At 42.2% G+C, this 288358-nt stretch overlaps 1 long non-coding RNA gene across 1 annotated transcript; it reads left to right on the top strand.

The window, feature by feature from the left end:
* The first annotated feature begins 97079 nt into the window (after positions 1–97079).
* LOC142021314 (uncharacterized) lies at positions 97080–212074 on the top strand. Its single transcript, XR_012647662.1, has 3 exons — positions 97080–97353; positions 100774–100924; positions 211962–212074. It is a non-coding gene; the product is annotated as an uncharacterized LOC142021314 (long non-coding RNA).
* Positions 212075–288358: the final 76284 nt, after the last annotated feature.

Raw genomic sequence — 288358 nt, 5'->3', positions numbered from 1 at the left:
CTTCTCAGCTGGGGGCCACATCAGTGAGGGTTCTATTTGGTTTGGTTTTTGCTTTTACGACTTGCTTGAATGTGACCCTGGACTGTGGGCCCTGACCCAAAAAAGGTTCCCTACCCCTGAATTAAATATTTTCTCCCAGATATGACACACAGAAGGCAGGCTGATGTTTTTAAAGAGGATCAGACTGTGAAATGAAACAATGGGTTAAAAAAAAATCTGAAGGACTCATTCACCATTCAGTGGGTTCTATCTCCACAGTATGAGATGCTATGAAGAAGCACCAGCAGCTCTCTTGCTACAGCAGAACTTGTCCCTTATGCCATGGCGAGCTCCATGCCATCGGATGGGGGGTGCATCTTGCCTGTGTCTCTCTCGCAGTCCTCTGACCACTCCTGACTCACCAGTGGTGCCATTTCAGATTGTGTTGGGGAAGGCAACTTTAACTGTCATTCCAGAGGATACTTAGGGACCTGAAGGGTCTAAGGTTTTGGGGGATTTTTTTTTGATGGGTGTGGTTCCCAATAACTTAAAGTTAGCTGATTTCATAGTACACAGCAATCCTGAAATATTTCCATCAGTAATAATTAAATTGGGGAAAGCAAGAAAAATGCAGCTTGAGAACTTTTTAGAGTTAAAATTCAATGTTATAAACTTCTGATCTGGGCTTGTAAGAAATGGATGAGTGAATGAATAGTTAAATCAACAAATCATGTTTGCTATTATGATATTTATTTTGTATATTTTGACATGTGATAGAGCAGGTTTTGCTGTTTTGTTGCAGTCATACTGGTGCCTAGATGAGAGTCATAAAGTGAGTGAAGTAATATCTTTAATTGGACCAAATATGGTTGGTGAGAGAGACATTCTTTGGAACTCCTCAGAGCTCTTCTCCAGGTCTGTGAAGCTCAAATGCCTAATCTTGCAGCCACCAAAGCTGGTTCAAAATAAAAGTGATATTACCTCACTGTCGCAGTCAAAAGTTATGTCCGGTTCTACATTGGGTCCTCTGAGAACAAAACACGCCGACAAGGTATCTGTTAATCACAAGCAGTTTATAGCCCTGACATGCTTTAATAATGAACCCTTAAATAAAAAGCAAACACGTGATAGGAAAGCTGCTCTTACACCCCTTCGGCAGCTGGGGACCCCAGTCAGCTGAGGCTGATAGCTCTCTAGTCTTCCGAGTATTGGAGAGGTAGCCGTGTTAGTCTGGATCTGTCACAGCAACAAAGGGTCCTATGGCACCTTATAGACCAACAGAAAAGTTTTGAGCATGAGCTTTCGTGAGCACAGACTCACTTCCGAGGCACTAGCACTGTGGCCTATCGATGAGGTCCAAATTGCATTGGTTTCTGTGTTAGTTAGATACAGTTTTTCTGCCTCATTCTACAGGTCACTCATTACCATTTATGGTATTTCATTAGCTGTCAATTAGTGATCTGTTATTGGTTCGGTTACTTCTTTTTCTTTAACCCTGCTTACTTGTTTACCACATCTCATACAAGATTGTTGCATGTTTATGCCCTTCCTCTCATCTCTATCTACAAATTGTTCTGCTCCAAGCCACCACTTATCTTGCTTGGTAGTTTTTCCCAGAGGCTTATTCCTGGCTCATTAAACATGGGTGGAGTGTGTGCGTGCCTCATCACCCCTAAGCTTTCATGCACAAAGTTCTTCCACAGTTGACCACTACACTCATTCACCTTGTCGCTCTGTATTTTAACAGCTTCAGATCTTGAACTCTTTGCATCTCAACTTCGTCTGTCATTAAAAATTATCAGACCTCCTCCATCATTTCCCACAACTTTGAAAAATATGAAAAGACAAAAAGCTTAAAACATATTACACAAGGTTGTACCAAATAAAAGTGCATTCCACCAAGCCTTTTTATGAGCCAGAACGGCGGGGGTGAAATGCTGCAGAAGGGATGGAGGGATGGGGCAGAACCTTTATTCTCACTGAGTTTAAGTGCCTCGTTGAAACTGCAGGTCACAACAATCACACCTCATCCTTCCAGAGAATGAAGAGGGCTTGCAGGATAAGACGGGAGCAAAGCAGAATCCTTATTCCTAATCTTGATGGAAGAATTACACTGTGCTTAAAAATTTTTCAGGTCAGAGAGCTTTAACAAGGCTCCCTGACTCAAGAAATTTCATCATTCTGGCAAGTCCAGCTTGTAGTAAGAACATAAACAAAAACTGAGGGTGTGGCTAGGTCATCAAGAATTGAATGAAAGGTAAATGTGTTTCAGCCATCCAGGCAGACATCACTCACTGTGACTCATTTCCCTAGGGGACTCCAGGGATAGCTGATTTTAGTAACAGTTATCTTCTCTGCACCTGCCTCACATTGGGGAAGCACCAGTAGCATTCACCCCCGCCTCCCCGCCATCCCAAAAAAGTGAGGAAAACTTCTAAGACAGCCAGGGAGGCAGGAAGACAGAACCAACTGCTGGTAGGGGAGGGGCACAATTAAAAAGTTCCCACCTCAAAAGCTCAAGTGTCATACTCCACTCTCTGGTTTGTAGCCCAGTCATTCTCCTCAGTCCCGAGTGGGGCTTAGGAGGAAAAGGGGGTGGACCCAGACCTACTCCACACTAACACACACCCAGAGAGCAGGGTTGCTCCAAATCCCAGCCAGCCAGCACAGAGAAGGAAGCCACACAAACACACTAATATACTAATAGTCCCCGCCCCTGTGTGCGCGCACACACACACACACACTCTCTCCAAACCCCAGCCAGGCAGAACAGAGAGACTACATACACATGTCTTCAACCTCAGCTGCCCACCCTGAGCCTCTTTCAGCACAGCCTGCCCCACTCTCTTCCCATAGAGCTTCTACAGGGGGCCCTCTGTCCCAGGGAGAATGGGGAGCCCCTGTCCTGGGCACCCACCTTACTGCTTCTCCCACCAGAGCAGGGGAATTACATGAGACAGAATAAATGTTGCTGTCTTTCCAGCCATTGGCTGAAATGTTGGATTTCCCATCCTAGCTAGCTGGCTGTCCCACAGGTAAAGTCATGTGAGACTCTTCATATGTACATCCCCTCAAGGCATCACCTTGGGCAACAGCTTTGGTCAGTAGGGATAGTAGTGTGTCTGCTTAGACATTGGCTTTGAACGAAATAGTGTAATGCAGCTATTAAAAGGCTATTGAAAAGGTTCTTCTTTGGAGGGGTCATTGTGCTTGTGGATTTTTTCTTTAAAAATTGTCACTGCTTGATGATTGGATAATATGCACACACAGCTGTGATTTAGCACGTTGGAATACTGGCTTGCACAATTGCTAATGGGGTGATGAAAGTAGTGAGTAACTAAATGCTTTTGGAAATGGTAGCTGAGTAAAAATTACAGTATTTTTTAAAAAATACTGAAGTGAAAGTGTAAGTTTCATGAAAATAAATAAATTGAATAAAGTACAGATCCTAGAAAATGTACTTGAGTAGTGTAATGAAGTATTTCTACTTAGTTACTTTCCACTTCTGGATAAATGGACTGTAAGGTAGGTAGAAAGCTGACTATATGGTCAGGCCTAACAGCTAGTGATCAATGGCTCTGTGTCTGGTTGGCGGTCAGTTTCAAGTGGAGTGCCCCAAGTATCAGTTCTAGAGCTGGTATTGTTCAACATCTTTATTAATGACCTGGATGAAGGAATGGATTGCGCCCTCAGCACATTTGCAGATTATACTAAGCTAGGGAGACAGGTAGATATGTTGGAGGGTAGGGATAGGATCCAGAGTCATCTACATAAATTAGAGGATTGGGTCAAAAGAAATCTGGACAAGTCACCCCAAGACACGTTGGGGTGCATGAGAGAGAAGGGGGGAGTCAATGCAATGCACTGGGGTATGATGACATCATACCCCCACATCCACTTGTGTCACTTTTTTTCCCATAACACTCTGGTGCATACACTCAGAATGCAACAGGGCTGCAGACATTATAGGACAGGTATGCAGAATGCATTGCAGACACAGTCAGACTTAGCAAAGTTCATGAGGACTCACTAAGTCAACTTTGTAAGCAAGTGTGGACATTCACTATTGACTTTATAAAAGCTAGTGGTATAAAGTTGACTTAATAAGTTTGACTTAATTTCCTAGTGTAGACATAGCCTTAGTGTTTTTGCGGATTAGGTCCTAGGGCTACCTCAACACTAGAGAAATTATTTAAAATAATTCCTTCCGTAAGATCTCTTTTGTAAAAACATCTATTGAAAGATTGTAGACACACACAAAAAGTGGATAGGAAAATAGATCCACTCCATAGATAGAGGATGGCCACACAGCCCCAGCCACTCTTTCGAAAGAATGAGCCAGGAAATGCCACGGACTGGGTTGGATGGCCAACAAGTCCTTCCAGGAGCTCCAGCCAGGCATTCCCTTAAGGGACCCCTCCCAAACACCTCCTCCCTGCACATGCTGAGGCCTACCTTCTGCTTAAAGCACAGCAGAGGCAGTGCAGGGGCCAGAAGGTGTTAGCTGATAGCTATGGACCTACAGCAGCTCCTGGGCAAGCACCAGATCCATGCCATGGTTGGGCTGTTAGCCATGGTAATTGCAGCTGCCCTCCATCTCCTCTGGTGAGATAGACCTTCCACCAGGGATGAGGATCCCAACCCCCAAGGACCCTTGCTGTGCCTCCCTCGGGCAATCAGACTGGCTTGGCCCTACCCTATCAGCTCTGACTGGTGGGACTGGCTGGTGATGTGTGAGTGGGATGATATGCAGTGGCTCCAGAACTTCCACATAAGGAAGGTGATGTTTCTGGAGCTCTGAAGCTGGCTTGCCCCCTCCCTCTCATGCCAAGACCCCGGCATGCAGCTCGTCCTCCCTCTTGAGAAGCAGGTTGCCATCGCATTGTAAAAGCTGGTTATCCCAGATAGCTACTGGTCTGTGGGACACCAATCTGTGGTAGGCAAGTTGACCATCGGGGCTGTCCTCAGGAAGGTAAGAGACAAACAGTGAGGTGGGTCACACAAGAAGTCTGCTGTAGGGATGAAATTAGATTCAAGTCTTCCATGGGCTAGGCTCTCTATTGGGTCCTCCTCTGTCACAGTGGCCTCCTTTTTTTGTTGTTTATACAGCAAAAATCCTAAATGACAGTCTGCATTGTTTCTCCTGCTTGTTTTGTTCTTCAAAGCCCTGATATTTGAAGCACAGGTGCCCTTTGCCATACAGATAAGAAAGTAGAAGACAGAGGGTTTTAGTAACCCCACTCAGTTACTGGAAACCAGGACACCATATGGAATTTCACACATGCTTATTGAGTACTGTGGGCTTCCAGGTGCCTACAAGAGTCCCTGATGGCATGTCAGAATATTACTTTGATTTTCAGAGGTATGGAGGTGGTGTTTCTTTTCACTGAAGATCAATATCCAAGAAATACTAAAAATCATCATCTGCTCTCTGAACAAGTTTTAATTAAAGATCTGAATGAGAATCTTGTGAAAAGCAAACACCTATAGAAAGCAAAGCTAACAGTCAGAGTTATCTCACATTCTGCAATATATTACCTGGGGATTGTAAGCATAGTAAAGCCGAATTATCCGATTAGGAGCAGATTTATCCAGTGTTGCTTGGTTCCTTAACTCAAATAAGAGTTTTTTTTAAATAAAAGGAAAATGTACATACTTTTTTAAAATGATGATATTTTTTCAAAAATAGTGTTATTTTTATGAATTTAATTTTTATTTCAGATTTCTTTTAAAAAAGGATTGGTACAACTTTTCCATTTACTATTGCTTGTACTTTTTAAAAATGGGAATACCATCGTGTATTTTTTTTCTTCATCTCCATAAACTTTTATCATTCATTATGTTTTAACAAAATGAAAAAAAAGGCTATAGTCAGTTTGGTTTCCAATAACATTTTCTTCTAATTTTCAAACTTTAAGAATTGATTTAGCTCTGGAAAAACAGAGCACTACTCCAAATTTCTCCATTCATCTCTTTTCTGGAAGTTTTATTGAGATGCAATCCTATTGCAGGTTCATCCTATTTTTCTGGCTCATCTTGGTTCAGTCTCTTTCAGCATTTGCTTAGTTACATCAGTTTTGAGGACTGTATTTGATCTGGTGATTCTGTCTCTTTCTGTTTGATTTTATGAGAAGCAGGCCCATTCGAGGCACATCCCATTTTCCTGCCACAACCAAACCCTTAGATTGTTTGAAGGTATGATAAGAGGAAGCAGTATATCAAATGTGGTGTTCCTAGCTCTTACCACTTAGAGGGAGTTCTTGATCAAACAGACTTACCCTCTTGAAAATATAGCATAAAAGATAATCAGACTTCTCTTAAAAATGTTCCTCTTAGGTGACCAGAGAAAACTCAATTTTCTTTTGAATGAGCCCAACTGACCAAATAACATCTTGCTCTCAAATTAATTTATTAAACATTTAGTTTAATCATAATTCATTGTCTAGTAGGGAGGAGGCCACAGTATAGTTACAAGGGTGCATGTAAATAGAACCTTGTTTGTGTTATAAGTATTTGAAAAGCAAAAAATATATGGCCCAATCCATTAAAATACTTAAATATATTAAACTTAACAATATGCCTATCATAAATGAGTGTTCCCCTTGTTTTCTTACAATACTTACATTGCTTCTCACTCTTATGCCACCATTCAGAAACCATAAAGTGACCTTTATGAGGTGAAAACCAGTTAATCAATTTCTCTGGTACTACTTATATGCTTATTGTGAATCTGCTCATGTTATCTAGCATGCCTAGGGAATGGGGGTTGTCAGTTAATCAGATGGGCTGGTTACTCAAACTTTTTCACCAAACGTAGAAATGCAAAAATGTTCAAGAAATGAAATAATGACTTAGCACTCTTACTGTATAGACCACTGTGATTTACTGCTCCTCTATTGCTTCAGGGCCATAAAACATTACTTCCAGAAACTCTAGAAAATGATGCCAGATAGTTATCAGCAGTGCTTTTTTTTTTTGTAAAATAATAATAATAATAATGATGATGATGAATTAAAATAAATAAGAGGAACTGATATTCAGCCAGCTCCCCTCCCCTGCTTCCAGCCAATACCAAGGCTGGGGATGCTGAGGTTCTGGTACTCAGTAATGGCAAGTACCCGCACAAAAAAAGCACTGGTTATCAGAATTGTTCCAGTTAACTGAAGGGGCGTTGTATTACCATCTATGACAGGTGCCAGCAAATTGAGTTTTCTGGATATTAAAGTGCCAGATAACAAAGCTTTTATTGTACTAAGAAACTGGTACATTTAGGGCTGACATTGTGTCAAAGGAAATAGCTCAGTGTATTCAAAGCAGAAAATCAGGACAAGTAAGCTTTTTTATTGAGGGGCGTATATTGAAAAAAGGTTGTTTAGGGAATTCAGGAACGTTGAAGCAACTGACTTTTAGTACCATAGAATAGCTTATTGTATTGTCACCAGTAAAAGTCCATAGAGCTCATCTGACACTTTTTCTTTATGAGCTCAGATAGAGAAACCACTTTGATTATTTGTGAGACAACCTCTTTAAGGAAATTCAATGTTCCCACTTTTATTACAAATAATGGGTCTTGTCTTGTTATGCATATGCCTTTGTATAGAATTTAAACCCTCACTACTCTTCTAAAGTCTAAGGAAGAAAAAAAATGGTTGCTATGTTTGCAAAGAACAAGAGCTACACAGAGCTAAATATAGCTACATGGGTTAGATGAGGGTGGAAGGGGTTGGGATTTTTTTCTTCTGTATAATTACCTCAGGCTTTCCTGTAGTTTCAGAGGCTGGTGAATTTAATAAAGAACACTGAACGATCATTATCAAATTCAACCACATGGTACGACTATTCAGAAAAAAGTCTGCAAAGAAATAAGTTTTGTAGAGCTTAATTTAATGTGCATCCAGAATCCATAGTGGATTCTGAAACAGTTACCATACTAATTGGAACCTACTTTTAAGGCTCATTACTTCACCTCAGTTTTCTGTTTCTAGTGTCACACCTGGTCCTTCTGCCCTTTCCACAGGTTCTTACAGGCCAGCTCCTTCAGATGCAGCAGAAAGATGGCTGCAGACAGGGGAGTTTTAAGAGGGAGTTTGATAGAGGAAGTGTGAAAGAGGGGGTTCACCTGTGGTCAGGAAGACCCACAACACCTGTACCAGCACTGCTCCTGTCTCCTCCACCTGCGCCTGTAGCCAGAGAGAACTCCTGACCAGGGTGCCTCTTCACAGATCTTGGTGTGGTTTTGCAGGAACTGTGACTTGCAGTTCCCAGGCTGCGGGGACCATCTCATGTGGATGGTGTGTTCTGGTGGAATTGCTAAGGAAGCAGGTGGGAGAGCTACAGGAGGAGGTGGCGAGGCTAAGGAATATCTGAATCTATGAGCAATTCTTGGACAGTATCCATGTGGAGACAGCTAATGTTAAGATAGCTGTCCCACCACAGAAGACTGATGACACACCATCAGTGGAAGAGGAGATGGCTCAGAGCAGACACTGCTAGCTGGTCACTTCTGGCAGCAGGCAGTGCTCCAATCCTGCTCCCAACCCTCCCACTGTGGTACTGGGAAATCCATGGTTCTGGATACAGGAGATACAGGAGGTAAGGAATCAACGCTCTACAGTGGAAGCAGAGAAGCCTTGTACTACCAACGCGGGGAAGGCTGCTGCCACCACTACGAGGGGGAAACGTAAGGTAGTGGTGGTCAGAGACTTTGTTCAGAAGGTGATGGAGGTGCCCATCTGTCGCTCTGACATGCCCCCTCAGGAGGTATGTTGCCTGCCAGGAGCCCTAATGCAAGATATTATGGAAGAGTTGTCGAGGATTATCTGGTCTACTGACTACTATCTCATGCTACTCATCCATGTGGGCATGAATGATACTGCAAGGTGTAACCTTGAGCAGATTAAGCATGACTACAGGGCTCTGGGAGTACAGGTGAAGGAGTTGGGAGCACAGGTGGTGTGCTCCTTAATCCTTTCTGTCCAAGGGAGGGGCCCAGGCAGAGACAGGTGCATCCTGGAGGTGAATGCCTGGTTGCAAGGATGGTGTTGCCAGGAGTACTTTGGCTTCCTTGATCATTGGAAGCTATTCCAAGAAGGACTGCTAAGCAGGGATGGGGTTCACCTTTTAAGGAATGGGAAGACTGTATTTGAATCTAGACTGGCTAACCAAGTGATGAGGGCTTTAAACTAGGTTTGATAGAGACAGGTGACGAGAGCCCACGGGTGAGTAAAAAAACCTGCAGACCTGGGAGATGGGTTGGAAATAGGAGGGATCATGGGCTATAATAACAAATTAAAAAGAGAGACTAGGCAGAACTGGAATGCAAAGGCAATTCAATATCTTAGATGCCTATATACAAATGCAAGAAGTATGGGTGATAAGCAGGAAGAATTTGAAGTCTTAATAAATAAATACAACTATGACATAAGTGGTAGCACCGCAACTTGGTAGGATAATACACACAACTGGAATATTGGTATAGAAGGGTACAGCTTATTCAGGAAGGACAGGCAAGGTAAACAGGGAGGAGGTGGTGCCTTGTGTATAAAAATGTGCACACCTGGACTGAGGTGGAGATGGATGCAAGAGACAAAGAGTCTCTGGGTTAGGTTAAAGGGGGTAAAAAACAAGGGTGATGTCATGCTAGGGGCGTACAACGGACCACCTACCCAGATAGAAGAGGTGTATGGGACTTTTTCTAAGCAACCAGCAAAATCATCCAAAGCACAGGATTTGGTGTTGATGGGGGACTTCAGCTACCCAGAAATATGCTGGAAAGCTAAAACAGCAAGGCACAGACTAACCATAAAGTTCTTGGACTGCACTGATGACAATATTTTATTTCAGAAGTTGGAAAAAGCTACTGGTTGGGGGGTGGGAGGAGTGGTTCCAGTTTTGATTTTTAATAAATAGAGGGAAACTTGTTGAGAATTTGAAAGTGGGAGAAAGTGACCATGAAATCATAGAGTTCATGATTCTAAGAAATTCTGGAAGGGAGAACAGCAAAATATTGACAATGGATTTCAGGAAGGCAGATTTTGATAAACTCAGACAGCTGGTAAGTAAGACTAAGAGGAGGAACAATTGAAGACAGTTGACAGTTTTTCAAAGGGACATTATTAAGGGCCCAAAAACAAGCTATACCACTGCATAGGAAAGATAGAAAGTGCTTTGCTTAGCCAGGAGATCTTGCATGATCTCAAAATCAAAAAGAAGTCATATAAAGAGTGGAAATTAAGAGAAATTACTAAGGATGAATATAAATAAACAATACATGTATGCAGGAGAAAGATTAGAAAGGCAAAGGCACAGAACAAGCTCAAACTAGACAGAGACATAAAGGTTAACAGGAGAACATTCTGTAAATATATCAGAAGCAAGAGGGAGACCAAGGACAAAGTAGGTCCATTACTCATTGAGGAGGGAGAAACAAAACCAGGAAACTTGGAAATGGCTGAGGTGCTTAATGATTTTGTTTCAGTCTTCACCAAGAAGCCTGATGCAGAAATGCTTAACGTGTTGAACTCTAGTGGTAAGGGGATAGAGTTAGAGGGTAAAATAAAAAAAAGAACAAGTTAAAAAATTACTTAGAAAAATTAGATGACTGCAAGTCACCAGGGCCTGAGGAAATGCATCCTGGAATACTCAAGGAGCTGGTAGAAGAGGTATCAGACCCTTTAGCTATCATCTTTGAAAAGTCCTGGCAGTTGGGAGAGATGACAGACAACAAAAAGGGGAAAAAAAAGAACAACTATCTATAACCTTCTGTAAAAAGGGAAAAAAGAACAACCCAGGAAACTACAGACCAGTCAGTTTAACTTCTGTGCTGGGGAAGATAATGGAACAAGTAATTGAGGAATTCATCTGCAAACATCTAGAAGAAAATAAGGTAAGAACAGGTTAGACAGACATCTATCAAGGATGACCTAGATGTTGCTTGCTTCTGCCATGAGGCCCTGCTTTGAGGCCTTTGAGTCCCTCTCTTGGGTCATCGTCTGGCTCCCTGCCCAGTCAATGCCATCTTCCCCCCAGTGAGACTCCCCCTTATTGAGGGTTCCAGTGGACTCACCCCACAGGAGGTCAATGAAATGGGGCCAGTCCCACCCTAATGCCACCAGGTATGCCAGATTTGGGACCACCACCACCGACTAGTGCTCCTCCTGGGCCCCCACCACCAGTGACACCCCAGTCATGGAGTATGCCCTCATGACTCTGCAGACACATTGAAGCTGGGCCCTCACTCCCCACCCGTGTGGCTTGGCAATCAGCCCCTCCATTATCAGGGTCTGACTATACCCCGAGTCCACTAGTGCCAGAGGCACTATCCCATTAACTTGAGATAGGGTCACTATCCTGGCCCAGTCCCTTTCCCATGTTTGTGATCTGGCCACCAGCACCTGTCTATAGCTGCAGTCCTAAAATGGGCATTCTGCTTGAAATAGCCATCCAGGCTACACTTATAACAGTGGTCTTGGCTCAGACTGCCAGTCCACCCCTGGTGCCTCCTTTGGCTGTCTCGGAGGGTGAAGGTGGGGGCTGGCTTTTACAACACTGCCATCTGTTGCATCCATTTTCCCTGCTGGGTTTGCTGCCAGCTGGTGAGTTCCCTGAGCAGCTGCTGTTGCTGCTCCTGCTGTTGGACGGTCTGTACCCGTTGCTGATTCACCAAGTGCTGGAGCGGTCGGTTCTGCAATTGCTGCTGTCAGGCTGCCTGCTTCTGCTGGTGGTCCATCAGCAACTGGAACAGCTTGGTGGCGTCCATCATGGCCTTATGCCTTAGCCACTGGCCTGCTCAGTCTATATGTGAGGACACTCCATGAAAAAAATTCTCTCCCTTCCCACCCCTGCCACTTTAGGGCCCTCATCTCAGGTCCTTGACATTTCCCCTTATACCAGGAGGGAGAGGGAGGTCAGTTACATACTCGCATTCTCCACCAGGTGTGGTGTGGCCTCCAGCCCCATGCCCCTTTTGAGGGCTTACACTCCACAGTGAGTCCCAGTGGCCTAGTTACTTGCAGGTCTAGTGGTCTAGTCACTCACAGTTAGGCCCACTGGCCTCAGCACTATAGCAGGCAGGCCAAGTGGCCTAGTTAATATAGCAGTCCAGCCCAATGGCCTAGTCAATATAGTTGTAAGGCCCAACGGCCCAGCCAATATAGCAGTGCAGCCTCAGGAGCCTAGTCAATATAGCAGTTTGTGCTCCCCTTCCTTGGAGTCACAGGGATAGTGGTAAGGGGAGTCAGGTCCTCCCTCTCCAGTGGACCCCCGTCCAGGGCCCTGTCAATGGTGGGCATGCCCTCAACCACCAGCTCAGAGGGGAGTCCCTCTGAAACACGCCAAGCTCACTTGGCTGCCTCCTAGCTCCCTGCTCTTTGGCTACTTCCTACCCCTGTTGGCCGTGTAGGATGTCACTCAGGTCTGTGCCATAACTCTCTCCACCTCTAGCTGCTGCTCACGCTCCTGCTCCTTCCAGTTGCTTCTCCTCCACCCACTGTTGCTCTTCAAGCTTGTTGCCCAAACTGTTGTTCCCTCAGGTCTGTTGTTCCTCAGGCTGCTCTTCTCAGGCTGTTGCTCTCAAGTTAGAGCAGGAGCTCCTTCCTCTCTGGAGGCCAGCCCCAACTGGCTGGCTTCCCCGGCCTTTACATTAGATCTGCAGCTGGAACATGCCCAGCAGTGCTGTGCAGGAGGTGCCTTCTCCACCGAATAAGACTGGGTCCCAACATCCTGGCCAGTGCCCAGTCACACCATATAAGGAAGCAATGATGTTTTCCAATGAAAGTTACAATATGCATTTTAATAAAAAGTCTTTTTAATAAAAGGAGAGAAAATTTAAGGTATTCTATCTCTACAGCAAGGAATCATGATAATTAAATGCTTAGAGAACCCAGCCAACACATTTTTTTAAAGCAAGTTACTGGGATTAAACAATACAGTCTCATTAGAGCCGTGTCTACACGTGCACGCTACTTCGAAGTAGCGGCACTAACTTTGAAATAGCGCCCGTCACGGCTACACATGTCGGGCGCTATTTCGAAGTTAACTTCAACGTTAGGCGGCGAGACGTCAAAGCCGCTATCCTCATCAGGCGATAAGAATAGCACCCTACTTCGACGTTCAACGTCGAAGTAGAGACCATGCAGTTGTTGCGCGTCCCGCAACGTCGAAATTGCGGGGTCCTCCATGGCGGCCATCAGCTGAGGGGTTGAGAGACACTCTCTCCAGTCCCTCAGCTCAATGGTGGCCACGTGGAGTGGCCCCTTAAAGGTCCCCTCCCACTCCCTTCCTGTGCAGGAAGCTGGGGGAACATGCAGGCGGCAGCCTAGACACGCGGCCAGCCTGCACGTCCCTCAGCCACCCAGAACAGGGCCAGCACCTGCCATGGCTGCCCGGCAGCCCCCCCAGTGCCCCCAGGGGAGCCCCCCCCCCAGGGGAGCCAGAGCAGCCAGGCCAGCCAGCCCAGCAGCCAGGCTGGGAAGCGGCAGGGGGGCCCCTCCTGGACAGAGGCCGAGCTGCGGGACCTGCTGGCGCTCTGGAGCGAGGAGGAGGTGCTTCAGGTAATGGGGAGCAAAAGGCGGAACGCGGATGCTTTCGCTCACCTGTCCGCAGGCCTGGCCGCCCGGGGTCACCCTGCCCGCACTCTTGACCATGTCAGGAGTAAGGTTAAGGAGCTGTGGCAGGGTTACGCCTGGGCCCGGGATGCGGCCGGCAGATCTGGGGCCGCCCCCGTCACTTGCCCCTTTTACAGGGAGCTCAGGGACATCCTGGGCCCCCGGCACACCTCCTCCCCTCCGGCCACCCTTGATACCTCAGCCGACGAGTCCCAGCAGGCCCTGCAGTTGGAGTCCGTCCCGGAGGTAAGCCCCGCACCCTGGGGGCCCCCTCTGGAGCCCACCCCCGGGCCATCACGGTAGGAGGAGGAGGAGGAGGAGGAGGGGGGCTCCTTCTCTGCAGAGTCCGGGCTGCAGATTCTCCTCCCGCCCTCCCGGAGCAGCAGCCAGGCGTCCGCCCCCCGGGGATCTCTGGACCGTGGGAGTGGACCGACAGGTATGTACCCCCCTCTGGTGTACACCCCTTGGGTTGAGGGGCAGGGGTAATAGATATGTGCCCAGGGCCCCCCACATGCCCACATGGCCATGGCCCCAAGGACAGCAGGGCCATGTCCCTCACAGCAGTGCATCAGCCCCTGCCCCCGCTCCCGCCCCCCCCCCACGACAGTGCCATGGCCCATCCCCGGGGCAGGGGGGAGCAGAACCTCGAGGTTCCCCCGGGAGGAGGGGGTGGGACACCCCACAGCAGCAGCATGTGATGGAGTGGGGGGAGTGCAAAAGGGAGACTCAGGCTAGATATGAGCAACCAGCTGAATAGCTCCCAGGGGCAAAGGATGATCCTGGGGCTACAGCTGGCAGGTGACACCTCTGCCCTGAACAAAGAGGAGGGAGGAGCCGAGCTGGCTTTGAATTGGGGCGGGGGCCGCAGGTAGAGGCTAGGGGAAGGGAGAGCTGGAAGGCAGCCAGCCTGAGGAGGGGGAAAGCCACATCCCAGAGGGGCACCCCTTGGGGTCTTCTTCCCAGGATGGGTTGGAAGGACTGTCTCTGACTGCTGTGCGGTCACTCCCAAGAGAAACCGGGCATCTGTGGCATAAGAAACCTCTCCTGTCAGACCCTGCTGAGTGAAGTGAGAGTCACTCCCGCAAGGGGACGGGGTGCAGTGCAGGGGGACCCCTGAACCCCATCCATCCCAGTAGCATCTCCTGGGGACGGGGATGGGGAACCTGCAGCACAGGGGTGGGGGGACAAGGGTCACGGCTCGGGGCCCACACTAACGCCTGTCTCCATTCTTCCTCCTCCTGTGTTCCGGAGCTGCACCATCAGAAGGACCGGAAGAGAGCACCGGCGAGGCATCAGTGGTCCCGGAATCCCCTCCGGGGCCATTGCTCCAGGCAAGCCCCTCGGCAGAGGACCGACCGGCCCCACGGCGGGCTAGATGGCGGACCCCGCAACAGCACCCGACGGCGACGGACCTCCAGCTGCTGGCCATCCATCGTTGGCAGCTGGAGGTCACAGAGCAGCGTCTGCGGGTGGACCAACACTGCCTGGACCTGCAGGAGCGGGCACTGGCCTGGCGCCAAGAGGCATGGGGGGCCTACATGGAGACATTCAACCGTCTTGTGGACTACTTGGCCACCCATGCCGCACCAGCCGCCGCAGTGCCCTCCCTGCCTGCTCCACTCGCCGCACCACCTGCTGCTCCGCACATTGCCGTCCCATCCGCCGTCGCCCTGCCACCCACCACCGAGGGCCAGACCGCTGAGGGACACTTGGGGCCAGCTGAGACTCGCCGGTCATATCTTCCGGTCCGCCCGGCCCCCAGCCAGCCCCGGACAGGGCTGCGGCCGAGGCGGGGCTCCGGCCGCCCTCCCCCAGTGCCGGACTATAGGGGCGTGGGGCCCGGGACGTGGCCCCCCCCTTGTATATAGTTTATAAGACTGTTGCGACATTTATTTGTGCCCCTCCTTTGCCCCGTCCCCCCCCATGTAAATAGTTCTCCCCTTCCTTATAATCCCTGTTTTTTTTTATTGAAGAACAAATCCATTCTATGCAATCTTTTTTATTATTGTTTTATTTGTACAGAATACTTTTGTTAGAAGAGGTCTTGTATATAGTTTGTTCTTGTTTTAATTATAGTTAAAAAAAAAAGTTCTAAAAGAAAAACCAGTTTAAGTTCAGCCACACGTGCGTGCTGTCATTTGTCCAGGAAAAGTGCGGGGGGGGGCGGTTGGGTGCTCCGTGGTGTGGGCGTTGGGGCAGGGAGTGTTGTGGAGGAAGGGGTGGGCAGTGGGGGGCCTGGCAGAGTTCACCCTGCGGCCTCATCATCGAAGTGGGCCCGCAGGGCCTCCCAGACGCGGGTCCGTTCGGGGTCCACCTGGTGACTGCGTGTAGCGGGTGGCTGCAGGTTGGCCCTGCCAGCCTCCACAGCCCAGCCCTGATAAAAGGTCGCCTCCTTGCTCTCCACCAATTTGTGCAGGGCGCAGCAGGCACCCACAATCTGGGGGATGTTGTTGGGGCCCGCATCCAGGCGGGTGAGGAGACATCTCCAGCATCCTTTCAGGCGGCCAAATGAGCGCTCCACCACCTGGCGCGTGTGGTTCAGGAGCTGGTTGAAGCGCTCCTGGCTGGCGGAGAGATGGCCCGTGTATGGGTGCATGAGCCAGGGCCGGAGTGGGTACGCCGCATCTGCGATAACGCAGAGGGGCATGGTGGTGTCCCCCACAGGGATCTACCACTGGGGGATGTAGGTCCCCACCTCCAGCCGGCGGCACAGGCCTGAGTTCCGTAAAACCCGGGTGTCGTGGGTGCTGCCAGGCCAGCCCACATAAATGTCCTGGAAACGGCCCCGGCTGTCCACCAAGGCCTGGAGGACCACAGAATGGTAGCCCTTGCGATTGATGTAGCGTCCTCCACTGTGATGCGGGGCGTGGATGGGGATGTGAGTCCCATCCAGAGCCCTGAAGCAATTGGGGAAGCCCAGTGTGCCAAAGGCCACGATGGTGGCATCTGGGTCCCCCAGCCTCACGAGCCTGTGCAGGAGCATGGCGTTGATGGCACGCACAACCTGCAGGGAAAGCACATGGGAGAGCACCAATGAGGGGTAAGCAGGGTGTGCGTGGCCCTGCCCTGCCCTGCCCTGCCCTCCCCTCCCCTCCCCCGCCCCGCCCTGCCCTCCCCCGCCCTGCCCTCCCTTCCCCTCCCCTCCCCCGCCCTGCCCTGCCGTGCTGTGCCCTCCCCACCCTGCCCTGCCCTCCTCTGCCCGGGCCCCCTCCCCTGCCCTGCCCTCCCCCCGTGGGTCCTCTTACCTCCATGAGGACAGCCCTGATGGTGGCCTTGCCGACACCAAACTGCTGTCCCACGGATCGGTAGCTGTCCGGAGTGGCCAGCTTCCAGACAGCGATGCCGACCCGTTTCTCCACAGGGAGGACACGCCGCATGGCAGTGTCCTGGTGCCTGAGTGCGGGTGTGAGTCACTGGCACAGCTCCATAAATGTCTGCCGGCTCATCCTGAAGTTCCTGAGCCAGTGGTCGTCGTCCCACTCCTCAAGCACCAGCCGCTCCCACCAGTAGGTGCTGGTGGGGTAGCTCCACAGGCGGCGGCGTGTGAGGCGGGGGGTGGGGGGACGGGGTGCTGCAGGGTTGGGGGTTGATCCCTGCTGCCCTGGGGGCAGCTCCTCCTCCGGTGTAGCAAGGAGGTGCTCAGCTGCCTCCCGCATGGCATGGATCAGGGCAAGCCCTGCTCCTGCTGGGAGGGCTGGGTGGACCTCTGGCTGCTGCTGCTGCTGCTGCTGTTGCTGCTGGGGGTCCATGCCTGCGTCGCCCGGGGTCTGTGTGCCTATGGCTCCTCAGACTGTGTGCTGTGCAGGCTGAGTGTGTCTGGGAGGGGCCCTTTAAGGGAGCGGCTAGCTGTTGCCCCGGAAGCGCTAGTCCGCCCTGTGACCCTGTCTGCAGCTGTGCCTGGCATCCCTATTTCGATGTGTGCTACTTTGGCGTGTAGACGTTCCCTCGCAGCGCCTATTTCGATGTGGTGCTGCGCAACGTCGAAGTTGAACGTCGACGTTGCCAGCCCTGGAGGACGTGTAGACGTTATTCATTGAAATAGCCTATTTCGATGTCGCTACATCGAAATAAGCTACTTCGATGTAGGCTTCACGTGTAGACGTAGCCTAGATGTACAGGGATGGTGAGTAGGAAGGAGGAATTGTGTGCTTGAATCTGGCTTAATTTTATGAAATTGTAACTCATCATACACATTTTGTCATCATGAACATATCTGAATAGTTGCATTATCTCTCCCCAACCTTTGCTCCATAAAACTTACAAGCTTACGTTTTAAAATGACAGATTGCCTCTCTCATTTTTAAGCATTCTTTACTCTACCAACATATTTTCCCACTCACTTATTCCTATGCTCTTCCTAGAAATTCTTCCTGCTATGTGTCATACATCTTCTCGTTTATGATGTTTTTCTCATACGTTTCAACATTTTTTTCCTTTTCTTTTTTCGGTCTATTGCCTGTTTGCCTTCTACTTTTATTGCTCAACTAAACTAACTTCCCACAACTTGAATGCTTTGAAAAAATGTTCATTGCAGCATTACAGAATACTAATAAATCCACTTCTTGGAGCTAATTATGATACTCAGACCATATACTTGCAATTGACTGGTGGATGATTATACATGAATTAGCACTTAGAAGTCTGTTCTTCATCCCCTTATCCTAGAACAGCATAAAGGGCTAAAAATAAACTGACCTCACATCCTTGATTTCACATAAAGATTTGCAGCCCCTGATGGTCATATGAAGTTCTCTACAGCACATTTGATTCATTCTACAAATTTTTTTAAAATCAGATCTGCTTACAGATATAAATACATCCATACATCAGCAATCGTTCCTTAGCGTCAGTGATGTCCATATACAGTTAGTAGGAGCCCAGGAATTGTAGGCTAATGCTTAGCATCAGATCACACAGTTTAACTTTGCTGCTGCCATCTGTAAAGCTATATTTTACTTTCTTATCACATAAATTATGTAATTGATTGTAATGTAGAACTCAGTCACTACTGTGAGCAATTGACATACAACACAGCTTGATACTGAGAATAACTGGGTGTTCTTAACACAGTTTGTTCATGAAAACGTGCCTATCTTACAACCAAGTGTTAGAATTAGGGAGATTGTGCAATCCCACACACTGGAAGTTTTAAAGAACAGATTAGAAGAACACATAAGTATGGTCTAAGTTTACTTAGTCTTGCCCTGGCTGAGTTCACCCTATGTTTCCATGATATCATGCAAAACAAACTGAGCTACGCAGGGTCCAGGATTCTGTCAGAGCAGTGCAAGAGGTCAAAAGTGTCAGAGAGAACTGAAGATTCATTAAAAAAATGCATAGATTATAGACTGGCATAGAGATGGGATGGAGAGAATGGCATTGTGAGAGTGGCTGTAGCTCTTGGAAAGCCATGGGCAAATTGCTGGAATCTTGTAAAGCATTGCAAAAAGGTTCCATCAGACCTTGTGCTACATGTCAGCCTGGAGCACAGTGGGATAACTACTGACAGTGCACAGCATCTTCTGTCAACATAGCTACTCATGGGGTTGATATTGAGCCCTAACACAAACAACCAAGTATGCGAATGCTCAAGCAAGAGATATACAAATGAACAGTGGCTATGAATGAACAAATACTCATTTGACCATAATTGTAGTGCAGAACAACTTAGCTCTGGAGCATCTGCCTAAAAATGCAGTGCTTAAAAATACGTTAATGAACATTGGAAAATAGGTGATGTTTTAGACTGAAAGAATAGCCTTCTCACTCATCACATATGAAAATTTTCATTGTGTATGTGACAGCAGCAAGGGAGTTCCATTTCCCTTGCAAAAAACGAAATAATGGTTTTGGGTTGAGGTTGCTACAACAGCAATTGACTCCTGCTAATTATATGTCAATAAAATTATTTCAGAGAAACCTATACCAGATTCCTCCCTGAAGACAGCATATCCAAATATCTACAAATACACTTCCAATTCTGTTCCATATTTATTAAAATGCCATCTCTGTTAACTTATTTTTGTTGGCCCATGAGTGGTCTATGTAATAACATGGAGGCTTAAATCCATACAGCACAGGCCTGGTTGGAGGCCTGATGCGTAGTGGCAATGGACAAAATATGGCTAAAAGCAAAGCTAAGCTGCATACAGGAGGCAAGAGCTGATAGAATTTTGGCTCAAACATGGCTGAAAGTACAAAACGCTAATTGGTAATTGGCCCAGGTGCAGAATAATAATTGGTACAGGTCATAAATTGAAATTACAAGGTACCACCAGCTCATTAAAGTTGACTGTGGTACTATCTCTTCACAGATAGAGAGCCAGGTTCAGAAAAGGGTCTAAAATGACAACATGATGGTAAGAGATGATTTAATCAAACCACGAGGTACAGGGTGATGTGCAGTATCTAAATAGCATCAATGGGTAACAGTAATGGTAGTCCATTGATCCGATGATGACAAATCTGTGTAGATCTTCTGTTATTGGTCTCATGGTGTGCCCTCTGGTGACTGTATAAGCCAATTCTAGAGGTGCACATTTTGCCGCAGATGGTGCATGGGAAGTTTGCAATCTGTGGGCTGTGCATTGCTGATGCTCTGTGACGTCGTTCGCGTGCCACAAGTAGACTCCGGCAATGAATATGTTGCCAAGAAAGGTGGTGGAATCTCCATCTCTAGAGGTTTTTAAGTCCTGGCTTGACAAAGTCCCGGCTGGGACGATTTAGATGGGGTTGATCCTGCTTTAAGCAGGGGGCTGGACGAGATGACCTCCTGAAGTACTTTCAAGCCCTAGAATTCTATGATTCTATGAACTTGTGCTGTAGGGGGCTGGACGAGATGACCTCCTGAAGTACTTTCGAGCCCTAGAGTTCTATGATTCTATGAACTTGTGCTGTGGTACCAGCATGTTGGACCATGTGCAAGGCAGCATGTCCCACCCAGACCCAGCAGACAGCCCCTGGGTGTGGGTGCCAGCCTGCCACCAGACTCATGGGAGTCCAGGGGAGGGAGCTCTCCCCAGGCTCTGCCCTGTTTGGAAGCAGGCCAGTCACAAGGGTGATGGTCTGACCCCAGACACATCAAGGAGTGCAGCTCCCTGCATGTGAGCAAGCCTGCAGGTCACAGCACCCACTCCCACTTACAGAACTGCAAACTTACATGTGTCTGGTGGCCCTGGGGCGGTCCAGGCTGCAGCCCACCCGCTGCCCATGTGGGGACTCCTCTGTGACTGAACACCCCCTTGGATGCTAGAGGGGAGTGTGTATGCAATGGTTAGCCAAGTCCCCAAGGCACTGCACAGTCCCTGTGTAGCAATACCATGCAGGGCACACATGCATGTGCTCTGGGGACATTCCCCCTCTGACGGCCCAGGGTGGTGGTAGCTGCTACTCACAATGGGTTGGGGGCAGGGCCTTTGGGGCTGTGTTGCATGAATGACTCATTGTCCCTCCACCATCTTTCCCTTACATCTGAGGGCCAGGTCAGCCCACCTTCCCATCAGGGCCAGCCAGCCCCACCCCAATACTGGCGTGAGGCAGCCTAGGACTGGCAGTAGCGCAAGCTGGCAACCCACCATTGTGAGGCAGGGCTGCAGCTGGAAAGTTCCTCACTGGGGAAATGAGCTCCAGAGCCTACACTTCTGCCCTCTGGAAGCTCACAGACCTCCTGGAGTGGCAGCTGTGGATGATCAGGAGTGGAGGATGCAGTCCTTGGACCAACTGATGTCCCACTTAGATGACGGAGAAGGTGTCCAGGACCAGTTGGTCCAGCCACCTGTAACTGCTGTCCCCATTCCTCCTGCTACCACCACTCCCTCGACCCCCACTCCTCCGGGCCCTGCTCCTTTGCCTGTTGCCCCTGCCCCCACTGGCCACCCACTAAAGTGTGGTGGACCTGGTGCAGTGGGTCATGGCCATGGCCGTCTCACCTGCTCCTCAGGCCCCATCTGCCATGCTGGTGCCCCACACCCCATGCCCCCCAGCTCCCCCTGCTGAGCACAATTTTGCCACAGCCCCACCACCTCCATACCTCTCTGTGTTACCAGTCCCAACCAGCCTTGATGGGGACCCTGAACCGTCAGTGGGAGGAGATCCTAAGACTGATGCTGCTCAGGGTCCTGTTCCCCTGTGGGGCTGTGGCCCCCACCCCCTCCTGGGACTGATGTCCATCTCACTCCCTGTCCCAAGGGCCCACCCTCCATGTATATAGTCATTTGTTCTGGCACAGCGTAAATATTTTTTTTCTGTTTATTTTGCATACATTTTTGTACTTATTTGTAAAGATAGTTTTAAATAATTCAAGCAAAGTTCACTGATGTTTGTAAAATGGCTGAGGAGTGGGTGTATTGTGGGAAGAGATTAAATAATGTCAGTGCTCACAAATGAGTATAGTATTTTATCTCATTAAGTGGAATACCACCAATAATACATCACATCTCACCATAAGTACTGCATTCCCTCTACCCTGCCAAAAATAAAAAAAACCCACATATTTATTAAGGAGAGTAAATCATGAAAGATTAAATTGTTTATTTTGCTTCTGACCTTTCAAGAATCACTTGTTCATTAACGTGACACATTTCTGTCTGGGAGTAGGCAAATGCCAATTCTTTGCCGTGGTCAAAAAAGTAACAAAATGAGAATGTTTTATTAATGCGAGTCTCATAAAGGCTGACCAAACAAGCTGCCTGTATTTGGGGTTTATTCGAAAGAATAAGACGAGCGAGCTATACCATTCAGATTCTGGAGAAAGGAAAATATTGGAAAGGAACTAGTCTCAAATAAGGGAGGTAAGAAAAAAACGTATGATGGGTTTTCTTCAAGAAAAATAAGTGTGATCGATAACACATTCTACTCTCATTTATTAAGTGAACCAATGACTTCCAGTTCAATGTGGGGGACAGTATGATGACAGGGGTACCGTAAGAGGGAGGGGAGGCAGCGAGTGAGGGGGAAGGGACCAGAAGGACATGTGGGACGCTAGGGCAGGGGAGGCATTGAATGGGAGGTGGGGACAGGAGCAAATGGGGGTAAGAAATTGTAAGAATTCCTGTCCAATCCAGGAGGCTCCATTATTCTCAGCATTCAGTACTTGTGTGTGAGTGTGTGTGTGTGTATATATATATATATATATATATATATATATATAAAATCACTATAAGCAGTCAATATGACAAACTAACATTTCAGGCATAAGGGACTGGTTACAGAGGGGGGTTTAGCTGGCAGAGGCATGTCCACACAGCTTCTGCAGTGCCAGCACCCCTTCCTGCCAGCACCAATCTCTTGCATGGCTATGGTAATGAGCTTCAGGATTATGCAAATGAGCAGCCATTTGCAATCCCGAGAAGCTCACTTGGCATAGCTCTGCCAGCAGCAGCGCTGAGCAGCGCACCATGGAGATCCAGCCGTACAGTGTCAGCACAAGGAATAAATGACAGCGAGAAGGTAGGACATGTTACAGTAATAAAGTCATGCAGTCAATATGGTTGGATATGTACACAGCTTGGCAGCCTAACACTAAATAGGGAGGGGTTTGTTTGAGTCTTTTGTTTCATTAGTTATGTAACATTTTTTTAAAGTTATGTTTTATTGAGCTGGCAGTTCTCATAGTATTTACTGTTTGATTTTCCCTACTGGATTGCATGTCAACAACGCTATGCTTCCCTCCAATTCTCACATGTGCATTCAGGCTGAAATTCCCCCTCCTTCCCACCATGCAGAAGGTTTGTACTGTAGGTTAACTTGGAGTTCAGTGGTGCATTTCATAGGCGTCCTATGGGCCCTCTGCACATGGGTAGGTGCAATCCTCACTGACTGCATTCAAACTCCTCTGATTCCAAAATCAGCAATGGACTGGATACTTCTCTCACAACAATGCTACACTTGTGCAATTCCAACATGGTTCTTCCTGATACAGCCCTGTGTGAGATTAGAATCAGTCCCCTGATATGTTTGTCTCCAGTTCAGTTCAACTCTTCTCCATTACTTAATCAACTATCTTGTTATTTTGTCTTCTTGCTCAGACCCCACAGTTTATTCACAGAATAGCTCTGAGTTCAGAATTGGACCTCCTGAAATCCCATTGATAGGTCTCATCTAAACTCACTGCAATTTTAAAACCAAAATCATTCTTAGTGTCCCCCATATATTTGATCTTATATACTTTGATATGTGAACACAAACTTGGATGCATTTTATTTGTCAGCATGGAAGCTACATATTCTTTGACATTCACTTCCTAGCAAACAGCATTTTAAGATGTAAAATGCTCTATTTTAAGACATACAACTCATCCTTTCTATAATGAATTAGATGTGCAATCAGCAAGCACAAAACTCCCTTACTACCTTTAAACTTATTTGTAAGGCATCCAGGATCAAAATAAAAAAAGTAGTTATAATGATTTTATTTTTAAATTTTAATTACATGCCTCCCGTGTTTTTAGATGCTGTTTCCAATCCCCTAAATTCCATTAATAAATATGCCCTTGTCTCAAACTGCAAACTTTAAATTAAGTACTGCTAAAAACAGGCTAGTGTAAGGAGGGATAAAACCAAATTGTCATAAAAAAACCCATGACTGTTTTCACAGGAATAAAGTTGTTAGCTCCGGTGTCCTTGCCAAATTCCAATTTGGGCATTTACATGCTTCCACCTGACTTCTCCCTTCTGTTAGTCTACGTCATTTCTTGTTCAAAACAGCTACGACTACTCGGGGCCAAATCTTTACTCCAGTCATATGACTGGCCAATTGCTTTCTGTATGACCAGGATATCACCTTGAGCCAGATACTTGGGCAGCTGCTGGAGCTGATCCTCCAGCTGGAGACTGACAACCAGGGACCAGGCACCAGGCCCTACCACATATGCCGTCCGGACACCAGTGCATACTTGTGGGATCACATTGTCCTGGAGTGCTGAGGAGACCAGCAATGGCTCCACAACTTCAGGATGAAGAAGGCCACCTTCCTTGAGCTCTGTGAGTGGCTTGTCCTTGCCTGCAGCAATGGGACATGCACCTGAGGCCCCCACAATCTCCTCCAGAAGTAGGTCTTCATAACCCTCTGAAAACTCACCACACCGGAAATCTACCAATCCTTGGGAACCCGTTTGGCATGGGGACGTTAGCCATCAGGGTCCTCCTCATGCGGGCCTGGTGATCCTGGGACAAAATGGGCGTGGTAGGACATCCCTGGAGAATGAGGGAGAGTGGGGGTTAGTGCGAGCCCCACAGGAGGATTTCCTCTGTCCCACTGCCATGAAGCCCAGACAGAGCGTCAAGCTACATCAACAGAAAAGGATGTTGGTGAGACCAGCTGCTCCAGTCTCCTGCCAAACATAATCCTCCTTCTCCTCTTCCTCATTCATGCCCTCCTTGCTGTTGCCAGAGGCTTCCTTAGGCATCTCTTCAGAAGTATTCTCAAACTGTTTGGGGACAGTGGTTGTGCCACTCACTAGAACTCATGCAGCTGCACACAGGAGCTGCCATGTTTGCAGTGATGACCCAGAATGTCCATTTGCTTCCTTTGTTTTACGGTATGGCTGCCTGAGGTCCTTTATTTTCATGTGGCACTGGTAGGCCTCCCTAGTGTGTCTTTTGTGCTCCGTGCCCTTTGAGATCTTGTCATATATGTCTGTGGTATTTTGCTGCTTCGTAGTTTGCTCAACACAGATTCATTCCTTTCTCCCCACCCAGCAATAAGCCCTAGGTCTCCTGCATGTTCCACCCTGGAGCTTGTCTGCGACCCTGAGAATTCATGGCTAGATGTGCTACTAAGGTGTGTTGCTGGGAGGTGTTTGCTCTGCTTGCCATGCTGGCCAAACAGGAAATTGCATTCATATATTTCCAGGCTCAGATGAAAGTCCCACTGAGGTCAGACACTGGACATTTGGTAAGAATAACGAACCGTTAGCAAGAATGCTAGTACCCCAGAAATAGGGGTATTAACATTTTGTCTTTAAGCTTATACCCAATAAACACAGGCAAATGGATGGTCCTTTGAGTCTCTGCAGTGTATCTTGGTGCTCCTAGGACTCTGCCCAAGCATAAGGATCTGCTGATGTGGATAACATTGCAGAATCAGGGCCTGAATATTTTCAGCATGTGGCTGCCTGGCTGAAGTAATTATAAGCTATTGTAGCAAACACATATAATGTATATTTAGCCTGGTTTTAAAACATTGAATACAACAAACACTGGCAATGAAAATTACATGCTCTTTATAAACATTTTTATTTTAAACTTGTTTTTGTGCTGTGCTGCTGCTGCAGCAGCAGCTACAACATAATCAGCCTGGTAATAAGAGAAGAAAGTCAGTTCTTGCAATGATCCTAGAGCCCTTTGTTAATGTCAAGGATAATTTGGGCTGACTGAGTTGATTGCTGCTCTTTTACTACAAGAGATTCAATAAATGAAACTTCTTGTATGGATAATTTAGGCTTATAGTATTGCCAGCAAGCTAATGGTGCAAACACAGCTGAAATAAAATTTTCATTGTGTACTGAGGGTTAAAAAGCACACACAGACACACACACACACACACAAAGAAATTACTTCAACACCTGCCATATGGACTATGTCAGGGATCTGCAACCTGCAGCTTCAGAGCCTCATGTGGCTCTCTAAAGGCTTCTTTGTGGCTCCCAATGCTGTAATTGCAAAGTTAAAACAAAACAAAAACCTCCTGATTATTTTTGATAAATGGTGAATGTCTAAAAGGCCAACCGTGAACAACTCATATCTAAATAGGAAACACTATGCGAGCCTGAAATGTTGGATATTTCCCCCTTTCCTATTGAGCAGTGCATTGTGGGATATGATACTGTATCCATGTTTTGATCATGTTGCTAATAAAGTCTTGATTTTGAAAAGGAAAATGAAACCTGTGGCATTCCTGCTGTGAAGGTCAACATGCATTTTAAGAAAGAAGACGGAAATTAAACGTGAAGTAAAATTGGCATAATTAAAATAGGCTCAAGAGTGAAAGTCAGGAAGATAGTGGTACAAACACACACATGTAAAGTATGAATATGAAAAAGCTTGTGAATGCCTGCAGTAAACATGTATCACATTACGAATCACTGAGCGTGTATGCTGTCCCTAAAATAGGGGTTACAAAAAGTATGGTTTGATGTTATTTATTAAGGACCTCCTCATATTCACGTTCATTGTGGCTGTTGTATTACTGAGTTTTTTATCAAATTAAAAAAAAAATGGCTCTTGCTGACCCCTGCGCTAGATCACTAGCAGACAATTTTGATGCTTAAAGTTTGTTATACTGTGTTACTGCCTAAGGAGATTTGCTGAGTTGAAAGCCTGAAAACATAACTGAAATTTTACTTGAGTTCCTCAGTTCACCACCCTTTTTTTATTACCACACATACAACTAATCTGAAGAAGAGGGTTTGACCCACGAAAGCTCATCACCTAATACATTATTTTTAGTCTTTAAAATGCTACATGACTGCAGCTTTGTTTTGTTAGAGTACAGACTTAACACGGCTACCTCTCTGTTACTGACATCAGCAGACATTTTCTTAATCTTACCCCAACGCACTATTACCAAAAGGTGGGTAGTTTCTGCAAGGTATTAGACATGTTCACAGATATTCTGACTGATGGTCCGAATATCTTCATCAGCACATTATTTCATAGAGCTAGATGTAGACAGAAAACACTTTTTGAAAATAAACTAGAGCTAAAGAGTAATAGAGAGGTAGCTGTGTTAGTCTGTACGCCAACAAAACAAAGCAGTAGAAATGTAGCACTTTAAAGACTAACAAAACAAAAAAGCAGTCGTAGCACTTTAAAGACTAGTTGTGGGGAAGAAGTGGCTTCCAGAAGGGTTTACTTCCAGAAGATCCCCCCAGGCTGCACGTCTGCATGTGTGCTTTGGAATCCAGAAGATCTTCTTCCGGACTCTGAACCATGTGCCAATATGCCAATGAAGCTCAGAAAATTTGCATCCGTGCCTCATTAGCGTCTTCTGGATAGCTCATTGCCACACCCAGAAGAAGCAGCACTTGTGGACACAGCCAAAAAGTGCAAACACTGTGTAAAATGATGAACACTGGTTGAAGGGAAGTGGTCACTTATATGTGTATTATTTTCTCAGTTTGGTATTTCAAGGGTAAAGATATTTTACAAATATAGATGGATCTATAAGGAAATGCTGTTTCATCAAGCAAGACTGCATAAGTGTAATGCTACGAAAGCTATTATATTATTTGGAACAGATGTTCTAAGGAAGCAGAGTGGGTTCATTGTTATGGTTTTAATATACATCTGGTTCTGACAATGCCACAGTGTGTTACTCTACAGACTGTTGCTTTTTGACTGTAGCTAGTGTGCCATATGAAGACCAGTTGAGTGCAGCAGCCTGGTAGGATGTAAATATATTGGCCATTGGATGAATAGTTTTCTATGCCTGGTCAGTGCCTGCTCCAGAGCAGTCAGGAATGCACGAGACCCAATTAAGTCAGACAGACACCGTAAGACATCTAGAGCCAATTAAGAACTAGTTAGAAACAATTAAGAGGCACATGCTGATAGAACACCTGCAGCCCATTAGAAACCTGCTGGGTTTAGTTTAAAACGCTGCCCTTCAGGGAAGGGGGTGTCCCATGGGCTTGGAGTCAGGAGGTGTGCTGTGGAAGAGCTGGAAGGATGAGCATGATCAGGTACCAAGAGGAGGATGCTGGGAAGGCCTTTTGTGGAAGTGACTCAGGGAAGGGTTATAGCACTGGTACTCAAGGAAAAAACTACTAGTTGCCACTGCTACTAGGATCCCTGGGTTTGAACCCAGACTACAGGAAGAGTTTGTGTTTCCTCTTAACCCTCCCCATCCCAGTATAGAGACGCTCCCCTGAGCGGGAAGACTAAGGCTAAGGAGGGGTTTTGACCTAAAAACCCATTGACTGGCCTATGATAGAGGTGGATTGGTAGGTTGTGACCCTGGCCTCCAGAAAGGGAGAGAGGCTATTCTGAGAGTCACAAGCAAGCCTCTGAGGCATGCTCTAACAACTTAAAAGTGCAGGACCACTAAGGCAAAGCTGCCACACTAGATACTTCAGTTCCCTCACATAGCTGGTCTTTGGGCAAGAAATTGCCATTTACACTACCCATCAGTGCTCAGAGCCTTTTAAAAATAAACTCTACATGCCTCTGCCTCAAAGCTAGCTGAGTGTGGTACCTATGCCATAGAAACACAGAAGGCAAATAAGCTTATTTGCCAGAACTGCTTGGAAATTTCCTGTCATTGCTTTTATGACCCTCTTTTTTTCAAATTCAAAAACTTCTACAGCAGAATTTCAGTTTGGGGGAATTCTTCCATAAAGACAATCAAAATGACAGGCAACTGTCTGCTGGGTTGAGAGGTTCTTGTTGCATCAGAAAGTGAAATTGACAAGAGCCTTCCAGGTAGGCAGCTAAGGCTGACTGTCATCACCTTCTTTGCTTCTCTCCCAGCTACAAGACTGGAACTGGAGAGCTGGACAGAGGCCAAAGAACCAGAATACTCAGCTTCCCCACCTATTCTCCAAGCTAGGGGGCCAGAAATGCCAAATACTGGTCTCAGCAGTAGCTTGGCTAGAAGGCTTTTGTCACTTTCGTCTGCAGGAGAAAAGTAATATTGATAAAAGCCTTTAAAGGGGGGGCATTTGGAAAGGCAACCAATTCTGTTTCGGCTCACCTGAAATAGTTCTCTTGAAATCCCTCCCTATGAAAAAGCCATGAATTTGATACTTTGCCAAGGGTGAGAACAAAACTGAACTCAAACCCCATTTTTTGCCCTCAGGAGATGATGACTTCTTTTTCCATCCAGCTCAGCTATTTACTGTAGAGGGTTTCAAAAGACCTGAAAGTAAGAAATCCAGAGTACTGACCTGTTTTGCCTTTCCTGACAGCATCTTTCAATTTTCTCTTGTTTCCAAGGTCCACAAACTTGCTAACAAGAAAAAGAAAAGGGATGACATTTTGAGGGGGATAAAAGTGCTACTGTGGCAGCAAATATTTTTCTAGCCTTCTTTTCTTGAGAGGAAGATTTATCTAGTTGAAGGTAAAGCTGGTTTTATCCTTCTAATCCAGAGATTTTCAGTCCTAATTTTTTCATGTTAAATCAGGTGCAGTTCTTAAAAATATTTGTCAATGAATCTTCTCGGCCTTTTGGCTAAGATCAAGTGTAGTGTAGTGTATAGTGAATCTGTGTAGCTATTTAATCCTTTTAGAAAAGATGTGTGGCCTTAAGAAAATTCCACATGCTTTCTTTCCTTCCTCAGCCGTATATTATTCTGCATTCAAATTTTGTTCTCGTAAACATTATTAATGTTACTCAGACACAAAGACCAGAAGTATTGCAGGTGTAGGCATAGCTGTGCTCAACACAATATTTTTGGCATCCACTCTTCCCTGTCAATCTGTTCTCGATTTTCTGTATCTGCATTCCTTCATGTTCACTTAGCATTTCAGTTTTAAATTAATCCAAACCCTGAAAGCGAAGCTCTACCAGAGTCACCAATAGTTGCTTTATTTCAGTTAGAAATGGACTCTAGACCTGCGATGTTCCACAGTGGCAAATGGGGCCACGTAGTGTGGTGAAATACAGCTCAGGAGAGCCGCACATGTGGGATGCCCCATCCCGCCACTAGGCACGTATGCCCCACCACATGGTGGGACAAGTGTGTGGTAGCAGCAGTGGATGTGACTCCTCTGGCCATGGCGGGCTTCAGCCCAGGGGTTCATGTGGCGGGTGGCTCCAGCTGCAGTGCAGCCTCAGCTCCAGGCAGCTTGCGTGACCCGGTGCAGCGCAGCTTCAAGTGACTAATCTCAGGGTGGTGCCTGGCTTGCGGGAGATCAGGGGGCTGTGGTGATTGGTTAAATTTCTCTTGGACACCACTGCTGTAGACTGAAGTGCCTGACTGTGTTCTGAAAAATATACTTGCACAAGTGTAACAGGAGGATGCAATGCTGTCCTTGCACAGGTTTCAAACTGGGCTTACTTGCATCAATACAAGCCCCTCTTTTACACTGATGCAGCATTTTTTGGGTTGAATCACACATGCCTCCTTAGGGTTGCTCCCTAGTATGCTGATCATGCCACTGATACCCACCTTCCTGTCCTCTGACATCCTGTCCTTCTGGGCCAGATCTCCCCCAGCCAAACCACATAGTTGGGATTACTGCCCTTCATCCCCTGTAGAGAAACAGACATGAACCAGTTGAGCTCCAGGAGGGCTCAGAACCCAGCAAACAAATACACCAAATGGGACCAAACCACCAAATAAATCCATTGTATCCTCTTTATCAATGAAAGACAGGTCTGGCTTGGATCCCTCTCTTCTGCCTCTGGCTGTAGGGTTTAGGTTGCAGCTACATCTCCTGGTCTGGCTGGTTAGCCAGTCTTCTTCCTTCCTCTTGTCAGAGACAGGGCTGTCTGCCTTGCTGGGGGAAGGGAACCCAGGCACTTTTCCCTTACCAGCACTCACTGTCTCCATCTGTTTTGCCTTCGCCTTATCGTCTTTGTAATGACTCTCCAAACTCCTCCACCTCCTCTCTCTTTCTCCCTTCGTCCTGGCTTGACTGGGCTGCTTTTAAGTCTGCTAGCTGATCTGACTTCTGGCTCTTGTTAGTTAAGTGCAGATTACAGTATTAGCTGCTTCCCTAATCCCACAGTTTGGGTTTATAGGATAAATGTGACCATTTACAAGTCATTGATTTGACTACTGAGCCATTAAGTGCATGAAATATCACTCATGGCCCTCTTTGATGCATTTAGAATTATAAACATATCTATGCTTCATATTTGTAACTCCACATACAAGAATGATACATATACAAAAATATGATATACAGATTCAGCAGACTGTAGTTGTAAAATTAATGTTACATGACCTGTTTTGCATAAAACATCTATACTTATGCATATTCATAAAGAAATTCATAAAGCATGGGGGAGATCCATAACACAGCACATCTAGCTACAGCGGCACAATTATCCCCAGTTCACAGAAGTCCTAAAATTAAATGATAACCAAAGGCTAATTAGTGGGAGTTTAAAATTAAATGGCTGAAATCTACCCATGTTCAAAAAGTTCTGGACCCATGTTGCATATTGGAAGAAATGTGACTCAATATCAACTTTATACTTTTTATTAAATCTATTCAATAAAAGTGAACTCAAGAAACTATATCCCCAAAGCTAAGCAACTCTTAATACTAGTAAACTAAGAATAATACAATACAGCTATGTAATTTAAAATCAAATCAGGGTCAAACCAACAAGATAATTTTATCTAATATTGAGACTATCAGGTTGCTTAAATCACATTAATACAAATAATTAATTCTTATAATTCCAAAGATGAACCCCAAAGAGTTTGCTTTGTAGTTGATTATAAATTTCAACTGAAGAAGTTTGTTGAAGTACATCAAAGCTATAGCTGGGAAATGGTAAAATATTTTAATTCTGAAAACAACTTATCCAATGTCTGAACCATAACCTTAGAGCCAATTAAAAAGCTTCTTCCTTGAATTTCATTTCTTACCCAACAAACAGAACCCTTTTTTCTTAAGTGGAATTTTGACGAGTCGTGTGTATACCAACATTTATATAAAACAGTTGAGATACAGAGCACAGGACATACATAAAGAGAGTGCATGTAACCACATTTACATCCTTAAAACCGAGGTCATTTTCTGTGTGTTGCATGATCACAATTTGGATTTTTATAGTTACTCACACATACACTCTTTCATACCCCGAAGAATATAAAAAGTCTCTCTAAGCTAGTATAAACAAAACAGAAAATGTGGGGAAAAGATGCATGAGGTTACAGGGGTTTTCAAACTATTCAGCTCTCAATTTTCTAGAGTCTTATGTAGTAGGAGCTGGAAGTGCAATCAAGGAACCAGATGATGTTGCCATCACAAAACTTCTTGCCTAGCAGATCTTCTTTGGGTACAGGGCAAAGTTTGGAGTGGTTTGGTTGTTGGTGTATTGACTTCCTTTAGGCTCACAAACACAACAAATTACCATCCCTTTTCTATTTGGGAACTTGGTTAAAACTCAGACCTTCTCTCTTCTGGGTTCTTATTGTCAGAGAAAAGCTAATTTAAAACTTACCAAGCTGAAACCAATTTTAAAACAAAAATACTTGAAATGTATGTAAATAAAGTCTTGTTTTTCCACAATTTTGTGAACCCAAAATAATAAATGGTTTGAATTTCAACTGAAAAATCAGCCCAGGTTAGAAGAAAACTCTCAAACCTTTCAGTGAACCTGCCTTAGGTTTTATGTTTATAACTGAACCCCAAATCCATATTAATTTCTCCTGATTTGTGATTTTGTTAAACTGTCACCATAATGTGTTTATGTATAAAAGCTTCTGATCCAGAGCAGGGATATTGATTTTCTGCCACATCATTTAGTACTAAACAGCCCCACCATTTACTGTCTCTCTCCATCTGTCATATGTCTTTTTTTTCCCCGACTGGAAAAGCCAAATGGTATTTTCACAAGCTAAATTACCTTCTGCATTTATGCAAAGTTATGCATCTTAAACACAGGGCAGCTTTCTGAATATTTATGCCTCAAGGACAATATCATAGAATAATAGGACTAGAAGGGAAGAGCACAGAAATGAGTGATGTTAAGGGGGAACTTAAATGAGAATGATGGGGAATTAAACTATTAGCAGGAGGCTGATCCAAGTGTCAGAGACATCCTGAAACAAAGCAACACAAAGCAGAAAATGATGATGAAGACAACAAAGCCAATTATAACAGTTTTGGATGCTGAGTTTTAGTACGCCCCCACCCCAGCCCCAGTCTCTAGCTTCAGAGATGCACTCCTGGGCTGTGCCTAAATGGGAGCCCACCATCGAAGAGCAAAATCGAAATCCAGAAATTGACATACTGGCTTTTGAAAGAACACGACCACATGGCAAAGGCAGATCGTAGTTCCGACCCACTCTTCCGAAGACCCCAGCCCATTATTTCAAAAGAGAGCATCCACACGTGTACAAGCACTCTTTCGAAAGAAGAGAGGCAGAGATGCTGTGGATGGGTTTGCATGGCTGCCAAGCCCTTCCAGGGCCCGCAGCCAGTCACCGCCTTAAAGGACCGCCCCCCCCGCATCCAGTTCCCCCACCCTGCACTAGCTGTGGCCTGCCGAGCTGCCAGGAGCAACATGGGACCCCAGTGCAGCAGCTCCATGGCTGATGACACCCTGCTCCTCACACTGGATACAGACATCATGGTCACTGTTGCCCATGTTGTCTGCTTGGTCGCCGCAGCCACCCCCCACCTCTTGGGAGGCAGAACACCCCCCCCCCCCAAGCACACGGAGTGTACCCAGCCTGCACCCCACCCCTTGGCACCATAGTGCCTATGGAGCCACCCCCAGCAGCATGAACTGGTGGGAGCGACTGGTTCTGGGGCAATGGGATGATGCCACCTGGCTCTGGAACTTCTGCATGAGTCGGAATGCCTTCCAGGAGCTGGGTCACTGGCTGGCACCTGCATTGAGGCATCAGGACACCACCATGAGGCCTGCGCTCCCCCTCAAGAAGCAAGTCACAATTGTGGTATGGAAACTGGCCACCCCAGACTCCTACCACTCAGTGGGCCTCCAGTTCAGGGTGGGCAAGGCCACTGTCGGAGCGGTGCTTATGGAGGTAAGCCGGGCCCAGGGCACACTGCCACCATGGGAAAGGGAAAGGGGGCCCATGGGTACAGAGAGGGGTCACTGGCTGGGGGGGCAGGAGGGGGTCGCCAGCTGGGAACAACCTGCCACACCTCATGAGAGCCCATGGCCTCCCTCCTATGCAGGTTGTCCGTGCCCCGAACACCATGCTCCTGCACTGGGTCATCGGGGACCTGGATGCAGTTGTCGAGGGTTTCTCCTCATTGGGGTTCCTAAACTGCTTTGCTGCCCTGGATGGGACACACATCCCCATCCCACCACATGGCACCGGCCACTGTATCAACTGGAAGGTCTACCACTCGGACCACAAAGACCGGTTCATGGGCATCTACGTAGGCTGGTCGGGGTGAACCCACGACACTAGGGTCTTCTGCAATTCCAGCCTGTGCTGGCGTATGGAGGCTGGTACCTTCGTCCCCCAGCGGAAGATGCCGGTTGGGGGACACTACCATGTTGCTATGTATAGTTGCGCATGTAGCATACCCCTTACTGCTGTGGCTGATGTGGCCCTATACTGGCCACCTTGACTCCAGCAGGGAGGCCTTCAACACCCACCTCAACCAGGCTCAGCACGTGGTCAAGTGGGCCTTCGGGCACCTCAGGGGGCAGTGACGGTGGCTTCTTGCCTTCCTCAAGGTGGGGGTGCGCAATGTCCCACAAGTGGTGGGCACCTGCTGCATCCTCCACAACATTGTGGAGGGCAAGGGGGATACCTACGTCCAGGTGTGGGCAGCTGAGGCTACCATGGGGTTTGAGCAGCTGGCTGCTGTCACCAGCTGCCAGGCAAACCATGATGGTGTCCAGATCTGGGAAGCGCTTAGTGTAAATCTCACCCCAGGGCCGCATTGACCTCCCCTGATGCCCACCCCTCACTGTCCCCCCCCATACATCCACCCCCGACCACATGCACCATGACCACCACCACCGCACCTCTGCCTCTCCCTCACGGGACCATGGGACACGGGCATTTGTGCACAGTAAAAACCTTTATCAACAATAAACCATAAAAAAAAACTGTGGTATGAATGTCCAACTATTTATGATGTGGGTGGGGGGGACACCCCTGTATGTTGTGGGGTAGGGGGCCTGAACTTGGAGGAGGGTGGGGAGGGGGCCAGAACTGGGAGAGTCACTCGGGCAAGGGAGTTGTGGGCCGAGAGCCATGCCAGCCCTGGCATTCCCCCCTCCCCCCCCGGGAGCGGGTGCCACAGCGGGGCTGGGGCAGGGCAGGGAGCACTGGCGGGTAGGGTTGTGGTGGGGTGGAGGACTCTGTGGGGGGGGTGTGGGGTGGGCAGGGGACCTTGGGGGTGGACCTTTCTGGGGGGGCCCGTGGGAAGGGGGGCTCAGGGTGGATGGGCAGCTGGGAGGGATGTGGAGGGCCAGGAGCTGGTCTCCTGCAAATTCCCATGGATGGTGTCCAGGTGGGACATGAGCTGGTCCCAGGCCTCCCTCCACCCTGCTAGGTAGGTTTCCTCCAGCTGGAGGTGGTGCTCCATGAGCTCTGCCTGGCAGAGGTTGGCGGGGTCAACCCCCATGTGCCACTGCAACCTGCGGCTGCGCACCCAGCATCTTGCTGCTGCTGGAGGTGCCTGGCCCCTGTCTGACACCTCTGGGGAGGGTGGGGGGGAGCTCTCAGGGACCACCGATGCTGATGGGCTTTGTGGGCCCTCGCTCACTGCACCTGGAAGGGGTGATGGATAATGTGTCAGTCTCCAAGCAGGACCTCGTCCCCCATTTGCCCCTGGGATGCTGTCTCCCCCCGCCCCCCACAAGGCCCCGCCTCTGCCAACCCCCACCCCCATGGGCCATGGTGGCCATGGCGTCCCTGTGGAGTCACGTGCACACAGGGCTTCCCTCCCGGGTGGAACCATCCCCGGGTGTGGGCTGGCCTGTGGGCATCCCACTGGGCAACTGGGTGCCTGGAACTGTCCATGGGTCTGGGTGGTGCAGGGAGGTGCAGAGGGTGTGTTCAGGGCTGTGGCCAGGTGGGGTGTCTGGCCCTCGGCCTCCAGGCCTGTGTCCCGTCCACTGGCAGGGGTGCCACCCCTGCCCTTCCCGCCGGGGTGCTGTCCCTGCTGTGCACTTATTGGAGGGGGGGACCTCAGTGATCTCCAGGGATGCCTGGCACCCTGTGGCCCAGCTGGATGACCACAAGGGGCTGTCAATAATGAGGTCGCCCTCCTCCTTGGACCAGTCCTGGGTGGTGTCTGCCCCCTGGTTTGGGCTGGCTGGTCCTGGCTGCTGCAGCTCCTCCAGCTCATGCTGGTTTGCTGAGCTGTCCAGGACTGCTGTGGGTGGGGAGCTGTCCCAGGGCCCCAGGATGCTGTGGAGCTCCTGATAGTAGAGGGAGGTGGTGTGACCTGCCCCTGAGTGCCTGGCCTCATCCCAGACCTGGACATAGCCCTGCCAGAGCTCTTTTACTTTGCTCCGGACTTGCTCCAGGGTTTGCTCTGGGTGGCCTTGGCTGGTCAGTCCCTGGGTCAGGCAGGCAAAGGCAGCGGCATTCCTCTGCTTTACCCCCATTTTCTGGAGGACCTCCTGTTCTTTCCAGAGGCCCAGGAGTTCATGATCCGTCCAGGAGGGGACCCTTTCCTTTTTTTCTGGGACAGACCTTTGGGGGTGCTCTCGGGGGCAGAGTGGGGCTGGGGCTCGGCAGACTGCCAGGCGCTGGCCATGTGCCTGTTGCTGTTGTCGGGGGTGGCTGAGAGGGCTTGCTGCTGGGGGCTCGTGCTTTCGCAGCTTGCCTGCTCTCAGCTTCCTGCCACGGAGTTTCTGGGTCTGTGAGGCTTTAAGAGTGGCTGGACACGCAGGTCATAGAGCTCCGCATGGCAGGGCAGGGCATCTACGTGCTCAGGCTGGGTGCCATTGTGGAGGACTCCTCTTTCGAAAGAGCGGCCTGTGGAGCATCTACGTGTACGTTCTTTTGACGTTGTTTTTCAATGGGTGGCGCTCTTCCCGTACACGACTGGGGTCCAGCTTTCGATGTCTTGGCTGCGTTCCTTCAATTTCAAATCAAAAGAGCGCATGGCACGTGTAGACGCTCCCTTCGTTCTTTCGAAAGGGGGCAGTCTTTTCAAAATACTGTGCACATGTAGACACACCTCTGATGTCTGTTTTCTCAGATCAAGTAGATTGGTGTTTGTGAGCAAATGCAGGCCCAAAGTTTAGCTTGGAGTAGGAAAGGGAAACAAGGAACAAAGAATTAGCAGAAGTAGAGAAGAATAGGAGGAAATGAGTGGAGGGATTAAACACAGGCAAGGACAAGATTATGTGGAGCTGCGACAATAAATTGTTGAAGGCAATAAGAGATAGGAAGCCCAGTGAGGGGATTGCAGGAGCAAGTCCTGGGATTTGGCTTGTGGGGGGTGGTCGAGGAGGAGTGGGTGCAGCTGCACACCCTAACTTGAAGCAATTTCCATCATATAACAGGTTTACAGTTTGGCTCAATGTCTCTCAAAACCTCCTCTATCAAAGTCATTCCAGGGCCCCTGTCTGGGAGTAAAGGGTGACATAGTCAGCGCATTGGCATGAACTGAGGGTTTTAGCTGTGCCATTTTAGATATATTGCAGAGAAGACCCAGCAGACAGGATCAGCTATGAGAGAAAATTAAGGCTTGGAGTATTTTAGCAGCAGGTAAGTGAGGAAGGGATAAATTTGGGTGATATTACAGAATAAGCAGCATCAGGATTTATGGAGCACCTGGCATGGGAGTAGAAGGCACAGGCAAGAGAGAAGTGTCCTAGATGGCAGACAAAGCCTCAGATTTTAAAACTGAATTTCTGTATTTCATACGGTAACTATTTTAATGTATAAATCTTCTGCTTGGCACAGTAAGATGGATGTATCTAAAATGGGTCTGCCATAATGATGATTAAAGTACATGGAACACAGAGTTCTTGTTATTTTTTTTATACAGTCTGCTTAAAAGCTAGACATTAACTCAAGGTCAACATTTGCACAAGTGAACTATAATTCTATGTGTTAGTTTTGGGGCAGTCAAATCAGTGAGATCCTTGGGCTAAATTTCTGCAGTGTTGAACACCTGAAGCTCCCTGGGACTTTGTTTGGAGCTGTTGGACGTCGGAACGGAAAATAGGGCCAAGATGACTAAATTATGTGTTTGAGTATTTCCAAGTGTATAAGATGACATAATTCATGTCTTTGAAACACCAGTAGAGTGCAACTATAAAAAAAACCACATGAATAAGACTGAAACGTACCACTTTAGGGAGAACAAATGCTTGAAAGAGCAAATATTCACTAACCCTTAATCTATGCACATGGACAGCTATGGCAATAGAGAAGGAAAGGCATAAAATTAAACAGTAGATTATTTGGTGCAGGTCAATAGAACTGTAGCTCAACAGATTCCCCTACGCAAAGTTATGATGAGAATTCTGTAATATGCAATACATCATGTGTTTCCTTCCCAGTGTAATAAAGCATTTGTGTTTATCTATCAGAGGGCTTCCTGTTGGCAATTTTAAAATACTGCACAGCTGTTTCAGTTCTAACTTTGCTTTCTAAAAGACAAGAAAGACAACAGAGGGCAACATAAAAAGTGATGCATCTTACACTACACTAAAGGTGTACATGAGCATGGAAGGCACTTACCATTGCAAATTACTTTTCAAAAGGACTCTTTGTATCTTGAACATCTGCACCCCAATCAACACCAGGTCCTATTTGGATCTTACCAATAACCATTGTTGATATCAGTGGTGTGAACTAATTTATGTATATCGAATCATAGGCTGTTAACGCCTAATATTAATCACTTTTGTTTGAGCTGGAATTTAACCTCTGTTAGGCCGTATCTACACTAGCCAAAAACTTCGAAATGGCCATGCAAATGGCCATTTCGAAGTTTACTAATGAAGCGCTGAAATACATATTCAGCGCCTCATTAGCATGCAGGCGACCGCAGCACTTTGAAATTGATGCGGCTTGCCGCTGCGCAGCTCGTCTAGACGGGGCTCCTTTTCAAAAGGACTCTGCCTACTTCGAAGTCCCCTTATTCCTATGAGCAGATGGGAATAAGGGGACTTCGAAGTAGGCAGGGTCCTTTTGAAAAGGAGCCCTGTCGGGACGAGGTGTGCGGCGGCGAGCCGCATCAATTTCGAAGTGTCGCAGCCTCCCGCATGCTAATGAGGCACTGAATATGTATTTCAGCGCTTCATTAGTAAACTTCGGAATGGCCGTCTGCATGGCCATTTCGAAGTTTGGGGCTAGCGTAGACGTAGCTTTAAATTAACATGTCGAATGCAATGTTGAAAGAGCTGAACAGTTACTGTACCAGTCTGGTTTGTAATAACTGGTCCAGTTGTACATGTGTGGGGTGCCACCTCACAGAGGTAGTCAGTTATTTGTTATCATGGTCATGGGAGCAGTGTTTGATACGTCAGCACCTGTTTCCAGTTGAGGCATTTACCAGTACATCACAGAAAAAGATGATGAAGGTGGTATTAGTATGACAGGAGAACACACCTAGTAATGGTCAGTGAAAATAAGTCCTGAAGGGGTAACTGTTCAAGGAGAAAGTAAAAGACAGACAGCTAGTGAGAGAGACAGTCACGCCAATGCCATCCTGTGACCTGCACCTCAGGTCCCTTCTGCAAAATGAAAATAGTATTTTTTCTGCCTTTGTTTTCTGTCTTGTTTATTTACACTTTACATTCCTTGGGGGCAGGGCCCCTTTGCTATGTATTTTTACTGTAGCTAGTTTGCAGGGAAACAGAGTTTTTTGTTGAGACCTCTAAGTGCTACCCTATTACAAATAAGAGCTCAGTGAGGACCTATAGGAGAATTAAGGACAATAGAGTAGCAAGGGTGGTTTTTTTTTGATTTTCTCAACAGGAAAAAAATTATTATGCAAACGTGTCTATGTAACTCAACCACCTGAGAGATCACCTGTGGTCTGTTCACATCTGTGCCTCTCCCAGAACTACATAGCCCACTTTGCCTGTACCAAAGGTTCAGTATGACTTATTAGCATTAATTCTAGTTAGATACAAATTAAATCAGCAAGACTTGTACTAATTGCTGCTTTAGAGCTTTCAATTCGACTTTCTTGGTTTTATTTAAATTAATTTTTGCCAAGTTCTATTCTTTCTTGCAGATTTCCAGCAAATTAATTCCCTTGTCAGATTCAAGTCATGTCCCAAGATTCATTCTTATTATCCCTCCTTCTCTTCAGTTTCTTTGCACTGTTTATATAATTACACAGCTTGCATTTCTGACACAAGAGAGTCAAATCATAAAGGATTTCTCATTTCACTTCATATTTAGATAAAATAGTTTTTTTTAAAAATAAAATGAATCCAGTCATTTAATTTCTGAGACATTTTCTACCTTGGAAAAGTTCCTGATTTGAATTAAGTATTATAGTTGAGAATAGGCACTTATGGGGCATATATTGGTAACATGTACTGTCTGGCACACTTTTCCGCTATATGTACCTGTTTGTCTAAGATTATTGGAAATTCTATTTTCTATTTTTATTAACAACATTTCAAGTACTAAGGACTGATCTTGGAGGTGTGAGCACCAACCAGTCTCACTAAACTTAACTCTCTGTGCTCAGGCAAAATTTTCCCTGCTATAAATTTGTCACTTTGGCACTGACCCTTGTTTATGTAAATTGGATGGGAGAGGGAGAGGCACAATCACTTCTTTTCCCCTGTGTTCCCCCTGTAATTTAGTCTCCAGAGACTTCCAATACGCCAAAGCACACAAATCATCCCAAAGGCAATCTAGAGACTCACCAGCTTAAGGTGGAGAAATGGAAGACCAAGTTAGACATAGGCTGTGTCTACACTACAAAAATAACTTCGAAATTGAGCATCTATACACTTCCTACTTTGAAATAGGGCACTGCTCCATTCCCAGGAATGGAGTAAAGAGTTTGAAATTGGGCTCCCTTCTTCGAAGTAAGGGAAAATATGTGTAAACTCTCTGCTGGCTACTTCAAAGTAGTGCTTAACTTCAAAGTTAGTTACTAGTGTAGACACACCCATAATATTCCATTTCTTTCTTTCATATACTAAATAAACTCAAGCTACTGGCAATAAACACCGAGGCCTTTCCAGCTTTGCCAGTTGAATGAAGGGCAGGTTTCTCTGATGGAAGCCTCCATTGTAGCAGCTTTCGCTCTCTTTTTATAATTCCACCTTTATCAACAATTCAGTAGACATGAATTTAATAACCTTTCACATGCCAGAGTGTCTTTACCCCTTGTTACAAGGTTGTTCTGCTCTCTGCCCCCGTCTACAGAGCTGGAAATATATGTGCGGCACACTCCCAACATCCAGGCAACAGGTGCATTGCCCAGCAAGATGTTGAACTAGGAGAAGAATTGTGCCTTCCCTGAAGCATGATCTCTCTCTTGAAAGATTATGAGGGTATGTCTACACAGCCAAGTTATTCTGGAATAATTTATTCCAGAGTTGTTATTCCAGAATAATGCATCTATACTACAGGGAAGTCCCAGAATAAGCAAAACTTATTCCAAAATAGACAAAGCCAGATGGGTACCCAGAAGTCACCTGCTACAAGACAGACCTCACAAGGAAAACAAGAGAACACCACTGACCATCACATACAGCCCCCACCTAAGGCCTCTCCAACGCATCATCAGTGATCTGCAACCCATCCTGAACAACGATTTTTCACTCTCACAGACCTTGGGAGGCAGGCCTGTCCTCGCCTATAGACAGCCTGTCAACCTTAAACAAATCCTCACCAGCCACTACAACTCACAAACCAGTGGCTCTGGGACTGGAACCAGCCCCTGCAAAGGTCCTCGCTGCCAACTCTGCTCACATATCTACACCAGTGACATCGTCACAGGACCTAACATCAACCATACCATCAGGGGCTTCTTTACCTGCATATCTACTAGTATAATATATGCCATCTTGTGCCAGCAATGCCCCACTGCAATTTACATTGGCCAAACTGGACAGTCTCTACGTAAAAGAATAAATGGACATAAATGGACATCAGGAACAGTGATGTACAGAAGCCTGTGGGGGAACACTTCAATCTCTCTGGACAGTTGGTGGCAGATTTAAGGGTGGCAGTCCTGAAACAAAGAAATTTCAGAAATCAGATGGAGAGAGAAATCTCTGAGCTGCAATTTATTTGCAAATTTGACTCCATAAACCAAGGATTAAACAGAGACTGGGAGTGGCTCGCAGTTTACAAAGGCAGCTTCTCTGCCCTGGGTGTTAAGATCTCCCCATTAGACTCTGACAATGGCTCATATCCCCCTGTCTGACCTGACTTGTTTTTTCCTCTTTTGATACCTACTATTGGTAATGGGCCATTTCCACCTTGCTGAATAGATCTTGTCAGCTCTGGCCCTCCCTTTTTCTGGGACCCCATTCTTTAAATACCCCTCTGAAAACACTCCTGCACTCATGCATCTGATGAAGCGGGTCTTTGCCATGAAAGCTTATGCTCCGAAATATCTGTTAGTTTATAAGGTGCCACAAGACTTCTTATTGTTCTCGAAGCTACAGACTAACATGGCTACCTCTCTGATACATACAATAGAGTTTATTTCAGATTAGGGCCTATGGAAACACTGACTCTAGGGGCTCTAATCCCAAATACTATGTCTGCTCAGGGGAATTATTTCAGAATAAGCCATTCTGGAATTTCTTATTTCAAAATAGCCCCTTTTTACCTGTCTACACAGCCCTTCAGAAATATTTATTTTGGAGTAGGCACTGTTCCTCATACAATATCATGTAGATGTAGTCTATGTGTGGGGATGTTGTATTTTGAACTATCTAAGTGGTATTTCTAAATGGATTTTTGTGTGTAGCAGTGTTATTTTGAAATAAGCTCTTCTGGAATAGTTTATTTCAAAATAAGGCTGCTGTGTAGACTCACCCTAACTCAAGTTTTGGGCAGGTCTCCTTGACTGCCACTAGCAATAAGGAACTTTTACGGGAGAAAACATTAACTATAAAAGACATAAATTAAATTCTTGAGGAGTCAGAACCTTTATTATGGTCCTTTGGAAAGAGCTTGTCTTCAATATGCAGGAACAGGACAGCTATAAACTAAGAACACTAATCATGAAATTTCAGAGGAAGAAATAACTCTATAAATCGAATAGTATATTTTTTCTGACTTTTCTCTTGGAGTGTTGACATCCATATAATTTTTCCAGTCATCATAAAAAGTGATCAAATGATAGCTATCTACAGTAACTTCATTATTCTTGACAATTTGCCAATCTTGGGAAGGATTTGGCAAAACAATTCTTGTGAAGAAGTAATAACTGTCCAAACCACCTTGTACTCCAGTAAACCAAGAAGAGTAAGGGGAGAGCAATGAAACTGCCATAAAACAACTGATAACTGACTGAAGTGAAAGGGAAAGGATACTATTATTGCTTAAGACATAAAACCAGTTGGCACTTTCTGGGAAAGTTGAAACTATCTCAATTGGTATTTAACCACACTGGAAGAATAATATAAATAGTTCTTCCAGAGAGTCTGCTACATATACTATATAGTCAACTTATCTCTTTCACATGTGTCGTATTGTTACATACTCTACACTTTTATGTGGATTGTTGAGACCTGAAACACTAGCCAAAGACCAGACTTTCCTTAGATCAGTGACATGAGTTAACTGGACAGTTAAACTGGAAAAAGCTTTATTACTACTGACCAAGTAGTTTTTGGTTTTCATCTTCTTCTTCATGGACTGAGCCATCAACTGTTGGATCTCATTTTCTATGATTCTGTTGATGAGTGACTAAAGTTGATTAGCAGAGTTGTTTACAGATGTCACATAGAAAGCTTCCAACTGTGGGTGTTATATGTTCTTTTTGGATCCTACACTTTTTGGGCTTGTCTACACTTCCCCCTTCTTTGAAGGGGGCATATTAATCAAGGTGACAGAAGATTACTAATGAAGTACTGTGGTGAATATGCAGCACTTCATTAAGCTAATTCTTCCCCATGGCTACATGAACGCTGACACTTCAAAGTTTGATGCTTCGAAGTTGCTGTGGGGGATAATTAGCCTAATGAAGTGCTACATATTCACCGCAGCACTTCATTAGTAATCTCCAGGCACCCTGATAAATATGTGCGCTTAGAAGTTGGGGGCTAGCATAGACCCAGCCATTCTGTAGTGCCTGGATAAGCTGACTCTCAAAGCAATTAAGAGTGTGTACTGTGGTTTGATGCCAGGACAACCTGCCCTGAATCAGGGTTTCTAGATCACTGGGAAGTATGCCACATAACGTCACATTGGCCTTTAAGATGTCTTTTATAGCACTTATACTGACCACTGATAGAGCATTTTTCATGATCAAGCTGGCTATAGAAGACCATCTTTGGTATCATCCATCCTCATAATATGACCAATTCAGTGAAATTGTTTGTTCATAAGCATTGCTTCCATGCCACACAGCTTAAGAACCTCGAGGTTAGGAATGTTATCCCGTCAGTTCATGTGAGCAATCTTCCTCAGACATCACGTATGGAACTGATTAAGTTTCAAGACATGGCAGCAATATATTGTCCATGACTCTGAATTATACAGCAGAATATTCAGGACAACCGCCTGAAACTGCTACCTTGGTATGGAGTTTAATACCATGGTCATTCCATAAGCATTTGGTCAATTTTCCAAAGACAGCATTGGTTTGGCTAACTGAGCAGTTACGTCATGATCCACACTTATGCTAGAGGACAGTATACTTCTGAGATGGCAGAACTTGTCATCAGCCTTAAGGACTGTACCAGCAGCAGTGATCACTGGAGTGCTGGGCTCTTTACAAACAGGCTGAGACATAACTTTGGTCTTTTTGAGGCTCACTGTGAATCCAAAGTAGCGAGCAGAAGTAACAAGTGATCAAAAAGTTTCTGTGCATCCTTCACAGCAATGAGCCAGCAATACACGGTCATCAGCAAATGGGTCCTAGATAGTTGCTTTTAAGGACTTCACGTTGGGCGTACCTATTCGATTCTGAACAGATGGCAGCATTTTCAATCCCAAACACTTCAGGCTTGTACTAAATGATTACCACAACTAATAGCATGATTTTAAAAAGTTAGATGGTAAACAGGAGAGGAGCAAGGACACATCCTTGCTTTGTACCATTCGATATTCCAAAAGGTGCTGATCCATTGTTAAGGATGCGATCAAGCGTGCCATCATGAAAAGACTGAAAAAAGTTGATAAATTTTTCAGGACAGCCAATTCACCCAAGTGTTTTCCAGAGCCCATTTCTATTGATTATGTCAAATGTTTTGGTCGAGCTGATGAAAAGCACATGGAGCTCCTTATGTTGCTCTGTTTCTTTTGTATCTGTCTAGCTGTAAATATCATGTCAGCAGTGCCTTGACTGCAATCAAATCTGCACTGGCTTCCAGGAATAATGTCATTTTTGAACTAATGTATGAAAGCCAGTTGTAAAGACTGTGGGCTTGGCTCTTACCAGCTCTAGAGAACAGAGAGATGCCCTAATGGTCATCACAACACTCATGATCACTTTTTCTTTTGTATATGTGTACAATTAGGTTATCTTTGAAATTCTGGGGGACTAGCTGCTTGTCCCAAATGGCATTAAATAAATGGGTGAGATAGTACATCAGCTGACTGTCACCAGCTTTAAAAATTTCTGGTGGACTTGCATCCCTGCCAGGCACCTTTCCAGATTTCATCTGCAACAGCTTTTTGCACCTTATCAAGAGTTTGTGGCATAACCTGCAGTAAATTATTAGTCCACTGAGGCATTTCTTAAAGAGTGCTGTTGTTGAAAGTTGAGGTCTGGTTCAATACTTTGTGAAAATATACAGCCCAGCAGTCAAGGATTTTAGCGCTATCTGTGATCAAAGTGAAGTCATCAGCAGAATGCACTGGTGTGCAGCCAGCAATGTGTGGCCCATAGACTGCCTTCAGCCTGTCATAGAATGCTTTATGATCATGACTATGAGCTGCATCTTGGCATTTAACTGCTTGATGTTTCCACCAGTACTTTCATTTGCCGTAATTTGACTTGTGCCTCCTGCTTAGCTCAAATATATGCCGATTTCCTGGCAGCATTCTCTTTTTATCATTGAGCCAAGCCAGGTGTGTCACATGCATCTTATCAAGAAGAGCTTGGGCCTCTCTGTCCTAGTCATCAAACTAGTCCTTGGGCCTGCATTTTTGGAAACCAAGGATTTGAACAGCAGTTCTGTAGGTTGTTCTTGTTTTGATCCAGTCATCCTCAGTAGTGGGTGACCATTCTGGACCTTCATTGCTGATGACTAAGGAAGTGTTAAGACTGCATTGAAACAGTGCTTGTATCTCAGGTATTTGAAGTTTAGCTACATCCAGCTTTTTTTCAGCATAAAGTAGAATGATGTTTTGGTGGACAAGGTTACAACAGTGTGTACCATGTAGTAGTCACACCAGGAGCTGGGTCCATGCATTGCATGACTCAACTTGATATCAGAAAGATCAACTTTGTGATGAAGTAGTCAATCATATGCCAATGCTTAAAAGGTGCATCCAAATTGCTTTGCATTTGTTTGCCTGTTGGAAGAGTGTGCTTGCAATAGCAAGCTCATGCTACAGACAGTTTTAAAGAAGAGTGCCATTTGAGTTTTCACTTCCAATACCATGATGTCCAGGCACCTTTGGCCATGTGATACAGTCCTAACCAACTCTTGCATTAAAATCACTGTGTGTGTGTGTATACATAACTTGGATTTAGAAGGTACTGAAGAGATCACTGAATTCAGGCTAGTGTAGAAAGCCTCCTTTTCATCATCTGCAGCAGTCAAAGTGGGTGGATATGTACTAACAAATACAAGGCGTTGTCCCTGCATCAGTCTAAGCTTTGCAGTCATAAGGGCAGGACTGATGGCATGTGGCTTGGATCCAAGCTGGGGCAGTGGTGGTGTCCTGATGCTGAAGCCAACTCCTGCTTGTCCTGGTTGACCCTCGGGGTAGTCTACACAGTAGTATGAATAGCCTGTTCCAACCTCTGTAAACTGACTGGTACCACAAATACATGATTCGCTTAAAGCTGCAACATCCATTTTATAATATGCAAACTCTCTACCAATGACTGCTGTCCTGCATTCATGGAGACCACTTCAATCAAGAAGTGTGCGCACACTCCAGGATGGGAAGTGTAGTTTCTGTTTAGTTGTTTTTTTCCCTTGAGACTGCAATATTGGATATCTAGTCTGTTATGGTTAACCCACAGGAAGCAAATGGAACGAGCTGTGTTTAGGGATTGTTTTCTCTCCCCCTCTTCTTTTGAAGAAAACAGTGCAACTATGTTTTGCAACTCTATACAAACAATGGAAACATGGTTATTTATAAATGAAGGCAAGATCTTCAGCTGAATTAAGGCAGCATAGATTTACTGATGTCACCAATTGCCAATTTACACCAGTTGAAGATCTAGATCCAGAAATCTGAACTAAAATGTGAAAGCAAGACAGCAAGATTTCCTTGTTCTGACTACATGCATCCACAGTGTAATGTAAGAATCTGAAATAACTTTTGGGTAACAGTTTACTGGCATAAGGTTAGAGATTTCTATGAGTTTTATTAGGTTTAGAAATACAAAAATAAATTAAGCTTTCTCATGTTGATGCACATCTGCTAACTATTTACTCTTCCTTGTGGGTATCTGATTGAAAATGGTGTGACAAGGACACAAGTTGCTTATAGCAAAAGAGCAGAAAGCCATATAAGCACCTGATTAGCTAATTAAGAAGTAATGATTTTTTTTTCTTATTTGCTCATCTATTCTGCCTGATATGGCAAGTATGCTTTGAATTAAATAGAGACCTTGAGCTCTAGTCTGAGACGGTTAACAAAAAGGTTAGATATTTCAATCTGTGAAAAGGAAGCAGCAGAGCAGAAGGCAGCCATCATCCATTTCAGCCATGTAGTGAGATTACATGAAAAACAAATATATCACACACACTTAAATGGAAAGATGGCAAGCAAATTGTGTGTCTGATTACAATATGGCTAGAACAATACATTGAATTTCTCTTATAGTGGTTCCCATAGCAATATAAAACACTTAGCATATTGCAGCATGAACAGAGTATAACTCTGTGCTAGCATCCAAATATATAGACAAACATATCAGAACACCGACCTTCCAGACTCTAGAGCATGAAAATGCAGCTCAAAGGCCCAGATCATTAACAGTTATTTAAGTTCATGAATTCCTTAGCTTGATTTCAGTTGAAATTAGGGACCTAAATGTCTTGAAAGATCTAGTCCAAAATGTCAGAGAATCACATGGCTGCAAGACCGCAGAAGGTCATTATGTCCAGCCTCTTGCCCAAAGCAAAGCCAATGTTAAATAAATCATCCCAGCTGGGACTTGGAATCTCCATCCATAGAGGTTTTCTCCACCACTCTAGGTAACCTGTTCTAGTGCTTCACCACCCTCCTTTTGAAACAGTTTTTCCAAACAGTCAACCTAGACCTTCTCCACTGTAACTTGAGACCATTGCTCCTTGTTCTGCCATCTGCACTACTGAGAACAGCCCCTCTCCACCCTCCAGTAAATGTCTACATATGAGCCCAATAGATGGGGAATGTATTGCCTTCAAGCTGAAGAATACTTTAATTAGTGTACAACACAAACTACTGATTTGTATTAAATATGATGAGATGTTTGAGTATAAAAAGTATAACGCAAAGAATGAGGAAAGGGACATATCCTTGAAAGCGTCATAGTTGTACATTATTTGGAGCAGGTCTGCAACATTATATATCTGACATATCCAGAATATCGGAAAGGAAGGTATGCTTATTTCAGGGCATCTTATCCCAGATAGATCAGAACTAGACAGAAAATTGCAGCTCAATAAATCTTTCTAAAACTAAGAGGAAGGAAAGTAAATAGGTTTATCAGCCTAACTTAAGTTCAGGGAGCTCTGAGATTTCACATGAAGCATGAATTCCACTTCAGTTTCAACAAGTTTCTTTTTATGATGGTGATTAATGAATGTTTCCACTGGCCTAGTCCAAATTTTCTCTATTTCCTCTATCCTACCCCTCTTTTTTCTTTACATTTGATTTTCTTGGGGTTAAAGCTTTTTTCACAGCCCCTCTAGCACATATAGAAATGCTGATCTTCAAGCTTAGATACGTATTTAGCGTTACTACCATGTAACTGTAGAAAACTGGTTGAGGAGTGAAAATGCATGAGGGGTTTGCATGGACAGCAGTTGCTTTCTCTCTTTTAAAATGCATATATTTAGATAATTCAAATTTAGAAATTAATTCAGTGTCTTTATTTTCTGATACAGAAGTATGCTGGGAATTTAGCCCAAATGCTTTCATAGAATCATGGGTTAGCAGGAACCACAAGGGTCATCTAGTCTAACTCCCTGCAAGATGCAGTATAGGTTGTCCCTAAACCATCTAAGGGCAGCTCTACACAAGGCAGTTAATTGTAAATATGCAATAACTATGACAATTGAATAACTAGAATTGATTTATCTGCAATTGATTTACCTCGCCATCTTCACAGAAAGTCTCCCATCAACCTCCCTTACTCCTGTACTCCTCAATATTGTGAGGGGTCAACTGCCAACCCTCAGACAGTTCAATTTTGTGCATCTCTACCAGGTTCATGAAACTGAACTCCAGAAGATCATCCCGACTGAGTCAATCTTCTATGCAGTCTAGATATATCCTAATGGATACATCCTAACATGTATCCTAATGTATCAAGAATCCTTTTCCAAACCTCCCAGTGAAGAAGCTTCCCCAGTTTCCCTAGGCAGTTTATTTCATTGTCCACTGTTCTTACAGTTAGAAACTTTTCCTGACTAAGTGCTTTCAGTGTTCTAGGATATCTACAGTATTCTGCCTGTAATTGCCAAGTATTTGTGAAAGCTGTAATCCTCAAGATAGAGGGTTTTTTCTTCTCTTCTAGGAGGAATGCAATGTCAATGAGATTGATCTATGATAGCAATACCTCAAATCAGACATATACCATCCTTGGGCCAGGGAGGCCACAGCAATTTCTCTCAATGAAAAACAATAACCAAAGACTTTGCAAGCCCATTTGATCCTTTGGATACCTTCTGGGATTTCATAGACCAAGTCCTCTGTATTCTTTCCATCACTGAGCTGGCTCAGACAAAGCAAAAATTGAGTGAGCATTTGAGCACATGAATGAAGAAGAGGACGTTAGTCATTAATTGGAAGACTGTAGCCTAGACAAAACTGACAGCATGCAGTTAAGTTCCCCAAACCTACCACCCTATTTTTATCCCTCCCCCCTATTCTATTTCATAAGATTCCTACTTCAAAATTCTTTGCCTAATTTAATGACTGTTGCCACATAGATATTAAAATAAGAACACTTTAGTAAAAGTGGATAATTACTTTCAATCTTAGATTTAATGATTCATAGTGTCCTCCTGCATTTAAAGCATATTTTCCCTTCATATTGTTGAATCCCCACAGCTGTCATTCATTACCAGTGTCTCCCTTGAAAAAGTCTTTTTTTTCTGCATGTGTGGGAGGAGATTTTGTGGGGATGGGGGACACAAAAGAGAAGAGACTATTCAGTGGTTATAAATCTTAAGTGCTGACTGGTAACTGATTGTCACTTGTCTTCTTCAAACCTGTGTGCAGTTATTCAATGGATGGCACTGGTATTTTTACCCAGCTTGTCATGGTTTTAAAGAAAAAAAATGTGTGTCAGAAATATAGCAAAATCACATTACTATTGGATCATTTTAAAGTATTAGTTCCTTGAATCCAAGGATAAACACCAGATTTAGACTTTTATGTGCAATCAGATCTCGGAAGGGTTAAAAATATCATACCTAAAAAATACAAGGAGATAACCATGGTAACATGCATATATTGTACAACTAACAATACTTTTCAAAATATTCACTGTGTGCACCAATTAAAAGGTAACATTAGGGTTCTCATGTCTATGAATACTCTCTATGATATACAAATATAGGAGTTGACAGTGTTATCCTTTTAAAGAATTTACAACTTTTAGCAAAGTGAAAAGGAGTTGATAGGCAGTCGAAGTGATAGAAACAGCTGCTTCTGCTATCATTAAATCATTAAATATTAACTGTAAATTCAATAGTGAGGAGCAGAAGGTTATCAGCACAAAAGACACGGGTATGATTCTGCCTGCATCTCAAATTCTGCTTTATAAAATATCCTTTTTTTTTCTTTTCCAACACATTTTAGCATTTCAAGCTCTGTTTAACAGAGTATACCTAGACTTTAGTAAGTCCTTTTTGTTAGTGTCTCATGACTTTCTCCTTAGCAAACTAGGAGAATACAACTGAGATGGATACATAACTGGTTAGATAACTGTACCCAGAAAGTAGTTATGGTTCACGGTCATGGTGGAAGGGTTTAATGACTGGGGCTCCACAGGAATCAGTCTTGGGTCCAGTTCTATTCCATAGCCTTATCAATTATTCAGGTAATAGCACACAGAGTACACTTTATAAACCTTGCAGATAATACCAGGCTGGGAGGGGTTGCAATTACTCTAAAGAATAGGATAAAAATTCAAAATAATCTGGACAAACTAAAGAAATGGCCTGAGGTAAATAGTATGAAAAAAATCAATCAGGACAAATGCAAAATACTCCATTTAGGAAGGAACAATCAGCTGTACATGTACAAAACAGGGAATGACTACCTAGGAAGGAGTACTGCAGAAAGAGCTCTAGAGATTATGGTGAACCATAAGCTCAATATGCATCAAAAATAGAACAATGCTGCAAAAAATCCCTAATATCATTCTGGGATGTATTAACAGGAGTGTTGTAAGCAAGACACAAGAAGAAATTCTTCCCCTCTACTCCATGCTGATTAGGCTTCAATTAAGGTACTGTATCCAGTTCTGGGTGCCACATTTCAGGAAAGAAGTCGACAAATGGGGAAAAAGTCCCGAGAAGAGCAAGAAAAAATTATTGACGGTCTAGGAAAAATGACCTATGAGGGACAATTGAAATAAATTAGTTGGCATAGTCTAGAAGACTGGGAGTAGACTGAAGGCTTTCAAGCATCTAAAAAGTTGTTACAAGAAGGAGGGAGGAAAAACTATTCTCTTTAACCTCTGATGATAGGAGAAGAAGCAATAGGGTTAAATTGCAGCAAGGGAGACTTAGATTGGACATTAGGAAAAGCTTCCTTGCTATGTGGGAGGCTAAGCACTGGAATAAAGTGCCTAGGGAGGTTGTGGAATCTCCATCATTGGTTAATTTTAAAAACAGGTTTGACAAACATTTGTCTGGGATTGTCTAGAGTTGGTGCTTGGTCATGTCATGAGTGCAGCGCCCAGGACTTGATGACCTTTTGAGATTCCTTCCAATGATTTTATGATTCTTTCATTTTCTGCCATACCACTTTATCAATCATAATATTTTAATAGATTGCAAAACAACTTTAACAACACTAAATTGAGACTGGCCCAGCAACATATCACTATGGCAGGACATTGTATGAGACTTTTATGAAACTTCATCACTCTAAGTCACAATGTAGGGATCTTTTCCTGTGATGTCTATTAAATCACAGCATGAGGCAGACTCATAAAGTCACGATTCAGATTAGCTCATTCTGTAGAATAAACTCAAAAATATCATTCCTCAATTAATTAGTGCACTGTATGTGTAGTAATAGCTAAAGCCAGGTAGGTTAAGTTTGGAAGTTTTGCCTTCATTCTGAAATAAGTCTCATAGTCTTAGGCTGCATCTACACTAGCAAGTTTTTTCAGAAAAGTCAGGTCTTTATTGAAAGAACACATGGAAAGACCACACAGAAAATGTGCTCTTTTAATCTGAAATTGGAAGAATGCAGCACTTTTTCTGGCGACCCTCTTCCTTGCCCAGATGAGGAAGAGCTCCTTTTTCCGAAAGATTCTTTCGGGGGGGAAAAAAGCATGTGTAGACACTCTGTGGGCTCTTATTCCAAAAGAGCAGTCCTCATGGTGGCACTGGATTTTTCGATCCCTTGCCTGTTCTTTCAAAAGAGTGGGGCCTGTGTGGCTGCAATGTACAAAAAAGAGGATTTTTTTTTTAAATTTGGCTTTTTTTGTGCGTATAGACATGCTCTTTTGAAAGAAGTATTTTTGTTTTGGTTTGGTTTTTTCCCCAGAAGAGATCTTCCAGAAGAGCTTCTTTCAAAAGACCACTGTAATGTAGACATGGCACTAAAGATTTTATATTTGACATACCTCTTTCCTTGGGTTATCAATAGTGAAAAATACCTTTGAATCAAAATTAAAGTATATTTTGAAGTTGTTGGGTGATCTCCTTAAATGTTTCTTGTTGAAGCTGTTCCATTTTGGATACATAAATGATCACTGGTCCAGAGATGGTGGTTGGTGGTTAGGGGAGGTACCTGGAAGGTGGGACACCCAAATCAACCTACCTGCTCCAATTACTATTTATTTATACAAAGTGGAACAGTAGCCATAGGTGAGATTGAGAGAAACCTAGTCCAGCATATTGCTTAGCCCAGAGGTTATGTCTGTCACAAAAAATGGAAAACTCAAACTCGTATCTCCACTCTGCATCAGGCAGAGGAGGAAAATGAATACAAATCTCTCTTATCTCAAATGAATACCCAAAATTCTGTGGTAAAGGTTACAGGACACAGCATCACTATCACCTCTTTCTCTTCTTCAGCGTGAGCTACACATTTTTCAAATAATTAGAACTTCCAATAAACTGAAAAACCAGTTATGTGGTTAGATCTCAATAGGAATAACACACTAGAACAGTTTCATATTGCTGAGAATGAACATAATGTGGATTGCTAAGAAGAAAATAGTATATTCAAGTCATTCTTGAGTAAGTCAACTACTTGCTTCCCTCTTTGAACTCACGAGATGACTAAAATATCATGTCGTATAAAAATTACTGCCGCACAGTAGATCTTAAGTAGTGAAATTATTTTTGTTCAAAACTCACTTTTAAGATTGTGCAGAGATACAACTTCACAGTGTAACTGATTGTTCACTATAGCTGTTATATCAAAGTACATAATCATCTCTAAAATCTTGTGCAATATATTTTAATCTTTCGTCACTTCCATGGACTAACCTCTGATAACTTTTCTTCAGGCATTCTAACTGTATCAGAGAAATGGGGCTAGTAAAACTCTTCTTTACGGTTTATCTAGGACTTAACACACTGATCCCAAAACTTCCATACAGTTGAGAGTAGAAAGCAGGCTAGAGTCACAAGAAAGTTCCACAGACAGTATAAACTGAAGTAATCAAAAATACTATTACACACCAAATATAGAAGCACTTGAGAAAATGTGCATTTATTGTATTCCAAGGAAAATTCAGTAATGACCCATAGTTACAGTTCACTGGTTCAGTCTGAGATTCTGAGAGCTGCTGTTGACCTGTCTGTCACTGATACTAGCCTATCTCCATTTTGCAATGTAAATTATTTTTAGTTTGAGAAATGAGGGGAAAAATAGCCTCATGAAGCTTTTTATAATGGCCTAATATGGAAGAGCCAGCTAATGTCCCTAAAAACTGCTAATCTGTGTAATAGATATTTTGGCAGTAGAATACTGGAATATTCACCCATGGATCAGATCCAGTCATGCTCACTTTGCAATTTTACTGATTTCAGTAAAGTTTCCATTGTGCACTGGGGAGCGAGAGGAGGGAGAGAGAGAGAGAGAGGAAAGGAGAAACATTTTCTAGCCATATTATCCAGCTATATTTTGATGATTTCAAACAGTGGAGAGTACACTGCTTCCCTTAGCAGTTTGTTCAAGTGGTTAAAAGTCGAGTGAGATGTTAGGATAGAAGAATTTACTTCCTGGATCAGTCCACTGGTTTAAGTATGTAATATACTGTTACCAGCAGACAGTGGCTGAAGCTTCAACGAAGATAATACCCATCCATGCATCTTTGTAAGTTATACAAAGCTGTACTTGGGAAGAGGAAGAAGTAATTATTGTTTTTATCCTTGCAGCAAATAGGGGAACTTCTAACCATGAAAATAAAGCCAGGGACAGGGGACTTTAGAAAACACTCTTCTGGCATGGAAGTGGTGAAGCAAGAAAGGGACCTTATCTTGCCAGCCAATTAGCACCCTTGACTCCTGTTAAATGGGAGCTGAACACTCTGAGAACCCTTCAGGATTGTGTCCGTTAACTAAGATTTTAAAGTGACAAAGATAATGAAAGTCAAGGAGGAAGTATGAAGTTTGTGTGTGAATATTTCTGAGACAGTATGAAAACAACCTCAGCTGATAACTGTCTGTGTAAAGGTAAGTAATAACAGTGAGAAATGGGTATTACCATGGATGTAGTAAGTGGCATTTTCATGCCATAGTACCTCACAGGCATGTAAAGTGACCATTAATATTTATTTTGCAGTAGCATCTAGAGGTCCCAGTCAGCACTTTAATGCGCAAGATTCTATATCCACACATACTAGCCCCCAGCAGTGACAAATCAGAGCCTTATCTTGCAATCTGTAGCATGAAATCAACAAGGCTTTCCAAAGGCACAGCACTATTTGTTTCAGGAGATCAGTTATGTAAGAGACATCATGCAGAGACAACAGATAAATATGGGGAACAGCAGAACAGTCAATTGCACAGGAAGTGTGCTCAGCCTGGGACAAAAATACTAAATTTTGTAATATATATTCAGTGATTTTTGTTTTTTTTCTTGGTGTTGGTACTTGCTGGTACTGAGTACTGGCACCTTGGTAGCCCCAGCACTGGGATTGGCTGGGGGAGGCAAATGGGAAGGAAGCCAGCTGAGTGAATATAGACACGGGATATATATATATGCTTCCAGACTAAGCTATAATATAACTCAAGTACTAAGAAACCTGTTTAGGACAGTTGGAATATAATCTGAACAGCAATAAACCTATTAATCACAGTAGGTGTGCTGTTAAAACAGATTATATACAACAAGGGCCTCTGTGTATGTGAATTGCTGACAGGGTTGATCTGAGGAATTGTTTCACTTCTTCCTGTTTCATCTACTGACTGAGTTGCCAAAAGCAGAGGTATTACAAGGGAATAATGAATAAATACATCTGAAGCTGTTTGATTTGAAGACTGAAACTTGAAAGTAAAGTCTGATTGCTTTTTCTGGCAATATGGTACATTTAAGTACTTCTTTAATACTCAGTGTTGTTGCTTTTCATGAATTGTTAAATAGTTAAAAGCAGTCTCTACCTATACTGCAAATAAAGGTTAGGTGTTTGACAGCAATTTACATTGGCTGTGAGAACATCAGCATTATCAAACAATATATTTCATTAGACAAGGGATAAGCTAAGATTTCCTAGTTCCTATAGGAGTTCCTCAAATATATATAAAATTAAACATCACTGCGCGTGTATATGCACGCGCACACAAACACACACACACTCCGTTCTTAGAAACTGCAGCCCTTTTGGCAGCGTATTCAGGAACAAAGCCACAGCTTCAGCATTCTTGCAGGGCCTGACAGAATCAGAGGGTAGTAAGTTGGAAGTTTGAGTAAGATTAGGAAAACGATCTGATCTATCCATTTGCCGCGTTAGTGGGATAGCAGGACAAATCCCACACCGCTGTCTTCCTGCACCTCAGTGCAATTGTTTTCCACAAGTACAATCCAGAGTTTCTCAACATTCCAGAAAGCATAAGAGTCTATTTCAAGGCCATGTTATTTACTCCTTAGCAATATCCCCCAAGCTTTGCCAAAGACTGACACACTATCCAGTTACGTTGCATACAGAAACTCACATTGCAGACAAATAAAATAGTATTTAAAAAATATAATATTAAACAAAGACATTAGATGACAGCCTCTGATTGCAGGACAGTAGCTTGTTACCCAGTGACCTTTCCACATACAGTCACTAGGAAAACTGAATGGATCTTGCAATCAAGTCTGAATTATGAAAGGGGCTTTAGGGACTGCATCCCAGGGCCCTATGCTAAGGGGACATACATTAGCCCAGGGGCCTAGGACGCAGCCACGAAGAACTCCTGCATGCTATGGCACTATGCGCCAGGAGAGGGGGAATGGAAGCAGCTCTTAATGCTGTTGTTTCCCTTCCCAGTAGGCTACAGCTGCGAGTATCTTCACTACGGGTGCTCACTTGCCAGTTGCACCCTCCCTGCTGTCATTGGCCAGGAGTCACATTCAAAGGCAGTCAAGGGGCAGTGCCTGCAAGTGCAGGGCTGTGCACTCCCTGTTCCCTCCCCAGGAGCTGCACTAGGTAAGAGCCCTACTACCCTGCCCCCTCTTGCCCCCTACCTCCCACCCAGATCCCATACTCCCAGACTCCCCACACCCCCACTCCATCTCTCCCTCCCTACCTCCCAAACCCTGCACCTCCACCCACCAGCCAGCTCTCACCTCATCTCCCTCCCATACCCCACATCCCAGCCCACTCCTACATCGTACCAGATCCCACCCCACACTCCCACTGAGCTCTCATGTCCCCAGTTCTCCTGCACCATACCTAACACCCACATACACCCGCCTACATCCAGCCTACTCCTGCACCCTATTTCCTGCCAAGACTGTCTATACATCAGTTATTTCGAAATAACTACACGAGCATCAACACAACACAAGGGCTATTTCAAAATAATTTTGGAAGAGCAGTTGGCTTAATTTTGAAATGGGCAAACCTCTTCCCATGAGGAATAGCGCCTATTTCAAAATAGGGGCTATGTAGAGAGGGAAAAGAGCCTATTTTGAAATAAGCCCTAGTGCGTCCAATGGCGCTGTTGCTTGTAGACGCTCTATTTCAAAATAGCTGAGGGCTATTGCGAAATGCATTTTTCTGCAGTAGCGTTATTTTGAAGTAAGCTATTTCTCTCCAGAATAGTTTTGTTTTTGAAATAGTGCTGCTGTGTAGACGTGGCCCCACTCCCACATGGCCACTCTCAGACCATTCCTACACCCTATTTCCCCTCCAGCTCCTGAACCCCCAGCCCTTTCCTGAACCATACTTCCAACCCAGACCCTGCCCTTGTACCCTGCATCCTATTTCCTGCAAAGACGTACTACCCCACCCTCATTCCACTCCTGCACTCTGCCTTCCACCCAGACCCCACCTCACCTTGCTCCTGCAGCCTAGCTGCCTTCCAGACCCCACACCCTCACCCCCAGCCGAATTCTGTACTTCACTTCCTATACTGGCCTTGCACACACACCCCACTCCCTGGCAACCATCTCCCACACTCTGAACCCCCTAATTTTTTGTTCAACCCCACAGACTACAGGGCCCCACAAAATCTGCTAGTCCCAGGTTTCCAGAAGAGTTAATCCAACCCTGTTTGCAGTGTGCCCTGAAAATCAACTTTTCTCAAGCCCTGTATATTTTAAAAGAGGACAGTATGAAATATACAAAACTATAGCTTGTATATTCACAACAGCAACAAGAGAAATGCTGGGCAGTGATTTAATTACTCTGGCAATGATTGGTCTCATCAGGATGACCTGAGGCCCTCTTATAACTGTCAACACAGATAAGGAATTTCATGAACTCTCATGAGTTAATATTTCACCCTTGTCTTAAAATTATTTCTAACCCCATTATCATTTCCTAACATTCTGCACTACAGGGGGTCTAAATCATTCATGCAGATTTAATTTATGGCAATTTAAACTGTGTCAGAAAGTTAATAACTTAGGAATAATGCATGTGTTTCTTACTGAGTTTAATCAGTGTCTGTTAATGTGTGTTTTATTTTTGCCTTTTAGTTTTGTGCATTCTGATTAAGAATGAACCTTATACTGACTGCAAGAATACTCACCTATCTCATCCTATCTGGGAATAGAAGCCTGACTTATTTCTGTCTGAACCAGTTTCCCCCAATTTGTGGCATTTCTTTTGGATTTATTCTATCAAAATGCACAGCAATGGGTGCTAATCAGAGAGCTGAACATCAGACCCACAAACTCAGAGAGTTTGAGTTTAAAAACCGGAATCCTTGAAATAGCTATTAGGCATATTTTATATAGATGGATTAGGTAGATTTTTCTAAACAGAATTTTGGCTGCATTGTGTTTGCTTTGAGGTACCTAACATGCAATATCAAGATACTGTTCAGTGTTTTATTCAGGGTGATCTGAAATTACTCTTGGAATCCCCTAGATGTAATTTCCTAATGGGGTTTTTGGGGAAAGGTCAGGTGGATGGGGGGGGGGGGCGGAAAAAAAGGAAAGCATTCACCCATAAGTTTCCTTGAAAGATAGCCATGTTTTAAGTAGCAAGTATTATGCACTGCTTTGTCTCGCCTTCAGTCCTGCTGAACTTCAGTTGAGCAATTTCTGTCTTCAGGAATATACATTGAAACCAATGGAAACTGCTTCTGGGTGTCAGGAAACAGAATTTTCACTGTAATTTAATATTAAGAATGAACTGAATTTAGCTAACAGTGTAAGCAAACACACTGAGTGCTACTGTAGATTTAATAAGGTAGATACAATTTATTAAAACATTACTTAATAAGTAAGTTCAATAGCCAGTAATAGAGAGGGGCCCAACCAAAACTGCAGAAAATGACATGACTCACCAGAGAAGACTAATGGTATGGCTAGCCTGTTATCCTGGCTCTGGAAAGACCAAATTTTGATGTTTTGAAGAGGAGGAAAATTCTTATTAGTTCTCTGAACAATCTGAGGACCAGATTGTGCCTGTTCCTTTAAATATGCACACAACACAGAGTTGAGAGCACATGAAAGCTCTGATACACAAACTCTGTGCAGGGTTGGGATCAGTTGAGCACAAGAACTGTGCAGCGTTAGCATCACTGTTTCGGCCAAAGAGGGCAGGGACGGAATGAGCTGTGGAAACTTCAGAGTCTGGCCATCCCATTCTAGGATACAGCTTAGTACGGATGCAAAGGGAAGACATCTGATAAGTGACTTAAGTTGTGAAAAACCACAGAAGGGAGTCTTTAAAAGGGACACGGATAAGGTAGGGAATCTAAGGCCTTCCACATTTTGAAGAGACAGTACAGTCATTTCTTTATTCAATCTAATTCTCCTGTCAGCCCAGTGTATATCAAGAGTGACTGCCTGGCAAGTAATGGAGTTACATCAGTTTCATACCAGGGTAAGAAGTGAATCAGGCCACAGTCTGTAGGCATTTAAAAACAAACAAACAAACAAAAAAAAACCCCTTCCTTCTACAGCAATCCCATTAGCAGTTACTCTGACTCATCAGTCCCAGAACAAAGTAACATAAATAGATTTTAAATTCAACCTTTGGTGCCAGCAGAGCTCAGAAATGTCATTGCCTGCAAACAAATACATAAAAAAAATTCTACCTCCTAGCAGCCCAAGGCAGCTAACTAGCTTCTTGCAATAAAATTAGAGCATAAAGGAGAGGACTTTACACATGTGAACCCATAGTCACATTTCATGTTTAATTTTATGTTAGAAATTCCAGGGTTTGGGGGTGGAATTGCCCTTTGTCTTCGGAGCAAGAAGTTTGTACTAGAGTAGTAACCTTTAGAGTTTTTGTAGGTGGACTGTGCTCTATTTTGAAAGGAGTGACAGAGTCACAGAAAAAAATGCTTGGAACTCTTAAAGCCTGTTCAACCTTTGCAGTCTATTCCTTGCAGAATAATGATCTCCACAATGATCAGATGACAAAATGTATTTTGCATGGGCTTCGTATGAGGTCCTGGGCACCCTTCAGTTGCCAAGACAGTGAATGGCATTGCTGGGCAATGAACACGTCCTCTTAGATAATTGGCACTTTGCAGGATGAAGTCCCTAGTAAGGATCAGCATGAGTTCTGCTGGATTGTGTCTTGTTTGACTGGTGCTTTAATTGCTAGCAGTGGCCTAAAGTGAGATGCCTGAATCCAAATTTGTAGCCACCCCCACTATAATATGGAAAAGTGTAGAACACTGTTCTAAAACTAAATTCAGATTTCATAGCTCATATATGACTCTGCAATGCATCAAAGCAAATCATGGCTCAAAATACCGTTGAGGAGTTTAAAAATATAGATCTGAATTCTATGGTTCATACTAATTTATCAGTGACGTAAACAGATGTTCATAGAAAAACAGCTTCACACAATATAAAATGCTTTTCACTTCTAAGATCACAGTAAGCCGAGGAACTGGGAGTAAAGTTTCAGCATATGAGATGACTCTACCACACAAGTACCAAAGAGGGAGCCGAGTTAGTCTGTATCTTCAAAAATAACAAGAAGTCCTTTGGCACCTTATAGACTTACAGATATTTTGTAGCAGAAGCTTTTGTGGGCAAAGGCCTGTTTTGTCAGATGCAGGTCTTTGCCCACGAAAGCTTATGCTCCAAAATATCTGTTAGTCTATAAGGTGCCATAGGGCTTCCTGTACTACACAGCTTATTGAGATGTTCATTGAAACATTATCAGAGTAACCTTCCAAAGGGACCTTCACAAAGAGTCCAAATCTTCAACCCTAAAACCGCACACCTCTTTTCTTGCCCGTGGATTATCCTGGACGGGGTATGACAAGTCCTGACTTTGATTAATAGTTTGTCTGAGTAATAACATGACGATATTGGTTAAAACAAATAAGACGGTATCCACCCATCAACATTTTCAAAAGCACCCAGGTAATTTAGGAACCTTGAGATCAATGGGAGTTAGGAAACTAATCTGTGTAGGCACTTTTGAAAAATCAAACTAGAAGTTATCTTAAGGTGCCTAAAGCCTCTGACTTTCAGTAGCAGTAGATGCCTTTGAAAATTGTATCATGTAATTACGTCAGAGAAATCATGTCAAACTGGTCAAAATATTCCAAAACTTTGAGTTTTAAAATGAAAGTTAGTTTTGAATATTCAATTTCAATAAGAAAAAATGATATTTTGAGTAGCTCTAATCAATTATTTGACCACTGAAAAGGTCATCAAAAATTTCACTCTACACTAAAAAAGCTTTTTTTAAAATCCTGTTTATTTTGGTACTGAGTTTTCAACCAGTTCTGGAACTGATTTATTCATTACCAAGTTTTCATGTAGTTTTATGGTTCATTTTATGAAGGCTCCATGGATCTCAATTGTCATGTACAGCTGTCCTCAGGGAGCCAAAATACCAGTGGCTTTAGCTACTACCAACTCGGAAGAGTCACAACCAAGGGAGGTTGTGGAATCTCCATCGCTGGAGATATTTAAGAACAGGTTAGACAGAGGTCTGTTGGGGATGGTTTAGACAGTACTTGGTCCTGCCATTGGAGCAGGGGGCTGAACTCGATGGCCTCTCGAGGTTCCTTTCAGTCCTAGTGTTCTATGATGCTATGATTTTATGATTTTTTTTTTATGATTTGCACTATACTCCTTCTGCAGTATGTACATGTGAAGTGATCAACAGTGTAATGATCACTAATATATCATGATGAAAATAGCACTCTCTTTTAAGCTAACTGCTTATTTGGACATACCTTAATGTGACTAACAATCCAAAATGCTCTTTAATGTAATAAGGAATTCCACTTACAAGAGAAAGCTGAGCTACCTGCTAAATTAGGCTACGTCTAGATTACACAGATTTGTCAGCAGAAGTTTGTGTTGAAAGATATCTTTTGACGAAACTTCTGTTGGCAGATCATAGCCACACTGACAAGCAAACAGAAAGAGAGATCCATTCTGTTGACAAAGAGTGATTGGAGAGCCTGGCCACTTTTTCAGCAAAACAGCAACCAGGAAACATAGTAGACAGGGTTGCCTGGTGTTCTGAAAGCCCTCTCTGTCAACAGGAGGCCTTCAGAATGTCCAGACCTGCCCTTTTTCAACAGATCTCTGTTCTTCCTTGTAGAGAGCAGGGCACATTTGTCAACAAAAGTGCTGGACTCTGGACACTGTGGGGTTGTGTTGACAAAACCCTCTAGTCCAGACATAGTCTTACTTTGTCAGATATCTACTAATGCTAAGAAAGGGAAAATAAATCTTTTAACAACTGTGTGTGTGTGTGTGCAAAAAGGCTGCTTTTATACGTTTAAACTAGTGTTAAAGATATTACGCAAAACTAAAAGTTACACATATGCACATATGTACAAAATACAAAAAAGCAGTCCAGTAGCACTTTAAAGACTAACAAAATAATTTATTAAGTGGTGAGCTTTCATGGGATAGACCCACCTCTTCAGACCATAGCCATACCAGAACAAGTTAATACATTATTTTGTTAGTCTTTAAAGTGCTACTGGACTGCTTTTTTGTTTTGACAGTATATAGACTAACATGGCTATCTCTCTGTTACTGTATGAAATACAGTAACTGCAGCATCTAGGAAGACACACAAACAAGTTGATTTCACTCAGAGAAATCTGGATTTAGAAATAAACAGCAATGTAAAAAGAGAGAGAAACTGAGACAGATGAAGAAGAAAAGGAGCTATACAGCAAACATTTTTAAATGAAAAAGAGAAACAAAGCTTTTCAGTGAGTGATTGCATGTTGTTTCTGCGACCAGCTTTCCTGTGAGCAGTACAGTAATCTACTTTCTAAGGGGGGCATGAACAAAGTCTACTAAACAGTGCAGCTGTCAGAGTCACCTGTGTATCTCTGGCACCATTCTAGTCTTGGAAGAATTTCAAAAGTAAGTCAGAGTGTGACTTTAGGGTTCTGGACTGTCAATTTTAATTTGTATTTGTCCAAAAGAATTTAATATAATCTCAAGTGACTGGCAAGTGCTATGAATGACTGCCTGCAAGCTAGACTGTAGGGTCTGATCATAATTTCTCCCTGTCATATTTCCTTGTCAAGGACTATAATGTCAATGTATCCTTGCCTCCTACTCAGATGGCCTTCCATATCTTGCTGCATGTGTAGTGCAATCGGCATGTGAACTGCTAATGACAAAATTAAGGAGCCAGTAAAGCCAATTGTTCAAGAAACAATTGGTTTAACAGGGATATTGGGGGCAGAGGGGAACAGAGTGTGAGAAAGATTACAGAAATCCAACTAGTGAAAAATTCAAGATAAATTCAAACAGTTCAAATAAGCATGGACAAGTTCAGATAGTTTTCCATACATTTCCAGATAATCTTGGTTTTGAAATTAGACTGTAAATTGGATGGGGTTTTAGCTTATCTGATCCTATTCATGTTATCCAGTTCCGTGTTGACTGCAGAAGAAAATGACCACAGTGAGAATTAGTTCACAGTGAGCCCATCTCCCTTCTGCATCAACATTTTTAACCTTGCCCTAGACACAGTCAGTGTCACTGATGATTTATTTCCTTGGCAGCACTTCTGCATGTAAAATATATATTGGTTTAATGGATCACACGGCTTTCTTCTTGAGGTGAGACTTGGCAACCCAGAAGTTCCCCTTTTGCATGATAGCTCTAGATTGTGAAAATTAACTCTCTCCACAGTTACCTTTAATATTATCATTGAGGTGCCTATGGACTGAGCTGTTTTTTCCATTTTAAAGGTTGGAGCTGTCACTTGAAAGTGGAAAGTCATAATCCCGAAGAGACTTGTATGGCTTGTGTGACAAAGCACAAAGGAGAGAAGAGCCCCTTGTTCCTGAACTGTATTATTCAAAATGGGACAGAAATTGTGCTCTTACCCTACTTAATTCAAGAGAGGAATAGAGCTCCCTTTCCATCCCTTTGTCTGACTGACTCGAACCTTGTGTGGGGATCTGGTGCAGAACACACCCTCTGCTCTCCAGAGGCTTCCTTCTGTCAGCAAGCAGGTAAGGAGAGGGAAGAAAGGCGCAGGTATGGCTGGAACGTTGCTTTTACTTCCTGCAACTCACTGGCCAGGTGTGAGGTGGAAACAAGGCTGCCACCTGTTCAAGCACTACCGTGTCCTACTTTCCCAGCCAGGAATAAGAGAGGAGCAAGGGAGGGATTATGACTGATTTGAGGAACTGTGAGTCATGGCTTATTCTCTCAGCAGTTCCTTGGTGGAAACAGCTATGTCCTGTGCCCTGTTCAACCTAATGGCTACATCTATCCCCGTGTTATTACTATGGTCCTAATGCCAGGCCTGCTGATTTGGGTAGGGGGAAAGGGGCAAATTGCCTTGGGGGTTGGCAATTCAGAGGGGCCCAGGGGTCCCAGCCTTAAAATTGCTGCCCTGAAGCGCACTCTGTGTGGCTCTGAGGGCTGGTTGGGGAGGGCAGCCCCACCCCTTCCACTACAGGCACCTCCCCTTCTGGGAGCACACAGCAGGACCTCCCCACATCTTGCCCAAGGGTCTGGCAGGTCTGTTGGCCTCTGCTTAGAGCTGCAAGATGCTCATCACCAGCTGAGAGGCACTGAGTGCCCTCCAGTTCCCATCCAAGTCAGTGGAACATGTAGAAATGTAGCACCTTGCAGGGTTTGGCCTTAATACAACCCAGTTTTCTTGAGGGTGTATAGTGATAGCCAATACTGTGTTAGTCTGTACCGGAACAAAACAAGATGACCAGTTTGTGGAGAAAACTTACCTCTTTCGCAACAACTGAATATCTCATCTGATGCTTTACATATTGATCACCAGAGTCTTCAATAAATATAGAGGCTACTTTCGTCTATACTGGGTGCTTTGGCATTTTGTTGGTAGGCTAGGCAATGTACAGTCTTATGCCTTTACAGGACATGTAAGTAAAGCATTTTCCTCAGCTGAAAGCATCAATCTGCTCTCAAATACTATATTTTTGAGTTAAATTAAATCTAAAACGTGTTCTTGAATTCTCCATCATTTGCTTGAGGACTTTATTGCATGAGGTTGGTATAACTGCAGTAATCATTATGGCAATGAGAAAAGAACATACTGTACAAGTGACACATTTGGAAAATATTTTTCATAATATTTGTTTTTAAATAAATGACCTTCCAAACATTACCCTAAACTGCCATTAGCTACACTTCCTAGTAGAGAGAGAGAGATTCATTCACATCTTATGTGATCAAGCTGTACTGGTGCACAAGGTGTACTTACCTGCACCATGATTTTTACTGGACATCTAGGGACTTCGAAGCTCCCATTCAGTAAAGTAAGCACATGATTAACTTAAAGCACTTGAGGAGTTCCACTGACTACAGAGACCCAGCACACATGCTTAAAGTTAGGCATTTTTGGAACTCATTGCAGGAACAGAGATTAAGTGAGAAAAGAAAAATGCAAACAAGGATAAGAAAGGAAGAGATATAGAAAATACTATTAAGAAATAACAGACAAACCCATGCCTTAAAGTGGAGACCCTTTCTTTGCCGTGCACAAAAATAAAGTTACCTCGATAACACCAAAATAAGATAATAATAATATGTACTTTTATACTGAAGCTAAATATTAACAGGTTCCAATAGCTTGTGAAATGAGTGTATATATATATATTTTAATAAAATATATATATATTAATATATATATTAAAAATACCAAAGTTTAGGCCATTGATTGACAATGAAACAGGCTGTGTCTACACTAGCACCCTTCTTTGAAGGGGGCATGGAAATGACATGGACCAGGGAACATCAATGAAGCACTGCCATGCATATGCAGGCTTCATTAGAGTGGCCACATGAATTTTAAAGCTGCTAACTTCAAATTGCTGACAGGTACTCTGGACATGGGCACATTGAAATATGCACCCAACTTTGAAATTCCCTTACTCCCAAAATGAATTTTGAAGTTGGGCACATATTTCAAGCTCCTGCACCTGGACTGCCTGTCAGCACTTCAAAGCTAGCAGCTTCAAAATTATGCTAATGATGCATTGCACATGCATGGGACTGTTTCATTGATGTTCCCTTGTCTGTGTCATTTCCATGTAGACATGGCCACAGACAGGTATTAAGGAACAGCACAGCCTAGTACAGGATATTTTGTTGTCATTTGACTAGAACAGGTTAATAAAAACCTCTTTCCTAATTTTTCAAGGTGCTTTCTACTCCCAGAAAGGGGCATTGAGAGGCACAGGAAACATACAGAACTCGGGAAATGGTTGTTTCCTGGCCTTCCTAATAGCAGGTAGCTATGCCATAAGGCTAATATGATTTGCCCTGTAAAATCTCTCCCAGAAATACTATGGATTTCTCAATGCACCACTAACCATAGATTTAAAATATCACTGGAGATCAAAGGCACAGGAGGGCAGGTGTTAGGGGCCCTGTAACACCCCCCATCCTTTGGCCATCCAGACTACGTTCCTCTGCTGCCTGAGTTCCCAGCTGCCAGTTGTATGCCACTACCACCCAGGGTCTGGGCCACAAAACCTGGTGTTCCCCACCTGGGGTCTCCACTTCCAGCCCTGGATACAGCTCAGTTGCTGTCACCACATGAAAGGTCTTGGACATTGCCCCAGGTTCTGCTCAGCTGCTGGCCCCACTGTCAAGCCTCACATTTTGGGTCCCAGCAAGCTACAGGTCCTGGCTGCTAGCTCCACGTGAGGTCCTGGCTGCTGGCTCCAACTCTAAGGGGTGATGAGAGGCTTGGACAAAGGTAAAGCTTGGGGGTCAGCTCGGCACTCCCCACTCCAAAAATTGTTCCCATATAACTGGTGGAGATAGACCATTTTTTCCCCATAGTTCATGGAGCTGAACAAAATTGAAGCAAACATCGATGTTGCTAGCCCTGGAGGACGTGTAGGCTACGTCTACACGTGAAGCCTACATCGAAGTAGCCTATTTCGATGTGGCGACATCGAAATAGGCTATTTCAATGAATAACGTCTACACGTCCTCCAGGGCTGGCAACGTCGACGTTCAACATCGACGTTGCGCAGCACCACATTGAAATAGGCACTGCGAGGGAACGTCTACATGCCAAAGTAGCACGCATCGAAATAAGGGTGCCAGGAACAGCTGCAGACAGGGTCACAGGGCGGACTCAACAGCAAGCCGCTCCCTTAAAGGGCCCCTCCCAGACACAGTTGCACTAAACAACACAAGATCCACAGAGCCGACAACTGGTTGCAGACTCTGTGCATGCAGTATGGATCCCCAGCTGCAGCAGCAGCAGCCAGAAGCCCTGGGCTAAGGGCTGCTGCACACGGTGACCATAGAGCCCTGCAGGGGCTGGAGAGAGAGCGTCTCTCAACCCCTCAGCTGATGGCCGCCATGGCGGACCCCGCTATTTTGAAGTTGCGGGACGCGCAACGACTACACGGTCCCTACTTCGACGTTGAACGTCGAAGTAGGGCGCTATTCCCATCCCCTCATGGGGTTAGCGGCTTCGACGTCTCGCCGCCTAACGTCGATGTTAACATCGAAATAGCGCCCAACACGTGTAGCCGTGACGGGCGCTATTTCGAAGTTAGTGCTGCTACTTCAAAGTAGCGTGCACATTTAGACATGGCTGTAGACGTTATTCATAGAACTAGCCTATTTTGATGTCACCACATCGAAATAGGCTACTTCGATGTAGGCTTCACGTGTAGACATAGCCCATGAGTAAAGAATTATAGGTGAGTAATACAGTTAATTAACTCCACCATGAAGTCTCTGGGGTTCCATGCCAATCCCATAAAGGAGGAGGTTTGGTCAGAGGAGTGAACAATGCACTGATAATGAAACAACAACACAAATAAAATCTGATGCCAGAATGACTAACTGATAAAAGATTCTGGCTCAGATATTGCCTGGATAAAAAATGTCTGCAGCACTAATCAAGTGATCAGGGTTGGATCAGACAGTAAGGAGGAAGAGATTGAGCTAGTCTATGAAAACTTCACAAAGACACTGGAAAAGATACCAAAGACAGATGTATTGATCTTTGGAGGAGATTGGAATGTGAATGTCAGAACAGATCACAAAGGTTGGGAGAGACTCATGGGAAGGTTTGGATATGCAGAAAGAAACGAACGAGGAGAGGAACTATGAGTTTTCTATGCAGCACGAAATGGTGATCTGCAACATGAGATTCCAACAAAAGGATTGTAGGAAGCGGCGACTGAATGATTTGAAGTCCAAGAACATGATAGATATGATCATGATAAGAAGGAGATGGGTAACATCAGTACAGCAGTACCAAACTTTCCCAGGAACAGATACAGACTCAGACCACAGTCTATTGATTGCAAACATCAAGATGAAACTCAAGAGAAAGTATAAAACACAGTCTAAGAAAAGAAGAGACATGGCAAGACTAGGCGAGGAAGACATAGGGAATGCATATAGAGCTGTGCTTGAAGAGAAGATTAGGAATGTGGTCCCAGAGAAAGACCTAAATAAGACAGCCGAAGGGATAGCCACTGCCATAGAAGAGGCAATTGAGTAGACTGTTCTGGAAGAAGAGAAGATCACTAAGAAGTGGATTACGCAGGAGACTCTGAAGTCGGTCCAAGAGAAGAAAGCATTGAAGATCCGAAGGGATGTTTCTGAGAAGGCAGAACAGTAATAAAGAGTGAAATGCAATGAGGTAAGGAAAGCGGACAGAAAGGATAAGATGAAATGGTTAGAGGATAAGTGTGAAGATATAGAGAGGAATTACGGTGAGTGTAAGACCAGGGAAGTGTATAAAATGATTAGGAATATTAATAGGAAGTGGCAGCCAAAGCAGATGTCACTCAAAGATGAGAATGATGAGATGTTCATGAACAAGGAAAAGGTTGTGCAGTGGTGGACAAGATATAGCACCAATCTGTACAAAGCACAGTTGGGCCCGAGCGTCTCAGAGGGACTGATCAAAGAACTGAAATAGATATCTACTGTGAGCATCAAGAGTGAGATTGATATTTCGAGGGAGGAAGTAGAAGGAGCAGTGAAACAACTGAAGAACAAGAGCACTGGTAATGCTAAGATCACAGGAGAGATGATCAAATATGGCTGAGAAAGTATGATTCAGGAAATACACCGACTATGTAATATAGAAGGGAACGGAAAGAAGGGAATGCACCACACAAATGGACAAGATCTGTGCTAGTGACAATGCACAAGAAAGGAAGTATATTGGAGTGCAAGAACTACAGAATGCTTGCCCTAACAAGCCGTCTAGACAAAGTGTTGATAATGATACTGAAGGAGAGACTGAGATTGCAGATAGAAGAACATCTAGCAGATGAGCAAGCAAGATTCAGGAAAGACAAAATACTACACAGCAGATATTGGCACTAAGATTGATAGCAGAGAAGGCTCAGCAAAAGAACAAGAACTTCTACAATTGTTTCGTCGATTTTTTGGAAAGCATTTGACAGTATAGATCAGAAAGTGACTTGAGCAGTTTTGGAGTGGTACAGAGTGGATAGGAAACTGATACTGTTGTTGAAGGATATCAAAGACAATCTGAAGGCAGCGGTGAGAACATATGGAGAGTGGGGAAGTTGGTTTAGAATGGGTAGAAGTTCGAGACAAGGAGATCCCATATCGCTTCATTATGTAACTACAGAAAGTGATGGACAAGATCGAGGAAGAGGTAGAAGGGATATCTGTGCATGGGATAAGAATCAACAACTTGAAGTTCACAGATTACATAGTTATTATTGAAGAAGATGAAGAGATGCCAGGGAGAATGGTGCAGGTGCTAAATGAGGAAGGGAAGCGGTATGGACTGATTATGAACATCGATAAAACAAAACTGGTATTTGGAGACAAGGAAATAGGAAGGAAGGTCAGCGTGGACAGGATCGAATGAGAGAACGTAGAGAAGTTCACGTAGCTGGGGAGCAACATAACATATGATTATACTGTAAGAAGGAAATAGCAACTAGAATGGCGAAAAAAGAGCAAGTTTGAAGGCGATGGATAAGATCTGGAAAAGCAAAGCAATTAGTTTAGGAATGAAGCTGAGCATCTTAAAAATGTGTGTAGTCAGCAGCATGTCACACCGCTGTGAGACAGATGTGAAACATGGGTGATAATGAAAGATTGAAAGGGAAGGATATTAACATTCAAGAGGAGTTGTTATAGAAAGATTCTGAGAATAGGATGGATGCAGAAGGTCACCAATGAGGAATTATATAGGACGATATAGCAGAAAGCGAATCTACTGCAGAACATTATACAATGGAAGTTACAGCTATTTGGGCATATCTGCAGAATGAAAGATGAACAAAAAATCAAGACCCTGTTATTTGGCATAATGGATGATTCAACTAGGAGAGGCAGACCCCACAGAGAATGGGTAGCTCATATAGTAGTTTGGCGCAGAGCATATATACAGAAACTAACCTGCTCCTCACTAGACAGGGAAAGATGTAAGGAAATAGTGAGGGAGGCATTAGACACCAACGGGAGCTGAGCCCATGATTATTGGTGATGGTGATGATGATGATGATGATGAATATAGTTAATGCCATTAAACATAGGCTTATGGAAAACAGATTATCTTAATGAATTTGCTATTTTTGTCAGATCATAGAATCAAAGAATTATAAAATCCTAGGTCTGGAACAGACCTCAGGAGGTCACTGAGTCCAGCCTCTTGCCCAAAGCAGGAACAATCCTAACTAAATCATTCCAGCCAGGACTTTGTCAAGACAGAACTAAAAAATCTCTAGGGACAGAGATTCCGTCACCTCTCTCGGTAAACCATTCCAGTGCTTCACTTTCCTCACAGTGAAATAGCTTTTTCTAATATCCAATCTACACCTCCTCCACTGTAACTTGAGACCATCGCTCCTTTTTTTGCCATCTGTCTTTACTGAGAACAGATGTCTCCCTGCTCTTTAGAACCTCACTTCAGGAAGTTGAAGGCTTCTATCAAATTGCCTCTCATTCCTCTTTCCTGCAAACTAAATGAGCGCAAGTCCTTCAGCCTCTCCTCGTAGGTCATGTGCTCCAGCCACCTAATCATTTTGCTTGGACTCTGCTGGACCCTTTCCAATGCATCCACATCTTTTCTATACTTGGGGGTCTAGAACTGGACATAATACTCCAGATCTGGCCTCATCAGTGCCGAGTAAAGGAGAATAATAACTTCTCTTGATCTGCTGGAAATGTTCCTCCTAATGCACCCCAAATGCCATTAACCTTCTTGGCTTCAAGGACACTCTGTTAACACATGTCCAGACTCTCATCCACTGTTATCCTCAGGTCCTTTTCTGCTGCACTGCTGCTTAGCCAGTTGGACCCCAGCCTATAACAATGCTTGGGATTCTTATGTCCCAAGTGCAGGACTCTCCACTTGTCCTTGTTGAACCTCATTATATATCTTATAGACTAATCCTCCAATTTATCTAGGTCACTCTGAACCCTGTCGCTATCCTCCATTGTATCCAGCTGTCCCCCTTCCTTAGTATCATCTGCAAATTTGCTGGGGGAGGGTGCAAGCCATCCCCTCATTCAGTTCATTAATAAAGATGTTGAACAGTACCAGCCCTAGAACAAATCCTTGAAACTGACCACCAACCAGACATCAAGCGGTTGATCACTATCCACTGAGCATGACCACCTAGCCACCTTTCTAGCCATTTTACAGTCCAGTTATCCAATGCATACTTCCTTAACTTGTTGGCAAGAATATTGCGAGAGACTGTATAAAAAGCTTTGCTAAAGTCAACGTATATCACATCCATCGACTTCCACAGAGACAATAACCTCATCATAGAAGCTAATCAGATTTGTCAGGCATGACTTGCCCTTGATGAATCCATGCTGATCTTTATATTTTGAGATTATAAATTTGGTTGATAAAGGTAATTAAGACACCACATGGTATTTTGATTTAAATAAAAACCTAAATCAATATAAAACTAACGTGGTACACATTAAATTGGCTAAAATGTCTAATTGATAGGTCTCAAGCTGTAACTGAAAATGAGGATTTGTCATCAAGATAATGTGTTAACAGTGGCAACAGTATTATTTTTAATATATTTTAAATGTCTTCTTATTTTCCTTCATTTTGCTGGCAATTAATTTTGATTGTGTTCCTTTGCTTCACTTACCCATCTTCTGCAACTTGTACATTCTGTTTTATATTCACTACATTTGACTTACTCCTTAGTTTGCCAACCAATAAACCATGTTGTAGTTTTTAACCAATATGGACTTCTTCCTTAGTTATGGCTTTTGTGGCATCTAACAAAGTGCTCTTAAACAATTCCCATTTATCAATTTTTCTGATTAAATTCTTCTTCCCCTCTGAGTTGGCTCATAATTGTTTTCAGCTTTGTGAAATTGCACCAATTACTGATCTGAACTTTGTTGTGCTTGAACATTATACATGTAATCATTCCAAGATTATTTGTATCTAAGCATCGTTAATTTCAGCTCTTTGTCTATTCTGACATGGTTCAATGAAGAATTTCCCTGCAACACTAACCTTGAAAATTGTCATCTATAATGTTTAGAAATGTCAAGAATATTTTAGTACTATCAGCCTAAGCATGAATCAATCAAATTGAAGTGCTCCATGATCATGCATGTTTTCTTTTCCTACATATTACAGATACTTTACATTTGTTTTCATTTACTCTGAGTACAGAAATTGTTCATATGCTACATCTTACTTTAGTAGAAATAATTTGTCATGTATTAAATGAAATCTATGATCTTGAAATTTGTTTGGAATATTATTGTGCATAATATAGGAACATAAATTACCATTCCAGATTTATGCACTTTTATTGTGGTCTTTAATAAAATCCTCTTCTGTAATTGAAAGACTCCTTGTGTCTGCAGTTTCCAAAGCACATTTATTCTTTGTGTTTACCTAACTTGTAAAATGGTTGTTAATTTAGTCACAGAAAAACAATGCATTATTAAAAATTATTGAGTGCTGTCTTGGTCTATAAATCATGCATTAGACTTTATGTAGCTTGGGATCAGTGCAAATTAATCCACTCAGCACCATGAAATGCTTGCTTCTACTCCTTATGTTATATCAGGTCAGGAAAAGGGCTGATAAAGAATGGACGAATAGGCAGAACAAATAATTTGTCATACAAATCTCTCTTACCAGCAAAGAGTAATTAATTTAGATAAATTGTATCAAGTTTCCTGTGTTTAATATGAGAATTTCATTAAAGTAATTGAGCTTTGATTAACTTCCCCTCTGAGGTGGATGCTCTGCGAGAGAAAACCTACCCTTTTCTTCTGACACTCTTCTTTTACTTGGTTCCCAATCCTTGGCTAGGAGTAATGGTCCAACAGCCCCTTCTGACTAAGTGAGTTTGCATTAATTGTTAATATTATCATTTACATAGTAGCATGTAAAAACCCAAAGAATGTAAAAAAAAAAAAAACCAGAAAAAACCAGAAAACCCTCAGGATTTAATCCTGCAATGACTTTTGGCTCTGCTTAACGTTTAACCCATGAGTACTCGTTATGATGTCACATTGCTTACATGCTTAAAATGAAGTACTTATGTTCTTTGCAGGCTGTGGGCTGTAGTCTTTGAGTAATGCAGCTGCTTGCTGTCCCTTAAATAGAGCAGACTGTATAAACAGAATATCATTCACTTATTGTCTGATGGTTTCTCTATTTAATACCAGTGGACAGTTGTAATTTTTCTTGACTATGGGAAAAGAAATTTCTTGCATCAATATCAACAGTATGTAATCAGAAGAAGGATCATAGTCAAAGAATAAATATTAAACACTTGCTTAAGTGTTGTGAATCCGCCAAGAACTTTAAAATGATAATTTAACAATAACAGTGGTGGGGGAAATGTTCTAATAAATTAAATTCCACCCAGCAACATAAAAACCTGGTTATTTTGATTGACATTTTCAATTCCAGCATGATATTGGCAACCAATAGTCTCACAGAATCCTTCAGGTTAAAGATTACTGCTGCATACTGCTTAAAAGCAAGGACCGCACATTTTCAGGTGGCTCCTAACTGTTCCAGGAGAGTGAGTCATGATAGTGTGTTATGGGATGGTGATCAGATTATGGTATTAAGGTATGATATTCTGTGAACATTCAAAACTAGCAAATCTACTCTTTATCAATCAGAAGATGGGATTTCTTGATTCACAGCATTAGTTTCTTTGCATGGTCATACACAGAAAGGCTACGTCTACACGTGCACCCTACATCGAAGTAGCTTATTTCGATGTTGCGACATCGAAATAGGCTATTTCGATTAATAACGTCTACACGTCCTCCAGGGCCAGCAATGTCGATGTTCAACTTGGACGTTGCGCAGCCCGACATCGAAATAGGTGCAGCGAGGGAATGTCTACACGTCAAAGTAGCACACATCGAAATAGGAATGCCACGCACAGCTGCAGACAGGGTCAACGGGCGGACTAGCGCTTCCGGGGCAACAGCTAGCCGCTCCCTTAAAGGGCCCCTCCCACATACACTCAGCCTGCACAGCACGCGGTCTGACGAGCCATATAGGCACACAGACCCCGAGCGCCGCAGGCATGGACCCCCAGCAGCAGCAGCAGCAGCAGCAGCAGCAGCAGCAGCAGCAGCAGCAGCAGCAGCTAGAGGTCCACCCAGCCCTCCCGGCAGAAGCAGGGCTTGCCCTGGCTCTTGTCATGTTGGGGGCAGCTGAGCACCTTCTTGCCCCAGGGGAGGACATGCCCCCAGGGCAGCAGGGCTCAGCCCCTACCCTTGCAGCACCCCGCTCCACCCCCCGCCTCACACGCCAGTGGCTGTGGAGCTACCCCACCAGCACCGACTGGTGGGAGCGGCTGGTGCTTGGGGAGTGGGACGACGACCACTGGGTCCGCCACTTCAGGATGACCTGACAGACATTCCTGGAGCTGTGCCAGGGGCTCAGCCCCGCACTCAGGCACCGGGACACTGCCATGCGGCGTGCCCTCCCTGTGGAGAAACGGGTCGGCATCGCTGTCTGGAAGCTGGCCACTCCGGACAGCTACCGATTCGTGGGGCAGCAGTTTGGCGTCGGAAAGGCCACCGTCGGGGCTGTGTTCATGGAGGTAAGAGAACCCACAGGGGGAAGCCAGGGCAGGCCAGGGGGGCCAGGGCAGGGCAGGGCAGGGCAGGGCAGGGGAGCCAGGGCAGGGCTGGGCAGGGCAGGGGAGCCAGGGCAGGGCTGGGCAGGGCAGGGGAGCCAGGCCAGGGGGGCCAGGGCAGGGGAGCCAGGCCAGGAGGGCCAGGGCAGGGCAGAGCAGGGCAGGGGGGCCAGGGCAGGGCAGGGCAGGGGGGCCAGGGCAGAGCAGGGCAGGGCAGGGGAGCCAGGGCAGGGCAGGGCAGGGGGGCCAGGGCAGGGCAGGGCAGGGCAGGGGGGCCAGGGCAGGGCAGGGCAGGGCAGGGCAGAGCAGGGCAGGGGGGCCAGGGCAGGGGGGCCAGGGCAGGGCAGGGCAGGGCAGGGGGGCCAGGGCAGGGCAGGGGAGGGTAGGGGAGCCAGGGCAGGGCAGGGCAGGGCAGAGCAGGCCAGGGGGGCCAGGGCAGAGCAGGGCAGGGGGGCCAGGGCAGGGCAGGGCAGGGCCATGCACACCCTGCTCACCCCTCATTGGGGCTGTCCCATGTGCTTTCTCTGCAGGTCTTGCGTGCCATCAACTCCATGCTCCTGCACAGGCTCGTGAGGCTGGGGGACCCACGTGCCACTGTCGCCGCCTTTGCCACCCTGGGCTTCCCCAACTGCTTCGGGGCTCTGGATGGGACTCACACCCCCATCCGCGCCCGGGACCACAGTGGAGGCCGATATGTCAATCGGAAGGGCTACCATTCAGTTGTCCTGCAGGCCTTGGTGGACAGCCGGGGACGGTTCCAGGACATTTACGTGGGCTGGCCTGGCAGCACCCACGACGCCTGGGTGTTCCGCAACTCGGGCCTGTGCCGCCGGCTGGAGGCGGGGACCTACATCCCCCAGCAGGAGATCCCTCTGGGGGACACCACCATGCCCTTCTGCATCATCGCGGATATGGCCTACCTCCTCCGGCCGTGGCTCATGCGCCCCTACACGGGCCACCTCTCCGCCAGCCAGGAGCGCTTCAACGGGCGCCTGAACCGTGCGCGCCAGGTGGTGGAGCGCTCATTTGGCCGCCTCAAGGGACGATGGCGATGTCTCCTCACCCGCCTGGATGCCAGCCCCAACAACATCCCCCAGATTGTGGGTGCCTGCTGCGCCCTGCACAACCTCGTGGAGAGCAAGGGGGAGACCTTTCTTCAGGGCTGGGCCGCCGAGGCCGGCAGGGCACACCTCCAGCCACCTGCTGCCCCCAGTCGGCAGGTGGACCCAGAGGGGACCCGGGTCCGGGAGGCCCTGCGGGCCCACTTCGACGACCAGGCCGCGGGGTGAACTGTGCCCAGGCCCCCTACTGCCCGCCCCTTCCTCCCCCACACTCCTGCCCCAACGCCCACACCACCATGGAGCACCCCACCGCCCCCCCCCCCACTTGTCCAGGAGAAATGACAGCACGAACTTGTGGGTGAATGTAAATGTTTTTTTTGTCCTCACGATTTTTTTTTTTTTAAATAAAAAAATATATATATGTGAGACAGAAACCAAAAAGGAGGGACAAACGTTCAACAAAACCAAGATGGGCACAAATAAAACTATGTACAACAATAAAAATGAAAGCACTGTGCGCCATCAAAAGAAAAACAAAAAGCAGGGAGGAGAACGGGGAGAACTATGTACAGGGGGGGACGGGGCAAACAGGGGAAACACCCACACCACCCACCCAGTCCCCAAAGTCTGTCCAACAAGGGAGGGGGGCCACGTCCTGGGCCCCTCGCCCCTACAGCCCAGCAGTGGGCGTGCCCGGCCGGGAGCTCCGCCGGGCCTGCAGTCTGGTGCGCGGCTGGGTGGGAGCGGGCTCCACCGGAAGGTAGCGGTGCCGGCGAGTCGCGGGTGGCTCCAGGGATCCCTCGGCGCGGTGGCCCTCGCGGGGAGGTGGTGGGGCGACGGCGGACGGCCCGGCGATGGCTGGAGCAGCCGGTGGTGGGGCTGCAGGAGCGGGCATGGCGGGCGATGGCGCGGCCGGCGCGGCATGGGGGGCCAGGGAATCAATCAGCCGATTGATGGTATCCAGAAAGGCCCCCCATGCCTCTCTGCGCCAGGCCAGCGCCTGCTCCTGCAGCCGGAGGTGCTGCTCCGACACCTCCAGCTGCCGGCGGTGGATGGCCAGCAGCTGGGGGTCTGTGGCCGCCGCCGGTAGCAGGCGCGGGGTCCGCTGTCTGGCCCTCCGCGGGGCCGGTCGTTCCTCAGCCGAGGGGCTGCCCTGGAGCGAGGGTCCCGGAGGGGTCTCCGGGACGACCGATGCCTCGCCGGCGCTCTCTTCCGGTCCTTCGGATGGTGCAGTGTTAGCCGGTGGCCAGGTAATGTGCGGTGAGGTACCAACTATGCCCTTGTTATCATCCAAGTTTAAAACTACAAGAGCAGAGAGCTCGTCGCTGCAAGCAGCCAAGACAGGCTGATGGACTCCCCTGGGTCCTAAGCAACCCAGTTTTTTACTGTTAGAGCAGGCAGCTCCTAGCACTCTTACCTATGGCCAGGCTGTTGTAACCAAACGGTTAAAGTTCTTTTGTTGTGCCGGCTGTGTTGCAGTGACAAAAGGGTTAACAAAATAGTTAGGCTTGGATCTTAACTAGTTACAAGTTTATTAAGCTACAGTTATAAGCGTGTGGTTACAAAAGGCTATTGTTTACTTCTTATATGCTAGCAAAGTACAGGTGTTAACAAGTTACGTTACAATCCAATACAAAGATATCTGTTACCATCTAACACAATGATATCTTGATACTAGTTACAGAGCTCTAATTCTTTAGCTGTGCACAAAAAAAAGTCAGAGACCTAGCATGGGTGTATCTTACCCTCTCTGCGTCTCCTCGATACCAGCGTAGCCAAGCCGGATCGGTCACTCAATTCCGACGGAAAGACGAATACGAGGTTGGGCGTCCCCAGCTGTGGACCTCGGGAGGCAATCACCTGACCCGACCAGCAGGAAGTTGGTCGAATGCACTCAAAGTTAGAGTTCTGCTGGACCCATCTTTTATACCCCCTTTTGGGTTACGTATTCTCTTTCTTATCTATGGTGCCAGATCATACTGGTTTGTCTTTGTGACTCCAGTTTGTTACAAGGGCATTTCTACTTAGTTTGCACTTGTAAGACAAGAGATAAACAATTTAGGAGTACAGGACATTCTTTTGTGCGGGCGGGGCACGTCCCCTTCTGAGTGATTGTGTGTGTGCATCATATTGATCAATGCCAGCTGGGGTGATTTCTTGAGGGTTCACCCCCCCTCTCATGTTGACAGTCTGGCCTGTTAGCCTTCTAGCTGTACTTTCTGCTTCTCAGGGTCACGATAAGCCAGCATATCTGGGCCTTAATGAGGGCATCAAAGACTGTGCTGTCAGCAGCCATTTCCGTGCCCTGTGTGCTCCTCAGTGGAGGGGGGCAACGAGCAAGCTGGCTTGTAAGGGGGAGACTTTGTCTGGCTACATGCAGGTGCAGGTGCAGGACACAGGAGAGGAGGGGGGAAAGAAGAATGGAGACAGGCGTTAGTGTGGGCCCCGAGCCGTGGCCTTTGTCCCCCCCACCCTGTGCTGCAGGTTCCCCATCCCCGTCCCCGGGAGATGCTGCTGTGATGGATGGGGTTCAGGGGTCCCCCTGCCCTGCAGCCCGTCCCCTGGTGGGAGCGACTCTCACTTCACCCCGCAGGGTCTGACAGCAGGAGAGGTTTCTTAGGCCACAGATGGCCAGTTTCTGGCAGGAGTGACAGCACCAGCTGTCGGAAGAGACAGTCCTTCCAACCCATCGTGGGGAGAAGACCCCAAGGGGGGCCCCTCTGGGATGCAGCTTTCCCCCTCCTCTGTCTGGCTGCCTACCAGCTCTCCCTTCCCCTAGCCTCTACCTGTGGCCCCCGCCCTCGCCCCCCAATTCCAAGCCAGCTCAGCTCCTCCCTCCTGTTTGTTCAGGGCAGAGGTGTCACCTGCCAGCTGTAGCACCAGGATCCTCCTTTGGCCCTGGGAGCTCCTCGGCTCGGGTGGCTCATATGTAGCCTGAGTCTCCCTTTGGCACTCTCCTCACTCCATCACATGCTGCTGCTGCAGGGTGTCCGACCCCCTCCGCCCGGGGGCCCCTCGAGGTTCCGCTCCCCCCTGGCCCGGGGATGGGGCATGGCACTGTCATGCAGGGTGGCGGGGGTCAGGGGCTGATGGCTGCAGTGCTGTGAGGGCCATGGCCCTGGTGTCCTTGGGGCCATGGCCATGTGAGCGTGTGGGGGGCCCGGGACACATCTCTGTTCCCCCCGCCCCTCAAGCCCCGGGGTGTCCACCAGAGAGGGGTACCTACCTGTGGGTCCGCTCCCACGGTCCGGAGATCCCCGGGGGTCGGAGGCCCTGCTGCTGCTTCGGGATGGCAGGAGGAGGATCTGCAGGCTGGAATCGGTGGAGGAGGAGCCCCCCTCCTCCTCCTCCTCCTCCTCCTGCCGCGATGTCCCGGGGATGGCCTCCGGGGGGCACCCCCGGGGTGCGGGGCTTACCTCCGGGGCGGAGCCCGGCTGCAGGGCCTGCTGGGGCTCGTCAGCCGAGGTGTCAAGGGTGGCCGGAGGGGAGGAGGTGTGCCGGGAGCCCAGGATGTCCCTGAGCTCCCTGTAAAAGGGGCAAGTGACGGGGGCGGCCCCAGATCGGCTGGCCGCATCCCGGGCCCGGGCATAACCCTGCCGCAGCTCCTTGACCTTACTCCGGACATGGTCCGGAGTGCGGGCAGGGTGACCCCGGGCAGCCAGGCCGTCGGCCAGCCGAGCGAACGCATCCGCGTTCCGCCTCTTGCTCCCCATTACCTGGAGCACCTCCTCCTCGCTCCAGAGCCCCAGCAGGTCCCGCATCTCGGCCTCCGTCCAAGAGGGGCCCCGCTGCCGCTTCCCAGACTGCGTGGTCCTCTGGCTGCCCTGGCTGCTCTGGCTGCTGTGGCTCCTCTTGCGGGGGGGTCCCCTGGGGGCGCTGGGGGAGGGCTGCTGGGCAGCCATGGCTGCTGTCAGGGGCTGAGGGCTGTGCAGGCTCGCCGCCGCGTGTACAGGCAGGAGCCTGCACGTTGCCTCAGCCTCCTGCAGTCAGGGCGGGGGAGGGGCCCTTTAAGGGGCCGCTCCACGCGGCCACCAGTGAGCTGCGGGGCTGGAGAGAGCGTCTCTCAACCCCCCAGCTGATGGCCGCCATGGAGGACCCGTCAATTTCGACGTTGCGGTACGCGGATCGTCTACACTGTCCCTACTTCGACGTTGAACGTCGAAGTAGGGCGCTATTCCTATCTCCTCATGAAGTTAGCGACTTCGACGTCTCGCCGCCTAACGTCGAAGTTAACTTCGAAATAGCGCCCGACGCGTGTAGACGTGACGGGCGCTATTTCGAAGTTGGTGCCGCTACTTCGAAGTAGCGTGCACGTGTAGACGCAGCTAAACAGTCTTTGATCTCTCATACCAGCAAGAAACCACAACAAACTATAGGTCAGCTAGTAGAATAGTGTGCTAAATCTTTTTATAACAAAAGTAGCATAGCAACCTGTGGCTAGTGTAGATTCAAATGGATGAATGTTTGCTGGAAATAGGCACAAGATACCATCACCATGTATATCCAAATTAAATTACAGTACTGGAGGCAAATCATCTGCAATTGTTAACTTCTACATTAACTTCCTGTAAATCACCTCATTTAGATTCAACATGACTTGTCAGAGAAATATTTTCATTATAACAATTAAATTTTGTGACAATTAAATTCTGTCTCTCATTTCATTTGTAGTGGGGATATGTTGGTGGTTACATATTCCAGGCAAGAGTCAGTCTTTATTTGTCCTGCAATGTGAGGGTGAATACCACCATCTCTCAGTGTGACAGTACAATACCAGCTAATTTCTTCTAATTCATTATTAAGTGACTGAAAAGAAAATTGTTCTATACCAGCTCATTGGCCACAGCTCCAAGCAGGGCTGCCAGGCCACTGGCTCCCTGGCCCTGGGCCCTGCAGGGCTTCCAGAAGATGCCGCCTCATCCAACCAGACAAGGGATGCCATCAGATTAGAGAATGCCAGTTTTCAGAGGTGTAACCTGTAGTTCTTCTTAGCAAGGAATACCTTTCACCAAACCTCCTACCTCTACCATCAGCCTCCACTCTATATATGGAGTGTATTGGATATTAAATATTGACTTTTTCCCTGAGCCACATTGCATCTGTGTCCAAGCTTTAAAATCAAAGCTGAAACCTCTACAGACTTCTAAGTAGGACAGATTATTGGTTTTTAATTTTAGAAGAGAAACGTGACTTGCATGTCCACTGAATTACCTCTACTTGGAGTTCACCCCAATCATTTTGAAACATTGTAACCCAAGCTAGATTTTAAAAAAAATATGACACAGCATCCATCTTTTCTGATATTTTCTCACTGAATGGTATTTTATAATTAAGTATTAACGTGCTGGACTGTTATGAAATTATAGACTCTGCAGCCTGACTTCACCTGGGACTTCAGTGCAATATAGAGTCAAAGAGCAGAAAAAAGCTTACTATGTTGGGCTTTGAGGACAACACATATTTGTGAAAGATTGATAACTGAGATTAAAAGGGAAGCTTGATCAGGGGAGAAAATAATGGTCGTCATTTGGTTATAAACAAATAAGCCTTACCTAGCTGATGATCAATCTATCCACTCTTTTAATATCATAGTTAATGAAAATGGATCCAGTAGAATTAAATGGTAACACCTCCTCTTAAGATTTAAAGTATTAATCTTTCGCAACACTACAAGAAAATAAGATTCATTTCCTCACTGTGAGATTTTCACTGAGCATGTGGTATATTAGTACAGTGGAATCAGGGACAGAGATCGGATGCATAAAGCATCTCAGGGCAGGGGATTGGGGTGCAAGAGGGGGTGCAGGACCTGGATGGGGTTTGGGTGCAGGAGTGGATTCTAATGTGGGGGAGGGGTGCAGATGCTGGGAGGGAGTTGTGACCAGGCACAGGGGTGCAGGAGGGGGTGCAGAAGCTTTGGATTGTGACCTGGGCAGGAGCATAGGGTGCGAGGTTCAGACTCTGACTGGGAGGTGTGGTTCAGAAGTCGTGAGTATGGCCATAAGGTGATGTCCTCCTTCTCTGACTCAGGGCTGTTTTTCTTTTTCTTTGACCCCTGTTATACTTCCCTGTTAAACAGGAATTAGTTTAGGTTTGGGCAAAGGTATTTCCAAAACCTGGCTCATCTAAGGCAGCGATTGTGGTCCAGTAGCCCCTTTCCACAGACTAACAGGCTGTGCCTACACTACAGCGATCATTTGAAAGAAGTTCTTCTGGAAGAGACCATCTGAAAAAGCTTCTTTCAAAAGATCAGGTCCACACACAAAAGAGCAGACTGAAAGATCAGTCTGCTCTTTCGATAGAGGGTTTCCACACTGCCCCTGCTCTTTCGAAAGAACGGGTCAGGGATTATAAAACCCAGCATCATGAGGACTGCTCTTTGGAAAGAAGGGCCCATGGAGCATCTGCATTTTTTTTTTTAAAGAAACCTTCAGAAAAAGGCACTCTTCCTCATCTGGGGGAGGAACAAAGCCAATGGAAAAGGGGCCACATTCTTTTGATTTCAGATTGAAAGAGCACATTTTGTGTGTAGACACTCAGTGTGTTTTTTTCAAAAAAGGCCCACCTTTTCCGAAAAGAAAAAAAAAAACTTGCCAGTATAGACGTAATCATACAGAATAGTTCATCCAGGTCATTTCACATGTCCCTAGTTCAGTGTCCATTCCAATTATACCATGCTGCATCTTTTAATTTTGCTAGGACCACCTGTTTTAATTTCTGTCTCTGTTCTTCAGGTACTGTGAAAGCACTTCAAGTCTTGCTTAGTAATAAGAGATGGTACTTTTACCTGGACAAACTCCTTTATGCCTTGGCACACTTCAGGGACACACACACTATTGCCCAATCCTGAGGGCTCAATGTGTGACCCTGTTAATTTAAACTTCCACCTTTAACCAATTCCTAGGGCTCAGGGTATAATTCCCTGTAAGTCTGCGGGATCTGTGCCACTGAAAAAACCTCACACAGTAATCTTATTCTCTATTTATTTACAATTACCAAGAAAGCAGAATACATGCTATAAACTCAATATTATGCTCACCTATTCTGATAAGGGCAGGCAGACTTCTCCTGTTGGAACAGACAAAGTCAGTCTCACTGTTGCTGCATCTCATGGTTTGTGGGTTCTGGTCTTTGGGGTGAGTTCTCCCAGGCTTTTCCCTTCTTCTTGCTGTCATTTTCTCCTGACTTCCTTCTTCCATCTGATGTTTTCCTTCCTGAACTCCAGTTTAAGTAGTGAAACTTGAGTCCTGCTTAGCTATACCTTGTGACCAATTATTTTAGTATAATTTTACTAACCAATTGTAACCTATTATAACAGAATTACCTAACTAATCATACCCCACCACCTAAATTTGATGAACACCTAGCAAAATTTATTATATAGCAGACAGAAACAATTACAAACCAGACAGAAATCAGACAGAAAACAGTAGAAAAGTGAAGACAACCATCATAGAATAGGTAATTCCACAACCTCAGTTCTTGATAACTAGTTTCTTGCCAGAAGAAATGCTGTTAACTAAGTTTTCTTGACCCATCTCGAGATCTGCTTTATTTTATCAGGTGACAGAGGGTGGCATTAGGATGTGGTCTCCCTCTTGACATGACACTACTGTAATGAAATTTAGATGGAATGGAATGTAGACTTAGACTTACATTCCATTTAGATGGAATGGAATGTAGACTTAGACTTCTAAGTCTACAGTTAATGGTAGTTGCTGCACTTCAATCTGGCTGCAGAAGAGCTCTAGGCCTCTCAGTATGGTCATAGGACAGCCATATCTCTTATAAGCCGCATCTACGCGAGCCGGCTACTTCGAAGTAGCCATGCCAACTTCGAAATAGCGCCCGCCACGTCTACACGTGGCAAGCGCTATTTCAAAGTTGAAATCGACATAAGGCGGCAAGATGTCGAAATCGCTATCCTCAACAGGAGATGGGAATAGCGCCCTACTTTGACGTTGAACGTCGAAGTTGGGCACGTGTAGATGATCCGCGTCCCGCAACATCAAAATAGTGGGGTCTGCCATGGCGGCCATCAGCTGAGGGGTTGAGAGACGCTCTCTCCAACCCCTGCAGGGCTCTATGGTCACCGTGTGCAGCAGCCCTTAGCCCAGGGCTTCTGGCTGCTGCTGCTGCAGCTGGGGATCCATACTGCATGCACAGGGTCTGCAACCAGTTGTCTGCTCTGTGGATCTTGTGCTGTTTAGTGCAAGTGTGTCTGGGAGGGGCCCTTTAAGGGAGCGGCTTGTGTTGCCCGGGAAGTGCTAGTCTACCCTGTGACCCTGTCTGCAGCTGTTCCTGGCACCCTTATTTCGATGTGGGCCGCTTTGGCATGTAGACGCTCCCCTGCAGTGCCTACTTCGATGTAGTGCTGCCCAACGTCGATGTTGAATGTCGACTGCACCAGCCCTGGAGGACGTGTAGACGCTATTCATCGAAATAGCTTATTTCAATTTCACTACATCGAAATAAGCTATTTTGATGTAGCATCCCCTGTGTAGACGTAGCTATAGTGTTACACTACATCTCTCTTTTGTGGGTTTTTCACAGCTGTTTCCAATTCTTTATTTTCCTTTATTTGTTCAAGCATATCAGATACCTGGATGTTATGCTGCCCCACCAAAAGAGCTTGGGACTTCCTCAGTCAGTTTTTTAATTTAAAAATCCCCTTTAAAACCACCGTATAAAGCGGTCTAATATGAAGTAAACAAGCAGGACAGTTGGAAATGACAGTTGGTATTAATATTCATAAGGGGTAGTTAATATGTATAAGTTATAGTTCAAAATTCTAACAAATAATTGGTTAGTTTACAAAACTCTATAAATATGTAACATGGAACTTTCTTTGGTTGCCGTGGCAACCAAAATGCAACACAGTTTTCAACCAGGTCCTCATTGGCCCTATAAAGTTAGGAGCCTGAGGCCCCCTGGACTTTACTTGGACCCTGGACCTTGGACTTTGCTTTTGGACGTTGGACTGAGCTGATCACCAAAAACAGCTGAAGAAGAAAGAAGAAAGAAGAAAGAAGATGACAAGCACCGAACCCTAGCATTGCACCCCAGCATTGTGGGACGACTACAGGAACTCAAACTGAGCGACCATAGTCATCAAGGTGCTGAGCGTCATGGGACGTAGAAGAGCTCCTGCTTGCAGCCATTTTAGAAGGCTCCGGTGTTTATCTGGAGGGTTTGTTCCGGCAGGTGACGCCGCCTGACGAGTGTGTGTCCTGTGACAGGGACGAGCCGCAGCAGAGGTCCTGCCCTTCTCCTCACTGACCATCACCAGTGGTCGGTGGGGAGAATTTAAGGCCGTTTCTGAAATCACTGCAAATTTGCTGGTCTATTTGCAAATTTGCTTGCGGGAGGTTTTTTGTCTCCCACTTTGGTCCTTTTTCCTCCCGCTCTTTTCTCTCCTCTCTCCTGTCAGGCCTAGCACGGCGCTATAAAAACGCGCCTGTGCAGCCATCACTTCCTAGCATCTTAAAGAAGTGATTGCAGGCCCAGCACCTGGAAACAAACTAAGGAAAGAGGTAACCAAAGGGTGTAGTTGTAATGAGTTACTTAATGTGCATGTTTTATGGTTGTTGTTGTATTTTTGCTTGCTGCTGGATGTGTTAACCAATAGCAGCATCATAGGTGGTAGGCTGGGACTGCCCCAGTTCTGCTAACTTGTGTAACCCTTAGTTCTGCTAGTTAATGTAAATCACACGGGGCGCTATTTATAGCCAGCCCAAGATACTATTCAACCCTCATAGAACTATAGTGGTATCATTTACTCTGCCAGTAAGAGGCATAGAATTGCATTTGGGAAACTACCGTAAGAGGTGGTCCCAAACTTGGATCAGCTGCTTAGCGGGCGATCCAATCTGGGAGTCGTCGCAGGAGGCAGCCCCAAAGCTCGGGAGGTGTTGTAAGAGGCAATCCCAACAACCGGGAACTGTCGTAGGAGGCGGTCCCATTCCACCTGCTCCCCCGTTTGAGAGGGAGGTTGAGCGACCGTGATCATCGTAAGAGGTGATCTCGGAACTAGGGTTGAGAGCCTCGTGGCCCTCTCCCCCCTGCTTGTGTGGGAATAACACCCCGCGGCAGGTATTCATTACTTATATAGCCGTTATCTGGCACCTCTGTAAAAGAGGATTGTAAAATACTGTGCATTAATAACTTCCCCCTTTGCAGCACTCAGCGAAGATGACATGGGATTCTTGGGAAACGCTGTAAGTAGAGGGATATTCTGAGGGTGCTGCCTATTGCAGCTTACACAGTTCAAGGGCTAGTCTAGTAAATAGATAAACCCTTTGCTAGACACTAGTAGAGAAAAGGGAAATCTTTAGTCTGTCAATCTAGGTTTATCTTTGTGCGTGTTTAGTTTGCCCTTTAATAAACTTCCTTTGTGTTTCACCCTAAAAGGCCTCATTCGTTCTTTCAGGGTCAGACGGTTTATTGCACCATTTCTGCGGATCCTATCACAACCCTGTAAACCCCATTGTGAGCGACCACCGTGCACACTGCGCTGGGTTGCGGGGTAAAATCCAGTGAGGCACTTTGCTAGCATCTCCAGGGGTGTGGCTAGGTGTCTCGAGGGCATAAAAAATCAATAAAAGTTAAATTTTGTGTTGTGCCTCAGTTTCCCCTCATGCAAGTGAATTGTTCATTGTGCTTCACAGCACTGCCCTCCGCAATAACCTGCAGGAGGTGAGAGGAGTCCGAACACTCCCTGGGGGAACTCCTCACCTCCCCCACTCTTTGGTCTCTGGCAATGCTGGTGTTCTTGTTCTGCTTTCTCTTGCACTCTTTCTTCCTCTATTCTCAACTCCTCAGCTCACTACAACTTCCTCTTCCACTCTTCTCCCCTTCTACCAGCAGGGGAGGCCTTTTAAACAGTCCTGTGGCAGTTTTAAGTGAGCTCAGCTGGCCCTAATTGATTTGTAGCAGCACCCTTCCCCAGGCCAGCTGCTTTTCACTGCCCTGAAGTATCCCTCTGTTCATTAGCCAGATGTTGTCTCCCTCCACTTCTAAGCTAGCCCTCTGGCCTGACCCTGTCACTTTATATACCTCCGACAATGGAGTCAGTTCAGTCAGTGGAATGTCCCACTGTCCACTAGGCTGGGCAAAGAGTTAACTCAAGGTAGCCCAACATTTACTGGCTGAGACAAACAATCTGTAATACACACCTTCCATATCATCTTGTGCATTTCAAGACATATTTGTTACCTCCCTTTGTACTTTCTTCCAAAGCATTGTATTCCCCCTCTGTTATTGTGCTGATTCTGTTGAAGTTTCAGACAAAATATCACTATGTCAAATATCAGTATCAAAATATCATCACTTTCTCAAAGTATTTTATTGTATGTTAGGTAGAAGAGTCCTGGTACCATCCTTGTGGAATGTATTTACGTGTTCCACGTGTTTTCGAAGTGCTAGCACTACTAGTGCTAAATCCATGTCTCAAACACTGACTTGAAGGCAAACACCTGCTTTTGACAGGGCCTGCCTGTTACTTGTAGTATAACTCTTTCTCACTTTGGTTCATGCTTTAGACCTTATACCAGACCCATATTTCAGGCTCTTTCTTTCTCCTAGAGGAGGCACTTTCCCCAGGTAACTCCTGGCCAACAGCCAACCGTGACCCTCATTCAGGCTGCCTGCCTGCCACAGCTCAACATACCAGTCAAAACAGCCACTGGCCATCCAGAGGATCATGGCAGTTTAGATGTTAATGTTTGGCAGGCCAGATATGGCACAGGGGCTGTATTTCTACCCACTTCTTGAATCAAAAAGTTATCAAGAAAGATACTATTTGGTTGCAGTGCCCTCCTACAGTTATTGGATTTATAGAAATGATAATGATGGCACCTAGCCAAAAGTTGTAGAAACTTTCAATGGCAACACTTAAAATAACTATGAAGCAGTGCAATTTAAGAAGATCCAGCAGTTGTTAGCCAGACAGCTTAAACTCAATCCCCCCTTTCTCATATGCTCCCGACAACATAAACACTTAATAGCTCAGCATTCCACCTGAACATTTCCTTCATAACTTGTATTTTAAAATAGCATGGGCCAAAAGATGTGCAATACATCCTGAAGGTCAACAGATATGGACGATTTCAAGCTAACTCAAATGAATGCACACGTACAGCAACCCAAAGATTTTACTTAGATTACAACCAATGTGTAATAGATACAATACTCAAGAAGAGTTTCACATTAAGGAGATGTGATCAGAATTTGGACACCAAAGCACATTCCTCACTCAGCAAACTGCAATTATTAAGTCCATAGCTAAAAGCATGGAAATATGTCCTGAGCTATGACCCCAGTGCTGATACTGGGTTTGTGTAGTTTTGACCAAGCAAATCACTGCTCTATGTTTGACAGAAGTAGCTATATAAGAGTATGTGTTTTACTGTAATTACTTAACAAAAGGTGTACATAATTCCACTGTCAGGAAATCAATTTCGAATAAAATGATGAAAGATGTCACTCATTAAACGAGAAAAAGTAAAACCTTTCAGGAGTTTATAGGTCAAAGAGCCAATAAGATACAGCAAGCAAAAATGTTAGAAAGATTTCTTTAAAGGGCAGGATTTTAAAATGTCAAACTCAACATCTCAAAATCCACTTTCCAGATTTACCTCAAACTTGATGGCATAAGTGCCAGAATGAACAGATTTTTAAAAGAACCTGGCAACAAAGAGAAGACATCTCTCCACAATAAGTGACTTGCCTACATTGAGGCTGTGTCTACACGACAAAGTTATTTCAAAATAATTTTTGGCACATATACTATTTCAAAATAAAATTGAAATAGCGGGTGCATTATGCCAATTCCAGTGAATCTCATTCCATGAGGGATAATGCCTATTTCAAAATCACTATTTAGAAATAGGTGCTATTAAGACAGAGAATAGTGCTAGTTTGAAATAAGCCAAAATGGGCTCCAATGGCACTATTTTGAAATAGCACTATGAATCTGGGTATGCTATTTGGAAAAAGCCGGGTGCAATTTTGAAATGTCCTTTGTTTGTGGAGAATTATTTTGAAATATGGTATTTTGAAATAGCTAATTTGAAATATCTTATTTCGGAAAAGTGCTTCGCAGAGGAAGTCAAGAAGATATAATCAGGAGTTCCTAGTCCTGTATGCACATCTGTGAACCACTCGTGCAAAGAAAAAATGTAACATCTTTCTAAGCAAGAATGACTTTCCACTAACACACACATATATAGTAAACTTTTGATTCATGGTGGAAATGCACATTAGATGTTTAGAGTTTCCTTTTGGACAGTGACTTTTACGGGAAATCTATTCTCTATGAAAGAATGAGAAGTAGGAATTGTTTGTACCTTCCCTTTAGACCAGCCTCAGCAGGAGGCCTTCACCTAATCAATTCAGCAACCATGCAATTGATACTTTCAAACTATCTATCGTCGCAGCCTTTCTTCTAAAGGCATCCGTCTATAAAATTATGAGAGAGCTAAATTTAAAAAAAAATATGGTAGATTGTTCTTTGCTAACCTGGGACGCAGCCAGGGATCAACTGCAACGTCCAAGAAAGTCTGTATAGAGTTCTGATAAATCTTCAGAGAAAAGGACAGATTCTTAAGCTGATAATTTTGCAAATTTTGTTGTTCAATCACTACTAACAATTTGTTGACAGTTTTTAGAGGTAGACATGTTAGTCTGTTTATGCCCCCTCCCCCCCCCGCCAAAATAAATAAAAACGAGTCCAGTGGCTCCTTAAAGACTAAGGCTATGTCTACACTAGAAGCCTTCCAACAGCAAACCCAGACACTGATTTCTTCCTTGAAGTCTGCCAAACTCAGGTTCCTGCAACCTATGAATAACAGGAAATTCCAAGGGTCTCCTTCTGCAAAAAACAAACAAACAAAACAAAAAATACCACTCAAACCACTTTTCATCTAGTTGTGAGAAGTTTTGTCTCAGGACCTTACAAGAGTAACCTAAACAACAGTAACTGTGATAATGGCAGCAACGAAGGGTCCTGTGGCACCTTATAGACTAACAGAAAAGTTTAGAGCATGAGCTTTCATGAGTTAACTCACTTCTTCAGATGCTGGTCTGAAGAATCTTCAGCATCTGAAGAAGTGAGTTAACTCACAAAAGCTCATGCTCTAAACTTTTCTGTTAGTCTATAAGGTGCCACAGGACCCTTCGTTGCTGCTACAGATCCAGACTAACACGGCTACCCCTCTGATATGTGATAATGGCATGCTTATTAGAAGTATCAACCCCTTATTACACGATTCAGTTTGAAAGGTGGTCACCAAAGTCTGGAATTGTATTAAGGAGTGCAAATTCAAAGTCAGTAACTAATGTTACATGCTGAATAGTAACAAAGAGAAAGCCGTGCTAGTCTATACACTACCAAAACAAAAAGCAGTCAAGTAGCACCTTAAAGACTAACAAAATGGTTTATTAGGTGAGCTTTCGTGGGACAGACCCACTTCTTCAGACCATAGCCAGACCAGAACAGACTCAATATTTAAGGCACAGAGAACCAAAAACAGTAAGCAAGGAGGACAAATCAGAAAAAGATAATCAAGGTGAGCAAATCAGAGAGTGGAGGGGTGGGGGGAAAGGTCAAGAATTAGATTGAGCCAAGTATGCAGACAAGCCCCTATAGTGACTCAGAAAGTTTACTGTGGTCAAGCCATCAGAGAAGTGGGTAGGTACATCACATAGCAATTAGCACATTAGTAACCTTAAACAGACAAAGGTACGAATGGAATCTTGCAAGATCTGCCTTAACCTCCAGACAATGCTTTTACAGCAAAGATACTATCTGAGAACCCAGGAGCTGCCCTGGATCCAATTCAGAAAGGAAATGAAAGCAGCTTAAAAATAGCAAATGGGAGAAAGATGAAGTTGATAGTAATGAATCTAAATCAGAAGGTAGGACTTGTACATAACTGGTGAAGGAAGGAAAAGGGCGAAAGGAAAAATGGAAGACCAGAGAATTAAGCAAAATAAAAGAAGAAAGGACATTTTAATGTATATCAGCAACAAAAAGAATCCTAACAATACCATCGGTCTACCCCATATGGAAAAAGAAGAATTGTCAATAATAATGCAAACAAGCAGAAATGTTCCATAAATATTTCTTTTCTACATTTGTGAACTAATTAGATTTTGTAATTCTTAAATGCAAATAACTGTTTTTGGTTCACTGAAAATTCAGAAAAAAGTAAAAAAAAAAGGGTTAAATTAAAATTTCATTTCAACATTGGGCATTTAAATTTTATTTTTAAATGGAAAATTAAGGCCCGGGTTTATGAAACTAGAGAAGGAGGAGAGCGGAATGCAAGTTTCACTCCTCACAGGATAAATCACTAAGTTCTGGTATTTTAGTTGTTTCAGGACAGGTGTCTCTCACTATCTTCACTTGAAGCTGTTCCATTTTGTATAAAATACTAGTGTATTCAATATTTGACAGAGAACAACCAAGTGAAAAAAGTATTTTATAGTCTGAAGTTTAGGGCATTCACTTGGGACATTTATGGAGACAACAAGGTTTCACTTAGTTTCTGTGTTAATGGCTAGTTATTTATACAATGAAGGCCAGCTTTACCAGAAGAAATTGAAAGAAACCTACCACTAAACACCCTATAAAACATTGTAGTTAGAGTCCTCTTCTGGGATGGGGAGACTGAAATTCAAGCCCTTATTCAGAGTTTGGCTCTGAATTGAGTTTTCCTGAATCTCAGATGGGTGCACTAACTTCTGGGCTATTAAAACAAAAAAGCAGTGAAGTAACACTTTCTGGGCTATTGTGTATAAGGGCAGCAGCAGCTTTTCTTTTGATGGCTTTTGCAAATGACATCTAAACCCCTTTTGAGTCCAGCTTGAAAACATTTTTTGCTAAAACATTTGCCAGTTTTACACAGATTTCCTAATAATGGGGTTCCATCCCAAACTGCATATTTTGCCAAATAAATTATTTGTCTGAGAAATACTGCTGATCTCTCTCAATTGTGTTTTTTATATATATATATATATATATATATACACACACAAGTAATACCAACAGACCTGGGTTACCAGCCCCAGGTACAGAACCTGTAGGTATAGGGTCTAAAGTCCTGCACTCTACCACATATGCGAAAGGCCAGCTGGCTCTCTGCCATGGCTGTAGGGTAGGGACTTTGCTCACCCCAGATGAGGTCTCAGTGCCTCTGGGTACTATATATATGTCATATTTGTCCCATGCAACCATCACTCACAAGGTGGTTAAATAAGTTGCTGTTAAAAGGATACTTTCTTCCTTCACGAGAATGGAGTTTTAAAAAATATTAATATCCAGAGTTGTAATTCAGAGTGGGTTTGCAGATACACATGGTTTGTTGCATTCCGGGTCTGATATTGCATTCTTACAATGAGGTGATAAACTGAGACTTTCTCAAAAGCCTCTCTGTAATTAAGTCAGAAATCTTACAGATTATTTGGCACTTCCCAGGATCCCAGTAACCTCCTTCAGCTTCCTCCTAGCACCATAGGTGCTGGAACTACTGATGCTGGGTCTGCTGCAGCACCCCCTGGCTTGCAATGGTTTCCATCAGATACAGGGTTAGTGTTTTGTTCAGCAGCTCTCCGCATCCCTGCCCACCCCCACTGTACAAATTGTTCTAGTACCCTTGCCTAGCATTGTTTCAGAAAGAATTACATCCCATGTTGACCAGGACCAATGATCTGGCAGTTCCCTCTTCTGTTAATTTGTCTTTATCTGAATTTGATGCACCAGATCCTCCTAACCTCCATTAAAAAGGCCCCCACAGCCAATCTCATTGATTTTACAGAAAAGTAAAGTTTGTTGTCGAAGGATAGGAAATAAAGAAAGACCAGAAATAAAATGAATGTTAAATGAAATATAAATACAGCTGCAGCAATTGTACCTTTTGCAGGTGCAGAACAGATTGTATATAAAATATTGATTTAATGAGATGAAAAGCTTAGATAATGAGGAGCCCTGGCTCTGACTCAGCCACAATGGACTCATTCAGAGTTCTACTGCGAATTTTTTCAGTTGATCTGGAAATGAAGTATTTTTTCATGCTTAACATGTTTATTTCATTGCTCTTCATGATTGAAGAGGGGGCCACTTTGGCAGAAAACCTTCAATATTAGAGCCACATTAACATGCTTTTACTACTCCTTAACGATGTACTGTTACAACACCACTTATGTTACTAAAACAATGTCTACTTGTACAAGAAAACAATACTTTATTTATAAAATTATGATCAGGAAAACAGGTGGAATTAAAAAGGTACCTATGTGAGTATTTTAAGAGCAGAATAATGCAAAACTTACTTTAAAAATGGACCAGTGAAAGTGTGCCTGTTCCTCCTTGACATGTTCATGCTCAGGGTTGGGGCAGAGGGCAGGGTAGAAGGAGTGAGGGCTCTGGCTGGTGTTGGGGATGTGGAGTTCAGGGTGCAGACAGGCTACCTGGCCACTGGAGCCAGAGTATTCCAGCCAGCCTGCTCCCTTCTGACAATAGTAAGCTTTGGGGATGGGGTCCTCTCTATCCTCCATGCCATCAGGAAGCACTGAGCTCCAGGCGGAGGGGCCCATTCTCACCTCATGGAGCTTTGGGTCAAGAGGTCCCCTCTCTCCCCACTGCCAGCAGGCAACATGGCTTTCTGGGGAAAGGTGACCTCTCTTCTCCCCAGCATCAGGAATCTCTGGGGCAATGGGAAATGCTTACAAGCATTTGGGGGCAATGGGAAATGCCTTGCAAGCCCCTGCTTGCTTCCCTCCTCATTTCAATCCACTCGTTCCCTATCTCCTCTCCAGCTCCCTGTTGTGTGAACCTTTAGAGCTGCTATGCAGCTATTTATAGCTTGGTGCATGGCCATGAAACTTAGTGAGAACTGGAGCCACACTTAGGGTTGCTAGGAGCCATCACTGGTCAAGGGTCTTACAGTGAGGAATACTGCCCTGTTCTGTAGGAATCCAATTGCACCCAGAAGCCATGCCCAGCTCATTTCTCTTACTTCTCCTTCTTCAGATTTAGCACAGGTATCACTCTCATAATGTTTTGAGCTTCTTCTCCTGAAACAATATTTAGTAGCAGACTGATTTGCATTTCATCAAAGTTTTTTTTTGAGCTGTTCCATTGAGTAAGTTAACCATCAGGTACAGACATATAAACAAACTTTAGCATGTTTTCCTTTTTACCTGCTGAAATAGGTCTCATTACCGTGAAAATGGAATAACCCCATTTCCCATCAGGCAGACTGCTACAGAGAACACCACATGACACTGAATAATAATTTCATCATTCTTACATAACAAATATAAAGCACAGGGATGGCATGTGCCATCATATTCTCCTTCCCTACTCTTAAGCTGTGTCTCACTATAGAATTTGCCTATCCAAACTGTGGTTTTGTCATGAAAATCTTTGGAGCATCTACACCTAAAATGCATTCTGTTGACGTACTGTCGACAGAACATGGCACTTTTCCCTGCAGAGTTCTGTCTCTCCCGCACAGGGCAGAAAGCCATTGTCAGCAGATTCTGTTGATAAAAGTATAGTGTATATGCTGTGGTGTGTGGAGGGGACTTTTGTCCACAACTTTTGCCCATGCCAAACTGGTTACCCACAGAGCGATAGCTGTCAGGGGTAGCCAGTTTGAAAGGGCGATGACAACCCTCCTCTCCATGGGAATGGTGGGCCACAGGTAGGTGACCTGTCATTGGAGGGCAGGGGCAAGCTAGGCACAGAGCTCCAGGAAGGTCTTCTGCATGCAAAAGTTCTGGAGCCGTTGCTGGTTATCCCACTGCCCCATGACCAGGTGGTCCCATCAGTCAGAACTGGAGGTGTATCTTCAGACCCACCTGGTGATCTGAGGATGTGGGTGCTGGTGATGCCCTGCAGCAGCAAGGGCATCCCCCTCATGGGTGGTCTCAGCCTTGCCCCTGCAGAGGAGCGAGAGGATAGCCAGGAGGAAATGCAGCAGAAGCTGCAACAGCAGTGTGCGTGGGGGTGGAGGGCAGTGCGAGCCTGGGGTCTGCTCTGTGGGTAAGAATGGTGTCCTTAGCCTCTGTTTCTCAAATGCTGGAAATGGATGACAGGAGAAGGATCACTTGATGATTAACTGTTCTGTTCATTTCCTCTGGGGCATCTGGCATTGGCAACTGTTAGAAGATGGGATACTGGGCTATATGGACCTTCAGTCTGACCCAGTGTGGCCATTATGTTCTTATGTTCTCCGTGTTTAACTCACTGATTTCTGTGTTCTTCTTTCCTGTTGCTTATTCTGGTGTTGCCATTTGCAATGGATATTCCCTAGATTTCATAAATGGGAACTCATGAAGCACTGGAACGGCACGCTCCTTGTGCATACCTAGTATATAATTTCTCAGTGAAGCAGTTAGGGAATTTCCATGGATGAGCGAAGGTATTTACATAAATCTACCTCACACGCCATGAGATAATGGTCACTTAATTAAAGTGATGGTAAATGAATTTAGAACAAGTGGACAGAAATGCTATTTCATACGGTGCATAATCAGACGGTAAGTGTACAGATGCAGGAGGACAAAGTCAGTTAATAAAACAAGCTATTTTTTAAATGGATAACTTACAGCCAATAATATTTTAGTTTTGTATGTTAAATAGATGTAGTTATTAAATCTTATGCTTTGAAGCAGACACCGATCACCTTTTAGAGTTTTAGGAAGTAGTTTTCTTTCCATTCCTCTCAAGTACAGCATTGCGTAATAAGAATAGAGCTATTTATTATGGGCTATGTTTGTCGTCCTCCAAAACTCCAACCAACCAGCCTACTAACCACTTTCAAACTGGTTGTAAATTACAGACAATTAAAATGTCTGTCATTTGATAGGCTGACTTCAGGGTCTGTCTATATTTTTCTTCCTCATGTGGAGAGAAGAGGGGTAGAAAGAGGGGGTCTCTAGTGGGCTGTTAACTTTGAAACCCTCCATATAGTTAAATTATCTTGAAAACTTATGTTCTGTCTACATTTGAGGAAAATAGTAATTAAGTAATCTAGTAGTTATTCTACTGGACTTCCTCTTTCTATCGATATAAAAGAGAAGGTTGTGTTTTCATTCTGTTTTTTGCCATTTACTTCAGTGAGGACAAGTTCAAGCACCACAATCTTGATACGGCTTGCACTGAAATAAGTGAGGCTTTCATCGCTGACGTCAGTTCCAGTTAGATTTGGGTGAGTTTGGATGTGTGCTATGTCACAAGCCAACGGCCTTAATCCTGCCCCAAAAGGAATACTGTTATTGCTGGTTTGTAAGGAAATATATAATTCTTTATACTGAATTAGAATAATTTGCTTATTGTAGGATGAGTGAGATTCATAACATCTTCGGCTATTAATTTCCTTACTTTAGGTGTATGAGTTTTGCAAAAAATGTGATTAGTACTTATACTGTTGTCCCTTAATAACCTTAATAGATTTTTACATCCTAACATTGTGCATATGTGTGTGTGTATGTATATATACGTATGTATCTATGTATAAATTTTTCCTTTTGTGACAAATGTAAATGAGATCCTGTTCGAGGGCTGTCAGCAGATTATCTGTAATCAGATAGGATTTACTTAACCAGGAATCTCATTAGCATTTACATGAGTTAAGCATTTTTTAAAACACAGCCCTTATAATAATAATTATGCCAGATTCTATGTATAGCTAAATTATTTATATATATCCTCCTTTGTAAGTTTCAAGGTCACAGTGAAATGATGACCATTCCTTTTTCACTACAATGGTAAATAGTCTGCAACTAACTTCGATTAGATGGCTCTAATGACCACGCAAACACATAACCACATGGATATAAACGATAGCCACCTAAAGAATTAAACAAGGCAAATAATAAAATGGGATATCAGTAACCTCATTTCTTTCAAGTTTGCTCAGTGTATTTAAAATACATTATATGTGTCCTTTCCTTAAGATGTAACAATCATGCAATTATTAAAAAATTACAAAAGTAACATGCTTGATTTTAAAATAATATTTAAGCAAAAATAAATGTCACCTTGGGTAAGCCTGCTTAATGCAGCATGTAATTGAAGTTCTCATCTTATTCTCACTCTGACTCACAGCTTTTTTTTTCCTTTCCTTTAAAAAGATGACAACACCCACTGGTTACTGCATGACTGCAGTGCTGAAAATAGAGTGATATCACACAACTCCAGATTCCTCATAGTCTTAATTGTGGACATGTTTGGCAACACTTGGTGTCAGTGGATTCTGTTTTGTAATTTAAGACACACCCATGAAATAAATATTTTTTTTACTATCTAAGCAATCTTGTCTACTTTACTTTAAAGTACATGGCCTCTTAAAGTAAAGTACATGGTCTGTTTGTGCAACAACCACCCAAACTGAAATCTAGTCAAAACTGGAATACTCATGGGACGACCTGTGAGGGTTTAGAAACACAAAAGTATGACAGGAGACATGCAGGTTGAACATCTATTGAAAAGTTGCAAATAGTAGGATTATTTAACAAGGTAAGCAGAAGAGTTGTAGAATTAAAGAAAACCAGGAAAGACACAGGGAGCGATTATCCACTCTACTAAGCTTCTTATGCTTCTGTAGTGGTGTGCAGGGGCTGTAAACATTCCGTAATTGTCCAGCAAGGAATTCCCCTGGCATATGCACCATATAAGACAGCTGCTCACAAGCTGCTATAGGAGGTGTTCTGGGGGGTTGGCAGCTAAGCTGGAGGGTGGGTGAATCTGTAGCACTTTGGCCATTTTGAGTAGCTGTGGTTTGCAGAGCCACCAATACACAGCCAAACAAGACCTCATCCCTTAAAACAGATCCCTACATTGGAGGGGCTGATTCTTGGCCTAACGAGCCCAGAATCTAAAGGACATCTGATTTTGGGTTCTATATGTATGTTTTAATGCCTTCAGGCTATGCAGCATCCTGTCACCTTTAATGTCTGCTGGAAAGATTTTAAAATGTAAGAGCCAGATTGTGTGATCCTAATTCAATTTTTTTTATTTCTTTTGCCATAATACTTATAATACTGAGACATGGACCATTGTACTGGGCACCAGAAAGAACTTGTTTCGATGTTCTAACAAGGACACAGTTTTCTCCATGAGCATTTCAAAACTGAGCATTCACAATAAAGAACCCAATTTCAAAATAAGAGCAATGATGGGATACCTCCTTGGAGGCCAATTAAGTCATAATTACCCCTGCTTAGTACATACCGGTTATGTCTACATGGAGCTGTGCATACTCCCACGGGATTGCCCTGCTGACAGAAGCTGCTGTCGTCAGAAAACGTACCACGTAGATGTGGTTCTGTTGGCAAAAGACCCCTTTGTTGGCAGCCCCTTATCCCTGGAAAAAATCAGAGGACTCCATCCTAAGGGGGATGGAGTCATCCATTTGCCCTGCCGACTGGGAAACTGAAGCTAGAATTCAAAATGTGACCCTCTTCTGAGACTAGTCAAGCCCTTGGAGCACTACCCCTTCCTACTTCTCCACATAGGAACCAGTGATTTGGCAAGCAGGTGGGTAGCCCTCAGTGGGGAATAACCAGGTTAAGAATTATTTTACAAAGCTGGACATACACAAAGCCATGGGTCCAGATCTAATGCATCTGGGGGTGCAGAGGGAGTTGGCTGATGTGATTACAGAGCCATTGGTCATTATCTTTGAAAACTTCTGGTGATTGGGGAGGTCCCAGGTGATTGGAAAGAGGCAAATGGAATACCCATCTTTAACAAAGGGAAGGAGAATCAGGAGAGCTACAAACCAGTCAGGCTCACTACATCCCCGGAAAAAACCATGGAGGAGATCCCTAAGGAATCCATTCTGAGGCACTTGGAAGAAGGGAAAGTGATCAGGAATAATCAGCATGGATTAGCAAAGGGCAAGTCATTCCTGACCAAAACTGATTGCCTGAGGTAACTATCTCTGTGGAGGTGGGAAAGGTGATGGATGTGATATACCTTGACTTTAGCAAAGCCTTCAATAGGGTCTCCCACAGTATTCTTGATTGCAAGTTAAAGAAGTTTGGATTGGATAAATGAACTGTATGATGGACAGAAAGCTGGGTAGATCACCATGCTCATCAGGTAGTAGTAATCAATAGCTCTATAACTAGTCAGTGAGTTGCCTTTACTCTAAACAACGAATAAAGAAGGTAGGTGGAATGCATCTGCTCTTTCATTTTTACCAACTCCCATGATAGTAGAAGTGATCACTTGGTGAAGTGAATAAGTGTATTATTTATTTAAAAATGTGGTGTCTTGTTCTTGAAGTTGGCAATGAGATGGAAGAGATGCCAAAAGGCTGTTCCAGACATGAGATGGAGAGGAGGAGGCTTTATTAACTGCAGTTCTATTGCAAAGGACAGAGAACAGCTATGGCTTGGAGGACAGAGAGATAACTCAAATTCAAGGATATTTTTTTAAAGAAGGCTAGAGCCTTAGTATAAATCTTTGATTGATATCACCTGAGAACCTGGCCTCAAAAGTCCAGTTTTGCCCTGAAACCTGTAACAAATGGGAAACTAATGGGAACTGCAAGAGACTGATTTTGTTAATGTTTCACTTCTTTGGGTGTTTGAGAGGTGATCACATATTCTTAACATTCCAGAGCCTGGAGACTTGGGAGGTCAAGGTACCATAAAGAAGGGAATTTCAGTGACCAAGATCAGAAGAGACTGGTGTCAAGTGAGGAATGCAGCAGGAAAAGAGAAATATACCTTTACGAAGCAGTCTGTCAAGCTATGCAGCTCCATGCTAAGGTCACTGAATCATATTATGCCATGGAATTTTAAAATATGCTAAATAATTTTGATAGAACCTGGTAATGCAAAGCTGTACAATCTATGGCTGATCACATCTCATGCTTCAGGGCATAAGCTGCTCACCCAGGGAATTCAATGACTCATTTTTCCTTCAATCTGTCTCACAAGCCCAGTATTGCAAACCTATGTGGCTGTGGCTTTTAGCCTTCTCTTGCTGTATGGTTTAGCTTCTGCCATACCAAATAGATTAATTGTATGACAAATCCCACATTAGCCTCCTGCTTTTCTAAATTAGTTTAGAGTTCTGCATTCAATTAATTTGTAATATAAGTAAAATTTCCAATGAAAAGTGATGAGAGACTACAGAGGATGCAGAAATAGAAGAACCATGTATAGTGTCAGAAAAAGATTAGTATGTACAAGATGTAGAACAAGAGGAATTTTTCAAGTTTTATTTCAAGATACAAAACATTAAATGAATATTCTTGCTGTGGGAATAGTGATTAGTTGTTTCAGTGTATTTTACTACCAAGGGTTCCACAGATCCCTCAGATTAATAACAAGTTCATTCAAGAGCTCAAAACAAACAAGCTACATCTACATGCGAAGCTTTTCCCAGCAAACCTGGCTTTTGTCAGGAAAAACTGCAGAGTGTCTATACCCTAAATGCGCTTTATCAACAGTTTATCAACAAAACCTGGCACATCCGCAAGCAGGGTTATACCTCTCCCTGTTCAGTTATAACACCTCTCTCAACAGTATTCTGTTGACAAAACAACCATGTAGATGCCATTTTGTCGACAGACAGGGCTTCTGGTTCACTTCTGGTTCAGCCCTATTTGTAGACATTCCAGTCAGCAGTTCTCTCAAGAGAGGGTCAGACAGTCTGGCTGCACTCTGTTGACAGAGAAGATTGATCTTTTGATCTTTTGCGACTGGGTGCTTGTGAACAGGAGGGAGTTTTGAGAGGCTGTCCTGGAGGAGGAGAAGGAAGGAGCAAACTAAAGCACCTTGGGGTAAGTGGCTGCTTGTGTTTGGGGGTTCTGGGCTTATGTTTGTTTGTTTGTTTGGAGTGCTGAGCTGAGTGTTTGTTTGAAAGGCCGTGTGCTCAGGCAGGCAGTTGGAAGCTGTGAGTCTTGATTAGGTTTGAAATGAAACACCGTGTGCTGATTGGCTGAGCTGTAAGCAGAGGGAGGAGCTCTCAGGGACGCCGAGCGCTTAAAGCCCGCTAGTAAGCGACTAGGGAGCTTTGTGACCGGGTGCTTGTGAACAGGGTGAGTGCTAACAGGAGGGAGTTTTGAGAGGGGAGTTTAGAGGGGCAGCTTGGAGGGAGCCAGTGACTTCTATTGCCCTTAAACTTAAATCCTTTATAACAACCTCTATCTGAAACATTTAATTAAACCCTCATATATAATTAGAGTAGGAAATGGAGGCAGAAGCCCAGCAGCAGAGTGGGAGCTATCCTGTTTATTGTGTCGAGTGCAGTATGTATGACTACCTACCCTGTGGGCGGGTGGCGTACGTGTGCGCTCGATGCAAGGAGCTCCTGGCCCTCAGAGACCGAGTGCGTGCTTTGGAGGCCAGGGTGGCTGAACTGGAGGAGCTAAGGAAGGCAGAGGTGTTTGTTGATGAGACTTTCCGGGACATAGTAGGTCTGTCCCACCTCCAATCTGACAGTCCTGATGCTGTTACGGAGGAAGAAAGGCTCAGGGAAGGAGAGCAGTCAATGGGAGCACAGGGAAACCATCCCATAGCTGGGACCCTCCTTCCAGAGGGTGCTATGGTATCCTCTCACGCTGAGGATACTTCTCCAGGGGAGGGAGCACCAGCTGTTAGGAAGAAGCAGGTTTTAGCAGTGGGGGATTTGATCATTAGAAATATAGACAGTTGGGTTTGTGATGACCGGGAGAACTGTATGGTGACTTGCCTGCCTGGTGCGAAGGTTGTGGATCTCTTGAGGCATCTAGACAGACTTATGGGCAGTGCTGGGGAGGAGCCGGTGGTCGTGGTACATGTCGGTACCAATGACATAGGGAAGGGTAGAAGAGATGTTCTGGAGGCCAAATTTAGGTTACTAGGAAAGAGACTGAAATCCAGAACATCTATGGTGACATTCTCTGAAATGCTTCCAGTTCCACGCGCAGGGCCAGATAGACAGGCAGAACTTCAGAGTCTCAATGCGTGGATGAGACGATGGTGTAGGGAAGAGGGGTTTAGATTTATTAGGAACTGGGGACACTTTTGGGGTAGAGGGAGCCTATACAGGAATGATGGGCTCCACCTAAATCAAGGTGGATCCAGACTGCTGGCATTAAACATTAAAAAGGTCGTAGAGCAGGTTTTAAACTAAGAGGTGGGGGAAAGCCGATTGGTGCGGGGGAGCACGTGGATCGGACGGAGACTTCTCTTACACGAGGCTCCATAGATAGGGATGCTCTAGAAGTTAGTCAGATAGGGAATGTGGGAAATAATATATGGGCAAGATCAGATGTGAAACAATCGCATATAAAACAATCCAAGGCGTCTGTGAAAGGCAGACATATAAATAGTGGTAGTTTTTTAAAGTGTTTTTACACAAATGCTAGGAGTCTGTCTAATAAGATGGGTGAACTGGAGTACCTCATATCAAAGGAGGAAGTTGACATAATAGGCATCACAGAAACATGGTGGAATGAGGACAATCAGTGGGACACTATCATACTGGGATATAAATTATATCGGAAAGACAGAACAGGTCGTGCGGGTGGTGGAGTGGTACTATATGTGAAGGATAATATGGAATCAAATGAAACAAAAATCCTAAAGGAATCAAAATGTTCCGTAGAATCATTATGGATAACAATTCATTTCTCTAACATGAATATGGCATTAGGAATATATTACCGACCACCTAACCAGGACAGTGATAGTGATGCTGAAATGTTAAGGGAGATTAAAGAGGCTATCACAATAAAAAACACAGTAATAATAGGAGATTTCAATTATCCCCATATTGATTGGGTACATGTCACCTCAGGACGGGATTCAGAGATTAAATTTCTCGATGCCTTAAATGACTGCTTCTTGGAGCAGCTAGTACAGGAACCCACAAGGGGAGAGTCAATTCTCGATCTAGTCCTGACTGGAATGCAGGATCTGGTCCAAGAGGTAACTGTTACTGGACCGCTTGGAAATAGTGACCACAATATAATAACTTTTAATATTCCTGTGTTGGGAAGAACACCGCAACGGTCAAACACTCTGGCATTTAATTTCAAAAAGGGGATTTACACTAAAATGAGGAAGCTAGTTAAACAGAAACTAAAAGGTAGAGTAACTAAACTAAAATCCCTGGAAGCTGCATGGAAACTGTTTAAAGACACCATACTAGAGGCCCAACTTAAATGTACACCCCAAATAAAAAAACACAGTAAGAGACCTAACAAAGAACCACCATGGCTTAACAGCCATGTTAAAAAGGCAGTGAGAGAGAAAAGGGCAGCTTTTTAAAAGTGGAAGTCAAATCCTAGTGAGGAAAATAGGAAGGAACATAAACACTCCCAAATTAAGTGTCATAACGTAGTAAGAAAAGCCAAAAAAGATTTTGAGGAACAGCTAGCCAAAAATTCAAAAAATGATAGTAAAATGTTTTTTTAAATACATTAGAAGCAGGAAGCCCGCTAAAGAAGCAGTGGGGCCCTTGGATGATAAAGATATAAAAGGAGCAATCAAGGAAGACAGTGCCATTGCGGAGCGATTAAATGATTTCTTTGCTTCAGTCTTCACGGCTGAGGATGTTACAGAGGTTCCTAAATCTAAGCCAGCCTTTTTAGGCAACAAATCTGAGGAGCTCTCCCAGATTGAAGTGACATTAGAGGAGGTTTTGGAGTTAATTGTTAAGCTGAATAGTAACAAGTCTCTAGGACCAGACGGTATTCACCCAAGGGTTCTGAAAGAACTCAAATGTGAAATTGCGGAGTTATTAACAGTGGTTTGTAACCTATCCTTTAAATCTGCTTCGGTACCCGATGACTGGAAGACTGCCAATATAACACCAATATTTAAAAAAGGCTCCAGAGGAGACCCTGGCAATTATAGACCGATAAGTCTAACATCAGTACCAGGCAAATTAGTAGAAACAATAGTAAAGAATAAAATTGCAAGGCACGTAGAAGAGCACGCATTGTTGGGCAAAAGTCAGCATGGTTTCTGCAGAGGGAAGTCGTGTCTAACTAATCTATTAGAATTCTTTGAAGGGGTTAATAAACATGCGGACAAGGGGCACCCAGTGGACATAATATACCTAGATTTCCAGAAAGCCTTTGACACGGTCCCACACCAAAGGCTATTATGTAAATTAGGGGGTCATGGGATAGGAGGAAAGATCCTTTCATGGATCGGGAATTAGTTAAAAGACAGAAAACAAAGGGTTGGAATAAATGGTAAATTTTCACAATGGAGGGGGGTAACTAGTGGTGTTCCCCAGGGGTCAGTCCTGGGACCGATCCTGTTCAACTTGTTCATCAATGATGTAGAAAATGAGGTAAGCAGTGAGGTGGCAAAGTTTGCAGATGACACCAAGTTGTTCAGGACAGTCAAAACCAAAAGGGATTGTGAAGAACTACAAAAAGATCTCAGCAAACTGAGTGATTGGGCAGCAAAATGGCAAATGAAATTTAATGTGGGTAAGTGTAAGGTAATGCACATTGGAAAAAATAACCCAAATTACACGTACAACATGATGGGGTCAAATTTAGCTATGACAGATCAGGAAAGGGATCTTGGAGTTATAGTGGATAGTTCTCTGAAGACATCCATGCAGTGTGCAGCGGCAGTTAGTAAAGCAAATAGGATGTTAGGAATTATTAAAAAAGGGATAGATAATAAGACAAAAAATATCATACTTCCCCTATATAAAACTATGGTACGCCCACATCTTGAGTACTGTGTGCAGATGTGGTCTCCTCACCTCAAAAAAGATATATTGGCATTAGAAAAGGTACAGAAAAGGGTGACTAAGATGATTAGGGGTTTGGAAAGGGTCGCATATGGGGAGAGGCTAGAGAGACTGGGACTTTTCAGTTTGGAAAAGAGGCGATTGAGGGGTGATATGATAGAGGTATATAAAATCATGAATGGTGTGGAGAAAGTGAACATAGAAAAATTATTTACTTTTTCCCATAATACAAGAACTAGGGGACACCAAATGAAATTGATGGGTAGTAGGTTCAAAACTAATAAAAGGAAATTTTTCTTCACACAGCGCACAGTCAACCTGTGGAACTCCTTGCTGGAGGAGGCTGTGAAGGCCAGGACTCTATTAGGGTTTAAAAAAGAGCTCGATAAATTTTTGCAGGTTAGGTCCATAAACAGCTATTAGCCAGGGGTAAAGTATGGTGCCCTAGCCTTCAGTACAAGGGCAGGAGATGGATGGCAGGAGATAAATCACTTGATCATTGTCTTCTGTTCTCCTTCTCTGGGGCACCTGGCATTGGCCACTGTCGGCAGACGGGATACTGAGCTGGATGGACATTTGGTCTGACCCAGTATAGCCATTCTTATGTTCTTATGTTCTTATCTGCTTTTATGTGTAGATGCAATCTGTTAACAGAATTTTCGACAGAAAATCTGACAATGCCTTCTGTCGACAGAGGCTTATCATGTAGACAAACAATTAAGGGTAGATAGAAAAGAAAGTGTCCTATGATTTAATCAGGCAGAAGTGATAGCAGTTTAGGGAATCTGTCAAGTGGCATGGCTCATGAATTTAATGATTTCCTAGTATTCCTCATCTAACAAGTGACAGAACATGCAATAGCAGCAGACTATTGAGATTTTAATTCAGAAATTCAGATAATAAATTTTCTTTCCCACCACGTGAGAAAAGAAAAATGTGTGTAGCACTTAACATGCCTCTTTTTCAAAGTTACACTTCCATCTACAAGACTTGCTACTTTGTAAAATACCTTCATTGTTTGTAGTTGTAAAAATGCTAGATAGGGCTAAAACAACTAGATGCAATGGTTTGATATATAGGGTAGGATTTATGGAAGGTCTTATCAAGTTGTCTTATATGTTTCTTAAATTGCTAGCAGTTAGAACAAGATTCATAACTTTACTTACACCAGAACACTGGTATTTACAGCATCCCTTTCATTCTCTACTCTGGCACAGCAATGGTAGGAGTAGAAAGCAAGTGAATCCCCGCTATAGAGCTAGGAAGGTAAAATCCCTGGGAGTGATTGCATCAGCAGTAATCTCTGTTGTAACATTTTCCGAATGAAAAGATTTTATTTTTTTCAGTCAGCACATCTTTTTATTTAGAAAATTTATAACATTTAGACTAATGAGAACTAAGTAAATACATGGAGAATAAGTCTATCAATGACTATTAGCCAGGATGGGTTGGAATGATGCCCCAGCCTCCGTTTGTCAGAGGATGGGAATGGATGGCAGGGGAGGGATCAATTGATTATCTATTGTTCATCTCTCTGGGACACCTAGAATTGGCCAATGTTGGAAGAAAGAACACTGGGATAGATGGACCTTTGGTCTGACCAAGTATGGTTGTTCTTATGTTCTTTAATTAATGATTATTCTTTAATTCCTGCAGACTCCACAACAGCCCTGTAGAGCTGGCATTCCTAGCTCAAGCCTGGAGCTTGAGTTCTGGGACCCCATCACCCAGCCTAGGTTCCAATTATGAAAAAATGCAATGTACAGCCCCTTAGCCCAAGTTGCACGAGTCCAAGTCAACTGGCATGGCCTAGTTTCATGTGTCTAATTTCAGTATAGACTTGCCCTCGGAATTACTTTCCCAGAACTAAGAAAGAGCTCCATGTAGCTCAAAAGCTTGTGTCTTTCACCACAGAAGTTAGTCCATTATCCAGCTCTATTCATCTCATGTAAGAATATTAATTTTTTTCAAAGAAATCAAGATAATTTAATAAGAAAGAAGAGGGGGAAAAAGCACTTCAAGTACAGCTTTGACCATATTTCTGCTCACATGAAAAATATCAGGAAACACTGTGGGAAGACTATCTCAGAGTTGTGCTAACATGCAGTCTGTATGCTAATTCTCAGCCGTGGTTCACTGAACTCTGACTTTGGGGAATAAATTAAGGTTAGATTCATGAGAGGTAGCTCTCCCATGGGTTTGGATAATTGGGAAGGTGCATATTTTTCATTGTATGTTTATAATTACAAATAAGACAATTAAGATACAAAAAAAATCGCTAGTTGTTTGACTGAAATTTGCCATACCAAAAAATTAAAGTGGTAAAAACTGTGATCTATTAAAATGGCTTGGATTCTGATTTAAATGTCTTAACAAAAACAACAAAAATAACCAATATCTTTACAGGTAACATTTTTAGTTGTACAATCCAAAGCTCACAGTACAGCACAGTTTTTTTAATTCAAAATATAAATGACAATTAAACATTTAGTGTTTCTTACTTTAAAATGATCTACTTATCGATTCACTTGATGTAATTGCCAAGCCTATTTCATATAAAGTAACACTTATTCAGGCATTCTCTTGGCAGTCTATTTTATCAGCACTGAAATGTTGCTATAGCAACATCCATTTGGATGCTGAACAAAACAACAAACATGCTTCTGTAAAGATGCAACCAGTTTGGAAAGCTCTAACAATCCATCTCTCAGTCTGCATATTTGTAAGGTGCCTGTCATAGTGGGCTCTGAGGAACCGTGAAGTGATGTAAAGATTAAAGGACAATATGATCACTACTACTTAGCATAATTGATTTTGATAGGGGAGTTTGATGGTGTGTGTGAAGAGGTATGTAAAGAGTTAAATTTTCTGAAAAGATTTCAAGGTGTTTGTCATAGGTCACATTTCCAGGAACCTAAGCACTACTGTAATGTGAATGATAAATGCTGCTGTGATCTTACCCGTCTTCATTCTCTTTGCTTTTACATCCGTCCGTGAGACAATCTGTATACAGTGTTGTTGTAGCCATGTTGGCCACAGGATATTAGAGGGACAAAGATGGGTGAGGTAATGTCTTTTGTTGACTAAATTTCTGTCAATGACAGAAACAAGCTTTTGAGCTCCATAGAGCTTTCCTTCAGAGCTGGGAAACTAACTCGGTTTGTCACTGCTAAATACAGGTGAAACAGGAAGTTTCGCACAAGTATTAAGCACACGTATATGTTCCTTTTCAAAACCTGAAAAGAGCTGTGTGGAAACTTAAAAGATTGTCTATGTCACCAAGAGAAGCTGGTCTAATAGAAGATATTATCTTACCCATCTTGTCTCTCTGAGTCAATCTCTGTCAGTCAACAAGGGCGGCTCTACAATAGTGTCCAGCAAGTTATGTTACACTCCTAACCTCCTTGCTGAAGTGTAATTCTTAATGACATAGGGCATTTTTCTTATATTTGCATGGATGTAAATATCATGCCAGCAGTGCCTCAATCAGCAAGAAATCAGCACTGGCTTTCAGAAATGATGACATTTTGAGCATGTGTATTGAAAGCCCATGGTAAAGGATGCAGGCCAGGATCATACCAGCTATAGGGAGCAGAGAGATACTTAGTTGGTCACCACAGCATGCTCAGTCACCTTTTCTCTTGTATGTGTATAATCGGGACATCTAAATGGGCGACACGGTACATCAGCTGGCCACCAGCAGCTTTGTAAATTTCTGATGCAATTGCATAACTGCCAGATGCCTTTCCAGATTTCATCTAATAGCTTTTTGTACCTCATCAAGAGTTGGTGGTATGATCAGCTGTGAATCATTAGCTCACTAAGGAATCTCTTCAAGAATACTGCTATCAAAAGTTGAGGTCTAGTTTAATACCTTGCTGAAGGATTTTACGACTGTGTGAGGTCGAAGTGAGCAGAACACACTGGTGTACAGCCAGCAACACGTGGTCCATAGATTTCCTTCAGCCTATCAAAAAAAGGTTTTTAAAATCATGTTTATCAACTGCGTATTGATGTTTAACTGCTTGATAGTTGCACAAGTTCTTTTTCATTCAACATAATTTGACTTGTGCCTCCTGCTTAGATCAAATGCATGCTGATTCCCTGAGGGCATTCTCTTTATTGTTGATCTCATCAGGTGTGTCACACTTTGTGCTTGGCTATCTTTGTTCTTGTTGTCAAACCAATCCTCATGCTTGCATTTTCGTTAACCAAAATTTCGACAGCAGTTCTGTAGGTAGTTTTTTTTATGTTAATCCAGTCATCCTCAATAGTGGATGTCTGCTCTGGGCGTTCATTACTGATAACTAAGGAAGCATCAAGACTGAGTTGAAACAACCTTTGAGTCTCAGGTGTTTCAAGTTTACCTATATCCAGCTTTTTGGGCATACAGCAGAATGATGATAGTTTGGTGGACCAAGGTTCAAGGGGACAACACTGCATACCATTTAGTGGTCAGACCAGGAGCTAGAGCCATACATTGCATGAGTCAGCTTACCAGCAAAAGAGACTTATTTTATGATGAAGCAGTCAGTCATATGCCAGTGCTTAGATCAAGAGCACATGCAAGTTACTTTGTATTTGTTCACCTACTGGTAGAATGTGCTTGCAATAGCAAGCTCATGCTGTGCACAAGTTTGAAGGAGAAGGATGCCGTTTGAGTTCTCACTTCCAATACCGTGATGTCCAAGCACCTTTATCCATGTGATTCAGTCCTAACCAATTCTAGCATTAAAGTTTCCAAGTATATATAGCTTGTATTTAAAATATATTGAAGATACCACTGAATTCAGGCTAGCATAGAACTCCTCCTTTTCATCATCTGCAGCAGGCCACAAGTACAAGGCATTATCCCTGACTCAGTCTAAGCTTTGCTGTTATGAGGTGTGGACTGATGGCATGTGACTGGCATTCAAGCTGGGGGACTAGTGGTGTTCTGAGGGTGAAGTGTACTCCTGCTTGCCTTGGATGACCCTCAGGATAGCCCACACAATTATATGAATAGCCTGCTCCAGCCACTGTAAACTGGCTGGTACCAGAAATGCATGTTTTGCTTAAGGCTGCAACATCGATGTTGTAATATGCAAGTTCTCTACTAATGACTGCTGTCCTGCGTTTATGGTCATCATCACTATCAAGAAGTGTGCATATGCGCCAGGATGAAAAGTGTAGTTTCTGATTAATCAATGATTTCCCCTTCTGACTGCAAAACTTGATATCCAATTGGTGCAGTTAACCAATCAGAATCAATTGCGACATACTGTGTTTAGGGATTTTTTTCTTTTTCCACCTCTTCTTTCAAAGAAAGCATCACTGTCCCTAAATAGGGCTGCTTTGTCACCCATGCAGAATGTGGGTGCTGCTATTGTTCCAGTTCAGCAGACGGATGACCATCACACTTGCATGGCCTATGTGCAGCTTTGTAGCTAAATGCTTCCAGTAGTATCCTCCACCAGTATCCAACACCACTTGGCCTTCACCGTAGGAATATGTGCCATGTGCGCTGGAGGGAGATAGTACAAGTTTGAGATCAGAGTTACCTTCTCCTAGACTGATGTTCCTAAAAAGGCTTTGCAAGCTCTGTCTGCCCTGGTTTGGATTCAGAGTTTTCCTTCTCCTAGGTACTGTTGGTCCATAGGACCTTATTCTGTATTATTCAGTGCAACCCCTCAAGATCACTCCACGAAGGGCTTCCTCAGCCCACCACTCTGAGGACTCGTCTCAATGCCATAGCATGCCAGCGCAAGGAATGAAATGCTAGCATATTCAATAAACTTCAGCAATGCCAGCCACAAAGGCCACTTCCCCGTCTTCACCTGTAATCTCAAATGCGCTCTTCAGAAAGCAATATATTTTTGGTAACAACAACCATGTGGGGCAGATGGATTAATGAAATGATAGTGTGAAAAAAGTTAACATTTTTCATTCCACTATACTTAACCAAAATCCAGGAGAAATTTTGTAGAAATTTTCCAATATGTTTTCACGGCAGGTAATGTTTTAGATTTTTCAATTCCCTGACTGGCCTTACGACAGAGTTCGTTTCTTCTGGCTGAGGGTCATTATGTTTGCGGTATTATCATACAGCAACATCCACTGTATTATGATATTATGATTTTGTGTGATTAATTAATCTGATTTCTGATTGTTTTCCAATTTTACCTTTGTGTTGTAGGGCAATGGTTTTCAACCATGGGTCAGCATACCCCTGGGTGGACAGAGTTTTTTTCAAGCGGTACTTCAGCTCATCTATATATTTGTCTAGCTTTACAACAGACCACATAAAGGGTACATGCAGAGCCAGTACAAACTAAAATTTCACACAGATGACTTGTTTATACTGCCCTTTATACTATGCACCTAAATTTAAAGTATAATATTTGTATTCCAACTGATTTATTTTTGACTTTAATGGTCAAAATGAGAGAGCAAGCTATTTTTCAGTAGTTGCCTGCTGATGTGACACTTTTGTATTTTTATATCTGATTTTGTACGCAAATAGTTTTAAGTAAGGTGAGAGAGGGCACACATGAGAAATCAGATTCCGGAAGGGAGTACAGCAGTCTGGAAAGACTGAGAGTCACTGTTGAGAGCCATATCTTTTGACATTGATCAGGTAAAAAATATCTCTGACATGAAAATAATTCATGTTGTCTGCATCTACACTTGCATTCCTCTTTCGAAAGAGGCATGCAAATGAGGGAAATCAAAAATGAAAAATGAGGTGCAGATTTACATATCTAGCACCTCATTGCATATTCTTCTTTCGAAAGAGCTTCTTTTGAAAGAAGAAAAGCAGTGTAGACGTGGCTCTTTCAAAAGTAAACCCCATCTTTGGAAAAGCCCTTCTTCCCTTTTTTATGGGAAGAAGGGTTCTACTTACGTAAGAGCCGTGTCTACACTGCTTTTCTTCTTTCAAAAGAAGCTCTTTTGAAATAATATGCAAATGAGGTGCCAGATATGTAAATCTGCATCTCATTTGCATGCCTCTTTCGAAAGAGGCATGCAAGTGTAGACACATCCATTTTCTCTGCAGTTTATCCTGAATCACTTTGGATACAATAGGCTAAACCACTGAGCATGGTGCTGATGGTGCTGACTATACCTTTTCTTTATTATTCAGGATTCCTTTTCAATTTCCTTCATCCATCACTTTCCCAAGATCAGTTTCCCTGTATTTCCCAGGGGTTGCTAACAAAGGTGCATGTACTAAGATGCCACATGATGGCCAATTCTATTTTAGCATTTATTAAAAAGTCGGTTTTTATTAATTTAAACCTCATTGATTATAAATTATTGTGCTTCCTTACGTTCATCTCCAGTGAAATTGTGAAAAGTGCACATTGATTTCAGTGGAGAATGAGATAGCACATATATAAACATACAAGAATCATCACATTACTTATTCTTACTTCAAAACCAAATTCTAATGTGGAGAGTTTTTGCATGTACATGTATATATGTAATCAGGGATAGCGTAGTAATAATATAACTAGTTTGATAGGTTGTGCTCTTCACTCTAAAACATTACTTTGCGTGAACCATTCACTAGCTGTGTGCCTTTTTATTCATCTGTGTAATGGGCACCTATATCACTGAGATCATGATTAACAGTAGATTTGAGCAATAAGTCCAAAAGGTTATTTTTATTCATATGGGTAGCACATGAGAGGAAAGAAGGGATGAACGCAGATCCATATTTTGACTCATAGGGCTTGTCTACACTACCACCTTCCTTCAAAGGAAGGATGGTAATTAGGGTGTTGGGAGTTTACTAATAAAGTGCTGCCGTGTATAGGCAGCACTTCATTAAGCAAATTGGCCCCCGCAGCAACTTTCAAGTTTTAAACTTCGAAGTACTGGCACGCGTCTAACCCGCTGGTACTTCAAAGTGCCGAGGCAACTTCGAAGTCCCCTTACTCCTAGGGCCACTTCGAAGTACTGGTGGGTGAGCTGTGGCTAGACGTGTGCCAGTACTTTGAAGTTTAAAACTTAGAAGTTGCTGCGGAGGGGAATTTGCTTAATGAAGTGCTGCCTATACATGGCAGCACTTCATTAGTAAACTCCCAACACCGTAATTACCATCCTTTCTTCGAAGGAAGGTGGTAATGTAGACAAGCCCTTTGTGTTATCAGTTCCCCAGCTTGGTTTTACAGTAACTGGTAACTCTACAATGCTGCCTCCTTCCATTGGCACATTATGTTGTTTAGAACGGTAAGAGAAATATGCGATAGTTATTGTTGACCTTATTATGTGAAAATGCTTTGACAATTTCAGCCCAATAAGAAAACCATTTCTCACCAAATGGAAAAAGATAAAAGAGGCAGTGAAAGAATCATTCTCAAATACTTTTTAAAATGAGAGTAAAGCAAATACTAAATTTTATTTCTCAGGTTCCTCTGTGATGGTGTGGTCTACTTAGTCTTTTTTTTTTTTTTAATTTGAAATGGAAATGTAAAGTAATTTCCACCTTTTTTCTCCCTCAAATATTTCTGGCTAGATTGGTCATTTAAAACAGTATTTGATTCTGTGCTAGTAAGAATGGCTGAGTGCAATTATATTCCAAACCTAAAATTTAACAGCTATAAAATGATTTCTCTCATTTCTCCAGGAAGCAGTTTCACTAGCAAGCTAATAATGAAATTCAGTAGACGCAGTACGCAGTACACAGATCAAAAGGGATGGATCCAGCTGAAAAGGGACTCTTGGACACACAAAGCTGAGTTTCCATCCATTGAGTGCCTTCAGATTTGGAGCAGGAGGGAACACCAACAGGATTGGTGAGCAAAAGCAAGTGTGCACAGGTACTTCCTCAGTGTGCTCTCAACTTGCAGCTTCTTTCCCTACCTGACTTGCTGAGCAATCTGAGATCTGTGTCTAGTACCAGTTTCCCCACACCCTTCCAGGTTACAGCTTTGGGCAGTGAAATAATGGGCAAAATGGGGACGTACATAACCCTTACTCTCATGAGTAAGAGTTATGCCCCAATTGCAAGAGAGTATGACCAAAGGTGCTGCACTCTGAGGCTACTTCAACAGGACGGACTTATTTTGAAATAACATATTATGTTGCTATAATATTAAACATAGATTATTATTATATTTATTATTATAATAAAATATCTTCTTTTGAAATAACACAACCACATGCAAAATGCATTTCAAAATTGCACCCAGCTGTTTCGAAATAGCATTTTCTGGGTTCATAGCGCTATTTTGAAATAGCGCTGCTGGAGCCCATTATGATCTATTTTGAAATAGGCATTATTCCTCAGGAAATGAGGTTTGTCGGAATTGAAATAACACACATTCTATTTTGAAACACAAAAGCAGTCAAGTAGCACTTTAAAGACTAACAAAATAGTTTATTAGGTGAGCTTTCGTGGGACAGACCCACTTCTTCAGACCATAGCCAGACCAGAACAGACTCAATATTTAAGGCACAGAGAACCAAAAGAGTAATCAAAGTTGGCAAATCAGAAAAAAATGATCAAGGTGAGGAAATCAGAGAGCAGAGGGGTGGTGGGGGGAGTCAAGAATTAGATTATAGGGGCTCTTTGGCATACTTGGCTTAATCTAATTCTTGATTCCCCCCACCTCCGGCCCCTCTGCTCTCTGATTTGCTCACCTTGATAATTTTTTTCTGATTTGTCAACTTTGATTACTGTTTTTGGTTCTCTGTGCCTTAAATATTGAGTCTGTTTTGGTCTGGCTATGGTCTGAAGAAATGGGTCTGTCCCACGAAAGCTCACCTAATAAATTATTTCGTTAGTCTTTAAAGTGCTACTTGACTGCTTTTGTGTTTTGATAGTATATAGACTAGCACAGCTCCTTCTCTGTTACCATTCTATTTTGAATTTATTTCAAAACAGTGGATGATGTGTCATTTAACTGCTGCCAAAGTTATTTTGAAATAACAGCTGTTATTTCCAGATAATTGGCCATCTAGACATAGCCTGACAGTCCCCAACTATGATGCTGCACTTTCTGTTACAGAATCTCTCTCTCTCTGTCTCTCTCACACATGCATGCACACACTTTGCTTATCTGAAGAGGGAAACTATTTGCTTATGCAGAGTTCTGTAATCCACTGCTGGATTACAAACAAGCAATACAATTTTCCAAGCATTAGGTTTTTAGAGAGGTTTTTCAATAACATATGAGTTACTTCCTTCTTCTAGGGAAGAGCCAAGATCCTATTCTATGCAGGGGAGATTTTAGGAACGAATGCTCTTTGCCCTTTTGTTTCTTCTAGCAATTAAATAAATAGTTTGGTGTGTACTGTACAAAGCCATGTTTTTATTGGAAAAATAATATTGCATGTCTTCCCCTTAGTGTGTTAGTGGGCAAGAGTTTTCACTGGCAGCTGAAGCTGCTGAGGAAAGAGATTCATAATTATGGGCTATAGTTTGTATTGCTGTACTTCCTGGAGGCCTGAAATGAGAATGAGCCCCCATTGCATTAGGCAGTGACTGTCCCTGCGCCTGAGGGTTTAGAATTTCAATAGATAATATTTAGAAGGGAAAGAGAAGCACAGAGAAGTGAAGTGGAAAATGACAGGGCTGGGAATACAGACACACAATCTAAGGAACTTTTCCCCTGCTTTCATTTTTAGATTTCATGTTGATAATTTTATGATAGGTTCAACCAAACAATCATGTTAGGCTTACACCTAACCAGCCTGGTATTATAAATTGTTCACAGTTAAACTTCTTTACTACTATTTCTCCAGTCTACCTGTATTATCCTTGTATCATGGAAGATCTCCATCTCCCCTTCCTAGTATATCCTGGGTTTCACTGTACAATTATGAATCACAAAAGCCGTGTCTACACGTGCCAGCTACTTCGAACATTTTGAAGGTCCACAGAATGCACTACTTGCACCCCTAATGCTTAATGCTGTAGTGTTAATTGTACTTTTTGGAGGGACAGAGGTAGCTGTACAATTATCTAATTAATAACCAGTAAGCCACGTAAAAGGCTGTTATGCACCTGCACAAAAACCCATGTAATCTACATTTTTGTCTTCAGTGATTTTCAATTTGTGCCAAATAAAGCTTCAAAAATTGGCTTCTGCTTTGAACTATGCCTCTAAGACCCTGTTTTGGATGAGATATAATTCCAAGTTTCTTATAAACCATAGACCTTAAGGAGCACAATAGTTTTCACATTTACTACTACTACTTAACCCTTGTACTCTGCGTGGAGCATAGGTCATCTACAAGTCTCCTCCACTTCACTCTGTCTTGGGACAAAACTTCTAGCTGGCTCCAGGAGTACTCCAGTTGTCCTTCAGACTTAGTAGATCTTCACCACATTGTCCGAGGTCTTCCTCTTTCACTTTTTCCTTGCGGGTTGCATGTGAAAGGTGGATGGACTATGCCAGGTGATGGTTTCTGAGGGTGTGGCCTAGCCATCCCCACTTTCTTCTGATTTCATGTCAATTGGCTCGTGTGCTGCTCTGTTCTCAAGCTCCTCATTTGTGACCAAGTCTTGCTATTTGATGTGAAGGATGTATCTCAGGCATCTGTTTACAAATGTCTGTAGATTGTGATTTCAAGACATTTCAGTATGCCAGGTCTTGAATCCATACAAAGCACACCCTTCACAGACCAAAGCCAAATTCAAAAGCAGGTAATTGCGACATGCATCCTAAAATGTCACGCTTTAGTTAAACTTGGAGGAAACCAAACCACTGATATTATAAAATATATATTGTTTGCTCTAGTCATAGTTAGATTTCAGTGGTGGATGAATATGATCCCCAGGCATATGGTCTATAAATCATGTATGAGTCTTCTCTCTCTAGTGTTTAGTTATGTATAATTTTTAATCTAAAACATCTGGTTCTTTTTTTTTGGGTTCCTAAGATTCATCAAACCCTACACTCCTTCCTATATAGCTAAATGTAAGTAAAAATGACCAAAACATAGAAACAATGCACTGCTGGAAGCAACCTGCTCTCTTGGATTATGGGGTGAACATTTTAAAACTGCACTTTACCATTTTCCTGTCTTTTGCCTTTTTTGTGTCGAGCATCTTCTTTAAACTTTTTCTCTTAAAGTGACTTGTCAAGCTCAGTGCAGTTCCCAGTGTATCTTCTGAAAACTATAAGGTGATCAAGATGCCTCTGTAGCTTGGTTGGAATGGGTGGGGCAGGGTGTATGTGTGGAAAGCAATGACTTGCAATGTTGTTTCAAAGAAACACAGGCCATTCCTCTCAGATTCCAGTTCTTTAACCATCTCATTCAGGCGAACATATAAGCAAATTCTCAACTATTGGTTCTAGTGTTTTTCTGATCTGTGGCTTACATTCCTAAGATGCTGACTTGAGAGGTATTTTAAGCTCCTAATTAAGTCTGAGATGTTTAGAGAAGAAGCCCAACAAAGATACTAACTAGGAGGAGAGCTGCTGGTGTCTGGGAACTGACTGAGAGCAAGAGGATGCACAAAATGACACAGGCAGCCTTGGGAAAAAGTAGAACTTGTGTTAGGTATGTTTCCTTTTGCTGCAGCATAGATATGAAGTCAGTATTTTATGGCAATAGCTTTCCATGGCAGAGGCCACAGGGAATTTTCTCCTAAAAGTTTGTTTCCAAGGAAGGATCCCTCAGAGGAAATAAGACAAATTAAAGACAAAAAAAAATAAAAAACCAGAAAAGGAACAAAAAACCACTTTGATTACAAAAGTGCGAAGATAACAAGATGGCACATCTTGTAGCACTTAATTAAAATACACTTTAACAGCAGGTCACTGCCTGTATTTGTGAGAAGAGAAAAAAACAGCACCTGATTTGCTATCAAATGTATGTGTTGACAACTACATGGGTAAGCTTTGAGCTGGGAGAAAAGTGTTAGAATTCCTTGAAGGAAGCTGGAAAGACACCTTAGATAGTAAAATACAAGTTTTTCCTGACATCAGTCAGGGAATTTTCTGTATGGACAAACCTGAGAATGGGTTGGCATTCAATTGTTCAACTGATGCTTCTCTCAAGTGCTGGAATCAGGAGAAGGGTCTAAGTATTCTAAGGATCATATTTAACACACACATTAAGAAAAATATATATCGAACTTCAGAAACTACAGGTTCAGTTTTGACTTTGCTCATTGTTCAATACTGAATCTCTCATATCGATGTTGGAGGCAAAAAACAAAAACAAAAAAAAAACCCTGCCATGTAGTGTGCTGCAAATAGTTTATTTTTAGATGAGAACTTAATGAAAAACAAAATGTAAATTCTATCTACTCTTTGTGGATCCTTTTGTGTTCTTTGTAAGGTATGCAGGGTTAGATCCCCAACTCAGGCAAATTGTCCTATTTCTATTAGAGTGACTATTTACATTTTGCTGAGAATCAACTCCGAAGTGTTATTGTGGTACTTTGCACCAGTATTTCTGGAAATTGAATAAAAATTGTTTGCAGCAAAAAAGTGGCTTATCCCTAGAGTAGTAGTGTAATGGTGAAAATCCACTTGCGTGCCAGTCTTGGCACCTGTGCCGGGGTCGCCGACCCCTGATATAGACCAAAGCGACATAAAACACTTCAGTTTAGCACAGGGATTACGAGACCAGTTATTCTGGGGGTGGGGGGAGGGAAACTGAAATATTTACTATGCAGCTATATTAAAGGTAGAGAAGGATTTAGAATATCTTAGAATCACTGCATGGTAAAATAATAGTTTATGGTCTATAGAGTCTTGGATAGGAATAAATATATTAAACGTGTTTGGCCTCATGTTGTCAAAGAAAATGTAAGATAGTCATGTAACTCACACATTATGTTTGCAAACAGTAGCAGAAAAAAAATCGCAAGAAACTTCCTATGGTAGGGGGAACTGTACCCTTGGACTCTTGGAGGTACCATCTTTCAAATGAGACAGAAAAGAGGTAATTGATCATTAATGTTAATTAAAGATCCCAGAACATTTATCTATTTGGTATCATTGTGGATAATAATTGTATTCTTCCTGGTTAAACTGCCTCTGTGGCTTAGAAAAAAATACCTCAGTTCTGCTGCTAAGTAGAGTAACTGTTGGGCGCTGCTGATCCAACTGAAATCAGAGCCCCATTGAGGCAGACAGTTTACAGACACTGTGGGTATGTCTATAGTTTGAGATGGCTATATCTAGACTAGAGGGATTTGTTGGCAAAACACATGGAGTGTCCAGATACCCAGTAAGTCGACGGAATGTTGTACTTTTGTTGACAGATGCACCTGACTCACCATGACAAAGAACACCTCTGTTGACAGAGATCTGTTGACAAAATCTGGTCTGGACATTACAGGGGACCTTCTATCAACAGACAGAGCTTCCAGGACACTGGGCAACCCTGTCTGCTGTGCTTCCAGTTGTCTGTTTTGTCAATAGAGCGGCTGGGCAGTCAGGCCACTCTCTGTTGACAAAGCATATCACTTTTCCAATCCACCCTGTGCTCTGTCCACGATCTGTTGACAGAAGTTTTGTCGGAACATATTTTCTCACAAAAACTTTTGCCAACATATCCCTCTAGTCCAGACATTGCCCTTGAGAGGACATACTCCTATTGAGCTAGTGTGCTAAAAATGGAGAGTTGCTACAGAAATGTGAGCTTCCCCAAGTATGTTTGTAAGTGCCTGGTGCTGGCCACAATGCCACGGCTACACTGTTTTTAGTGTACTATTTCTCTTTGACCTAGAATCCCTTCAGCTAGCTCCAGGAGACAGCTCAAAGGTGTAAGAGAAGGTCAATAGCTGAACAACTTTTAAAAAAGGTGGACAAAAGATGGGATAAAGGAAGTGGGGTTATCCATACTTTACAGCCATTAATTGATTTTCCTGAGGTCACACAAGAAGTCTGTGGCAAAGCCAAAAATTTATTTCAGACTTGCTGCCTCTCAGCCCAGTGCCTTCTCCACAAAGACCTCCTTTCAATGTAAACAGAGGGTTGCTGCAAGGGACTTCTCAAATGGTCAGGTTTTTGTTTATCAGGAGGGTATCTGAACATGTACCAGAAGTAGACGTTAGGCTTTTTGTTTAATTTCCTATCATATTTGATCTTTCTCTTATTTCTACTTTTTCTTCCTAGTCGATGGGGGAAAATGCTCTGTTAATGCAAAGAGCATGCTTCTGAGCCAGAGGAAGCTAGGACAGAATACATTTAGGAGAAAAATGCTAGGACTTGCACACTCAGGGAGAATGCTTAGGCTGAGGCCTGTATTGTGTTATGGTTTTGAGTTACAAGTCAAACCAACCCCCTGCAAGTGTGTGAATTTGTTCGAATTGTCCGATTTCAGATATCTTTGCACTGAGGAGTACATTATTTCTCAAACAGTTCTATGGGCCCTGTGGGACTAAGGAGTTAGGTACAGATTAAAAGGCATAGCACATGGGACTGTTGCTGTGTTTTTAAACTGCAGCATGCAAATGTATAGTCCTCTTTAAACTATCAAATCTCATAACAGAGCTGCAGTCCAATGCAGGGCAGCAATCATTAGCTTTTGGTAGTGAAGGTTTCTGAGGATCACAGTGTAAGTGAAAAGTGATGCACAGCACAGTTGCATTTACACTTCATGTTCTACAATTTGTCATCGCGTCAACCCCCCATTTCCCCTTGAGCATTAATATAAATGGCAATGCAATATGAAACTTTTGTTCAGGGAATGACTTACTATAATAAATATTTGAACAAACCTATTCAATTGTCACATATGCCTCAGAAGAATGAGAGTAGGCAGAAAAAACATTGAATCACTCTCCTCTGGACAGCCTGTCTCTCTTGCTCTTGGCTTCCTTGTTATTCTGCTCTCTTAAAGGCAGAAGTTGAAAGCACATTTTTTCATTAAAAAAACCATTATTGGTGAAAAATCTATCAGGAAAATCATGTCCTAAACTGCATTGGGCTTTTCAACTATGGACTTCTCCAAACACAAACAAATGGTGGCCTCCTTGATGTGAAATGAAAACCAGCAAAACCTTACATTGATTGATTTTAGGAAGCATGAAAACTCATTTGATGTTTGCAGGTGACAAAAAGCATAAGTGAAGGTAAATTGTAGCATATAGACTACTTGTATTGCTTTTTCAAGCAGGGTCTGACACAGATGACTTGCCAAAATCACACTCAACAAGAGGTGAGGTTAAAGATGTAGGCATTGAGAACACAACTGCAGAAAAACAAAACTTGATAAATAATTGTAACACATCACAGAGACTGATCTTTTACCTTGATGTCTATGACCCTCATTCTATCATTTTCCTCCTAATGAGAGACACTCTCCGCAGGCATCTCTCAGTTGTGCTTCCAAAAAAAGGTGATTTATGGGATTTGTCTGATAATGTTGGCCTTAGTTAGCTGAGTGATCGCTTCTTCCTCCATTAAAGTGACCTCCCATGATATTTCATTGGAACACTCTGTTGACCAATAGAGGAAGCTTGTGAGCTTGGGAAATGGAATTGCAATTAATTATAGCTACTGGCAGCATGGAAATCTCTCTAGAATTACAGGTAAACTGGGGAATTTACATATATCTCCTTAGCAATCCATGATGCTTGGCCAAACTTGGGGGGGGCAGAGGAGGGGTTGCGGAGGACTGTGGGAGTGGAGGGGGGAAATAGATTGGGGCATGTCTCTCAGAATAGCCTGGAAGATATGCCAGAGGCTAGATGAGACTTGTTAGATACAAACCAGAGTAAAGGACTGTGCATAATTCATTTCCTCTGGAGTGAAGCAGCAGGCTTTCTGATCATTTTGCATGTTTTCGTAGCTGTCTCTTGATGTTGTTTATTAAGGCTATTAGGAACTAGAGTAACACAATTAACTGAAGCAGGACTGGTGGGCAAGAAGAGCAGGAAGGGGTGTGGGGGATGAAAGGCACATGCAGGAAAGAGTGTATAGGCATGGGTGGTGAACCACAGAAGTGTCCCTGCAAAAAAACTGTCCTTCAAAGCCTCCCTGATAAGCCCAATCCATTGATGTGCTCTGCATATGGCGGTGGCGTCTTTCTGTTCATAGATCCTGCTTCAGACCCTGTACTGGCAGGAAAACCTTCCCCTTGCTTGCATACAAGTTGTGGAGCACACAACAGGCTGCTACCACAAGGAGAATGTTGCATTTGCTGAGGTCCAGGCAGGCAAGGAGACACTGGAATCTCCCCTTTAGGTGTCTGAATGTGCATTCCACCACCATGGGGTATCTGCTTAGTCTGGCATTGAAGACCTCCTTGCTGGGGTCCAGGCTGCTTATGTGGGGCTTCATGTTACAGGGAGCAAGGAGTAGGCCACATAAACCAGAAAGACAATGGGCATATTCACCTCCCTAACTCTCATAGAGCGATCAGTGCTGGCATGCATTCTCCAGAAGCAGCAGGAGTTCATGTGCATGCGCATGTGTCATGAGCCTTTAGTGGCCATTCCACATTGATATCTGTGAAGTGGCCCTTGTGGTCCATGAGATCCCTGCACCGTCATAGAGAAGTAGCCCATATGGTGGACATAATCCAGGGCCCAGTCAGCATGGCACCATCCATGCTGAAGTTCACATTTCACTGAGTGACAACCATATACAACACCTAGTTGATGGTGTGGACAACTCGCAGGAATCTCCACTTCCCAAGTGTGCCAAGGCATCAGACCCTAATCCTGTTTCTGGGGCTTGACGGAATATTGTCCCTCCTTCAGCTGAAATCCAATGTATTTTCTTTTCCAGGGGAAAGAAAAGGGAACATATCTCTGACAATCAGCTTTGTTATCTTTAAAAACAACAGCATAGAAGTTGCTCAGAGGTCTGGAATATTATAATTCAGGGTTTGGTGAAAAGTGCGTGATGAATGTGGTATATCACAGAGCTCTATAGCTTTGTCCATACGCATCACCATCACACTTGGGTTGTACTGAAATAAGAATTGTTTATCTATTTAAAGTCTGCCTATTTATTTCCATCCATCTGTAAATGTGCACTTTCAATATTACAGAACAAGCTTCATCCTCTGCAATAACCGTATTACATTATGTGCCAAGATTATTTCAAGCAAAAAGTATGGCCTACTAAATAATGAAACGACTGGTATAAATGCAAATACCTAGCTGCAACCAGTTTGTGTTTAAACAAGTGCTCCTCTGATTCACAGACACCATTCTGTTGGTTATTCTGGTTTTTACCAAAGACAGATAAATAACTCAGTCCTGCGTCAGACAATGCCATTTTCCACAGAGAAAATTTTCCCATTGGTTAGGGTACCTGCTTATGGTTTGGGGGAGTTGGATCCAAGTCCCGTGCCTCATCACTGTCTTTCTGTGTGACCTTGGGCACATCACTTAGCTTCTCCGTGACACAGTTCCCCAGCTATAACATAGCATTTCTCAAACCAAAAGACATGCTGAGCCAATAAGGACATTAAAGAATGTGTCATACTTAGATGCTATGAAAGTGGGAAGTCAAATAAGTACCATAGATAGAATGGTGACTTGGGGAGTCATTTGGTTGGGGAATGGTGAAAGGCATCTCCAGGGACAGGAAAACAAGAATAATAAATCAAAATGAACCTCTGCCCAAACTCCCAAAAGACTGGTGCCCAAACCGTGAAACCTTTGGATCCAACAGTAATCAGTTGGAAACAAATTTGAAACTAACAAACCTTCTTCAGTCATTTGGCATTCAATTTAACTGCTAAGGATCTCCCATCCTGAAAGTGAATAACTATCTGTTCTGCTACAATGGTACACTGTAGCATTTATGTCTTGCTCAAGGCTAATCAGAGGAGGTTTATAAATCTTGGAAATCACTTAAGAACACATTTCACAGTAGTTTAAGGGGCTGCAATGAAGCTAATAGCTTTGCACACTTTGTAAATGGTTGTGATTTAGAAATAATACAACATTTATCACACTTTAAAATTACTTCCAAAACAAACACAATAAATCCAACCATTGCATAATCTGCCAGAGACAAAAAAAATTAAGATGCAATGAAGAAGGCCTATTTTCATGTATTTTTCATCAAAGTTACCAAAGGTTTTTGCATGTAGCCTATTAGATTGACATAATGCAACTGAAAAAATAAATTATTGGAGGCCAGATTGTCATTGGATGAAGGCCCAGATTTTTACTGGTTTTCAGACGATGTTCTGCTCAGCATTTCAAATCTTAAATGACGTGGACAGCTAAGGGTATGTCTATGCCACAGAGTCTTAAAATCCCCCAAAATTGACTGAGGCTTATGGGGCTTTGGCAAAGGCTAAAAATAATAGCACAGATGTTCCCACTTGGGCTACAGCCTGGCTTCAAATCCCTCACCCGCTTGCAAGGTTTCAGAGCCCAGGTTCCAGACTGAAGAGCAACATCTAAATATCTATTTTTAGCCCTCAGCCTGAGCTCCAGGAGCCCAAGTCAATGATCTGAGCTCTGACACTCAGTGTTGTGGATTTGTTTTTTCAGTGTAGATGTTAATTGTTCCTTTCTTGAAAATGTCTTTCATTTAAATTCAGTGAGACTCAGTCTCTTTAGTGCCTAAGGCCCAAGTGCATTGATGGGGAGGCAAAGCAAACGGTTGCCCTGGGACCCTTTGAAGTGCCGTAGCGGAGCTGCTCCACTGCTCTATGCAGCTCAGGGGATGAGGGGGGCCTGCACTGCTGTCTCAGTGGCAATAAGATCTGATTGCCCTAAGCCCTTCCCCTTCTGTCACTGGCCCCCTCACTTCTGGGGATGCAGAGCTGGGCACCCCCTCCTATCTTACCCCAGGGTCCACAGTGGCTGTTGGCCCCGCTGCTAAGGTCTAGATTTTCATAGGCTTTCAGAGGATAACTCCCACTGTTTTCAATAGGAGTTAGATGCCTAAACATGTTTGAAGACCTGAGCCTACGCACTCGCTTTTGAAAATGGTAGTAACAGAGAGAAAGCTGTGCTAGTTTATATACTATCAAAACAAAAAAGCAGTCCAGTAGCACTTTAAAGGCTAAGAGAATAATTTATTACCTCATCACCTAATAAATTATTCTGTTAGTCTTTAAAGTGCTATTGGACTGCTTTTTTGTTTTGAAAATGGTAATTAGCAACCTAAATCACTTATGCCTAGATCCATGAAGGGACTCAGGCATTACAAAATTGGGTGGCACAACATCTAACTTTCAGATGCCTAGAAAATCACTGTCATCTACAAAACTTGAGTTAGGTGCCTAGGCATGAATTGGGGGCGATTATGTGCCTGAGAATGGGATCTACAAAAGCCAGCATACTAGGGCTATGTCTAGACTATTGTTGGCATTTCGGGATACAAATAGCAACTTCATGGCTTCAAGTACAGTATTCCATTTGCGCTACCCCTCGTTGTGAGAGAGGTATCAGAAACCTCAAAAGAGCCACTTATTTTGAACGTCGGTGTTGTTTGGAAGCCACCAAGTTCAAAATAAGTCAACTCAAAATAATGTAGATATTTTGTGTTGCACAGATTGCATAAATTATTTTCAGTTAGGGCTACAGTCTAGATGTAGCCCAGGTGGGGCATCTTCTAAGGTAGCCAATGAGATATGTTGTTCAGAGAGATCTGCTGTAAGTTCCACTTTCCTCATTAAATTGGACTTCTGAGTCTGGGCATCAAGGAGGGGCCTATCTCTGCTTGCAGTTCACAGATGGAAAACCCCTGTTCATCTTCCTGGGTTCTCAGAGTGGTTTTGCATTTGGGTTGTGCCAGCAATACCAGTCCAAGGACCGGGAATCTGTAACCCTTTGGAGTTTTAACACAAGACTTAAGTGGCAAAGTATTTTAACATCTTTTGTAGGTCCCCTCCTTCTGCACTTGAAATGCCAGAGGGAGAAATATCCTTGACAACTGCAATAACAGCAAAATTTCATTTGCCTGCCTGGGAAATATCTATTGAAATGATATACTCATGTACTCTCAAACCTCAAAATTATCCACATAACATCATCAGACAGCACGGCATACAGATAGAAGATATCCAGGCTAACAGAAATATTATATCACTCCAAGCCCTTTTCTGCATTCGGTCATAACCCTATTTTAGCACGCTGTGGCCAATAACTGGCAAGGTACAACCAGACTCTCATGTTGCTTTAAGTTACAATAAGAGGAAGCTGTATCTTGAATTTGGTGGTCATAGCTCTTAGGTTTTGTCTGCACTAGCTCCCTACTACGAAGGGAGCATGGTAAGTAGGGTGTCGGGAGATTATTAATGAAGTGCTGCGGCACATATGTAGCACTTCATTAAGATAATTCTCTCCCACAGCAACTTCGAAGTGTTAAACTTCGAAGTGCTGGCTTGGGTGTAGCCCCAGCTAACCCACCAGAACTTCCAAGTGCTGCAGCAGTTGAACTTTGGCAATTTAATGGGAACTCACAAAGGTGACTTTATGAGCTGGTGCAGACACTCAACTTCAACTTCATAAAATCTAGTGTTACAAAGTTGACTTTAATAAATTCAGCTTTGTTTTGTAGTGTAGATATAGCCCAAAAGTATCTGTCCTGTTCCCCACCCATTCAATGCCATGGTGAGCAACCAGATTTAAGTCCTACGTGGACTCCCTGCTGTATTTGTCAATACACCTTAGTCAATAACTCTCTGAGCTCTGCCTGCTCTGACTCCAGAGTAGGGAGTGAGAAATAAAAAATGGAAGTTATTTTGATGCCTTTGACATGACATGGTCTATGTCAATACCAACACAATAAATAAACATTGGCACATTCAATGTCTGTATTCTGCACAGTCGTATGGGAGGCCTGGATTACAAACAAGAATTACAGAGGAAAATTAAAGTGATGAGATCCAAGAGTAGAGTCTTAGGCACACCTATAGCCTCTGTCCCTCCCTCGTACTGGGACCCCACTCTTTAAATACCCCTCTGGAACCCACGCCCGCCGACTCATGCATCTGATGAAGCAGGTCTCTGCCCATGAAACCTTATGCTCCAAAATATCTGTTAGTCTATAAGGTGCGACAAGACTTCTTGTTGTTCTCGAAGCTACAGACTAACACAGCTACCTCTCTGATACCTATAGCCTACTGCATCCCATCCATGCCTAATTCTCATGCCATCAGGATCACTATAGTTAATTGCACCATACTGTTAGTGTAATATACATGAATTTCTAGCAAATTATTTCATGCCCAAGCAGCCATCTGTTTATTCACTGCTTGCAGTTTATTAAACATGTAAAGTGCTTTGCGCAATAAATTACAAGATTAGGGCTTTTAACGCTTAGAGGTATCATTAAGCATTGTATGCTGGAAGTAGATTTGACAAATGCCTTTGCTAATGGAGTTTATTTAAAGGAAAATCTGCATAAATGGATTTTAATTACTGTCACATTAAGGGATATATAAACAACTAATGTCAAAGGTGTACCAAGTCTGTTGATAGAGTTTATTGTATATATGTATATTATTATATAGTATTTTATACAAATATTTTTTCAAACTAGTAAATAAATGCACTTCTATGCAAAATTGAGATCTTATTTATAATATTAATTCCTGAGGGTGTCCAACTGAACACCAAAACAAAACTTCTGCATTTAGAACATCAAGAAGAAACAACCAATTGGAAACATAGAGTTAGCAAATATATCTTAAAGATCTTTGACAACCAGGAAAACTGACAAGATGAAAAGATGAGAAATCCAAGATGCTGCCAAATTCAGGAACAAGAAAACAGTGTGTAGCTTGTCTTTAAAATGTTTACCAATTTGCATAGAGAGGAATGGCAAATTTTCATCTGGGGCAAAAATGTGCAGTGCTATGCTTTGCTTCAAAACAGATTTTGTCATTTTCCCCAGCACAAAATACTGTTCTCTATCAGTCAGTGGAGAATTTCACCCTCTCCTCTGCAGAGTTCTGTCAACAGAAGTTACTGTCTGGACATATTTCCCAACTGAATGTCTGTCGACAGAATGCATCCACAACTATCAAAGGCTCTCCAGCTATGACCTCTGTTGACAGAGAGTGGCCAGGCTGCCCAGTCCTCTGTTGACAGAACAGCCAACCAGCAGCTCTGCACAAAGGGCTGCCCAGTGAACCAGAAGCCCTCTCTGTTGACAGAGGGCCCCCTGGAGCGTCTACACTATTTTTTTGTCGACAGAATCTGTTGACGGTGGCATCATGCCCCGTATGGGAGCAACTTAACTCTCAAGAAAACTGCTGCATTCAGTTGACAGTTTCTCAACAGAACGCATTTGTAGTGTGGACGCTCCTTGTGTTTTGCTGACAAAACCCCAGCTTTGTCAACAAAAATCTGTAGTGTAAACACAACCTCTTTTCTCTGCTTCAGCTTTTCCTGAAGCAAAAATTCAGAAAATGAAAATGGAGAATTACACACCGTTCCACCCAGAAGGTTTTGTTTGATAACCATAGCTCTGCTGCTACTAATCTAATCACAAAGAAAATCATTGTGCAAAATCACAATGTACTCTGTAAATGGACAAGCTTGTACAATTATATACAACTAGGGCAGCAGTACATAATTGCAAAACTCTGTCCATTTCAGATTCCATGTCCTCCCCAGCCTGTTTTTTAAAAGATCCTGGACATAAAAATAAAATTAAAAGGAATTCAAAGTACTAACTGACCTTGGAACTGAAGTGTCATTTTCAAAAGTCTTTGAATTTTTATTGGATTTAGGCTTTTAAATGCCAATTTAGGAACTTTTGAAAAATTTATCCCCCATTATTTGATTATGGCAGAGCACCATAATTGTTCAGTGTTTGAATGTAATTCTGGTCAAATACAAAAAAAAAATCATAGATCAGGTGCACATTGTGCAAGTGTTCAAAAAGTCTGGAGGTTTATGTAAAGGTCAGCTGGCTTACCTGAATCTTTTAACAGAAAATATTTTCAGTTTCCCCTCAACAGAATCAGCACTTCTCCACCTGGCCACACATTATTCCTCACCTCAGCTGTTTCCAGCTCCTTCTACATTGATGTCTTGTGGAAACAACAGACCGGCCACTTGACCAATTCTAAAGATACTAGCAGGCCTCTCCACTTGTCCCTTTTTCCAGGAGGCAGCCTACTGGATCAGTTACAGCAGTGCAATTTACAGTCAGTTCAATATTCTGCACCACTTGAGAATAAGGCTTTTTCAGTAAGCTTGCTCCTCTCGTTCACCTCCCCTCATAATTTACTATGTACAGCTTTATACTTCCTTACCTGTTCCAGAACAATGGCAGTCAGAAATTCATTTCATATTGTCATAACATTTAAAAGTACTGTGGTCATACTGCAGAATACACTAACGTATCACTCTGACACCTGAGAACTGAAACCCAATCCTCTGTTGCTCGCTGAGGTACAAAGTTCAAGAGGGGAATTTCCATTTTATTAGGTCACCATGACAGGACCTTTCAGGGAAGTTTTTGAGGCAGAGGATTGTTCCAGTGCATACAGATTGAAAAGAAAACCAATGAAGTCATCCTTAAATATTCTGGCAAGGACATGTCTGTTCCTCCCTGCTTGCAGCAGAGATTGGTGATATAGTACCAGAGTGCAAAGCTCTCTTACAAGTTTATATATCACCTATCATAAAGGAGTTCTGATACTTGTTTGGGGCTGTTCACCACCATCAGTAATAATAAATGGTGTTCCACAATAAGATTCTACTCTCCCTGTCTAAAGCAGATGAAGGGGATTGGTGGATGGGCTGGGGGAGCTGTCTGACTTCCCTAATCTCCACATTGAAGAGATAAAGGTGAAAGAGAGCAAGGTCTTATGTCTGAGGTATATTCTAAAGAAGAGGCAGTGGCTTGGAGGAGTCTTGTTTTTTAGAACCCATTCGCCTCTGCCTACTGAAAAGATACTGATTACAAGTTATGCTCATAGTCTGCATCCACACTAGCAAGTTCTTTTGGAAAAATCAGGCCCTTTTCCTGAAGAACATATGAAGCGTCCGCACACCAAATGCACTCTTTTGATTTGAAATTGAAAGAATGGAGCTCTTCTTCTGGAAGCCCTGTTCTGCTCCCAGATCAGGAAGACTGTCTCCTTTTGAAAGCTTCTTTTGAAGAAAAGCATGAGTAGATGCTCTGCAGGCCCTTTTTTTTGAAAGAGCAGTCCTGATGGCACTGGATTTTTCAATCTCTGGACCACTCTCTTGAACTCGTGGTGGGGGCTGTGTGGATGCTGTCTATCAAAAGAGCGGATCAAGCTTTCAATCCACTTTTTTGTGTATGGATGCACTCTTTCAAAAGAAGATCTTCCAGAAGATCTTTCCTGGAAGGTCATCTTTCATATCATAGCTGTACTGTAGATGTGGCTATACCAAGTACTACAGAGTAGCAGCAGAATTCTCTAAGGCTTTGGCTACACTGTAGCTGTAATTCAAAATAACATACAATTTGCATAAATTATTCTGAGTTAACTTACTTTGAACTCAGTGCCATCCAAATGGCACTGAAGTTTGAAATAAGCAACTATTTTGAAGTTTCTGCTACCCCTCTCATGATGAGGGGTAGGAGAAATGGAATACCATGCTCCAAATAGCTCTCCTATTTGAGCATGGTGTTTAGCCTCAGGGGTGATATTTCAGGATACAAATGTAGTCACAGTGTAGCCATAGCCTGAAGGAATTACAGCTACCTGAGAATTCTTGGCTCTGCCAAGCATTTTGTGAATCAGAAACTTTACCAATATTGGTGATGGTGCAAACTGAACTCCCTGATGCCAGGTTTGCTCCACTAGTCACTGCAGAAGGGAAAAAAGACCATAGTTCTGCCCTTACCTAGCCCATTTCTGGTCCTTTTGAAGAGCTCAGCATGAGATGCTAGTCTGAGGCTTGAGGCACCTTAACGGCTTGCAGATTTATGTGGTCATAAGCTTTCGTTGGCAAAATCCCACTCTGTCAGACGCATGATACTGATTGCGGATCTAATGAGGCTACCCCTCTGATACTAGTCTGAGGCTGGCTCTAGTTTAGGATTTTTTTGTTCGCTTGTAATTTTCCCTCTGCTGCCTTTCTGCTCTAAAGGAACCCAACAACATTCTGTCTTTCTGTGGAAAATCTGAGATATTGTCCTGATGACTGCAGTGAATTTCAATGGCATTAGGACGGGGATAGGCCCTACCATCATTGATTTCTGGGCGTGCCTGTGCTCATACATATGGATTTGCAGATTAGTGGTGTGTGTGAGTGACAATAAGCTATAGTGAAAAGATCACCTTTCTAGCACCCCTGCTGTTTTTATTCATGACTAATCTGCTTCTCCTTTAACTCAGATTTTTTCCCCCATGGTTTGGAAATGTTTTCAGTCAAATACATGCAAAGAAGCAATATCAGAAGAAAAAGCGTCTTGCATGCAAAACATAAGCATCTGCTGAGGAAAGGAAAAACTCAGACTCTGTTGAATTAACTGTTATACATGAATAAGTCCATTATGCTGTCGTAGGAAGTAGCGTAATCTACACAACACCTACTAAAGCACATCATTTATTTTCCAGTGGATTCATTTATGAAAATTCATAGGCTATGTCTACATGGCATGCCGCTGCTGGCAGTGTCATCCAAATGAGGGCACTCAACAATGCAAATAAGGCTCTAATTTACAAATCGTGCACCTCATTTGCATACTCTCGCATGATCAGTGTCCCAGCGGAGACTTCTGTCGTCACAAAACAAGCCATGTAGACAGGTTTCTGTCAACCAAAACCCCACTTATCAACAGCCCCCTTATTCCTAATTTTTGTCAGGGATAAGGGGCTCTCAACAAGAGGGGTTTGGTCAATAGAACCCCATCTACACAGCTTGTAATGTGACAACAGAGGCCTCTGCTGGGACAGCGATCACAGGACAGTATGCAAATGAGGCATGTAATTTGTAAATTAGCACCTCATTTGCGTTGTTGAATGCCCTCATTTGCATTTGCCTTTTGCTTTTGGCCTCATTTGCTGCCAGCAGCAGCAGGCTGTGTAGACCTAGCCATCAAGTTACGCTGTATCAGAGATGTAGCCTTGTTAGTCTGCAGTTTCAAGAACAACAAGAAGTCTTGTGGCACCTTATAGCCTAACAGATATTTTGGAGCATAAGCTTTCATGGGCAAAGACCCACTTTGTCAGATGCATAAGTGTGTGGGGGGGGTAGTTTCAGAGGGGTGTTTAAAGAATGGTGTCCCAGTAAAAGGGAGTGCCAGAGGTGACAAGGTCTATTCAGCAAGATGGAAATGGCCCATTATCAATAGTACATATCAAAAGAGGAAAAAAACAAGTCAGATCAGACAGGGGGATATGAGCCATTGTCAGAGTCTAATGGGTAGATATTAACACCCAGGCAGAGAAGCTGCTTTTGTAAACTGTGAGCCACTCCCAGTCTCTGTTTAATCCCTGGTTAATGGAGTCAAATTTGCAAATATATTGCTGCTCAGAGATTTCTCTCTCCATTTGATTTTTGAAATTTTTTTGTTTCAGGACTGCCACCCTTAAATCTGCTACTGAGTGTCCAGGGAGATTGAAATGTTTCCCCACAGGCTTCTGTACATTACCGTTCCTGATGTCTGATTTATGTCCAGGCACTAAGGTACAACCATATTTGCTCTGATCCATCAGGCAGAGACAAACAAGGATTAAACAGAGACTGGGAGTAGCTCGCAGCTTACAAAAACAGCTTTTCTGCCCTGGGTGTTAATATCTCCCCATTAGACTCTGATAATGGCTCATATCCCCCTGTCTGATCTGACATGTTTCTTCCTCTTTTGATACCTACTATTGACAATGGGCCATTTCCACCTTGCTGAATAGACCTTGTCAACTCTGGCCCTCCTTTTTACTGAGACACCATTCTTTAAATACCTCTCAGAAACTACCCCCCCGGCCCCGATTCATGCAGCTGATGAAGCGGGTCTTTGCCCACAAAAGTTATACTCCAAAATATATTAGTCTGTGGCTGTGTCTACACTAGCCCCAAACTTCGAAATGGCCAGGCAAATGGCTATTTCGAAGTTTACTAATGAAGCGCTGAAATGCATATTCAGCGCTTCATTAGCATGCGGGCGGCTGCGGCACTTCGAAATTGACGTGCCTCGCTGCCACGCGGTTCGTCCCGATGGGGCTCCTTTTCGAAAGGACCCCGCCTACTTCGAAGTCCCCTTATTCCCATCAGCTCATGGGAATAAGGGGACTTCGAAGTAGGTGGGGTCCTTTCAAAAAGGAGCCCCGTCAGGACGAGCTGCGTGGCAGCGAGGCGCGTCAATTTCGAAGTGCCGCGGCCGCCCGCATGCTAATGAAGCGCTGAATATGCATTTCAGCGCTCCATTAGTAAACTTCGAAATAGCCATTTGCCTGGCCATTTCGAAGTTTGGGGCTAGTGTAGACGTAGCCTATAAGTTACACTGTCACTCCACAAACTTTCTCACTCTACAGCCTCTTCCCAAACATTTCACAATGCAAACATTGTCTTATGACATATTTTTATTTGGATTACATAAATATCTCCGGAATGACTTTAATGCATATATTTTTATCTGAATGTAGCTGCAAGTAAATACCTTCTTGTGTCCTTTATATGTAATTTGTTTAGTGAAACAATAGAACAAACAAAAAAACTTGTTGGTATTGTTCAGAAAATTGTGTTTCCAAGATACTGCAAGAGAAAGAAAACACAATACCAAATAAACAAATAAAGACTTGAGAACTGTTTTGAACATCTTCTCCAAGCATTTGTTTCTTACAGCTGAATTATGCATCAGTGCTTTGCGGAAGTTATAGTGCACTCTGTGTCAAGTGGAATATGTGACCTAGTGATGGGTTCTCAGATGCTATTTCCAGTGGAAAATGCAGATGATGCCACATGCACCATAGGCATTTCTTTAAAAATATGGCTAAACAGGAGATATTGATGTGCAGGAAGAAACTGAAGTTTTCTGATGCTGAAGCATGCTGCCATGTGGCACTGCATATTGGTGCACTCACAGTGAATTTTTTAGGAGTGGCTGATTTCCCCTCCTATTCTTGCATGCACTATGTAACGGATACCTGGGGTTTCCCCAATATTTGTAATTATTCTAATACAACTCTGATAGCTTTAAATACTTTACATTGTGTAAAGCCTGTCTGGTATTAATAATAAATCATTATAGCATCACTTTGAGATAGAAGAATTGTCCCCATCTGAAACTGAGGCAGAGTAGGGGGGTGAGTAGGCAACTAAGTGACTCACTGGCAGAGCTGGGATTACATTTTCAGTTTGCTGTACTTAACTCCTGTTCACTGCTCCTGATTATACTGTTTCACACTATTGCAGTAAATATGCATTTTCACCTTTCCAATGCTCTCAAGAAAATCTTTATACATTTCTAAGTGCAATGTTAACTACAGCTTTGTAATAAAACATACAGCCATTCTCTGAACCTTTACACAATAGTCCAGAAAACAAACAACACATATTCCATTTTGGACAGTGATCTGAAAAAGCCCTAACACCATTTTTACTGGTTGTGTCATTCATTCTGATTTGCCTATATAGACTTTGACTCAGTCATTCCACAAACTAGTTCAAATAGACTGCCTTGACTATTAATGTTCCAAGAAAAAACATGCCCAGCTTTTCAGCTGAATTAAAAATCTTTGCACTGGTGAATAAAACATTTTGAAATGCAATTGTTTATTGAATTATAAATGGTAAAAGGAGCATCTGGGATGAATGAGGTTACTGAGTATGTAAAAGTTAAATTCTTATTCTACAAAAGAGTAAAAATAAGCAAAGTGATAAGAGTAAAAAAGGAAAGTGCATGCTGCTTTAACAAAACATACTTTCAGAATTCAGTTTCTCTTCGTCCACTGCACTGAATGCCAGCTCCAGAACATTAAGCTCAAATTTATTATTGATAAGTTTCATGTATACGTACACTTAGTCTTCTGAATAATTAACACATGGTTCTGGGCATACAACTCACCTTATTGCTAAGAATACCCATGTAGGTCATAGAATATCTTTATCAGTCATATGGAACATACAGCTTACCCATAAACTTTACTGTATAGAAGTGATGATAATTGTCCTTTGCTGGTATACTGCCATGAACTTAAAACTCAGTTCCTTACTTTGAAATAGCTTTATTTATTTCAATTTTGGCAACCGAAACAGAAAATGAGATTAATCCTGCACTATGGACATTCTTGGTAAAAAATGCAACCCATCAATGAATACAGAGGCAAAATATACCGTGAAACTCTCTAATCCAGGACTCTCTTGTCTGAAAACGCCATACTTTGGCACGATTTTAGTTAGCTGGATGACCACTTATCATGGGTGTAGCCAAGTTTCCCGTGGTCTCATAAAGTTTCTTTACAGCCACCACCTCCTGGCTCTCAGTGTTCTATGCTGTAATTATTTATTTAGCTGTAATTTACCCCTAAATGTCTTCTAAGAGCCCAGTAAGCAGTGGCAGTGCTGGTAATATGCTAGAAAATATTGATCTCCCATCAACTGGTAAATTCTCTCATCTAGCACTGGTCAGGTCCTGAGGGTGCTAGACAAGAGAGGTCCAACCTATGATAGGCTTTGGCTGTGTCTAGACTAGCCCCCAACTTCGAAGGGAGCATGGTAATTAGGGTGTTGGGAAATTATTAATGAAGTGCTGTGGTGCATAAGCAGCACTTCATTAGGCTAAATCTCCCCTGCAGCAACTTCGAAGTGCCAGCTTGCATGTAGCCGCAGGTCAGCTGTGGGTACTTTGAAGTGCGTGTGCTCATTTGAAGTCCCTTTACGCCTCAAAATGTCACACTTCGAAGTTGCTGCAGGGGAGATTTAGGCAAATGAAGTGCTGCATATGCAAAGCAGCACTTCACTAATAATCTCCCAACACCTTAATTACCATGCCCCCTTCAAAGTTGGGAGCTAATTTAGACACAGCCTTTATGTATGCAAAATATTTAGTCCTCAGAAGTAAAATTTCCCAGTCTGTGTTCCACAATACTTCACTCTCCTAAATAAGTATCTAATTTTCTTCCCAAATGTCATAGACTTCAACCATCCTCTAGTATCTGCCCAACTAGTGCTAAAAATAGCTGTTCCAGTGGCAACTCTGTCTAGCTATCTGGGTTCTGACCAGCTGAGAAGTTGACCTGCAAACACCTTCTGAATGTATTTGATTCCTATTCTGTTATTCTAACTGCAACCAAACAGTACAACTGGTGCAATGTCTGAGCACCACACAATACCAAAGCCTGTGACAGGAATCCAACCAAGTAAACGCTTTTCATATTTCGATCTATGCTGTCATTGCTACTTCTTCTCTTGTCCTAGCATGCACCACAACTGCTGCCTTTGGGAGACATCAGCAGGCTGCTCACTTTCTCTTTCTATCACTATCTGTTCGATGGTAGTGATGGGGCACTGGTAAATCAGACTATGTATTTCTCAATCCATGTGATGACTCCCATGACCAGTAACCAAAGACAATTGGTCGTAAAACAGAGGAAGAAGTTCATTTTCAGTATCAGATTTAGAAAAGGAAATTTTGTTTTGATTTATTGAAACCTACAGTGAATATTTTTATCATTTTTTCCCTTATTTAAAACTTTCTTTTCTTCACATTTTCTTATTAATTTAATTTTGTGTATTGTCAGTTGTCCTCCTGGCTCCTATTCCTTACATCCCAAGGTAACAGGAATGGTAAAAAGGAAGGAAAAAAGAGAAACAACAACAACAACAACAACTACAAAACAAAACAGGGAACATCAACAAAATTAGTAACAAGAGCGAAACAAGTAACAAAATTAGTAATATTCTGATTTTGTTGATGCCATTGTCTGAAGACAACGGTGTGGTGTCCTGGCAGGTCTCCTGCTCCTTCAATGATGATAAACTTTCAACTGTGTGTTCAGCTAGGAGGAACGGAGCCAAGAGATGAATGGGAAAACATCTGAAATTTTGGAGCCAGCTGGGAGATAGTTTTCTGATTCTGGGAGGTTGTTTTGGCCCCTGAGTAGAAAATATCTGGTAGTTTCCCTTGTAAATTATTTTTCTGGCAAAGACTGTGTTTTACATTTTAATTAGCTAATGGGCAGTTTGTATGCAAGAGCGAAACAAGTAATTTTTTCAGGCTGTTCTGCTATGATTACCCAATCACAGGCATTTTACCCCTGCAGCGCAGTGCTGTCCACCTCTCCCTTTCTTGGCAAGTGGATGTAGAATAAAAAGCCTAGTAATAAGTAATATATGCTGGTTTTGTACACTGTTCTCAGAGTAGGAAGAAGTGTATCTGATCACAAATAGAGCTTTGTGTTCGCTGTCTATGATGTTATATCTATTTCAAAATTATCCACTGAACACAAGTTTCTCAAATAAATCTCAGACTAGTATGATTAGGAAAAAATGGTTTCATGACCTGAGAATGGGATTAAGAATTTAGAAGTCCTGAATTATATTTTATTTCTGTCATTTAACTAGATTGCCACAGCCTTCACTTGCCTCTCAGATGAGTAAGGTTCTTTCTTTGGGGATCCTGTTCAGCTTGTGACTTTGACTGTAGTGGTAGGTAATTAGAAATTATTTGCACAAGGAAAACAAAACAAAAATATATCTAGGCACACAATACACTGCGATATCCCTGAAGCAAAGCTTCTAAAAGATCACTATTAAGATGCTTTAGATTGATTAGGATGTCCAGGCCTGTTACATCTGGAAATAGATAAACAATCAGGCCACTGCAGAATCTGCTTCACAAAGTACTCAATTGCACTGAGAAAAATAACGGGAGTAATGAAGCAAAGGAAAAAAGAATGTCTCGTTTTTAAAGTCACAGAGCCCATAGTTAGCAAAACTGCATGGTAGCTATTGCAAAGCCAGGTCAAGCTGTGCATTTGCTTATACCCAAGCAAATCAAGCAAAACACTGAAAAGAGCTCAGTAACAACTGAAATAATATTACTTGACCTACCAAAGCAAAAATATTCTCAGTATTTAGTGCCAAAGACAAATACTGGCAAATGCTAGTGAATAAGGAAAGCAGTTACTTCACCATACTTCATATACTAGCAGGTAGACACAGAATGTTGAGGATGCTATTTGGGATTAACCGGTAATTTAAGAATATCAGCACTGCTAACAAGGTGCCAACTAAGAGGTTTTGCAGGGAACAGTGGCATCACAAGACACCTACAGTGCATGCTACTGAAACTGAAATGTTACAATTTACATTTACAATATAAGAAATGGACTAACACGCATAACTGACTTCTTACCCAGAGCAGCCTTGCAGCTTGAAAATATGGCAACTGAACAAGAATATCAACTCCTGAACTTGGCAAATACCAAAAACACACAGCAACACAGAAAGCATCAACCAAGCGGAAACAATCCAAGGTATACAAGACAAAGACTTTCAAGTATTCGTTCACCTCCTTTATTCTGTCAAGATGGCCAAATGTTAGGGAAAACAACTACGTCTGCCTCCCAAGAATAGTGGAACTGTTAAGGTGAGAAGAGCATATAAGCATATTGCATCACAAATAAAGGCAGTGGACTCCTAATACCCAGATCTTTGAGACTGGAAAGTTTTCAAGAATGCATCACATCAATTTTGGAATGGAAGGAATTCTTTGAAAGCCAGAGACACTGGCCAAACATAACCAAGGAAATCAGGGATCTGGAGAGATGCTGTGATATGTTTTGGGAAATGAAGAGCAAGCAGCAAAATGTGACAGTAAAATAAACAACTTTCACAATAGACATTGGCATTTAGTTGGACTTTTTTACTACAAACTTCACAAACTATTTCATTATTTGTAAACTCTTCTTCAAACTATCGGGATCTCAGTGAGATGTCAGACATTGCTGCAGCTATTATCATGGACAGAAATGAAGCATTTCAGCAACAATGGTATCCCAAACAATAGTTTAATACAACAGACATTATTTTCTGGAAGTAATTTTGTGCAATTTGCCTTGGGATCATAAATTATGTTACAGCATCACCATAACAAAGTCATTTAAATGATACAGCTGAAGCAAGTTAAAATGGCTAAGACTATTAAAGAAGGCAGGCATTGGCAAAGAAAATGTGTGAGAAAACCATCCCTGATCGGAGAAAGACTCCCACAGAGTATGGAAATGAAGAATGGTGAAATATGAACCCCACTGAGGCTTCTTCAGTTGGACATGGAAGAGACACATGCTGATGGATGATCAGTACGTATTAAGACAGACTCTCAAAACCTGATCCCAGGCAGAGTTGGAACCAAACACCAGCCCACTGTCCATTTTGAACATCTTTAAGTGTCTCAGAATAGTCTACCATTACACCTCTAACATTAGTGCAGCTAAACATCTTGTAAATTGAGAGGCCCTAGGATAGACTTTTGTGAGATTTCACACACGTATAAAACATTCAGCTGAGCACTGTTTGTCTTCATATAGAAAATCATTTGGGAGCATCAATCCAGAACGTGCACAAGAGTCAGTACATGCTTGACTGAAAATTTCTAACTGGTGATCTCTTAAAAAGACTGTAAATCAGATTAATTTATCTCAGTAAAATCCCAGTGAAAATAAATGCAAATCAACAGCAATAGGTAAAACAAATGAATTGTAATGGATGGAACTGATTGTTTAAATGAAGCGTACCACAAGCATTATTATACCCAATAGCACGGGTAATGCTCTTAGATAAACTTTCATTCCCCAATTCACTGAATTATAAAGCACTGCAGAGTGGACAGTATTATATTAATAGACAATATTGAATTGCATGAGCTACTCCAATTAGGGGGCAGAATTTTGTTTCTTTGGGGTGATTTGTCGTTAGGTGGATGTCTCATGTATTAAGTTTGTCTTCATGAGGTGAAAGGCACATTCATTAGTTTTCTTTCATTTTCTTGCTTTGTAGAATATGTTATCAGCTGCTGCTGAGCTCAGCTGCATTTACAATAAAATGACAAATCCATAACAATCGCTTACAAAGAGCTATAGGACAGCACAACTGATCTAGTATTAAGTGTCAAGTACAAATATATGGTATTAGGAAGTAAGAAGCTTGGGACTGTGCTTGGCCTCTCCTGATAATATATTTACTGTTTTTTCCATAGCCCTCTCTCTGCTATCCACTACATTAGCTCCTTTGACAGAAATACTTTGCTAAAAGCTACTAATGCTTTAGACATCCATGTAGTAGAGATGAAAAATGAAAATACTTCACAGTAAATTTGATTCAAGTGAACACCACCACTTCAATGAATTAAATGTGGAAGGGCTAAGCCCTCCACAACTACTACTTAACAATCATATCTACAGCTAACCAGCTCCACAAATGGTCAAGGGCAAGCTTCCAGCCTAACAGCAGCAAAGGATGCTCAACCTGTGGGAATTTATGCTTCCCCTCCATTCCCGAACTTCAGTTATTCATCATTCTGGCTGAAATCATAGCACCCTCATATTAGGATTTTGGATCTTTGACAAGCTACAATAAACACAGAAGTCCACATGAGAATCGGGGAAGGAAAACAAAGCAAAACCAAAAACCCACTGCGTAGGCCTGTTTGGTAACTATGGAAGAATTCCTTTCCTGTCCCAGGAACTATCATCGGGTTAATGCCCACAGCTTATCCAGAAGTCTGGTGGCACTTCAGTCTAGCTATGGAGGACAGTGGGGAACCAAAAATAGGGACCCCATGATGCCTTCCAACCCAGGTGGAAGTTATTTACCCCATCTAATGGTTGACAAGAAATGAGATAGCTCCCTCTGCTCCTGTGTAGACAGATGGTGTTCTGTTGCTAAAATAATATCTCCTACATGATACCCAAGGGGTGGGTGAAGAAGGGAATGGGGTCAGGGTCACATCTTACTTGCATAATGGCCACTGGAGTATCTTCACATATTGATGTGCAAAGCCACCACAGAAGGAAACATTCACGTGAAAGAAGCTGTTACTCCTCCATGGAAGAGGGTGGCCAGACCTTCCAGTGAATTTAATTCTGAACAGGATCCAACATTCTTCAGTGGAAATGGAGTCCAGTTTCTTGTTTTTGTTTTACAGATTGCATTTCCTTGAGACCTGACCCTTTCCAAATGAGGGAATTTGATGGAGGAGAGAAGGTCCTCTGCCTTTTCCCTCATGCCACCCCCCAATCTGCTGCCCCTCCCTGCTGCTGGACTCCACTTTGCCCCGGTACCTCTGCCTTTGGCCTCCACTAACTTCAGCCCCAATGGCCACCTTACTGCCATCCCTGACCAGGCTGTCACCAGCCCTGGTAACTTCTGGGAACCTCTTCTATGCTGGACACAGCTGCTAGCCATTGGACCCAGCCTCGCAGTCACTGGCTCCAGCCTCAGCTAGACTGCTGGACATAGCCCCAGCTGTGTAGATGCTGCTGGATGCATCTTGGTCTCCAACCCCACTGGGTTCCTCACATGCATGCCAGCTCTGCATGTCACTGGGTTCCTGCCCAGCAGAGCTCCCAGCCACCACCTCTCCTCCCACTGGCCTTCACCCAAGGCTCCCTAGTCCTGGTTGCCAGACAAGAGAATCCCGGTTTTTGGAGGTGCAGCCTGTCCTTCTTTATAGTGTCTATCATGGGTTAATTCAGTGTCTTATAAATTCCTGGATTTGTTTATAATTTGATTTGCATTGTTACTGTATCTATATGAAGAGAAATCAGCTTCATCACCCTCTAAATAATGTTAAATAAAAATCTCTTATGTCTGGACCCCTTCATTCCTATGTTCAGTGCCCAGTAATAAACTTAGTAGGTGCTTGTTTGAAATCATCAACATTTCAGTGAACACAGTTTTGTTTAAGAAAGGGAATGAACAGTATCTACTTTTTGTTCTAATCTTCTGATAAACGTATTGTTACCACTCTCCAAATAAACAGTGGAGAGCAAGAACAGAATATAATGCTGATTGCAGTGTCCGTTGTGAACAGAAAACAAACTTCCTTTAATTGTAGTTTCCTCCCACAGTGATTTTATTTCTTCAAGCACTTACTGAAAAATTTATAACCAGTTATTTATTGGTTTCAGCGTAAACAGAAAACTGAAATCCTTACTTATAGGAAGGTGTCATTGTCTCCCAGTCTCTTTATTACTGGTTTTTGAGAATACTGGCATGCTGGCAAAGTAAGAAACAAATTTGTCTTCATATAATTCAATACAGATATAATTATTTTTTCATCTTCACCTACCGATGAAATCTTCCAAAAATATAGACAACGTTCGACCATATTCTGCGTGACTTAATTCAGACCCTAATATTTATTTGTATGGCTGTAGTGTTTGTGAGTGCCAGTCATAGACCTGGGCCCTATGGCATTAGATGCCATACAAATATGCAACAAAAAGTTGCTCCAAGTTTCAAGTATCTTATAACTGATGAGTAAGACAAAAGACAACAGATGCATACAGTCAAATGGGAGAGGATAAGGAACCAATGAGACAATAGCAGGCAGCATTCTAGCCAGTTGTTTCAGCCTACGTACTGCCTAACTGTTGTCATTATTGCAAAGGGAAGATTTAAGAAGGGATTTGAAGTAGGCCAATACAGTAGCTTTGAAGAAGTTGTTACAGGCGATTCCCACTAGCATAGAGGATAAAGTGGGACAAAGCATAAATATATCTTTCCCTTTCTGTAATTACCTCAGTGGATATGATGCTTAGTGGCATTTCTGGTTAAAGTCCTAATTAGCCTTCTATAGCTAATGAAAGGATGTGAAAGTTTGGCTTGTGGCTTATTATTCTATTCATTATTATGAATGATAGAGCAATTGTTTAAAGCTGGCCAGTTTAACACTGAGACATAATTATTTATGAAAAGGCCCTGCCACAGAAATGGAAATAAGGTTAATTAGATTTAATCTTTTCATGGTTTATGTATCTTTTCAGTGAAAAAATGCCTATAGGGTATTAATTACCAATAGGGTAAATGTAATGCACATTAGCACACAGGGATATTGCAAAATATGAACATGCAGTAATACGATGCCTACTATTGATATTTCTACACACACATAAATCACAGCTATATGTCCCCCAGATAACCTCATCTGTTCTCCAGTTTTCTGTGGTGGTGCCATGGGTCTCTCTCCTTCATTTTCATCATTACTCACTTCATATATTATCTTTGGGCAATTACATTTACAACGACAAATTCAAATTCAAGCTCTAGCTGGCAGCTCCAGCTTCTCTATTTAAGACTTGTCTTCTTTTGTCCAACCTTAAATTTCAGACTCTGTGTCACAGCTTCTTGTGGATATCAACCATCTGCTTGAGCTAAATATAGCTAAAACAATGTTCTGTATCTTTCTGTCCATACGTCACTCTTGATACCTCCCACCTTGATTTCTGTGGACACCTTCATTATGCCTGTTATGCACACCTATAATCCAGCCATCATCTTACACTCACAGTTTTTCTAGTTCCTCACATATCGATTGTGTCTAAATCTTGCCCATTACTTCTGCATAACAGTTGTATGATATAAATTTTACTTTCCATGTACACAGCTGAAACTGTTGACCATGGTAACTTCATGTCTCCTAATTACTCCAAAATCCTTCTTTCTTGCCTTGACAAATGCATCCGTGTCCTGTGTCTATCCATTCAGAATTCTACTGCTAAATGAATGCTGCCTAGCCCATTGCTTTCTCCATGCCACCTGTCTCTTTGAATTCTTCCATTCTTCATTCCATTTTTCCATTCTTCCTTCATTCCAGTGCTTCACCACCCTCCAAGTGAAATTGTTTTTCCTAATAACCATCCTATGTCACTCCCACTGCAACTTGAGATCATTGCTTCCTATTCAGTCATCTACCACCACTGAGAATAGGTTGTCTCCATCTTCTTTGGAATCCCTCTTCAGGTAGTTGAAGGCTGCTATCAAGCCCTTACTTCCCCCATTCTTCTCTTCTGAAGACTAAATAAGTCTAATTCTCTCAGACATCCCTCATAAGTAAGTCACATGACCCATTTTGAAATGCCCTCTGCTGTACTCTCTCCAAAGCATCCACATCCTTTCTGTAGTGGGGGGCTCAAAACTGGATGCAATACTCAAAATGTGGCCTCACCAGTGCTGAAGAGAGGGGAATAATCGCTTCCCCTCTTTCTGCTGGCAGTGCTCCTACTAATGCGGCCCAATATGCCATTAACTTTTTTGGCAACAAAGGCACACTGTTGACTCATATTCAGCTTCTCATCTACTGTAGTCTCCAGGTCCTTGTCTGCACAACTGCTGCATAGCCAGCTTGTCCCCAGTCTATAGCCATGCATGGTATTCTTCCATCCTAAGTTCCAGACTCTGTAGTTAACCTGTAGAACCTCATCGGATTTCCTTTGGCCCATTCCTCTAATTTGTCTAGGTCACTCTGGAACCTATCCTTACCTTCATTGTATTTACCTCTTCCCCAACTTAGTGTCCTCTGTAAACCTGCTGAGGGTGCAAGCCAACCCAGATCATTAAAAAGATGTTGGGAAAGACTAGCCTGGTGTATTCCACTTGATAGTAGCTGATACCTCTACATCAAATCATGGATTACTACTCATTGAGCACAACAACCTTGCCACCTGTCTATCCACTCTATAGTCCATTCATCCAGGCCGTACTGCTTTAACATGCCAGCAACTTAAAGATTAAATGCTTTAGTGAAGTCAAGGTGTATCACCTGTATACAGACTCACCTGTAAATTTATCTCATAACTGACTCCATGCTACTTTCTTTAGACAACTCACCTATGCACTATCCAGGGCTTCTTACTATTTACTACTTGTTCGCACAGACTTCATGACATAAAATGCTAAGCATCATGCCCAACTATAGTGCTGAATATATATTAGTGATCAAAACAGTTGTAATATATCTCATCACACTTAGTATTTATGCCTCAACATTTTCCTTGAATTCTATTGATAAGTTTTCAAAAACCTGAACATTATTGTTAAAATAGAGTTTAACTGTACATATAGGTCAAGGAAGACAGGGCTTCTGGAAGAAGGGTTTCCTTCCAGGGGATCCCCACAGGCCGCACATCTACATGGCTATTTTGGAGTCCAGAAAGAGCTCCTTTTGGACTTCGAATCATGTGGCCATATGTTAACGAGGCATGGGAAATTTACATCCATGCCACATTAGCATCTTCCAAGCTGCTTATTACCATGCCACTTCCAGAGGAAGAAGCATGTGTAGAAACGACCATACCAATAAGAAACTGGGTGTATATATTAAATTAGCGATTTTCCCAGTTCCTGAACTTAAAATATGTTTGTTCAAGAGATGTAAGTTATATATAGGCCTTATCCAAATATAACAGTCAGCAACACAATATTTGTACTGCAGGGAAAGTCTCCAGAATATAGGGAGAATAACGTGGTTGTGGTGGTTTTTGTGGTTTTTAAATAGTTGAAGTGTTGCTGTTATTAAACAATTATCCCCAACAAACCAGTGATGCAAAAAGATAATAATATGTTTTTAGCTGAATGTTCCAAGGCTAGAAACTTGTTAGTACATAAAATGGAGTTGATTCAATGCTCCTTGTTAAGTACAGTATGGCTTTCCTCCCTTCACACTAGTTCAAGGCATTCTGTTCTTGAGCAGGTATCATGCTGCTAAGTCAATAATTCAAAGAACAAGGTGCCAAATGCATCACAGCAGCAGCATAAACTAGCACTCTTTGCTCCCTTAAAAACAAGTTCTAGAATCATGTTTTTCATACTGGAAGCGGTTTCTAAATGAACTTTAAAGAGTGTGTGAGTGCCTGCAAACAAGGCAACTGCTGAGCAAACACTCTACATAGCTGAATAAAGAGTTTAAAGTGTCAGGCTGGAAAAGCAATCTAGAGATGCTTAGGGAATTATTATGTGATCAAGTTCTTCCACATAGAATTGTTTGTAAAAATTACCAAAGTGAAATTTGAGCAATACTGTATTCCAAGCTGGCCTTGAAATGGTGCTAATACAGTGGCTCATGCTTTGAAGAGACCTTGCTGTATGCTAATGGAATGGAGCAAATGGCTTCATATATAGTATTGCTACTGTTGAGGGCATTGACAAGCCAAGTTCACTGGGGAAAAAGAAAAAATTCCCAGCCTGTGACTTAAAACATTCAACATTTTATACCAAATGTCATGGGAAATTACTCTTCTTATAAGTATCTACAGTTTGTGCCTCTCTGGTTTGACACCTTTGGGACATGGCCAGTCCCAAACTAAGAAATTTGCTGGACCATGGGAGTTGAATGTGATCCCCTCAGCTGCAATCAGCTATGGGGCTTTGCACCACCAGCAGCAAAGGGGCTGGCATTGCTCAAGCATGGATTGGGAGAGAGTGGGTAGGGGAAAAGGCAGGATGGCTGCAGAGGAGACAGAAGCACAACCCCTTGGGAGCACCAGGCTGCATCTAAGGAGCTATGCAACCACCCTGCCTTTTCCCACAAGCATCTCCCCATTCTCATTACTTCCCCTCCCTCTCTTGGCTTGAATCCTTCAAGGGAAGCCCTGAGATGGTGGGGGAGGAATTGCTGAATGTGGGACTCTAGCTTTTCTAATGAGTGCTCCAGTTCAGAATCACCTAAAGGAATGCCAGATCATAGGTGTTGTTAGGCAAAGGAAGACTGGCCTATATATGTGCAAATATAGTATACTATTAAGTGCCCTGAATGTCAAGAACAATGAAGATCCCCTTAGAATTGGATCTCCAGCCTCAGTATAAGTTCAGCATCTTGGTCAAAGGAAATGTATGTAATGGATCAAAAAGCTGCATAGCAGCTGTTTGTCTGGAAGTAGTTGTCTAGCTAACTACTTTTATCTCATTAATAAAATATCAGAGGTTATATCAAATCATACATTATTGTATCATTCATCAATATTTGAACCAAAACAGATGACCTTGCACATTTGAATTCTCAAGTAGATATTCATTTTTAAATCGGTTTATTTTTAATCTAGATTTTATTTCTATATCTTTAATAGTTCAGTAGGTAAAATAACATAATCTGCATGTGACCTCCAACAGAAGAAAGGTTACTCAGGTGTCCCCAGTGCAGAGAGAGTGAAGTAATTGTTTTCAGGTTCAGAGCTCTGAGATTCAGAAGGAGACACAATTAACCAGAGGACATGGGATGCATTGTCCTATGGAGAGGGGTTCCATGACCACCATTCTCTAGAAGAGCAGATGGTTAATAGTGGTTGGGGACTCCCTCCTAAGGGGAACAGAATCATCTGTCTGTCATCCAGAACAGGAAACTTGAGAAGTTTGCTGTTTGTCTGGAACTAGAATTCAGGATGTCACTGAGTCTTCGAAGACAGCTCAAGCCCTCAAACTGCTATGCATTCCTACTTTTCCATGGAGGCACCGATCATACTGCCAAGAATAACCTTAAGGGGGTCACTGCAGATTAAGTGGTGCTGGGAAGAAATATCAAGGAATTTGAGGCACAAGTTTTGTTCTTGTCCATCCTGCTTGTTGGAAAAGATTCAATTAGGAATCCTTGAATTTTGGAAGTGAATGATGGTGCCAGAGAGATGGCTTTGAATCCTTTGACCATGGGATGATGGTCTGGGCACATGTATTGCTAGGAAGAGATGGGATCCACCTAACCAAGAGAGGGAAGAGCACCCTTAGTGGCAGACTTCCAAGTCTAGTATGGAAGGCTTTAAATTAGGTTCAATGAGGGATAGTGACCTAAGTTCTGAGGTAAGTGAAGAAATGGGACAATGAGAAGAAATAGAAGGAGAAAGGTGCAACAGAGGAGAACCCCAACCCACATTTTGAAAGTAGGGCAATTGGCTAGTTATCTTAGGTGTTTGCACACAAATGTAAGAAGCCTGGGAAACAAGCAGGAAGAACTGGAAGTCCTGGCACAGTCAAGGAACTATGATGTGATCGGAATAATGGAAAATTGGTAGAACATCTCACATGATTAGAACACTAACATGGAAGGGTATAAACTGTTCAGGAAGGGCAGTCAGGGGAGAAAAGTTGGTGGAGTTGCACTACAAATAAGAGAGCAGTATGAGTGCTCAGAGCTCCAGGATGAAACAGGAGGAAGCATGTTGAAAGTCTGTCTCTGGGTTAAGTTTAGGGGTGAGAGCAACAAAGATGATGTTGTAGTGGGAGTCTGCTATAGACCACCGGATTCGGTAGATGAGGTAGAAAAGGCTTTCTTCAGACAACCAACAGAAGCTTCCAGATCACAGTTCCTGGGTCTCAAAGGGGACATGAATCACCCTGACATCCCATGGGAAGGCGGCAATAATGTGTCCAATGGCTCTATTTCAAAATAGGCTCTATACCTACATTTAAACTAGCATTCCTTTTTGAAAGAGACACACAAATGAAGGAAATTAAAAATGCAAATGTGCTGCAGATTTACATATCTGGCACCGCATCAACACATTCTTTCTTTTTTAAAGAGCTGCATATTCTTCTTTCAAAAGAGCTTTTTTTTTTTTTTTTAGGAAGAAGGGTTCTTTCGAAGATGGGGATTACATTAGAAAGAGCTGCGCCCACACTGCTTTTCTTCTTTTGAAAGAAGAATATGCAAATGATGTGCCAGATATGTACATCTGTGACTCATTTGCATTTTTGATTTCCCTCATTTGCATGCCTCTTTCAAAAGAAGAATGCTAGTGTAGATGGGTAGCCTAGGTGTGTAGATGCTGTATTTCAAAATAGCTAAGTGCTATTTCAAAATGCATGTTGTGTGTGGCAGTATTATTTCAAAATAAGCTATTCCAGAATAGCTTATTTCGAAATAAGGCTGCTGTGTAGACGTACCCCCAGACTAGGGCTACACTCAGCCATAGTGCCAGCAGCTTGATGAAAATGAGCAGTATTGAAAATGCAATTGCCACTCATTTGCATATTTGCGTGGCTTATTTGCATATCTGCAGCAGAAAACAAGCAGCGTGGATGTGGTTCTGCTGGCAAAAAACCCAGTTGTTGGCAGCCCCTCATCTCTGATTTTTTCCAGGCATAAGGGGCTGCTGACACAGTGATGTTTCCCAGAGGAATCCCTTCTACGCTGCTTCTTTTCTGCTGTGAATATTCAAATGGCCCATTTGAATAAGCAAATGAGCATCCATTTGCATTTTTGAGACTGCTCATTTGTGTCAAGTGACTGGCACCAGGCTGAGTGTAGCCCTAGCTCCAAAGAAGAGTTTTCAGTGGGTCTTAGTGATGTAGTAAGGGTATAACAAGTGGGATTCCAAAGAGATCAGTTTTGAGACTGATTCTGCTCAATACCTTAATTAATGATTTGGATAATTGCACAGAGAGTACACTTATCAAGCTTGCAGATTATGCCAAGATAGGAGGTTAGCAAATGCTTTGGAAAATAGGATGATATTTAAGAATGACCTGGATAAAATGGGGAAATGGTGTGAGATAAATAGGTTAAAATTCAACAAGAATAAACACAAACTACTCCACTGAGGAATGAACAATAGGTTTCATGCACATGAAATGGGAAATAACTGTCTAGGAAGGAGTACTGAAGAAAGAGATCTAGGGGTCATAGTGGACCACAACCTTAATATGAGCCAATGGCAAGATACCGCAAAACATAGCAAGTATCATTCTTGATTGTATTAACAGGAGTTATAATCAAGACATGAGAAACAATTCTTCTGCTCTACTCTGTGCTTATTAGGCCTCAAATGGAATACTGTATGCAGTTCTGAGCACCATATTTCAGTAAAGACGTGGACAAATTGGAGACGATCCAGAGAAGAGCAAGAAAATGACTTAATTTCTAGAAAACAATGCCTATGAGGAAAGATTGGAAATGCTGGGCTTGCTTAGTCTGGAAAAGAGAAGACTGAGGGAGTTAGGAAAACAGTTTCCAAATACCTCAATGGTTATTACAAGGAAGAGAGAGAAAAAATAATCTTTTTAACCTTTGATGATAGGACAAGGAGCATGGGGCTTAAATTGCAGCAAGAAAGGTTTAGGTTGAACATTAGGAAAATCTTCATATCTGTCAGAGTGTTTAAGCAATGGAATAAATTGCCAAATTAAGTTGTTGATGCTCTGTCACTGGAGATTTTTAAGAGCAAGTAAGATAAACACTTGTCAAGTATAGTCTAGATGATACTTTGTCCTGCCATGAGTTCAGAGAACTGGACTTAATGACCTCTCAAGATTCCTTCTAGTGATTCTATGATTCTGTGCCAAAACCATCCCAATATTAGGCCATGAGACTTCCAAAGGTCAGCTAACTGGAAAAACAAATCACTCATCATTGATTAAATTACTGCAATGATTGCAGATTGATACTATCAAGAAAATTGCAGTAGTGATAATTGCAGCACTAAGGAATGTTTACTTTACTGTTTGGTCTGCCAAACATGGAAGCACTTGATTTACATCTTCTGCAAATGGAATATTTTATTAAAGGTCTTAAGGAAATGGGACTATTTTGTTCACCCTAGGAGTCTGAAAATTCTGAAGATAAGAAGACAGTGAAGTAGAATTTTTAGAAACTTACAGAAAGCAGTTTTGTGTTAAGTGATGGGTGAACAGATGCCTGTAACTTAAAAAGGGACAGAATTTTTCATTCAAAACTCTCATTGTGGCTACACATTGGTCATCCCTGCCTCTTTAGACAATGTTTGAGTGTATATATGTATATGTGTATATATACAGACACACACACACACACACACTCTATAAACCCGAAACTCCATGCATTCCCAGTGCAAACCCTTACCCTTTGGCTTATCTGTTACCCATGGGTGCTTACAAAGTGCCTATCCAGTTTACCTGTGCACTTAAGATGCCAAGGTATGTTTGTTTACTTTTATTTAAATTATTGGCTTGAATAACCATCAACTCAAAATGGCCTGTCAAAGGATATGTATTGCACAAGTTCTCAACTTGGCGAAATTGAGATAAATATTAAGCATTAAAAATCTCTTCAGCTACCTACACAAAAGATTACTTTAACAGGGGAAATTCTCAGATGTCAACTACTCAGAGCTTTTCTATCAGACATCTCAATCAGGAATAGGAGCAACAAATTGACCGTTTGTGGCCATTGGAGTTGTCAAAGGAAGAGAATCAAGTTGAAAACAATCCAGTTAAAACTGTTCTATCTCAGATTCAGAATATGCCATTCATGTTTGGCACAGCCAACAATATGCCATGATGGAGGTAAATTGGAGAGAGTGGCAATGTGCCATGTTGTATGGAGTTATAGGGTCATGTGATCCCATGCACCATTTCACAACGTGCAGAGCAGGGAGTTAGACTTAGCCCTATGGGTCATGAGCCACCATGGCCAGATAAGTGCAGATTGGGCTTGCTTTCCAGCCTCCTGTGACAATTTGTGCCATACGCTTCTTTTTTGTCAATTACACAATATGCTTGAAAAGACACCATGGCTATGTCTCACTATCCTCCCCTTTTTGAAAGGGGGAGCCTAATGAGACACTTCAGGATATGATAATAAGGTGCTGCAATGAATATGCAGCACCTCATTAGCATAATTGCGGCCATGGCACTTTGAAAGTGCCACTTTTGATCATGCGCGGCTTGTCTTCATGGGGTCTTTTTTGAAAGGACCCCACACACTTCGAAATCCCCTTATTCCTATTCGGTTATTCAAAAAGGACCACATATAGAAAAGCTGTGCGCGTTCAAAAGGGTCACTTTCGAAGTGCCATGGCCGCCATTATGCTAATAAGGTGCTGCATATTCAGTGCAGCGCCTCATTAGCATATCCCAAAGTGTCTCATTAGCATCCCCCTTTCAAAAGGCAGGGCCTAGTGTAGACGCAGCCCATATATAAAACTAACGGCTATCCTGAGGGGCAGTCACTCCCCCAACCCTAACCACCTATTAGCTTTGCTACTTTCTCTGCTATGCTTAACAGCTCACAAGACTGGGTCCTTAGTATCTAGGGTACCATAGCCATATTTTTAATCACAATAAACGTAAAAACTGCCATCTGGTGCGAGCCTTAAGAGAATTGATTTCTATGATGTGGGGAGAGATAAAAGTAGCACAATACAGCTAGCAAAAATGAGAGGCCAGACAAGTGTTTATTAGGATCCTCATAAAAGTTGCTAGCTGTGAATTTACAGCACTTCAGGAGCGAAATGGCCTGGATTGCAATATTTCACATTTCAAATATATATATCATGGGAATATTTACCAACTCCCTTTGTTTGACATTCAGCAGTATATTCCATTTTGTTTTATTTTGAAACTTGGATTGGTGCCATAATTTCCAGATGTAATTATGTAACCTATTACCAAAGGGAGAGAGAATGAGAAAGCACCAGCACAGCACACAGGGTGACTTAGCTGTTCCACTCTATTAAACTTTTTGAGCCTGTGAGCTTCAGTTCAGCTCTTGAAAACAGGTCATAGAAAACTGTTTCATGGGAGAAGAGCAATTTTTCTCAGTAATCATGACAGTTCTTCCTGACAGGGGAGAAAGCCATTTATTCATGAAATTACGGCAGGCTTGAAAGCTGAAACAGCAGCTAGAGTAACTATTTAGCAGCATCATTAGGTGCATCAATATCCTGCATTTGAGTCATATGAGGCTCTGACTATTGGTTGTCCCTCACATATGTTCCTCTGAATGCCAATCATAAAATAACGTATGGCCCCAAAGTATATCGGAAGAACCAGCTCAACGGTTCTTTAAAAATGGCATTCACCCAAAGGAAAGGCTGTACATGGAGGGAGAAAATGGGAGATGTCAAAGACTTTGTGGCATTCAGCATGCGTAGAAGATTTTCCTCTACACCTTCATGACTGCCATTTTACAAATATTATGGAGACAGTCGATTAAATCTCCTGCTCTGGACTCAGTCTTCCCACTACAATTATAATGATAAAGATATCAAACTGGCATCAATATTTGTCCAACATCAGGCAAAGTGAGGTACCAGATTGGAGGCATTGAGAAGTGAGGATGGTTCATTATGGTTGAAATCGTATATCAGATTCATCATCCTTAGAGATGCTATCAGCAATGAAATAATCATGCTTGTTATTGCAGAGAATAGATGAAGCTATATCTGTTGATAAATGGCTTCATTGTTTTATTTTAGATGAGTTATAAGAAAGGCCTGTTGATATAAATTAATACTTTATTTGATGTGTACATTGCATATGCATGGGCAGATGGGTCACAGGAAATAGCTTTATAAGGTCTTGGAAGAGACAAGGCAAAATAAATTCATTCCTGTCATATTTTAAAAAATAAATTTAATAGTGACAACATTAAGATAAGTATCTGACAATAATTTAACTCATAAATTTTATTAGTGGAGAGATGGGTTAGAGAGTTGAATAGTTTTTAGAGGGGAGATGTTTACAGTATAAGCCATTTTCTCATGTTTATTTCTATTTTATTGATGCTGGCAGTATAAAATATGGACTTTTACAAATACTACGGACTTACTGTGAAATGTAAGTTTTGTACCAGGAGCCTAGTTTTTGTGGTTTCTTTCATATATTATCTGAAATCCACAGGCTATTGCACATTGTCTCCTTTACATGTTAGCTTTCCTTTTTATTTAAAACAAAAGAGCGGTCCAGTAGTACTTTAAAGACTAACAAGATAATTTATTAGGTGGTGAGCTTTCGTGGGATAGACCCACTTTTTCAGGCTATAGCCATACCAGAACAGATTCAATATTAAAGGATAACACGGACTAATATGGCTATCTCTGTTACCTTTTTAAGAGTAGGAATACATCATAGTTAATCCTTTTATATTGAAAAAAGATTTCTTCAGTTATAACTCATTTAGGCTTTTTTTCTTACCTGTTCTGTATAATGTTAAATGCACAAAATCAACGAATTGCACATTAAAGTTTTACCCATAACAGAAGGTCAATAAAAAGTAATTGTCTTCTATCTTGTGAGATAAAAGTTTAGAGATAAAGTACTATTCAAATATCTTGTGTTGCATTGAGGTTATACATTATTACATAATAATCAATATCAAACCATCATTACAATGATTTCATTATTTTACCTAGGTGCTTATGAATTTTATAATTAATATCCCTTTGGCTGTTTTGTGGTTTGTCAGCCAAAGTTACTATGGAAGATCTTTTCTTTTTGTAAGCAGTTTTTCCTTCAATAAAATATTAAAATGCTCATAGCAATTTTTAAATTAAAAGGGATGAAAAAAAACCCCATGTATCTTTCCCACTTGGTAAGGCTCAGTGAAGAAATAAATAGGTTACAAATTTTGCTCCAAGCAAAAAAAAAAAAAAACATCTCACAGGTGTCTTGACTTTACCTATAAGAAAGCCAATATTAAGCATTCATTGAATCTGAGAAATCTTGAATCCCTCAAGCAGGCTGTGAGATTTGATATATATGCTAATTATGGAATAAATTCTGAAAAGGGTCATTGAAGTAGAGAATGCCAATCAGCTTCAAAAAGAATCACAGTATTTTATGAGGTGCCATTAGGGAAATTCAGTGAAGATTTTGAAAAGTGTTTAGATGCACTGAGAGGCGAGGAATTCTGCAAAAAGTTCCATTCTATTTTACAGAAAGAGAGTTTAAGAAACTCACTAAAAATCCCAACATTGAACAGTGGTCAACACTGTGGTTAACAGTGGTCATGGTTGGAAATGAACATATTGTATATTCAAAATTGAAATGAGAAGTTTCAGTCATGGTATGATGACATTTGGGCAAACAGCAGGAAGTTATCTTGCATCCTAAGCTGCTATAAATTGTTCTGGTGTTGATTTGTGAGAACATAGTAATGGGGGCTTGATGTAACATCAAATAGCAAATAAGTTAAAGCAAGAAATTAGACCAGATATTATTAATTTGATCATAAATGATACAATGAAAAACTGCCAGCAAATCCTGATCTAAGAACTACCTCCAAAAGTCACCTTCTTAACTTAAATGATTACTTCACGGCATGCCAAGCTTTCCATTATAAACATCTTAGTTAAGATTCCATGTCTACAAGACAACTGATTTTTGCTGGTTAAGAGAGTTATCACCTAAATCAAGGTTTTGTAGATCATAGTAGATTAGAAGGTGAATGTAATTTCTATGTGGCCATACCTGTCTCAAACAAAGTCCTCTAAGCCTGGAATTTATCATTCCTCACCTCCTACAGAAGTGTTCTGTTTTGTTTAAAAATGATCAACATCTGGTCTGTCATTTTTGTGTAAGAGCAGAGGAGAAAAAACAAACCATTGCTTTAATTCTGTCCCCCATACATCCTGATGTTCTCATAATATAGAAATATGTTAATCAATTTTATTTCACCTGTTCTTGGTTTGTAACTGTCTCAGAGATATCAGAGTCTGGCCAACAAATACTTCAGTGGAGCTGTCTGTGGCATTTGCATGCACAAAATCAACCACAGGATCAGCTATTTGAAATTCTTGGGCACAGAAGATAAATAGTAATAGAGTTAGCCAGTCAGATTGCCTTAATAAAACCCACAGGGGAAAGTGTGTTACAGGCCACCCTATGTTGCAATAGTTAAATGATAATGTATGAAGCCTTTTCTCTTTAGCTCAGGAAGGTCATGCTTTATGCTTTTGAGGTTCCTAGCAGGCTCATACACAGGGATTACCAATGAGGGAGTGCTTTTCTTTGTAAACATGGACCCCATTTTTTTTTAAATACAGACATCAGAATAGTTGTGCAGTGAGTATACATAAGAGAGGTTAATGAACAATTTGAGCTGAAGCACTGATTAGTAAAGTGATTTTGTAATACTAAAAGGCTGCATCTACACTAGCTAGTTCTTTCAAAATATTTTTTGAGAGAAGAGTCTCTTTCAAAATATCCAGCAGAGTGTCTACACACAAAAAATGGTCTTTCAAAATTAAATCAAAAGAACACTCCTTCCTTTTGAAAGCACTCTTCCAGTCCTGTTTCAGAAAGAGTGCCTTCTTTCCAAAGCTTCTTAAAAAAACAAATGTGTGTAGACGCTCTGCCGGCCCTTTTTTTTTGAAAGAGCAGTCCTCATGGCACCTGATTTTTCAATCCCTGGCCCATTCTTTTGAAAGAGTGAGGGCTGTGTGGACACTCTCTTTTGAAAGAGCAGATCACTCTTTTGATCCACTTTTTTGCATGTGGATGAACTCTTTTGAAAGAATTTCATTCAGAAGAGATCTTCTGGAAGGACTTCTTTTGAAAGATCACCGTAGAGTAAATGTAGTCAAAGTGTATACAGTAATAAAGGTTTCATTGAAATTATCTTCTGGGATCTTGCTGTAATATTGTTAGTGAAAAAACAATACACCCATCCCTCATTTAAAGAGTACTTTACTTACGAGTACTCGCTAAAATGAGGGACACACATACCCACCTATGTTCACTAAATGAGTGAATTTCCCCCACTAATATGAGCAAGCCGCATGGTCCCTGGCCAGGTAGGAGGAGACCCTAACCCCCCCAGCAGCCCCAAACTGCCCCCAGCCATAGAACCCCCAGCAGCTCCAAAAGGCCTCCAGCCTTAGACCCCCCCACATCCCTAAACCGCCCCCAGCCTTAGATCCCGCCCCCTCCCAACACAGCCCTAAACGGCTCCAGCCTTAGGCACTCCTCCTCCTCCCTCAGCCTCTTCACTGGGACTGCTAGGTTGGGTGGCTCCCCCAGCCCTCTTGCTCCTACAGGTAACAGTCATTAACACCAATTAACTCAAGTGTTAAAGTTTCTGCAACTAGGCATAAGGTAATTGCTATCTCTAGTGATAGAGATAGCTGCTGGAGATGGCAGCTATCTCTAGTGATAGATATCTGCCTGAGGCAGCCATGTTAAGAAACTGAAAATGGCTTCTTTAACAGCCACATGCAGCTCCGAACTGCCCAGCTGGCTACCTTTAACAAATCTAATGGGACCCATGTTTGGGCCCCAACATATAGGTTGGGAATCCCTGCTCTACAAACATGTACTACATCCTCTTTCTGGTGCCAAGCTATTCAAATACATCAGAAAAGTACCTAAACTCAACTGGTTTATGTCAAATTCCAAGCACTTGAAACAAATGGGATACTTTTACATGTATTTTAATGAGAATTTAGTGTCATTCTTATGAGTTTTCACCTTCAAGCAGAAATTTGGGAACCAATTGTGCTCATATAGCGAGGGATGAGTGTATTCCCTTGCCTGCTGCCTTCCTGTTGCTAGCAGCCACAGTCATGCTGGGGAATGTAGGCCCTTCCTTGCTCCAGGGCCACGGAGCCAGACAAAATCTCCCCACTACAGACCAGCTTTTGCCTCCCCTGTAAGGTGCCTCAGAGCACACAGGGCACTGAACAGAAGTTAAACATCACAGTCTTTGATGCCTCCCTAAAGGAGCCCAGATGTGCTGGCTCATCGGGACCCTGAGAAACAGAAAACACAGATAGAGGGTAGCAGGTTAACCATTAACGGGGGGGTCCTCAGGAAATTACCCCAGCTGGCATTGATGGATTTGATGCACACACACAGCCATCCCAGAAGAGAAATCTCCGCCCTTGTAAAAGAATGTCCTGTACTCCCAAATTCTTTATCTCCTGTCTTACAAGTACAAATTAAGTAAGAATTGCCCTTGTAAAAACTGGCGTCACAAAAGACAGACCAGTACGATCTGGCACCACAGATAAGAAAGAGGATACGTGACCCAAGGGGTATAAAGATGGGCCCAGCAGCACTCTGACTCTGAGTGCATTCCCACCAACTACCTGCTGGTCGGGTCAGGTGATTGCCTCCCGAGGTCCGCAACTGGGGACGCCCAACCTCGTATTCGTCTTTCCGCGGAATTGAGTGACCAATCCTGGCTTGGCTACGCTGGTATCGAGAGACACAAGGAGGGTAAGATACACCCACATTAAGGTCTGCTTTTGGTGTACACAGATAAAGAATTAGAGCTCTGTAACTAGATGTTGTTGTATTAAGACATCATTGTGTTAGATGGTAACAGATATCTTTGTATTGGATTGTAACGTAACCTGTTAACACCTGTACTATGCTAGCATATAAGAAGTAGACAATAGCCTTTTGTAACCACACGCGTATAACTGTAGCTTAAATAAACTTGTAACTAGTTAAGATCTGAGCCTGACTGCTGTTACTCTTTGTCACTCCAACACAGCCGGCACAATAAAAAGAACTTTAACCGTTTGGTTACCACAGCCTGGCCATAGTAGAGTGCTAGGAGCTCCCTGCTCCAGCAGTAAAAAACTGGGTTGTTTAGGACCCAGGGGAATCCGTCAGCCTGGCTTGTCGCTGCCCGCAGCGACGAGCTCCCTGCTTTCGCAGTTAAAGACTCGGATGGTAACACGGGCATAGTCAGTACCTCACCGCACATTACCCGGCCACCGGCTAACAGGCCGCCTCTCTAAGCAGGGAGCTGGCCAAGGAACTACAGCTGCCTGTGTGCCTTGAGTTATGCCATCATGCCTGGCAGTCTCCCTCTGAACAGCACAGCATGCTCTTCACCTCTGCACGTGGGCCTTCTAGGTCCTGGGTGTATCAGCTAAGATGGCAGCTCTTACCTAAGAAATGTTTTTGTGATCTTGAGAAATGTAGAATAAGATGAGGCTGGCAAAATTACTTTGTTCTTTGCTTGAGGTAGGATTTGATCCAAGATCAACAAAAACTTCTTGGTGTGATATATACCCACTATATCACCTAGCATTTTTATTACATTGTTAAGCACATGACATAATCTGTGATAGGTATTATTTTATAGAAACTCTTTATGCCAGGAAAGAGATTAAATACACAAAACATTTAAATTCTGCTGCCCTAAACTGGATTAAACTTTTCATGACAAGTTTATTGTAAAATCAATTACTGTGAATTCATTTATCCTAACACTCATCAGTTTCACACTAATATAGGAAACAATTACATGTGAGAAAAAATATAGTCAGACCACCTCATGTGTTTTACGGGATATTTCAGGCAGAAACTTATGCTTCAATAAACTTGATAGTTATGGCTGAAGTGTCACTATGGTGACACTTGAAGTATGTAATCTGAAATGGTAGCTAAAATGTTACACATTTATTATGAAATTATTATGAATTTTAAAAATAAACTAAGAAATAGCGTGGAAATTATTTTACATCCACAATTAAAATATATAAAGTATTGGTCCTTACAGCAAGCATGAATTACGAATTGTGATGTAGGAAGCCACACGCAGTTTGAACATCGAGACGTCATGAAGGTGACCATCTTTCCCTATGCCAAATACAGGACACGCTGTAAAATTGCTTAGATTTAACTGAGTTTAACAGCAGTGAATCAGAACTATGCAGTACAAATGTTCAAATTAACATTAAGTTGACTGAGCCCCCATTAAAAAGATCTGCTGCATTATTATTTAAGCAGTTACCGCTCTTTGGATGTGCCTGCCTTGTCCTCATCTTGATGTCTTCCACAGTGTGTGCTGGTAGTGTCAGGGTTGGCAGTTTGCTGGGGAGCTGCAGCAGCCAGGGCTGGGGACATGAGGGGAGGGGCAGGAGTCAGGTCAGGAGGCTGGGTGTATGTGGTAGAAGGCAGGGGCTGGCGGGGTGGAGAGTGCGTGAGAGTCCTGGGACCAGTTACCAATCTTACTTGTTGCCACCAGGGTGCTGTGAGCCACTTGTATCAGGACACTGCTACTGGAAAACTGGCAGCAGTTTGAGAGCCCTCCTGGCTTTTTCCCGGGTGCAGCTGGCCACAGTGCATGCCAGGGACAGCGCATTAAATTCTCAGGGCACAGGATCTGTTTCAAGAGCCTGCCCCTGCTGTCTCTTAATTGACAGTGGTCATCCATACACACATGCATGAAATGTTACTTACCCTTTGCTTTCTGGGCTGGGTCTACACGGAGCTGCTCTCCCTGCAGCTCCATGACAATGAGCAGCCTCACAATTGCAAATGACTTCTCATTAGCATATTCCTACAACTCATTAGCATAGCCACGTGAGATCTCACTCTTGGTAGAGAGAGGGTTCCAGCAGTAAATCACAGAATCACTGAATCATAGGGCTGGAAGGGACCTCAGGAGGTCATCTAGTTCAGCCCCCTGCTTCAAGCAGGATTAACCCTCACTAAGTCACCCCAGCCAGGACCTTGTCCAACCGGGACTTAAAAACCTCAAGGGATGGAGAATCCACCACCTCTCTAGGCAACGCATTCCAATGCTTCACCACCTGCCTGGTGAAGTAGTTGTTCCTGATATTTAACTTACACCTTTCCCTCTTCAACTTCTGATCATTACTCCTTGTTCTGCCATCTGACACCACTGAGAACAGTTTCTCTTCCTCCTTTTTAGAGCTCCCCTTCAGGAAGTTGAAGGCTGCTATTAAATCACCTTGAAGTCTTCTCTTCTGTAAACTAAACAAGCCCAAATCCCTCAGCCTATCCTCATAGGTCTTGTGCTCCAGACCCTTAATCATTTTTGTTGCCCTTCGCTGAACCTGCTCCAGCAAATCCACATTCTTCTTACACCGGGGGACCCAAAACTGGACACAATATTCCAGATGTGGCCTCACCAGTGCCGAATAAAGAGGAATAACTACTTCTCTAGATCTGCCGGCAGTAAAGAGGCTGTGTGGCTGTGGCTGTGCCTGTGCCGGCAAAAAAAAAAAAAACCTCTCTGTTGCCAGCCCCTTATGCCTGAATTTTTTATTGTTTAGAGACATCAACCCCTGCCTCCACTCTGTCAGTGATGTTAGCCTGAATTTTTTCAGACATAAAGGGCTGGCAACAGAGAAACCTTTGGCTGGGAGAGGCACATCCACACAACCTCTTTACTGCTGGCACACCCATCTGCTGAGAATGAGATCTCACATGGCTATGCTAATGAGCTGTGGGAATATGCTAATGAGCAGCCATTTGCAATTGCGAAGCTGCTTATTAATATGGAGTGGCTGGGAGAGTGGTTCCGCATAGACCCAGCCATGCGATGTTTCAGGAAAGTCAGTGTAACTACAAACGTTTGTAATTTGTACTGTGGTCATGCCAAGGTGCCTCAGCCATCGATTAAGAACCTTGTACTAGGTGCTATATCTTCTACCAGATATTTTTGTTTATTGATTAGAATTTCCAACATCCAAACTGAAATGAAAGTATACACCATAGAACACTGCATAACACCAGGGAAAACCACGAGTAAAAAATATGGAAAGATAATTTGCCTTTTACAAAAGCAGAAAACACTCAAGAAAATGGGGCCAAAGAAAAAAAACAAAACACATAGGCAAAGTGCCAGGGTTTAGAGGAGAAGCTATGAAATAAGAGGAGACTGATGCTTTGGAAAGGAGCAATTACAGACACAATAAAATGGCATAGAACATATCCTGTTTAGCACTTGTATAAATTGCAGAAGTGAGGGAAAACTATATTTGTCATATGCTGGAGTCTCTGGGACACCAGTAATCTTACAAGAATTGTACATGTGGCTAGAAACAACGTAAGGACTCAGGATTTTACTGTGCTTAAGATCTAGCCACGTAAATTATATTATTGAACTAAAGGGGAGGAGGAACACATCCTCTCTTTCCCACAGAATCTGCTTGGAAGAGGCTAGAGCATCATACCCTCTAAGGAAGGAAGGCTAGTATCACTGATGTCCAGTGAACTATAAGAATAAGCAGCTTGCAAACACATAATCAAAGAAATAACAATCTAAACATAAGACAAGAGACAACAATGGCTGCTAGTATCGCTGACTGAGTGGAGGCAGGGGTTAATGTCTTTAAACAATAGGTACCAGCTGTTTGAAGACCCTGCCTTACCACCTTCCCCAGCCCTCCCACACAGGTCTTTAAGCAGCAGCGCAATATACAGGACAATTCGTCCATTTTGAAAAAAGGACTCCTTTCAGGAAGCTGAAATAAGGGACCATTTAAAATAGGATGGATGGTCACCCTCGATTTTATTAACTGTACACTTATGGTTGCACATGGGTCTGTGTTCACAGGAAAAGGTGAAGTCTTAAACATCAAGAAGTTTAGAGATTCTGTGGTAGACTCAAATGTCATCCCATGAAATGCCGAGGTAGTCACTATCATTTGCAGACCTCACTATTTGTTCTTAGTGTTCATCACCTACTACTGCGTGACAGGGAGATTGCAGCTGGTCTTCCTGTACGCATCCCTAGCCCAGTGGAAGTGCATGCTGTCACCCTCCCGTCTGTTCCATCTCCCCTCTATTGCCATCAGGCCCACTGATGCAGGGGAAGGGGGAGGGGGAGAAGGGAAGGAGGCAGTTGCCATGAGGCCTGTAATTTCAAAGGGGCCCGGAGCTCCAGCCACCACTGCTGCTTCTTTTGCAGTGGCAGCAGCAGGAGCTCTGGGGCACTTTGAAATGTTGCAGCAGTGCTGTTCCTGCTGCCTATGGTTGTTAAGGAGTGGAGGGGTGGGCCCAGAGTCACAGTCTGGGCAACACTTAGGGCTGACTGCCCTTGGCCTGGCCATTTTTGATCTTGGCCCCACTGCTTCCAAGGCACGGAGCTTGCCCCTCCACCATCTGCCCTGAGGCCCATGGCGGCTGTCACTGCTGCTGATTGCCAGAGATGCACAGGGGGTGGACTACTTCCCAATCGCAGAGCCCATATTGATTGGCTGTGCCTGAAAAAAAGACGTGAAAACAAAATTTGTGTTTTTTTAAAATAACAGAAATAAATATGTTGGGCCAAAGTATAACTAGCTTTACTGAAGACGTGGAAATAGAAGAAATGTGTAAGGAGCCTTTTCTTACTTTGCATAACGTGTAAAAGCAACTTATATTTGCAGCCCAGAAGCACATGAACTGCATCCTTAGCATGCCCCAGGGGCACATATTAGCCTAGCTGAGACAAAAAGTGCTGGGAAGTGTTGGGCCCGGTCACCTTCTTTGCCCAGTCCCACTTTTGCACCAGCTCTCAGAGCAGGTAAATTGAACTGGTGAAGTAGTAGATTGGATTGCCAAGAGAAAATAGTGTTTCCTTCATGCTGAGCAGCTCCTTGTTGCATGCATTATTGAATCAGTGTGAAATGCTACATTTTCACCAATATGAAGTTGTGGTATTTTCAAGCTGCATTGCTTATAAGGCTTTTTTTAAGTACATAATTTGAATATAACCTGTCAGTTTTGTCATCTCACATGGCCAAGGATGAACAGGGTTATGGGATTCACTTCAACACAGAACTGATTAGGGACAACTGTACTTTATTAAGCTTACCTACTCCAGGTTACTTACATCCACAAGGTACACACTGGCAAGCAAAGCACTACAGGAATGTATGTGGATGGATAAGAAGTGTTTTGGAATGCTTACATACCTTCTACAGCTGGGGGGTCTGGTCCAGAAGCGCCCCTCATCAGGGCCTTGGTGGACATGGCTCCAGCTGGGGGAAAAGGTCCAAGGCACTTCCTGAGCTTGAGTGTCCCTGGTGAAATTCAGCTAGGGGCAGGCCATTTCAGTGATTTTATCTCTTACCTCATTACTGTCCTCACCGGAAGTGCTTCCACCAACTGAAGAGCAGCAGTATGAGAGGCTGAGATCCAGGGGTCTTCATTCTGTGCAGCTCCCTGCTGGAAACCCAGCTGCCCCTCAGGCTCTCAGTTCCCTTCTCTCATCCAGCAGCAGTTGACACCCGCCTCACCTTCTTGGCTCCCTGAACTGGCACAGCTGGGCTCTAGCTGCCCAGCTTTCTTGTCAATTATAGCAGGGGAATGCTGTAGCTATGTAGACACTCTGTTACTTACATCAGCTATTGGCTGTTTTATCAGTTTCAGGCCTCCAGCATGACAGGACAGCCAATAGCTGATGTAAGTAACACAGTGTCTACAAAGATATTGCATTGCCCTAAGTACATCAACGTAAGCCTTATACTCCCTTTTACGGTGACCATATTTCCCAATGAAAACAACAAGAAGTCCTGTGGCACCTTATAGACTAACAGATTTATTGAAGCATAAGCCAAGACCCACTTTGTCAGATGCATGTCCCTTACTTCCCAGTGCTGAATATGGGTACCTGGTAAAATGAATCATATGCAAATGAGTTCAGTGGCAATCAATCAGAACCAGGCAGTACAAACATTCCAGTTAACACCAGGGTGACTGAGTCCATGTTAAAAAATGTTGCATAACTGGAATCTTTTTAGTTACTTTCTTGTCTTCCAGGTTTGAGCAGGGAGAGGTGATACACACATATTCTCATATACATGTCTCACATGGGGATGGTGGTGACTGACTGACTGACCTAAGCTTCCCATCCCTAACCAGTGCTCTCTTCTGTCCATTCCTGACTGAGCCTTTGAGTTGGACTCTCCTTGTACTTGGTCCTCCGTCTTCTGGAGGGAATGTATGTGTGTGTGTGGCGGGGGGAGGGGAAGGGGCATGTACGGGCATAAGTACCTTCAACTTCAGATCTCTGTCAGGTTCATGCCAAAGCATGGCCAGTAGCAGCCTTTAAGCACTGTTCAGGAGAAAAGGATGAGAGCTGCTTCTAGCCACAGGGAAGTGAAGGTGGGAGCTAGGGTTCACCTGGCCTGTGTATTCATGATGTCATATCTTTCATTCATCTCCAGAATTAGCCCAGCCAGAGATAGTGGGGGCAGGGGGAGGAAGGACCTAGGCTGTAGGTGCCCTGAATGACCCAACCAGGGGGTGATTCTCTGCACAGAGCCAGGAGCAAAACACACCCTGACATGGGGCATATGGAGGAGCAGCAAATCTACGGGTGGGTGAATGGGCACAGCAGGATGAGGGGAATCATGTAAAGGGCCGATGGATGGGTGGGCAGCAGACGTGACTCACAATCAGCCACCACCAGCTTATAGCCACCAATCACTGCAACAAGTAGCCAGTGATGGCTGGAAACAGGGCAGAAGGTGAGTGGGGCCTACAGGCCAAGAGGAGGAACACAGCAGGGACTGCACTGGTGGACCAACAGGGTGAATGGCTGTTCTCATACACGATAGATTTGCTCAGTCACCAGCCTTGTACTTCCCAGCCAACCATCAGCTGCTGGACACACATCCACACCCTGCTGATGGGTGGAGAGATTCATATGCTGCCCAGCTGATTAGCAGAGTGCCTCTAACATCCACAGCCAGTAGCATGTGTTTCCACAGGTGATGTACATCCACACATGCATGAATGCACATAACTAAATTTACTCTGTTGAAGGGTGGAAAAAAATTAGTGGGAACATTGCTTTTGCCTAAATAACCCTGATGCATGGCCATTTTTCAAGGTAATCTATTTAAAATTCAGTAGGCGGTGCTCTTCTGATGACTGACTTAGGACTGATGACACAGTTCAAGGTGATCTATTCTTCCCTTTCTGTCACATATTCCTGCAGTGTGTTTCTGTGTCTGTTTCACTCAAGTGGTAGCTGGATATTAATGGTTGGTATAATATGTGTGTTTAAAAATATTAAACATTTTGCAATGAAAGATAATATAAAAGTTATTTAAAACATTTAAGAGAAAATTATGTTTCAAATCATTATTTAATTAGATTTCTTATAGCAGGTTGAAGATCATTTAGATAATTTCCCTTTTTATTTTATTGTACAATGACAACTTTACTTATAATGGCTATAGGATTTTAGCTAATCAAATCCTCTGTGATTTCCTCCTATTGGTTCCTTGGTAGATTTTAGAGGCTCAGTGCATTTGCTTTCTTTATTAATTCATCTTTAAATACACCATAACATAATACAAATGTTCTATAGTTTGGCTTCTCCAACCAAACTAATTTAAAGTTGTAAACATCAGTAGGTCTTTTATGTAAAGAAAATTAATGTTAATGCACTAAATTCATTCAGGGAACGTATTAAGGATTGCTTTTGTAATGCAATGCAGCCAATACGTTAAAGTCAAGTAAGTCTCTTAACTCGACTTGTTTCGCAAAGAAAAAAAAATCCTTCCTTTTGTGATTTATTTTAGCAAATCTAGCCTGGGTGCCTGTGTGACAGAATCACATCAGGATGTTTTGTTATTTGTAACAGCAGTTAAGAGAGTGGTTTATCTATTCACAGGCATAAATAAATAAAGATCCAGACAAGTTTAAGATATTTATGTGAGTGCTTCTGGTTATGTGGCTAATTAATTAAAGTTTGACCTGCCAACTCTCTTTTTAAAGAAACCTATAAACATTGTTCTTCCCATACTGTGCACAGATAATTCCCACTGATGATAAGAGAGACTGGTCAGTGCGATGCTTTTATTTTAAAGATAAAGCACTTTTCCAGCTGCCCCAAAAGCCGATTTATGACAGCCAGTAGATGTCATTCTATCTCTATTTTGATACAAGTTCCCCTTGTTTTGATGCTATCTTTCATAACAAGAAGTTGGGAAAAGGGAGAGAGGGGAAATCAATTCTATTTTGCATTTGTATGATCAATGCACCAGCTTATATTTTTCTATTCTGTAATGTGAGGTGTCAGAGTGTGAAATTGGAAGTTTCTGATACGACCAACAGCTGATAAGCTATTGTCTTGCAGTCATTCATGCATCAATGTTATTTTATTTATTTATTAATTCCTGCAGTAAAACTTTGCCAGGTTTGATCTTGTGGTAGGCTTTCTGCCATTTGTCTTTCTGAGTAGATTTGATTGATTCTGCTTCAGCAAATATATTCCCACAACTACCCTGCATAGCACTGAAACCAGCAGTAAGGAGCAATTCCAAGACCATGTGCCATTAAACTTTGCTGGCGTGGTTCCGCTGAATAATACCAGGAGTCAACCTGACTCATTAGAAAAGGCAGATTTCATATAATACTCGCTTCCTGAGGGAAGTCTCAGGTTATTGACCAGAACCAAGAGTAGTGAACATCATCAACAAATAAAGAATTAGGGTAAGATATTCCATTGATATAAATTGGTGTAACTCTACACCAATTTACATGATTTCAGTCTGTTGCTTACTCTTCAAAGGTTTCCCAGTGGAGAACTTGTCAATTTCCACCATGCTGTAAAGAAAGTAAAGAGAGAATTTGCTGGACCACAGGAGGTTAACATTGTCTAGCAGCATCACCAACACTTTCACTGCTTACTGGGCTCATAGAAGACATTTAGAGGTAAATTACAGCTAAATAACAGTATAGAACACTGAAAGCCAGGGCTGGTGGTTTGAAACAAACTTTATGGGATCACAGAATACTTGGCCACGCTCATGATAATTGGTCATCTGGCTAACTAAAAATATGGCAGATTATAGATGTTGCTGAATGAGAGAGTTCCAGATTAGAGAGTTTCAACCTGTACAGATGAATGGAATTACTAGGACATATGGCCCTCACATCAGGGTTAAGACATATTTTGGGACAATTTGGGAAAGCCAGATGATTAAATTGTATAGTGACAGAGAGGTAGCTGTTTTAGTCTGCACTCCAACAAAACAAAGCAGCAGAAATATAGAATTTTAAAGACTAAAAAAATTATTTATTCGGTGATGAGCTTTCATGGGAGAAGTGGGTCTGTCCCATGAAGTCTCATCACCGAATAAATCATTTTGTTAGTTTTTAAATTGCCATGTTTCTGCTGCTTTGTTTTGATTATATTGTACCTATTCTGTGCATTAGTAAAGAGCCTGAGTTTCCGGGGCTGTCAGTGTTATACTTTTAAGAGACTACATTCTCATTCTTTCCTCAGGCTGACACAATTTCAATTGCTGCTGCCCTCTGAACACAAGGGTGGTGGAGGCTGCACAGTTTTCATTAGCTATGACACTGATGAAGAATACTCCCCACTGCACCATGGCCCTACTCTGCCTAAAGCCGTGGTGGCAAAGCAAAGGGTTCCAGGCTGGTACATTGATGTGCCACAAGCAAAAATGTCCATTTCCCCCAAGAAGAAACAAAGAAGCACAGGAACATCTCTGGTGACCCAAATAATGTACTTTTAGTGGGTTTCACAAAAGAGGGGTCTCAAAGAAGAGAATAACAAAATCTAAATGTCCCAGAAATACTTGTATTAAGCTTTATTATTTCACATCCTCTCCATCTTACATGATATAATCTGTTTAAATCATTAGGCCAAGTAGCACACTTAATATCTAGGCTTGGGTCCTATTAATGAAAAGCTCAGTTAGTATGCTGGTAGTCACTTGAGGTTAATCAGGTATGTGATGTTGGCTCTAATTCATCTTCTGCCTGTTCAAAAGGAATATGACACCGAACATAACAAATGCAAGATATATCAGGTCTAAGGAAACCAGTCATCTGAGTCTGAAGATCCCTATGGGTCTGGTGAAATTAAGCCAAAATATGTATGGTTCCGCTCTAGAGATATGGGTAGCAAAGTAATCATCTGCCTGTTTTAGGAAAAGTTCCACACTGAGATATCATTTCCCCTCCAGATTTTGCAGTTATAGCTCACTGTCCTGTTTTTGTGAAATATACCCTAACTGAGCTACCTCAAGAATGAACGTTATTAGGAACAAGGATCATGCCTGCTATTTTGTTTACAGGGTCCATAAGTCTTATGATACTGTGTACATAATCAGCATTTTTATTCCTTTTATTAGGTAATTATACCAAGATAACCATTATGGTATTACCACTATAATAGAGTATTTCCAGATTTTCAACTGTAGATGGTGGTAAGACAGGAAAATGTCCACAATATGTTAGTAGGGAAGTAAATCAAACTGCCTTATGGATAAGGAAAATCTGGCATCTTAGGATATATTGGAAACAGAACTCCATTCATCCACTGTAGTTTTCTTGACATATATAATGCTGAAAGACAGTGTAACCTATTTCTGTCACATTAAACCCAGTCAGTCACACTCTTTTCTGGGCTCTTGTGCTGCCCTGTTTGATTAGAAACAGGGAAACATGAGTTTAGATGTTACAAATGCACACACATATAACTTCTTACCCCTTTCCTTCGTGAGCATCTCTCCTTATTCATATGAGCTGAATATCTGTTGCCCTCTGCTGCTACAGAACCTTTGCGTCTCAGCTTCTTGTCAGAGAGTTTCCCAAACACTACAGCTCACACAAAACCTTTGGTTCCCAGCACACTGCCATTCCCCTAGAACCCTCCCCTCTCTTTAGCATTCCTCAGATGCTCTTCTAACCAGATTTGAACTTCAGCCAAGACTGGAAGTCTTCACTTCTGCGTTTCTGTTGCAAACCCTGCCTGAGTTATGAACTGAGGACTGACTAATTTTTGTAGCATCTCACTCTTCCTGAAAGAATGAAATTAGTTCCCTCCATCTGCAGTTTCTACTTCAGGTTGAACTTCTTTAGTCCAGCTCCCTGGGGACCTGACCAGTGCTGAACAAAAGAATTTGCCAGGCCATGGGAGGTCAATATTGTCTAACAGCATTACCAACACTTCCACTGATTACTTGACTCTTAGAAGACATTGGCTACGTTTACACGTGAAGCCAACATCGAAATAGGCTATTCCGATGAATAACGTCTACACGTCCTCCAGGGCTGGCAACGTCGATGTTCAACTTCGACGTTGCACGGCACCACATCGAAATAGGCGCTGCGAGGGTACGTCTACACTCCAAAGTAGCACACATCGAAATAAGGGTGCCAGGCACAGCTGCAGACACGGTCACAGGGTGGACTCAACAGCAAGCCGCTCCCTTAAAGGGCCCCTCCCAGACACAGTTGCACTAAACAACACAAGATACACAGAGCCGACAACTGGTTGCAGACCCTGTGCATGCAGCATGGATCCCCAGCTGCCGCAACAGCAGCCAGAAGCCCTGGGCTAAGGGCTGCTGCCCACGGTGACCATAGAGCCCCGCAGGGGCTGGAGAGAGAGAGTCTCTCAACCCCCTAGCTGATGGCCACCATGGAGGACCCGGCAATTTCGATGTTGCGGGACGCGGATCGTCTACACAGTCCCTACTTCGACGTTGAACGTCGAAGTAGGGCGCTATTCCGATCCCCTCATGAGGTTAGCGACTTTGATGTCTCGCCGCCTAACGTCGAAGTTAACTTCGAAATAGCGCCCGACGCGTGTAGCCGCGACGGGCGCTATTTTGAAGTTAGTGCCGCTACTTCGAAGTAGCGTGCACGTGTAGACACAGCTATTTAGAGGTAAATTACAATTAAATAACAGCACTGAGAGCCAGGACTGTTAGCTGGAAACAAATTTTATGGGGTTGCGAGTAATTTGGCCACATCCATGATAAGTGATCATCCAGCTCACTAATATTATGATGGATTACAGATATTGCTGGATGACAGAGTGCTGGACTTGGGAGGGGGGGGTTCAACCTGTAGTCTAATACAGATTTTCTTATCCTTTCTTTTCTATGCCACTATTCTTCTTCTGTCCATTGTCAGAAGCAAAGCTTGCAAGGAAATTAATTGAGGAAAAGTTAAATTACAATGGCTAATACACCAGGTTGAAAGCTGCCATGCTCGCTGTTGGGAAATTGTATTCTTTTTCTTTTTTTTTTAACCATAATCTGACAAAGGTAGAGAAATCAAAAGTTTTACTATGTCAAGAAGCACTAATGACAATAACTAAAGTGGTACTGATCATGTAACTTACAAACAGAAAGGAAGAAAGAATAGCAAATATACAGACATCAAGAGATGCAACAAGGAAAAGAGAGAATGCTATTGCTGCTAGATCATGCTTATGGCTGCTCCCCATCAAAATGTCTGTCTACTAATGAATGAATGAACAGCAGCCTCCGTGCTGTCTACATAGCTGAGAAAAAACAGTTATACAAGTAAGAAAAGAGCCCACTCAGTTTTCCCTATCTGAAATAATGTAAACAAATACACAGGCCAAGTCTCATGGTGGTTAAAATGAACTGAAGAAGCTAAAGATGCTATGAATAGATGGAATCAGTGTCATCAAGTTATGGACAAATTAAATATACATTCTACAGCTCCAGAGAAGGGCACAGAAAAAAATCAGATACTGATTCTCAGATGCAATAAAAAGGTGCTGAAGAAGTGGGAGGATGAGGGTACAGAAGAGAGAAGGTCAGAAGGAATAAAGACTGCAGAGGCCACAGGAGAGTACAGAGGGCAAATCTTTGGTGTTCCAGTATAAGAATCTGTATAAATTCTCCCACAGATTTGTTTTCTCTAGTTCTGTATATTCTTGCAGAATTCCTACACGAAATCATATGCTACTCTCCAAACAGTGACTCACTTCACTAAAGGGGTCACTTGCCCAGACAGTCTGAATGAGTCTGTTTGATTGTCAGAGAATATCAGTGAAGAAAGGGACCTCGCTTTGTGTCTGTGCCGACTCATGAAAAGTGGAGAAGTCTGTTTTCCAGGAAAATGCTGTGTCTTTCTGCTCAGCTAATTCTGATCAGATGGAGACAACTTTATGCAGACTTCACACTGGGACATTATCTGTGACTGACAAAATTGTCTGGGTTGAATCAGGCTGTTCAGTTGTTGAAGCACAAGATATCCTGTTGTAGTATGAATACCACCAATAAGAACACTAATGTTATGCTCGTGATATGCAAAAGAATGAAAGATTCACTCCTCATTGATTTATGATTTCTCTTCTCTTAACCTATCTGAACCATGTCATGTAACATGGAATCTGTGTACAAAATCAGTGAGCAGTGAAAGATAGAGACGCCACCATGGGATTTTTAAATTAATCTGTCATTGTTGCTAGTAATTCATGGAACAGGCACAAGAAGTCACCTCTTGCTATAGGCTGGAGATTGCAAAGATCTCATTGAGGTGATAGCAAAATAATCTTCACCAGCTATAAATGCACTGGATGAATGGATGATTCTTCACCTGTATGTCACAATGTAACACCTATGCCACTATGTCTGAAGTCTTCTTTTACAATCTCAAATGCTCTGAATTAACTGCTGGGGGTCCAACTTCAAAGATTTGTCCGATCGCTAAAGCCCATGGCTCAGCTGTCTCTGAAAAAATGATAGCATGGGGAAGAAAATGAGACCTGAAAACATCTTTCTTCAAAGCAGACCATATCTGGATATTTCCCGCTTTGGAGGGAAAACCACAGGCACAGAAATAAGCTGTTTCGAGAGCCAGCCAGCCACGTAGTGAAAGACTCTGACTCAAATGCCCTTTTATTTTTCATTTATGTTGTGCTGACTTGCATCTGACAGTTTTTCAAATGCCTGAATTATTTTTACCTGAGTGAGTGGGACTGGTTATAATAGTTTTCATTTGGATCACTTCATTCTATTTTATGTGCTTCTAATATCATAACATACCATAACAATGTCATTTGGGTGACTCTGGTCAGAGAAAAGTGTAGTAGCTTTTTCTTAACTCATGATGATTCTGTGACACATCCTTTCTCTGTACCTAGGTCACTGGCTATGCTACTTAATTTCGTTCACTGCTAGTCCTTACAGAAATGTTTTTCTATTTTTTTTGTTATTATCCTTTTCTATGTGTTCAGAGGTGTTACATCTATATTGACTGCAGCTTTTATAAGTGGGAAACAGTGGGAGATGGTATCTCCAGCTGTACATAGTGAAAAATGTGGGTGGGCTGTCTAAGGTGAACTGTGAGTTTTGCTGCCCCAAGTTCATAGAATCCTAGGGCTGAAAGGGACTTCAGGAGGTCATCAAGTCCAAGATGAACTGTCAGTAAATATAAAATGAACTTTTGTTCTCATATTTCCCATTTCTCCTATTAGGCTGCAGTTAATTCACACTTTACACTTTATATTTTGTCTTGAATCATATTTTCTACTATCTATTGCTTTAAATTCTACCTGCCCAAGACAGATTGAGGCATTTCACTGCTTTATATAGTCCACAAAACCAAAATGGGGCAGCCTTTAAATTTTACACCTATTCTAGCTATGAGTATAATCAATAGAGCTGTGCCAATTTACACCATCTGATAGCTTGGACACTTTTTCTGATTATTATTTGTTCTAGGATCATCACAGATATCTAATATGCTGTGATGCATTATTTTTTCTTCCTTTTAATTGGGCTATCCAGGGCTCATTCATCTGAGGAAGAAAAGGTTTTGGGTCTTTGATTTAGGAAAGGATATGGTAGATGGAAGAGGTGGAAAAAATACCCAAAAATTACTTGAATAAAAGTACTACTGCTTAGGGAGTGTGTGGGAGGGAATTTACTTAAGTACAAGTCATCAGTGTCCCTCAGGAAAACTATCTGAGTAAGAAAACACACACATCACGTCTTTATTGTACTCAAGTATTCTGAAGTGAAAGCAGCTGCACATTTACTCAAGTAACTTTTGGGGTACTTTTTCCACCTCTGGTAGATGGCAGTGGATTGTAAAGTGTGTGTGTGTGTACACATGCTACATTACTGTCACAGAAATACTGTAGAGAAGATGGTATTTGATGTTGCTGGTGACCAACTTTTTTGAGTGAAATGGTGAACAAATAGGACCAGAGCCTTCAATTCTCTGATTAAACAAAGCTTATTGAACACACAAGCAAGCAACTAGTAACAGTAATAGTACTCTAGCTTACACAGTTATAGTAGCATAGTAGCAGACCTACAACAGAACTAACAGGCAGCAGTATGAATTCTGGAGTGTTTTCATTGATATGCTGATCATGGCTTGACAGTTTCAGCCATCTCACAGAATCAGCAAAAGTCTGAAACTTCTCCTATACATCTGTCATTTTTTCCTCTTGCACAATTCATTTTTTAGCAATGAGGATCCACTAGAATTTTATATTAAAAAAATTTGAATGTGGCCTTCCAGCAAAAAATGAGACCTTATTGCTAAGGTGTACCTTTAGTGATGTGAAACAGAAAAATCTTTGAAAATGATCTACTCTAATTGGAAAAGATACATGAAAAAATCATTCTGGACCATCTGTTTTATCCATGTCTGAAATCGTTTTAAAACACAGCTGTTGCCTGCTATGATGGTACAGGTTGAACCTCTCTAATTTTGAACTCTCTTGTCCAGTGACATCCATAATCATACATGATTTTATTTAGCCAGATGATCACTTATTATGAGTGTGGTCAAATTTCTGTGGCCCCATAAAGTTTGTTTCCAGCCAGCAGTCCTGGGTCTTGGTGTTTTGTGCTATTATTTAGATGTAATTTACCCCTAAATATCTTCTAAAAGCAAAGCAATCAGTGGAAGTGTTGGTAATGTGATAGATAATGTTGACCTCCTGTGATCTAGCAAATTCTCTCATCCAGCACTGGTCAGGCCCCAAAGAAGCCGGAGCATAGAGGTATAACCCTGTTACAGGATTTAAACTTAAAATTTCAACGGCAATAAATTGAGTTCATATGGCCTTTACAAGTGCTAATAATGCCAGCATCTGATGCAATTTTGTTTTCTAGCCATATTTTTCTTGAATATAAGTTGCATGAAGAAACAACACAATTTACATACACAGTGAAAAAACACTTAGAAAACAGCTGATTTCTACTAGTACTGTAGACGTGAAGTCAATTTGGCCATTTGTGGATACAGACGCTGTAAGATCAAAAAACAAACAAACAAACAAACAAATCCTAGAGAAGATGAATAGCTTCTCAAAATGACCCTGAAGGGAATATTTTCTGTAAAGTTATTTTGAGGTGGTAAATATTTATGTACTTTAAATTTTAGTATCTATGGTGAATACAACAAGCACTGATCACTTACCTGTTAAGTAACCAGAATCTGCGCTTCCAGTGAGTACTCAACCAATGTCTCGGCTTGGTGCTAAAGACACCATGTTTTTGGAGAAACTATTTGTAGCCATTAGGACTATATTTTCAAACTGTCAGGAGACAGATATTCTCATTCTACAGTGATCATAAAATACTATCATTAAGAGGCAGTTGTGTTTTACACTCACTTTGCCCTCATTTTGTACTGGTATAATTGACAACCTGAGATGCAGCATAATGAACCCCCCTAATTTACAAGTAAATGGGGTAATTTGCACTAGTCAAATGGCCAGTATGTGCTGTGACTTTTTTTTTTTTGCAAGACTAAGGGTGTTAGTGCTGAAGTCTAAGCTGAATTCCAGTTTAAGTTATTACTTTCTGCTTCTTTAAATTCCTCCCGATCTTTCAGTTGGATACAGGATTCATCTTTTCCCCCTGTTCTAAACTGTAGTGTAGTGCCTCTGTGCACTCTTAAACACCTGCTAAGAGGAGTCTGCATTTCAGTGATGTTGATTTCCATATGTAGTTTCAAAAGCTAACACAGATTATTATTTAATAAGCATATTCCGTTTTCTTAGGGTAAGTATAAATAGCAAAGTTGTTTTGAAATAACCATGCTAGAACCTACACAGTGCAACCATTATTTCAAAATAAATTTGAAATTGGTAAACCTCATTTCATGAAGAACAGCACCTATTAGCTGTGTCTACACTAGCATCCCCCTTTTGAAAGAGGAATGCTAATGAGACACTTTGGGATATGCTAATGAGGTGCTGCAATGAATATGCAGCACCTCATTAGCATAATGGCAGCCACGGCACTTTAAAAGTGCTGCTTTTGAGCACGTGCAGCTTGTCTACACAGGGTCCTTTTCGAAAGGACCCTGCAGACTTCAAAATCCCCTTATTCCTATAACCAAATAGGAGCAAAGGGATTTCAATGTTTGCAGTATCCTTTCAAAAATGATCCCATGTAGACAAGCCGCGCACAATCTAAAGTAGCACTTTAAAAGTGCCATGGCCACCATTATGCTAATGAGGCACTGCATTTTCATGGAAGTGCCTCATTAGCATATCCCAAAGTGTCTCATTAACATCTCCCTTATGAAAGGGGAGTGCTAGTATAGACATGGTCATTTTGAAATGGCTATTTTGAAATAGGTGCTGTTAAGACAGGGAATAAATCCTATTTTATAATTTGACATGGTGCATCCAGTGGCTATTTATTAAAATAGGCTCTAGGTATGTGGACATTGTATTTCAAAATAGCTAAGTGTATTTCAAAATGTATTTGTGTGGCCGTGTCTACACATGCCCCCTCTTTTGGAAAGGGCATTTAAATGATACAGATCAGACCTGGTTAATGAGGCATTGATATGAATATTCAGTGCCTCATTAGCATAATGGGGCCAGTCGCGCTTCAAAAGTGCTGCTTTCGAAACTCAAACTGGCTGTGTAGATGCAGGCTCTTTGAAATAAACCTCAGACTTCAAAATCCCTTATTCTCAAGCCCTTGTCTACCATTTTGTCTCCATGTCCTGTGAGATCTTGGCACATAGGACTGCATTTCTTTTGCTGCAACGTAGTTTTCCCAACACAGATTCTTCCCCCACACCCAGCAATGATGTTCTGGATCTATGGCAGAGCTTGTCTGGATCAATCTCTATGCTGGAGCTTGTCTGTGACCCTGGGAATTCATGGCCATTTGTGCTGCTGAAATGTGCTGCTGGCTGTGCTCACCATGCTGGCCAAACAGGAAATGACATTCAAATTTTCCCGGACTCCTTTCTGCATACCTGGAGAGCAGCAAAGCTGAAAGTGATAGCCAGAGTGGTCACACTGAGACACTGTGGGACACGTCCAGGAGTCAAGGAATGTTGAATTTTACAGCGCTCTGTCTTCGCTACTCTAAGGTCAACTGTGCAAGGTCGAATTTGGTGTTAATTCTTGTGAAAAGCAGGAGTACAAAAGTTGACATTCGGAGGCCTTAAAATTAATAGACGAACCTTGTAGTGTAGATTTATTCCTTATAAATTGGACCTCAGTCCCCTAAATTCAAACTAATCTCCTAGTGTAGAGCAAATGATAACATTCTATTGGATGGAAAAGGAACATATACTGCTTTGAGATGAAGATTTCAAACTACTTTGCCAAGTGGGAGGAATGTATCCATTTTACAGACAGTGTAACTAGGTCAGGTTGTCAGACCATGGTAGGAGAGCAGAAAGACAGCTCAGGATGCAGCCCTGGCTAGGGGAAGAATAGAAACAGCTGATTAAGTATCCAGGTGAAAGCAGCACGGAGGGACTGCAATTAATCAGTGTGGGCCAGCTAATCTAACAGCCAGTGCGCTGGCAGAGCTTTTGAAAAGCTGTCTCAGTAAGGGAAGGAGAGAGGTGGAAGAGAGGAGGTGCAAGAGGCAGAGAAGCAGTTGAGAGAGAGATATGAGGAGACAACACCACAGACAAGGACACCGGTAGCGTTTCGAAAAGACAGCCGCGGGGAAGGAGTAGCTCCAAGGAGGAGTGCCTGGACTCCCCTTCCCTGATGAGACAAAGCCCAGTCTAGACAGTCTAGACAGACAGAGGTGGGTGTGCCTAAACCCTCAGCCCAAAGGAGAGGTGCAAGACCCTAGCAAGACTTGCCCTGCAAACACATAGTGTGAGGGGTGGGATTTCCCACTGCTCTGAGACCCCAGGGCAGATCCACCTAGGGCAGAATAAGCTGCCCTCAAAGAGAGAAGACAAGACGGAGAATGTAGTCAAGGCACTCATGCAGACCATGTTGGCCCAGCAGCAGGCTACGCAGGTTCAGGAGGCTGCTGCACAAGAGTTGGTTTGGCTATAACAAGAGACCGACCAGCTTCTGATGATCCAAGTGGCATAGTATCAGGCCACCCTGCAGGAAGTAATTGCCCAGCTGAAGTCCCTGACCAGACAAATGCAAGGCCAAGATGAGGCATTGCTCCTCTGAGCCAGCCAGTGCGTATCTTCAAAAGATGATGGGGGAAGATGACATGGAGGCATGCCTCCTGGAATTTGAAAGGATGGCCCAGTGGGAAGGCTGGCCCTGAGCCCAGGGGCCATTATCCTGGCCCCTTTTCTGTGCACAGAGGCTTAGAAACCCTATTTCAACATGGCCAAGGAAGCGGCTACTGATTCCCCCCAGCGGAAGGCAGAGATTGCGGAGACCTTTGTCTCAGACCAGGTATGAGGGGGTTACCTGCTAACCTCTGAGGCTAGGTCAGCCAGAATGATCCCACTTCTACGATGATATAATGGCCCTTGTAGAGAGACAGATAACAGCTAAATGCCTCTCGCAGCCCCTCAGGTATGAGGCAGACAAAGCAGGAGGTCTTCCCTGACTTCAGGGATCCTTGTACCTGAAACCTTGGATGAGGTGTTATGCTTGTAAGGAAGCATGACATATCACAATCAGTGGCCAAATTTAGAGCAGCCCAAACAATGTGAACTCAGGGATCCCAGAGGCCCCTGTGTCCTGATCAACCTGTGGGCATTGCAGCAGCCCTCCCCGCATTGGTACACCTGACTATTTAAAATGAACATCATATAAATCATAGCCCTGGTAGACTCAGGCAGTGCAAACACACTGGTTTCTGGGAAAATGGTGGGGTGGGACCTGTTGCTTTACACTAAGCACGCAGGCATAACTTGCATGCATTGGAACATCAATTTTTATCATACCATCCCCCTACAGATAGAGCTTCAAGGGACCATCAGTACAGTAACTGTGGATGTGGTCCTTTGGCTCCCCTACCCAGATGTCATAGGGTGGAACTTCCTTAGGTTCAGCCACCTGTTCCCCTTGAATAATGCAAAGGGAGAGACCCTCCTTCCAATCTTCTGGGAGTTCATTCAGGACCTGTTCTCAGGACTTGGGAAGCCCTCGAAAATGAGGCAAACTGACACGAATTTGCAAAACATTTCAGAGTCACAGAATGGGAACCTTTCACTGAAAGGTTTGGCCCTTGCCTCTTTCACTTCCACTTGTTAAATTCGGAGCATTGCACTACCACTGCTCCACATTCCTCTCTCGGTACCCTGCACAGTCATACGTGCAGTACACTATGCACAGTTGGGGAAACAAAAGAAAACAGGATGAAGTGAAACTATGAAAATAACAAGATGTACTTTAAATCTTCTCATTTGAAGACTCCAATAAAATATTGTAGTTTTCTGCTTTTTATTAGTAGGTTTTAAATATATGATCTAACTATAGCAAGCTCCATGGGCATTTTTCTTATCTTTTCAAATCTATTTGCATTCCAGATGCTTCCTTTTGAAAAGCAGCAGTGTGCTATAAATGGCAGATGATCACTATTGAAATCTTTGTGAAATAAATTTCCATATAGCTCAGCTCAATGCACTGAACTAGCACTCACTATTCATAGACCAACACTCTCCCTCCTCAATCTGATATCTACTTTTTCTTTTTTCCTGTTCCCTAACATTTTTCTTCTTTAATTACTGCAGGCTGACTCATGCATTTTTCGCTTCTACCTCAGCTAACTTGAAAGCTCAATTATTGGGTGAAACCTAACTGCAGATAAGAAAACATTTTCATCATGACATGAAGTAATTGCATACTGTACCTACGAAAAAGCTACATACAACTATATAACTGAATGCAGCATTTTGCTTCAGTGAAATTTTAGTGGTGCTGTAGTCCACTTCAGCAGGGAAAGGGTCACAGACAAACAAGAGGAGGTTTGCACAGCCCTGGCTAATTAGGGCAGATAGCAGTCAGCCAATCAGGACCAGTCTGTATCCTGGAAAAGGCTGTAGGGCTGAGAGAAGTTCAGTCTTGCTCTGATAATGAAGAGAGTAGGAGAACCTGGAGAGAGCAGTGCTGGACAGGTTCAGAGGAGTTGGACAGAGGTTCCTGCTTGACACCTTCCAGGATGAGGCCTTGGTACAAAAGCCAAGGAGGTAATAGGGTCATGGTGGAATGGCCTACGGAATGTTGGAAGTTAAAAGGGAGGTAACTAGATAAGGCTGCCCCCAGAGAGTCCCTGGCCCAGAGCCCAGAGTACTGGGTGGGCCTGGGTCCTCCCGCCAGCTCTTGTCTCGCACCTAGCTACATGGAAGAATGGCTTACACAGACTGCAGCTTCTCTCTGAGGCAAGGGGCTAGACTTTTGGGAGTGGTGGGCTCTCCTCCTGAGGAAGACACTGTGGAACAGGGAGATAGTGGGTCCACAGAGACATGCCAGAAGAGAGACTAGTGAAAAGGTGATACACTCCATAAACTGAGCTAATTCCCAGACTAACAAACGCTCAGTGATCAATACTCCTGAATATCAGGTCACTTGTTTAGGCACCTATCTGTAAAATAGGGCACCTCACTTCAAAATCTCAGGTTTGAAAATGTCTTGCCTGGAGCTTGTGCCTCTTCCTGTGGACGAGGTTTTAGGCTGCACCCATCTCTGTCTGTCTAGGCTGGTTGAACAGTTTTCCCCCACTCACCATGGTCTGGGCTTTCAGCCTCACTAGGGGAGGGTGGGGGAAGTCAGGTACTCCTTCTTGGAGCTACTTCTTCCCCCCTGCCTTCCCAAACACTACTGGTCTTAACTATCATAAGCAGTTTAGTATGATCTGCAAATTTTGCCACCTCACAGTTTACCCCTTTCTCCGGCTCATTTATGAATAAATTGAATAGGATCAGTCCTAGGGCTTACCCTTGGGGAACACCACTAGTTACCCCCCTCCATTCTGAAAATTTACAATTAATTCCTTCTCTGGCAGGGAGAAGCAGACAGAAAACTGACCAGCCCTGGTGGGTTGTTCAGTTTCCCAGGTCTGCAAGTGGAGGGGAGTTGGGAACCAAGTGGCAGCTTGGTTCCCATCTTCTCCCCAACTTGCATGAAACTTTGTGTTATGCAGGGATTGCAGGAACACAACCCCGGAATAACTCGAGGGTTTACTGTAATCTTAAGGCTGAAACTGCTATATAACAATTAGAGAACATGTTAGTTTTGTGGTAAGGCGGATTATTTTACATATGCCTAAGGCAGGAATCTTATATGCTCCTTTCAAGCCTACGCTTCTGGCTATTGTGTTATGTTGGGAACCTGGACTAGATAGACCTCTTGTTGTTATGGCTGTTCCTGTGTTCTTTTCTGCCTGGAATCTTACAGATTTGTCTATTCAGTGGACTGGGACTATTTGGATCAGGATGGCACTGGAGGGTGAAAATCAGGGAAGTAGTTATACTTTATGTGGTACTGTCAGATCCTCTCCAGGAGAACTTCTGAGCACCTGTGGGGAACTCAGCCAACTGGAGCTCTTCCACATAACACCTAGACATTGTAGTGACTGGTACTGTATAATCAATCAAGGCATATGTGATAGAAAACAAAACAGAACAGGAGCAGTACCTGTGGATTACTTCTGCTTCTACAGACCTGGGAGTTCCTTTCTCCAAGAATTTCATGAACACACGAGTTTGGAAAGATTCACCTGTAAACTATGCAGGTACTCAGAACCTTCCATGTGACAAAACAATGGACAAGAAACTCTGAAGGGAGGAGCATCCTGAGTTTTTCTCAGCATTTGCTCTCCTCGGAGTGTTTTCTCCACAGGAAGGGACACTTTGAGTGTTTAACTGCTGTGGTCTACAGTGGCCTAACAACAGCTCAGCGTTTGGACCAGAATTATAAAGCACTTCACAGGCACCTACGGTATTATCTCTGCTTTTTCATTTTATGAGACAGCAGATGTTTCCAAATGATTTAAGTGATATCAGAATCTTGTTGACAATCTTTAAATTTCTCTTTGTAGTGGCATGATTAATTTGGCTAGTTAAAAAGGTATTTGTTTTTTCTCTCTATGGTTACATTTACACTAGCCCCTTATTTCAGAAGGGATGTGATAATGAACGAGCTGGGAAGATGCTAATGAGGTGCTGTCATGAATATGCAGTGCGTCATGAGCATAATGGCAGTCACATGCAATTCAAAAGCACCGCTTCCTATTTGGTTTTAGGAATAAGGGGCTTTCGAGGTCTGGGGTGGTCCTTTCAAAAAGTCCCTGTCTCCATGGGTGGCATGCGATTAGGAAGCAGTGCTTTTGAATCACACGCAGCCATTATTATGCTAATGAGGCACTGCATATTCATGGCAGCGCCTCATTTGTATATTTCCAACTTGCTCATTTCCACACCCCTTCTGAAAGGAGGGAGGCTAGTGTAGACGCAGCCTATATGGAAGAAAAGAAACTTTTATTTGTGTTTAGTTTTCTCTGCCTCTCAATGTGATCCAAGAAAGCTACTATAAAAGTATACACACAAATATTTGATACATGTCATATGTCATGTGTGAGGCAGCATGGGAGAAAATACAAATGCACTTGTTCGAATACTTAATATGTGAGCAGTGAAAACTGGCCTCCTGGGCTAAATGGAGGTGAACATCAAAAGCCTGACAGTGAACAAGAGGGAATGAGGATGGTGAAATTGACTGAGGAGGACCTTGAACATGAAAATTAGCAATTTATGTTTGATCTGATAGTAAAGGGGGAGCAAACAGAGGGATTTAAAGAGAGAAGAGATATTGTCAAAGCAACAGGAAAGGACATGATCTTTGCAGCAGCATTGCTAATGAATATGAGCAGGAAAAGACTGAATTGGTCAAGGCTGGAAAATAGAATGTTGCAATAATAGAGATATGAGATGACAAGAGATTGGAAAGATTTAGATGTGTGGATAGATGCAAAGGACTTTATTTAGAGTTGTTATTCAGAAAGAATTGGAAAAATACACGTATGTCCTGGATGTAGGGGTCTAGAGAAAAAATCTGAGGCAATGATGATGCCCAGGTTACAGACTGAGTAATAGGCAGGTTGCCAATGTTGTTTATGTTGACTGAGAAAGAGTTTTTTGGGGACAATATTAACCCTCTTTTAACCATGTTTATTTTAAGCTGATCACTAGACATCCATAAGAGATGGCAGAGAGACAGGCTAAGGGATTAGTTTAGAAAAAAACAGACTTCTGGTATTTGCCCAACATTTCTTACATCTTTTTCTGTTCTTACTATAGAGACTGAATATGCACCTACAGAAATATTTGATCTTACCTTTAAGAACTAAGCTTGCAACCAGTGAGGATAGTGTCTGCTACTGTGAGTAGTTCTAAGGAAGTAGCTGACTTTGTGGATGGCAGGGGCAAGGACTCCCTAACCTGTGATTCTGGGAAATTCTGAGGTAAGAACTCTCAGAACTGCAGAGGTAGAAAGCATCCACATAGACAATTACTGCTTTTTTTTGTAAACTCTTCTTTGACCCATGCCACACACATACAACTTTTTTAGCTTTTGTCTGCCTTATATATCTAAAGAATGCTAATCACTATAAAAATAAGTAGGTGTTATGGAACTCTTCTGCAGTTGACTGGGTACCCCTACTGATGCCATGGCTTGGATTCTTACGGAATTAATGCAGTTTCATAGTGAGATGGGAATATTACTATGGCCAGTTCCGTACTCTTCTTAATGCAACCCATCTTTGTCCCCAAAATTCACATGGAATCATAGAATACTAAACCTGGAAGGGACCTCAGGAGATAAAGTCCAGTCACCTGCTCTCACTGCAAGACCAAACACCATCTAGATCACCCCTTTTAGATATTTATACAAGTTGTTTTTAAATAACACCAATCCTGGACAGTCTACAACCACCTTAGGCAATTTATTCCAGTATTTAACCATCTTGACAGTTAGACATTTTTCCTGATGTTGAACCTAAACTTCCCTTGCTGTGACTTAAGCCCACTGTTCTTGTTCTACCATCAGAAGCTAAGGAGAATAATTTTCTCCCTCCTCCTTGTAATTCCCTTTTAGGAACTTGAAAGCTGCTTTAATGTTCCGTCTCAGCCTTCTCATTCACAAACTAAACAAACCCTGTTCTTTTAAAACAACAAGAAGTCCTATGGCACCTTATAGACTAACTGATATTTTGGAGCATAAGCTCGCGTGGGCAAAGACCCACTTCATCAGATGCATCTGACGAAGAGGGTCTTTGCCAACGAAAGCTTATGCTCCAAAATATCTGTTAGTCTATAAGAAGCCACAGGACTTCTTGTTGTTCTCAAAGACACAGACCAACACAGCTGTCTCTCTGATACCAGTTCTTTTAAGCTTCTGTCATTAATAGCTAGACCTTTAATCCTTCTAGATGCTCTTTTCTGGGCCCTCTCCAATTTCTCCGCATCTTTCCTAAAATGTGTTGCCCAGAACTGAACACAAACACAGTACTCCAAATGAGGCCTAATCAGTACAGAGCAGAGTGCAAGAATTGCTTCTCGTGTGTTTCTCAGAACACTCCTGTTAATGCATCTCAGAATCATGTTTGCTTTTTGCAGCAGTTTCACACTGTTGACTCATACTCTGCTTGTGCTCCACTGTTACCCCTAGATCCCTTTCTGCAGTACTCCATCCTAGGGCATCGTGTCCCATTTTGTATGTGAGACACTGACTGTTCCTCCCTAAGTGGAGTACTTTGTATTTGTCCTTATTGAACTTCATCCTATTTACCTCAGACCATTTCTCCAGTTTGTCCAAAACATTTTGAATTTTGACTCTATCCTGCAAAGCTCTTGGGACCCCTCCCAGCTTCGTATTATCTGCAAACTTGATAAGTCTACTCTCTGTGCCATTATCTAAACCGTTAATGTAGATATTGAACAGAACTGGCCCCAAAACTGACTTCTGTGGAACCCCAGTTGTTATCCCTTCCAGCATGACTGTGAAGCATTAATAACTCTCTGTAAATGGTTATCCAACCACAAATGCACCCACCAGCCAGTAGCCTCATCTCAGTTACATTTCCCTAGTGTACTGATAAGTCATGCAGTACAGCATCAAATCTAAAATCTAAAATTTACTAAAATCTAAAGCGTGCCACATTCACCGCTTCCCCTTTGTTCACAAGGCTTGTTACCCCATCAAAGAAAACTGTCAGGTTGGTTTGCCATGACTTTTTCTTGACAAATCCATGCTGGCTGTTACCTATCACCTTATTATTTTCCAGATGTTTGCACATGGATTCCTTTATTGTTTGCTCCGCTATCTTTCCTGGCAGTGAAGTTAAGCTGACTGGTCTGCAGTTTCCTGGGTTGTCCTTATTTCCCTTTTTATAGATGTGCACTATATTTGCCCTTTTCCAGTCTTCTGGAATCTCTTTTGACTTCCATGACTTTTCAACGACATGGAGTAAATTACAAGCAAAGTGTCTTCTGAGTCACATCTGTAAGATTTATAGTCAGATTAGTATGGACAACATTAAATAGCATAATACTAATTTTGGTCACAAAGCCAATACAAATCTTTAAATGATTAGTGTTCAAACAATTGACACATTAGCGATTTTAGAAAAGAACAAGCCTGTCAGTGGGGGTGGGGATAATGGGGACAGTTGCATAGGGACCCAACACTTTAGCAATGGCCACAGCTTGAGCCCCAGGTCTCTTTGAACTACAGCGGTAGCACTGCTTTGCACCACTATGGGGGAAGGGATAGTGCCATGGTCTGGAAGGTGCTAAGAGTTTGTTGTCCCAGCCCCACCCCTTCTGGGCATGCAGAGCTGGGCTCTGCTCTCATTTTCTCCAGGACATCTGGTGACTGTCAGGCCCACTGGCCAAGAACTTTCATTAGGTTTGTGATATCTGAAAGTGAATAATCAAAATCTGACAAGCTTGCAATTACCTGCAGACCCAAATATTCCTTTGCTCAGGTGGCAGAGATTTGTGAAGTCCAGATCTGAATGACTCCTTTGAAAAAGACGCACTTTCTGAAGTACCTTGTATGCCAGACTAGGGCATCTTTTTTCACATCTCTCCAGAGATCTCCACCATTTGGACAAGCGAGTGACGACTGACTAACTCTTCCATGTACAGCCTTTTTAACCCATTTCTGACATTCTTTTTGACATCTTTTCTCCCTCTTTTATGAGACTACACATTTAATACATGATATGTACATGTCACTTCTTTTTCTGCTTCAATTTCTTTCTGATTGCTTCAGTAATTCAGCAAAATCCAGTGATTCGTCTATTCATGGTAACAGTGGAATGGAAAAAGCTTTTTTTATACAATGCCTGCTTAGCATAAATACCTGGTAGTACAAATTAGTCAGTAGGTATTGTAAATCCAAATGGAAGCAATAATCTATGCCCTGCTGTTATAGAAGAGCTACTAACATATGCCTGGTTTCACTCTTCTTTACAATGAATTGTGCCTCTTTCTCCCTATTAATAGTCTCAGAGGGGTAGCCACGTTAGTCCAGCTGCACATACAACAAACAGTCATGTAGAGCATTAGGCTATGTCTACATTGCACAGGTATTTCGGGATACCTCCATATTCCAAAACAGCTACTTCCTGCATCTTGAAATGCACCTGTTATTTCAAAATATTTTTCAAAATAATGGGCGTGCTTTCAGTATCCCTGTACTCTTCATTGCAGGAATAGTAAGGGATGCTTTGAAATAGTGCATTATTTCAAAATTTGGTGCTGTTTCAACAGCACCAAATGCCAAAATATCCTATTTAAATACAAACTTGAAATAAGATACACAATTTGTGTATCTTGTTTCCAGTTTAGTGTGTTGTGTAGACGTAGCCTTACAGATTAACAAATTTTATTAAGTCATGAGCTTTCTTGGGTATGACCCAGTTCTTCAGTTGATTTCAGTAGGAAGAAAATAGAATCCGGGATGCACACAGCAGTGGGCGGGCAAAAGGTTACCTGACCCTCACTACTTAATTTACTTATCTACTGATCCTACTAGAGACAATTAACCCCCCTTTTTTAACCTCTCTCCCTGCTATATTCTATGTTCTTCCTGGAGTCTATTTTTTTATTCTGATCATCTGAAGAAGTTGGTTTTACCTATGAGAGCTGATGACCTAATCAATGTATTAGTCTCTAAGATGCGACATGAGTGCTCCTTATTAATGCTTTTTTCTGGAATTGAGACGGAAGGCGTTTGCTTTAGGTTACTTCCCTCATCAGTGTATTTATAACATTCAGGTTCCTTTCTAAAAGACTCATTGTTTTAAGCATGAAGGGCAGGCCCACACTCAGGTACAACCCTGAAATCTCTTTCCATAATTTGGATGAGACTAAGTGAATGAAATGGCAGTATTACCATCTTATTATCCAGATATCACTGAGACATAGATTGAAAGTCAGTCTGATGGCAGCAGTAGTTCCCAGCACATTGCTGGAGCCAGCTTTAATTTGGGATAATAGAGGTTTCGGAGAAGAAGGATTCCACTGTATCGTGTCCTTACCTTGGATGACAAGTGACTTACAGAAAATCTTTCAGATGGTGCCTGAAACAGCATGAAAAGGAACAGATGGGCCTAGCTTTGGCATAGCCTTGGCAAAAATTATTAGATACAGCAAATGCCTGCTTCATTTTTAGCATGACTTCATTGAAATTCACATTGGGGATGAACTGGGCTGCTAACCACAGAGAACCACGCTGTGGGAAAGGAGAGCCTGAATGGAAAAAGAAAAGGAAAAAAAAAAAAAGGAGAGACATTTACTGTTCTGCGTTTGCTACCTGCCTATCCTCACTGTTTTCTGCTGGTACAGGCAGGACCTTCCTGGTCAAGCACCCTTTAGACCTTATCAGTCCCAAACAAGGGAGTTCACTGGGAGGGGAGAGGTTAATGCTGGCCCCAGCAGGGCTTCCGGCCCTACTGCCAGACCATGGACGTTGCCAGACCAGAGACCCATAGTTTACAGAGATTCAACCTATGGTTGTCTTTTCATTTCATAGTCCATCATGTACCTCCAAACTTTGCTCTATATTTATTTTACTTTAGTCTCTTTTGCTCCGAACACTGGCATAGTCTCTTTTCTTCTTCTGTCTCTATACAGTGCTGCCTCACTCCTCCTCCTAGCTTTCTTGGTCATTCTAAATTTCTTGTGAATGTATATTTGCTTTTTTCCTCACTTTCTCCTTAGCTAGTTTCCTCAGCCTACTTTTATTCTGTACCCACTTTTTTTCCATGTCTTAAGGTTACCCACTATTCCCTGGTTTTCAGACTTTCCTTTTCTCTGTTCCCCATGTATTCATTCTGTTTTTCTCTTTTTGTAAAATCCTATGCACATGTCTCCATCCCCGCTACTGTGGTTTTCTTTACTCTACCATTCTTTTTGCCTTTCCGAGGTGTCCCTTCTTTCTCCTTTTCATCTTTCTTCCCCCCTCAAACACCATGCTAATCCCAGGTGATTGCTGAATTAGAAAGTGGTCCTCTCCCTCATTGTAGCAGAGAGATGAGATGGCTCCTACTTAGAGGTCAAAACTCAGAAATGGTCTGACATTGGGCAATTACAAAAAAAAAAAGTCAACAAGAAAAGTCAAAATTTTGACATTTCTCACAACATGATTGAAAAAAATAGTTTCAGAAATACTAAATTGGCCTTCTTGAAATGAAATCAATACTTTGAAAAGGTCAGTATGTTTAATTTTGAATTTATCTTTTCAATTTTTATAATATGATATAGTTTTTTATTATAAGCAATGGAAAAGGTGAAACAAGTCAAAAAGAAGTGCTTCTGCCTTAGCGAAGAGTGATTAGTCTGTTACCTGGCTTTGAAAATCTGAGTCAGTGTCATTTTAGCTTTGTCTGCACAAGTGAAATCAGGAACCACACAGCTGCCCACAGTAATGCAGCGCTCACTGTGCTTGCAGCAGTGGAAATACTAGCCTAAACTTTTCTACCCACTCTGAGCAGGTTTCATGGCAAGATTCATAGTGCCTGAGCTCTGCTCATACGAGACGCTTATTGGCAGCACAACTGCGCTGCCGATGGTGACTACTGAAATATGAGTATTAGTTTTGCTAGTGTAGGTGCACGTTTGTGTAGATACTGTGCAGATGCTGTGTGCACTTATAGGGTCTCTTAAAATGTACAGCCCTAAGAACTGAGCTGAGGAATGGTTAATCTTCTGTCATCTTGTCAAAACACAGCAGGGCTTAGTCAGCCACGTGTTGCACCTGTGCACACACAGGATTCACTTGCAGGCCTTACTTTGTGGTCTTTATTGGATCTGAATTCACTCTGGCTGCAGCTACATAGCCCCCTCCCTTCTGGAAAGTCATGGTAATGAGCAGAGGGGGATATTCAAATAAGGCATGGATTTAAATATTTTGTGACTCATTTACAAAGACCTGCAAGATTTCTTTCCTGGAAGAGCCGCTTCCAGAAGCTCCAGAGCCATGTAGATGGGGTCCTCCTGGAAGGGCCCCTCCCCCCACCCCGAAAGCCTTTTTATTCCTCAAATGTTTCAGGACTAAAGGGGCTTTTTGAAGGGGGGGTGGTTCCTTCTGGACAGGCCCTGTCTACACAGCTCTGTAGCTTCTGGAAAAGAAATCTCGTGGAACTGCACAAATGAGGTATGAGATATTTAAATCTGGGCCTCATTTGCATATTCCCCTTTGCTCATTACCATGCCCCTTCTGGAAGACAGGGGGCTGTAGAGATGTGGTCTCTGTGTGGAATACAGTTGTTCATTAGACAAATGTCAAATGGATATAATAATTTCATCACCTTTTGATTCTGTAAACTGGGTTTTAAAAGTCACTTGATGATTTTGGAAACCATAGTGTAGCTACTTAGCCTTTTCTTCTCGGTGGCTGATGTTAAGAAAGGGCAGCTGATGGAAAAATCCAGTAGAATTTCAGAGGAGGAGGTACCCTGCATATGTTAGAGCAGCCTCAGTGCTTTTACGATTAATGCCAATTAATAATAGCTCCAAAGGGGCTGTTATGCAGTTGGAGACAATAACAAACCCCCTTCAATCCCAGCATGTCCTGACACCAACTCCTTTATACCACTCTTGAGAGTCTGAAAATCTGGTCAATAGCATTTAGTAGAGAATATCTCTTTTTATAGAATTCCACAAATTATTTCTAAAGTACTGTGAAGTTTTACATCCCTGGAATCTGGAATTCTACACAATACAAATACAAAACTGTTGTTCTTCTATGACAATGCTACGTGAAGGAGTTTCAGCATATTTGCCCTTTCTTTTAAATGCGCTAGGTCTCTGCCAGAGGCAGGAACTGGTTTGCTCTGGCATGAATGCAAGAGAGATTGTGGCTGCTTTATGTGTTAATTCCATTTATGTTATTCCACTTAAGTTTTTATTTGAGTAGCAAAATAATTAGTACATTACGTAGCTACATAAATCACATCTGAGTAAGTCAGAGCTATTCTCGGGAAGTACAGAAAGCCCTTTAGAGCAAATTACACTTTTAGGACTTGGCATCCCTTTTTTCCACTCTTCAGAGAGAGTAAAATGCTGAGTGGTACTATTTTGTTCATTGAAGAATCTCAGGAGGAGGAATTCATAAACAACTTCTTGAACATAATCACAAAGGTTATCTGTGAGGAGGAGGAGGGATAGCTCAGTGGTTTGAGCATTGGCCTGCTAAACCCAGGGTTGTGAGCTCAGCCTTCGAGGAGGCCATTTAAGGATTGGGGCAAATAGATGTCCGTGATGGTACTTGGTCCTGCCAAGAGGGCAGGGGACTGGACTAGATGATCTCCTGAGGCCCCTTCCAGTTCTAGGAGATGTGTACCCCCATTATATACAATGAAACAGGAAATAATTTTCCCACAAAATGAAATTTTTGAAAAATAATTGCTTTGGGTAAATCAAAAGAACATGTTCTGATTTCAACTTTTACAGTGTTGAATATATCTATAATATAAACTAAAATACAATGTCAAAGCAAATAGTCGGTCTGATGTGAAAAATCTAGTGGTTGTGTTCTGAAAATGTTGAAGCAGAACATTGCAGCATTATTCAAAACATGTTTTTGATTTTTTTTTCTAATTGAAATTTTGTTGAAATTCCAACAGAAGAATTTGATTTCAACCAATTTAATTTCATGATGCTCATTTTGTCTACTCTCCTTGATGTGTGTTCATTTCTGATCTAATTCAGAATGAACAGTTACAGATTGGGAGTGCTTTGTTCCAGGTGGGCCTTCAATAGCTGATTGGATTGGAGACTCCAAATCACGTGACCTTATGCTAATGATGCACCAGGAATTTATATACACACCTCATTAGCATATTTCAGGCTGTTTACTAGCATGTCACTTTTGAAGAAAGAGGCATGTGTAGAAACAGCCCCTGACATTCATTGGAAGACCAATAGAGCAGCACACAGTCAGTCCGGGAAGGTTTTGGTGAATACTGGAGATAACTGATGAGGGGCCATGCACAGCTTGACCTGCTGCTCACAAACAGGGAGGAACTAGTAGGAGAAATAGAAGTAAGAGGCAACCTGGGCTGCAGTAATCAGATTTCAGGATCCTGACAAAAGGAAAGAAAGTGAGCAGTAAAATACAGACCCTTGATTTCAGAAGGGCAGATTTTGACTCCCTCAGAGAAGGCATGGGCTGGATCCCACGTGAAACTAATATGAAGGGAGAAGGAGTCCAGGAGAACTGGCAGTATTTTAAAGAAGCTTTACTGAATCACAGGAACAAATGATCCTGATGCACTGTAAAAATAAAGGAAATATGGTAGGCAACCAACTTGGCTTACCAGGGAAATCATTGGCAGGCTTAAACTCAAAAAGGATGCGTGTAAGAAGTGGAAACTTGAACAGATGACTAAGGAGGAGTATAAATATATTTTTGGAGAATGCAGGGGAGTAATTGGGAAGGCGAAAGCACAGTTGGAACTGCAGCTAACAAGAATGTGAAAGGTATCAAGAAAGGTTTTTACAGGCATGTTGACAATAAGAGGGTGATCAGGGATAATGGGGCCCCTTACTAAATGAGGGAGGTAACCTTGTGATAGATGATATGGGAAAAGCTGAAGGCTGTTCTCAGTGGTGACGGATGGCAGAAAAAGGAGCAATGGTCTCAAGTTACAGAGTAGGATGTTAGGAGTAGGATATTACAGAGTAGTTGGATGTTAGGAAGAACTATTTCACCAGAAGGCTGGTAAAGCACTAGAATGCGTTACCTAGACAGGTGGTGGAATCACCATCCCTAGAGGTTTTTAAGTCCTTGCTTGACAAAGTTCTGGCTGGGATGATTTAGTTACAGTTGAATCTGCTTTGGGCAAGGGTATGGACTCAATGACATCCGGAGGTCCCTTCCAGCACTAGAATTATATGATTCTATAATTAATACTTAATTATTAGTTACCTAAGATATGGCTTTCATTGGGACCAAATTCTGCCCTTGTGTAATCATGTGCAGTCCTCTGAAATCAGCAAACTCATATTTAAATCTGGACCACTAGATCTTTTCACCATGTACAGTCTTTCACACAATTAATTCTATTTCATCTGAGAGTTCAAAAAACCCAAGAGACTTAGGCTGTTTAGTCCTTTAAAAGTGGGCACTAAACTCCCTTGTAGACCTTTGTAAAGTTCCAACTTTTATGAGTATATTTACCTTTAGTCTGACTCAAAACCTTCTGTTGAAATTAACAGAAAGTTTCACATTAACTTCACAGAGCTTCAGATCAGGCATCACCTTTGTATATATGTCACTTTTTTTCTAATTTCACATTGCTAAAACTCTCTGGCCATTCCTACACATGCCACTTGTTCCGAAAGCAGCATGCTAATGAACATCCCAGAAAATGCCAATGAGGCATGGATGTAAATTTCTGTCTCCTCATTAGCATACAGTCACATGATTCGGAGTCTGGAAAAAGCTCTTCCGGACTCCAAAATAGCCGTGTAGAAGCGCAGTCCCCAGGGATCTCCTGGAAAGAAATCCTCCTTCCAGAAGCCCCATCTTCCTGGAAATTTACATCCGCACTTCACTAGCATTTTCTGGACTGTTCATTAGCATTCCGCTTCTGGAACAAGTGGCATGTGTAGAAATAGCCATTGGATACAAATAATATCCCATAAAAGTATCATAAAGAAACTTTTTAGAATTGTCTTCTAAACAGCATTGACTCTTAAATAAACAGCATGTGTGAATGTCTGGTATCTATAGTCGATGTCTCAAGATTTTACATAATGCCAAACTTTTAACTACCTGCATAAAAAGTATAAATTCAGCAATTTTTCAGCATATTGATAAAACTGACTTAAAACATAGTCAAGGAAGTTTTGTTAGTATTTATGGCATAATTCTTTGCAACGGTTAATCAGGAAGAACCAATTACAATGAAATAAATGTTTTGTTGAGTGTGTTATGCTTAAAGTGCACCAAACACTCCATTACACAGTTATTGGAAACTGCAGTCTGGTTGCTATGGATACAGCCAGCTCCCATAGGACATTCTGTATTTAGCCTGCAGATCTGGATCACACAGAATGATAATAATATGGAAGACTCCACCTATAAATTTTAGAGCTTAGAGATGCTGTTAATCAAGACAAAGTATTTGCAAAGAACCAATTTCAAATTTAACTATAATGTGTCTTATTAAAAATGTAATAAAGTAAATATCTTTCATAGACATCTTTTTCTTCCTTTGCCCTGTAATTGGCTTTTAGATTTTACATACTGATCATTGGTGTTTGAAAAAAAAACAAAAAACTGATGTTGATGATGATGATGGCAATTTCTCATTATCAAGTATGATCATCTTTCATGCGAATTGTGGATCCTCATGTAAGGCCTGTTCTTGAATCATAAGTTCTTTTACAGTGAGGACAGACGTTTCCAGATACTGCAGGAGGCTGTTGACCACGACTGAAAGCCTTTTTCTCCTTCCTCCTGTGTCTCTTTCCTTCTCAGCTTGTTGGCAGGGAAGTTCAAAATGCAGGGGACCATGGTATATTATTTCTATCCATTTTGAGTGATGCTGGGTGAGTGTCCTTCAGAAAGTCCTTATAATGCTTCTGTTGGCCTTCCATGGTATGGTATAATTTTTTCAGCTGAGACTACAGGACCTGTATTGGCCCGCAATGATCTGCTATTTGGACAACATGACCAGTCTTTGCCTCTTCCAAAACACTAAGTTTATACCTAATTTTATGCGGCAAGATCCACAGGAAGGTATGTATGATTGAAAAGCAAATACAGTAAAAACTATTACTTCATCTTTATTTAATTCTACCTTCCCAGTGCAAGAGCACTTTAGTTAACAGATATTTATAAATGATTCTAGGGCTGTGGCCACACTTTTGGAGGGGCTATGGTAATGTGGCACTTTGGAATACGCTAATGAGGCACGTCTGTGAATATGCAGCACCTCATTAGCATAATGGCAGCTGTGCATGCTTCAAAACTGTTGGTTTCAAAATGCAAGCACCATGTAGACAGGGGCCTTTTGAAACAAACCCCCTGATTTTGAAAGCCCCTTCTTCCCAAAGCCAGGTAGGAAGAAGGGGCTTTCGAAATCAGAGCACCATTTCAAAAAGCCCCCAGCTACATGGGCAGAATGCATTTCAAAACTGGCAGTTTGAAAGTGACCGTGGCCGCCATTATGCTAATGATGCATTGCATATTCATGGCAGTGTCTCATTAGAATATTCCAAACTGCCATATTACTATAGTCTCTCCAAAAGGAGGGGCTAGTGTGGCCACAGCCAAACTGTTCAAAATATAAATATTCGCGAACAAATAGTGCTTGTCTGAGCAATTAAATATTCCAGGAAAATAGTTCTGCTATGTGCAAGTTTACTATATGTGATACCAACATCTAGAGAAGATCCTTCCAATTTGTACTACCTCAGTTACAGTAGACCTGCATTGGGAAGGGTATGCTTGAAAACTAATTAGTTGTTATGACTGTAGTTCCAGAACTGTGCATGGGTATATCGATTGCTAAAATATTTTAAAGAAACTTTGGATCATTATTGCTAAAGATTTTTTTGTCTGCTCAAGAAAGGAATTAAAATGGGCTGTTTTGCCCATCCTCCCAAAAGCACACCTGCTTGATAGGCATCCAAGGTGGTCAGTGTCTAGTCTATGTAGAACAAATCTATGTTAATTTGAGTTGACCTGGGAAGGTACATCTTGTTTTCATGAAGTACATTGTGCAAACAGTGTAATATCCTAAAATACAGATCACCTGTAAATGCAGAAAGTGTTTGAACAGCAGAGGGAAAATATCTTCCATAAAAGTCCTTTCATATAATCAGAGTTCACAATTCCATTAGTTCCCTTGCATCTCCATTTCCTATCTGTTCCACCACTCGCCCTGTAAATGGCTTAATCCTGCACCGATGAAGTTAATGAAAGTTTATCATTAGTGTCTATGGGAGCAAAATCAGGTTCATAATTTTAAACCATATCTGCAATTGTCAATTATACTGACATTTTAAAAATATCATTGACTCTAAGGAAAGCAAGCTAAAATCAGTTTTTCAGTAGGTTTCACTAATGATTCTTTTATGTAGAGTGGCAATGAACATTACATGTCATTGCCAGGGTTTATGGTGAGTGGCTTATTTAGCAAGTTGCTAGGGTTTCCACAGAGAAAAGAGAATCATTTAGAGGAAGATCTCCTTTCTCATTCTGTTAGAGCAGATAAAGGAGAGAATATTAAAAGCAGATGCATTATGCTCTTTTCAGTGCATAGGACAGATGTTGCAGAAGTAGAACAATGCTATGCTGGCTGCTCAGCTATCTGCATAATTAGTCTTCAATAATATTTACCTCCTTCTTAAAACATTGTCATAAGCCTACAGGAAATCTTGTCATGTCCTTCAGTATTCCTTCCCAACATGCTGTATTCATTTTTCCAGAGTAAACAATTCTACCAGTATATAGGCTGAACACAAGTCTTTTCTTCCACCACCATCTCCACGAATATGACTGATTGTGAATACCGCTTTATGGGTTTTTCTAATCTAACAGATCCCTATGGCTATGTCTGCATAAGAGGGTTTTTCCAGCAAAACTGGGTTTTTGTCAGAAAACCCACAGAGCATCTACATGCAAAATGGGCTTTGTCAACCATTTGTCAACAAAATTCAGCACATCTGCCAGCAGTGTTATACATCTGCGTGTACAGGTATAATGACTTTTTTGATGTTTTCCTGTCAACAAAACAGGTGTGTACAAGCTCTGAGACCCTTTTGTCAACAGACAGGACTTCTGGATCACCAGGCAGCCCTGTTTGCAGAGCTTGTCATGAACCATTCTTTTAAGAGAAGGCCAGGCAGTCTGGCTGCTCTCTGTCCACAGAGAGGGTTGCTCTTTCAATCTACTTTAACGTGTAGACACAATCTGTCGACAGAAGTTTTGCTGGGAAATCCCTTCCAACAGTCACATCTGTTGACAGCTGCTTCTTGTGTAGGCAGAGCCTAAAGCTATATCTACACTAGAGAGTTGTGTCAAAACCTGCAGAGTGTCCACATTCCCAAGGTGGTCTGTTGACAGTAAATCAACAGAACACAGAACCTCTGTTGACAATATTCTGCTGCTCCCCCATGAGGCAGAATGCCTCTGTTGACAGATTCTGTCAACAGAAAGCCAGTTTGAATGTTCCAGGGGGCCTTCTGGCAAAAGATAGGGTTTCCAGGACATTGAGCAGCCCTGTCTGCTGTGCTTCTTGTTACCCATTTTGTTGAGAGAGCAGCTGGGCAGCCCAGCCACTCTCTGTCGACAAAGTGGATTGCTCTTTTGATCCATTTGGCAGTCTGGCTGCGATCTGTCAACAGAAGTTTTTGACGAAAGATATCTTCCAACAGAAACTTCTGTCGACAGCTCGCTCTATTGTAGACATAGCCTAAGGCTTTTGTGCAAAATATCTGCAAATCAGCAGGAAATTGTGATTACTGGCATTGTTTGGAACCTAGTAAATATGCTACTGAACCATATCTAGTACTTCTAAAGTCTTGCAAAAGTGTTCGCATGGTTTATGTGTAATGTGCAATGTACAAGAGTAGTTTGGAGCCAATGATCATAAATTGGAGCATTAGGCTCTGATCCAGCAAAACATTTAGCATATGTATAATTTTAAGCAAGTGAGAAGTCTTGGCACCTTCAATTGCTTGATTGTAGGTGTAATATCTAAGCTGCAATCCTAGAAATCCTTATGTAAATTGCTTAACATTACATAGATGATTAGTTACCTTCTGAGTCACCATTTGGTTCCTGATCTGTTCCTATATTCAGCAGCAGGTATGACTACTCTTGACACCTTCTTCGGGGTTTATGGTAGCACCAAAAGAGATCTCTCAATTAGCTTGAAATAGGCTTGCATTATGTGAGTGCTATTTCCTTAAGTTCTCCATCACTAGGCAGGCATCTTATAAAAAAGGTCTTAACATCACAACACAACTACTAGCCATACTTATGTAGAATGCATATTCACATAATAATCAATGCTGTCCTATGGAGCTATTTTCTTTTCACCCCATTTTGAATTGTTGTAATCTTCACTCTGTTTAATGGCTTTTGCACACATAGGATAATAGCAAAATGCATGCCTTTGGATCTCATCCATTGTTTAATCCTTTATCCAGGAAGGGTTGTAAAAACATAGCCCAGGGAAAAGAACTATGGACAAAAATGCCTGTGTAAGATGACTATACTTATTACACTTATAAATATGTAACCTATTGTATAAACTATTATATTATTTAAAATAAAGTGCAGTGTATTTTATTGTTATGAATTTCAATTGTATTAAAACTAACCAAAGATTGTCAGTGTACTGTGGACCAAACAGGTATTCTATGGACAGGAAGTCTGGGAAATCTGGAGCCAAATGCATCACCAGAATCTTTGCAAGTTTCATTGTACGGATTTTGGCTTTTTACTTTTCCCCCCAAAAATAAGTCATTGGGAGGTCATGATATAATCCTAAACCCTGGCATTCTTTTCACTGACAAGAAATTATTTGTTTAGCTATTGTATATCACTTTCTCATGAAATGTGGGACACAGAGTGAGGAAAATCAATTATCCACTAATGTGAACTATCTTCAGTTAATTCAAATTAACTGCTTTTAGCAGATTCCAGACCTACTAAAACACAATTCCTTTTTCTAGACATCAGGTATCTAGTGCTAAAGACTTTTCAGATTAATTAGTCTTTCCCTAATGTTGGCTTCTGAGATAATTAAAAATAGCATTGTGTGGACATATTCATGAGGAGAGATGGCTTTAAAATGGCATTTCCACAGGCCATGTCATAAAGAAAAGTGTTTTCCACCAACAGTGTACTGAAAGAAAAAGATGTATTTGCCACTCAGATAAACAATGATCCACAGTGCCGAGATATAAGCGGTGGATATCATAAACATTTCCATAAATAGTTAATTCAGAGAAAATCAAACTTCTCTTAACATAAGGATTCTAAGATATTTTTAGATTGTTTTAGCATCACATTAAATCACTTCTGCCACTGGAAATTTGTAATATTGGCAAACTGTGAGTGCAAATACTGTTGCTTAATTCATTTTATAACATTGGCTGAATATGATCTGATTTAAGGATTATAATAAGAAACTATTAGGGCCCAATCCTTTGTTATTTACTAGAGCTTCTCTGTTCCTTCCCAGTTCCTCTCAGGGTGGGAATGGAGGGTGGCTTTATGACATATTTACACCTTCCTGTCAAGCTCAGACAAAGGACAGCCCCTGCTGTAAATTAGAGCTCTTTTACTGTTGCTTTATATTATAATCAGCTATCTGATGCCCCCATGAGACCATTGTGAAGCTAAGAATAGTAAATTATACTATGACCCTCATAAAGAACACACACTATGTTCATGTCTGGCTTAGGCCAGTGCCACCGACTGTTTGTCATATTCATATTGCCAGAGTGAAATAAATTGAACAGTTCCATATACAGAATCTGTCTCAGTAGAAAGAATGATCCCTTGATTTGGGATAAAATATAGTAGAAAACATTAATTTTTACAGACTTGTATTGTGCACAAATAATCTAGTTTTGACCAGCTCTATAATAAGTCAAAATGGAGTAAACAATCAAACTTTGACAGAAGTGAACGCATAACTTTTGCTAAAGTTTTCATGAAAGTTTTTTCCCTGTTTCTATCAGCTCTAGTTACAGTCAGCATTCTAGGGCCTGATTCAGTGTCCAGTGAAGTCAATAAAAGACTGCCAGGGTCTTCAGTGGGCAGCTGGATTGGCCAGGCAATACTGAATATCAAGGTAACTAAGAATCAGTCTGTTCTATGCCACTTTCTTCTCACAACTTATATAACACAATGATAGAACTTGGTTAAGCTTGTGAGATGCTCTCTCACTTAGAATTAACAATAGTAACTTTCCAAAACTATATTATATAACATTTTTAGAATTTTTGTATGGTAGAGGGCTCTCAGGATTTCCCTTGTGTCACAGATCTCCCGAAGCTGTATGTTATTCCCTTTCTTCGCTGACCAAACCTCCCCAAGCTTTGTTTAGTAGTTTCCTTAAACGTCATTCAATGTATTTTCTGGGCTGCATTCTATCATCACTCTAGGATAGTCTTATTCTTCTGCATTCCCCAGCTTCCATGTGCTGTTCTCCAGAAACAGCCCAGCTCACTATAGCCATTTTGCAGAAGGGAGAAAGTGCAGTCTCCATTACATACCACATCATTTGAGTTTAGTTTCTACGCAGCAACTCAAGAAGCAAAAGCAATAGCCTGCTGTATCCTCCCCAATCATCATCGATGAAAGAAGTTTTTAAACTTTGGGTTGGGAACCCAAAATATGTCCAGAGCCTGTTCAAATGAGAACAAGAAGTCCTGTGGCACCTTATAGACTAACAGATATCTTTTATCAGGACATCTTGTTGTTCTTGAAGATACAGACTAACAGAGCTACCTCTCTGACATTCTAATGAGGTCACCAGGGTGAGCACTAGGAAAGCTGGGGTGCAGGGCTGAAGCTGAACCTTGATCCTGAGCTCCATCCCCACTTGGGGTGATGGGCTTAAGGTGCAGTCCTCCCACACCAACTCTGGGCAATGAGGCTTGGACAGAGGTCCCCTCTCCCTCTGTCCACAATGGCAGGGCTCAGGCTGTGACCCTCTCCCAGGCAACGTGTCATAATTTTGTTGTCAGACATGGGTCACTGCAATTAAATTTGAGAACTCCTTTTGTATGCAATGCTTTTGTCTCTAACCAAACTGAGAAATAAATGTTTCTATTCCTTCCGAACGCAAGTATGCACGCTAAGTTACAGGTTAGGAGGCAGATCCTAGATATTATTGGAGTGTGCTGATTTGGGTGAAATTTTACATCATATAAATAGAGATTTGTCAAAGTTTCAGTAATGAAGTTTTTGCCTTTTTTTGTCTAGAGAACTCAAAGTTGAAATTGTAATATATTGCAGTTCTGATTTGAATCACGTTACTTGAAAAAAGTTAAATCTCAAAGGAGCTTCCTACTTCAGATGCATCACTGAAGTTTGCACTTTGGAATAATAATAATAATAATAATAATAATAATATGCTTGCCCCATACACTTTGGTTAAAATATCTGCTAAAATAGGTAGTCAGATGTGAATATACATAAATTAGGTTTAATAGGAGACATGCTTGACCTCTGTGAGATAGATATCCACTGAAATACACACTGGAAATATTTAGGTCAGATGGTAATACCGTTATTCGTGTGGGATAGTGAATGCCTGTATTGTCCACTGAAGCCAATAACTACTTGTGAAATGAAATACTACTCAGTGGGCTTGCCTACACTACCACCTTACTTTGAAGGAAGGATGGTAATTAGGGTGTTGGGCGTTTACTAGGCAGCAATTCATCAAGCAGATTCCCCCCCATGGCAACTTTGAAGTTCTACACTTCAAAGTACTGGCACGCTTTTTGAGGAATAAGAGGACTTCGGAGTTGCCCTGCCACTTCGAAGTACCGACGGGTGAACTGAGGCTAGACCTGTGCTGGTACTTCGAAGTTTAAAACTTGGAAGTTGCCACAGGGGACTGGAATTTGCTTAATGAAGTGCTGCCTATGCATGGCAGCACTTCATTAGTAAACTCACAACACCCTAATTACCATCCTTCCTTCAAAAGAAGGTGGTAGTGTAGACAAGCCCAGTATGTATAAGAGATCAGCTCTGGTTCAGTTCTGAATTTTGCTGGCTGGGTGAGGGGGAGGAGGAAAGAGACAGCACAAGAGAAGTACTAGATCTTTGTTCCTTGGACAAGTTCACCAAAATATCAATGGTAGTCAGGAATAGAACCTGCTGCACTGTTTACTCTTTACACAGCAAACCTAGTAGGAACCACACAAGCAAAATGTAATCCATATAACTTTGTTCTCCCACTACATATAACATACAGGATCAAATTACCCACATGAAACAGGGGATGCAACACTGATCTGACAGGATTCTGGTGAGCTTCTGAAATTAAGAAAGCTGTGACGTCTCTCAGAGAATTTGCAAACTATTTAAAGGGCTGCTACCTTATTCCTACACACTACTGAGCCAAAGTCTCCTGATCCCCCAAGTCCTGTGCCTTATCCACTATACCTCCAAAAACATAGCTTTGATCCAGGAACCTCTCCGGAAAGAGGAACATAGAGAGGGTAAATAGAAGTTACAGAAATCTCCTGGGTCTAGTGAGTGAATTTTACTCCTTAAAATAACATTATGCTTTAAAGCTCAAATAGGTGCCACCCTATAATCAATATCAGTGTGAATTTCATGTGCAGATGTCATGTAAAAAATCATGTATGCACACTGAAAAATATAAGAGCTGTGTCCAGCACCTGGTCATTAGCAAAGTTAGAATATAGGTTTTCTGACAGAGAAATGTTTTTATAATTTGCTGTTTACATATCATTTACATATTAGCTGGTATTTAATTGTTGTCCAGTGACCAGTCTGAACTGCATGTTAATGGAAAATTATAAAAAACACCACAGAAAGAAACTAAAAGGAGGATGAAAATATTGGAGGGTAAGAGGAGGATAAGAATATGAAAACCGTTTCTGTAACCATTGTATTACGTTTGCACCACATTTTGTGCCAAGTGGGACAAGTGAGGGGTCTAATGAAAGTCACTGAACCTATTTATGCTAATTGTATATCTCTGCCATGTTTGTATATACAATTATAGATATTGGCTTTATACCTGTATTTGAAATGTTTTAGAGCTGGGATTCACAATGGAAGGTGTGATCACCTCCCAGTCAGGTGACATGGGTTGAACAAAGAAACAGAGACTCAGATGTCAAATCCACATTGACTGAGATGTGCTGTCTAACCTGGCAGTCAGTCGCAGAATGCCCTAACAGGTAACCTGCTCAGGGTATCCTCCATTGCCCTATGTGGGGAAGAAAGGGTTTTCCTTCCACATGGCAAGACTATAAAGAGGTCCCTGGCAGTGGACATCTTTGTCCTTCAGTCTCATGAGCTAAGCGTGCTTGGACTAGGGACCTGATCTTCAGGAGATGTGTTTTCAGAGACATTAAAGAAGGCAGCTTGTGCCATCAGCTATATCCTGCATGCAATTTACTACTTTGACAATTTTCTCTCTCTCACACTATTCTTTCCTTTTTTTAATTAACCTTTAGATTTTAGATCTCACACCAAACATCACACTGTACCAGACCTTTAGAATCTAAGTATATATTGACTTGAGAATGTGGCTATTCCCTTTGGGGGCTGGAAGAATCTGTGTGGATTTGGGGAAATCGGTTCTCATAACCTCTCACCAGTATAAGGAGGGTCACTGGTCTGGGCATTAGAAGCAGTTGCATAATCTGTGGGTGTGCTTGGGTAACTTCTGGAAGACCAGAGGGGCTAGCAAGGGGTACTTTTGTGACTGGTTTGGTTCACCTTATTGAGAAGGAGACCTCAGACTAAGCTGTAAATGGCCCAGTTTAAAATTTTTTCTTGGGGTAGATTCTCTCACCTGTGCTCAGAACCCCACTAAATATTACACGTTAGTTAAACTGAGTTTCTAGAAAGCATGTGGTGGTATTGTTTTATGTTTAAACATTTTTTTGTAATATTTACTGCCACTTTGTTTTGAGGTAAGTACATGTATTCTTCTTTAACACATTTAACTGATATAGTATTAAGGAATGTGGTAATCCTAAATTGACTCTCACAAGCTGGTGTATACTGTTCCTTGGAAACATCACTCTGTCTACACAGCAGCCTTCTTCTGAAATAAGCTATTTCCAAAATTTCTTATTTTAACATAATATTCTGCACACAAAAATGCATTGCAAAATAATACTTAGCTAAGTGCTATTTTGAAATACATTGTCAACACATAGATCCTATCTTGAAATAGAACCACTGGATGCATTATGGCTTATTTCACAATAGGTGCTATTCCCTCTCTCTCTGTAGCCAGGAGGGGGCATGCTAATGAACCACTTTGACAGATGCTGCTAAGGCGCTGCCATGAATATGCAGTGCCTCATTAGGATAATGGCAGCAGTGCATGATTTGAAAGTGCCAGTTTTGAAACCCATGCTGCCTGTGTAGCCAGAGGCCTTTTGAAAAGACGCCCCTGAATTTGAAAGTCCCTCCTTCCCAAAACCAAATTTTGAGATAGCTATTTTGAAAGAGGCACTATTCCTTGTGGTTGCATCTAGACTAGCAAGTCCTTTCAGAAAATCAGGCCCTCTTCTGAAAGAACAAGCGGAGCATCCATACACAAAATGCACTGTTTTGAATTCCTTTTGAAAGAATGTGGCACTTTTTCTGGAGGTCCTCTTCCTCTCCCAAATGAGGAAGAGCGCCTTTTTTCTGAAAGATTATTTCAAAACTAAATGTGTAGATGCTCTGGCGGCCCTTTGTTCAAAAGAGCGGTTCTCATAGTGTCAGGTTTTTCGATCCCTGGCCCATTCTTTCAGAAGAGTGGGGGCTGTGTGGATGCTCTCTTTTGAAAGAACAGATTGCTCTTTTGATCTGCCTTTGTGTGTCTGGATGTGTTCTTTCGAAAGATGATGTTCCAGAAGAGATCTTTTGGAAGATCATCTTCTGAAAGAGCATTTAATGTAGACGCGGCCTATGAAACGAGGTTTACCAATTCTGAAATAAGATGCCTGCTGTTTCAAAATTATTTCAAAATAGTGGCTATGTCGTGTAGCTTTCGAAATAACTGTTATTTCGAAATAACTGTGCTGTGTAGACATACCCTGAGGCTGTGTCAACACCATAGTGATCCTTCCAAAGAAGTTTGTCTGGAAGAGATCTGAAAATTTTTTTTTTGAAAGATCGCATCCACACACAAAAAAGCGGATTGAAAGATTGATCCATTCATTCAACAGAGTGTCCACACAGCCCCTGCTCTTTCAAAAGAAAGGGCCAGGGATCAAAAAAATCCAGCACTATCAGGTCAGCACACAGTCATATTAAAAATAATCCCATTTATGATGAGATAGTGATACAGTATTTCTTAATGGAACTTCACTATATATTTTCTGCATCTATTTAACCTCTGAATATGAAACCCTGAGTTCCTTCTGAGCTCAGCTGGCCTGTTCATAAAAGATTATCTCTCCATCTGATAACTTTCTTCAGCTTCTCTAGAAGCACATTAAAAATGAAAATCCATGTACATCACCTGGAAAATTAAAAAAATCTGGGAAAACAGGACCAAACTTATTAAAGTCACTGAGATTACAAACACTTCCTGGAAAGAGATTCAAACAAGATGTACAGAGGAGCACAAAGGAAGACTCAAGGACAACTGAGTAGAATGAAATCACAGAGATAGGTTAATTGGAATGGGTGGAAAGGCTTTCTGTCAGGTGTAAGCACGGGGAATGTCTAAATAATGCTGAGAAAATTGAGTTAGATAGTGTACACACAACACTTACAGCTAGGTAACAAAATTCATTTTCTTATTTATTCATATATGCATGAGGGAAAAGGACATCTAGAATTAAATCTGAAGTCAAGCTCATGAACTTGAGTTGGGTGCCTTCAATTGTAGTACAAGAAGACTCGTACCATTAGGATCTGTTATGCAGGTCTGGCTTCTAATTTATTTTGAATGTTTATTGAAACCAACTGTTTGTGCTTCTGTTAGCTAAAGTAAAAAGCAGAAATATTGATAATCCAATCTCATTAGAAGAGTTTTGTTTTATTATCATTTTAAAAAGTACTCAGAATAACAATTACATTTATATTAATTTTCAGTAATTGCACTAAAAACATGATTTTGCCACTCAAGTCTTTTAAGAAAAGAAATGCTTTAAATAACAATTGCAAATGGCAAAATTTTATAATTGTTTATACTATGTGTAACAGACAAAACCATCACTGTCATACTGAGATGTATGAATTATTAGTTCTTAATAAAATAAACTCCTTGTTCTGTGATTAAGTGTTATATCTACAATCAGCATCAGGGACTGAAGAATTGCCGGGCCCCTGGGCAATGTGGGAGAGGCCAAGGTTCTGTGCTCCCAGAAAGGGTGGGGCCTTAGGAAGAAGGGGTGTGGCTCTGGACAGACAGCCCTCAGCATCACCCAGAGTTCATGGCATGATGCTCCAGCATAATTTAGAGGGCTTGAGGATCTGGCACAGCTTCTGTTGCAAAATGAATATTTAGGCTTCACATGTGAAGTTATAAACACTTCTACCAGTAAATGTCCTAGTGCTAACTCTTTGGACTTGCCTACACTACTTCCTTTTGGAAAGGATAAAGTACGAACTTGTCATAAACTTAAGATGTTGTATACAATAAACAGGCTTCTGATTATGTCTTACAAATGGCTTGCTGTCAATATTTGAAATAAGCAGGTCACATTATGTTAATTAATTACATTAATCACATGGTATGTTTTCCTGACTGGGCAACTTATACAGATAAATAATTCAGTAGAAACAAAGCACTGAAAATACTGTTGTAACAGATATCAAATTGTCTTCCAAGTTATTTTTCTTAGAGTGTGAACAAATGGTCAGTCTTAGAAAGACATACAAGCTGTGTCTACATAAGCCCCTTCCTTTTGGAAGAGGCATGTTAATGAGTCAGTTCAAAAGATGCTAATGAGGCACTACTATGAATATGCAGCACCTCATTAGCATAAAGGCCACTGTGACAATTCGAAAGTGGCGCTTTCGAATCATGTGCCGCCCGTGGACACGGAGGCCTTTAGAAAGGACCCCGGGGTCTTCAAAAGCCCCTTCTTCCTATCTGGTGTTAGGAAGAAGGGGCTTTCAAACACTGGTGGGGTCCTTTCGAAAGACCCAGTCTCCACGGGTGGCACGCGATTGGAAAGCGGCATTTTTGAATCGCCGCAGCCGCCATTATGCTACTGAGGCAGTGCGTATTCAGGGCAGCACCTCATTAGCATCTTTTGAACTCGCTCATTAACACGCCCTTCGGCTCGTGTAGACACAGCTACAATGTTTTAGCAGTATATAATGCCAATTTTATGCAGAGAGGCGTCATAATGAGAATCGAGGGATTTTGCTTTCTCCTTGGTTTCTAAATAGAGTCAGTTCTAGAGATGGTGTTGCACTCTGGGATTTAAACATTAGTGCTGAGCTGAAGTTCTTGCAAGAGGCATTTGTCTGCCCATTGCAGATGCCTGTAGATGGAAGCCTACATTTATGCATCTAAGAAGGAGAGCTGTATAAGATAGAATAGTATTCCCCAATGCTGTGGAATTTCCTCTGTAGAAGTTGGGTTCTGAGGAGTTAGAAAGTTGAAGGACCAACTGGGCTCTGGTGTACTTGTTCGCCCAAAGCGTATGGAGGAAGAAACTGCAAAATACTATGCTGATGACCTCTCTGCATTATGAAGTCTCCTGTTTCGTGTAAGTAAATAATACATGTTACATTTAGATTATGCCCAGACTGTGTATCACTGGGAAGCTGACCACTAAGGCCTGGTGGATATCTATTACTCTTGGGAAGTATGTAGATGCTTTTGTCAGGAAGCTGCGCTCAAAGGCCACATCTACACAAGCAAGGTGTTTCAGAAAATCAGGACCTTTTTTAAAAGACCACATGGAGCATTGACATACAAAATGTGCCCTTTTGATCTGAAATTGAAAGAATGAGGCTTTTTTTCAGAATCTCTCTTCTGCTTCTGGATCAGGAAGAGCACCTCCTTTAGAAAACTTCTTTTAAAAAAAAACTATCGATGCTCTGCAGGCCTTTTTTTCGAAAGAGCAATCTTCATCACACTGGATTTTTTTGATCACTGGCCTGTTCTTTTGAAACAGATAGGGCTATGTGGATGCTCTCTGTTGAAAGAGCAGATTGATCTTTTGATCTGCCTTTTTGTGTGTGGGCATGCTGTTTCGAAAGATCTTCCAAAAGACCATCTGTCAAAAGATCGCTGTAGTATAGGCATGGCCAAAGAGGTCTTCTCTGAATTCACAGAATGAAATTGTTATATAAGAGCAGAACTGCTGCATGAAAATTAACTAATTAATGCTCAAATCCAGGAATGAGATGACAAGATGCAGGGAAATACTATGGCCACCTCATCAAATACAGAAAAATGAAGAACAAACATTTAAAATACGTGGACTACACTTCTAGCTTATGAATATTATATGTTCAATCATTTTGCTTCCTGAAAATTCAGCCCATAGTCTAAATGAATCCCTTCTAATTTAGGCATTTGGAAGTAAATCTTTCACTCAAAGTATGGTCAAATCAATTTTTAATCAGCTCAAGTAAGTGCACTTTGCATTGTAATTAAAAAGTAAAATTGGGAGACAATTTAAAACTCATTAAGATTCCAAGGGGGGAGACTTCAATTTGGTCACAAGCAAAGTTGTCCTAGTGTTCTGATTTGCAATGTCAATGAAGATGTATTTAGGAAGAAATATACATTACTCATGAATATATCAGAAGGCCATAAGTGAAGTGATGATGAATTATAGTTCAAATTAACTAAAATACCTTTGTTACTTATATGATAACATACAGTCAAAGGGAAGAAACTTGTACACAGTGTTTTCACTGTGAAAATGTGAATTTTTAATGTTTACTTTGTTATATATGCAATTCAATACAAGAGAAATGTTTTCATCAGATGACTTTAAGGAACTGTGAAGGGTTTAATATGTATTGTCCAAGTTGATAAGCATTGATAAGATACCTGTTATTTCCACACTTGCTATGTTAGTTCCTACATAATGCGTGACTGAATATCTGATTCTGTACATCACCAGACTCCTCTTGTCTCCAGTACATGAAGGGAAACTGTTGGGAATTTTATCTCAGGAGGTCAGGATTTGAATCATTGTCAAGGACTCTTTCCACAATGCTTCCACTGCCCAGCTATGCTTAACTGGAATAATACATCCATAAAAAATAAGTAAGGCAATGAAACACCGCAGTAATCCAATGGGGACATTATCAATATGATAAAAATTTGGAAGTATACATTTCCTCACCCCCATAAAACAGATCACCAATCCATTTAAATCAACACATTGATTAAATCAAAAAGGGTTTGGGCAAGAGTCACAAATGCCAGGTTTCACTTTAGCACATTATATCCAGAAGAGGGCATTGATATACACATACAAATCCTTCATTTCACGCATGCTAAGAAATGCAGTTACTGGAATTTTAGTTGTGTTCCACCGTCATACCAGAGGAAACAAACAATGCTTCATTGCCGTCAATAGCAGTATTTATGTTTTTTTCAGTGGGCATTGCCTTGGGCCCATAATGGACTTTAATGGCTGAGCAAGTATAGGAATGGAGTGTCTAGAGTAGAGCTTAGAGCTCAGTATTTTGAATGCATTCAGAGCCAGAACTTATATCCATGATCCCAGCATACAGTGTGAACATACCTATATGATATAGCTTCATGGAATGCTTCTTATTTCTGAATGAACATCCATCTAGCTATGCTGAATGGTGTGAAGGGAAGCCGTAGGGTCATGAAACTGACCTTCCCCAGCTTTATGAAGAAATTTGCACCCCTTAGGGAGGAAAAGCAGCAGCAGTCACTGGTATTCCAGTGCTGGGGCTGCATTATGACAGCACTGCATACAAGGATGCTAAAAGCTCCATGTACTTTGTGCACCTGCATAAGGGTCTCTCAGACTAATGCTTAAACAATACTGTCTGTTCAACAAAGAGGAAATGCCTAACTCTGTAATGGCCAGTGGTAATTACCCTTTAATTTGCTCTCCATATTTAAACTAGCAGTATGCTTACACTGCAATTAAAAAGACACGGCTGGCTCAAACTACACAAATCAAGCTTGGGGACCTTGGGCAAAAGGGCTGTTAAATTGCCATGTAGACATTTAGATTCAGGCTGGGGCTCAGGCTCTAGCACCATGCAAGAAGGGAGGGTATATTCAACAAGGACAAATGCAAAGTATCCCTCTTACAAAGGAACAATGAGTTTCACACATACAAAATGGTAAGTGACTCCTTAGGATGTAGTACTGAAGAAAGGTATTTAGGGAGTCTTAGTGGACCACAAGCTAACTACTAGTCATCAGTGTGACACTATTGGGAAAAAAAGCAAACCTAGTTCTGGGATTCATTAACAGGAGTGTAGAGAGCAAGACTCAAGAAATCAATTCTTCTGCTCTGCTCTGGTCTGCTCTGCACTGATCAGGCCTCAGCTGAAGTACTGTGTCTAGTTCTAGGCACCACATTTTAGAAAAGATTTGGAGAAATTAGAAATGGTCCAGAGAAGAGCAACTAAAATGATTAAAGGTCTAGAAAATATAACCTGCAATAAAAGATTAAAATGACTGGTTTTGTTGAGTTTGGAAAAGAGAAGGATGAGAAGGGACATGATAGCAGCTTTCAAGTGCCTGAAAAGTTGTTACAAGGAGGAGTGAGAAAAAATTATTCTCCTTAGCCTCTGATGATAGGACAAGAAGCAATGAGCTTCAACTGCAGCAAGGGAGGTTTAGGTTGGACATTAAGAAAAAATTCCTGACTGCCAGGGTGATTAACTGCTGGAATAAATTGCCGATGGTGGTTGTAGAATCTCCATTATTGGAGATATTTAAGTACAAGTTGGAGAAATATCTAACAGGAATGATCTAGATGGTCTTGGTCCTGCTATGAGTGTAGGGGATTGGACTTGATGACCTCTTGAGGTTCCTTCCAGTTCTAGTATTCTAGTAATTCTAAGATTCTATGTGCAGAGCTATGGCTTCTATGGAATGGAAATTTTTACCCATTTGCCTGTTACATATATTAAGGCTGATGCTTTTTAATTTCTTTGCTGGCACAAATCACATATTTAATTAGTATTTTAAGATAGAATGTTACACATTTTCAGTTATTAAAAAAATTGAAACATGTTGATGAACTAGAACATGGATATAAATTAAGTCACCTTTAATAAATGCATTGCAACTTGTAAAGACATAGGCGCATGACTGAAGCAATCAAGCTTTTCCAAAATAATAGAGTTTTAACTAGATTTGAGGATCTAAGATTGACAGGGTTGTAATTAAAATTCTCCAGCCTGATTTGCCATGACATGCAGGCATCTTTGTTATTAAAGAGATGTACTTTGATTTTTTTTTATTTTAAACTAAAATGTGATTTTATTCCAAACAAGGCTGTCAAAATTCATACATCTTCTGCAATGACTATTATTATAAAATGAAGATTCACAAAAAAAGAGTAACAAATATTGCTATTGATCCATTTACTAGTCTCTGGATATGGTTATCTGTCTGTCTGCCTTTCTGCCATTCTTGTAAAACCTCCATCACTATACCATTTAGGTACTTCACTCACAGTCTTTCTTCATGGATTCAGTTAATATGGAGCCATATTGTAACTCCATAGTTAAGATTGCAACTAGATTTTCATTGTATTAAACAGTTCCTTTAAGTTCGAATGTTGTGTCTCCAAACAGGTGACAATTTTTTTCTGAGAATCTGAAATTATTTAGTGTGTGTGTGTGGCTGTGTCCATGGGTATGTGAAAATAGGTGATTTTATAATGTTTTTAGAATATTAAGAAACTCCAAAAATACACTAGTAGCTTGTAATCAATGGAAATTTTAAAGATCTATTTTAACGATTGTGTGATTATTTATGCTGGTGCCTATGATGACTATGCCAACTGAGTTACCAGGCATATTACAAAAAGCCTGCAAACTCCTGGAAAGAGTTTATAAATGCCCTCAGGAGTGGAAATCATCTCCCAGGAAAGAACTCTGCCTCTGGTCTCCCTGGACCACATGCCCTACAGTGTCCAAAACCACCATGGCCATCACCCAGCTGCCCCATGACACCAAGGGGACCTTTCAGAAAAAGGCACTCTTCCCCATTTGGGAGCAGAAGACGACCACCAGAAAAAGTCCTGTGTTCTTTGGATTTCAGATTGAAAGAGCTCATTTTGCATGTAGATGTTCTGTGGTTCTTTTGGAAAAGGCCCATTCTTTTTTAAAGGACTTGCTAGCATAGACACTGCCAAAATGGATATTGAAATAGCACTCAGCTATTTTGAAATAGAGCATCCAGACACAATAGAGCCTATTTCTGAATAGAGACCTTGGGTGCACTAGAGATTATTTCAAAATAGCCCCTATTCTCTGTCTACACAGCCCCTATTCCAAAATATCTATTTCAGAATAGACGCTATTCCGCTTAGAATGAGGTTTTTGGAATTTGAACTAAGCTATCTGCTATTTTGAAATAGTTGTGTTGCATAGACACTCTCAAAGTTACTTTGGGATAGTGGCTGCTATTCTGAAAAACTTTGCTGTGTGAGCACACTCTGGTTCCTGTAGACCCTTTTCAGAAAGCATTAAAAGATCTGTAACAATATTAATGATAAAACTCTGAATGCCACAGGTTCAAAAGAAAGGCAAGATGTCTTTGGAGGACAAGAGGCTGATGTTTTACATCAGATCAAGTTCATGAACTATTCAACAGCAAAGATGCATTTGGAGTTTCTGCTAAATAAGGTTAGTATGTTTTCTGTTCAAGCCAACTTTTACTTCCTCGGCTGCTAGCTGCTTTATAGTACCTAAGATTAGGCTCCTTATAAACAACTTAGAATGTCTCATTGCATTGCATCTCATGAGAGCTACTTTAATTCATGTGATGAGAACAAAAAAGCCATTATTATCATGGAACAGAAAGGACTGAAGAATCCATGTTGCGATTCTCAAAACTCCCTACTGGGGTGAATTCCTAGGAGGCTTGGAGAAACTTCCTTGGAATGTAACATATGCTACATTCAGGAAGATGAACCTGATAAGTTAAAGTGAAGAGGTCATTTTAAAACCCACTTTTAGGCAGCTATGGGGAGGGACAACAAGCCCTTAATTCAAAAGAGTTTGAATAGAAAAGTTCTATGTGTTTTTGCTCTGATTAGTTTCCAGATGCCATTCTAGAAACAGAAGTCTATATGGAATCTCCAGGAAAATGGGGTTTGTGGTTTTGAATAAATTTCTTTCATCAAGTTTTCATAGAATCATAGCTATGGAAGAGACTGCAGGAGATATCAAGTCCAATTCAGGGAAACGGAACAGCTGCTCTCAACAACAGCAGGAACTTTTTTTTCCCACTTTTGGTCACTTTTCACATTTAGCAGACAGACCCTGATGTGAAGGAGGCCACCACTGGTGAGTTTTCATTTTTAATTATGCTATACGTGGGTTAAGGCAATTGGGTAATCTGTGGCAGGTGCTGTACCTACACAGCACAGCCCCTTCCTGCCCAGAACAACTTATTGATGTGTCTGGTGATGGAGCAATAATCAGCACCACATTTTGATCACACGGCTTGATTCAGTCACATTTACTGCAATGTGAGACTGATTTGCATTCTAGCACATGATGTTCTAGTGAGTTAAAATTCTAATTTCTGATCATAATTTCCTTCTGTGTCATAACATATAACTGACCCGATGTTCCATTTATGTATAATATATTAATACAGAGTTCTTAACACTCTGTCTTTTGTTCTCCTTCCAGAAAGCTGTCCAAGTGCTTTCTACTGTTTGAATAATTTTAAATTAATATATTTTCTTTAAAATAATAAATGTTCATTGAGATAAATGTAACTATATGACCCCCCCAATTATTAATAGATTCATGACACATTCTGGAAGATTTGCTCTCAGAACATTTTATAGTCTTATCTGAAACTAAAAAAATAATAGTTATGTGAATAATTCATATTCAACACTTTATTCAGTTACTACTTTTACAAAAAGATTGCAGAAATTCTTGAGTTAAATATTTGAACTTATTTTAGGTGCATAGTGCAGTCATGAACAGTCAATTGTGAGAAATTTCAAAATTTTCATCAAAGCATCATTGTGGTTTTTTTTATATGCTCCAGTTATGAATATTTTCAATTCACTCAGCAGCATTTGGTTACATGACTCTTCTGGTATTCGCTGAAGAACAGGAGAGTTTAGGATCCAGCTCTACTATCTCTAGCATAGAACACCTGCAAAATCATTTTCTCTGACTTTGGAGCTCATGTCAGATGACACTGGAATTAGTGGACAGGCCTGCCAACACAGGGAGGACAATAGGGGCTGTTGCGCCAAAGCCCATCAATTCAAAAGGGCCCAGGCCTCTAGCCACCATAGTGTTACTGCTACTGTGAGGGCTGGGGAGTGGACATATGTGCCATGGTCCAGAGATCACCCAGGGCTGGCTGCCCTCCCATGCCCTCCAGGAGTGTGGCGCTCCCCACCACCTTGCCACGGACATGGTAAAGAGGTTGGCTCCCCTGTTGGCAGACAACACATATTTTGGTGCCAGTTGTAATGATATCCCTTTTGTAACTGAGGTTTATCCTGAGTGTTTCCCTTCACTGTTGTCCCGCTGCTCAGTGGTATCTAATTTTGCAAATGCTGTACAAAAAAGACAGACTTGTTAATTATAAGCAATCCACTGGCAATTTCATATGACTCTTCCTAATCAGCTGTTGTGCAACGGAAGTTCTGCCCCCAGAAGTAGTCTTCTCTCGTGAGTAGGTGTTCTCTTGGTGTTGCCTTTCCTACCACGTGCACATTGATTTGTGTGTCATGGCTAATATCATAGAATACTAGAATTGGAAGGGACCTGGAGAGGTCATTGAGTCCAGTCTCCTGCCTTCATGGAAGGACCAAGCATGATCTAGACCATCCCTGATAGATGTCTATCTAACCTGCTCTTAAATATTTCCAGTGATGGAGATTTAACAACTTTGCTAGGCAATTTTTTCCAATATTTAACCACCCTGACAGTTAGGAAGTTTTTCCTAATGTCAAAGCTAAACCTGGTGCTCTATTTTAAGCCCATTGTTTTTTGTCCTATCCGCAGAGGCCAAGGATAACATTTTTTCTCCCTGTAACACTTTGTTGTACTTGTAAACTGCTATCATGTCTCCTCTCAGTCTTCTCCTTTCTAAACTAAACAATTCCAGTTCTTTCAGTCTTCCCTCATAATTCATGTTTGCTAGATCTTTAATCATTCTTATTGCTCTTCTCTGGACTTTCTCCAATTTCTCCACAACTTTCTTGAAATGTGCTGTCCAGAACGGGGGACAAGACTTTAACTGAAGTGCAATCAGTGCACAGTAGAGCAGCAGAATGATTTCTCATGTCTTGCTTGCACGGCTCATCTTAATGTATCCCAGAATCATGTTTGCTTTATTTTGCAACAGCCCCACACTCTTGAATCAAACTTAGCTTGTAGTTCACTATGTCCCTTTCCATAGTACTCCTTCCTAGACAGTTGCTTCCCATTCTGCGCAACTGATTATTCCTTCCTATGTAGAGTACTTTGCATTTGTCTTTATCAAACTTAATCGTATCATTTCACCTGTTTGTCCAGATCATTTTGAATTATGACTCTATCCTCCAAGCAGTTACAATCCCTGCCAGGTTGGTATCACCTGAAAACTTAATAAGTGTACTTTGTATGTCAATATCTAAATCAATGATGAAGATATTGAACAGAATTAGTCACAAACCTGACCCCTGAGGAACCCTAACTTGTTATGCCCCTTCCAAAGCATTGTGAACTGTTAATACCTATATCATCTCACAATAATGCATGACAGTTATTGGTATCCCACACAATAAAAATACTGTATTGACTAATTTATTTGCATTGTGCAAACTTATTATTGAAAATAATATGGATATTGTAGTTTTATAATCTTATTCTCCAATTTCATTTGTATAACCTCTCAAATCCCATTAAATGTAGTCTCCTAATAATTTAATAGATTATATAAATACACATTATTGTAATATTCAGTACTTTATGATGAAATGACTCACAATGTTACCTAGAAAAAAGATATAAACTAATGAGAATAATCATCTTTGATCGTGCTTTTATAGAAATAGTGTTTTATTCAAGTGAATAATAAAATAATCTTATCCAATTTTATTTTAATTTAATTTTTGCTTTAGCTGAGGGAAATCTCTAAATCAACACTGCATTTCTTAACTAGGTAGCCCTATAAAAAACAAATTTTCATAATGATACATTCCTGATGTATTAGAATGGAAAGAGAAGCACATCTTCTCAGGCAGGTTTGCAAACATAATGAGGAGCACTTTAAGCTAGATTCATCCGGGGACAGTCACCTAAGGCCTGGGTTAAGTGGGGGAGTAGGATATCAGGAAGAAATAGAAGGAGGAAGGTGCAATAGTGAAGATTCTTTGATTCATATTGAGAAAGTATGGCAATCAGCTGATTATCTAAGGTGTCTGTATATGAACACAAGTAATCTGGGAAACAAACAGGAAAAATTGGAACTCCTGGCACAGTCAAAAACAATGATTTGATTGGAATAAAGGAGGCTTGATGGGATGATTCACATGACTGAAGTACTATCATGGAAGGGTATAAGCTGTTCAGGATGCATAGGCAAAGGAGAAAAGGTGGAGGAGTTGCACTGTATGTAAGAGAGCAGCATGATTGTGTAGAGCTCTAGTATAAAAAGGGAGAAAAGACTGTTGATAGTTTTGGGTTAAGTTTACAGGAGGGTTCTATAAGTTTGATGTTGTGGTGGGTCTCTGCTATAGACCACTGGTTCAAGCAGATGGGGTGCATGAGGCTTTCTTCAGACACCTAACAAAAGCTTCTAGATCACAGGCATGGGTTCTCATAGGTGACGTCAATCTCCCTGATACCTGCTGGAAGATCAATACAAGAGTACACAGACAATCCAGGGAGGTTTTTAGAGAATTCTGGGGATGTCTTCCTGGTATAAGTGCTGAAGGAACCAACCAGGGCCATGCTAGTTTGATATGCTGCTCACAAACAGATGGTAGGGGAGGTAGATGTGGATGGCAACTTGGGGAGCAGTGAACGTGAGATGGTCAAGTTCAGGTTCCTGAACAAAGGAAGAAAGGAGAGCAGCAAAATACAGACCCTGGACCTCAGGAAAACAGACTTTGACTTCCTCAGAAAACTGATGGGTATGGTCCCCTGGGACACTAACATGAGGGGGAAAGGAATCCAGGAGGTGCAGTAAAAATGCAAATATGATAGTCTACCAGCCTGTCCTAACAAAGAAATCTTTGATAAGCTTAAATGCAAAAGGAAGCTTATAAGAAGTGCAAACTTGGATAGATGAGTAGGGAAGAGTACAAATATACTGCTCAAGCATGAAGGGATGTAACTAGGAAGGCTAAAGTGCAAATGGAGTTGTAGATAACAAGGAATATGAAAGGGAACAAGAAAGGTTTTTAGAGGCATGTTGGCAATAAAAGACTGGCCAGAGAAGATGTGACACCCTTACTGAATGAAAGACGTTCTCAGTGCTTTTTTACCTCTGTCTTTACAGAGAAGTTCAGCTCCCAGAGTGCACTGGGCAGCACAGAATGGAAAGGAGGTGGGAAGCCCTCAGTGGGCACAGAACAAATTAAGAACAGTTTAGAAAAGCTGGACATACACAAATACGTGGGTCAGGATCAAATACACCTGAGGTTGCTGAGGGAGTTGGCTGATGTCATTGCAGTGCCATTGGCCAGTATCTTTGAAAACTTGTTGTGAATGGAGAATGCCCCAGATAATTAGAAAAAGGCAAATGTACAGCCCATCTTTAAAAAAAGGGAAGAAGAAGAAGCTAGGAAACTACAGAATGGTCAGCGTCACCTCAGTCCCTGGAAAAATCATGAAGGAGGACTGCAAGGAATCCATTTTGAAGCACTTGGAAGAGAGGAAAGGGATCATGAGTAGTCAATATTCATTCACCAAGGGTAAATCATGCTGGACCAACCTGATTGCCTTCTATGATGAGGTAAGTGGCTCAGGGGAGAGGTGGAAAGCAGTGGACTTGATATACCTTGACTTTAGCAAAGGCTTTGATATGCATTCTCAGAGTACTCTTGCATCATAAGTTAAAGAAATATGGATTGAATAAAGTGACTGGAAGGTGAATAGAAAGCTAGCTATATCATTGGGCTTAGTGGATAGTGGTCAATGTCTCGATCTCTGGTTCACAGTCAGAATCAAGTGGAGAGCCCCAAAGGTTGGTTCTGGGGGCAGTATTGTTCACCATCTTTAGTAATGACATGGATGAGGGGATGGGCTGCATGCTCAGCATGTTCTCAAATGGCTTAAATTACGGGAGATGTAAATACACTGGAGGTTAGGGATAGGGTGAAGAGTAACCTGGACAAATTGGAAATTTGGACCAAAAGAAACCTGATGAGACTGAAGAAGGATAAATGCAGAGTTCTGTACTTGAGATGGAAGAACCCTAAGCACAGCTACAGGCTTGGGACTGACTGGCTAAACAGCTGTCCAGCACAAAAAATCCTGGGGATTACAATGGATGCAAAGCTGGATGTAAGTCAACAATGTATCCTTGTAGCCAAGAAGTCTAATGTCATATTAGGGTTCATTCGTAGGAATATTACCAGCAAATCTAGGGAAGTGATTATTCTCTTTTATGGCATAGTGGTGAACCCATGTCTGGAGTATTGAGAGGTTTTTAAGTCCTGGTTTAACAAAGACAGGCTGATTTAATTGGGATTGCTTCTGCTTTTAACTATTGGCTTGAGCTCAATGACCTGCTGAGGCCCCTTCCAACTCTACTATTCTATGATTCTATGGTTCTATGAATCATGTGAGAAAATAAAGAGATGCTTTTCAGCTTGTGGTCTCATAAGCATCTCCCATAAATTACTCCAACTATCATAATCTGGTTGATTCCAGAAGATTTTCTTCTGTGTTCTGTATTATATGAATCTCAGTGCATTGGTTTCAAGAATAGTATCCTGTAAAGAATAAGGTAGCTAGGAAATGTCACTGCATTTCTAGTTTGTAGAAAATCTCTTCAGGCAATTGAGAAGCAGAGAGATTAAATGCTTATTGAAAAACTAAGATTTTCGAAAACAGAAAAATGGAAAAATAGCATAATTTTCTTGTCTTTGCTGCATAATTATATGAAGACTCACCAATGGTCAAATAGAGCCACCATATTTTGACATCAGCTGAGGATCTGTCTCTGTCAGTAACTGATTCAGTGGTGGCTCTAAGCCCTGAGATGCTGCCTAGCTTCTTGTGATCATTAATTAAGTTTACAAAAGAGTCCCTCAGTCCTTCATTTTTGTGGTTGGGCCATTCAGTGAAGTTTCCTCCCTATAGGCTTGCTGCTGTTTTTTGGTAAATGTAATTTGGATGAAGATATACTTATTTTTAACTAATTTTATTTTCTCTTTCTTCCTTGAATGACTCAGAGCCCCAGAGAAATAACTAACACTGATTGAGGAGCTAAGTGGAACCAAGTCTGTTGGAAGGAACAAAGGACCAGAGGCACAGGAGACCTAAATTACTGCCTGCCCTTTAACAAGTCATAATACTCCCTTATACCTTTATCAATACTCCCACTCTAAAACAATAAAGTTTCAGTAATGCTATTGCCACATATTCTTCTCCAAGGGGTTAATCCTTACTATTTAATTGTTACAACATCTCAGAAAGCAGTTAATCCTTAGTTTGATCCAATCTGCATTCCCTCAGCATGACTGTCCACTGATATATTTTTGAGATATTATAGTTTTCTGCTTCTTTCTCAATACCAAAATAAAGCACACAAAAAATGGCTCAAGGATAGCATCATGAAATTAGTGCCAGTAAACTTCTCTATCTGTACAACAAACCAATGAAACTACAGTAAAACTCTCCTTAGCCAATAAAGTGGAACTGTAAATAGCACTTTCTCCAGAGAAATCAGCCAGAGAAAAGACGAAATAGTGTGCCATAAATAATATTTAAATTCAGTCAGAACATGAAATGTGCATCACTTTTCTTGTTCTGCCAAGATCGATTCCTTTTTCATTTTCATTTAATGGGCACAGCATTAGAAATGTTGCAGACAAATCCAGTCCTCTACCCATTAAGCCTGACTGTATCTTGTCCTAATTCACCATTACAAGACATGACCAGAAGATAAATGTATCATCTGACTTAATATGAAAATGTGCAAAAGAAATGACGCATCTACTCTTGTTATTTTTCTCATCTATGAAAGTGAATAAATCATTATGTTGGCCTGTAACATTTTGAAAGAAGGTAGATTGCGTAGGATTACTTTTTCTCTTCTAAATTTATTACAGATTGGATTGTACCTTGGAATCTAGTCCCGTACAGCAGAATCAGAGGGAGTAAAAACCTTCTCCTCTCCTATGACACCAAGAGTAACCATACCTTGAATAATGGCTACTTAGCTGCTTACTTCCCACCTGAAATTGTTTAGGGAATTTGTGGAACATAGGCTCTTTCCCTTCTATTCACTGGCAAGGGTGTCTGAGCTTACACAGAGTGGTAACTTACAGCTCATATACGCCCTCAATACATTACAATTCTCTAGGCACAAGGGAAAAACACTCTAGGAATTGTGATTGTTGGGTGTTTCTGTGTGTCTAGCCTTGCTGTCTAGCTTCATGATATTTAAACAAGCAGCTGATTTCACATTTTAAAGCAAAATATGTTCACTAACCATGGGTTTTTTCAATTTCTTAGGATGGATCAGAAAGACAAATGAGTATTTGCTCCCCCATTTTGTTAAATCAAATCCTGCAAATTTACCTTAAAGAAAATGTTGAGTCATTGCATCTTTCATGCAGAAATTGCTACAGTCAGCTTGGAAAGTGCACTTTGGTTACTTTTTCACACATTGCGTGGTGCTCCCTGTACCTCCCTGTTAAACACAAACATCTCTGGAGGAAAAAATATGTATCAATTGATATACACATATCAAATCAATTGGTGACAGATGAAGTGGGAAGAATGGGAGTTGATAAGATATATTAGCACTCTAGTTCCACCTTCAGAAGTGATACTGGCACCTATGACTTTAGATCATCCCAATCCGAAGTCAGGGCCAGGATTAAGGATCAAAGTAAGGGGGCAGTTGAGCTACCAAATCTTATTGATAACTAGAGCAAGTGTTGACCCACTTGCAACTACTGTCCTGGTTCTTTGGAACTGTTCTCACTCATGACGACTGAACAGGAGGAGGACCAGGGAAAGCCCTGCTGGACAGCAATGATCAACCAAGAGCTCTCACTGCTCAGCAATGAAACAAGACCATTCTGCTAAAGAGAGACATATAGCAGGGGCACCTGATGTGAGCACGTACTCTGCTTCACTATCTGGCTGTTCCTCTGACCCTACTACTAGTCACGCCATCGTGAGATCTGCTTCTGATCCTCCTACATAACATTGGAATAGGCGAGATTCCAGAGAGGAATCCTGTTGAGGAGACGTGTGTGAATTTAAATTGAAAGCTGGAGCAAGGGAGGTCAGTTTGAGGCTGAAGTTATATTTGTTTCTGCAGGCACAAAGAGCAATTGCAGTTTGAAAAATGAGGAGTAGTGTCCACCAAATCAGAATGGACAGCAATGTTCCATGCAGTGACCTGGCTAACCAACCCACTGTGCTTCTTTCTGCTTTTAGATCTAATTCCTGACCACTGTGAAGGGAACAAAGTCAAATTTCTAAAAAGTCAATGTTTTAACACTGGATTTTATAAAGTCAAGACTGAGTGTCTTGACCAGCTAAGAAAGTCGATTTAGTGTGTTCCCACAAGGTTGCCTATGTCTGACTGTGAAAGCAGTGAGCTTCAAAGCACCTATCCCACAGTTCCTGCAGCCCCACTGCATTTTGGGATTTTGTGCCAGTGCCTTGTGGGTAAAAGAAGTTGCTGCAAGGGTTCTGGGTTTCTGATGTCATCATCCCAGAATTCATTTCCATCACTTCCCCCTTTCTGTCTGGAAAAAAAGAAAACAGCATTTTGGCATGGTTTTTGTATGGTCTGCCAGTCACCACTACAGGCACTAACACGAATCCCAATATGCTTCAAAGTTTGACGCAGTGTTTTGCACTCATTTCCCACACTGTGATGCAGTATCTTGTGAACATAATGCCCATGCAGTGTGAGCTCATTGCTTCTGGTGGCATAGACAGACATGAAGACCTGGAGAGAAGAACTGCGGAGTTTCTGGCAGTACTGAAAGATTGTACAGCAAGGAGTGCAGGTTCTGGAGCCATGAAAACAGCACAGACTCATGGGATTGTATCATTCTGCAGTCATAGGATGGGCAACAATGGCTGCAAAACTTCTCCATGCATAAGGCATCTTGCAAGGCACTTTGTGAACTGCTGTCTCCCACACTGAAGCACAGTGATACCAGAATGAGACCTAAAGAGACCTGCTTTGACAATGGAGAAGCACATGGCAATTGCTCTTTGGAAGTTTGCAATGCCAGGCAGCTACCAGTCAGTGGGAAATCAATTTGGAGTGGTCAAATCAATGGTGGGGGCTGTTATGATCCAGGTAGTCAAGGCAGTCAACAAGCTTCTCCTGTGGAAGACAGTGACTCTGGGGAATGTGCAGAAGATAGTGGATGGATTTGCTGCCGGGTGGTTCTCCAACTGCGGTGGGACCACAGATGGAATGCACATCCCCATCCTGGCACTGGACCACCAGGCCTCAGAGTACATTAGCCTCAAGAAGAAAACTGAAGAAGAGGAGAAAGGAAGAATAAAATGTATCAGAAATTTGTAGTGAGAATAGTTTTTTACTGTTGTTCATCCTTAGCTATTAGCTATTTTCCCTGTAAATAGAAATTTAACTATTTTACTACACATGAATAATCAACTTATTTTAAAAAGTCAGCAAAGACAATGGTAAATATGAATTGATATACAACATCAATTTAGCATTTGTCTACACAAATGCATTGAAGAAAATTAATCCAAATTAATTAAAGATGTGAAGTGAAATTGCTCTGGCTTAACCTCATTAAACTTATTAGAAATAAAGTGGCCTTGATTTGGGTTATTTTAATTCATTTCCAATGTAGAAGATCATTGGTTTAGCAGCATCACCCCCAAAGGGCTTTGGATCTGGAGCCAAAAGAAGCTGTAATGATTTTGTAGCCCCACTGAAACCTTCCTGACCTTAGCAATTTTATAATAAAATCTGTTTGGAAAATATAAAATACACATATTTCTATTCTTGAGATTTCATTTCCTCTGATAATATTCATTACCTTGCTTTATTTAGGGAAACAATTTTTACTTTTTTTTTAATTTTAATTTCTATTGAACATTTAAGTTAAAAGGACCCAGTACTCCTATTAAGGGTGAAAAGAGAAGTCTGATTAAAAAGATAAGAAAATGTATATTGAATATTAATTTGTTCTAATTCTTTTTAAAAATCTTTCTGTGTTTCTTAGATCAGATGCATTGGTCACCCAGTGCACAAAACAATCCACCTCTGTCATCTGTAGTGCTGTAATGTCTGGATGATTTGGTTGCTTTGTCTTGGGACATAAAGCTGCTAAACTGAAAACTGAAAAAATTGCCAGGACATAAAGTGTATCTTTTAAGTACTCTGAAAAGCTGTCATTTTGATTGTCATAAATTCACATGTGAGCCGCACCTATGGAAATGCTGGGAATGGAACTCTGGCATACACTTAAATAAGAATCAGCTGCAGGCTACATGAGTTCCCCAAGAGCAAGCATCCTGCAGCTGGCAAGCTTTTGCCAGCTTTTTTGTTTTATTTACTGTCTTGTAGGGGAGCCGATTCTGCATAATTTTTTTCGAGGGGAGAGGTTCTAAGTGATTCGTAGCTTGCACTGATTGAAAAATTATGAATAAATTATTTTGCAATTGTGATTAGATGTGTGTGTTCTCTGGAGTTTGTGTTCTGCCAGAATGCTGCTCACATGTGAATTTATGACAATCAAGTGACAACTCTGCGGAGTACTTAAAGAATAAATTGCACGTCCTGGCAGTTTTTCATTTCAGAGGCCTGGTAGGAAGAAGAACCTCTTCACAGAATCTGGCAAGAACAGGGCTGATAATGCAGTCTTAAGAAGAAGTGCTCATGAAAACATACCCTAAGATCAAGTGGCATCAGAGCATCCAGATATCAGCATGGTCCCAAAAAAATTTCCCCATGGATAACAGAGACACTGCCCCCGGCACCCCAAGATAAGGTCAGGATGACAGTCTGGATACAGAGATTTTCAATCAAACCAACATGTACAAGGTAAAGAGTAACAACTAGTCACAGCAGTGGACAGTTATCAGTTGGAAACAATATATAATTTGTCTGTATTAGTGTATAAAGTATCTCAGAGGGAGTATTCTTGTTCAGCCGAGGGGGAAATAGAAAGTCCCACCATCCACTGAGCTGCATCCACTGTTATGGTCATACATGTCTTAGTAACCTCGTTGGAGTCTGCCAGGTGCTATCACCATGCTTTGTTGATAATAATAAATATTATCTGGTGCCTTCACACCCTAACAGATCTTGTGGGCACTGGATGGCTTGCTCAAGGTGTGCTGTGCTGGCTGTCTGCACAGAACTGGGGCAGCACAGAGGAAGGACGCACACTTATGTCCCAGGTTCTCTTCCTGCTGTGATCATCAGCAAATAGGAAAATTGAAATTTAAAGTGAGACAAAAATCTATTTCAATGGAATTTTCCACTGGGAAAAAAATCAAATGATAACATTTAGGTTTTGGTGGTTGTGATATACCAGCCTTGGACTGGTTAACCAGATGGTCAGACCTTCAGATCGCTGATTCTGGTGTCCCTGAATACATTATGGAGAACCCACCAGCTGTGGAAACTACTGAAGGTACCATGCCACTGCCTGGAGACAACAGGCCCAAAATGGACTTAAGGATAGGAAATAACCCGCAGAGTATTTTTGCAGGCTGATTCTTGAATCCTGAACAGGGATGTTGCTCCCTCTGTGGGATCCTGGGTTGGAACCACATGTAGTAGGGTAGACCCAGCTCCCCCTACCTTTCACCTTACACTGGCATGTGGGCATTACTGCCAGCGACCCTTGCTATAGACTGTTCATTTGTGCTGTTCCACCCAGAGGGCTGTTAAGTCTCCACTTTTCTGATCCATCTGAGAGTTGTGATGACTGTGTGATAGGGCATATCAACTCTGCAGAGGGACATCCTCAGTCCAAATGTAAAGAGCCTTAGGACATGGACACATATCAAACTATTTAATTCCAGATAAACTTTCATCTCTGCATCTTCCTGATCCAATGCTCTACTTCAAAGAAGTTGTTATTCTGGGTTTTTCATGCACTAATCTTTCTGCTCAGGGTCTAGCTTCTCTTGAGGACTACACAATGTTCTCTGAGCTCTTCCAAGCAGTCATTGTGCTAACTGAAGCAGATGCAGTTCAATGTTGAACTGGAAAAAAAGAACAATTTAGAAAGTTTGGGGGGAAAAGGGAAGATCTTATCAACATCCTTCCTATTTTTGTTCTTAATATACACTTAGCACGATTTCAAAGACTTCCTAATGACAGTGGAGATATGGGATTGGCCCTTTCCATAGTTCCTGGAGTGACTCCTGTTCAAACAGTTTCATAGTATTTAGGGACATCCCTTTCAAAGGTACTCAGAGAAGGGTCTCCTTTTTAAGATGGCAGATGTCACTAATGGACATTCTACAGTCTTTTTCTATTTCATAACTGGTACTGTCTATTTGGAAGAGATGTTCCTTCTGAAGAATTTCAGAAGAATCTTTCCTTGCAGAACTTTGCAAAATTAGTTTTGTATAGTTGTGAGAACATACACTGTACATACAGAAAAGTTTTTGTACCTAATGGTGTCTATCTCAAGAGAATCACCGATTGCTGATTAAATTATCAAAGAAAAATGTGCTCACTTTATTTCCATTTTTTTAAAATTGAGTTTCTATTAGTAGACACCAAATTCAATTATACATTCTCCAAGTCTGTTATCTCTTGAAATGCCATCTTTAGAAAACATATACACATAGAAAATACGTGATCATGGAATCACAGAACTGGAAGGGACTGCTGGAGTCATCAAATCCAGTTCCCTGCGCTCATGTCAGGATGAAGCACCTTCTAGTCCATCCCTGACAGGTGTTTGTCTAACCTGCTCTTAAAAATCTCCAGTGCTGGATTTTCTTCATCCTCCCTAGGCAATATATTCCAGTACTTAAGCACCCTGACTTTTACGAAATTTTCACTAATGTCCAACTCAAACCTCACTAGCTGCAGTTTAACCTACTGCATCTTGTCCTATACCTCAGAGCTTAAGGAGAATAATTTTTCACCTTCTTCCTTGTAACAACATTTTGGATACTTGAAAACTGTTATTGTGTCCCATCTTACTCTTCTCTTTTCCAGACTAAACAAACCCAGCTCTTTCAGTCTTCCCTGACAGGTCATGTTTTCTAGAACTTTAATCATTGTTGTTTCTCTTCTCTGAACTTTTTCTAATTTGTCCACAGTTTTCCTGAAATGTGACACCCAGAAAAGGACACAGTACTCCAGCTGAGATCTAATCAGTGCTGAGTAGAGTGAAAGAATTACTACTAGTGTCTTCCTTATAACACTTCTTCTAATGCATCTCAGAATGATGTTTGCTTTTTTTTTTTCTTTTTTGCAACAGAGTCACCCCGTTGACTCATATTGAGCTTGTGGTCCACTATGACACCGCGATTGCTTTCTGTAATACTCTTTCCTAGGTAGTCATTTCCCATTTTATGTGTGAAACTGATTGTTCCTTCCTGGGTGGAGTATTTTACATATGTCCTCATTGAATATAATTCTATTTACTTTAGACCATTTTTCCAGTTCCTCTGGATTATCATGAATTTTCATCCCATCCTCCAAAGAGTTTAAAAGTTCAAAAGCTATCTAAAAAGGTGTATATTTTATATACCTTTGGATGTTCATCTTGACATTCATATCTAAATTACTTCTTACTAAAAATCCCTAATGGCACATAACTTTTTGTTTCACCCTTTCTTGATTAGAAAACCCAGTTAATGAAGTTAAAATTAGGAGTCATGAGAAAAATAGTACAAGTTAGTTTTTTGTGGTAGGATAAAAAAAAATCCCTAAATCAAACAAACTTCTCCGGCCCTTTCACAATGCAAGACCACTTCTTGGTGTATACCTATAGAAAGAGCTGTGTCACTTTTCTGCTGCCTAATTTTTCTGAGGTTTGTAATGTCCCTAGAATTCATATTCTTAAGATATCATGTGTCTGAATGGTACTTCTGTGGTCGCTTTCTGTTGCAGAGACAGGCATTCTAATTGCAGTCAAGATGCCTAAAGGTAATGGAAGCATTTTGGCAAAAAATAAGTGTCTATTATAAAAGAAGCACAGCCAAGTTCCTGAGGAATGTACAGCAATTTGCTCAAGTTTAATAAGAATTACCTTAGCTTTGTACAGGCTTCGTAATATACCTGTTAAGTACACAATAGAAATTCATACTGCATTAGTGGCACTATTGGAAGTTTATATAGGGAAGCATAAAATCATCAAAGAGGAAGGAACCTCAAGAGGTCATCAAGTCCATTTCCCTCCACTAAGGACAAAGCATGATCTAGACCATCCCTGACAGGTGTGTGTCTAACCTGCTCCTAAAAACTCTAATGCTGGATATTTCACAACCTGTCCAGGCAAATTATTCCAGTGTGTAGGCACCCTGACAGGAAGTTTTTCCTAATGTTAAACCTAAACCCTCCTTGCTGCAGTTTAAACACATTGCTTTTTGTCCCAAAAATCAGATGTTAAAGAGAATATTTTATTTCCTTCTTCCTTGTACCAACCTTCTACGTACTTGCAAACTGTCATCATATCCTCTCTGTGGCTGCATCTACAGTACAAGATAAATTAGAATGTAAGGCAGTTAGCTTGATATTACCATGTGACTGTCTTCACTTTAAATACCATTAGCTTGATTTTGGGAGCACTAATATTGAGATTACAATATCACCATTACCTGACAGGTGTAGCCTCAAGCTTGAATTCAAAAGTTCAATTAAAGGCCAGTGTGGAAGTGCCACATCTTAAAATTGAATTTATTGGCCTCCAGATGTATCCTGTATGTAACCCACAGCGCCCCTCAATGCTCCACTCTGGCTGCTACTCTCCAGTGCACTGGAATTAGGTAACAGGAAGACCATGCCTTTCAAAGTGCAAGCATCAAGCCTATGGCCGTGGGCTCTTGTTTGTATGAGAGCCTGAGAAATGTCTTTCTTTCTTTGTTATTAGAGCTGAGAGTGCATCTACCCATTGCAAATATCCCCTCCAGGGGTTCGTGGTTCTGTCTTTACACTTGTTATTCTTTTCTGAGCTGCCTGGCACCAGCCACTGCCCCACCACACCATGTGGCAACAAAGCTGTTGCGGGGATCATGCTTGCATAAGATGCCGAGAAACTTCTCAGCATTTTACATTTGTATGTGAATATCCCTCCCTCCCCCCCAGGTGCCACACAGTTGGGGTCTTTCCTGCACTCAGCCATATCACGTGGGTAGCCCAGACCCAATAAAAGGACACGCTCGCTGATTGGTGCAGACCATGCTGCCAGGCAGCACCCTGTCCTATCTTTCATGTGTTTAGGGCTTCAAGGGCAAGAAATATAATAGGGGGCTTGCAGATGCCAGGAGGAAGTCTCCCTTCCCAAGCTGGCAACTAAGATATTTGGGGGCTTGCAGCTGCTGGAGGGAAGTCTCCCCTCAGTGGCTAAGATTGCTGGGGAGGACCACTTCAACTTCAACGCCCCTAGTAAAGAACCAGTAGTGTTTTCAGCCCCTGGTGGGAAGTCCCTCCTGGCAGCTAAGAAAATCAGTAGCTAAGATAGCTGGGGGGACAACTTCAGCTTCTTCAAAATTCCAAGTGGCTTTGGAGCCACTGACAACAGCACTCCCTCCCATCACACATCCCCCCTGCCAAAAATATTTTTGGGAGCTTACTGTCCATTGCAGACAAAATCTTTTTGCTAACATTTCCTATCTGTCTTCATGCTTTAATCTCCTCAGAAACATGGGAGGGGGGGCTAGTTGAGATTCCTGTTTCTGTTACACGTTCAGTATAGGATGTTTCATTACCAACACCCATGTTGGCAATACCTGTAGTGAAGGAGAAAGTAAAAAATCTTTTTTCCTAGACTTTTCTATCCTCTTTCTTCTAACTTTGAGAGTACAGTGAAGGCCCCTGTATTATATTCAGGGATTGGATGCAATCATGGGGGGGCACTCAGTGGATGGCCAATTGAGAACACAGCCATTGCACAGAAGCCTTTTAGTGCACCAGAAAGCCAAAGACTCTCCCCATCAGCAACTCTTTTAAAAAAAAAAATTAAAAAAACTTTCCTATTTTCTCTTTCTTCAAGCTTTCTGGGGCCCCTGTATTATTTTCTGGAATTGGATTCAATGATGGGAGGGATTACACAGAGTGGATGGCCAGCTAACACAGCCGTTGCACAGAAGCCTTATAGTACACCAAAGGATATTTCACTGCCATCACCCATGTTCATAAGGTGTGTGTAGTGAAGAGGAAAGTCAAAAATCTTTTTTCCTAGACTTTTCTGTCTTCTTTCTTCTAACTTTGAGAATACAGTCCAGGAGACTGTATCATTTTCAGGAATCAGATGCAATGTGGGAGTGGGAACACTGAGTGGCTGGCCAGTTGAGAATTCAGCTACAGAAGAAAGACATTTCTGCAGGCTTTTTTGTCACCTCTTTGGATGACCTACTTTTCCTTCCTTCCAATAGGAAAAAAAGGACATTTGCTTACCACAGGAAGGAAATCAGGAACATACACTGTGGGAAGATGATCTCAAAGACCAGCAAACATACGAAGAATGCTACAGGGATGAGGGAACTGTGGGATAGGTTCCCACAATGCATTACGACAAAAGTCAATGTTTGACAGTTCAGCATGGCAGGAAAGAGTTGATTTTGGGGGGAGGTAAGGATGGTCAAATTCAAATTTATAAATTCCAGAATTACAAAATTGATGCTAATAAATTCAAATTTATCTCATAGTGTAGATGCAGCCTCAGACTTCACTTTTCCAAATTAAACAAACTCGGTTCTTTCAGTCTTCCCTCAAAGGTCACGTTTCCTAGACAGTTAGTCATTTTATTGTTTTCTCTGGACTTTTCCCAATTTGCCCACGTCTTTCCTGAAACGTGGCACCCAGAACAGGACACAATACTCCAACCAAGGCTTAATCAGTATGGAGTAGAGTAGAAGAATTACTTCTCAAGTCCTGCTTACAACACTCCTGCTAATACATCCCAGAATGATGTTTGATTTGTTCGTACAAGTGTTCCACTCTTGACTCATATTTAGCTTGTGGTCCAGTATGATCCCTAGATACCTTTCCCTGGTAGGCCTTCCTAGAAGTCATTTTCCATCTTGTATGTGTGAAACTGTTTGTTCCTTCATAAGTGGAGGATTTTGCATTTGTGGCTTTTGAATTTCATCCTGATTACCTCACACTATTTCTCCAGTTTCTCCAGATCATTCTGAATTATCATCCTGTCCTCTAAAGCACTTGCAGCTCCTCCCATCTTGGCATCATCTGTAAATTTTGTAAGTGTACACACTCAGCCATTATCTATATCACTGATGAAAATATTGACCCGAATTGTACCCAGAACTGAACCATACAGACTCCAACTCATTATGCCATTCCAAAATGATTGAAGCATTGATAACTACTCTCTGGGAATGGTTATCCAAACATTTGTGCACCCACCTTATAGTAGCTCCATCTAAGTGACATTTCCCTAGTTTGTTAATGAGAATGTCATGTGAGATGGTATCAAAAGTCTTGTAAAGTCTACTATATCACATCTGTACCTATCTTTGAGGCTTATTACCTCGCCAAAGAAAGTTGTCAGATTAGTTTGGTATGTACCATCTATAACTATAGCTATATAAACTTGTTTTCTGCTCCTCATGTGTAAGGGCATTCTGAGTTTTAAGACATGTTATAAAAATAGAAAAATTAAGGATGCTTTGTTATCCCTTGGTATGGTAAATAAAACTCACAGGCTGTTTGTACCCCTGCCACTTTCTCCGAAAGTGGAATGCTAATAAATGGCCTGTTATATGCTTGTGAGGTGCAGATGTAAATTCCCAGCACCTCATTAGCATAAGGTCACTTGATTTGGAGTCTGGAAGATGCTCTTCTGGACTCCAAAATGGCATGTAGAAGTGCAGCCCCTGGGGCGGGGGTCTTCCGGAAGGAAGTCCTCCTTCCAGAGGCCCCTTCTTCCTTTTTCTGTTGATTGTGAACATTGTTCCTTCTAGCTGTCTTTTTTCCAGATGTTGTGACATGAAACACTTTCCATGTTAAGAAACTAGGATTATTTAACTGACACTATAATTCTTTCCTTTCTCTAGGAGTAGCCAGTAGTAAATAGGAAGTATTTTTCCTGCATATTTTCCCACTATTTCCAGAACATTTTTATTTAAACTGAAAAGGAAGATTTTGACACAGAAGCTGAAGAAGGGGGCAGGAAATAGCATATCTAGTAGCATATATAATGGCACCTGTAAGTCACTCATGCATATTATTTTTCTGAAAATTAATGAAACATATAATTAGAATTCTCTTTCTGATGTATTTCTGATGTCAAATATGCAAATTATGCCCTCTTCAAGCAAAATGAAACTTTATCACTATCCATAATGAGAAGCAATTGGCATGCTAAGAAGTTCATGTTCTTTGAGGTCATTGTTTCAAAGTGCTTGTATGCAAAGCTGCCTTTGATGATAAACAGTGCTTTCCTTTGAGGCTATTTTAACTTTAAGATATTCAATAGTGGCAATTTCAGTTTCATGTACTCCCTGTCTCCCTTCATTGTAAGGATGGATGAATCAGCATAATTTATACGCAGCCTGATCTTCTTTTCTTTATCAGTAACTTAATATCCAGCTAAGAAACTTAAATTACTAAAACTTATTAATAAAAGTATCCCTATAATGGATTTATTATGCTATTAGGTCACTCCTCTAAATGTGCTGATCTATTCAAAAATTTGAGGGATAGAAACAATCCTATTCTCAATATAGCAGTAATGCAAAAGTGCAGGGAATGTTTGAGACAAAAAGGAGTGGGCCATGGAATCCATCAAGTGCCAGCAAATTGGGATACCATCCTTAAGTGCAGTGCATCCTCATGATCAGTTTGTAGAATCTGATTTTTTCTTTTTTAATTCTAACCAAGTTTTGTTTCAGAAGAATCAATTCACAATTTGGTGAGAGAAAAAATCTGTGTTTTCAAATTCTGGAAATTTTACCCAAAAGATCATTGCCCATCTTATTTCTTCTACTGTTATTAGGGACCATACTTTTATACTTTGCACATGTATATGTATATAAAATCAGTTAAATGATATCAGTATGCTTGATGCTTTGTGGAAATAGGGTAAGGCTTGGTTCTTTCCCCAAGAAGCTTAAAATTTAGTAGGACAAAATTAGACAGACATATAAAAGCCTCATGTAACTATCAAAAGAAGATTCATAGAAATGCAATAGTATTTTGGAGTGGTTTGCTGTATTGCCTCTTCACTGATATGGCTGGGATTAAACCTCACAATTTAAAACCAACTGGAAGTTAGTTAAATAAGATTATAAAACATTTGTCAGTAATATTGTTGTATTCTCTGTAGGATGGGGAAAAGTGAACCAGGGAGACAAACTGCCATGTTCAAGGTCATAAAGAAAATACACAGAACAGCCTTACCCACAAAAGCTCATTACCTAATAAATAAATTTGTTAGTCTATGAGGTTCTATGGGACTGCTTGTTCTTTGTGAAGCTACTGACTGAAATGGCTACCCTTGTGAGAGTATAGAACAGCTGGAAACTGAAGCCTGATCATCTGAGGCCTAGCCCTTGGCTCAAGGTCAGCATGGATTTGCTCTTTCCATTTGGGTTATATCGTTTTGTCTTCAATTATAATATGTGAAATAGCAGTGAATATTTTGAGAGTATAGTATCACGTGGAGCTGTTCACAATGCCCCTGCACATACAACAAAACCTCCTGACGAGATGCAACAAATGCAACCACTATACCAATTAACACAGAGGGGTTTTGTTTTTCTTACTTTGCTTTTATTTTTTCTTATTTTGCTTTTATTGTCCCTTTAGTGGGAACTTTGCTGGAATCACAGTTCAGGACATTACATATGAAAAATATCCATCTCCACTTTTTCTAACCTTTTGCCAGGTTAGGAGCGAAAATCTCAGGTGATCTAACATCTGTCTCAGACAGTATCACATACTGGCTTACTTTAATCTTTGACAATTTATACTTATTAAGATCCTAATATATATGCTTCAGTGAATAAAGTGCCTGTCCTCCAGGCCATATTTTAATTCAGGTGAATATTTTATGATTCTGAATTTCCCTGCAATTTCAGATAGTTGTAGTCTTCTTCACTTTCTATTGCAAACATTTTTGTTAGGCCTCAACAACACCGACTTTTTAGTGTTAGTAACACACATTGCTCACATTTTCCAGTGTACTGGGTGCATCCTGTTGCCCAGTATACTTGGGGCAGGCTGGCTGTATGCTAACACCAGTGTCCACAGGCACTTCAGACTCATGTTTGAGCCTTAGCTAAACAATACAATTATGTCAGAATCTAGTCCTTTGTTTTAAAAGGAATTTACAGCCTTTGAGCTGTGAAGAAAATGTAAACAAATCTGAACCATGGATGCACCTTATTCCGTTGATTCATGTGTTGGTTGCATAAGCCAGCTTTCATGACATCATTTGCAATAAAATATGGCTGAGCTCCCATATCACACTTCATCGTGTAATGTGCACACATAATTTTTGAATAATCAGGTGTTATTTTGCATAAACTTTTAATAAAGAAATCAGGGATTAGACATAGAAATTTGCGATAGCAGCAGGTTTAGCTGCTGAGTAGTAAGAAGCAGGTGAGTGGGTTTTGGATTACACTTTGTGCTCTTTAAAAATTAGCTGATTTGCCAAGGAGAGAATCCTATACCATACATTTTAATTGGCCAAAACACGGATGGAAAATGGGAGTAAGAAGTTAAAATAGGACAATTATTAAGGATGTCTTCAGGAATACATAAACATGAGACTCTAAAAAGCATACACCTCCAATCCATTTGGACGTGTCACAGCTACCTATGTTCACCAGCATTTACTCATAGTTTCCAAGGATGGAGCTTTTGATCATTTAGTCTGACTTCTTATATAAGATAGGCCCTAGAACTTTAGAATATTCCTTGATCTGATGTAGTGATTAACTCAAAGATAGTATTGCATGAGAACATGTACTTTACAGAAGCTGTGTGAAAGCCAACATTGCTCATACTGGTTCAAAACCAGATCAGCTAGAGCAGCATGCAAAAGACCAAACGGGTTGGTGTGCTCTCATACGACATGCGTATGACAACTTTGAAGAGCAGCAACACGTGCACCTCATTGATGCTTGTGAGAGGAAGAAAGCAACAGCGGCAGCCACACCAACAGAGCCTAGACAATTACCTTGCCCCCACTGTGAATGCCCATGCCGTTCAAAGCTTTGACTCCTCAGCCATGTGCAAGTCCACAACCGATGAACGTGTGCAAGCTCAAGACGTCATCATCGGACACTACGGACTACTTACAAAATGCCTATAATTTCATCTTAGTATGAGCTCCTAGAGACTTATGCAGGTGAAAAAAACAAAACTATGTTCATGATCTTATATGGTGATATCTTTGAAATAGGAATCGAAATAGAATCATGCCTTTATTTGCATGTTGATTGCTCATTATAATTTTTGTTCAAATATTTTTTCTTCAAGGCAGAGAAGATGCCAAGCTTCCCTGAATCTTTTCTACAGTTACATCTGCCATAGCTCCCTGCACAGACGGTTCAACACTGCTATTATTGTAAACAGCACTCCAGAGGGGGAAAGCTTTCAGAAATAGATTGTTACACTCTGTTTCATCTGTTTAAGATAAGCCAGCACTGCAGTCATCTGTGAGATCAGGGAAAAGTGCAGAATGGTGATAAAGTGATTCTCCATCAATCTTTTACTCTGCAGCCAGGGTGCAGGAAAAAATTCAAATGAAGACGACCATAATATAAAGATGGGTTAGTTAGTGCCATTGTAACAACACTGCTTGCCATGATCTGCAATTTAGAGGAAGCCTAGTAAGATTATCTCCCCCACTCCCACTTACCACCAAAAATAAATCAATGCAATTTGACAGGACACCTTCTGTTACGATTTGTATTACAGTAGCTGTAACAGGATGCAGCTGTGCTAGTCATGGTTCAGCCACGTAGTCATTGATAGGCCCTGCTTCTAATCTAAGAATTTGTGATCCAAGTATAGAAAGCAGACAATGAGTGGGGGGGTGGAAACTCTATGCCTAATGTTGCACAGAAAGTCAAAGGAAGACAGAAGGTAAAAAGCTTAGCTTTTTGAGACAGGGATTAAACAGGTGAGAAGGAAGGTGGTATGATGTCATGTGTAGGGCCCCAGACTGGGAATCTGGTGGCTTGGATTCTCTTCCCAGCTATGCTGAGGTTACAATTTATTGTCTCAGTCATATGTCTTTGCTTACTCTCTAATTCCTTCTTCCTCTCTTATCCTCCATCTTCTGCCTTTCTCTTGTCATCCACCTATAAACAAGTTCTTATATTGCTTAACCTGAAAATTAAAAAAAAAACAGTAAACAAAACACTAATCCATTTACCTCCTAACTAGCCCCTTTTGTCTCCAAACTTCTCAAGGGGTAGTCAACTCTAGTCAACTCCTACTGCCTCCACATTGGTTTCCCAAATTTCTCACTATACTTCTTGTACCAAGTTTCCCTCAGCCTCAAAATAGTACAACTCCTCCTACCAAAACCATTAATAAACTATTACTGTCTAAAGCTAATAACCTCTTCTCTGTCTCAATTCTCCTTAAAGAAATACTATTTTTGTGTTTTGTATTTATATAACTGATCATTTCCCCCTTTCAGAGCTTCTTCTCTAGGGGTTTATTCTGCACTCTTTACTCCTATTTCTCTTACTAAGTTAAATACCTCATCTTTAATGGGTTTTGTCTGCTAGTTAGTTTTGTTTTCCAAAAGGTAGGAGATACATTTGACAGTACTGTGGGTATTTACAGGCTCTGTATTGAAAGTATATTGGAAGCTATTAAGAACATAAGAACATAAGAATGGCCATACTAGGTCAGACCAAAGGTCCATCCAGCCCAGTATCCCATCTGCCGACAGTGGCCAATGCCAGGTGCCCCAGAGAAGAACAGAAGACAATGATCAAGTGATTTATCTCCTGCCATCCATCTCCTGCCCTTGTACTGAAGGCTAGGGCACCATACTTTATCCCTGGCTAATAGCCGTTTATGGACTTAACCTGCAAAAATTTATCAAGCTCTTTTTTAAACCCTAATAGAATCCTGCCCTTAACAGCCTCCTCCGGCAAGGAGTTCCACAGGATGACTGTGTGCTGTGTGAAGAAAAATTTCCTTTTATTAGTTTTGAACCTACTACCCATCAATTTCATTTGGTGTCCCCTAGTTCTTGTATTATGGGAAAAGGTAAATAATTTTTCTATATTCACTTTCTCCACACCATTCAGGATTTTATATACCTCTATCATATCACCCCTCAGTCGCCTCTTTTCCAGACTGAAAAGTCCCAGTCTCTCTAGTCTCTCCCCATATGGGACCCGTTCCAAACCCCTAATCATCTTAGTTGCCCTTTTCTGAAACTTTTCTAATGCCAATATATCTTTTTTGAGGTGAGGAGACCACATCTGCATGCAGTACTCAAGATGTGGGCGTACCATAGTTTTATATAGGGGAAGTATGATATTTTTGTCTTATTATCTATCCCTTTTTTAATAATTCCTAACATCCTATTTGCTTTACTAACTGCTGCTGCTGCGTGGATGTCTTCAGAGAACTATCCACTATAACTCCAAGATCCCTTTCCTGATCTGTCGTAGCTAAATTTGACCCCATCATGTTGTACGTGTAATTTGGGTTATTTTTTCCAATGTGCATTACCTTACACTTACCCACATTAAATTTCATTTGCCATTTTGCTGCCCAATAACTCAGTTTGCTGAGATCTTTTTGTAGTTCTTCACAATCCCTTTTGGTTTTAACTGTCCTGAACAACTTGGTGTCATCTGCAAACTTTGCCACCTCACTGCTTACCTCATTTTCTAGATCATTGATGAAAAAGTTGAACAGGATTGGTCCCAGGACTGACCCCTGGGGAACACAACTAGTTACCCCCCTCCATTGTGAAAATTTACCATTTATTCCAACCCTTTGTTTTCTGTCTTTTAACCAATTCCCAGTCCATGAAAGGATCTTTCCTCCTATCCCATGACTGCCTAATTTACATAAAAGCCTTTGGTGTGGGACCGTGTCAAAGGCTTTCTGGAAATCTAGGTATATTATGTCCACTGGGTGCCCCTTGTCCGCATTTTTATTAACCCCTTCAAAGAATTCTAATAGATTAGTTAGACACGACTTCCTTCTGCAGAAACCATGCTGACTTTTGCCCAACAATGCGTGCTCTTCTACTTGCCTTGCAATTTTATTCTTTACTATTGTTTCTACTAATTTGCCTGGTACCGATGTTAGACTTATCAGTCTATAATTGCCAGGGTCTCCTCTGGAGCCTTTTTTAAATATTGGCGTTACATTGGCTGTCTTCCAGTCATTGGGTACCGAAGCGGATTTAAAGGATAGGTTATAAACCACTGTTAATAACTCCGCAATTTCACATTTGAGTTCTTTCAGAACCCTTGGGTGAATACCATCTGGTCCTGGAGACTTGTTACTATTCAGCAAATATTATAAATATGCAACAAAGATTTCTAGATCTGAGGGCATGCTTGGAAAATGTGCACATGCAGATCTGTTTATCTGTATCCTTTCCAGCAAAGACTTGAAGGCTACGTCTACATGAGAGGCTTTGCCTGGCAAAACGTGGCTTTTGTCAGGAAAAACCATGGAGCATATCCATTCAAAATACACTTTGTCAACAGTTTGTTGAGAAAACCTGGCACATATGCCAGCAGCATTGTATCTCTCCCCATTCAGGAATAATGCCTCTCTAGACAGTGTTCTGTTGACAAAACAACCATGTAGATTTTCTGGGGTCTTTTTGTCAATAGACAAGACAGACAAAGAAAATGGAAATTAACATCTCCATTTCACAGATAGAAGAACTGAAGTTAAAGAGTTTATCCAAAGTCCTAGGAGAAATTTGTAGTGGAAACAGGAATTGAACTGCATTATGTGATTTAATCACAAGGTCATCCACCTCTGATACTTGTTTTTCTTTCCTAACAGAGTACTCTTAAGGAAAGTTCTCTACCCCTCACTGAGGCCCAGAGAGACATAGAGAGGAAAGATCTGGGAAGAGAATTTTGATCTTTAGGAAATAGATCATCTGTTGTGTTTGTGCACTGTTAGCACAGAAAATATGAAAAATAATTTGCAAGAAAACCAAACTCCATTACAAACTACACATATTCTTGTACCATCTTTCAGGATATTTCAGAGCTTGCGAACTGACTAGATGTTCATTTCAACTGCTTCAAGTGTTTTTTCCAACTTGGTAAATGACGACTGAAATACAGATGTTCAAATATGTAAGCCCCATTAATCAGGCATACAACAACAGATTCCAATGTGCCTTTAGCTGTTTAAAAAGACAATTAAATACTTTTATTTTAAAACAATATGCAACATTGTAAGCTTTTTATTCTCCTGTCCTGTGAGTATTTTATTTAGGGTAAATCTATACTAGGGAAATAAGTCAATTTCAGATATGCAATTCTAGCCGTGTCTACACGTGCACGCTACTTCAAAGTAGCGGCACTAACTTCGAAATAGCGCCCGTCACGGCTACACGTGTTGGGTGCTATTTCGATGTTAACATCGCCGTTAGGCGGCGAGACGTCGAAGCCGCTAACCTCATGAGGAGATCGGAATAGCGCCCTACTTCGAAATTGAACGTCGAAGTAGGGCACGTGTAGACGATCTGCGTCCCGCAACATCGAAATAGCGGGATCCGCCATGGTGGCCATCAGCTGAGGGGTTGAGAGATGCTCTCTCTCCAGCCCCTGCGGGGCTCTATGGTCACCGTGTGCAGCAGCCCTTAGCCCAGGGCTTCTGGCTGCTGCTGCTGCAGCTGGGGATCCATGCTGCATGCACAGGGTCTGCAACCAGTTGTCGGCTCTGTGGATCTTGTGTTGTTTAGTGCAACTGTGTCTGGGAGGGGCCCTTTAAGGGAGTGGCTTGCTGTTGAGTCCACCCTGTGACCCTGTCTGCAGCTGTGCCTGGCACCCTTATTTCGATGTGTGCTACTTTGGTGTGTAGACGTTCCCTCGCAGCACCTATTTCGATGTGGTGCTGCGCAACGTCGATTTTGAACGTCGACGTTGCCAGCCCTGGAGGACGTGTAGAGTTATTCATCAAAATAGCCTATGTGTCGCTACATCGAAATAAGCTATTCGATGTACGCTTCACGTGTAGACATAGCTTCTAGCTACAGTATTTGTGTGGCTAGAATTGATGTATCAGAATCTACTTGCTTTCCTAGTGAAGAATGAGCTTCTATAGACACGCTTCAACGTCCCTTTCTCCATGTGATAGCATGGAATACAGGGGTCAACGGCCATGCCCAGAGAGATTGATTTTGCCACATCTTCACCAGATGTGCAAAACCAAACTCCAGAAGATCAACCACGAGTGCATTGATCTTCTGGGAAGCACAGGCAAGCTTTTAATAATCCATAATTTACATTTTAAAAATCTTTGCTCTCCTCAATACCCTTAGTTAGTAGCTATGATTCTTTTTTATCTGAATAATCCACCTATGCTGAAATCATTATGTTGCTCTCTGATTCAACTTGCACCAGTCTCCAATTTATCCCTCTTCATATTTGCAAACATATTATGTAAAACTTTTCAGGTACATCTGTCTATGTAGATGGACACAAAGAAGATAAACATTATAAAAATGACAAGGTAGTCATAGAATTATACAATCATAGAATCCCAGGACTGGAAGGAACCTGAGTAGGACATTGAGTCAAGACCCCACCCAAAGCAGGAACAACTTGTAATATTTTAAAGACTATCAATATAAATTATTAGGTGATGAGCTTTCATGAGACAGACCTACTTCTTCATATCCGGAAGTTCAATCCAGGTCATAAAAACCTCCAGGGATGGAGATTCTACTACCTCTCTAGGTTAAGCTTTCCAGTGCTTCACCACCCTTCTGGGGAAATAGTTTTTTCTAATCTCTATCCTGCACCTCTCACTTTGTAACTTAAGATCATTGCTCCTTTTTCTGCCATCTGTCACTACTGAGAACAGCCTCTTTCCATACTCTTTAGAACCCCCACTTCAGGAAGCTGAAGGCTGCTATCAAATTGCTCCTCACTCTTCTCTTCTGCAAACTACATTCCATTTATCTAATCCATATTTCCTTAACTGCAGGCAAGAATTGTGAGACACTGTACCAAAAGCTTTGCTAAAGTCAGGATATTTCACATCCATTGACTTCCTCATGTCCACAGAGCCAGTTAAGAAAATATTATGCCTTAAGGCAAAAGTGGAATTCCACATTTCAAATCTGCATTTAAACACTGCCATCACTGTACTACTACTACTAGTAATATAATAAAAACAAACTCAGTTGTTGGCTAAACTCACTTAAATAGTAGTACCTAAACATTGTTGCAGGGTCAGGCCAGAGGTCCCCTTCAGGGTGGGACCTGCTAAATAGAAGCAGAAGGCAGAAGGGCAATCTGTAGAAGCTGGGAGGGAGCCGTCTTAGTCAGATTGGGGCCAGCTGACTCTACTGCTGGCTTAATGAAGACCTTTTAAAACCTCCACAATTGGAAGGTGGGGGGAGGAGAGTAGAAGAAGTTGGAGGTGAACCAGAGAGTGAGAAGAGCAGAAGCCTGAGAGAGAGGCAGACCAGCTCTAGCTGAGGAAAAGCAAAGGAGGAAGTCCCAGGAGGAGTGGCTGGGCTCCCTAAAACAGAGATACTTTGAAAAACTCCAGCCTTCAGCAGAAAGGGGCAAGAGACTGAACCTAGCCATAGCTGGGTAAGAGGGGCCCTTGTCACGACATATACTCTCTGGATATCCTTTGTAAATAATCTCAAAACACTTCCAGTTACTCTGTCTTCTCATTAATATGACAGAGCTTAATGTGCCTTTTATGCCTGTATCTTTGGATATATCACTGTGTATATGGAGAATTACTTAATCCCATCTAGGCCTCTCTCTGGCTTAATACAGCTAGACATTGCAAGAAGGTTATTGCTATTAACTGCATCCAAAACAGAGAACAAAGCAAAATATTGCAACAATTTAAAGAAATGTTTATTTGTGAACTCTAACTTCATGCTGTAGGTGAATACCTCTCTGCAGTCATTGACATAAGTAAAAATTGCAAGATAAGGTTCATAAAGAGAAAATTAAAATGAAATGCTTACTTATACTATGAGTAGGTCTACACAGCCAAGTTACTTCAAAATAACAGCACTTATTTCAAATAACTAATGGTAAACCTCATTCCATAAGGAATAGCACCTATTTAGAAATAACTATTTTAAAATAGGTACTGTGCATATGGGGAATAGAAGCTATTTGGAAATATGGGGCTTTCAGCCCTTCCCAGGGTGTCTTGTTGGCCTCTCTGCCCAGATACAGTGGAAACTCTACCCCACCTCCCGTTTCATGGAGTTTTTAAAGCTGCAGGCCCTGAACAAAGGGTTCATGGCTTGCACCAGACCTGACAGCTCTGGCTCAGTGTGCAGCTCCCCTAAGCTGCTGTTAGGCCCCAAGATAAGCCACTCCGATGTTACCCACCAGCCCATCACTGCTCCCCAGGAGCAGTCACCAGGTCCCCAGGAACCTGGCAGGGACTGCAGGAGACATGCACCTTCCTGGTCTGGTGTGGAGACCCAGGAGCTTATTGAGGTTTGGGGACAGGAGATGAACCTCCAGGGTCTCCACACCAGATGCAGAAATGTGAACATCTATAGCCACATGGTAGACAGCCTGGCAAGCAAAGGCTACATCTGCACACAAGAACAGGTGCAGAAGAAGGTGAAGGAGCTCTGCCAGGCTTATGACAGGCCCAAGTGGGGGCAGCTCCCAATCTGGGACAGAGCCCACAGGCTGCCCTATTGCCATAAACTGGACTGAATCATGACGAGTGGGAGGGGTGATCCCCTCTCCACCTATAGCCATTGACTCCAGGCTGGAGATGCCTCTTGTCATCCTTGTTAGTGAGGGAGAGGGAGGAGAGGGTACGGGGATTGATAGCGAGGAGGAGGAGGACCAGGATCCAGACAGGGTCAGCCTGCTCCCGCTGGTGACCCTGGGGCCACAAAGCCCCACTGAAGATGTGTCACAGGTGTCATCTGGGGCCAGGGAAGGAACATTGTGAGAGTGCCATCATGATCCCATCATACAGGGGGTGGAGGGACTGGATGGGGTGCATGCATTCAAGTAGGATGCTCGTATTCAGTAAATCATAACCTTTTCAATGATCTCTTACATGGCCTATCTTGCTTAAAATACACCATAGTTTTTTCAAACTCATATCATAATATTACTGGGAAGAATTTGTGTCACTCTACCCTTAAAATTTTGCCAACATATTTATGTTGTTAGGATTGTGAAAAAAAATCACACAGTGTAGATGAATACACGAATAAAAATACCCTTCACCAGTATAAATATTTCAGGGACCATTAGTGGCAATATCCCTACTCATGCAAACCACTTCAGTTCTGTCCTTGATTTATGTGCATATTACCTTAATTTACCGTGAGGAGAACATACATGTATCACCTGAAAGTTAGCCATGCCATAACCTCTGAATTCAAACTATTATACTTACTCCTCATTAGTGGTGTATTTTATCTTTGCTATTATAGGTTATAAAAAGAATCTTTGAAGAAAATTACAGATAATGGGGAAATGAAGTAATAAAACTACGTTTAACAGTTGAAGACAAATTTATGTCTAGTTCTTTGCTACCTATAAATGCTTGATTAAACTATAATAGAATACTTACAACTGGGAAAAATGTCTTTGATTAACCATCTAAAATATCCAAATTTAGTTCCAGAACATACCTACATAATTTTTACAAGAAAGGTCTTGTTACAGACCTTTAAATCAAATAGAAATCTCTCTTAGTAGACTCCAGCATGCTGTGTTAATCATTATGCTGCATTCACACATGGCTGGTAAGAAAAAATATTGTCTCATTTACTTTAAACCATACTTACCTACATTTTAAAATCTTGTTAAATTACCTTGTTTAAGAATTGAAATTAAAGTATGCTTAAAGTGCAACAGCAACTAATGTAATTTGAATGGAGCTGCTAATGAAATATTTATTTACATGTTCATTTTGCTAAGAGTATTTGTTGCTGGGTGCGTGGCTCAAAGTAAATGTACCGTGTTACCATACCATTATTAAAGAATTAATATTTGCTGCTATAACCCCTTTTCTTTCCTCCCTGAGTTACTTGGTTGCAGACAGCACTCACTTGTGTGCCTGTGCACCTGTGGGGTTTAGTATTAAAGGAGATTCTGGGTGTCCCAGTGGTGACGTTGGATATTTGGGATTCCCCTTTCCACCCCTGATTTCTAAAGGTCTGTTAAATGGAGGTACCTCCACCTGGCTGGCTCCTGTACACACTTAATGGTGTACCTTTGGAAACCTCCAAGAAACTTATTTCGTATATAACCTGGTTTAACTCCCAAACATCAATTATAAATATATACTAATAGACCAAATATAACCAAATTAGAATTAATACTCACCTTTACTTAACAACTTAAAAATACAAGGGTACAGACGAAACATGAACAAAATCAATAAACAATATACAGAGAAATAAAAGAAACATATAACTAGCATGAACACTGCTATCAGTTATCTCACCCCAGAGTGTACACTCTTTAGTTTTCAACATTCCAGTTCCTTTCTTGCATCGGCATGTGGCTGTTGTTCCACTGGATTGCAGATAGTTTGATGAGGGTTCTGCATGTCACCCCAGGCAAGACAAAAAGCTAACTAGATCCTCTGAGCTAGAGCTGGCCGCTGCAACACTTTAATGAACACAGATAAAGTTCCTTCCCTGCAGGGTGTCTCATTAGCAGGCTGTAGCTCCACCAAGCAGTTCCTGACTTGGAGAAAATTTCACACCCCTGCCCTGAAGCGATCTCTCCAATCAGCCTTAACTTTCCATCAACAGGGAGACCACCTTTTCTCCCCTTTCCTTCCCAAAGCCTCATGGGAGTTGTACTCTCTAGAGCCACGTTGCAGCACACAGGATCTTCTCACTAACAACCAGAGGCTTCTATATACAGAGGGGCCTACACTGCGTTTTAGTATTAATACTTTTAGAGGGAAAAAATAGCAGGACCTTCACCTCCCATAATTAATAACAACAAATATTTTGGAAAGGGATTAAACCCCATATTTCAGGATTTAAGACCATTTCTAACTATTATAGATCAAGATGAGACATACATGGAAGACAGATTATTCTGCATCTATACACCGTTGGGCTATTACACATTATTCTGAAGCATCTTGTAATTTGTCAGTAGATGTTGGATGAAGTGGACCTTGAATCTGATCCAGTATAGCAATTCCTATCTTCTTACACTACCTTTCGTTTGCAAAGTAATTGGTATTTGGGTATTTAAGTCTCAGTGAGCAAAATAAAAAGACATGGAATGAAAAGAGAAATATGAAAAATAATAATCAGATATAAAAGAGAAACTTTAGGTCAGGATAGCTCAAAGTGGTAGTAATAAGATACTAGTCTATTATCTAATATCAGATGCAGACCTGGAGTGACATCCTGGCCCCATTAACTTAATTGTAAATCTCCCATTAGACTAATAGATTATAAGGGTCAAAAGGAGTCACTATGATAATCAAGTCAGAGGTCCAGCACAATAAGGCCAAGATTTCACCTCAGTTGTGATTGTGACCCAAAACTTCTATATCATGATTATCTGGTGGCTTTTGTAAAATGAGTTTATAACCAAAATCTAATTGTGAATGTACAGATGTAATAAAAGCTGCATTATATTGTTAGCTACAAGAGAAAATACAATTGGGATGGAAATTAAATACTCTACCATGCTTGAAGTGGTATCTTCCAGGTAGAAGTATAGGGTGAATGGGGAAGAAGCTTGCTCTAAAACTGAAAAGAGAAGTTGTTCTCCAGAGCTGTGAGTACAATATTTTTTCTGCAGATTTGGAGATATAAAAAAGTGACATCTTTAAATTAGATCTTATGGAAATAAAAAAGCTATCAAGTAGCACTTTAAAGACTAACAAAATAATTTCTTAGGTGATGAGTTTTCGTGGGACAGACCCACATCTTCAGATGATAGTCATACCAGAACAGACTCAATATATAAAGCACAGAGATCCAAAAATTGTTCTCAAGGTTGTGAAATCAGAAAAATTGTTATCAAGGCTGGCAAATCAGAAGATCAGAGGGGCGGCAGGACGTGGGTGTGGGGTGGAGAAGTTAAGAGTTAAATAAAACAAAGTATGTAAAAGAGTCCTTATAATGGGCCAGGTAATTGCTGTCCCGGTTCACACCACATGTTAATGTGTTGAATTTGAATATAAATGAGAGTTCTGAGTCATAAGGGTGGGAGGTTGTCTATAGGAGAGAACAGGCCTGTCACCTAGGGCCTTCTGTTTATCATTTGGACCCATGGTAAGGAGTCTAGAAGAATTCCACAGAGACTTTAACAATCTGCACCCCAGCATTAATTTATTCCCTGACCACCCCACATGAGAGAGACATTTCCTGGACATTACAGTACAAATCAATGATGGCCTGATGAGTACCACACTCTACTGGAAACCCACTAACTGCTATACTTACCTACACATTTCTAGCTTCCATCTGCACACACAACAAGATCCATCACTTACAGTCAAGCCCTTAGGTACAATCACATCTGCTCTGATCCTACTGACAGAGACCAAAAACTACAAGATCTCTACCAAACATTCATAAACCTGAATTACCCACTGGGAGACATAAAAGAAAGCAAATCAACAGGGCCAGACAAATACCCAGAAGCCAGCTGCTCCAAGATAGGCCCCAAAAAACCAGTAACAGAGCACCACTGGTCATTACCCACAGCCACCAACTCAAACCAGTGCAACGCATCATTAAAGACATACAACCTATCCTAAATCAGGATGCCACACTCCAGAAGGCCTTAGGTGACAGGCCTGTTCTCTCCTACAGACAACCTCCCAAACCTTATGAGGATTCTCACCAGCAAGCACAGGTTATTCCACAATAATACCAATCCTAGAACTTTTCCTTGCAACAAGCCCTGTTGCCAACTTTTTCCACATATCTATTCTGGAGATACCGTCACTGGACCTAACCATGTTATTCCCAGACCCACTGGCACATTCTCCTGTTCCTCGACTAACATCATATATGCCGTCATGTGCCAACAATGCCCACACACCATGGCTACGTCTACACGTGCAGCCAACATCGAAATAGGCTATTTCGATGAATAACGTCTACACGTCCTCCAGGGCCGGCAACGCCGATGTTCAACTTCGACGTTGCTCAGCCCAACATCGAAATAGGCGCAGCGAGGGAACGTCTACACGTCAAAGTAGCACACATCGAAATAGGGATGCCAGGCACAGCTGCAGACAGGGTCACAGGGCGAACTCAACAGCCAGCCACTCCCTTAAAGGGCCCCTCCCAGACACAGTTACACTAAACAACACAAGATACACAGAGCTGACAACTGGTTGCAGACCCTGTGCCTGCAGCATAGATCCCCAGCTGCCGCAGAAGCAGCCAGAAGCCCTGGGCTAAGGGCTGCTGCCCACGGTGACCATAGAGCCCCGCAGGGGCTGGAGAGAGAGCATCTCTCAACCCCCCAGCTAATGGCCGCCATGGAGGACCCAGCAATTTCGACGTTGCGGGACGCGGATCGTATACACGGTCCCTACTTCGACGTTGAACGTCGAAGTAGGGCGCTATTCCTATCTCCTCATGAGGTTAGCGACTTCGACGTCTCGCCGCCTAACATCTCGCCTAACGTCTCGCCTTCGACGTCTCGCCGCCTAACATCGAAGTTGGTGCCACTACTTCGAAGTAGCGTGCACGTGTAGACGCAGCTCATGTGTATAGGACAGACTTCAAACACTCTTTGACAAAGAATGAATGGACACAAAACAGACATCAAAAAACTCCTAACTCACAAAACTGTCAGCCAGCACTTTAATGGAGTGGGCCATTTTGTTAATGACCTGAAAGTCTTTGTTTTACTTAAAGGAACTTTAATGATCGTTTACAGACAGAGTGCTCAGAACTCTCATTTATATTCAAATTCAACACATTAACACATGGTTTGAACCGGGACAGCAATTACCTGACCCATTATAAGGACTTTTTTGCATACTTTGTGTTATCTGGCTCTTGGCTTCTCCACACCACACCCATCTCCTGTCACCCCTCTGGTCTTCTGATTTGTCAACCTTTATAGCAATTTTTCTGATTCGTCGACCTTGATAACAATTTTTGGACCTTTGTACTTTATATATTTAGTCTTTTCTGGTATGGCTGTGATGTGAAGAAGTGGGTCTATCCAATGAAAGCTCATCACCTAAGAAATAATTTTGTTAGTCTTTAAAGTGTTATTTACTTTTCTGTTTTGATAGAATACAGACAAACATGGATCTCTCTCTGTCATTATTCATCTTATGCAAATGTTCATCATGCTGTTTCAGGAAATTTTACAGCCACCAAAATTTGATTGTTCAGAGTATTGCCACAAAACATACATTTTTACACCAAAATAATGTGAAATGCCAGTCTTCCTCTAAAATGAAATATGAATTTTAAATTTGAGAGGAAAAATAACTTTGTTTAAAAGCAGATTATTTTTCTCAGAATAATTGGTACATTTTCTGTTTTCAAACTCATGGTCCTATTTTCAAGGAATAGAGGTGTAGGCCAGGAAATACAAAATAACAAAGATTAAATGTAAAATAAGTTTTTAAAAAGTTAATTTTGAGTGTAATAAATATTTTTCTGATCTCTTTCACACCCTTGCCCAACATTAAATTTACTATTTTAAAAAGATAACATTTAGAAACCAGGGAAGATAACGATATCAAGAAAAAGAAAACTGTATCCAGGTTTTGGATTCATGCATAAAAACCCCTGAAATAAGAAAACAAAAGCTTTCACAAAGATGTTCTTTGTTGTCACTTTTCTGATAATTTCACTTCTGTCAATTTTTCTTCAAGATGAGGCTCAGAAGCACATCTAAAATGTGTATATATTGTACAGGCAGTGCTTGTTTACACACATCCTCACAGTATTTGCACATACAGTTTCATGAACTGGGTATATAAACCAGTTGATGCAAAGGTTGGCATGGGGATGCAAACACCTTTTGTCTAATAAGGACTCTAACTCTAGTTTTGAAAACCAGTTTTGTTAGTTATTCGTTTTGTCTCTTTGGCTGTCTGAAAACCTACAGATACATGAACGTTTAGGTTTATTATTGTCAGAGTTGCGAACTCAACTTTTTAGTATTACACTCATAAGCAACCTCATAGAATGCATACACACCCAGCAGAATAAAACTCTTTGCAACTTTATCTCTTACCTACATAGATACTTACATCCTTGCAGTAACGAACAGAGCAGACAGATGCAGATAGATGTGGGGAAAGGGTGGTAATATGATTCCAATAAAAGGTAACAGCACATAAATAGCATAAAAAGTACAGAAATCAATAAATATCTGGCACTTTATTTTCCTTCTTAAGTAGGTGATACCCTGCTTTAGCAAAACAGTCTTGCTTTGGCTGCTGGAGTAGATTGTAATCCTACCAGGTCAGAGCAAAAATAATAAACTTATTTACAGAGCAGACCGTATAATCCATAAAACAAACACTTTTCAATGAGAATCATTAAAAAAAAGCTTCTAGTAGGATCTTTGTCTGACAGATAATTTTGCTTTTCATTTGTTGAAAATTGTGAATCAAGTCAAAATGCTGTAACATCTCTCACCCTACAATTTGGGACAGCTTTTCTGGTACAGCAATTGTGCATTCATCGAAGGAGAAGAGGTTGAACAAAGTTGAATTTTTTATTCCCTGGATCATGGGCGAAGTTTAAGTTTTGAATAGGCAAGTCTAGCTGACAAAGGGATTGCCTTGCTACAACTAGAAGTCTATTAACACAAAAAAGCAGACCAGTAGCACTTTAAAGACTAACAAAATAATTTATTAGGTGATGAGCTTTCGTGCGACAGACTCACTTCTTCAGATCACAGCCAGACCAGAACAGACTCAATATTTAAGGCACAGAGAACGAAAAATAGTAATCAAGGTTGATTTGTTAATGCTCTATTTCCACCTAAGGCTCACTTACACTAACCCCCTCCTTGAAAGGGGGCATGTAAATGAGTGAGATCAGAGAGTAGCAATGAGGTGCTGTGCTGGATATGCAGCACTTCATTAGCATAATTCCCAACACGGGAACTTCAAAGTTGCTATCTTTGAAGCAGCAACATGCAGAGTAGCCATGGGCACTTCAAAGCACCTGCGCAACTTTGACATTCCCTTACTCCCAAAACGTTTTTGAAGTTGCACAGGTATGTCGAAGTGCCTATGGCTACATGGCTTGCCAATGCTTCAAAGTTAGCAACTTTGAAGTTTGCATGGCAAAAATTATGCTAATGAGGTGCTGCAAATGCAGCACAGCACCTCATTGCTATGCACCAATTGGGCTCGTTTACATGCCCCCTTCCAAGGATGGGGCTCATGTAGACAAGCCCCTATAGTAATTTCTACTAAAAGTTCCTCCTCCTATCTGCTGCTAGAGAAGTGGGTCCCAAACTTTTCGGACCCCCCCTTTTGATTTTTGAGAAACTGTCATGCTCCCCAACCTCTATTTTTTACCATGGACCAGCCACCCCAGACTCCTGTCAGCTGCCTGCCTGATCACCTCTGCTCTGCCAAAGCCAGGCACTGCCAGCCCCTCATCTGAACACATCCTTCTCCTATCCCCACAACCCACACTCACCTTTGCAGGAGGCAGCTAGCTCTACAGGGGCCTTTGCCGGCTGCCTGCATTTTATAGTGGCTGCACTGGGTCACCCAGGTGACATGGCAGGGGCTGAGAGCTGGAAGCAAGGGCTGCCTCTTTCTTGGGGTGGGGTGAATGACTGGGGGGAGCTGGGTTGCCTTGCGAACCCCCCCGGAATTTCTTCACCCCTCCCAGTTTGGGAAGCCATCTGTGAAAGCTATAACATCAATTCACTTCTGTGACAGACTTTACCTTTCTTTCATCCTTTTTACAAGACTATGATAAATTTTGAACAAAGTATAAGTTGTGAGATGGTATTTGAAAAGTTTTGATCTTCTGAACATTTTTGTTGCCACACACATTTTACCAGGACATTGTATATAAAGTTATGAAATTCTATTGTATAAGACATATTCCAAGTCTAGATAATCAGTTTCAGATCAGTTACCTGAAACAAATATCTAGCTGGCATCTCAGACAGAGGCCAGCATAATGAAATGGACTATCACCTGGTTCTATCACCTAGTTAATTGGTCATTCTTTGGCAGCAAAAGGGGTGTGAGTGAGAAAAGTACATATTAGCAAATCATCCACTGGAAGTTCCCATCCCACTGGCTAGCTGTCACACTAACTCCAGCTGGAGATGATTCTCAAGGAAGAGAAATGCTATATGAAAGACAGAATAAAGGCTGCAAATCATCTTGACACATCTCTGCTCATAGCATCAGCAACTCTTTCAAAAACAATGGAATAAGAACATAAGAATGGCCATACTGGGTCAGACCAAAGGTCCATCGAACCCAGCATCCCATCTGCCGACGGTGGCCAATGCCAGGTGCCCCAGAGAAGGAGAACAGAAGACAATGATCAAGTGATTTATCTCCTGCCATCCATCTCCTGCCCTTGTTATGAAGGCTAGGGCACCATACTTTATCCCTGGCTAATAGCCATTTATGGACCTAACCTGCAAAAATTTATCAAGCTCTTTTTTATACCCTAATAGAGTCCTGGCCTTCACAGCCTCCTCGGGCAAGGAGTTCCACAGGTTGACTGTGCGCTGTGTGAAGAAAAATTTCCTTTTATTAGTTTTGAACCTACTACCCATCAATTTCATTTGGTGTCCCCTAGTTCTTGTATTATGGGAAAAGGTAAATAATTTTTCTATATTCACTTTCTCCACACCATTCATGATTTTATATACCTCTATCATATCGCCCCTCAATCGCCTCTTTTCCAAACTGAAAAGTCCCAGTCTCTCTAGCCTCTCCCCATATGGGACCCTTTCCAAGCCCCTAATCATCATCCTTATTGAAATGTGTGCAAGGAGGATTCAGGCTGAAGAAATCCTACCAGATTCTTTAAATTCACTTTCTTTAAGTTAGATATTATTTGTTTTATCTTGTATTTCTTTGTAACCAAGTTTTACTTGTATGACTTACTATTTGTAATCACTTACCATATTTCTGTAGTTAATAAATGTGTTTTATTGTTTTATCAAACCAACTCTTTCTGGACTGAAGTGTTTGAGATAACAGGGATTTTGAATATCAGTTTCTAGTATTAAAATTATGGCATTGGTTTGTATCGTCCAGAAGGAAACAGCTGGGCAACACGAATCTTTGGTACCCATGTCTTCGCCTTTAGCTGCTTCCCCAGTAACTCCCTGTCTACATCTATACTTACAAAAAACTTCAAAATGGCCATGCTAATGGCCAAATCAAAGAATACTAATGAGGAGATAAAATGAATATTCAGTGCTTCATTGGCGTGCCGCAGGCCACAGCACTTCAAAAGTGCTGCATTTCGTTTACCCGCGGTTCGTCTACACAGTGGTCCTTTTCGAAAAGACCCTGCAAACACTGAAATCCCCTTATTCCTGTCAGCTGATCGGGATAAGGGGATTTTGAAGTCTGCAGGGTCCTTTCGAAAAGGACCCCCCCATGTAGACGAGCGGCAGGTGAGCGAAACACGGCACTTTCAAAGTGCTGCAGCTGGCGGCATGCTAATGAGGCGCTGAATATTCATTTAATCACCTCATTAGTATTCTTCGATTTGGCCATTAGCATGGCCATTTCGAAGTTTTTGTCAGTGTAGACACAGCTCCATGTAGAAAAATCAAAATTAAAATCAGAATGCAATAAAACATATCTTTATCCTATTCCCATGGTTTCTCTTTTAACACAATTATTTCAGCAATTGAAGGAGCTATGTGGGGAGGCAGTTGCTATGGTGTCCCACACTGACTAGTGCACATGGGTCCATTCTAATCAGGGCTCCAAAAGAAGCCGCTGTCACGCTGAAACACTCTAAAGTCTATTGTCTTCTAATTGGATGGAATTTTATGTGTTTTCACATATCTAAGAAAGGTCACAGGGCCTAGGAATATACAATGGAGGATATTTGAAGATATGTGGAAACTGACCTGTAGAAAGAGTTCACAATGCAGCCCACATATTTTTCAATAAGGTAAGAATGGCATAATTGGAGGAATGATTATTTTCTTCTGTAAAGTAGGTTCCCAGTAGATTGTGGCACCACTTGTCAGTACAGATCTCTGCAGAGCCAACTCTTTCACTGACTTCTTTTTCTTTATTCCTAATATTCTTGCACAATAAGCAATTAGAAAAATTGCTGCAGCTACTGCTTCTAAAACAAGGAATTATATATGCCATGGTTCAACTTTCAAATATCTTGAAAAGAAGTCATTCCCTCAGAACTGAAAATTGAGATTGTATTCAGCATGAGCCCACCTCACACAGCCCCTGACACTGTTTTTCTATTTATTTGGAAGGATTCTCAATAACAGTTACATATTCTAAGGAAGAAAGCACACTAAGTGAGATCAAGGGTTTCAGACATGACTAATTTATGTGAGGTGCCTCAATTTGTGGGTTTCCAGCTTGACAGTTTCTTGCAGGGGCCTCATTTTAAAAAAAAGTGGTAATTGAGTCCTTTTGCAGTATTTCTAGTTGCCTCTCTCCCTCACAAAAAAGGAGATCCTAAAACCACTATTCACTTTTGAAGGTCTTATCTTCAGTGCATAGCACATGAACATTAATATAGGGAAATGTGATGTTATTGTAGTTGTGTTGGTCCCAGAATATTAGAAAAGATGGGTGAGGTCATAAGCTTTTGGAAGGGGCATGGTAATAAGTGAGTGGGAAAGTGTTAATGAGGCACTACCATGAATATGCAGTATCTTATTAGGACAATGATGGCCACACGTGATTCTAAAGTGCCACTTTTGAATCGCACGCCGCCCATGTAGATGGGGCCTTTCGAAAGGACTCTGCAGATTTTGAAAGGCCCTTCTTCGTAAAACCAAATGGAAAGAAGAGGCTTTCGAAGTCCAGAGGGTCCTTTCAAAAGGCTCCCAAAAACATGGGTGGCGCATGATTCGAAAGCAGCACTTTAGAATCGCGTGAAGCCACCATTATGCTAATGAGGCACTGCATATTCATGGAGCACCTCATTAGCATCTTTCCAACCAGCTCATTACTATACCCCTTCCAAAAGGAAGGGACTAGTGTAGATGTAGCCCTATTGTTTAAGTCCAATAAAAGATATTACTCATTTACTATGGGCTCATCTACACTAGCCCCCTCCTTCAAAGGGGGCATGTAAATGAGCCCGATTGGCAAATAGCAATAAACTACTGTGCTGCACAGGCAGCACATCATTAGCATAATTCTCCCCATATGAACTGTGAAGTTGCTAACTTCAAAGTGCTGGCAAGCGTCTAACCGCGGGTACTCCAAAATACCTGTGCTACCTTGAAGTTCCCTTACTCCTAAAACATTTTGGCAGTAAGGGAACTCCAAAGTTGCATGGGTACTTTGAAGTGCCCACAGCTAGACTGTTTGCCGGTGCTTCAAAGTTAAGTTCCCATGGTGAGAATTATGCTAATGAGGTGCTGTATATTCAGTGCAGCACCTCATGCCTATTCACAGATCAGGCTTGTTTACATGCCCCCTTCAAAGGAGGGGGCTAGTGTAGACAAGCCCTTAGTCTCTGTAATGGTGAAATGGTGCAGCAGTGAGGCACAAACATCTAGAAATGGACCTGAAATTTGCAGCACTGATTTTTTTCTAAATCTAAAATGTAGCAGTATATGATTCTAGAAGCTTATCTTGTTGTCCCTCAGCTACCCTTCTAGCAACTACGTTAGTTTTAGGGAGTAACGCCTACATTTTTGCTTGTCTAAGCTGATTTTCCACCAAAGCAACAAATTCTATGTGTAGACTATGGAAGAATATGAAAAAAGGGAGACAAATTTTAGAAGTGCAGGTTTAGCATGTTGGTGAGAATCGGGTATGTTGTGTGGTTACATTCTATATCTGGAGAAGGAAAAAGATAGAAACAAAGTTTTATTTTCATACTGCAGCAGTTTTCAGAACTGGGTAGTTTCATTTCATGAGGGGAAAAAACCACAAAACCAAATAAAACAGATAAGCAGATTGGCTACGTCTACACTAGCATGTTCCTTCAAAAGAGTTTTTGAAAGAAGGGGGCTCTCTCGAAAGAGCCCATGGAGTGTCTACACACAAAAAGCATTCTTTCAAAAGTAAATTGAAAGAATGTGGTATTCCTTTCGAAATCACTCTTCCTTTCTCGTTTCAGGAAGAGTGCCCCTGTTCGAAATCTTCTTTCGAAAGAAAACATGTGTAGACGCTCCACAGGGCCTTTCTTCTGAAAGAACAGTCATCGTTTTCGACCCCTGGACCATTCTTTCCAAATAGCGGAGACTGTGTGGATGCTCTCTTTTGAAAGAGCAGATCACTCCTTTGATCCACTCTTGTGTGTGTGGCTGCACTCTTGCAACAGAAGTTCTTTCGGAAGAGATCTTCTGGAAGAGCTTCTTTTGAAAGATCTCTGTAGTGTAGACATAGACATTGAGAGAAAGAGAAATCGATTTGGTCAGTTATATATAATTCATTTACAATTTATAGTTAAACCATACCTCTTTTTTCACTTCAAAGGACATTTGTGACGATCGATACCATTGTGTTTACCACTTTTACATGATAATAAATTTTGTACAAAGTATACCTTGTGAGATTTCACTTGCAAACTCATAATCTCATGAATATCATGGTCCTGGTAAAATATGTATGACATTATATGTAAAGTTTAATTCTGCTTCATGGTATTGCTTTACTATGTTCTGAAATTAAAAGGACTGGTCCAAATGAGTTTTTCTGAGGCCAGGACACATTGGCAGCCCAGACAGATGTTAGTTGTCTATCATGTGTTTAAACAGCCATTCTCTGGGGGGAGAAGTTGTGAACAAAAAATTTGTGTTTCATCACAAGGACTGTTCAAAAGTTACATCCACAAGAGATTATAACTGTGACTCAGCAGGGATATTTCTAGCACAAGAAATTGAATTTTAAAGAGTGGAAAAATTCTTGACCTTACTTTCCTCTTCCATCTTTGCTCATGAAATCAATTATTCTGGAAGAACAAACCTTGGGAGAAGGGAATCCTGGATGAAAGAAGCCAGGACAGATTGCTCTAAGGTTATGGTGAGAGAAAACTTTTGCTTTTTAGTTCACTAAACTTTTTTTATGTTAGCCATTTACCTTGTGTTTTATTTTTTGTTTTCTTTGTAACCTGGCTTGATCTTTATTCCTCATTCCTGGTTGTCATTTAACGTCCTTCTTTTCTTTCTGTACTTAATAAATATTTTTCACTGTTTTATCTAACCAGTGTGTTTGATTTAAAGTGTACGGTGGAGACTCCATTTGGGAAAACAATGATGGTGCATATGCTGATGAAATGACAGCCTTCATATGAGTTTGCATTGTTCAGCAACGTGATGGTCAATACATGGTGCACATTTCTGGGGAGAAGTCTGGAATTAGAGTACCTGCCAGTGTTTTCCTGCAGTATAATTCATAAGTGGTTAGCTAGTAGTATTCAATACTGTGTAGCTGGTAGCAAGTTGTGTACTGCAGCCTGTATGTTAACTGGCTGGGAGAGTCAGTTCACCAGTAAAATAGTGTAAAAGGCATCCCAGGATGGAGAACTGAGGAGACATCTATTCACTGTCCAAATCATACACTGGGTAATATCGCTGAATTATTATTTCCAATTAGTGTACAGAGAAACTGATATATGGAATAAAGCAATGAGATGAGGGATATAAAAGTATCATAAATCCTAGTCCAGATTCCTACCTTTAAAACTATGCTGCCTCTCCAATAAAAGTATTTAAATTAGTTTTAACACCACATGGTTTCGAATTGCTAGCAAGACTTTGACAAAGAATTGCAGACTCAAGGAAAGAGGAGCTGAAAGTTTTTCACTGAGGCTTGGTCTGCACTAGGAGATAGGTTGAATTTAGGTGACAGGTCAAATTTCTAAGGAATTTCTACAGGTTTCATTCCATCAACTTTAACCGTTCCGAAGGTCAGGTTTTTGTGTCCCGCTTTTCATGAAATGTAACATAAAATTCAACTTTGCATGGCTAATCTTAGGGTAGTGCACACAGAGAACTATGATAGTCGATATTCATGTGTCCCATAGTGCACCAATATGACCACTCTGGCCATCAGTTTCAGCTCTGTTGCTCTCCAGGGCTATGTCTGCACATAAGGATTATTTGAAAATAATCCATTCTGGAATAGCTCCATTTTCCTCCACTTCCAGGAGGGAAATTTTCACTGTCCCAGCAGAGTGGGGAGTAGAAGCACACCATGACTAGGAGAGACACAGAGCCCCAGTAGCACAACTGTGCTACCATGCTTGCCCTGAATCCCCACCTCCCTTTCTTTCCCCATGCCTGAGGTGGAAAGAAAGGCTTAATGTCCCAGCAAAGGGGAAGGTGTAGCACATGGTAACTAACAATACCATAGCCCCAAGACCCCCTTCCACTCACTTGCTGCATGCACAGCTGCAGAAACTGGTTTTTCAACCACAAACTTGGAGGCATGCCCCCAAACTCTGTCTGACTAAGACTGAAAATGAACCATGTCAAGCAGGTCCCTTAAAATCTCTGTGTAGTGCCTGCTGCAGAGAGAATGCTTAAATGCCAAAATTTGTCCATGCACAGAATACATCCTTATTGTGTTCCACAGAGGTTGTTTGTACGACTTCTTTTTGTGTTATCAAACTTATCTACAGTAAATGTATATCCTTAATGTCTGACCTTCATTAGTGCTGTATTGCAGTGTGCATATTCAACAACTTCGTTGAACTGGTCACGTGGGTTGGGTGTCTGATCAGTGCCTCCCAAAACAGATTCTGTTTTCCAAATTGGAGGAAGGACAAAGGAGCATGGGGGCCAGCAGAAGTGATATAGGGAGATGCTGAAGGCACGCATGAAAAACTGTTGCATCAGTGTCAACACTTGGGAGAACCTTGCCCAAGACTGTCTGCAGTGGAGAGCAGTAATCCATGACGGGGTGGCACAGTTGGAGAGGTCCCATCACAGTGCAGAGGAAGACAAGCAGAGAAGAAAAGAGAGTCAGAAACTGTCCTATGCCCATTCAATAGCTACTAACTCCTGCCTCTTCTGTGGTAAGATCTGTGGCTCCAGAATTGGGCTGTTCAGCCATAAACGAACTCGCAAAAAGGAGGGTGAGATAAAGATGTCCTACTTGTTATCGAGTGACCGCCAAGAACAACAACAACAGTAGGCTTTTTGATCACTCCTTACTAGCTCTCCCCACCCCCAAAGCTGTAAGACTGGCTGTTAGCCGGTGGCCAGGTAATGTGCAGTGAGGTACTCCCCTGGGTCCTAAGCAACCCAGTTTTTTACTGTTAGAGCAGGCAGCTCCTAGCACACTCACCCACGGCCAGGCTGTAGTAACCAAACGGTTAAAGTTCTTTTGTTGTGCCGGCTGTGTTGCAGTGACAAAAGGGTTAACAAAATGGTTAGGCTCAGAGCTTAACTAGTTACAAGTTTATTTAAGCTACAGTTATAAGTGTGCGGTTACAAAAGGCTATTGTTTACTTCTTATATGCTAGCAAAGTACAGGTGTTAACAAGTTACGTTACAATCCAATACAAAGATATCTGTTACCATCTAACACAATGATATCTTGGCACAATGACATCTAGTTACAGAGCTCTAATTCTTTAGCTGTGCACAAAAAAAAAGTCAGAGACCTAGCATGGGTGTATCTTACCCTCTCTGCGTCTCTCGATACCAGCTTAGCCAAGCCGGATCGGTCACTCAATTCCGCGGAAAGACGAATACGAGGTTGGGCGTCCCCAGTAGTGGACCTCGGGAGGCAATCACCTGACCTGACCAGCAGGTAGTTGGTGGAAATGCACTCAAAGTTAGAGTTCTGCTGGACCCATCTTTTATACCCCTTTTGGGTTATATATTCTCTTTCTTATCTATGGTGCCAGATCATACTGGTCTGTCTTTGTGACGCCAGTTTGTTACAAGGGCATTTCTACTTAGTTTGCACTTGTAAGACAAGAGATAAGCAATTTAGGAGTACAGGACATTCTTTTGTGCGGGCGGGGCACGTCCCCTTCTGGGTGATTGTGTGTGTGCATCATATTGATCAATGCCAGCTGGGGTGATTTCTGAGGGTCCCCCCCCCTCTTGACAGTCTGGCCTGTTAGCCTTCTAGCTGTACTTTCTGCTTCTCAGGGTCACGATAAGCTAGCATATCTGGGCCTCAATGAGGGCATCAAAGACTGTGCTGTCAGCAGCCATTTCCGTGCCCTGTGTGCTCCTCGGGGGGTGGGGGGGGGCCAGCGAGCAAGCTGGCTTGTAAGGGGGAGACTTTGTCTGGCTACACTGGCACAGATATGCAGAAAACAAATGTGAGAAACATGTTCACAGAGCACATGGAAGCTGCCTGCAAGAAGAGAGCACACAACTGCATGGAGGACAGCCACTCTGGACAAGAGACGAGCTGATTGGGATGAAAGAAGAGCCCTCAAAAAGCATGAACTGGAGACTGAGTAGAAGATGGTGCAGCTGATGAGGCAGCATACAAAGCTCCTGCAGTCCCTGGTAGAGAAGCACAAAGCCTCACTAAAGCCCTCCTCATGTCCTCCTCACCATGTTCCCTAACTTCCCCTCAAAAAGGGGAATTGTATAAAAATGAGGAGGTTAGTTAAACAGAAATTAAAAGGTAGAGTAACTAAAGTAAAATCCCTGCAGGCTGCGTGGAAACTTTTCAAGGACACCATATTAGAGGCCCAACTTAAATGTATACCCCAAATTAAAATACACAGTAAAGCTATGTCTACATGTATATGCTACATTGAAATAGCTTATTTCGATGTAGCGACATCGAAATAAGCTATTTCGATGAATAGCATCTACACGTCCTCCAAGGCTGGTGCCGTCGACGTTCAATTTCGACGTTGGGCAGCACCACATCGAAGTAGGCGCTGCAGGGGAGCGTCTACATGCCAAAGCGGCACACATCGAAATAAAGGTGCGAGGAACAGCTGCAGACAGGGTCACAGGGCGGACTAGCACTTCGCGGCAACAGCTAGCCGCTCCCTTAAAGGGCCCCTCCCAGACACACACAGCCTGCACAGCACGCGGTCTGCAGAGCCACAGGCACGCACACCCGTCGAAGCAGTATGGACCCCCAGCAGCAGCAGCAGCAGCCACCAGAGGTCCACACAGCCGCCCCTACAGGAGCAGTGCTTCCCCTGCTCAATGCTATGCAGGAGGCAGCTGAGCACCTTTTATTCGCAGAACAGGAGCTGCCCCCAGGGGAGGAGGAAGCAACCCCAGACCTTGCTGCCCTCTGACACCCCCCCCCCACCCCACCGCACACACCGCCGGCTGTGGAGCTACCCCACAAGCACCGACTGGTGGGAGCGGCTGGTGCTCAGTGAGTGGGACAACAAGCGCTGGCTCCAGAACTTTCGCATGAGCCGGCAGACATTCCTGGAGCTCTGCCAGTGGCTCACCCCCGCACTGAGGCACCAGGACACCGCCATGCGGTGTGCCCTCACGGTGGAGAAATGAGTCGGCATCGCTGTCTGGAAGCTGGCCACTCCAGACAGCTACTGATCCGTGGGGCAGCAGTTTGGCATGGGCAAGGCCACTGTCGGGGCTGTCCTCATGGAGGTAAGAGGACCCGGGGGAGCGCAGCCCTGGGGTGGAGGGCAGCCCTGGGGTGGAGGGCCAGACACACCCTGCACACCCCTCACTGGTGCTCTCCCATGTCCTTCCCCTGCAGGTCGTCCACGCCATCAATGTCCTGCTCCTCCACAGGCTCATGCAGCTTGGGGACCCGGATGCCGCCATCGCGGGGTTTGCCAGCCTGGGCTTCCCAAATTGCTTTGGGGCTCTGGATGGGACCCATATCCCCATCCATGCCCTGGAGCACAGCGGAGGATGCTTCCTGAACCGGAAGGGCTACCATTCTGTGGTCCTCCAGGCCTTGGTGGACAGCCGGGGCTGCTTCCTGGACGTTTACGTTGGCTGGTCTGGCAGCACCCACAACGCCTGGGTGTTCAGGAATTCGGGCCTGTGCCGCTGGCTGGAGGTGGGGACCTACATCCCCCAGGGGGAGATCCCTGTGGGGGACACCACCATGCCCCTCTGCGTCGTCGCAGACACGATGTACCCCCTCCGGCCTTGGCTCATGCACCCTTACACGGGCCATCTCTCAGCCAGCCAGAAGCGCTTCAACATGCTCCTGAACCATGTGCGCCAGGTGGTTGAGCACACTTTTGGCCGCCTCAAAGGGCGCTGGAGGTGTCTCCTCACCCGTCTTGATGCAGGCCCCACCAACATCCCCCAAGTTGTGGACGCATGCAGCGCACTCCACAACCTGGTCGAGAGCAAGGGGGAGGCATTCTTCCAGTGCTGGGCTGTGGAGGCTGGCAGGGCTGACATGCAGCCACCCGCTGCCCCCAGACGCCAGGTGGACCCCGAGGGGATCCGGGTCTGGGAGGCCCTGCGGGCCCATTTCAACCAGGCTGCGGGGTGAACGCTGGCAGGAACCCCACTGCACCCCCTCATCCTCCACAACACTCCCTGCCCCCACGCCCACACCACAGAGCACCCAAGAGCACACCCCGCCCTTCTTGCAAATAAAAATGGAGCTGTTGTTTTTGAAACCAAAAAACAGTGAATTCTCTTATATTAATACTAACTATATATATAGTAAGAACAAAAGGGGGGAACTATTTACTTGGGGGGGGCAGGTACCACAAAAGAACAGGGGTCTAACACAAACTATATACACAAATATATGATGGGGGATATGTACAAAGGGGGAGGGGGGGGCCACGTCCTGGGCCCCGCACCCCTCTACTGTCCGGCAGCTGGGTTTGGCAGACGCAACCCTCGCCTCGGCCTGAGCCCTGGCTGAGGCTGGCTGGGGGCCGGGCGAACCGGCAGGTATGGCCGGCAGGTGTCAGCAGGCCCCAGGTCCCCCTTGGAGGAAGGCCCCAGGGTGGCGGATGGTGGTGGGACGGCGGTCGGAGCAGCGGGTGAAACAGCGGGTGGAGCAGCGGGTGGCGCGGCATGGGGGGCCAGGTATTCTGTTATGCGCTCGAAAGTGCGCATAAAGGCCCCCCATGCCTGCTGGTGCCAGGCCAGTGCCTGCTCTTGTAGTTCCAGCCGCCACTCGTCCACCCAGAGGCACCGCTCCGACACCTCCAGCTGACGCCAGAGGGTCGCAAGCAGCTGGGGGTCCGTGGCCATCCTCTGGTGGTGGTGGCTCCGCCGCCAGCTCCGTCCTGGGGCTGGATGGTGCTCCGCCGAGGGAGTGGCCTGCTGGGATGGCCCCGGTGGGCTCTCCGGGACCACGGACACCTCACCGGTGCTCTCTGGGCCCTCTGATGGTGCAGCTGCGGAACAGAAGAGTGGAGACAGCCGTTAGTGTTAGTGTGGCCCCCGAGCCGTGGCCCTTGTCCCCCCACCCCTCTGCTGCTGGTTCCCCACCCCCATCCCCGGGAGATGCTGCTGCTGCTTCTGATGGGTGTCCCACCCCCTCCCCCCTGGGGGACCCTAGGTTCCACTGCCCCCAGCCCCAGGGATGGGGCATGGTACTGTCCTGCTGGGGGGGCAGGGGCTGATGCACTCTTCTGAGGGACATGCCACTGCTGTCCTTGGGGCCATGGTCACCTGGAAATGTGGAGGGCCCTGGTCATGTCTGTTGTCCCTGCCCCTCAACCCCGGGGGTGTGCACCGGGGGGATACATACCTGATGGTCCGCTCCCACGGTCGGGGGACACCCTCTGGGCAGACGCCCTGCTGGAGCTCCAGGACGGCAGGATGATCCGCAGCCCCCCGTCGCTGGAGGAGGATTCCCCCTCCTCCTCCTCCGGCATCCCAGGGGTGGGCTCCTGGGGGTGCCCCTGGGGTGTGGGGCTTTCCTCCGGGGTGGACTCCGCCTCCGGGGCCTGCTGGCGCTGGTCGGCCAAGGTGTCAAGAGTGGCCGGTGGGGAGGAGGTGTACTGGGGGCCCAGTATGGACCTGAGCTCTCTGTAAAAGGGGCGAGTGGCGGGGGCGGCCCCAGATCGGCTGGCCGCATCTCGGGCCCGGGCGTAACCCTGCCGCAGCTCCTTGACCTTACTCCTGACGTGATCAGGAGTGTGGGCAGGGTGACCCCAGGCGGCCAGGCCGTCGGCCAGCTGAGCGAATGCATCTGCATTCCGCCTCTTGCTCCCCATTACCTGGAGCACCTCCTCCTCGGTCCAGAGCCCCAGCAGGTCCCGGATCTCAGCCTCCATCCAGGAGGGGCCCCGCTGCCTTTTCCCAGGCTGGCTGGATGCCTGGGAGCACTGACTCCCCTTGGGGGCGGTGCCCTGGGGGCATTTGGGGGGCTGGCGGGCAACCATCGCAGCAGGGGGGTGGCTTGGGACTGCAGAGGCGTGTGCAGGCTAACCGCGTGGCAATGCTGCTGCCTGCACGCGCTCTCAGCTTCCTGCACAGGAAGGCAGGGGGCAGGGAGCTTTAAGGGGCCGCTGCACACGGCGACTATAGAGCTCAGGGGCTGGAGAGAGTGTCTCTCAACCCCTCAGCTGATGGCCACCATGGCGGACCCCGCTCTTTCGATGTTGCGGGACGCGGATCGGCTACACGTGCCTTACTTCGACGTTCAGGAGATGGGAATAGCGACTTCGACATCTTGCCGCCTTATGTCGATTTCAACTTCGAAATAGCGCTCGCCCCATATAGATGTGGTGGGTGCTATTTCGAAGTTGGCGTGGCTACTTCGAAGTAGCCGGCACGTGTAGATGCGGCTTAAGAGACCTAAAAAAGAGCCACCGTGGCTTAACAACCATGTAAAAGAGGCAGTGACAGACAAAAAGGCATCCTTTAAAAAGTGGAAGTCAAATCCTAATGAGGAAAATAGAAAGGAACATAAACACTGCCAAATTAAGTGTAAAAATGTCGTAAGAAAAGCCAAAAAAGATTTTGAGGAACAGTTAGCCATAAATTCAAAAAACAATAGTAAAATGTTTTTTAAGTACATTAGAAGCAGGAAGCCCGCTAAAAAAGCAGTGGGACCCCTGGACGATAGAGATATAAAAGGAGCAATCAAGGAAGATGATGCCATTGCAGAGAAACTAAATGATTTCTTTGCTTCAGTCTTCACGGCTGAGGATATTACAGAGGTTCCCAAATCTGAGCTGTCCTTTGTAGGTGACAAATCTGAGGAACTGTCCCAGATTGACGTATCATTAGAAGAGGTTTTGGAACTCATTGATAAGCTAAACAGTAACAAGTCTCCAGGACCAGATGGCATTCACCCAAGGGTTCTGAAAGAACTCAAATGTGAAATTGCAGAGCTATTAATGGTGGTTTGTAACCTATCCTTTAAATCAGCTTCGGTACCCAATGACTGGAAGACAGCTAATATAATGCCAATATTTAATATATTAAATATATTTTATATACCTATATATTAAATATTAAAATATTAAATAACAGCTAATATAATGCCAATATTTAAAAAGGGCTCTAGAGGAGACCCTGGCAATTATAGACTGGTAAGTCTAACATCAGTACCGGGCAAATTAGTGGAAACAATAGTAAAGAATAAAATTGTCAGACACATAGAAGAACATGATTTCTTGGGCAAAAGTCAGCATGGTTTCTGTAGAGGGAAGTCGTGTCTTACTAATCTATTAGATTTCTTTGAAGGGGTTAACAAACATGCAGACGGGGGGATCCAGTGGACATAATATACTTAGATTTCCAGAAAGCCTTGACAAGGTTCCCTCACCAAAGGCTCTTACGTAAATTAGGTGGTCATGGGATAGGTGGAAAGATCCTTTCATGGATCAGGAATTGGTTAAAAGACATGAAACAAAGGGTTGGAATAAATGGTAAATTTTCACAATGGAGGGGGGTAACTAGTTGTGTTCCCCAAGGGTCAGTCCTGGGACCAATCCTGTTCAACTTGTTCATCAATGATCTAAAGAAAGGGATAAGCAGTGAGGTGGCAAAGTTTGTAGATGATACCAAGCTGTTCAGGATAGTCAAAACCAAAGTAGATTGTGAAGAACTTCAAAAAGATCTCAGCAAACTGAGTGATTGGTCAGAAAAATGGCAAATGAAATTTAATGGGGGTAAGTGTAAGGTAATGCACATTGGGAAAAATAACCCCAATTACACATACAATGTGATGGGGGCAAATTTAGCTACAACAGATCAGGAAAGGGATCTTGGAATTATAGTGGATAGTTCTCTGAAAACATCTATGCAGTGTGCAGCGGCAGTCAGTAAAGCAAATAGGATGTTAGGAATTATTAAAAAAGGGATAGAAAATAAGACTAAGAATATCATACTTCCCCTATATAAAACTATGGTACGCCCACATCTTGAGTACTGTGTGCAGATGTGGTCTCCTCACCTCAAAAAAGATATACTGGCGTTAGAAAAAGTTCAGAAAAGGGCAACTAAAATGATTAAGGGTTTGGAAAGGGTCCCATATGAGAGAGTCTAAAGAGACTGGGAATTTTCAGTCTAGAAAAGAGGAGATTGAGGGGCAATATGATAGAGCTATATAAAATCCTGAATGGTGTGGAGAAAGTGAATACAGAAAAGTTATGTACTTGTTCCCATAATATAAGAACTAGAGGACACCAAATGAAATTAATGGGTAGTAGGTTCAAAACTAATAAAAGAACATTTTTCTTCACACAGCGCACAGTCAACCTGTGGAACTCCTTGCCAGAGGAGGCTGTGAAGGCCAGCACTCTAACAGAGTTTAAAATAGAGCTTGATAAATTTTTGGAGGTTAGGTCCATAAATGACTATTAGCCAAGGGTAAAGTATGGTGCCCCTAGCTTTTAGTCAAAGGCTGCAGACAGATGGCAGGAGACAAATTGCTTGATCATTGTCTTCGGTTCACCTCCTCTGGGGCACCTGGCACTGGCCACTGTCGGCAGACAGGATACTGGGCTGGATGGACCTTTGGTCTGACCCAGTATGGCCGTTCTTATGTTCTCATCAACACCCCAGAATGCAAGGTGGAAGTCAAGGGCAGACTTGCCTTCCACTCGCATGGGGTTCTTCTGAGATCAGAAAGCCAAAATCCCCCCACCTGTGACGGCACAATGCTCTTTTTTATTCACACCCAAAGCCCATACTTTGGACTCTTAGTGTCCCCTGAATAAAAAAGGATTAAGCTTGAAATATCAGTGTTTTTATTGCTTGTCTTGTAAAGGAGGTGGGGGTTTAAAAGTTTTACAGGCATGAAAACATGATTCAGGGGGCACATCCTTAAGAGCAAAAGACATGACTGTCATGTTGCTGCCTGGTCATTCATAAAGCTGTTTTTCAAAGCCTCCCTGATTAGCAGTGCCCCTCACTGTGCTCTCCTTATTGCCTTGGTGTCTGACTGCTTATAATTAGTTTCTAGGTGATTTGCCTCAGCCCTCCATCCTGGCATGAAATTTTCCTTCTTGCTCTGACATAAATTATGAAGCACACAGCAAGTTTCCACCATGAGTGGACTGTTGCCTACACTCAGGTCTACTTGAATCAAAAGGCTCCTGAATCTGGCTTTTCAATGGCAAAATGCACATTCCATTACCATTCCAATCACTTGCTCAGTCTGTAATTGAATGGCTGCTTACTGCAGTCCATGCTGCTTGTATATAGCTTCATGAGCCAAGGGAGCAAAGGGTAAGTTGGATCACCCAGAATCACTATTGCCATCTCCATATTTCCAGTGGTGATTTTCATGCATCATGCACGTTTCCAGACATTTCATGTTGATGTCAATGAAATGGCCCTTGTGATCCAACAACACCTGCAACACCATGGAGAAGTACCTCTTGTGGGTTATGTACTCTGTGGCAAGGTGGTCTGTTGCAAGGAGAGGGTTGTACATTCCATCTATCGCCCTATGGCAGTTAGGGAACCCTATTGTGGCAAAACCATCCACTATATCCCGCTTATTTCCCAGAATTACTATCTTTCATGGCAGAAGGGTATTGATTGCCTTTGGTACTGGATGACAGAAGCCCCCACTGTTAATTTTCCTATTCTGAATTGATTGCTCACTGACCAGTAGCTTAACTGGTATTGCAAGCTTCCACAGAGCTATTGCCACACGCTTCTGAACCATAAGAGCGCATGTCATTTTGGTATCACAGCACTTCCGGACCAGGGAAAGCAATTTACTAAGTACCATGACAGTGGCCCTACACATGCAGAAGTTTCTAGCCACTGCTGATCATCCCATGCTTGTAGAACAATGCAGTCCCACCAGTCTGAGCTTGTTGCATGGCACCAGAAGCAGTGTTCCACTGTGTGCAAAACATTAAGTGCAGTCAGTATCTCCCCACTCCTCCTCTTCAGTGTCTCCATTTCTTATATGTCCATATCCTCTTCAGAGGAGGACTGTACGAACACTGAGTGGGATTCTTAATTTTCTTTTATTTTGTTAAAATGCTGGCTAATGTTTGGGTAAACATTTGAATTAAATGTTAATTTAAATGGCTAATCCAGGATTTATAATGTTTGTCAATTGCCAATAAATCCTGTTTTAAGTAATCCCTATTTTATCATATTTTAACTGCAGGTTTTTTTTTAATTTAATTTCCCTAAGCATTTATACATGGAAGGTTGGAAAATAACTTCATCCTTTAAATAATTCATAAGTGGCTACAAATGTGGTTCATTGATCCCATTATAAAGGAACTAAATGTGCTGAATTGTTTACTAAGTTACTCACTCATGGAACTGCACATAGAAAGGTCAATAAAGTAGACTTTCCTTGCTTATCTGTAATATATTTTGGGGGTTTATTTTATAGATATATCTGATCTGTATCAAATTATTTATGTGATAGTAAAGCTATTGTGAAATTCAATGACTATTCTGCCTCAGATTGTTTTGAAGAAAATACAAGATAAAATCCCAGAAGCACAAATGCAATGCATTGGATTGTGAGCAGTCAGAAAAGCAATTGCAATCACTGAAAACACTGAACAGTATATACTGTATTTTATCTTTTAATAACTGTGAGAAAAAATCGGCTACTTTCAATGTTGTTTTATATAACTTTGTTTTAATTGAATGGGCTGCTGCCTATTACTGCTGCATTGAGCTATTCACTTGCAATATAAAAGGTGGTGGAGCCAAATATATTGTTGTAGTAGAAAGTAACATGACTGTCTCTTCATCACAGCAGACAAGCACCCTTTTCTAACCAACATATCCATTGTCTGGTGCCTTTCTCTCCTGTATTTCCTGCTAGGAAGACTTGTGCTTCTGAGAAATAGAATTCAGAACTAAATTAAATTTGCCATGCAAGTGGAGATTAGATTGTGACAAATTTATCAAAGAAATTGTTCAGATATTAGGATTATAAACTTTAAGAGCACAGGGATGGGTAAGATTACTTTTTCCATCTGGTGATGTGGAAGGCTTTGAAGCAGACTGAGTTGTGGAGAAAGCTCAGTCGAACTGTTGAATTGCTCTATGTTGCCTATTCAATATATTTGATAAACATGATTATACTTGTGGCTTGCAAGAGTGTTGTTGTTATGTAGCTGGCATGGTGGCTGTAGAAAATAATATCTAAGAACATGCGTGTCAGATTCCATCTAGCAAATGAAATAGTTATCATTCAGTACTTTGTAGGTTCAGACCCTATTTTAAATATGTCTAATATGTAGTAATCATAGGAAAATAATGACTTTTTAAGATATGGATGTATCCCCCATTCTTTATGGAAAATGAGTTATTAATGTAAATGAAATATTTTGAACAAAAGATGGCAGGTGACCTTTCATTTTAATGCTATAACATATTTTTGTGCATGTATCATTTTTAGTTGCAGTTATAAGTATTGTCTGCGTATTGATATTCCAAATGTTTGTCTCTATGAAGACCTCAATAGGAGGGGTGTCTAACCTGTTGTGAGAATATAGCGTGTGTGGGGCTAGCAGTCAGCTTCATGGTTGTCAGTCTGCATTCGAGGAACTTGACCAGGTAACCTCCTCATGTGACAGTTTACATAGTGGAGTATACTGTTGCATAAATGCAGAATGGAATTCCCTTGGGGGGGAAAGGTATAAAGGGACCCTGGAACTGCTGCACTGTTTGGTCTCCATCCTGCTCAATCTTTGTCCTGGACCTGCTTTGGAAATTGCCTAACTTACCCTAAGAAAATAGAGAACTTTACTGGAGGCCCAGGTTAGAATAAGACCATTTCTGACCTGAAGATTTCACAGAGAGTGATGAATTTATTTTTGATTCCTTTTAGGTGGTTGATTCCGTGGGTTTCCTCCCAGAGATGTGGTTAAACAGTGTCTGCATTGCTCTACAGTGGCTATGACTGTGCTATGGCTGGGGGAGACCAGAGGATCTGGCTCAGCAGGACAGAAAGGTGGAATAACCCCAGAGAGCAAGAAGGTGGGAGTTGGAGGCATGATCAGCACATTGGGAGCATCCCAAGGGGTATTCTGTGACAGCACCGCAACACAGTGATCGCTGTAGTGTAATTTACATTCAGGGTTCTATATACTTTGGAAATGGCACATTAAACTGTTAAACATTAGATTCAAATTGAGAAAGATAAAATTCAGGGAAAGTTGATTTTGGTCAATTCATTGTTTCTTGTCAGAAAAATAGAGTGAGTCTGAGCCCACTTATACCTAAAGGTCTCTCGGGTATCTCCAATGAAGCCAGTGGGGCTGCAAGTGTACAACTGAAGCAAAGAAGATGAAAAACAAGTGTGGATATCATTTGTTGATACAATGCATATCAGATATTAAGATGGCAGTACATTGGGCAGACTGTGCAGCCATAAAATAACTGCCTGATGGGCATGATTCTGCATTCCTTGGGTCCTGAGATTCCTGTTCAACAAAAGACTTAATTATAAACGTAATTCCCCCCATTCAGCAAAATTTGGAGAGTAAAGGCACTTCGAAGTGCCTGCGACTACACAGCATGCTGGCACTTTGAAGTTTGACACTTCGAAATCGCCATGGGGGAGAATTAGCCTAATGAAGTGCTGCATATGCATTGCAGCACTTCTTTAGTAATCTCCCATCAGCCTGATTGCCATGCCCCCTGCGAAAAAGGGGGCAAGTGTAGACAGCCAAATATAATGGAGCACACAACATGCAGTGATAACACCAGCTTCCATGGTGAATTTACCAACTCCAAACTGATTCTCCACTGACTTGAAGCAGTCTGACGTAGCAAACTTCCATAGACCAATTACCACTATCTGAGCAAATCTCATTTTAGGGCTGCTCCACTTCAGGGCTGGAGAAAATTCTGCGCAAAATCCCTGGAAAGTCTGTATTCAAAAGTTCTGCAGTAACTACTCATCATCCCATAGCTGCATTATAATGCAATCCTTCAGTCAGTGCTTGTTTCCCAGGACCAGAAACAACATTCCACTCTGTTCAGCATGAATGCCAAGAACAACTAGGAATTGTTTCATTCTATAGTTTGCAATTGGCTGCTTAAATGACATTGCAATGTTCAGTGCAGCGGCTCCTATTCAGTCTGAAAGTACCGCACGATAAACCACAAAATGTTCATGATGCTCACAACAAGAGTGCACATCTGAGCTGAATGAAGGTCATGTTTCTTAGGCTATGGCTTAAAAGCTGCTTAGCCAGGCTTTCTGGAAAAAGCATTAAAAATATGGATTATTTGCTGTTACATTTTAGAAATTCAACACCAAATTCAACAGCGTGATCTCTAATTTTAATTAGTGTGCTTAGAGTTAGGTCACTATAGAACTGGAATAGTGCATTGGTAAATTAACCTCATTATGGGGTTTTAACTTTACAGTGAATTTGAAACAGAGACTTATGGTCATTGAAAATGAATGTATTCTTAAATGATTTCATGAATAATAACCTGAAGTGTTGATTGCACCTTCTCATGAGCTCCTAATCCTGCAAACACTTAGAATCATAGAAGCAAAGAATTACAGGGTTGGGTGAGCCCTCAGGAGGCCATCAAGCCCCACCTCCTGCTCAATGCGGAATCAACCCTAACTAAATCATCCCAGCCAGCACTTTGTCAAGCCAGAACATAAAAACCTCTAGGAATGGAGATTCCAACACCTTCCTACGTAACTCATTCCAGTGTTTCACCATCTTCCTAGCGAAATTTCTTTTCCAACTTAGACCTCCTTTACTATAACTTGAAAACATTGCTCTTCATTTTGTCATCTCTCACCTCTGAGAACAGAGTCTCTTCACCCTTTCTAGAAATCCCTTCAGGTATTTGAAAGCCACTATGAAATTTCCACTCACACTTTTCTTCTGTAGAATAAATAAGCCTAAATCACTCAACTTCTTCTCATAAGTCATGTGCTCCAGCCCCCTAATCGTTTTGGTTGCCCTCCACTGAACACTCTCCAATGCGTCCAACTCCTTTCTGTAATGGGGGGATGCTACTGGATTGAACACAATACTCCAAATGTGGGCTCACCAGTGCTTAATAAAGAGGAATAATCACTTCCCTAGATCTGCTGGCAATGCTCCTAATAATGCACCACAGTATGCCATTGGCCTTCTTGGCTACAAGGGCACACTCATGTCCAGTTTCTCATCCACTGGAATCCCCAGGTCCTTTTCTGTCAAACAGATGCTGAGCCTGGAACAGGGCACATTTACTTGCTTATTGGTTGGTTCAAAATATATGCAAAGTAAACCCTGCAGAGTCTCTATGACAGTGTATAAACTGTCAGCTACAATGTATTTCTAAAATAGACAAGTAAGTTGTCGTATTAAAAATCTATGACTAATAAAGCAATTTAGTGAATTACCACTCCTAAGAATGAAGGTCACCAGAATCTAAACATACAGGTATTTATTTTACTAATCACAGTCTGACATTAAACTCCATGCTAATGAGCAGTTCTGCATTATCTGATATATTCTTCTCTTAATGTCTTCCTGTACACGAGTGCATTCTGGCATTCTGTCAGCAGGCTATAAAACATAGCCTGTCTTCCTTCTTTCCCTTGCACGTCCTGGCTACAGCAACTAGGATCCCATACAGACAGATTTGATGCACTTCCTGAACAGCAATGACACTTAGTTTCCATCATATTTCAGCAACAGTAGTCATTTTTACAGCATCAAAGTATACTGTGACTGCGTTCCACTTCACACAAGCTACACTAAAGCACAACACAGCTAACATCTTTGAGACAAAAGCCCTGATCTCATGATCTTTACTCTCATGAGATTATTCAAGAGTGCCATTGCCTTCGATAAAAACCCCTTAGGTGAATAAATATTTGAAAGATCAGCATGTTAGCCTGTAGATGTTTTTGGACAGGCTCTTCATGACAGATCCCCAGGCACTATAGATCAGCATAGCTGCATTAATTGTAATGGAGCCACATCCTGCTTACCCTCCACTCCAGTCTTCAGGCCCGTACGCCAGTCCAAGTGACTATGGCCTTTTCTACACATGCCACTTGTTCCAAAAGTGGCATGCTAATAAATGGCCTGGAAAATGCTAATGAGGCACAGATGTAAATTTCCAGCACCTCATCAGCATATGGTCACATTATTTGGAGTCCGGAAGAAGCTCTTCTGGACTCCAAAACAGCATGTAGAAGCACAGCCTGCGGGGGAATCTCCTGGAAGGAAATTTTCAGGAAGAAGGGGCTTCCTGGAGGGGGATTTCCTTCCGGGAGTTCCCCCGGGTGCCACGCTTCTACAAGCTGTTTTGGAGTCCAGAAGAGCTTCTTCTGGACTCCGAATCATGTGACCGCATGCCAATGAGGCACTGGAAATTTACATCCGTGCCTCATTAGCATTTTCTGGGCCATTTATTAGCATGCTGCTTTTGGAACAAGTGGCATGTGCAGAAATGGCCTATATGAAAGCAACATCTACACAGTTATTCTAGCATGCTAGTGTAAACCTCCTTAACACAAAACTATGGATCCAGGCTGGGAGGGTCACTTCCAAATGAACTGTAGACACATCCTTACAGGATAAGCATTCAGTTGAGAATTAATAAACAGTTCTAATAATAAAAACATTCAAGGGAATGTGAAAGTTGTGACTTTGATTTGTTTGCATAAATATAAGACTCTTCCTGGCTTAGCTATGACAGTGATGGAGCAAATATTTGGGATATCAGAAAAAGGCTTTTGCAAAATGGAGACAACCACTGTACTAGCAACTGTCTGGAATTCTTGAAAAGGAAATTTCCATGAAGGTTGCATAGCTGGTGTAGTATAGAACGTAAGGGAATTGCCCTCCTGTCACTTCAGTGACCATGCCTGGCCAGGTAAAAACCTCCTTTTAAACATATAGGTGCACTCTTGTACTCATAAAAGTGGCTACAAACACAAGTAAATCAGTTCCAACAGTAGTTTCACATACCTCTTGAAATAACACTTTTAAAATTCTCAGATGCATGAGATTGGCAAGCATCTCAGAGATTCAGATCCTTTCCAGTACACTGAAAGATAAGAACATTTTAAAATACTTTGATGCTCTTGGTATGTCTGTGTTACTTAGCTCTTGTCTAGTCAGAGACTATTTCCAACCTATAAGGTTCATGCCGTATTTGAGTGCAAGCATTATATATTTTAGTTTTTAAAATTTTCCTAAATGCATTACCAGTTTGTGAAAGCATACCTGCATTGTAATGTGTTTCCAGCATATAACATGAATGTTTTTCTTTGTGCAGATGTAACTAGTAGTCAGCAGCTTTGCCTAAGAATGATTTCAGATGGGGTATGTCTGCACTGCAATTAACACGCCAGCTAACTCAGGCTAATGGGGCGTGGATTAGGTGGCTGTTTAGCTGAGGTTTAAGCATTCAACCTGAGGCTGGGACCTGAGATCTAGGACCAGTGCCTCTAGCAGGGTCCTATATCCCGTGCTCCAGACCACCCAAATATATTCCCCTCAATTAAATAGCCCCTTACACCAAGTTCTGCAAGCCAAAGTCAGTGGGCCTAGGCCAGCTACAGTAGTTTAACTGTAGTGAGGATAGAGTTGCCAGGTGTCCAGTTTTTGACCAGAACACCTGACGGAAAAGGGCACAGTCACTGGCAGAGCAGGACTAAGGCAGCCATCCTATATGGTTCCACATGTCTCACCAAAAGCAGCGTCATGTCCTTTGACTCTGAGGCGGAGGCACAGCTGTTGGGTGGGGATGGTGGGGGAGTTTTCTCCATGAGCTGCCTTTGCACCAAGTGCTGACTCTGAATCTCCCTGTGGCTGGGAACCACGGCCAAGGAGAATTGCAGAGGCAGTGTCTGTGGTAGAGGTGCTCAGAGCCAAAAGATGTGTCACCCCATCTGGAGAGCTGCCTGTAGTAAGTTTTGTTTTAAAGGCTTGCACCCCTCTTGCACCATGAACCCTTGCCCCAGCCCATAGGCTCTCCCACACACAACCTGAACCCCCCATGTCTAGCCCCATCCCAGAATCCATTGTATTGTATTTTCCACGTATGAGATTCCTTTTAAATATGTGCTTAAGTTGGTGCTAATTTTTGGTAGAAATTAATTAAGTATTCATCTTTCAATCCTCATTGAGTATTTTAGAGTCAGCCAATAGGTGATGGAAATGGGGCAATCTAGAATAAAGAATCCAGCTTGTTAGGAGCCAAAACAGATGGCTGCACTTTCTGTGACATATGAGGAATGAGCTGTAGCTGGGCTCTTGCACAGTGGGATTTGAGACACTTAAGATAGATATATAGATCAAACCTCTTTCAAGTGAGACTATTGCAACTGTAAGAATTTAATAGTGGCCTTAGGCACCACAGCGCTGGATTGGTGATGTACACATACTTTCACAGCACACAGGGACCAGGAACTGTGCCCTAAATAAGTTTAGATGTTTCTCAAAAGTGCCTACTTGTCACTGTATATGCTATTACCTACTTAAGCACTTACGTTAACTGTAAGGTGCTGTAAGTGCTTCTGCCACATTAAGGGCTGTATTTTTAGCAGCTTCAGTGATGTAAATGTAATCACATAAGTGTATAATTTGTATGAGAGTAGAATCAGCAGTAATTAAGTTATTTTCAGTGATTATAAACCAGCCTTGCAACAAATATAAATCATTGGATGTGTATTGGAATTAACAGAGCTACATACATTTATACCACTTAAGGACCAGGGCTCATGTCATCAGAAGAATGTGGCTTGTGCTTGTTGTTTTACAAAGTTTTTATGCCTTAATACCTTACACTACCAGGAGCAGCTTTGGGTGACTGATCTGTACTTTACCCACCCCAAATCTGAGATTGTTTGAAAAGTTGACTGCCTGATCATGTCCTTAAGGTAGTTCCAGTGCTTGTTCCATTTTTAAGAAATCTTCCCTCCAAGTCTTTTTCTTCAGAAACCTACGAAGCTTTCAATAACACTTGTAATTTGGTCACGCCACACGTGTAGTATTGTCTCTTATTGATTTAGTGGTTAGTTGTGAAGCTTACTATATTACTGGCTGTCATCTGAAGTTTAGCATACAGAGCACACTTCCACTATGCAATGTTGCTATTGAAACTTTCACATTTGCATTTCCTGACTTGACTTGAGTTGAGCAACCTCAGTGTTGTCTTAACTTCTGGCTTTTAAAATCTTAGACTTCTAAAGAAAGGTCCTTGGGGGTATGGGTCAGGCTGTGGCTGCTGGCCCTCCTGCCTATTCACAAGTTGGGGGGCTAGGTTGGACCATGGCTCTTAGCCTCTACCACCTGTCCCCAGGTGGCAGGCTGCAGCTCAGCCTCTGCTCTGAGGCCAGGGCCAGGCTGCGGTGGCTGCGACTGGCCCTAGGGATCCCAGGCCAGGCTGTGGCATTAGGCCCAAAGTCAGACTGACCTCGTGTGTGTGTGTGTGTGTGTGTGTGTAAAAGGGGCAGAGTAGCTCAGGGCGTGCCTGTAACTCTGGCATTGGGTGAACTAAGGGGTGGGCTGGGGTCGGAGCCAGGGCCAGCTGGGCAGTTTGAAGTCAGGGGGGCAGGGATTCTGGCTCCAGCATGGGGCAGAGGGCAATACTCCTGGTGGGCATGGGCCAGGATGGAGTTTCTGACCTTGGTGTCTAGAGTGGGGTGGTCTTTGGAGAGGGCCAATGAGGGGTGGACAGTTGGGGATGACAGTCATGGGGGGCACTTAACTGTCAGGTTGCCAGCAGAATGGAGAGCCCTGCCTCCACAGGGCCACTTTCTTACTACTTCAGCAGCCTCCTGTGGTCACTCTGCAGAATTGCTGTTCCCTGCATTTGCTCATCCTGGGGTGAGTCTGATGTATGTCATCCCTCCTGTTGGTGCCCCTTCCTTTCTCAGTTCTGGAAAACTGTGGGATTTCAGTCACTTTACGCTTGACAGGCACAATCATACCCTGACCTTGGTTTAATAGCGTAAGAGGAAGTTGCATTCCAAATTTCATGGTCATTGCTCTTAATGTTTAAGAGTAGTTGTAGAGCAAATATAGCACAGACAGACAGATGCACTCTCTAACATAGATAAATAGAAACAAAAAAGCAGTCCAGTAGCACTTTAAAGATTAACAAAATAATTTATTAGGTGATGAACTTTGGTGGGACAGACCCACTTCTTCCGACCATACCCATACCCGAACAGACAGATAGATAGAGATAGAGATATATAAACATAAGAACATACACATCAACTGTATCTTAAAAGTAGAGGAAGTGAATGTATACACTTCCTGTGACCTAAAGGAATTTATTTTCATATAGATTGAGAACTATGGGCAGTAATATAGAATCATAGAAGATTAGTATTGGAAGAGACTCAGAAGGTCACCCAGCCCAACCCCAAATAAATTATCCCATCCAGGGCTTTGTCACACATCAAGTGAAATAGTTTCTTCTAATATCCAGGCTAGACCTCACCCATTGCAACTAGAGACCGATGTACTGTCATGTGCTACCACTGAAAACAGTCTCTCTCTGTTCTCTTTGGACCATCCCCTTCAGGTAGTTAACAGCTGCTGTCGGACACCTCCCTCCCTCCCCGATACACACACTGTGAAAGTCTTTTCTTTTGTTCTTCAAACAGAAATAAAATATTGTATAGCTATCCATTCACTTTTATCCCAGAACTGGACCTGTGTAAAACATTTACACTGCACTTCAAATCCACTGGAATGCAGCATTTAGTGTGGTGATCAGTGTGTTTGTGAAACTCAGGTCACTCTCAATGTTGCACAAACTGAACAACAAAATAGTTATTCAAGTGCCTTGGAAAAAGGAAATTGGAGAGATTGACTATTGCTGAGTAGAATGTGGAGCAGAAGAGTTTGAGAAGACTTTGTTTGGTAGATAAACAAACTGTGAAATTCTGTTCTTAGGATATAAGGATTTTCTCAAGGTAAAGCAATGGTGCAGGAGCTTGACTCCCATCTCTGAATAATTACTAATACTTCACACCACAAAGCACTCTTACAGTCTTCAGCAAAAGGCTATTTACCACCAAATATACAAAGTTTTGTTTTGCAAAAAAATACTGTGGAAGAATTCTCCCCTGTGGGTAGAAAAGATAATTGTTTTCCTGCAAGCCGTCTATGACTGTATCCGTTCTTCTGAAATAGATATTTATGATTTTATAGTATTTAATAAGAATGTCCCTTACTGATTTTTCTCTTCTCAACTAATTTCACTTTTCTCATAATTTATATATATTCTATTTCATGTAAATTAATTATTTTTTTCTTTAGATATAAACCAATGTCCATCTGATCAGTGCTATTATTATAAAAATGAGTGGCACACTTTATCTGAAGATGTGTTGAAACTTCTGTTGTAGCCTGTCTTTTTCAGTTGTTCTTAACTGTGTGAAATGAACACCTTCCATGCTGAAATTTTCTGTGTAAGTCTAAGCCCAAACAAGTGAAGTTTTTTGCAGAGAAAGAGTGAAAGAATGAAATATACATCAGTTTCAGACAATTGTAAACTCCACCCATATAAATTGTGACTTTTCCTTGTGGTTTCACCAATGTAGCTACATCGATATCTGGCTCAATGGCTTCAATCATGACAAATTTCTAATGAAGGGGAAGATTTGGGGTTTCTTACAGTTCAGTCAGTGCATTTTTTTAAAATTTGCAGCAGACATGAAAGTAAATATTTATCATATTTTCTGGTCAGATATTTTAGGTGTGAATAAATGTATGATGGCATAAATTGAAATAAAGATGACTGGTTTTGTAGTTTTCATAGTTAGATAAGGAATACATTCAGTTTTGGTGAAGAAGATATTTGGTTTTAAGGCAATTGTAAACATTTTTGCCAATTATCACTCTGAATTCACATAAAACTGCACTAAATGTATTCAATATTTCCCCATCATATCCAGAAGTTAAGATAAGACTTTGCAAAAACACAAAAGACAAAAACAAAAAAACCCACAAAAATCAAATTGAAGGACTTCATCTGTTTGAAGTAAAGGAGGGAAAGTAATTACTTTGGATATATAATTTTGCATTTTGCATGTTTCGGCTTGTGTTTTGCACAAAGCTATCAATTGCTGACATTAAAAATGTGTTTTCCCACTAACTGACTTTATTGAGATGTATCCATTTATAACAAGTTCAAAAAATGGCTCATAAACTTTACAGAAGTGCATTCTATCTCCACAGAGTGAGCAGGGTGGAGCCTCAAAGAAGGACTGGGACAGGCCCTTGTAGATGTAGTGGAGAATGAGACAAGTCGAGAGCAAAGCTAAATTAAGTTAGTCTGGGGACCTGGAGCACACATTTTGAGAGTCCCTCTTCTAATTTTTGCTGTGCACACATGGTCACAGATTAGTTGAACATAACTGGAATATGAAAGGATTGGGGACTGAAATGTGATGAATTTTAGTTACAGCTATTTCTTTATATTAGAATATTTCTTTAAATATGACAAGTCAACATATTGCAACATAATTTTAGAATAGTTTTTTCTTACCTTTGCAAAAGCAAAATCTGCTGTGATGTCCGCATAAACTATTTGCCTAAGTAATTCCTTTTCTATCATCATCAAGCAGTAGGTGTTTAAGTGTCCATTCGACATTGACTCACAAACACAGTTATTCATAAAAGCATAAAAATTGGAGAAAGTAGCAGGAAAAGTCACAGTGAAATGTTTCCGAAAAAAATTAAACTTTGGATAGCAAAAAGGTCATATTTTAAGAGGAGCTCGAGAAAGTTAATTTATTCCAGCAAGGATTATGCTATTTTTCATGGTTTCATTTCTCTTGTTGGACTCATAGTTTCTGCCTGATGAGTTTACAAAGTTGCTTTATTTTCAATGTAACCACAAAGTTGTTCTCCTAGGTTAGACTGAAAGCAATAGATTTCACTCCCTTCCAATATGTCAGTGAAAAGAAATAATAAACAAAACATAGTGTGAAAGCTCTATATTGTGCAATCCTTCGCTCTTCTTTCGGTAATTTGCTAATCTTACCCCTTATTACAGTGAAGAGCTTTAACCGTGAGTCTGCAGTCCAGAAGTGTGATAATTTTCCTTTATTTTATTATTTCTTCTTCATTACAATTGTATTGCTATCTATTCTTTGCTATTGTTACTGTTATTGCTACTCTTATTTTCTTGCCATTGATTTATTATTTATAAATGGTTTTAAACTTCCCAAAATTCTGCCAGCAGAAGGCATTTAAATCTGTGGGTAAAGGTTAAATGTTCTATGACCATCTGGTTGAGTCAGGGCCCAAGGCACTCTGATTAATCTGACATTGTTCAAGGGTATTTGGGTTTGAGGTAGATCCTGGATTGACCTACATTAAAAATAGTGATCTTGCACTTAAAAAGGTTGGAGACCACTGATTTAGAACAATCTTACTTGCATTTCTCCATGGACTAAGAGAAACAGAATAAAATATGGACAATAAAAGGTAAGTGCCTGTTTTATTTTTCAGTAGTTAAAATATTCGTGCTCCTCCTTGATAAAAAATATTTTCCTTTGCCCATCCATTTTTTTTTCTAACAAGATTTAAACTTTGGGTACAGTGGGAATCTACTTCAATTTAAGCAACTGATCATAGTCATATCTGGTCATAGTGTGGCAATATCAGTACAAGCCTCAAGTCCTGGAAAGGAAAATTTCAATTTGTACTCCAAGTTCAGGTAACAGTATGAACCAACAATATAAATAGTGGCTTTTTCCTGAGGTTTTTAACCCATGTAGTTACACCAGTGCCTGGTTTCTATTGCTGAAATCATGACAAATTCTCAAGGAAGGGCAAACCCTGGGATTTAAGGTAATTAAAAAACAAAATAAGACTTGTCCTATGAACAAATTAATAGCACGTCAGATGTCCTTGAAAATTAAAATTTTGTAAACCATAAAAGTGGTCCCCTCAAAATAAGTGAGGGATTTCTTCAGGTCAATAAGGAGTGATTATGTGACCCTTGGGGTAAGTGGCTATCTATACTGTGTGTGTTAATGTTTGGGGGTGTACTTACTGCTTGCCTGAAACTGTACTGAGCTTGTTTGTTTGAAGGGCCATGTGCTCAGGCTAGCAACCTGCTAGGCAAAGCTGAGAGCTTTCTAATGATGTTTAGATACCTAACCCCTTTCAAACACCTCAATCAAAGGGCAAGGCTATGGAGGAAGGCCAGGTTATAATAAGCCTGCATCAAAGCAACCAGAAGAGTTAGCAAAGAAGGGAGTTTGACAAGTAAGTTTAGAGTGGGGCTAGACACATTTAACGACCTGGTTAAACAAAACCTATCAAGAAGCTAATTAATGGTTGGAGCAAAAAGAGAATGTAGGTAGAAGCCAAGCAGAAGGGTTGGGGGTATCCATTTTATTGTACCCAGTGAAGCATGTGTGATTACTTGCCCTGTAGACAAGTGGGCTATGTGTGCATTCAGTGCAAGGGGACCTTGACCCTCAGAGACCTCATACAGACTTCAGAACCAGGGTGGCTGAATTGGAGAAACAAAGGGAGGCAGAAAGATGCATACATGAGACTTTCCAGGACCATCCCACCCCCAGTCAGGCAGTCTCTGTGGTGTTGAGGAAGGTGAAATGCTTAGGGAGGGAGAACTTCCAAATGGAGATGAGGCAAACCATCTCATAGTTGGGACTCTTCTTCCAGATGATTTTGTGGTAGCACCCCACACTGAGGCTACCTCTGATGAGGGAGGAGAGTGGGCAACTCCAGTGATTAGGAAAAGGCAAGTGTTAACAACTGGGGATTCAGTCATTAGAAACAAACTGGATTTGTGATGACTAGCAGAATTATATAGTGATCTGTCTGCCTCCTGCAAAGATTGCAGATCTCTCAAGACGTCTAGATAGACTTACTGTAGTGGGGGGGAGGACCTGGCGGTTGTCATACATATAGGTATCAGTGACATAGGGACAGATAGGAGAAAGGTCCTGGATGCTAAATTTAGGCTTCTAGGTAAGAGGTTGAAGTCCAGGACTTCCATGGCAGCATTCTTTGAAATGTTTTCTGTTCCATGAACAGGCTCAGTTAGACAGGCTGAACTGTAGGGTATCAATGTGTGGATGAGATGATGGTGTAGGGAAGAGGGCTTTAGATTTATTAGGATTTGAGGAAACTTTTGGGAAAGGAGCAGCCTATACAGGAGGGGTGGGTTCCACCTAAACAAAAATGGAACTAGATTGTTGGCACTTCAAAAAGGTCATAGACCAGTTTTTAAACTAAAGACTGGCAGAAAGCTGACAGGTGCTGAAGAGCATATGGATTGGTCAGAGACATCCCATAGGGGAGGTCCTATTAATAGAAATTCTCCATGTCCGAATAAATAGGAGAGGATGGAAGATGATAAAATATGGGTAAGCTGAGACGAGAAACAACCAAATGAAAAAAAAGCCCCATTAAATCACATCAGCAACTAGAAGACAACTAAATAGTGATAAGCTTTTAAAGTGGTTTATATACAAACACTACAGGTCTAAATGACAAGATGGGGGAAGTAGAGTGCCTCATGTTGAATGAAATATTGACATATAGTAAACCCTCAATTTAATGGATTTAAAAGTATCTGGGTTGGGAAAACACCCGAGTAAGAGACTTGGTTAACTCTGCAGTGAAGATATAACCTTCATCTTTCATAAGCATTCTGCATGATCATTTTTAGGGAGGGGGAAAAATCAAACTGGCTATTTGTTATGTAAAAGAAAGTTTGAACCCAGAAAAATCTGCTTTGACTGAGGTTATAAAAAAGGGCGAAGATGCAAAGAGCTGAGAATCTCATGAAAAATTTAGCACAGTAGTTCCTATTGCATTGTATCATCTAGTCAAGCTACTTCAGGAGGCGAGGGAAATGTCAAGGAAAAGAAATGAAGTGAGACAGGCAAAAAGAGCAGCCAAAAACAATTATAAGATTTTGTTAACAGATATGACTGACTGACTTGATTTGAAATCTATGAAGCCCAACCAAGAAGCTCATCAAAATCACTGTATGGAACATGTTATTAACTATTACAATGGGAAAACAGTACAGCGGTGCTAATCTCAGGAGATCAGTGGTTACATTAACATCTCCACACTCTTCTGCAACACTGGTATCAGTAGTATATGATGTGACCAAGTTTAGATGGTACATAGGCTACAAAAGTTACTTAACTTTCTTGCAGAATTTGGCTGGCCGGCCCTGTAATCATAACAGCATAAATCTGAAATAGAAATGAGTGGAAGGACCAGAATACTGCGACAAATGGTAGAAAAAAAACCCCAACAGGGTGGGGAAGAGCGTGCCAAAAATCATTACACTTTTCATTATGTCTTTTCTAAAAGTTTTCAGTCTCCCAATGAGTCAGTGAAATGTAATTAAGAATTAATAATAAGTACCGGGGCTTTCTGACTGATGAGGTGTGAAATTAATTGTTGTTGTTGTTCTTGCGTGCTGCAGGACCACTGTTGTACATCCTGTTTATCAACCATTTTCATGTATTATGTGAGACTGGTAGGCAAGACAATAGCTAAAGATAGTGAACTAAACACTGCTCTGAGTAGTGCTGGAATTTCATTGTTGGGATTCCTCTGCTACAACTGGGAATGATACTTTGCCTACCATGTTGATAAAACAACAGGGAACCACTTCTTGTGAGGATGTGTACATAGAAAAAGAGGCAGCCAGGCAGCATGAGACTATTTTGTCCTTTATCAGGAGCTCTCACTTTCCAACCACAGATGGAGAAGGATGTGGCTTTGGTCTTCACAACTGCTCCACATCACTCACAGATTTCACTGGACCCTGACCCTTGGCAATGAAGCCCCTCTTTGTAATTAGGATCTCAATGTGAGATTCAGTAAGATCAGCATATGGGTGCACATTACATTGCTTTTGCACTGTTGCAGTCTAAAGCATCTTCATTACACCAGACAATGGCAACTGGTTTGTTCTCTTAGCTGAATTCAAGCAGACAAACTCCCACATTGGTTTTCATGCCTACTGTCAGACCTGCATGAGGAGCTGCTCCTGCTTTTGGATCCTTGTCCTGCCTGATGAGCTGCATGCAACCATACTGTTGTCCAATTAAATATTGTCTCTTAGTGATTCCACTGTGCCCAATCCTGACACGATCTAGTCATCTCTTTAACTATTAATTAACTGCTCTTTTCTGTTGTTCAGTCAGCTGTTTCTTGTTATGAACCAATTCCTTCCTGCTATGCGAGACTCCTTCCAACCTGTTTTCCCACTTTGTTTCTTTCCAATTACAGAAAGTTGGTGGAATGAGAAAAATCAATGGGATACACTCATAGCAGGGTACAAAATATATCGGAAGGACAGAACAGGTTGTGCTGGTGGAGGTTGGGTGGGGGAAGGTGGCATGATACAGAAAATAAAGTGTAGAATCAAATTAAGTAAAAATTTTAAATGAACCACAATGTTTCTTAGAATCTCTATGGATGGTACTTTTGTGCTCTAATAATAAGAATATAGCAGTAGGTATGTATTACTGAACACCTAACCAGGGTAATGATAGTGACTATGAAATATAAAGGAAGATTAGAAAGTCTATCAAAATAAAAAACCTAGTAATAATGGGGGATTTCAACTATCATTATTGATTGGGTACACATCACTTTGGGACTGGATGCAGAGATAACGTTTCTTGATACTTTTCTTGATGACTGCTTCTTGGAGCAGCCGGTTCTGGAACCCACAAGAGGAGATACAATTCTTGATTTAGTCCTAAATAGAGCACAGGATCTGGTCCAAGAAGTAAATATAACTGGACTGTTTGGAAATAGTGACTATAATGTAATAAAATTTAACATCCCTGTGGTGGAGAGAGCAGCTCAGCAACCCAATATTGTGGTATTAAATTTCAGAAAGGGGAATTACACCAAAATGAGGATGTGAGTTAAAAAGAAATTAAAAGATACAGATGTGGTTGCCTTGTCTCAGAAATATGTATTGGAATTGGAAAAGGTTTGGAAAAGGGCAACTAAACAGATTAGGGGCTTGGAATGGGTGCCATATGCGGAAAGATTAAAAAGACAGACTTTTCATCACAGAAAAAAGGAGACTAAAGCGGGATATGATAGTGGTACATAAAATCATGACTGGTGTGGAAAAAATGAATAAGGAGAAGTTATTTACTTGTTCCCATAACAAAAGAACTAGGGGTCACCAAATGAAATTACTGGGTAGCAGGTTTAAAACTAGGAAAGGAAGTTTTTCTTCAGACAGTGCATAGTAGGCCTGTGGAATTCCTTGCCAGATGAGGTTGAAGACCAAGACTTTAACAGGGTTCCAAAAGAAAGTCCAAAAGTTAGGTCCATCAATGGCTATTAGACAGGATAGGTAGGAATGGTGTCCCTAGTCTCTGCTTGTCACAGGTTGGAAATGGATGTCAGGAGAGGGATCACTTTGCTAATTACCTGTTCTGTTCACTCCCTCTAGGGCATCAGGCATTGGCTTCTGTCGGAAGACAGGATACTGAACTAGATGGACCTTTGGTCTGAACCAGTGTGGCTGTTCTTATCTTCTTATGTTCTTACTGCCCAATGCTGCTGTGTAACACTGGATCTCTCCCATCGACTTTTCCTGATGTTGTTTGGTGAGCGCTAAGTCATGTCTTGTCTGAATTTGTGACCCATTGTTTCTGAGGTCCACTTCCCTTGCTTTCCAGTCACATGTGCCTGCCATATTCCCCCTGTCATTATCTGATCTTATTATTCCTGTAACTGTATGGTGAGTCCCAAAGAAGTTCTTGGTGTCCTGTATTTGTTGTTGCCTAATAACTATTCTTACTGTCCTTTTACATTTGCTGTCTGATGAAATGCCTAACTTCCTGACTCTCTAGAATATCTAAAAACCTCTGGTCAAGGTCATGCCTAGGCATATGTGAAATACATAGGTGCATCAGGCACCTGAAAGTTTGGAGCACCACATTTTTGCATGTCCCCCATGCAGCCACATGTTTGTAAGCCTTAGGGTACCTCTGTCACTTCTGCTGGCTGACTCCTCTCCAGCCCTTCCCCAGCTGCTCACCCTTGCAGGCTTTTCTTGTTCCCTCTTTCCCACTCACACTTTCCCCTCTTGGCCAGCAGCCAGACACTGAGTGCTTCCTCCTGCCAGACTGGTAGAGGAGTGGAGCTCCATTCCCAGGGAAGTCACCAAACTCCACCTTGCAAGGAGTAGAAGAAGAGTGGGAGGGAAAGAGAAACTACAGGCTCCAAGACATGGCAGCAGCTGCAGGGAGGGGGAAGCCTTAAACCCTGGCAGAAGTTGCAGTGGGGAGGCATCAGTTGCATTGCCCTGCATATTATACTATGTAGTCCTCCCTGTACTTGATGTTGCTGTGCCTTGGGTTGTGCTATTCTTATCCAACTAATTCTTCTAGCGTTTTGAATCTCTTATCATCTGTTTTTAGCATCTCTTTTTGCTGTAACTGTCTACTATTCAAACATGCCTGAAATGCTCTTTCTGCTGCCTCATTCAAAGAACTATTGGTTTAATCATCGTTATTGTCTGAGTCTCCATCTGTCCAATCAGGTGTGGATTTTTGCTGCAACTATCTGATCATTTCCTTCTGAAATGTAAGGCAGCTAGTGATTGCAGCCTTACTGAATTCTGTTTTTTTCCAATCATTTATAATAATTTTCACTTGCTGCTCTTGGCGACTATTCCTCCATCCTCTGTCCCATGAAAGCTCATCACCATATAAATCATATTGTTAGTCATTAAAGTGCTACATTACTGCTGTTTTTTTTCCCATCCCATACAGTGAAACCTAAGTTAATTCCTGGAAGTGAGCAATTAGACAGCCCACCACTATAATGCACGGCAGACACTAGATTTTGTTAGCCAAGCACTATGGAAATAAATACATAGGCACACAGTGGTATCTGAAGATCACTGCCTGTTACTAACAGCAGGATATGCGGTAAAAAAGTCACAGAGGAGTAGCCTGGTTAGTCTGGAGCTTCACAAATAGCAAGTAGGATTTAAATCTGACCTCAGGAATTGGAATACACATAAACCTATGTGGGTACTGGGGGAAGACCTTAACCTTCCTGGACATTCAATAATGGTTTTAAAAGTAGCCATTCTTCTGCAAAAAGATATTATCACAAGATTACAGAGGGAGACGTATGAATTGGAATTCATTTGTAAATGCAACACCTTGAAAGAAGGCCCTAACAGAGATGTCAGTTATCTTATACGTTACAGAGCAATTTCCCCCCCTTTGCTATTTTCAGGAACAGCACACATCCTACTTAACTTGCTTCATACATTGGTCCTAGTAGGGACAGGTAACATTTTATTCCCTTCCTTCCTCCTCTCCTGCTTCCCACCCCCCACACCATATATAAACCCTGGCCTCTAACTGTCTTCTTCAGTAATCTGAGGAAGAGGGTGTTATCCAAGAAAGCGCATTACCTAATAAGTTTGCTCATCTTTAAGGTGCTACAGGACCTCTTGTTATTAGCTGGATTTGTAGTTCGTCAACTTTGTACACAGTCAACACAACAAAAAAAAATTAAAACAGCCTCTCCCCTCCATTATTGCTACTTCATCCTCTGTTCCCTTACTTCCATACATTTTTTGTTAAATCTTTCGGTATCATCTTGTCACTCTCCAGGGCTCAGACTATTTTCCTCACTAAAGTGTCTACCACAATGGTCCTCAAGTGACCCCCAGGTAGTAGTGTACTATTACTATAAATAATGATTTGCATGGTAAATGACTGCTGAAACTTGATGAAAATCTACCTCAATATAGACAACGATATTTTAGTTTCTGAGGAATGAGCACATGCAATAATTAAGCAGCATTTTCTCCAGTTGCTAGGTGAGAAATGTAGATTAGCTTTCATTCAAGAACGGCATATGAAATACATTGTCGTTAACCAAGATCTGTAAATGGAACCAGATGGGAAGAATTATTTTTATAAAGGCTACAAGATATTTTTATGACCAAAGTATGACACTCTCTCCAGATGTGATCTAAAGATGTGAATTTTGACTCACATAAGAACGAAGTGCCAAGTATGATGTTACATCTCTCAGGATGTGAGCATGATGACACATTCTGAACAGCTCTTATGGAGCATAAGCAAAGCAGTGACATGGACAATTATGCCTTCCCCAGCCCTCATATCATATTGGTCAGTCACAATCTGACCCCTCCTGTTAATTACTGAATGAGAAATCCTCTTCTTCTCCATAAAAATTGAAAGACTGACAACAGAAGAAGTGGCACATCTCCATTGTCCGTTGTATCATGCACTAGATTTTTGATGTTCATCCTACCTACTAGATATGACTGAACATTTTTTATCTAAAACTTTTTACTATATTAGAAAACATCTCACTGAGCAAAACAGATATTTATAATTTTGTTTTTTTGTTTCCTCAACATTTCTATACTAATTTTTAATTTCATTCACATTTTTATAATAAAAAAGGGTTGTGTGTTGGTGTTTGGTTGACTGGTTTTAAAGAAAAAAGATTTTCCTGCTTGAAAAACATCTTTTCAAAATATTTTTATTAGCAATTTTTAGTTGGGAAAACAAAGTAAAATTCACAGAGTTTTAAAAAACTGAAAAATGTGCTCTCTGTTTTTCACCCAGACGTATTCCTGAAAAATGTATAGCCAAGAGGCAGAGACACCCTATACTTAATCCAGTGATTTGGATAAGGGAGATGGAATTGAGTCAAATCACCATTACATACCCATATCTATGTGAATCCACAAGTCACACACCACCATCCACTGCTGTGGAGTAGGATCATTGGAGATGTGGTAGAAACCTCAATAAGGCTTCTGGAACAGTAGGGATTTTCAACACCCAGGCTCTGGGAACTGCACAAATTGTGTTTTTCCTGTAGTCCAGGGCGGAATTCCTCTCCTTATGCTCCATTAACTTCACAAGAACATAGCATATTTAGCTGGTCTGATAACCTGGACCTATGCTGGATTTTATCATATGGTTCTAGGTGAGTATATTTTTCCTGAAATATTCCCAGTTTTATTCCTTCCAACCAGAAAAGACCTGAGTCATCCAGGTTTTAATAATAACCACCAGTGATTATCACAAGAATTTCCCTCACTTATATCTAAATAATGCACTCTATGCTGCAGAAGGCTTTTAGTCAATTCATGTTGAATTATTGGGTGATTACCCACAATGACTTTAAACTTAACTCTTCCTTTCAAATACAGTCCTTTCTGGAAGTTGCATATGCTTCCAGCTAATAGATACATATATATTTTTTGAGACAACCCTGTGTCTTCCCATGTGTATAACTATGCTGCAGAAAAAAAGAAATCATATTACCCCGAGGCTGAGTTTCATTCTTTGGTGCAAAATACTTCCAAAGCAGATTTCACAATAATCCCACTCAGTGCATTTTTTTCCTCTTTATTTTTGCATTGATTTCTACTGTACTTGCATACCTTCTTTCTCTTTTTACATAATGGATTTTTAACGAGTGTCTTTTTGTGTTTTCATTTGTTTTAGTCATCCCTGCTTGTATTCCCCCTTCCTTTTCCCTCTTTCATCCATAATCTTTCTCTGACTGCCATCAAAACAATTAAAAGAGCAATAGTTTTCTTCACCTGAATAGGATGTTTTTAGTCTAAGCATTCTGGTTGTGTCTACATGTGTCAGTTCTTCTGGAGAACTTTAGAAAGCCATCTTTAGGAAGATCATCTTCCAGAAGAGAGCATCTATACACAAAGTGGCACCCAAAAGAGCTGCCTGGTCTTGCAGAAGATCACGTTCACATACGCATGGATGCTCTTCTGGAAGAGCAGGGTAGGAAATGCCTCAGACTGGGTAGCCAGGCCGGAGAACACTTCCAGAGCACTGGCCACACAGCCTGTTAAAGGGTCCCCCCAACAGCCCCTCCCTGCACTAGCTGCTGAGGCCCGTTTTGCTGCTCCCAGCATAGCTCACCATCCCACTGCACTTGC

The sequence above is a fragment of the Carettochelys insculpta genome, chromosome 15, assembly GCF_033958435.1.
Source record: "Carettochelys insculpta isolate YL-2023 chromosome 15, ASM3395843v1, whole genome shotgun sequence".
In the NCBI taxonomy this organism is placed as follows: domain Eukaryota; kingdom Metazoa; phylum Chordata; order Testudines; family Carettochelyidae; genus Carettochelys; species Carettochelys insculpta.
The sequence above is the reverse complement of the archived record's forward strand: the minus strand, read 5'-3'. Positions and strand labels throughout refer to the sequence as shown.